The sequence below is a fragment of the Schistocerca americana genome, chromosome 4 (assembly GCF_021461395.2).
Source record: "Schistocerca americana isolate TAMUIC-IGC-003095 chromosome 4, iqSchAmer2.1, whole genome shotgun sequence".
In the NCBI taxonomy this organism is placed as follows: Eukaryota; Metazoa; Arthropoda; class Insecta; order Orthoptera; family Acrididae; genus Schistocerca; species Schistocerca americana.
Window position 1 is genome coordinate 345,896,236 of NC_060122.1, and position 288,358 is coordinate 346,184,593.

General features: G+C 40.1%; 1 protein-coding gene across 1 annotated transcript; it reads left to right on the forward strand.

Annotated features, from left to right (window-relative positions):
* Window positions 1–966: 966 nt before the first annotated feature.
* On the forward strand, window positions 967–160,770 carry LOC124612843 (gamma-tubulin complex component 4). The gene is made up of 12 exons (XM_047141272.1): window positions 967–1,173; window positions 31,544–31,670; window positions 39,167–39,369; window positions 60,388–60,482; window positions 79,079–79,235; window positions 81,579–81,732; window positions 81,812–81,957; window positions 90,514–90,670; window positions 116,607–116,720; window positions 127,553–127,727; window positions 149,977–150,193; window positions 160,239–160,770. The coding sequence occupies exons 1-12, from the start codon at window positions 1,105–1,107 to the stop codon at window positions 160,551–160,553; spliced, it is 1,929 nt and encodes a 642-aa protein (XP_046997228.1). The 5' UTR covers window positions 967–1,104; the 3' UTR covers window positions 160,554–160,770.
* Window positions 160,771–288,358: the final 127,588 nt, after the last annotated feature.

The window sequence follows — 288,358 nt, forward strand, 5'->3', positions numbered from 1 at the left end:
GTGTGTTTATATTTTGTCGTTTTCAGCGGAGTAAGCTGCAGTTATACACATATTCGAAAGTATTTCTTCATCATTAAGTTGAAGCTTATTTTACTGAATCAGAGAGATTCGGCTGTTTGTATATCTATTTCCTGATCATTAATGTCTGTTGATAATTTGCTGATGCTTGGAACGCAAAAACGTAATAACTCTTGCGCTGAATAACTAGAAAAATAATTAAAAACAAATTTCAACCTTACGTCTACTTTCTCGCCGCTTGAGGCGGTAGTGTTGAACCAATTGGCAGACGTTAACAATTTTCACAGCAGTGAGTCTCGAGACCGTAAATGACAGACTGTGTCTGACAAGCTTAATGCTGCAAACTACGTCTGCGTTAATATGAAATGACGTACGCGAAAATACCCAGAGCTTCAATTGGTGCCAACTTAACTGGACATGAACGCACTTCTGGGAATAACTAACCAGGGAATAAATGGGGTTGTGCAACGTGCTGTCAAAGCTAATCCGTTAACCCCTGGATTTTGCTCGAGATTGTTGAACCGGCCCTATTTGTTTTACAATATGTTTGGTGTGGCTAAACCATTTGAAACTTAAGTTTAAAATCATAGCGGGAAATCTGTAATACAGTTTATATGGTAATTCTCTTACACCAAAGAAAAATAAAATCTCCTTTAAACTGTTCATTTTTCTGTGATGAGGATGTTCCGCTGTTACTTCTATCTGAAATCGGTCCCACACTCTTGAGGAGTGTGTTCACACGAGCGTCTTTTGAGCACTCTACTTAAAGTCACTCTAGTTAAAGTCGTTTTTCAAAACGTTTTCAAAGTGCCCCCCCCCTTACCCACCCGCACACACATACACGCCCAATATTTTTTGCATGTTCTTTTGCCACTGGTTTATTGGCGTCATTAATTTATATCACCGCCCATGACTTAGGCGAAAAGTACCTTCTTTGACATGAGCAAAGAGGTTATTGCTACGCAAGAGTTAGGGAAATTTGAATGTCGTAATTTCACATCGAATTTAGCGATATGGGGTTGGGTGGGCGTCAAATATCCATGCATTCGATTTAAAACGTTTATTGAAGTTTCAAACAGTAACAAAATGTTACACGAGGTGTTAATGGCACTTGCTGGTTATCCAAGCTCGGTGTTTACAGAAGTAGGCGGAAAGGTAAGAATAAAAGAAAAGCCCCGTCTAGTTCATGAAAATGTGTTCCTGACAAGTGTCGAAACACAGGATCCTGCCGTACTGTGCGGTGTCCTTTGTTTATAATAAGTAGCATATTGATTGATACCTGTTCAGCACTGTTTTGTTGACAAACAGTTCTTCCGCAAATTTACCGAAAGAGCTCAGATGTGTTTGACTTCATACGATGTGCGGTGATAGGAACGTTCTCGACACGTCCCACTGTTACATGTTTATACATAGTGAAATATACATACGTGAATGCACCTACAGAAGTCTAGGGCGTTGAACGCTATCTCCTTCCCCCAAACGACCTCATATCTTGGTTGAGGTGACAAGTCTAATCAGTAGCGATACACCGAAGATGTTGAATGACTCTCCTTATGTTCACATTGAAGTACTTTCAAAAACGAACTTGAGTCATAAAAGGGATCGAAAGTACTGAAAACCAAAACACGAATAAAACCAAATCAGCTGAGCATGGGTCAATTTTCATACGGTAAAGAAGCTAAGGTGTGTGGATGTAACTTTTGTTCTTTTATGAATCGTTACTTGCGCGTATCTAGTTTAGTTTTTCTAAAATTTAGTTGCTAAAGTGTGTTGTTCAACGTGCAATTACTCTGATGGGGGGCACACAGTTGTTGATGCCCCAACTTTGAACTATTCCCCACAGCAAGTTTCACAGTTTGGATTGAAAGTCGAAGTTCTGCTGCGAATGACAATTTGGTTTTACGTTTTACACCCTGTGATATAGATGTTACAGGACTGGTACATGGTTTACCTGGCAGTCATAGTTGGATGTTATCAGAAGGTAATTCTGGCCCAATTGCGTTAGGTTGTAATGGGGATATACTGTATTTTTCAATAATAACAAGTGAGGAAGTCAAAGTATTTACAGAACATTACTTCAAAGTGTTAGGAAGTGTATAGCCCAGTGGAAAAATTTAGTTTTTTTGAAAAATTATCTGTGTAGCGCTTTGTATACTGTTTTCACCAGAAACAGATGAGGGGGAAATTAAAAGCGAGCAGAGGTGAAGTGTGAGTAATGTGAGACTGTAGAGTATCTGGTACCAGCAGGAGTAACCTCCACCTAATTGGTAGCAAAAGTTGAAACCAAAATTTAAAACCATATTACCACATATGTTGAACAATCTTCCAGCCTGTTAACGAAGGCCGGCCGAAGTGGCCGTGCGGTTATAGGCGCTGCAGTCTGGAACCGCAAGACCGCTACGGTCGCAGGTTCGAATCCTGCCTCGGGCATGGATGTTTGTGATGTCCTTAGGTTAGTTAGGTTTAACTAGTTCTAAGTTCTAGGGGACTAATGACCTCAGCAGTTGAGTCCCATAGTGCTCAGAGCCATTTGAACCATTTTTTGTTAACGAAGAAACAAGACACCTGGTACACACAAAACAGGAAATGAAACAGTTCAAGTATTATGCAAAAACAAGTTGGAACATTATTAGCTGAGAAACAAGTAAATACAGATAGCTGCACGAGATTTGGTTCCAAGACTATACTTCAATGACTGAACATTTACCTCTCTCGCCACTATCTACTTACTTCCTCACAGTGGGTGTGAACAATGCTCATGTTAAAAAATGAAGAAATACGGGTACACTAAATTTATTCCAGTGGACACTGTTTGCACATTGTCAACTATTGGTTTGGGGAGGGGGGGGGGAATAATTGTGGTCACTGTGGAATCCACAAATTGTCACTAAATATCAATAATTGTTGTTATTATGCTGTCTCTAGTAGGGTTTCAAGAATTTTGTCCTGATGTTATAGGGCTACACTGGAGTGTTTGTCAGTTAATAAAGAAGGTATGTCATTCTGGCAGATGTAAATATATAACAATTAACATACAGAATTGCATGTAACCTCAGATGTTTCAAAAGTTTTTAAGAACATTGCCTACAAAAAGAGTACTGACTCTATTTTATAGCATAAATTGTTAACTGCCTTTCGGTTTTCATTTTTGTGAAGGATTATATACAGATAGTCATGTGTGATCTCTAAAGCAGAATCCTTGCAGAGCTAAACACCAAAGACAATCCTACATGTATATTCTGTGACATTTATCATGGCTTTCTGTTCTGGGCTTCTGTGAAATTCTATGAGGAAAACTTAAGTGTTTTGGCATTAACAGAATCTTGAGATCAGTTACCAACGCAATACTGCACCAGGGTCAACGGAAGCATCCCATACCACCCATCTGCTTTGACCCATGACGTAATGGTGTTGTTGTGCGTGTTGCCTTTATGGCGTGGAGTTTTTGAGTCAGTTGTGTTTGTAGATTTTGTGTTGTTGTATTTGATGGTGCCCTGAGGTGGTGGATGTGGGCATGTATTGCCAAAGGCTTTTTTTGGTAAGTACTTTTTGTTTTGGTTTTATTCTATAATAATTGTGATATTTTGTATGTTATACGTTAATGGTAGGTTGGTTGTGTTTTAATTGGTGTAGTGAATATGGGGTATTTGGGTTTTTGAGTTGGGGTCTTGGTTCCATTGTTCAGAGTTGTAGATGTTGGTTTCCTGATATCGATAGCTGCGGTAGAGCTATGTAGGTCAAGGGAAATCTCTGATTCCACTTTTTGGGCTTGTAGGTATTGAGTTTTGTTATCGGTAGCTGCAGCTGAGCTATGTAGGTCAAGGGAATGTGCGATTTCTGTGGTTTTGTTGGTGTAGCACAATACTATAAATTAATTTTTATTGTGTTATTTCTTGTGGAATGGTGCGGTGTTTTTTTTAGTGTTCTATATTTAGCTTGTATCTGCCCTAAACCCCCATTTTTCTGAGGTTGTCCTGTTAGGTTCACAGTGAACACTTAGTGCATAGTGGAGCAATCACTCTGTTGTAGAAATAACTCAAAAGCCAAGATTGCTTAAATACTGTTTACTGTATAATTGGTTTCAACACACTAAAGGTGCCATCATCTTCACAGATCCGATGATGGCACGTTTAGTGTGTTGAAACTGGTTATCCAGTAAACAGTATTTAAGCGATCTTGGCTTTTGAGTTATCCCTGTTAGTTTCATTTTATTTTTGGAGTGAAACGTTATTGTCGTTTTAATTTTTGTTTGTGTGTGTGTGTGTGTGTGTGTGTGTGTGTGTGTGTGTGTGTGTGTGTGTGTGTGTGTGTGTAGTGACATTATTGTCATCATTTTATATATCCATTTGCGCCATATTGATGACGACGTGGATCAAAGCAGATGGGTGGAATTGGATGCTTCTGTAATGAGCCTCAAGAAATGATCAATGGATGATGTCACCACCAACATAGAAACCAAAAAAATGAAATAAAGACATCGACAAACTGATGGGAGGAGTGGAGAGGGAGCGGTGTAGATGTTCTTGTTATTGATCTTGTCAGTCATATTAAAAATTTGGAAGTGTCAGATCACAATATGAAAATTGGTGTTTTCGTTAGAGATGTAAATATAACTATGGGATCCAACTTACAGCCAGTCACCTTCCAACATAATCTAAGCCTTGTGCCTCACTTGAAAGTGTTGGTACTTTATAGAGTCAATAACAAACAAACACACACACACACACACACACACACACACACACACACGCACATATACAGATACCAGCGGATGGATATGTGTGTGTGTGCGAGTGTGTACCTGTCCCTTTTTCCCCCTAAGCTAAGTCTTTCCGCTCTCGGGATTGGAATGACTCCTTACTCTCTCCCTTAAAACCCACATCCTTTCGTCTTTCCCTCTCCTTCCCTCTTTCCTGATGAAGCAACCGTGGGTTGTGAAAGCTTGAATTTTGTGTTTGTGTTTGTTAGTGTCTCTATCAACATACCAACACTTTCGTTTGGTAAGTTACATCATCTTTGTTTTTAGATATATTTTTCCCACGTGGAATGTTTCCCGAGAGCAAAATGTCATATTATTTGAGAGATCTACAGCTGAAGAACAGAAACTGAAATCATTCAGATGCCATCTGTGTAACATCACTGTGATGTCACACTTCACAGTATATACCAATGGCTCATGATGTTCACTAGACTCAGCATTTTTCTTGCGTGGGTAGAGTCTGACCTTTCATCAGACATAGTAAAATGAGAGTAGATGGACATAAAATGAGTTAGCTAAATATGGACATTAATGATTATACACTAGATACAACACAGTATGTAACATTCTTTTTAGTGTAGCTGCATAACAAGTTGGAACTGAGTCAATACACAGGCAGACAAATCAAGAAAATTAGTTTGGCTTATTTTACATCTAGAGATATTTATCATTGGCTTCCTCCCATGAACTGTTGACCTTGCCAAAGAGGGATGCCTTGCATGCCTCAACTATAGACATGAATGTATCATTGGTCCAACTACAATGGAGGACAGACTAACTCGTGGTTCCTGGAAAGGTGTGGCAGCCTTTCCAGTACCTGCAGTGGTAACAGTCTGGATAATTGATGGAACATTAGTTAACAAGGTCTTATTGTGCTGGTACTGTGAGTGGCTGAAAGCAAGGGGAACTTAGAAACAGTTTTTGAAGGTGTTGTAAAGCTCTGTTGAATTGTTAAATGATGATAGCATCTTCTTTGGTAAAATATTCCGGAGGTGAAATAGTTTTCCATTTGGATCTTTTGGTGGGGACCACTCAGGAGAATTTCGTCGTCATGAGAAACAAAACTGGTATTCTACCAATCATAGTGTGGAATATTAGGTAACTTAATTGGATAAGTAGATTAGCAAATGTCAAAAAGGAAATGAATAGATGTAACTTATATATAGTGAGAATTAGTAAAGTGTGGCAATAGGAAGAACAGATCTTCTGGTCAGGTCAGTTAAGTGTTATCGGTGCAAAATCAAGTAGAGGTAATGCAGGAGTAGGCCTAATAATAAATAACAAAATAGAAATGTGGATAAGTTATTATGAATAGCATTGTGAATACGTTATCATAGCCAAGATAGACATAAAGGCAAAATGTAGCACAGTATTAGAAGTTTGTATGGCAGCTAGCTGTACAGGCAACAAAGATACTGAAAGAATGTATGCTGTGATAAAAACAAATTATTCAGATAATTAAAGGGGGTCAATTCAAATGAAGTGGTCCAGTGAAAATTAAGTTGGTTGCTTGACCATTTATAAATTTTGTAATTTTTTTTACATGCGATTACCTATAATTGAGGAGTTCAAAACAGTTTTAAAAAATATTTTACCTTTCACCTTTACTGAATGGCGGCCATTTTCATTTGTAAGTATGCGACGATGTTTCAGTTTAGAGATGTTAGCAAAAATATGAATATCTCTGCACTGGGTTAAGTTACAACATTGCAATTGACATGATTATTTTTAGAAAAGTGTCCTCTACAACATTATCTATTACACAAAATACCCTAAATTCAAAAATAACCAGTCAAAATGACCTCCAAAGTTTGGTATCCAAATTTTCAGTAATCCATTTTTTAGGCCCAAAAATAACAAACAAGGAGTGATTTATGAGAGTTTATTTTTTTCCTATAGTTAAATATACACTACTAGCATCATATAGAGCAGGAAAACTTAAAAATGTTTTCTTAATTTTTTATGAATTTTTGAAATTTGAAAATTTTCATTTTTTGTAAAGTTTGGGGTTAGTTATCTTAGGTGGGACTGAATATAAAAACATGATTTTCACACAGTTTGTACACTTATATGATAGCAACGTACTGTAAAAATGTCAACACTGATATCTGACTGTGAACAAAGATATGAATTTTTGAAAATGAGGAGATAATTCACATTACCCTACAACTGATCTTATGTCTGTTGCCTATTCATGTGTGATATTGGCAGGATATAATCAACTATGATTGAAGTAAGATACTGAATTATATACAAAAAGTGGATACATAACTGAAATTAACATCCTTCGAGATGCGACTGTTCCTAAACCTGGTGGTGAATGTTAAGAACACTTATTTCTTCAGACACTTTCTGTGATATAGAATAAGACCTCCCAGTTGCTGTGGCAAATTCAAGCACTGAAAGTTTCCTTAAAACATTTTTCATTGGTATCCAAACTATGTCACTTGTAGATTTCTTGAATGATGTTCTTGGGCCAACAGGGTGGTAAAAAATGCGCAAAAACATCATTGTTTTCCAAACTTATTCTTTCAACCTCTGCAAGCCATCACTGTTCATCATACACACATGCTACTATGTCATTCAACATTAAAGACAGAGATGTAATTTTACTGACACAATGATCCTCTTAAATTTCAGTTTCTGATGTTACATAGCATCAAACTAAGTTTTCTGCTATGCCAAGGAATTTGTGGAAATGCCTTGTTCCTTTTATTGCTATACAGTTTTCAAATCTTGTTTGAAGTGTTGTTTCAGAAAATAGGTAATGCCTTTAATATTATCCTTACAAAAGACATACGTGTCCTGTACCGCGAGAATTTAGTCTATGGTTGGTCTTTGTAGGCTGGCTTTACTTACTTCACATTTTGTTGTACCTCCTACTCCATCACATGCATCTTTACCATGGCAAGATGCAAAAGAGTGTCATTCAGCCTCCAACCCAAACTCTACTTTGTGGTTGCACAGATTTGAAAAATTCTTTTTTTCTTATACTGACTACCACTTACATCTGAAAAGTATATCAGCTTCTCAACATTAGGAAAATTTTCTTTTATTTAATTTATTACATACTTTTGAAACACATGTACAGCCAAAGTGTTGTGCTCCAAATAGTCGCTTAGAATGCAAATTGAAGAACTGCAAACTTCATCTTTCTCATTTTTAAACTAGAAAATAAATGGATGCGCTGTTGCCTGGTCGTTGACCCAGTGGTACCCTTGTATTGCATCCTGAATCACAAATGTAAAATTTTCTGCAAAATCAGCTAGGACTCTGCATTCAGTTTCATGAAGTTGTGCTTCTTTGTCCTTCAAAAACTTACTTTGGATTTTAGAAACATAGTGGTGACTTGAGTTTAAGTTATCAATTAAAGATTCCAAGTACTCTTCCTGAGATTTAACCACTGTTATCATTTCTGCACTGTCAGTTGTGACCCACTGTTTGAAGTTAATACTGTCTGGCATTTCCTCATCATATTTGTGAAACAATTCAATAGCAGTTTCCTTACCAAGGCATTTATTACACAAACTCATCATGCAGTCATAACTGTTAGTGTCACAGACCATTAAATCTGTAACTCTTTGTAGTTAAGATCACTGAGTTTTGCACCTGCAATCATCAGTTTGACATTTTGATGATATAAACAAACACATACAGAGTGTGTCCCTGAGGATCCAACCAAAATACACTACTTAGGGCTGAGGTCACAAAATTTTGACCTTCAATTTTGCATTCAGGATGAGAACTTTTGAAAGCTACATAAAGTGCATTTAAATTTGACAGCACTAGACGTTTCTGCTTTGTTACTTTAACTCCATTTATAAGAACTCTTTTACTATTTCTACTGTTTCTCCACTTACACCTACTCCTTTCTTCTTTCCTAAAACTTGAAGAATAGCCCCTGCAGGTTCGGGGGTAAGAATAGGCCCGAGGTATTCCTGCTTGTCGTAAGAGGCGACTAAAAGGAATTGCGAACGTTTCGGCCCATATGTGATGGTCCCCACTTGGGTTTGCCCACCATATTTCAAAATTATTCCGAAGAGCGAGCCAATTGGAGAAGGGCGCCTTACTTGCTGCATTGTGTCCATCGCGCATCGAGACCTTTAGCCAGCTTATTCATCATTGCATTGCAGTCCCGCTCGCTCTCCATCTCTTGGGCGAGGATACATTCCTGGGTGTGATTTCCGCCATGCACTCTGCAGTGGTACTTTCTGTGCTGACGGCGACCTTGGACGACTTGCCACTTAATATACAGCATGGTAGCCAGTCCATTGTGGTGGGGCCGCCATGTACCCTATTGGTTGTAGCCCCCTGACAACACAGGGATCGCCTTACTGATGCCTGCACTGTTAACTCCCCTCATATGCCAAGGAGTAGATGCCTATCTCCCTGGGGCATCCGGACTCCGGGAAATGGCCGTTCTGCCAGGTGGCCCTTGCTGTGGCTGGGTGGCACCCATGGGGAGGGCCCTTGGTCGGAGTAGGTGGCATCAGGGTGGATGACACGCAATGAAGTGTGGCACATCTGTTCTTGCTGGTGGCCAACCGCCAGCAGTCGGTAAGTGTTCGAGGGCTCACTTTAATGCAAATATGTATGACCCCAAATCGTTCCCCTCCGTGGCCACACCATGGGAAGAATGAAAGGCTATGAATGACAGAAAGACGTATTCGCCCCGGTATCTAGTCTGTACGAGAGCTGATGGGGAATCCTTTGTGTCCATGAAGCCTCAGTTCTTTGTAGAGCATTTATAAGACAAGTTTGGGGAGGTGGAGGGCTTGTCAAAAATGCGGTCTGGGTCAATCTTGATAAAAACAGCATCCTCTGCTCAGTCACGGGCATTACTTGCTTGTAAGAAGTGGGGCGATGTTTCTGTTACTATCACAGCTCATAAAAGCTTAAATATGGTCCAGGGCATTATCTTCCACAAGGATCTCCTTTTACAGGGGTCTTCAGGGTCTGCTTCAGATTTTCACACAAAATTTTCTGTCGCTTTGTTCCTTCCACGTGCAAGTTGAAGCTTCTCATAGTTCCTCCAGAGTTCAGCAGAATGGGGTACCGCAAGGGTCTGTCTTAAGTGTCTGCCTCGTTTTAATTGCAATTAATGGGCTCGCTGCAGTGGTGGGCATGTTTATCTCAGCTTCCTTGTATGCTGACAATTTCTGCCTATACTTTAGCTCCACTGGTATTGCAGCTGTTGAATGGCAGCTGCAGGGCACTATCGACAAGGTGCAGTCTTGGGCTGTAGCGCATGGCTTCCAGTTTTTGGCTGCCAAGACCTGCGTTATGCATTTCTGCTGGCAACGCACTGTTCGCCCTGAGCCACGGCTTTATCTTGACAGCGAACCTCTTGCTGTGGTGGAGACGCATCGGTTTTTGGGATTGGTTTTTGATACCCGGTTGACTTGACTGCCTCATGTTCGGCATCTTAAACAGACATGCTGATGGCACCTTAATGCTCTTCGTTGCTTGAGTCACACCAGCTGGGGTGCAGGCGTTATTTCAATCCCTTCTAGATTATGGGAGCCTGGCTTATGGTTCGGCATCCCCTTCTGCATTGCGATTGCCATACCCCATCCTTCACAGGAGGATCTGACTCGCCACTGGAGTTTTCTGGACAAGCCCTGCTAACAGCATGCTTGTGGAGGCATGTGTCCCTCCATTGCAGTTCTGACGCCAACGATTACTGGCTGCTTATGCTACACACATTTGTAGCTTTCCCGGGCATCCCAATTATCGTCTCCTGTTCTCTCAGTGGATCGTCCATCTTCCGGAACAGCGGCCCTGGTCAGAGTGTACAATCGCGGTTTACCTCCGAGCTCTTCTCTCTGGACTTGAGGTTTTCGCTCTTCCACCTCTTTTCCAGGCCCCTCTGCGTATACCCCTGTGGTGTGTGCCCCGGCCATGCTTTCGGCTCGATTTGGCACAGGGCCTGAAGCACTCGGTCCCCCCTGAGGCCCTCCGCCGCCGCTTTCTTTCAATCCTTGCTGCATTTCAAGGCTCTGACGTTGTCTATACTGATGGTTTGATGGTTGCTGGTCGTGTAGCCTATGCTCTTACTCTAGGGGATCATTATGAACAACTCTCATTGCCGGCTGGCTGCAGTTTTTTCACTGCCGAGCTGGTCGCCATCTCTTGCGCCCCAGAGTATATCTGCTCCTGCTCAGGTGAGTCCTTCATTATCTGTAGTGACTCTCTGAGCAGTTTACGAGCTATCGACCAGTGTTTCCCTCGCTCTCGTCTGGTGATGGCTATCCAGGATTCCCTCCATAGTGTTGTCTGTTGTGGCCACTCTTTGGTCTTTGTGTGGACCCCAGGTCATGTCGGCATCCTGGGAAATGAATTTGTTGACACGCTGGCCAAACAGGCTGTCGGTGCGCCAGCTTTGGAGATTGGCCTTTTGGAGAGTGACCTCAGGTCAGTTTTGCGGCAGAAGGTACTTCGCAGCTGGGGTGAAGAATGGTGCACCCTTCCTTTGCCCAACAAACTTCGGGCCATTAAGGAGGCTACAGGTGTGTGGCGCTCCTCCTTGCGGGTCTCTCACAAGGACTCTGTTGTCCTCTGCCGGCTGCGCATTGGCCACACCTAGATAACACAGCTATTTATTGCGCTGCGAGGACCCACCTTTATGTCGCTGCGGGTCAGCTTTGATGGTGGTCCACATCTTGTTGGACTACCCGCTTTTAACTCTGCTCAGGCAGACGATTGTGTTGCATGATACACTTCCTGCACTTTCATCAGATGATGTTGTGATGGCAGATTTAGTTTTGAGTTTTATTCGTGCAGGACGTTTTTATCGCTTAATCTAAGTGTTTGTCCTTTTTTTGTGTTGAGTCTGGCCTTTGGCCTATGATTTTAGACTGGGGTTTTTAGTGCGTTTCTTGGTGGTTGGCTTTTCTTTTTTTGTTTCTATGGTCGGCAAACCACTGTTACATATGGTGCGATTTTAATTCCTTTTTTCTGGTCTCTGTCTGTCTTTCTTGTCCTGTGTCGTCTCTTGTCATCTCCATTGTCTGTTCTTATTCTTAGTGGGTGTTTAAAGTTCATGGAAAAAGGGACCAATGGCCCTAGTAGTTTGGTCCCTTCAATGCCACAAACCAACCAACCTGGAAGAATGCCTTGCTCTTTCACTAATTTTTGGGTTGTTGTTGTTGTTGTTGTTGTTGTTGTGGTCTTCAGTCCTGAGACTGGTTTGATGCAGCTCTCCATGTTACTCTATCCTGTGCAAGCTTCTTCATCTCCCAGTACCTACTGCAACCTACATCCTTCTGAATCTGCTTAGTGTATTCATCTCTTGGTCTCCCTCTACGATTTTTACCCTCCACACTGCCCTCCAATGCTACATTTGTGATCCCTTGATGCCTCAAAACATGTCCTACCAATCGATCCCTTCTTCTAGTCAAGTTGTGCCACAAACTCCTCTTCTCCCCAATCCTATTCAATACCTCCTCATTAGTTACGTGATCTACCCACCTTATCTTCAGCATTCTTCTGTAGCACCACATTTCGAAAGCTTCTATTCTCTTCTTGTCCAAACTGGTTATCGTCCATGTTTCACTTCCATACATGGCTACACTCCATACAAATACTTTCAGAAACGACTTCCTGACACTTAAATCTATACTCGATGTTAACAAATTTCTCTTCTTCAGAAACGATTTCCTTGCCATTGCCAGTCTAAATTTTATATCCTCTCTACTTCGACCATCATCAGTTATTTTACTCCCTAAATAGCAAAACTCCTTTACTACTTTAAGTGTCTCATTTCCTAATCTAATCCCCTCAGCATCACCCGATTTAATTTGACTACATTCCATTATCCTTGTTTTGCTTTTGTTGATGTTCATCTTATATCCTCCTTTCAAGACACTGTCCATTCCGTTCAACTGGTCTTCCAAGTCCTTTGCTGTCTCTGACAGAATTACAATGTCATCGGCGAACCTCAAAGTTTTTACTTCTTCTCCATGAATTTTAATACCTACTCTGAATTTTTCTTTTGTTTCCTTTACTGCTTGCTCAATATACAGATTGAATAACATCGGGGAGAGGCTACAACCCTGTCTCACTCCTTTCCCAACCACTGCTTCCCTTTCATGCCCCTCGACTCTTATAACTGCCATCTGGTTTCTGTACAAATTGTAAATAGCCTTTCACTCCCTGTATTTTACCCCTGCCACCTTCAGAATTTGAAAGAGAGTATTCCAGTTAACGTTGTCAAAAGCTTTCTCTAAGTCTACAAATGCTAGAAACGTAGGTTTGCCTTTTCTTAATCTTTCTTCTCAGATAAGTCGTAAGGTTAATATTGCCTCACATGTTCCAACATTTCTACGGAATCCAAACTGATCTTCCCCGAGGTCCGCTTCTACCAGTTTTTCCATTAATCTGTAAAGAATTCGCATTATTATTTTGCAGCAGTGGCTTATTAAACTGATAGTTCGGTAATTTTCACATCTGTCAACACCTGCTTTCTTTGGGATTGGAATTATTATATTCTTCTTGAAGTCTGAGGGTATTTCGCCTGTCTCATACATCTTGCTCACCAGATGGTAGAGTTTTGTCATGACTGGCTCTCCCAAGGCCATCAGTAGTTCTAATGTAATGTTGTCTACTCCCGGGGCCTTGTTTCGACTCAGGTCTTTCAGTGCTCTGTCAAACTCTTCACGCAGTATTGTATCTCCCATTTCATCTTCATCTACATCCTCTTCCATTTCCATAATATTGTCCTCAAGTACATCGCCCTTGTATAAACCCTCTATATACTCCTTCCACCTTTCTGCCTTCCCTTCTTTGCTTAGAACTGGGTTGCCATCTGAGCTCTTGATATTCATACAAGTGGCTCTCTTCTCTCCAAAGGTCTCTTTAATTTTCCTGTAGGCAGTATCTATCATACCCCTAGTGAGATAGGCCTCTACATCCTTACATTTGTCCTCTAGCCATCCCTGCTTAGCCATTTTGCACTTCCTGTCGATCTCATTTTTGAGACATTTGTATTCCTTTTTGCCTGCTTCATTTACTGCATTTTTATATTTTCTCCTTTCACCAATTAAATCAATATTTCTTCTGTTACCCAAGGATTTCTACTAGCCCTCGTCTTTTTTCCTACTTGATCCTCTGCTGCCTTCACTACTTCATCCCTCAGAGCTACCCATTCTTCTTCTACTGTATTTCTTTCCCCCATTCCTGTCAATTGTTCCCTTATGCTCTCCCTGAAACTCTCTACAACCTCTGGTTCTTTCAGTTTATCCAGGTCCCATCTCCTTAAATTCCCACCTTTTTGCAGTTTCTTCAGTTGCAATCTGCAGTTCATAACCAATAGATTGTGGTCAGAATCCACATCTGCCCCTGGAAATGTCTTACAATTTAAAACCTGGTTCCTAAATCTCTGTCTTACCATTATATAATCTATCTGATACCTTTTACTATCTCCAGGATTCTTCCAGGTATACAACCTTCTTTTATGATTCTTGAACCAAGTGTTAGCTATGATTAAGTTATGCTCTGTGCAAAATTCTACAAGGCGGCTTCCTCTTTCATTTCTTCCCCCCAATCCGTATTCACCCACTATGTTTCCTTCTCTCCCTTTTCCTACTGACGAATTCCAGTCACCCATGACTATTAAATTTTCGTCTCCCTTCACTACCTGAATAATTTCTTTTATCTCGTCATACATTTCATCAGAGCTAGTTGGCATATAAACTTGTACTACTTTAGTAGGCATGGGCTTTGTGTCTATCTTGGCCACAATAATGCATTCACTATGCTGTTTGTAGTAACTAACCCGCACTCCTATTTTTTTATTCATTATTAAACCTACTCCTGCGTTACCCCTATTTGATTTTGTATTTATAACCCTGTAATCACCTGACCAAAAGTCTTGTTCGTCTTGCCACCGAACTTCACTAATTCCCACTATATCTAACTTTAACCTATCCATTTCCCTTTTTAAATTTTCTAACCTACCTGCCCGATTAAGGGATCTGACATTCCACGCTCCGATCCGTAGAATGCCAGTTTTCTTTCTCCTGATAACCACGTCCTCTTGAGTAGTCCCCGCCCGGAGATCCGAATGGGGGACTATTTTACCTCCGGAATATTTTACCCAAGAGGACGCCATCATCATTTAATCATACAGTAAAGCTGCATGCCCTCGGGAAAAATTACGGCTGTAGTTTCCCCTTGCTTTCAGCCGTTCGCAGTACCAGCACAGCAAGGCCGTTTTGGTTAATGTTACAAGGCCAGATCAGTCAATCATCCAGACTGTTGCCCCTGCAACTACTGAAAAGGCTGCTGCCCCTCTTCAGGAATCACATGTTTGTCTGGCCTCTCAACAGATACCCCTCCGTTGTGGTTGCACCTACGGTACGGCCATCTGTATCGCTGAGGCACGCAAGCCTCCCCACCAACGGCAAGGTCCATGGTTCATGGGGGGTTAGTTTAACCAAATGATGAGAAATCAAACTATTTTTTCTCTGGACCTTGAATCAGGGAGCAAACTTAAAATTTTAACTTTTTCCTTTTTAGATGTTACTGAACATTTGATTTTTAATTTCTCTATTAAGCTCAAATATTCAGTGTCAGATGATACTGGTTTTATCTGTATTATTAAAGCATGATTCCAAGTCTTTTCTAATTTTTTCTGAAATTTGTTGTACCTTACTTTCAATGCTGCTTTTCTTTTTCTGCTAATTAATTTTATTATTTGCGAAGCATGAGATAATACATATAACTTAGAACAAGCAAAATCCAATATGCTAACAGCTTCCTCATTAGGAATATAAATGTTATTAACAAGGTTACATGATTCCGTTTCTGGAGTCACAACAAATATTTTTGAGTAGCGATTTGGGCACAGGGAATTTCCAGGAATCACATTACGTTTCACTTGGGAAGCTATTTCACTCTCACACAGAAAGGACAAATGTTCAAGTTTTATTTCCCTCAAACCTTTAGTAATAGGCTTTTCATGAACTTTAAGTGGATCACAGCTCTTTCTTCCAAAAATGTGGTTGTACTTCAGAATATATTTCTTCTCATGATACTCACACACCGACATTACAGAAGAACCGAAATTTAAACAAAGTTTGTCTAACTTCATCAAAGTCATTGACATGTTTCAAGTTCTTTTGAAACTGAACCGTAAACTGTTTTATGACACACTTCACTTGCTATCTGTCCAACAGAGCACTGTTCATCCATGTTATTGCATTCCAGTTACTCTCAAAACTAATTACAAATTACACACAGAACAAAGCACATAACACATTCTACACTCTCGATGAAGTATGTACATCCACTCTAACAGAGGTTTCATAACAGACTGACTACAACAGTGCCACATCCAGCAATAATGTACTTCTTTATTGACAATAAACCTAAACGTAAATGGGCATTTTTACAAAAGTGAAAGCTCCTATTGTTTAATATTGCATAATTAAAAAAAAAACTAAATGAATAGTGATAGTGTTAACGAAATATATGTCACAATTAATTTTTATTACAGTGAAACAATGGGCAACAGCAATAAGATCAGTTGTAGAGTAATGTGAATTATCTCCACATTTTCAAAAATTCGTATCTTTGTTCACAGTCAGATATCAATGTTGAAATTTTTACAGTATGTTGCTATCATATAGGTGTACAAACAGTGCAAAAATCATATTTTTATATTCAGCCCCACCTGAGATAACTAACCCCAAACTGTACAAAAAATGAAAATTTTCAAATTTCAAAAATTCATAAAAAATTAAGGAAACATTTGTAAGTGTTATTGCTCTATATGAGGCTAGTAGTGTATGATATTTAATTATAGGAAAAAAATACTCTCATAAATCACTCCTTGTTTGTTATTTTTGGGCCTAAAAAGTGGATTTTTGAAAATTTGGATACCAAACTTTGGAGGTCATTTTGACTGGTTATTTTTGAATTTAGGGTATTTTGTGTAATAGACAGTCATGTCAGTTGCAAATGTTGTAACTTAACCCAGTGCAGAGATATTCAAATTTTTGCTAATGTCTGCAGACCGAAAAATTGTTGCGTGCCTATGAATAAAATTGGTTGCCATCCAGTAAAGGTGCAAGATAAATTGTTTTAGAAAACTGTTTTAAACTTCTCAAATATAGGGCAGTTACATATAAAAAATTAAAATATTTAAAAATGGTCAGGCAACCATCACTGGACCACTTCATGTGGATTGACCCCAAACAAAAATATAGTTGTGATGGGCAACTATAATCAGATAATAGCAAAAGGCAGAACAGGAAAAATAGTGGGACACACATCTACTTCGGGAAAGGAATGAGTGTTGTAGCCGCCTGCTGCTAGAATTTTGTATGGAGCATAATTTAATCATTGATAACACTTGGTTTAAGAATCATGAAAGAAGATTGCAAGCATAGGAGAGATCTGGGGACACTGGAATGTTACAGTTTGATTATGTTATGGTGAAACAGATATTTCAAAACTAGATTTGAAACTATAAGACATCAGTATGGAGAGCTGCATCAAACCAGTCTCAGGACTGAAGACCACAACAACAATAAGACATCACAGGGGTAGATGTGGTCTCTGGCCGTAATTCATTGGTTGTTGTTGGTGTTGTTGTTGTTGCGGCCTTGCGTTCAAAGACTGGTTTGATGCAGCTACTGTATTATGTGCAAGCCCCTTCATCTCCAAATAGCTACTGCAAGCTACATCTATTTAACCTGCTTACTGCATTTGTCTTCATCTCCCTCTGCAATTTTTGTACCGTGAACTTCCCTCCAATAATAAATTGATCATCACATTTAAAGAGGAATATTTGATATTAGTCCGTCAACTTTGAGCAATGACATAGGAAACATGCGGCAAACTGTGTAAATGATACAGACGTAGTATCAGTGGTTGTTTTTTCAAATGGGCTAAGCTGCAGATCAGTCTGTCACCACAGCCAGTTCTAACAAATGTACGGCTAAGATACCCAAAATGAATAAGATTATCAGTTTTTTTTTGTTTTCATTTCGCATTTGATGGCTTTGCCAGCTCACAACCAACCTGTCAGCTTCCAACCTAACCTCTACATTGGGGTGAGTTTTTATTTATTTATTTTTCTTCACTTTCATTGGCTTTCCAAACCAATGATAAAATTGTGAATATATGCACCAAAAGGTGATTTGCCAGTATCCATTAACATCACATCACTGGTCAAAGCTGACTACTTGTATCTAATATTTCTCTTGACCCGGGGATTGTTTGACATCTCAGAAAGTGTTTTCCCAACCAATACCTTCTTTTACTCAAGTTGTCACAATATTTTTTTCTTCCCAGTAGACTTTTCAGTAACTCCTCATTAGTGACATGCCCTACCCATCTAATCTTGAATGTTCTTCTGAAACACAACATTTCAAAATCTTCTATTCTCTTCTTGTCAGAACTGTTTATCACCCACGTTTCACTGTCATACAAGGCTATATTCCAGACAGATACCTTCAGAAAATATTGCCTAACCCTTCAATGTGTATTCAATGCTAAAAAATTTATCTACTTCAGAAATGCTTCTCTTACTATTGCCCGTTTATATTTTACAACCTCTTTGCTTCACAAATAGCAAAATTCATCTATTAGTTTTAGTGTCTCATTTTATAATCTTTGTTCTCTCATCATTACCTGATTTGATTACATCCCATTATCCTTCGTTGATGTTCATCTTACATCCTCCTTTCAAGACACTGTCCATTCCATTTAGCTACTCCACCAAGGCCTTTGCTGTCTGTGACAGATTTACAATGTCATAGGCAAACTTCAAGGTTTTTATTTATTCTTCCTGAATTTTAATTCCTTCTCCAAATTTTTCTTTCCTTCCCATTTCTGACTGCACAGCAACATATTGAATGACATGAGGGATAGGCTACAACCATATGTCATTCCCTTCTCAACCACTGTTTTCTTTCATGCCCCTGTTATCTGGTTTCTGTACAAGTTGTGAATACCCTTTCTCGCCCTGTCTTTTACCCCTTCTACCTTCTGAATTTGAAAGAGTTGATTCCAGTCTATGTTGTCTAAAGCTTTCTCTAAGTCAACAGAAGTTATAAACGTAGGTTTGCCTTTCCCTAACCTGTCTTCTAAGAGAAGTCACAGGGTCAGTATTACCTTGTGTGTTCCTTCATTTGTCCAGAATCCAAATTGGTTTTCTCCAAGGCTAGCTCCTCCTAGTTTGCCATTTGTCTGTAAATAATTCATGTGAGTGTTTTTCAACCATGATTTGTTCAGTTATATTTACACCTTTCAGCAACTGCTTTCTTCAGAATTGGAATTGTTACATCCTTCTAGAAGTGTGATGGTATTTCCTCTGTCTTGTACATCTTGGACACCAGGTGGAATAGTTTTGTCATGGTTGGCTCTCCCAAAGATGGTAGTTCTGGCAGAATGACTTAAGTCTTTCAGCATTCTGTCAGTGTCTTCTCACTGTGTCTTATCTCCCACCACATCTATGTCCTCTTCCCTTTCTATAATATAACCTTCAAGTTCATTTCCCTGGCGCAGCCCCTCTATATACTCCCCTCTGAACTTTCCTTCCTTTGCTTAGTACTGGTTTTCTGTTTGAGCTCTCAATTTTCATGCAGCTGCTTCCCTTTTCTTCAAAGGCTTCTTTAATTTTTCTGTAGGCATTATCAAACCTTCCCCTAGTTGTATATGCCTCTACAGTTCTGCATTTGTCCTTTAGCCATTTCTGGTTAGCTATTTCACACTTTTCATCAGTCTCATTTTTTAGATGTTTGTAAATCCCTTTTGCCTACTGCATTTTTATATTTTCTCTTTGAGCAGTTAAATTTGGTATCTTAAGGAAAAGATAGATTGCTACTTACTGTAATGATGACATGGTAAGTTGCAGAAAGGCACAATGTAAAGATACTTACATCACACTTTACCTTTCGACCAAGGCCTTTGTCAGAAAATGAAACAAACACACACACACACACACACACACACACACACACACACCAAAAAAACATACAGGATGAGTCAGGAGGAAATAAAAATATGCGCTTTTCTTAACTGTCTCCGGGTAAACCAGTGAAAACAGCTAGGAACAAGAAAGGTGCAGGTGACGGTAAATTAAGATAATGTTATGTTATGGTTTGTTTAATTGTGTATGTTTCCTCACAGAAGATGTTCAGTCAACCGTCAACTTCAATGCATGTTGCTGCTCCTGTAGACAGTTGTTGCCATCGATTGGAGCTCAGTTTTGCATTCCTTTACGTGGGCACAAGCATGTAAAATACAAGCAAGAAATTCCTCTCTTGTGTCCACTGTGCGCTTGTAGACGTCGCTCTTCATCCAACCACACAAACAGTAATCCAATGGGGTAAGATCAGGTGACTTCGGTGGCCAAACAATGACTCCAAGACGACCGACCCAACGACCAGGATATGTTGTGTTGAGATACCGTGTTACTGCCCGTACGGAATGTGTTGGAGCTCTGTCATGCTGAAAGTACATACGAGCTCATGTTGCCAAAGGAATATCTTCCTCATATTCTGGTAACACATTTTGAAGAAACTCAAGGTACCATGTCCCAGTAAGATGGTTATCTAAAACAACTGGACCAATGAGTTGGTCGTCAATAATCCTGCACCACCTGTTGACTGAGAAAGGTCGTTGAAAATTTGTTTTCACAGCAGCGTGCACATTTTCATTTGCCCATACATGAGGGTTGCGCGTATGTTGATTCTGTTGCGGGTAGATGTTGACTCATCAATGAACAAAATATGTGGAATTAATCGATGATTGGCACTGATCCATTGACAGAATTCTTGCCGTGTGGCAGCATCTCCTCCATGCGGATGTTGTACGCTCTGCCGATGAAAGTGGTACAGACCGTGCTCGTGTACTGTGCATATCGCTAGTCTTTCTGGAATATCAAGTTTGGTACCAATTCTTCTAGAGCTAGTAGTAGGGTTGTGTCCCATTACTTGAAGAATGTCCTAGACTTCATTAAGAGTTTGTTGTATGGGACGTTCAGAGACAACATTTATGCTGGGAAGCATACCACACTCAAGCAATCCATGAAACACACTACTAAACACCCTGCTGTCCGGCACTCTGCGATTCAGATAGCGTTGTTGCTATTCTCTCACAGCAGATCTGGAATTCCTATTGGACAGACCATAGACAAACACTATATCAGCATACTGTGCATGTGTGAAGATCCATGGCATTTTCACTACACAAAACTGTATTCATTGTTCTCATAACAACACTGTAGTACCATGCATTAGGACAGGCACTATCGGACTGTGACTTGAGGTAAACAACTGCAACATGCGCAAGTGAACTGTGTACTGACAGGGTTAGCAAGGATGACGCTACACGTTTCTCGTTCCTAGTTGTTTTCATTGGTTTACCCCGAAATGGGTAAGAAAAGGGCATATGTTTAGTAGGAGCTTTTTTTTTTGTTCAGAATCACCAGTAGTATCACCCAAATCACCAGTAGTATCATCCATCAAACCATATACGTTTCCTCCTGACTCACTCTGTATATTCATTCACACAAGCAAGCATACCTCATGCACACATGGCTGCCATTTCTGGCTTTGTGGACCGGAAAGTGACTGTCACGTAGAACGGAAACTGCAGTCTGGATGGGGGCGGGGGTGGGGGAGAGGAAGGGATAGCAGGGTATGGATGGGGAGAGAGAAGAGCACTGTATGGTGTCTGGCAGTTTTGTGGAAGGTGGGGGGGGGGGGGGTACAGGGAGTCAAAAAATAAAGGCGGGGGTAAGGGGAAAGATGGGCGGCTGTGTTGGCAGAGGCAGCACACAAAGGGGGTGTGAAATAGAATAGGAGGGTGGTGATAGGACAGAGAGGGTGGAAGTTATTGGGTTGAGGTAGTGGGGAAGTAAGTTACTGCAGATTGAGGCTAGGGTAATTTTGGAAGTGGAGAATGTGTTGTAAGGATTACTCCCGTCTCCACAGTTCAGAAAATCTGGTGATGAAGGGGAGGATCCAGATGGCTTGGGTAGTGAATAAGGTTGCCACAAGTTCTGGAAATCAGAAAAATATAAAGGAATTTCAAACATGTCAGGAAAATATCAGGGAAATTAAAAAAAAATACTGGAAAAATCTTGTTTTTGTTTTAGTAGATGAAATGGTGTGTTTACTGAGATTTCGTGCATCATTGCTGGCTATGCACAGCTGAGTACATGTGCCACTTCCTACACCCTCATTCTTACTACTTCTCTCATTCCTACCACTCCTCTCAGTTTACAGCTAGTGCTTCCACCAGTTCTTGCCACTAGCCTAGCAGCTGCCGACAACAGACAGGTAGGTGTGAGCAATCATTTGTTTGGATCTGATTGTCAGAGATTATTGACGCAGCGGCTGTAGATGGTGGTCATGTGTGCATGAGTTGTCTGAGTGAATGTGTGTGTGTGTGTGTGTGTGTGTGTGTGTGTGTGTGTGTGTGTGTGTGTGTGTGTGCGTGCGCGCGCGTGCGCTCTCATTTTCTGACAAAAGCTATGACCAAAAGTTTAGTTGTGAGAATGTCGTCACTGTCTTTGCTACATGCCTGTATCTGGCTCAGTGAACATCTTTATGGTGAGTTGATACCTGTCTTCGTTAGTATAGATTGTCAGAGTATTTGCTGCATCTGTTGTGTGGATTGATCATTGCGGCCTCATTTCATCAAGATGGCATCTCTGACATGTGAATAGCTGGCCATGAGTGGACGGTGGGCCAAAACTGCGGGGCATTTCTGAAGGCGCCTCTAACGGATCATGCATGCTGATCTGAAGCCCATTAGTTCCCCCTAATGTGCAGGCTCTGCCCATCAGATCAAGTCTCACCAATCTGCCTGCAGGCCAGGTATGTTTGTGTGTGGCATAATGTGGCAGATTTTCGTGGTTTATCCAAGGACCCAGGGCTATTCTGCTCCTCAGCAGGTCAGAACCATTTACAATTGTTTTTAGGAGTTGCGACTGTCTCACTGCAAGTCAATTGTACAGTGCAGTGTTTTAAGCACATTTCATTTATTCTAGTACGTTTTGGCACTTCGAAAATAATATATATATTAGAAAGTGTGGACGATAAGAAGAAGAAAATTGTGACCATCATTGACACTTTGTACGCTATGTACTCACATATTTCTCAAAAGAAAATTCACGCTACATCTGTAAAATAATGAATGTAACACAGTGGGTAATAACTGACAATAACGAACATAATAGAACTAACATTTTATTGGTAGTCATGTATATTGTTGGTTTACACAACTCTTTCTTGCCTTATACATTTCTTTCAAGAGGCCTACTTTTTTCTGAGGCTATTTCTGAAATCAGTGAAGGTATTTTAAATCTGTCTTGCAACTAAAAGGAAATGCGTATTTTTGTTACCAAATGTGTTTGTTTTATTGAAATAAAATAACAACAATGGTCTTAATGAAATACACATAACATTTGGTTTGCTTTCTCCATCTAAAAACAGTTCATTAAAAATATGTTGATGTTGTTACTTATGATTTTTTTGCTGACATGGGGGAGAAATACAAAAGCTCCTACATTTTTTTTGTCAGCTTATGTCTTTACTTATCCTTGACAACTTAAAATTTATTAGGGAAAAATGCTAAAACTTGTCTGGAAATGAGGGAAATATAAGGGAATTTCACTTGAGGAACCCCGGTGAAGCACCCATTGAAGTTGAGCATATTATGTTCAGCTGTATGATGTGCAACAGGGTAGTCTGCTCTTGGCTGCAGTTTGGTGGTGGCTGTTCATCCTAGTGGACAGCTGGTTGGCAGTCATGCCAGTATAAAAGCTGTGCAATGATTGCAATTGAGCTGTTATTGACATGGCTGCTTCCACAAATGGCCTGGCCTCTGGTGGGGTAGGATAAACCTGTGATAGGACTAAAATAGGGAGAGCTGGGTGGGTAGATTGGGGAGGTTTTGCACTTGGGTCTTCCACAGGGATGTGATCCTTGTGGCAAGGTGTTGGGATTGGGAGTGGCGTAGGGATGGACTAAGATGTGGAAATTGGGTGGGCGACCACTTTAGTAGGGGTGTGAAGGATCTTGGGTAGAATGTCACTCATTTCAGGGCATAATGATAGGTAATCAAAATCCTGATGAAGGATGTGGCTCAGGTGTACCACTCCAGGCTGGTATTGGGTGATGAAGGGGGCACTCTTTTGTGGCTGGTTCTTGGGGGTGGTGGGAGGATTGGAGGGTATGAGAGGAAATGGTGTGGGAAATATGTTTGAGGAGTAGCTGCTGTGTGAGATATTTTTTGTCTGTGAAGGTTCTGGTATTGCCTTCATTTATTCACATGATTTCATTGAAAAGTACACACAAAAGTTATACAGTAACATTCTTATTATACAGTGAATGAATTTGTGTAACATCATCTGTGTAGTATGGACACTGAAGTAAATATTATGTTCTGCTCATACTGTCATTGATTTCTGGGGCCAAGTCAAAGAATATCACCATCACCTTTTACAAACTCCAGATGACTGTAGTCTTTGACTATTTATTTTATGATGGGCTATTATTTACCATCTGCCATGCATCTAGTGGTGGTTTGCAGAGTATATATGTAGATGCAGATGTAGATATTGAGTATGGGAGTTCATGTCACTGCAGATATGCTGTCCCTGGGTGGCTAGACCAAGGGAGGGAGTTCATGGTGTGGAAGGGTGGAAGGGATAACAGATGTCGAAATGCAAGTACTATTGGTGGTTGGTGGGTTTAATGTGGACAGAGGTATGGATGAAACCATCAGAGAGGAGCTGGTCAACATCGAGGAAGGTTGATGAGGATCAGGTGAAGCGGATGAGAGAGAAGGCATTGCAGTTGTGAAAGAATGAAGATATGATGCCTTGACCTGGATTGCAGATCATGAAGATATCAATGAACCCGAACCAGACAAGTGGTTGGGAGTTAGGTTAAAGTTAGTAAGGTGTATGAGGAAAGAGGTAATGAGCTTAGAGTCTGAAGGACGTTTGGAAAGGTAGTGTTCAGGAGCTGTAAGACTGTGTACATAAGGGATGTTGGTGTGTAGGCAGATGACATCAACAGAAAAAGTAATGATCCAGGAGGTAAAGGAGTGGAGATTGTGGCGAGTTGGTGAAGGCCTAGGTTAGATTCTCAGCGTTGGTGGCTTTGAAGTGGGAAGCTAGATTATGGGCAGTTGGTTGGAAGTGTTGGTCAGTGAGAGCCGAAATTTTTCAGTGGGGGCCCTGTAACAGACTACAATGGAGTGTACAGAATTGTTGGGTTTTGGGGAGCATGTAAAAGGTGTGTTTGTGTGTGTGTGTGTGTGTGTGTGTGTGTGTGTGTGTGTGTGTGTGTGTGTGAGGTGTTGTAGGTGAAGGGCACAAGGCTTTAAGCAGGAATTGGAGGTTATGTTGGCTTCTGAGATTGGGTCACTCTGGCAGAGACCTTTCTCCAGGTAGTCACGGTGATTCGCAACAACAGTTTTGGAACCTTTGTTTGTGGGTGGGATGCTTAGGTCATTGTTTTGATGTTATGTATGACTGTCCTTTCTGCTGCTGAAAGGTTGTTCTGAGGAAGGGACCTGGGGAAGGATGGTGAGGCCAAGTTGGAGTAAGGAATTTCTTAGATGGTGACCAGGGATTGGTTACGTATGAGGGAGTGAGAATCATGGTTGGATGGTGGTATGAATTGGAAGAGGCAGAGTTCATTGTTGGGATTAGATTGACTTTAGTTCAAGGATTGGTGGCAAAGAAATGTTTCCATTGCAGGGACCAGGAGAAGAAGTGTAGGTCTTCACAAGTCAAAGATGGTTGCATTTGGGTGTAGGGCTTAAGTTGGGGCCTTGGGATAGTACTGACTGAAACAGAAGTGTCAGACCTGTTCAACCTTTGATCCTACACCCAGTGTACCCGGTTCTGGCCCATCCCATTTGGATCCCTGTTCCATGCTTATTCAATGGAATTGTAATGGATACTACTGTCACCTTCTGGAGTTGGAATCTCTTATTTCCTTTTACTTCGGAGCTTGTGTCATTATCTAGGAATCTCATTTTACTGAAACTTACTCACCATACTGTCGAAACTGGGTAGGCCCTTTGAAGGCTTCCAGTGGCATCTGTATGTTGCTCCATAGGGACATTTTAGTGCATTGATCCCCCTTCATACCTCATTGGAAGTGGTTGCTGCCTGGGTCCACTGCTGTCATGATCCTGACAGACCACATACACCAACTGCAATCACCTACCCCATTCTCCTTGACCCCCTCAAATGCTTTTTATGCCCAGTCGTTGATTGACTCTTGGGGCTTGGAAGTGCAATCCCCCCCCCCCCCCCTCCTCCCCCCTTCCCATCCCCATCTAATAAACTTTGTGCAGGGTTGGGAGGCCCACCCTCTGTTTAATAAACTTTGTGCAATCAAGGGGACTTACACCACGTGGCATTCTTCCCCCAGCCTCTCCCTGTAGGAATCTACCATCCTCTGCCATCTTTGTATCGGTCATACCAGGTTGACCCAAGAGTTTTTTACTCCATAATAGGTGTCCCCCCACCTTTGTAGTTGCGTGGCCCTCCCCTCAAAGTGACCCATATTTTGCTGGACTGCAGCCGCCTTTCGACGCTTCACATTAAATATAACTTACCACCATTTGTGTCAAGGGCTTTAGCAGGTGACCCTTGTGTGGTTTCATATGTCATGATTTGCAAAAGGTGATTTGTCCTCCCAGATTTAAGTGTTTGCATGTCCCTACAGGAATCGAGTCCTTCAGTTAGTGCAGACGTTGGTTTGGGGCCTTCAGCTTTGCCTCCACACCGGTGAGGTATATCCCCCCCCCCCCCACCCCTCCCCCCAGCACCCCTTTTTCCTGCTATGTGCTGTGCCAGGGATGTAATGCCCAGACAGATGCGATAGAGGTTCTGTTGCGACAGTGTTAGCAGGTGAAGCGAGGTCTGAGTTGGGTGATCATGGAGGAGCCCCAAAGGGCTGTGATTGTTAATCAGTGTGGTGCAATAAGTGCTCAAAAACAAAGTAAGGGCTGCCATAGTGTTTGAGTATTCAATAACCTTCTTCATCTGCTGCTTAAAAGTCTTAACCAGACGTCAATCTTCGCCGTTGGAGGAAGCGTGGAACCGAGGACTACAGGTGTGTTTAATGCCATTGGCAGCACAGAAGGCTTTGAGGGCAGAGGCCGTGAATTCTGAGCCATTGTCAGAGACCAATATGTGAGGCAATCCTTTGATGGCCAAAACTTGAGATAAGATAAGGGTGGCCTCACTCGTGGTGGATGCCATGCAACAACATAGGGTTACTTTGAATAAGAATCCACAAAGAGCAACCACATAGAACCCAAGTATGAGCCTGCAAAGTTGTGATGGATGCGGTCCCAAGGGAGATGAGGAATAGGCCAGGGGGCAAAGGACAAAGGGGGCACCGTGTGGTGCCAGATGCATGTTGTGTAACTATGGAGCATTTTTTCGATGTCGACATTGATCCCGGGCCAGTACACATGGCAGCTTGCCCGCATCTTCAAGCAGGACATGGCCGAAGGACCCAAATAGAACAAATTCATTACCCAATGATGTAACTACACTGGAATAACTACTCGATGTGCATCCGTCTCAGTATCGAAAAGGATGACATCATCCACAACAGGGAGTTGGTGAGAAAGCTGTTTCCAGGGGTGGAGCTCTATTGTCAACTGATGAGGGAGATAATGGGGCCAATCAGGGTTAAATAGTGAAGGACGTGTCACTGGGTGAGTTCCCAGTGCATAGCAGTGGCAACATACTTAGCCATAAGGGGAAAACCATCCGATGTATGTTGTTTGACATTGATGTAGAAGCAGACGACCTCCTGTTCGTCAGTATCAGGGTCTGGACCGTTTGGTAGATGTGACAAATGCATCGGCATTAGAGTGCTGGGCAGTTGGCTTGTACCGTACAGTATAATTGTAGGCACTGAGGAACAATACCCTGTGCTGGAGGTGTTGGGCTGTTTATTCTGGAAGGTTGGACACAGCCCAAATAATGCCACCAATGGCTTGTGATTTGTAATTAGTGGGAACTGTGCTCCAAAAAGGTAGACATGAAATTCCTTTGAATGGTAACACTATTGCCAAGGCCTCCTTTTCGATCTGGGAACAGTTGCTCTGTGCTGGGGCAGGGTCTTGGATGCGTATAGGCTGTTTGGAACCATCCCCTTTCATGTTTGCCAGGAGAGCTCTGAAACCATAGGCAGATGCATTGGCTGCTGGAGTCAATGGGTGATTGGGAGCAAAAGGTATGAGGCAGGGTGCGGTTGTCAGTATGGTTTTCTATTTGAAAAAAGCCTGTTTGCAGGTGGGGATCCAGTTATAAGGGACGCCCTTTTTATGCAACTGATTGAGAAGTTGTGCAGTGTGGGTTGTCTGCGGTAAGAATTTAGCATAATAGTTAAGCTTGCCCAATAACACTTGTAATTCAGGTAAGTTCATTGGGTGAAGTAAGGAAGAGATGGTGGCAACATTTTGATTAGTACATCGGATTCCCTCTTTAGCGGTCAGTGCCCCAAGCACTCCACTCCTGGGTGAAAAAAATCTACTCTTCTCCAAACGACAATGCAGGCCTGTGTCCCACAGGGTTGTGAACAGGATGCAGAGGTTTTCCAAATGCTCCTGGCAGGAGGATCATGTGAAAAGATCATCCAAGTAACATATGCAAGTTGGAATACGCTGTATCAACTGTTCTAGAAATTACTGGAATATTGTAGGGGCTGAGGACATGCCACAGGGGAGTAGCTTGTGCTTACACCACCCAAACAACATGTTAAGGAAGACATTGTTCTGAGATGCCTCATCTATGTACAGTGTCCTGGTGTGGTCCCAGCACTGGGTGTGTGCACGTCATGTGACGGTGACACATTGAGCAGGGGCCCCTCCTTGCCACAGCTTGTACAGGACCCACAGTGATCTGGACAGTCTGCTCAGGAGTGAGAAGAAAAACACGATGGGCACGAAGGGAGTGGCCCCTGTGTCCGTCATTGATGGACAACTGTAGGCTCAGAATTCGGAGAGACATCAGACAGACGAATCACGATGTTACTGCAACATGGCGGTCATCCTGTGTTTATGATGGTGGGATGGTGCAACTGGTGGCTTGTTAACTGCTGCCACTTGTGGCCTTGCCATGAATAATTTGTTAGCCACCTGTGAAATTTCGAACAAAAGAGCGATGCGCAAGATGTCATCTAATGACATGTTATCCGGCTTCAGCAGCACCGTGCAACCATCTTGGTCAGGCGCTTATTGAACCACCACATCACAAATCAAGGAGTCGGCAAAGGAAGCCTTACAGCCTTGATTGGTACATGTAAAATCAGTTTTCAGCTGAGTCCTTGCAAGTCAGTGACCTATGAGCGGTGTGACTGTCCCAGCTGTTTATGGTATTGATGAAATTCTAGTCTGGAGGCAACCACATGGTATTGCTGGGAATGATAATTAGTCAGTAGAACATGTATCTCCTGAAAGGAAAATCCAAAGGTGTCAGACAGAGGCGCAGGTTTTTGAACGAGAAAAAACATGTCCAGCAACACCCAAGACAGCTTGAAATGCTGTGAAATGTTGCTTCAGTCAATGCAAATATCTATCCCAGTCCTCTGTAGCATCATTAAAAGGAGAAAACAACAGAGGATGGAATGTGGTGTTGAGTGCAGGGGGCGCCGGTCCCTGGGGCACAGTGGCCTCCTCCACACTAAGTTTGTCCACCAAGAACCATTATTCCACTTTTCCATCTGTATCTGCTGCTGGTGCAACAGCTGCTCCTGTTTGGTGCAACTAAGGATGCACTCTGCGGCAAGTAGTAAGTGGATGATGAGGAGGTTATTGATACAGCAAGGTGTTGGCTCTGATGTCGACCAACAGAGTGGTACCTTCCTAATAATATTGAGTATTGGAATCTGACACAACAAGCGCAAGTTAATAGCAGCCTATGCTATGACAAAGTGCAATGAACTTTCGACACAACACTGTCAACAGGTCAAGTACAAGCCACTGTCCACAGTGAGACTAAATAGGAAAACCAATACCAAAGCAAACTCTTGGATGAGTAGTCAGTAGTACATTGGAGATAGTAATGAATGCAATGGGATGAAGTACTGACTGTGAGGTTGAGGTGCAGCAGTATTTATGCCAGCTGTGAGTGACACTATTGACTGGTGTATTCATGTAGTGAGGTGGTGGCACAATCACTGGATGAATGCAGCACTGCAGCAATATTGCCCTCTGTTGTCTGTTGAGGTCCTTTTGCTCTGGTGGGCTTAAACTTCCATGCAGGCCAATACCAGACAAGGGGTCCAAATAACTGTTAGCAAGTGGTGTTAACTGGCAAATACAAAAGTGACCTCTTTTTTTTTTTTTTTTTTTTTTTTTCCTGATCCTCAAATTTTAACTTTTGCAGCACACACTTCATGATAGGCTTTTAATTTCATTTGTTTTAGTACACAATGACATGATGTTGGAGGTACACCATCCTGCTGTGATAACATCTTTACTGACTTGCAGGGACGTCTCCTAATGTCCATGCGAGTTGTCTACAGTTCCAGGGATCCTAAATATTGGTCGCCTATACCTTTGCACATTCTGAACGGATTCCACAGCCCTCCATTTCTTGTACAGGTCCTGACTAGGGCTGGTCATGGGGAGTTTCCTACCAGGATACTTCACTTGAAACATATCTATACAATCGTTGATGGAGTGTGTTGCAGTGTAGCTAACTTCAGAGACGGTGTTACCACTTTGCAAGCAATTTGATTAGAGATGCTTAATTGGTACGTGAGACGTACCGGTTTTATGTGAGACACCTTGTATATCAGTATGAGGTAAAAGATACTTAATTCCCACCATCTCCTACCTCACATTTCACATTTTTGTAGTACCACTTGTTGAGATTTGTCTGTTGTGTAATATGGATTTCCTGGATTCAGTTGCAATTGTAGCTATGTGTAATGAAAACTGCATTTTAGATGGAGCAAATGTAGATTTTGCGCTTTGCTATAAATCAATTTGTTACCAGCAGTCATTTGCACTGTCTTGCACTAATCCATTAATTTGCTGTGTAATATGTGATGAATCTGCACCTTTTTTCTGTGAAAGTGGCAATTTTTCTACAAATAGTATGTTAAATTTAGCCTGACTAAGCATAAATGATTAGCAGCCATATTATAATAGTTGTTCACAAACAGTGCAAATGTTTAGTTTCTAACAGCTGATTTTATTTTGTTAATGCCTTTACTTAGTTTATACCCCTGAAGGACTCAACGTGAATGCTATCAAACTCAAAGAACTACTGACTGAATAATAAATTAATTTTTTTGTTTTGGCAGCTAACCTGGGCAAGTCTTTTAATTAATTAATTTTTTTAAAATTTAACGCTTAAAATAGACCAGTCCTTTTTTTGGGATTGCATGTAAGCTGCATTTACTATGGTGAGCAGGCTTTAGGCTTTGCTTCTATTACACCAATCTTCTAGGATTTCATTTTTAAAAATCTATGGAGTCTTACTTATTCAACCATTGACTTTTTTTAACGGTGCATTTACATTAAGGTGGTGACAGGCTATTGTGTAAATGAACATTTTATGCGAACTAGAGCAGTGAGCATGGCTCCAGTTTGAATGTGTTTAATGTTTTCTTCTAGTAATGTAGTAGCAGTTATGTTAGTGTCAGCACATTGACTAATAAATACGATTTCCAGATTAATATTAAACAGGAAATGCTTTCCTGGTTTTGTGGACGACATTACCAAATGTTGATTTCTTTTTTAAATTTTTATTTGTAGGCTGTGGAATTTATGTCTTTCATCCATCCTGGAGAACGAGCCCTTTTGAACAGAGTAATGATTATTGCAATTGACTACATGGCATTAAGGGATTTTCTACGGTTTTATAAGTGTGTGCCAAGTCCAGGTAAGACTTTTTATTGTACTTAGATGCTCAGCCAAGTTGTTGTAGGAATGCAAATCCATTCCATATGACTTTTCCCCACGTGTACAGTTGGTTTTACATGTGTAAAAATCATTAATTCATTCATCATATTTGGTGAATACTGCCATGAAGAAGAGTTCTCAGGATTGTGGAATGAGTAAGTTGTGTATTAACAGGTAGAAGCAGCCATTGCAGGATACTTTAATAAATTTCTCTACCAGCCAATTACCAGTGCCAATATTCTCACATTGTTAATTATGGTAATTATTTGTAGATAACTTGGTTTATAATGAGGTATAATCAGCATTTTAATATACTTGTAGAAAATGTACTTCTTTGAAAAATAAAATTTAGTTAAAAAAAAAACAAACCTCTTTCTCATACACCACTCATCTGCAGTCTGCTATTTTGAGTTACTACTGGTTTTCAACCTTGGCAATCGTGCTGCAGTCAGATACCGAACCTCACTCAAGACAATGAAGATGGTTTTGAACAACATAAAACAAGTGGAACTGCCTTTATCACTGTATCAGCTGCTTATGACACTATCAATCACAGAAAGTTTCTGAAGAAAATTTGAGCTCATCAGTGGTTACCAACTAACATCTCTCTTAGGCACTCTCCTGAAGAATATAAGGTAGCAGATCTTTGTCCGGGATAAGAAGAGCAGATGATGCATACAAAAGTATTATTGCCTGGAGGCATTGCACTCGTTCCCATCGTTTTTAATATTTAGACCAATGATGAGCTCATTACAACATATCCAGGCATTTCATATGTGCTGATGATACACCACTGGCTGCTCAAGCAAAAATGTTTGAAGAGGGAGAAGAAAAGTTGACTTCATCTTTGGATATGCTTGGCCCTTATTATGAGGCCAAACCCCAACAAGACTCGGATGTGCGCATTTCACTTACAGAATAGAGAAGCCTGGGACTAATTGGTTGTCGCATGACAAAGTAGTGAGAGGTTGTAATAAAAGTGCAGCTGCTCACTGACGTCCAGTGTGAGCTGTAATTATTGTATGGCAGTGAAACTTGTAGATATCCTAATGTGTTAATATAGTACTGACTTAAGCTGGAAACAATTAGTTTCAATTTTTGCCACCAGGTGCAAATCTGGCACAGTGAATGGATTGGGAATGGGACATGGGCAGAAAAGGTAAAATAAGTGAAAAGGCATAATGTTGATTTTATTATAAACACCCAAATACACAATTTGATCAATATGAGCACTGGAGACAATGACAAGATGGTGCGTCCATAAAACAATGTGATCAACAGTTGCTCGTAGCAATTATGGTGGAATCTGCACAATGTGTTCCTGTATACTGGCCTGTGGATCAGGTAAAGACTGAATATATTCCTGGAAAATGTGTTTATTTAGATATCCAAAGTCTGGAAAACCTCAGGAGGTGACAACGCATTCGTGGAAGGTTGCATTAAGCAGATCTTTCACTGGGCAAGTGACATGAGGTGTTGCTGCATCTTGGATTAAAACTGTGATTTCCTCACAGGCTTGCTCTTCCAGACCAAGAATCGCATAATGTACAAGGAGATGTCAGTAAAGTGCAGTTGTCACTGTACATCTGACAGGCCCTGTGAGTGTATTCTGTTCAAAGAAGAATGGACCAAGAATAAATGTGTGTGTGAATCCACACCACAGAGTCATATACGGTGATTGCAACGGCTCTTTGTGCACAACATGCAGTTTAACAGTACCCCGAATTCAGCAGTTGTATGTGGTCACTGCACCCTGTAGTGTGAATTGTGCCTAGTCATCCATAGAATATTGTGTGGCCACATGTCATCAGTTTTGATCTGTGCCAGGAATCAAAGAGTAGATTCAGAACTTTGCTGCACATAGTTAGATTTCAGTTTCTGCACTGTCTGGATCTCATATAGGTACCAGTGTAAAATAGACTGCAAAACTGTCTGCACTGTCGACCATGGAATGGTATAATGATATGTTTACGTAATGTGTATACATAAACATACAGTTATAAATGTCCCCGTTCGTAGCCGCTAATTATAACAATATGTTTACATTTGTGCTGTAACATATAGCTATAATCAGCGGTGGAAACATATTTGCGAACGCCGACCGTGTGCGGCTGTTTCTTGTTGGATCATCTGATCAGTCGGAAGTTGCATTGCGGAAGAGAGTAAATGCCTGTTCAAAATATAATTATTTTTGGATAGCTCGACATGAATTTCCTAAGGGACCGTAGTTTATCATGCATTTACCAATAGAATATGGCGCGGAGAAAATATTTCACCGCATACAACTTCCGTCCGATTTCGACGAAAGAATTCGTGACTGTGAACTCTCTATTTGGCAGAAACATAAAGAAAATTAAATAACTTCATGAAGGAGTGAGACATAGATTCTATATTAAATAAATAGTCCATACACCAGTTCCATTTAAATCTGAATTTATGGCAATTAATAGACGAACTTACACTGCAATGAAGGATTTAACATGGATGCCGTTTTGACTGGCACTTCTCGTAATGAAAACAATTCCTTTGACGTTTTCACATACACGTCGCACAATAAATCTACTGCTAGGCACTTTTAGTATTACACATTTACTTTACACTAGAACAATATTATTTTTAACAATAATAATACGGCGGCAAGACATGCGCGTCCGACACACGTTACAGGAGACAAGAGAAGAATGAGTAACTGTTCATCGAGAATATCTCGTACATCAAAAAAAAAAAAAAAAAAGTGTAAAAAAGTGTTCTTCTTCTGTCCGTTTTTCGCGCCGCGGTTTTCAAAGTCAATAACTCACAGCATCTCTGACGGCGCTTCGACAATAAACAAGTTAGGTCACAGGTCGTTCACCTTTTACATTCTCGCAACATTATTTGCTAACTGTAGCTGTTGCCGAGCGACTGCTCGATTAGTGAATGATTTAAAATGATAAGGCAATCACATAATGTTACAATGGCCAATTCTCATGACACCATATGAGTACTAGCACTACCCAGAGCACATGATGCATGCTCAGTTACAGCAACAGCAATAACTTCCACTGGGATAGGACACCTTTCTCTTCCATGTGCCACACCAAGATCACCTGTGCCTTCTCATGTCATTATTGTGATCTTTAAACCATTTAATGATGTCAGGCCTCTCCTCAGACCTTTCAGTTGACAATACTTTCTCAATGCAGCACTTTATTTGCTGCTGTTCATATAAAACTGTTTCACTAATAGCACATGCTCTCTCTTCTCGATAGCCATACTTTTCAATCATGTCCTGGCTTGTCAAATGACAGAATGGATGTCATACCATCATACAAACCGTGTACCGTGCCCGACTTTAACATTACCCAACACCTGTGTATCTTGGTGTTAATCTTCATCATGCACTGTCCTTCAGGAAACACTGCCATAGCACCAGACTGAAGAGCAGTGCAAGGAACAATATTTTGAGGAAGTTCATGGTTATCAACTGGGAAGCTAGGCCTCACGTCCTGAAAAGTCTGATTTTGCATTGTGTATGTCAGCTGATAATACATGTCACCTGTGAGGATCTGCTCACACCAAACAAGCTGACACTGCAGTCAGTGAGACTGTCTGAATGCTGTCAGGATGTATGAAGCCAACTACAGTTGACAGACTCTACTAGATTGTTGTAATAGCTTCCCCCACAGCACGTAGGCCATTGCTGCTGATGTGGAGAGGGCAAAGTAGATCAGTGATCCCCATCATCTACTGCATCATCATCAAGCTGTAATCTGTCAGTTGAAATGTAGAAAGCTGGCCGGTGTGGCCGTGCAGTTCTAGGCGCTTCAGTCTGGAACCACGTGACTGCTACGGTCGCAGGTTCGAATCCTGCCTCGGGCGTGGATGTGTGTGATGTCCTTAGGTTATTTAGGTTTAAGTAGTTCTAGGGGGCTGATGACCACAGATGTTAAGTCCCATAGTGCTCAGAGCCATTTGAACCATTTTGAAATGTAGAAATAGTTTCATTGCTAGAACTCGACCACTGTAGAGAACATTAAGGTCTACCTCCATCATCAGATGGCAGAGCAAGCTGCCACTGGATATCCCTGCGATGGAAATGGTCTACCCCACCCTGTTTGGAGATCACTCAGTTGTGCTAAAGAGACTGCGTATACTATGCTTGTCTATCCTTTTCTGGTGTATTGCTGTACGATATAGGATCCTAACCAGATAGGATTGACAGAGGACATCGGGAAAGTTCAAAGAAGGATATTGTATCATCCCAAAATAGGGGAGAGTGTCACAGATCTGGTACATGAGTTGGGGGTGGCAATCATTAAAATAAAGGCTTCTTTGTGGCAAGATCTTTCCACAAAATTCCAGTCACCTATTTTCTCTTCCAAATGTGAAAATATTTTGTGGACCATATTTTGGTGTTTGTTTTTCCTGACTGAAATAGTGGAGATATAGTCTCAAAGTGGGTCTATGAATCCTCAAGCCAAGACCTTAAATGTGAATTCCATAGTAGTCATGTAGATGTATATATAGGTGTAGATGTGGCTGTAGACACGTTTTAAGTTTAATGTTAATGATCTTGATTTTTGTGGTGGAAGTTCCAACCACCTTGACTTCATTTGTTGTAGTTTCTTTACCTAAATTTATCACTGCTGAGACCTACTCTGATTTTGTTTTTTCGCCCTCCCGCTCCACAATCCCACTTGCCTCTATGTCCTCTTTTGTTTGTCTGTGGTGGCTCACTGCCGACATGAAACATGGCGTAATGCAACAACCTCAGACAGATGCAACAGTACTGTGATGTGATTGCCATTGCTGCAGGAGCAACTCGCATAGTCTTGTCATGTTGCTCTCCCACTGCAGTCAGTGAACTATGTAAGAGTACAATTCTTGTACTGTAAGAAGTCACTTTGGTGGAGTGATGTGTTGCACAAGCATTTACCATATGGACAAATAATGATCACCACTGTAAAAAGTTTATTTAGGTAATGAATTAGTGTAACCTGTTATTTGGATCTATGTTAAATTTATGCACAGGCATTATGTAATGAATGGATGCAATGTACCTGCAAACCAGGTTGATGTAGACATCTCAACATGTTCGTGGTACGTGCTGGTTAGGCAGTTTATTCTGTGTTATTGGGTCCTACCGTGGAGGTATGATGTGAGACAGGGAGGAAGAGCAGCCATGACAACGCCTTTGGTGTCACAGGAACAAGGCAAATCTTATTATCTAGATATTCAATTGGAATCTGATAACTAAGACAGATCATTTTTGGACTTAGTCTGTATCAGTGTATTTGTGATGTTCTAAACACTGAACCAACTGTGTTATTTATGGTAATTATAAATGAGAGGACGATATGCATGGTGTTCATGAGACAAGTTGTATTTATTATTTCAAAAACTGGTTGTTGGATTGTATTATGAACTTCCAACAGTAACTGCAGCACTCTGAGAAATGCAGTGCAGTCAGAAGATATTGGTGAGATTGCTGAAATAATAAGGTGAGCAAGGTTGAATAATGGTAAATTGTAGATCCTGAGCAAAATTTGTCACCTCTCTCTATCACAATAAAGAGGTAGAAGAACATTGCACTCTTCATCAGTAACTATCTGTACTGCTGTGAATCACTGTTAACGTAGAACTAACACTGCCGTAAAAACAAACCTGATACAGAACAGACCACTTCTGAATGCAATCTTCAGTGTGAAGAATAAAGTAGGCACTACTTTTGTCAACAGCACATACTGTGTGTGTCAGTGGAACAAGTTAGTTTCCAAAGACAATACACAAAGCATACTGTCGACATCTGTACTGTCACAGAGATGTTCTCAATGAAATACGTATTCAAAAATAAATAGGAGTAAGTAATCATACAAAGTGCAATTACTTTGTAAAGAGCCACATAAAACCACAGCCCCATTATACCAAAATAATAAATTTTTGTTTTGTTAAGTTTATTTAATAGTGTGTGTGAAAAATGGTGATTTCAGTACCCAGTAAAAGTCTGCTGAAAATATGGAAACCTGCTCTATTAGGAACTGCACTGACATTGTCAGTCTATATTAACAGTATTATATCAGTATATAAGTATGTATAAATAATCAGTAATTCGAGTATATTGCTGTCATCTCCAACTCGAACACTGTTTTACAAGTGTTCAGCTTTCACAGATTTTCCACATTCACACTTGCTAATTGCAGCTGACTGACTGACTGACTGACTGGCTGGCCACCTGTGACTAAATTACCGGCAGATGCTGACTACAACATTGTCAATTATGCCCATGTAGTGATTTGTGCTATATGCATAGAGGAAATTATTCAAAAATTATTTCCAAAATTTGAAGTTCAGCTCAACTATGTTTTCAATAATAAAATGGGAAACAAGGAATTACAGCCATATTTATATACATTCAAAAATTAAGTTGTTTTGTTTAACTACTGGATAGTATTTCCATAAATAGCTTTTATGGTTGGTTGTGCAGTTGTGTGCAAAGATTTAGACAAGAAAAATGTTGTGTGTTTTCTAGTAATGCCAGCAAGGTAATTCAGAAACAAAATTGTATGTCTGTAATACTTCATTAACAGTAATAGTTTTTAGGAATCATTTACATTTCTTGATACAAAAACACACTATTGTTTGGTAATACCTGATTTTTGTGGTGCTTGCAAAACATCAGTTTTGAATAGTAATATTTCCTGCACTACATAAATCTGAAAGAAGATAAAGTCATCTTTTTATTGAGGAAAACTAAGTTTCTATAATAAGGCACATCATTCCTGTAACGCACTCACAATTTCAACGCACAAGATCTTACTGTGTCTTGTGTACTGAATACTTCTCCAAATAAAATATTTCCATAAAAAAAATACATTGTTGTAATCAATCGATTGTAAGTTGTTTAAAGAATCAGGAAAAACTTTAACTCTTAAAAGAATTTTGAAGTTTCCACTATCTGTTGTATGTAGATTAGATGATAAAAGAAGAAAAATTTGTATTTGTGTTTGGATAGGGATTAGGGGAAGTGGGTATATTCCACCTTACTACGTTTAAATCTGCTGATAAATTTATTTACTTAGCACTGTGTTTGCATCTGACACTTAAACAAATTATGTTTTGTTTCAGCCCACTCAGAGTGATTCATTTTTGTATAATAGATTACATATTTTACCCTTTTTGTTGCCTCTTAGCTATTATTAGTATTCTAGCAGATATATACACAGTAGCACCTAGAATAAGGTGCCATATGTACGGAAGTGGCAGCATATGATGTACAACCATTTGTATTGGTTTACAAATTGTACTGCTCTTGATGGTTTGATAGAGGTGATACCTATAAATTTATTGCTACAGGTATCATCTGTGAAGATGATGTTTTTGATACTTCTGTTACTTCTTACAACTGTAAGGTTCAAGTCTGGCATTACACAATGACTGTTATATCCCTTTTGTTAAGGAATTATATTCCGTTTTAACATAAGAGTTCTTCTTTTTCAGTGAAGAAGGAATCTTCATCTGGTGGAATGTATCTTCGTGCCTTTTGCAATGCTTTGGATGAAGTGCTGGAACCGTATGAGAAGGAGCTAAGTGAACTTGAAATATCAGCTCTCAAAGATCCTTACTTGCCTTTAACATTTGTGGTTAGTAGGGCAGAGAAGTACTCAGGACTTTTCAGAGTTCTGAAAGATATGATCTCTCAGGTAATTGTTATGCCTCTGTATTGTTTTATTATGTCGATGTATTCCTTTTCTTATTGTTAGCATGTTATAAGCAGAAATCAGGGTGACCGTTGTAGTTTCTAGTGCTTGTACAGAAATCTGGTAGTAGCATTTTCTTTCTTTCCTTTGCATTGTAGTTGGGGTGTTGGGTTGGAAGTTGGGTTGGGAGTTGGTTAATATTGAATAACAGAATACAAGAAACGTATTTCAGAATCAGTTGTTATGGAGAATAGTTTTAAGTTTTAGATACTGTTGGAAGAAATTGTTAATTTGGTAACAAGCATTTTCATACCACCCCTAAAATACACAAATATATGCTTAGTGTCTACAACTGGGATAATGTGACATGAATGGCGGGATTCTAGTAGGGTATTGAACTGGGTCTCAAATGTATAATGGGTTTTGGAAGTTACTACCCATCTAAAAACTCACCATTTTGGAAAAAAAAACTAAAATGCAGCACTGTGAACTTTGTCCCATTGAGGATCATGTGTTAGAGAAAGTAGCTGCAAACCAGATTGAAAATTTTTTTGGAAACAAATGATGTTATTGTAAGTAACCAATTTGGATTTCAACCACAAAAAAAAAAAAAAAAAAAAAAAAAAAAAAAAAAAAAAAATACATTCTGGATGCAGTGAATAACTTTATTGAAAAGATAGACAAATTATTGGATCAGAGGAGTAAAGTTGCAGGTATCTTCTCTGATCTCACGAAAGATTTTAACTCCATGAACCATGACTTGCTTATCTAAAAATTAGACAACTACATATTAAGGACAGTGTTCTAAATTAGCTAACATCATGCATACACAACAGAAAACAAAGAGTAACTATCACCTCATATGCAGTCAATTATTATTCTAAATTGAGTACAGTATCACAAGGTGTGCCTTAAGGCTCCTTTTTGAGGCCAATCTTCTATGTAAATGACTTATCCACAAATATAAATTCCCATCAGTTCTGTTTGCAGACAATGCTCCTGTTTTAATTGAAGATGATGATGCAGAAAAATTCCGAGCTCCATTGTAAGCACACTGGATACCTTTGAAAAGAAGGTTCCAGTTAAGTGGGCTGAAGCTGAACACTGCAAGAACCCATAGGGTACATTTCAAAACCAAACATTCAAAATGTGCGGAACTTAAAATACAATATAACAATCAACCTATAAAGGAAGGTGACATGAACAAATTCGTGGGGCTAAATGTGGACAATAACTTAAACTGGAATACACATTCTGACTTCCTATCAAATAAACTAAGCAGTTTTGCATTTGCAATGCAAATACGAGCAAATTCCACTGACTTGAGTACATGAAACATTGCTTACTGTAGTTAATTTTTAATCTGTCATTAGATAAGGGATAATTTTCTGTTGAAGTTCAAGTAGTGTATCTTAAATACTCAAACTGCAAAAGAAAACTGTCCGATGCATATGTACTGCACACCAAACAGTGTCTTGTCACTCATTATTTCAAAAACTACAAATCCTAACTGTTCCATCCATGTCTCCATATACATTTATGAAATTATAAACTTCCTGCACAGCTGACAAAATTTATTTGAGGAGAATCATGTTAACCATACATATAACACAAGAACTAAAAATAATTTTATGCTACTCACACAGCAGTTGAAATTATGTGAATTGTCTCCACAGTGTATGGGGATGACAATATACAACAAGTTAATGGACAAAAACATATTTAATACGAGGACAGAAATTTTAAAAATGAGGCTACAGCATACAGAAATGCTAGTATTCAGTAGAAGAATTCATAGAGGATGAAATGATAATTTGAGCAAAGGCTAATTATGTGTTAGATGTTACTGGATGTATGTATTACAAAATAGTATTATTATTATTATTATTATTATTATTATTATTGTGCTGTTTGTTAACATAGGTTGTTCTTTGTTCATGGTGAAACTTTACCACAATTTAACGTGTCTCCTGTATCTGCATTGAATGATTTAGATTATGTACTTTATGAGACAAATAAACCACAATTCACAATGCATTAACACTAACGTAGGTGTTCTGCAAGATGTTCTATAACAAAACCAAAGGAATAAAAACATTCACGAACGTCACGTGGTAGAGGCTATAAAGTTATAAATAAAATCGCAATACACACTGAAGACCCAAAGAAACTGGTACACCTGCCTCATATCATGTAGGGCCCCTGGGAGTATGCAGAAGTGCCACAACATGACCTGGCATGCACTCGACTAATATCTGAAGTAGTGTTGGATGGAACTGACCCCATGAATCACGCAAGGCTGTTCATAAATCCATAAGAGCATGAGGGAGTGCAGATATCTTCTGAACAGCACTTTGCAAGACATCTCAGATATGCTCAATAATGGTCATATCTGGGGAGTTTGGTGGAAAGCGGAAGTGTTCAAACTCAGAAGTGTGTTCCTGGAGCCACTCTGTTGCAATTCTGAAAGTGTGGGGTGTCGCATTGTCCCGCTGGAATTGTTCAAGTCCGTCGGAATGCACAATGGACGTGAATGGATGGAGGTGCTCAGGCAGAATGCTTACGTATGTATCATCTGTCAGAGTTGTATCTAGATGAATCAAGGGTCCTACATCAATCCAACTGCACATGTCCCACACCATTACAGAGCCTCCACCAGCTTGAACAGTCCTTTGCTGACATGCAGGGTCCATGGATTCATGAGATTGTCTCCATACCCTATACACGTCAATCTGCTGGATATAATTTGAAACGAGACTTGTCTGACCAAACAATATGTTTCCAGTCATCTACAGTCCAATGCCAGTGTTGACTGCCTCACGCAAGGCGTGAAGCTTTGTGTCATGCTGTCGTCAAGGGTACAAGAGTCGGCTTTGGTTCCGAAAACCTATACTGATGATGTTTCGTTGAATGGTTCGCATGCTGGCACTTGGTGATGGCCCAGGATTGAAATCACCAGCAATTTGTGGAGGTGTTGCACGTCTGTTACGTTGAATGACTCTCTTCATTCGTCATTAGTTCCAGTCTTGCAGGTTCTTTTTCCAGCTGCAGCGATGTTGGAGATTTGATGTTTTACCTATTCCTGATATTCACAGTATGCTCGTGAAGTGGTCATATGGAAAAATACTCACTTTATCACTGCCTTGGAGATGGCGTGCCCCATTACTTGTGTGCCAACTATAACACCATGTTCAGACTCACTTAAATCTTGATAACCTGCAATTGTAGCAGCAGTAACTGATCTAACAACTGCACCAGACACTTATTGTCTTATGTAGGTGTTGCCGATTTCAGTGCTGTATTCTGCCTTTTTACATCTCTCTGTACTTGAATATGCATGCCTATACCAGCGTCTTTCTCATTTCAGTGTGTGACACATTGATTTAAAATTGCAACACCTTTGTTGGGTGGCTGGTGACTACTCCAACTTTGTAAACTGCTGACAAGGGACCCCCCCTTGAGAGCGAGGTTGCAAGTTCAATCTCATTTAAAAGTCTAGTGTTATCAATTTTGACAGGGAAAATATTAGCTACTAATGACTCACCACGTTCATCAGGAGAGCAATAGAAAATAAGGGATGCATGTATTACACTTTACAAAATGGACACTGTCAAAGTACAAGAAATGTTCAAAACAAACCATTAACTTGCACCACGAACACAGAATGAAAAATGGTGTGCCACAGTGACCACAAAGGTTTGCTTTATCAAGATTGAAGGCAAACTCCTTGGGAGTTACAAACCATGCAGGACATTCAGCTAGGTATCCACTGTTTAAGATGCACATGTGGAATCATATTGGTCCTATGGGGTGGTGAGAATTGATGGAATGTGATGGCATACAGTCGCATGCGAAGCAATCTGTAGTGGAACTTACCGTGAAAGTGGCTATCCTTTAAGGCATAGCTGCAGACAGCACGATAACGTGTTCTATAGGCACAGAAGAAACAAGCTTCCAGAAGCTGAATTTGTCATTGCAGGTGGTATGGATTGCAGTGTCACACACTTTTCAGCCAGGATAGTTTGCCCTAAAGAAGTGTGATTTTTATTCACAGACCAGGAATGAAGCAAAAACATGTTATTTTGACCAGTTATCAGCCAAAAGCAGCGCTCGTACCATATTTGGAGTTCTCTTATGCTCATTTGTCCACTCTTGCTTGATAAGACTGCCCTTGCAATGTCACACATATGAGGAAGAATCGTAGGGGCCAGACCTCCTCCAACTTCTCGCAGCACAGGAAATAACTTTCCAGCCAATTTACCAACTAGATAAACAGTCGGCATAATTTTATATGGATGCTTTAAGGCATTGATATTAGTTGATCTTGTTACAACACTTTTGGTATCTCTAAGGGGTGGGGGTCATTACTTATTCTAATTGATTTCCACTGAAGAGTATCTGTACTGTAAGGCGCTATGTTATTTATCCTAACTAACTGTGCATCATTAGCAGAGAGAGAGCATTTGTTGCTAGGTAAACAGCTATTTTCTTGCTTTTAGCTTCACCAAAGAAAACATTATCAGTTAGGCCCTACTGTCTTTATCCACCCATGTTACATAGTTAAATACTGAGATCAAATTGTAGCGTCCAAATGAGGTTTTCAGATAATTTTTCCTTTCAGAATCCTTAAGAAAATGTAGACGGAAGTCACCACAGACTATTAATTGCTTGCTGCTGTCTGAAAGATAGCATAGTAAGGGATCTAGATTCCTCATATACATCTCAAAATTTCTCAGTGGGGATCTATACATAGTTATAATTAACAGTGAACTATTTTTCAGTACTGATTCACAAGAACACACTTCTATGTGCTGATCATTACAAAATGTACCAGTCTCATTGTTTTCGATCTTGTGTTCAGTCTTAATATGTGTTACAACTCATGCTTTTCCTGTAATATTTCTGCATGAGTAAGCTGATAAAGTGTAATCTTTTATAAGCAACTGTGTGCCACCACATGAGATATCCTTCCGGGTTCTCTGGTGATGATGGCCAAGATCCAAACAAGTGGTTGAAGGTATATGAGCGTATATCCAAATTTAAAAAATGGGATGACATGGTGTGTTTGGCTAACGTATTGTTCTACTTGGAGGGCACTGCAAGCAATGGTATGAGAACAACGCGGAGAAATTCACAAGCTGGGAAGTATTCCAGCTGGAACTACGCAAGTATTTTGGCGACACAAAATGACAGAAGTGCAAGGCTGAAGATAAAGCGCAGGGCACAGTGTCCATCCTACATTCAAGACGTCTTGGAGCTGTGTAAAATAAAGGATCCTAGAATGACGGAGGAAGACAAGGTTGCACATCTCATGAAGGGTGTTGCTGAGGACATGTATCAAGCCCTACTCCTGAAGGAGGTTTCGACAGCAGACGACTTCATAAAATGGTGCCAGTATATTGTGACAATGCATCAAAAAAGAATTACATGCAAGAAGTTTGAGTGGCTGCCAAACGTCATATTGATGTCTGTGATGGAGGAAGCAACTGATTTCATGAGTGTTCATCAGATAGTGAGAGAGGAAGTTCAGAAGTCACTTAGATTGCACGGCAAGCAAAAAAACAGAGACGCTTCAAGAGGTCATAAGGGAGGAAGTGGAAGAGACATTAAACCCAATCTCTCATCCTCCAATTCCCTTTTAAACGGTGAAAAAGTAGAGACCCAGGTGGAGTTACATTCCTACAATGCCGCATGAGGAACATGTTTGGGTACCAAGGAAGACTGACATCTGGAGGACCGAGGATAACCAACCAGTATGTTTCCACTGTGGGCGACCGGGACATGTGGTGCACTATTGTCGAGAAAGGCGGCAGATATTTGAGGACACCTGCGCCAGAAGACAGCAGACTGATCTTAGCCGATGCCAACTCCGGAACAACGAAGATGAACAAGAAGATGTGGGTACAGGACAATGTAGGTCACCATCGCCGGAAGCTAGTCGCTGGAGAGGACGCTCCCCAACATGCCTATCAAGGTCTCCATCACCATTTAGAAGCTCCAGCTGATCATCTGGTCACCAAAACCTAGAAAACTAGAGGGTGTGACCTTCCTTGGAGGTAAGGCCGCTGAAGAGAAAAATCCTCCACTGTCAATCACTACAAAAATGATCGGAAACTATGTCGATATCCTCATAGATGGCTAACCAGCCCAAGCTCTTGTAAACTTTGGAGCATCATATTCAGTCATTTCAGAGAAGTACCGTCGCCAGTTTCAGAAAACCATATTTGTTGACAACAAAACATCTCTGCTGAAGGTGGCTAATGGGAAATATGTAAACCCTACAGGAAGATGTATCATTCGTGTGGGCATAAGTGGCCAAACACAGCCCTTAGAATTCATCGTCTTACAAGAGTGTAGTCATGACGTCATTCTCAGATGGGACTTTTTGAAAGCTTCTCAGCCAATTATAGATCGTGATTGCTCGAAGATTATGCTAGATGAGATGAGATACTGTGGACAGGAAGATGCGCATCAGAGTGTGTGGAAACTATGTGTACTGGATGAAGTGATCATTCCTGCAGTCACTGCTAGAAAGGTAACTGTCACGTGTCATGCCATGCATCAACCCATGGATCTTGTAGTGGAATGTAAGAGACGCATATCAATGAAGAATAACTTGGTCATCCCAGCCTTTGTCGTCTCATTTAAGAATGGATTCGGTGAATTGTGTATAGTTAACTGTCACTGAGAACTGCAGATCCTTCCAAGACGCATGTGCGTAGCAAATGCTGAGCCATTAATTGTAGAACAGCTGAGCATCATAGAAACCTCCCATGCCAAGTCTGTGGGCGAAATTAGCACTACCACTACAAGACAAGAACTTCTAGCTCGACTATCACCAGATCTCTATGGAACAACACAAGAAACTACTTGCCATTCTTCAAGAGTTCTCTGATTGCTTCAATCCTCAGGTGAAGAGCAAATTAGACAAATCAACGGTGAAGCACCAGATTAGCACTGGAGACCATCAACCCATAAGCCAGAAGAGAGCATGCCTTGTGTCAGCAATGGAACGTCGAATAATTTGCGACGAGGTGGAGAAAATGATGAAGAATGACATCATTCAGCCTTCGCAGAGCCCATGTTCATCACCAGTGGTCCTTGTCAGGAAGAAGGTTGGCGGTTGGCACTTTTGTGTTGATCACAGGAAGCTTAATAATATAACTAAAAAGGATGTTACCCTCTTCCACAAATTGGCGATACACTAGATTGTGTGAAGGGGGCTAAGTTTTTCTCAACCATGGACATGTACTCGGGATACTGGCAAATCGAAATAGATGAGGCTGATCATGAGAAAACTGCATTCGTCACCCCTGATGGCCTGTATGAGTGTAAGGTAATGCCGTTTGGTTTGTGTAATGCACCAGCAACTTTTGAATGGATGATGGATAATCTTCTACGTCACCTGAAGTGGACAATGTGTCTTTGTTATTTAGATGACATTATAGTGTTCTCAGAGACATTTGATGAACATATAAGAAGACTCAGGGTGGTTCTTCAGTGTCTCCAACAAGGTGGAATGAAACTTAATCCAAGAAAATGTCTCTTTGGAGCAAAATAAATCAAAATGCTATGACACCTTGTGTAAAACGAAGGTGTGCAGCCAGACCCAGAAAAGATGATATCTATAATGGAATTTCCTATTCCTAAAAGTATTAGAGATGTGAGAAGCTTTGACAAATTACGTTCTTATTACCGTCGTTTTATCAATGATTTTTATATCAAAGCTGGGCCACTCCAAGAGTTGTTAAAAGCTGATGCTAAATTTATGTAGGGTGGTGCTCAACAAGATTCTTTTGATGTGCTGTGAAAAACTCTGATAACTGACCCTGTACTTCGCCCGTATGATGAGAGAGCACCTACAGAACTACGTACAGATGCCAGCGGTTCTGGTGCAAATTTCGGATGGAAAAGAGAAGGTTATAGCCTATGCTTCTAGGACACTTACAGAAGCTGAGAGAAACTACTCAACTACAGAAAGAGAATTTCTTGTTGTGATCTGGGCCATGTGCAAGTTTAGACAGTATCTCTATGGAAGGCCATTCACAGTTGTTACAGACCATCATTCACTTTGGTGGTTGACAGGTCTTAAGGATCCAACAGGACGACTCGCCTGGTGGTCACTACATCTTCAAGAGTATGACATTACCATAGTGTACAAAAGTACAAGAAAACACCAAGATGCTGACTTGTCTCTCAGGAAACCCTTGCAAGACCGTCAAGACTCTGGTGAAGATAGTGACTGTCTTGCTGCTCTCCAGGACCTCTCTGCTGAGCAGAAGGACGATGCCAAGATATCTCAAATTATGCTTGCCTTAAATCAGTCAGAGGATGCGAAAGGATTAGTTAATGGATTACTTTGCAAGAAAAACTTTGATCCGTTTGGAAAGAGGTGGCTACCAGTGATTCCTAAACACATGCGCTTAAATGTTCTACAGAAATTCCATGACACACCTGAGGCCAGACATTTAGGATTTACTAAGACGTACTATAGAATCCGCAAGAGATTTTTCTGGCCAAGTTTATTTAGGAGTGTCCATCACTATGTGTCGCACTGTTGAGAGTGCCAGAGGAGAAAGACAGTTCCTCAGAAACCACCTGGCCCACTGATACCAATTCCACCAGCTGAAACGCCTTTCTAGCGTGTTGGGATTGATCACCTCAGATGGTTTCCAATGTCTGCTAGTGGCAATAGATGGATTATTGTTTGCACTGATTATCTGACACGCTGTGCCATTACAAAATCTGTGAAAACAGCTGAAACATCTGAGGTAGCCAAATTCATCGTGGACGACATTGTATTAAAACACGGTGCCCCAAGGTCGTTAATTAGGGACCGAGGGAAAGTTTTTCAATCAAATCTTGTGACAGAGATAAACCATCGGTGCAACATTACTCATCACATGTTGACTGCCTACCATCCACAAAGTAACAGGCTTACTGAACACCTTAATGAGACCTTGGCCGACATGCTATCAATGTTCGTCAATGTTGAACAGAGCAACTGGGGTGAGGTGCTACCTTTTGTGACGTTTGCTTACAACACCGCCAAACAAGACACCACAGGATTTACACCATTTTTTCTGGTGCATGGCCATGAGGCGACTACAATGGACATTTTGTTTCCATTACATCCTGATGACATGGACGATGACTACATCGGCCAGGTGTTAACCGGAGCTGGGGAAGCTCGGCAGTTAGCTCAACTCCGCTCACTGCAGGCTCAAGAAAATGATCACTGAAGGTATGACGTGAGCTACCACCCTGTTGTCTACCAGTCTGGTGACCTCGTCTGGATCTTCACTCCTGTTTGGAAAGTTGGTCTCTCTGAGAAGCTCCTCAGGTGCTACTTTAGACCATATAAGGTTGTAAGACAGTTGTCTGATTTTTACTCATGAAGTTGAAGATTTTGACCATGACACAAGATGACGAAAGATCAGAGATATGGTCCATGTCCTTCGAATGAAGCTCTTAATGGATCCTGCAACCCGGGATAAATTCGAAGCTCCAATGACAGGCAACAAGTGGAAAGGTGACGAAGAGTGTAATGGCAAAATAAGTTCTGAGTTCACCGCCAGGATGAGAATCGGTCATTGGGAGTCGGAGTATGCAGGACTGATGACTCGTTCCCGGACTAGGAGGATGTAACACAGAGATGCTGTTCACTTAAGGAGGGAACAATGTCGATGAAGAAGCTAAGTAGCACCACGGTGTGATGGTTATAATACTAAACTGTTGCATGAAGGGTCGTAAGTTCAGAACTCACCTGGACTGTACGATTTGAATTTCTATATTCGGTTCGAGTACATTCTAGACGTATCCACAGATGTACATTATTGTACTGGAATGTTCTGTAGCTGTATACATACTATATGTGTTCTGGCCAGAGGCAGTTCGCTCTGCGCTGTTGTACGTGCAAGTGCTGAATAAACCTTCGTTAAGTGAAGTTAGTGTTTGTCATCCATCTAATTACACCTTGTTCTATGTGACATTATTATAAATTAATTATAGATCAAGAATGAAGAAGAATGAACAGAAAAAGTAACAAGAATTTAGATTTGTGTAACCCTCCATAATTTTTTTTATTTATAAACTGTTGAGACTTCTTTAAATGAATTCCCATAACAAAACAATTGCCCTAGAACAGCTTAAGAGTTTGATGACATTATATTTATCAATAATGTTCATATAATGTAAATAAAAATAATTTGGAAAGTAGAGAAGAAAATTGAATTTAGCAATTAGAAAATAAAATTAATGGGGGTACAATGCTCATGTATTTATAAATTTGCCATTAAAACATCCAATCATGAAGATATGATTGTAATACTAATGTTTTATGTTTGCTTAAAACTGTAATTACCAGTTTCATTGAGACGGCAATAATTGCTGTAACTATGAAAGTAATTCCTAGATTTTGCATAAGTTGTCAAACTTCATTTAGTAGAGATTGAAATAAAAAGATACAACATGATTCTGTTCATTGTCATTTAAAAAAATGTAATGTTTATTACTCTTATGAATACAGAAGAGCGTGAGCATTGAGTGGTTAATTCTGGTAATACAGCAAACCTGCATAAATTGCGCTAATTCTAATGGTTGACAGTCTTAGATGATCATGCATTTTCATTAACATGTAATTCCTAAAAAAATCAATATGTCAGTATGATTTTAACAATCTTTTTTCAATTGACAATAAATGGGGACAGTCTGTAAAGAACAATGGCTTACTTGAATAAGAAAACTCCAATAAAACTCGGCATTCTGGTCCAAGCTGCCACAGATGGTAGTCGTGTGTGTGAGTTGTGCTTGTGTATGTGAATGAATACATGGGTATTTCGTTTCCTCAAGAAGGCTTTGGCCAAAAGCTAATGTGTAAGTGTTGTTTTGTTGTGTCTGCCTGCAACACAACATGTCATCTTTACGGTTAGTAGCAATCTATGTTTTCGTTTCATAGTTGAAAATGCCAATAAGCATTTTTTAATAATAATGAAACCATGTCTTCACTATAACGCATACTACTGCAACCCATTATTATTATAGTGGTACAATTTGTAATTTTGCTCCAAATGTGATTATTAATATCACAATAACAATGCTGGTAAAAAGCACATAGGAATAGCACATAAAAAAGTCATACGCATAACACATAATAAAATACAGTATGTAAAATTACTTAAAGTTTCTGGATTCTTTTTTAGTAAATGCATGACACAGCACTGTATAGTAAATCTAAATTTATTGTGACCAGTTTCAGCCCTTGATCATCATCCAGAAGGAAAGAAAAGCAATAAAGCCTTCAAATGTTGTACATCATGCAGCATGGCTTTTCCCCTGAATGGGCCACATCATCTTGTTGTGAAGCTTTGTTATTCTGTTGTGCACAGTAATTGTGACTGTAATAAGGATGTTATTCTGATGTAGAATGACGTATGGCTTGTGAAGGCTTCATTGTTTTTCTTTTTTTCTGGATGATGGTCAAGGACTGAAACTCTCCTGAATAAATACAAATTTACCATACAACACTGTGTCATACCTTTCCTAAGTTATATTGAATGTCACCTGAAAAAATATTTTTATTGATTCTGTTAGAAACAGAAATTATCTTTTTGACTCAATAATAGTAAAATTGCAAAAAATTAATTGTAATTGTGGCATTTGTGCAAACTTGCTGTGAAATTTCTCATGCTTAGTGAATAATAAACTAATTTAGAACCAAATCCTGATCCAGGCTTTTACGAAAAGAAACGTTACTCCACCAGGAAGCAGTAAAACGAGACACAGAGATGAATTTTTCAGTTACACAGCCCAAACAGACTCTGCTTATGGCACACACACACACACACACACACACACACACACACACACACACACACACACACATTGCCTTTTGGAACCAGATTTCAGCTCAAAATGGTTCAAATGGCTCTAAGCACTATGGAACTTAACATCTGAGGTCATCAGTCCCCTAGAATTAGATCTACTTGAACCTAGCTAACCTAAGGACATCACACACATCCATGCCCGAGGCAGGATTCGAACCTGTGACATAGCAGCAGCACGGTTCTGGACTGAAGTGCCTAGAACCGCTCGGCCACAGCAGCCGGCAGATTTCAGCTCTTCAATCCACTATGACATCTCTGTGCTCTATGGATCCCATTATGTCTGCTTCATGTGCGCCTGATACAACAACATCCCCCCCCCCTCCAAGGCTTTTCCATCATTTTGCATGCACAAAGTTAGCCTTTCTTCCTTGGTGTGTTAACTGTTTGGGACTGCCATTCGATTACATCTGCACTGGCTTGACGTGCACTCAAACCTAGCCTTCCATCTTTTCCCTTAGTTTCCACCTTCCCCATCCACTGCTTTTCCCTACCAATCATTACATCATCTATACTACTGAATAATCCTGTAAATGGATCAATCACTTTCTTTTTGGAATGCATCCAACACAAAGTGTTAGGGTTGTCAAAAAGTGGGGGGGGGGGGGGGGGGCAGGGGGGCAGAGATGAAAGTAGAGTCAGCACTACTGTTGTTGCCAAATATTATCATAATAGTCACACATCCATGACAGATTACTGCTAAATGTGTTCTGCTACTTTGCCTGTTAGCAATTCTAAAAGTGTTACCGAACCTCTGCATAATAAGTCTGGGATGCCCATGTCACATTGATTCCATATGGCCTAAGTGGACTTCATTTTGTAAAAGTTATGTCTGTTGTGTGTGAATATTTTCCATCCAGAAATCTTTGAGTATGTTGTTATGCCTACTGGTACACTTACTTATACACTGAAGCGCCAAAGAAACTGGTATAAGCATGTGTATTCAAATACAGATACATGTAAACAGGCAGAATACAGCGCTGCATTGGGCAACACCTATATAAGACACCAAATGTCTGGCATAGTTGTTAGATCAGTTACTGCTGCTACAACGGTAGGTTATCAAGATTTAAGTGAGTTTGAACATGGTGTTATAGTCTGTGCACGGGCCATGGGACACAGTATCCCCGAAGTAGCAATGAAGTGGGGATTTTCCCATACAGCCATTTCACGTGTGTGCACTGAATATCAGGAATCTGGTAAAACATCAAATCTCTGACATCGGTGTGGCTGGAAAAAGATCCTGCAAGAATGGGACCAACAATGACTGAAGACAATCATTCAATGTGACACAAAGGCAACCCTTCCGCAAATTGCTGCAGATTTCAATCCTGGGCCATCAACAAGCATCAGCATGCAAACCATTCAACAAAACATCATTGATATGGGCTTTTGGAGCTGAAGACCCACCCGTGTACCCTTAATGACTGCATGGCATGAAGCTTTACGTCTTGACTCGGCCAACACCAACATTGAACTGTTGATGACAGGAAACATGTTGCCTGGTCAAACGAGTCTCATTTCAAATTGTATTGAGCGGATGGACGAGTATGGGTATAGAGACAACTGCAGGTCAGCAGGGGACTGTTCAAGCTAGTGGAGGCTCTGTAACGCCGTGGGGTGCGTGCAGTTGAAGTGATATGGGACCCTTGATTTGCATCCATTCATGTTCATTGTGCATTCCGCCGGACTTGGGAAATTCCAGCAGGACAATGCGACACCCCACACTTTCAGAATTGCAACATAGTGGCTCCAGGAACACATTTCTGAGTTTGAACACTTCCGCTTTCCACCAAAATCCTCAGACATGGAAATTATTGAGCATATCTGGGATGTCTTGCAAAGCGCTGTTCAGAATAGATCTGCACTCCCTCATGCTCTTATGGATTTATGAACAGCCTTGCACGATTCATGGGGTCAGTTCCATCCAGCACTACTTCAGACATTAGTCGAGTCCATGCCAAGTCATGTGGCACTTCTGCATACTCACAGGAGCCCTGCATGATATGAGGCAGGTGTACCAGTTTCTCTGGCCCTTCAGTGTATGTAGTATTAGTGATCCAATGTTAGTGTTAGTCATTATTATTGTCTACGTGCACAGTGTCAGCTAATAGCAGTTTGTTTGTGCTGTCAAGAAACTACATGAGGGGTGCGCACAGTTATGAGCACGTGCGGTTGCATAAGTGTGTGCACTCATACTGATATAACATTGGAAGTTCACTGAGGCTTTTTACGGATGATGCTGTAGTATATCGAGAGGTTGTAACAATGGAAAATTGTACTGAAATGCAGGAGGATCTGCAATGAATTGACGCATTGTGCAGGGAATGGCAATTGAATCTCAATGTAGACAAGTGTAATGTGCTGCGAATACATAGAAGAAAGATCCTTTATCATTTAGCTACAATATAGCAGGTCAGCAACTGGAAGGAGTTAATTCCATAAATTATCTGGGAGTAGGCATTAGGAGTGATTTAAAATGGAATGACTATATAAAATTAATTGTTGGTATAGCAGATGTCAGACTGACATTCATTGGAAGAATCCTAAGGAAATACAGTCCGAAAACAAAGGAAGTAGGTTACAGTACACTTGTTTGCCCACTGCTCGAATACTGCTGACCGGTGTGGGATCTGTACCAGATAGGGTTGATAGAAGAGATAGAGAAGATCCAACGGAGAGCAGTGTGCTTGGTTACAGGATCATTTAGTAATTACGAAAGCATTACAGAGATGATAGATAAACTCCAGTGGAAGACTCTGCGAGAGAGACGCTAAGTAGCTTGCTGCGGGCTTTTGTTGAAGTTTCAAGAACATACCTTCACAGAGAAGTCAAGCAGTATATTGCTCCCTCCTACATATATCTCGCAAAGAGACCATGAGGATGAAGTCTGAGCGATTAGAGCCCACACAGAAGCATATCGACATTCTTTCTTTCCACCAACAATACGAGACTGGAATAGAAGGGAGAAACGACAGAGGTACTTAAGGTACCCTCCGCCACACACCGTCAGGTGGCTTGTGGAGTATGGATGTAGATGTAGATATACTTCTTGCTAAATGGCTTCTAATAGTGCAAAAAATGTAAAATTGAGAAAAATAACAGTTTAAAGATTTAGTTCAAATATTTCATCATTTAATAGGTTTTCCATATTTTAAAGCCCTCTATACTTATACTCTTAATCCTCCAGGCTTCTGTTCTCCTCCTTTATAATCTATGTGAGCTCTATTTGTAGACTGGACAGTGCTGTGTCAGCTTTGTTGATCCCCCTCTGATCAATGGTGGGAAGTGTTTTTGCAGTATTTACACCAGGTCTCTTCAGCACTTCAATTCTGCCTGTATTTCCTGCAATGAAATATAATACTGCATCATAGACATCATAGACATCTATTTTTTGTACATTAAGCCCACGGAATGTACTTTTCGAACATCTGATCCAAATTAAATTACGTAGTCTGGGTTTTCTCATGAAGCACATCCTCTGTAAATCAGGGTTTGCAGATTACCTCAGTGGGGGTTAATTGTATTCATAACAGGTTCTGGTAGAGTGTGCATACATGAATATATTTCATTCCATGTGTGGTTCTTAAATCAGGCATCTTTGGAGGAAAGATAATGTCTTGGTGTTTTGCCTGAGGATAGATTATGAAAATTAATTGTTTGTCCAGCCCATGACATAGTCTCTAAATTATTTGTATTTTCCCAAATACTTCTTGAAAGAGTAAGCCTGCATTTTTCTTGTAGGAGTTTTCCACCATCAAGCATGTAGCCTTTCTTCTCCTTTAGGAGCATTGTGTGGTTTTTATCTACTACAACTTTGAAGGAAGAGTAGTTCCTATTAACAATACGAGAGAAGGAAAGTTGCTGCTCACGATATAGCGGAGATACTGAGCTGCGATAGGCACATTAAAAAGATTCACACAATCATAGCTTTCGGCCATTAAGGCCTTTGTCAGCAGTAGACACACATACACCCACGCGCGCACACACACACACACACACACTCATGCAAGTGCAACTTCCGCTATGTGGTGAGTAGCAACTTTCCTTCTCTAGTAGTTCCTATTACCATTTTGCAAATGTCTGAAGAGGTGGGGGGGACTTGGAGTGTGGAGTAAACCATTTTAATTTTTTAAAGACATTTCTAATGCTGCTATCAAGATAAAATTTATACATAACATTGATTAAACTAAGTAGATGAAGATTTTTTTGAAGATTGATTGTTTGAACCCAAATCCATGATATTCCCCTTAAAAGAGCTATGAGCATTTCTTCATCTTTGATACTGTGAAACAGGTCTCTTCTGTTATAAGCTCTTTGCTTTCCATGTTTTGAAAAGTTATTGTATGTGCCCAAACACAAAAAATGTCCTGTAAACATGGACTCTAAACTGCACACCTTGAAACCTATGAGCAGTCGTCTATCTTGACTACTGTGAAAAACATCTCTTTTTACTGAACAAGTGCTCAGAGCTCTTAAGGTATGCATTTTAGAGCCCATGTTTACCAGATTTTAATGTTTTGAGTGATCATTTCTGCTGTATCCCTTAAAACTGACCATTCTTCCTGGGAAACCTTGTATGTAGGTGGTGTCTGTAAGAACTGAAAGAACTCAGTTATAGTGTGGTTTGGCATTTCCTTTTCTCCTCATTGACAACTGCTTCTTTGACAAAGGTTTATTCATTCCAGATGGATTTGATATATGGGCCATGCTCAAACATAAATCGTTTCATGCTTTGATTGGGAATGACATGATGAGACATCGTTAAACATTTCTTGGTATTCAGGGAGAAGTAAACTTTTTGGCTTTTATTTGAATTTTTCCAATGGCATCCACCTGCCAGTATTTGATTTGGTGTTAGGTATAGATTTCTGTTCAGGTTATACCGAGGTTCCATTCTGTGTCACTCCTTTTCAGCCTTAGGTTGCACAAGGGGATAGTATGCACTTAACTTGGTTGATCTTGCAACTAGATAATTCTTGAATGCCTGTAAGTTTGCATAACAGGCTCTGTTTCCTGATTGTATCCTTTTTTAATACATTGTCTTATATTATTATTGCTGGTTAAGAGGACACCTAAATAATGGAAGCAGCTGACAGCTTTAAAACATTTATTAGAGGCCTTCAGCTCATGTGGTGTTCTTCTTCCCTTAGAATTGGACATTACCATTTATTTGAGCTTGTTTTCATTTACTATAAGTCAAATTTTTGCTCCTTCTGATTCCATTGTTTCATATATTTTTTAAAAGGGTGTTTACATCTCTTGCCACAATTGCAATATCATTTGCATATGCACATATGTGACTGGATTTCATCATTATTGTTCCTCTCGTGTTAATCTTTTGTATCGGACTTTGTAGTGCTAAAGTGAACAGGACTACAGAGAGATCATCAACCTGTTTCAGTCCATCTGTAAAGGTAAAGCCCTTGCGCACTTTTACGTTTGTCTTTATGTCCTTCATTATTAACTCAACTAACAAACCACCTTAGCTTCTCATAGATGCCCAGTTCTTTTAGTATGTTATACAGTGTTGACCTGTCAGTACTATCAAAAGCTTGTTTAAAATCAACAAACAGGAAGTGGAGATCTATGTCATAGTCACAAAATTTCTCAATTATTTGTCTAATAACAAACAGTTGGTAATAAATGCCCCTATTTGACGGGAAACCACTTTGGTATGCTCTGAGGATCTTTTCAGCTCACTTCTTTATCCTTTCATTCAGCATCCTGGAAAATATTTTGTAGGTGTATTCAATAAAGTTAGGTCTCTGTATTTTTCACAGTCTAACTTTTTTCCTTTTTTATTTATAGGACATATTATTCCAGTTTTCCAGTTCTCAGGCATGCTTTCATTTTCTCATATTATGTTTATTATTGCGTGACAATCAAATTTTATAAGTTCTGATACTATCCCATCTTCAACAGGTGCATGGTTATTTTATGTCTGAAAAAGAAAACAGAATAGCTGAAAGCAAAATTTCTAGAGATAAAAGAACTAAAGGATCAGAATGAAGCAAGAAAATTCAATTATGCAATTAGAAAGATGAGAAAAAATTTTCAACCAATGCAAAATCCATGTAAAAATAGAAATGATAAGATAATCAGAAATGAACAAAAAATATTGCAGTGATGGGCAAAATACTTTGAAAATAAGCTCAATACCAACTCAGACCTGGTATCATGAGATCCACAAGAACAGGAAAAGTAAATACAGGCAAAAGAAGATGAAAGAGAAGCAAGAAGGCCAACAATGCAGAAAGTGGAGTCAGTGATGTATTTGTAGACTTGACAGTGCTGTGTCAGCTTTGATGATTCCCCTCTGATCATTGGTGGAGAATGTTTTTGCAGTAAACATGCCTGGATTTACACAAGCTCTCTTCAGCACTTCAATTCTGCCAGTATTTCCTGCAATGAAATATAATACTGCATCATAGACATCTATTTTTGCACATTAAGTCCACAGAATGTACTGTTTGATAATCTGATCCAAATTAAATTATGTAGGCCTTCAGTCACAGTCTGGGTTTTCTCATGAAGCAAGTCCTCTGTAAATCAGGGTTTGCAGATTACCTCAGTGGGGGTTAATTGCATTCATAACAGACATATCCTATGAACATTATACCTGAATTCCTTATACACCTTGTCATTTCTTCTTGTCTCCATCTGTAGCATTCTGTCTTGCTGCATTTTTATATTCTGTTGCTAGTCTGCATTCATCATCAAACCATTTGTTTCTTTCCCTTCTTCTTATCCCAGTTGTTTCTTCTGCTGCTTCCTTCACTACTTTTATTTTTTATTTATTTATTAAGCATCTATTCATCATATCTTTTACATGGGATGTAGCTGACTTGGTATTAGATTGGTGCATAAGTTTGTAGCATTTTTGTTTTACATATTGATATTCCTGTTGCTGTGGGTTTATTTATTGATTGTCATTTTTTATTTGTAGTTCACTGTTTGCATTTGAGTTTACATATTATTGTTTTGCCATTTGGAGATAGTGAGTGGAGCTGTGGATGCTACAGAATGGAATGCCAAGTAGAGAAACTGGAACATTTACAACATACTCTGAGTTCAGTAGATGTGTGACAGCAGTGGAGGTGGCCAGAAACATTTGTGTCATTTATGGGGATAAATGCCATTTGACAGAGCATGGAAAGAAAATGGTTTTCTTGTTTTAAGGAGGATTGTTATGACATTAATGACTCTCCACATCCAGGAAGGTCTTTGGGGCTTGATGAAAATTTTTTGAACACATTAATCCACAATGATCCACATCAGTGTACGCAAGAACTGACAGATTTGATGAACTGTGATATTCCTTCATTGTGTGACGTTTTCATGCGGTGGGGAAGGTTCAAAAATTGGGTGTATGGATACAGCATGCTCTAAGCCAGAATTGCAAAAATCTGTGGGTGGCCTAATGTGTATCTGTGCTTGCTCATCATTGGTTGGCTGATGAACAACACCAACCATTCCTATCCTGTACAGTTACTGGTGATGAGAAATGATGTCTTTATGCTAACATAAGGAAAAGAAAAAAAATGATTTGGGCCCAGGCAAAGCAGCAACTTCCTTTACAAAGACCTGTGCACACACAAAGAAGACAATGCTATGCATCTGGTAAAACAGTGATGGTGTGATGTACTGCAAATTGCTTCCCTGAGGTGTAACCATCACTGCTGACATTTATTGCCAACAACTGAGACATCTTGCAGATGCAATCCAAGAACTATGACCAGGAAAACTGTGTGAAGTGATGCTATTCCATGACAATGCCCAACTGCATTCTACTAGACTGACAAAAAAAAATGCTAAACAGGAGTTGGGCTGAGAAGTCATTCTACACCCACCCTATTCACGTGATCTTGCACCCTTAGATTTTCACCTTTTCCACTCTCCATTGAACAACCTCCAAGGAACTTCCTTTGTGGATGAAAATGCACTCCAAACATGGATCAACGAGTTCTTCACCTCAAAACTATGTGATCTCTAAAGTTTCAGAATCGCAAAGTCACTTCAGCATTGGCAGGCTGTTGTAAATAGTAAAGGGAAATATATTATTGATGACTAAAGTCTCTGTTAAGTGCATCTGTTGTTTTTATTAAACTTATGGAAAAACCTTATGAACTTGTGCACCAACTAAATACATTAGTACACAATTTTAAATAGATGTTACATAACAACAACATTGATTTATTAATACATTAAAATATAGTACAATCCAATACCTAGTGCAGTAGATAACTAAAGAAGTTTTAGATACATAATACAAAAAAGGAAATAATTTAAATTTATGTCAACAGATATTCATGTACAGTGTTATAGTGTCTGTCCTTACTTTCTTCATGTAGTGTGTATCTCCCTGATACTCTTCCACATTCATTTTGCCCAACATGTGCATTAAGTCTCCCATAACTAGCAGTAGGTTGTAGTTTTGTACTTTACTACATGTTCTTTCAAGGTCTTCATAAAACTATTCTTTTATTCGTTCTTCCGCTTCCTCTGTTGGAGCATATGATGTTATTATAGTTACATTCCTGAATTTTCCTTTTGCACATTTTAAAGTGCAGACTGTATGTATACATGTATTTAATTTCCATCTTGCATTTTATGTTTCACAGAGCAGTCATGTGATACATTCTAATTCATAACATATATATTTGATTTGGATCCAATAGGTAACACTACATAAGCAGGTCATTCCTGTCGCTCTCTGCTTTTTGGCATCACAGCAGGTGACTTTGACTGAAATTTTACATTAGAAGAAGGAACGGACTTTTCAGGGTAGTTATGAATGAAGCAGACAAAAACAAAACTGTTTTATGTTGTATTAGTGGAAATAGCTTTATCATAATGGGACACCATTTTATTACTTTGAATCATTGATCATTGATAGTCTGATTCCTGTTTTTTTTTTTTTTTTTTTGAAAGCACAATCTATTTGCAGTGAGGAAGCAGTTAATACAGACAAACAACGAAAACAAACTTGTAACTGAGGGCTTGCTGTTTTGTGCCTGCTCTATGAACTATTTACTAATTTTTTAGTAACCATTAGTGATGTGAAATTGTTGAAGGGTACTGATGTCATCATTTTGTGATAATGATGCAGAATCACTCATAACAGTTGTTTTTGCAGATAAAAGAACAGAACATCTATGGGTGCAGCCTCCTGGGTTTTGTGCACAGATACTTGTTAACTGGAGTGAATGATGTGAAATCTGCAATGAAATGGTGAGTGGATTCATTCTCATGTTTTTGTTTTTAGGATGAAACACAGTGTTAGTGTATCACTGAAACTCAGTTTGGCGAAGCATCAGAGGTACAAAAGTTCTTCTTCTTGTCTGTAACACAAGTTTTAAAAATGGAAAATATTGTTATATCAGCATCCAGTATTTGATTTCTTGATTGACTTTGTCACTGGAACAAATGTTGCTTAGCAGTTGGATTTGTGTATTCCCCCTTCCCTGGTGCAACAGAGGGTACATACTCATCTATGCTTCAAATTGTGAGCGTTGGAATAGACAGGGCCCCAAACAAAATTTAGCAACTAATAAATATTGTTATGCCACTTATTGTACTTGGGTGCGCAAAACTTAAGAATGAAAGTAACTTTTGCTTGATGTGTCACTGCCTAGTAGCACAGCTCAATGAAACTTGGACAATACTTAGAAATAATTGCTACAATATAGTAGAGAAGGTAACTGAAAGAAATATGCAGTCTGACAAACAGAAATGTCACTTTTACTCAAAGACAACAATTATATTTTAGTCACCTCAATTCATGTTAGGCCTCTGAATGTTACAGAAGACAAGACATGATTCGTATGGTGTGTTATCGTCTTGGATGTCAATGCATATTTTTCAATGTGCTCCCATGCTGGCCTCAAGTTTCGTAAGGAATTCTTGTTTAGTATGCAGCACTACGTCTCCCCACTGAATCCCACACATGTTTGATGCGATTTAAGTTGGGGGATTGGGCAGACCAGTTCATGCGTTGAATATCCTCTCGTGCCAAAGGCTCCTCCACGTGCAGTGTTGAGTGGAGTCACATCCCAGAGAAGACACACATAGGGAAAGGGAGTACATTGTCATAATAATACTGAGTGATAGGTGTACTGTGTTCAGAGATTTGGAGGTCAGTGTGTCCATGCAATATTATGCCTCCCCACACTATTACACCTGGACCATCTAAATGATTGTGTTCGACAATGTTCCTGGGTGCTTTACGTATTGCAGCCTCTTGCCATATGAGAGTACATCCGGCATTGTTGAACATGATGGTTTTGATGGTCCAGGTGTTGTAGTGTGAGGAGACAGTGTTACATGGACATATGATCTCCAAATCTTTGAACATGGTACAGTCATTGGTCAACATTATTGTGAAACTGTACATCTTTCCCGTGCGTGTCTTTTCAGGAGCACATTCAGCCGTGACTTCATTTTTATCGAACACTGCGGGTAGAGGTGGTCTTGGAATGAGAGGATATTTAGCAAACTGGCTGGCCTGCCCATTTCTCCAACTTAAATCCCATTGAGCATATGGGAACAGATTGGGGGGACATATTACCACATGTCCACAAACATCGACGACTATCCAACAGTTGTCAATTGCTCTGGTGGAGGAATGGAGTGCCCTACCACAAGAACTCATTACCAACCATGTTGCCAGTATAGGAGCTCATTACAGAGCATACATTGCCATCCAAGGTGATCACACATCTTGCTGAAAACTGTGTCCTGCCTTTTGCAGTGCCTGAAATTCCCAGTGGATCTTCAAGGATTGTGTGTAATTATTGTCTTCAAATAAAAGTGTCATTTCTATTTATCTTATTGCATATTTCTTCCAGTTACATTCTGTACTGTACTTTAGCAGCTCTTTTTGTGCTCAGTCCAAGTTTCACTGAGACACATCATGCAAAAGTTATTTTTTTTGTTAAGGTTTGCACGCCAGTGTGGAGTGGCAGTAGCAGATTTATGCATTGTCTGCAGTCGCTTAAGTGTGTATAAGAGCAGCAAATATTTGTATAGCCTTTATAAAATAGTAAATCATGTTTCAGTGAGTACTGCATACGAACAAGATACATTTTTGGTCTGGGACCGGATGTAACTCAGATATGGACAGATAACTGCAGGATCACCCTATCTGTTGACCTTTTCCATGGAGTAGCTTAGTTATTTGGTCAGTTGTTTATTCACTAGTAAATTATTTGTAAAATAATATCAGACATCATCTTAATTGAAAACTGCAACATAAAAAAACTAATTCAAACATACCGTAACATTACATTATTGAAAAATACTTCTACACTGTTCAGATGTATCACCACACCATTCTGCTGAATTCTTCATGTTGTCCCCTGGTCAGTCTGAAAAATCTGAGTCAATGCTTCATCATAATTAGTTGATTTTGAGCTCAAGAGACTGGAAAGAGGATAGAATATTCCATCACAGAGCCTCGGCATATGATTTTACAGTAACGCTACTAAACCATTGCAATTTATAGCAGAATGACAGTCATGTATTATCAGTTAATATCACTCACCAGTCCCTACTCTGTGTTATCCAAATAACCCTTGATTTTATGGTATAAATTATTTAAGAGGTATGCCTTAACTTATGTTTTAAATATTTGGATTTTAGTTGCCACTTTAATCTTCTTGGGCAGTTTATTGTAAATTTTATTCCCTTCTGGAAAATGCTGTTTTCTATTTGTTTACTCTTGGTAAATGTAAGTTTAGGTGGCTTCTGTTCCGTGATCAAGAATTCTGCTGTTCATGAGTTACTCTTCTTGATGTGCATAACAGATTGGTAGATGTACTCAGGTGGTGCAGCAGGAGTTCCAAACTGTTTAAACAGATATTTACAGAGAACTCAGTTTACTAGTTTAGTTACTGTTTTAAAGATCCTTTTCTGTAGTGGGAAGACTGTGTCAACATATTGTGTATGGAGCTCCCAAAATGATTCCTCTTTCTCAGAAGCAAATCGGGAACCGACGGTGTCTTTCTTCAGGGTTCCAAAAATATGGAAATCACATGGGGGGAGAGATCTATAACTGTACGAAGAATGTGCGAGGCCTTTCCCAGTGAAATTTTCTACTGTAGTTGTAACAACCTTGGCAACATGTGGACCAGCAGATGATTTGCTTCGGATGAAGAGGTGCATGACTGGGTACAGTCATCGTTCTGAAGGTGACTACAAATATGTTTCCATGAAGCCTCGAGGTGTGTCGTGATTCTCAGTTAGTTTTGTGTGCCGTCGCACTGCATGCCATTGCCTCGCTGTTGAGATACAGTGTCTTTTGTCTATGGGCAGATGAGTGGCTGGAAGTAACAGACAATAAGCTGTGTCTTGTGAAGCCCACAACAAGGCAGTGGCGTACTTTTTTCCAGCCATGTCGGTGGGTTGAGGTCCTCCTTATTCCCCTTTGCATAGGCTACAGCCCTATAATGCATCGCTTCTTGCTCTGGCGAGAGAAACTTCCAGTGTGTGGTGTTTGTAACATACAGATCACTGTGTGTCACATTTTATTAGACTGTGTTTTATTTTCAGACCAGAGATGGTGGGCAGATTTGGAGACAGACCTGCCATCTATTTTAAGTGACTTTCCGATGAATGTGGTTAGAGTTTTGAAGGTTCTTGAATTGTCCACCGTGTTTCCCCAGATTTCAGGGAGGCGGTTTATGTATTGTCAGGGTGACTGGCTCAGTCATATTTTTCTGTAAATAGACAGCCTGTCACATTTGCCTGTGGCATTGTTTTAGCTCTTGTGTTGTTTTACTTGGGTATGGCATCTTTCACACCCACTCCATTGTCTTAAAGCCTTTGAGATAGAGTGATTGTGTGAGTGAATGTGAGTGAGGTGGAGTGTCATTTCATATGTTTCATTCTCACTGTGTGTGACAATTTTAGTGATTTTTATCCGCATCTGTTTCTCTTCAGATGTGTCAGGCAACTGATAACCTCAGTGTTGGGCACTCATATGAGTGTGAGTCAAATGAAAATCTTAAATGCTTTTTTAAGTATTATTTATTGTGCAGAAGTGGTACAAATCTGTATCACTTTTCAACATAATCTCCCCCATACTCAATGCAAGTCCTCTGCACTTACAAAGTGCATAAATTCCTTTAGAAAAAAATTCTTTTGGTAGACCACGCAACCACTCGTGCACCGTGTGGCGTACCTCTTCATCAGAATGAAACTTCTTTCCTCCCATTGTGTCTTTGAGTGGTCTAAACATATGGAAATCACTTGGGGCAAGGTCTGGTGAGTATGGTGGATGAGGAAGACACTCAAAATGCAGGTCTGTGATTGTTGCAACTGTTGTGCGGGCAGTGTGGGGCCTTGCATTGTCATGTTGCAAAAGGACACCTGCTGACAGCAATCCATGTCGCTTTGATTAGATTGCAGGCCGCAGATGATTTTTTTGGGAGATCTGTGTTTGACTAGTGACAGTGGTCCCTCTATGCATGTAATCCTCCAAAATGACACCTTTTTCGTCCCAAAATAGAGTCAGCATAACCTTCCCTGCTGATGGTTCTTTTCAAAACTTCTTTGGTTTTGGTGACGAGAAATGCCGCCATTCCTTGTTCTCTCTCTTAGTTTCCGGTTGGTGGAAGTGAACCCAGGTCTTGTCCCCAGTAACGATTCTTGCAAGGAAGCCATCACCTTCTTGTTTAAAGCGCCGAAGAAGTTCTTCACAAGCATCAACATGTCGTTTTCTCATTTCAGGAGTTGGCTGCCATGGTACCCATCTTGCAGACACTTTGTGAAACTGGAGCACATCATGCACAGTGTGGTGTGCTGAGCTATGACTAATTTGTAAACATGCTGCAATGTCATTCAGTGTCACTCGGCGGTTTTCCTTCACTATGGCTTCAACTGCTGCAATGTTCTGTGGAGTCACAACTCGTTGTTCCTGACCTGGACGACGTGCATCTTCCACTGAAGTCACACCATTTGCGAATTTCTTACTCCATTTGTAGACTTGCTGCTGTGACAAATATGCATCACCATACTGAGCCTCCATTCCTCGATGAATTTCAATAGGTTTCACACCTTCACTACGCAAAAACCGAATAAGAGAATGCTGTTCTTCCCTGGTGCAAGTTGCAAGTGGGGCAGCCATCTTTGTACTGATATTGCGATGGTATGTGTGCATCTGCACTATGCTACCACCTACAGGCCATTCTGCACGCTGTTTGTAGCACACTTACCAACTTACAGGATAACGGTGTGAAATTTCTGTTTGTTATTACAAATTTAAGGTTTTCATTTGACTCACCCTCGTAAAATCAAAACGCACACATTGGCAATCTTGTGTCACAGTGGTATAAAAGTGTCAACAGTTATGGCAATTGCTCTTGAATTAATAAACAGTTTACTTTCCTTTTAGGTTTTTGTACCTTAATTCATAGAAAAGAAGTCCATATAGGTTCACTCTGTTGTCCATCTGTCTGTCTGACTGTTCAAAAACCTTTCTCTGGAACGAGCAGATGTATCAAGTTGAAATATGTATATCACGTAAGAGGTCTGACAATGTAAAAAAGGGGACCCTTCTAAGCCAATGAAATCAAAAGATATGGCCATTTATGTGTGTAATTTTGAATCTGGCACACCCATGCATCAAAACCTGCAGGGTACTTTCTGTTGACCTGGGGTCATGAAATTTTGCAAGACGTAAAGCTTCACAAAAAAGGAAAATCATTAATTTGTAATTATATCACGGGAAAAAATATTTCTTTTGACATTTGTTATCGAACTTCAAAAGTCTCAGAATCCCTGGCACCTATATCTTGCCAGTAACAACGTTGATAATAGGCAAAAATCATTGAGATCCTTTATTCCCGTAATGGTTGAACTGTCTGTATACATAATTAGGTTTGTACAAAACCCTCAGTGCACGAGTCCCACTCACACCTAGTCAGTTTTGTTCCCATTTGTCTTGTTTTCACTTGACTCTGCCTTATACATCTAGACACAAGTTCAGACATGTACAAGTAGTTCTCATTACTCGTCTACCTATATACGTGAACAAGTACTCTATACTGGTTTCCACTTCAGTATTACGTATATCTACATATTACTTTAATAATCAGTACTAATACACTCATCAAGTAAATATAGTCCTTTGGTAAATATTGAGATTACTCTGAAGGAATTCCGCTGACTAGTATGCTTCATTTTTAATCCAGATCTCTATCTGCTTAAATTTATAAAAAGGTAGCATTTTTACTGTTTGTGGTAGTTTATTGTACTGTTTTAACCTTTGATGTTCATGACTCTTGTTCAGCAGTTATTGCCTGGAAAGTAGTACACCTTATGGCAGTTTTTTGTTTTTTGTATTGTGCAGATTTGCATTCAATCCCAGAGTAAATTTGTTTTCTTTGCTTGGTTTTTACAGAAATCGCTATGGCCCAGTCCTAAGATATATGCGACTGCTTTCTTCTGCCATCTGAATACACAGTTTGACACTGGTGACCTGTAGACAGTTTTGTAAAATCAGTAGAAACTGTTGTCAATTCTGGCACCACTTAGATCTGTTCAAAAAATTCTGGAACTTTGTCCACGAAATTTTTCTACGCTTACCTTTTCCTTGTTGTGCGTGGTCTCCTTTTAAATACTCTCCTCCACAATTGATAACCTCTCCCAAAACCATTTCTACCTCCAGAAGCAGTCTTTGTATGGCTCTTGCTGGATCATGTGAAGTGCCACCTGCTAATTTTCTTTTATCTCACCTATCATTGCAAATTTACGTCCTTTCAACTGGGTTTTAAACTTTGGGGGGAGGGGGGCGGGGAGAAAAAAAGGGGGGGGAGCAAGGTCTGTAGAGTACGGAGGATGAGGCAGCTCGCTGATTTTGTTTTTTGTGCATTAGTCATGAACCATCGGGGATGAGTGTGTGGGTGCATTATCATGATGCAAGAGCCAAGAATTGTCTTGCCACATTTCACGCCATTTCCTTCTCACATTTTCTCACAGGCATTGCAACACATCCCAGTGGCACTATTGATTAACAGTTTGTCACTGTAGCACAAATTCGTGATGAACTAATCCCTCAAAGTCAAAGAAAACTATCAGCTTGGCTTTGATGTTTGATCTGACATGATGAGCTTTTTTGGTCTCGGAGAACCTTTCCTGACCCATTGTGAAGAGTGAACCTTGTCTCAACATCACAAGCGTAGGCCCACATCTCATCAGTTATGATTCTCTTAAGAAACATCTCATTCTCATTTGCACAATCCAAAAGCGCTTCGCAAATTGTGAGGCAAAGGTCTTTCTGGTCTTGACTCGTGAGTGATGGGATGAATTTGGTGACAATGTGATGCATTCCAAGACACTATGTCAGGATTTCATGACACAATCCAACTGAAATGTCACATTCTTCTCCAATCTCTTGGACAGTCAGTCTTGACATTGCTGACATGAGCACCATCGGTAGACGGTGAAGGCATGTTGACTATCAACGAGGGTCATCTTCAACAATTATCTGACCATTTTTAAGCCGTGTGAACCATTCATAACACTGAGTACGGCTTAAGCACTCATCATGATAGACTTCCTGCATCTTTTGGTGTGTCTCTGTAAAGGTTTTCTTGAGTTTCATGCAAAATTTAATATGGTCGCGTTGTTCCTCTACTCTGCCACCTCGAAATTCGCAAACTGTGTGACATAATGTTCTACCCAGTACGGCATAGAACAATAACTAACAGACATACAGCAATGAAACTTCCGGCAGTTGCACATTAAATACAGCAGGCATGTGTGGAGATGCCAACTACATTTTGCTCCAACACAGCATTGGGGCAAAATTACCAATTTTCTGGAATTTTTCGAACAGATCTCATATTTGAGATTAATGTTAACACTCCACAGTTTGCATGTAAATAATGCGGCTAGTTTGCTGAAGTTGTTGTCATCGTCATCGTCCTCATCTTCGTTTCCCTTTTACCCAACACCAAGCCGAATTGGGACGTTGGTGATACTTCTCCACTTTACTTTGAGCCATTCTTCATCTGTAATTGTATTCCAGTCAGTGTTTCTTCTTTGTTAAATGGTCATGATCACATCAAACAAACTTGCTATGGGCCTCCTTCCCATTATTTTTGCAACTTGTGCTATGAGTGTGAGCAGTTAATAGTCATCACATACTCTCCTGCCACACTTCTTGAACACTGGAATTATTATTCCTTTTCCCCACTCTTTAGGCATACATTTCTTAGTCCGTAAGCATCTTAGCAATCTACTGTATAGCCATTGTAGTTCAGTAGATCCAGCTGCCTTTATCATCTCCACATGTATTTCGCTTACCCTAGCTATGTACCTTCCCTGTTTTCATCCTCCTAACTGCTAGTTCCACTTCTAATATTGTAGTATCTTAGCTGGAGTCAATGAAATTAATGTAACTTGACTGATTAGTGAGCCTTTAAATTTTCTGTAAATTGCGAGAATGTTCTGCATAAAGGAAAGACGAGGATAATAATCAGGATAATATGTGAAAGAATGGGTCTATACCCTAATAAAATTTTAGACTAAGATGACCATTAATTATAAAAATGTTATATAACTGCAATTGGCTCATTTATTACAGAGTGAAGACATGAACATGCAACCAAAAATATTTATACTGGTCCAACCATTGTAACCTAAAGTCCTGTGTAAGGGGGCGACTGCAAAAGGAGGTTGGCTGGAATATGGCTAAGATTGATTCTGCCCTAGACCACTGCGCAATAATGATCTTGCTCTTTTCACAGAACTGAGACTATAAGCTATACATGATATTGTGGAGCAGGCCATTGTATCAATGAGCTCGGGTCCTGAATGGAGTGAAATGGTAGTTGTCTGCAATTCTGTTTTCAGTGCGCAGTGCTGAAGGTGTGAATAACATTTGACACATTATGCAGTGGTGGGGAAGGTGCCTTGCATGCAAAGTGTCATAAGCAAACAAGTAGCGATACAAGGCCATGCATGCGGCAGATGGTCCAGGTCACAATTTTAGTTTTTTCTCTAGGCCACAGGCAGTAGCAGACCACTTGCAAGAGTCTGCAGCTATCAAACACTTCTGTAGTGAACTGGTTGTCAGGTTTTGGTAAGATTCTTGAAAAACTGTTTCTTAGGAGACAGCCTTCTTAAGTAAAGAAATGATAATAAGTGATTCACAACATGGTTTCAGAACTGGCAGATCAGCACAGTCAGCTATTTTCACCATCCTAGATGAAATTCTAGCTGCCGCATATAATAAGCAACATGTTTCTAAGATATTTCTTGACCTTTGTAAAGCTTCTGATGTAATAGATCATGACATCCTGTTGCAGTAGCTAAGAAATACAAGGCCTACAAAACAGGTAGTTCCACTCTTACCTGCACAATCATCAACAAATTGCTCAAATAAAATACAAAGATATAAAAATTCACAAAATTTCTAATTTGTATAGTAATGCACAAAAAAATTAGATACGGAGTCCCTCAGCGGTTAGTCCTTGGGCCCATTCTTTTCATTCTTTATGTTAATAACCTTTCAGAAAAGTCAACTAAAAGGACAACAGTACTTTTTGCAGATGACACAAATATCCTGATTAAGTCATGTGATAAAGACAGCCTACAAAAAACAGCTACAGATGTAATACAAGATATAACACAGTGTTTCAGTACAAATAAGTTAATGATACATTTTGAAAAAACTGTATCAGTCAGTTTTTATACTTAACAGAAACTCCATCCGGCAACATCAATTTTTAACGCTGATGGAAAAACTGTCTCATCTGCAAATGTGACAAAATTTTTAGGTATATGTATCCAGATTAACGTGAAACAGGAGACAGCCACTAATAATGTAAATAAAAGGTTGAATCACTCACATGTGCTGTAAGAATCCTCTCACAAAATGCAAGTCGTGCATCAGTACCACCACAGTATCCATTCACTACGGATGGGGAACTCCCTATGTAGCACAAAAACATTTAGGCTACAAAAAAAGATTGTTAGAATAACAACACATGCTAAATACAAAGACTTATATAGATCAGTATTTAAAGTGTCTCAGTATACTGCCCCTCCCTCTTATATATATCTATGAAAAAGTAAAATATCTTCAAGTATAATTGAGATTTCCATTTTCATGATACTAGACTGCCCCCTCCCCATGAACCATGGACCTTGCCGTTGGTGGGGAGACTTGCATGCCTTAGTGATACAGATAGCTGTACCGTAGGTGCTACCACAATGGAGGGGTATCTGTTGAGAGGTCAGACAAACGTGTGGTTCCTGAAGAGGGGCAGCAGCCTTTTCAGTAGTTGCAGGGGCAACAGTCTGGATGATTGGCTGATCTGGCCTTGTAACACTAACCAAAATGGCCTTGCTGTGCTGGTACTGCGAACGGCTGAAAGCAAGGGGAAACTACAGCCATAATTTTTCCCGAGGGCATGCAGCTTTACTGTATGGTTAAATGATGATGGTGTCCTCTTGGGTAAAATATTCCAGAGGTAAAATAGTCCCCCATTCGGATCTCCGGGCGGGGACTACTCAGGAGGACGTTGTTATCAGGAGAAAGAAAACTGGTGTTCTATGGGTCGGAACGTGGAATGTCAGATCCCTTAATCAGGCAGGTAGGATAAAAAATTTAAAAAAGGAAATGGATAGGTTAAAGTTAGATATAGTGGGAATTAGTGAAGTTCAGTGGCAGGAGGAACAAGACTTTTGGTCAGGTGAATACAGGGTTATAAATATAAAATCAAATAGGGGTAATGCAGGAGTAGGTTTAATAAAGAATAAAAAAGTAGGAGTGCGGGTAAGCTACTACAGACAGCATAGCAAATGCCTTATTGTGGCCAAGATAGATACAAAGCCCATGCCTACCACAGTAGTACAAGTTCATATGCCAACTAGCTCCGCGGATGATTAAGGAATTGATGACCTGTATGATGAGATAAAAGAAATCATGCAGATAGTGAAGGGAGGCGAAAATTTAATAGTCACGGGTGACTGGAATTCGATAGTAGGCAAAGGAAGAGAAGGAAACGTAGTAGGTGAATATGGAATGGGGTTGAGGAGTGAAAGAGGAAGCCGCCTGGTAGAATTTTGCACAGAGCATAACTTAATCATAGCTAACACTTGGTTCAAGAATCATAAAAGAAGGTTGTTTACATGGAAGAACCCTGGAGATACTAGAAGGTTTCAGATAGATTATATAATGGTAAGACAGAGATTTAGGAACCAGGTTTTAAATTGTAAGCTATTCCCAGGGGCATATGTGGACTCGGACCACAATCTGTTGGTTATGAACAGTAGATTGAAACTGAAGAAACTGCAAAAAGATGGGAATTGAAGGAAATGGGATCTCGATAAATTGAAAGAACCAGAGGTTGTAGAGGGGTTCAGGGAGAGCATTAGGGAATGATTGATAAGAATGGGGGAAGAAATACAGTAGAAGAAGAATGGGTAGCTTTGAGGGATGAAATAGTGAAAGCACCAGAGGATCAAGTAGGCTAAAAAGACGAGGGCTAATAGAAATCCTTGGGTAACAGAAGACATATTTAATTTAATTGATGAAAGGAGAAAATACAAAAATCCAGTAAATGAAGCAGGCAAAAAGGAGTACAAACGTCTCAAAAATTAGATTGACAGGAAGTGCAAAATGGCTAAGCAGGGATGGCTAGAGGACAAATGTAAGGATGTAGAAGCATGTATCACTAGGGGTAAGATAGATACTGCCTACAGGAAAATTAAAGAGAGCTTTGGAGAAAAAAGAACCACTTGCATGAATATCAAGAGCTCAGATGGGAACCCAGTTCTAAGAAAAGAAGGGAAAGCAGAAAGGTGGAAGGAGTATATAGAGTGTCTATACAAGGGCAATGTTCTTGAGGACAATATTATGGAAATGGAAGAGGAGATAGAAGAGAGATGAAATGGGAGATATGATACTGCGTGAAGAGTTTGACAGAGCACTGAAAGACCTAAGTCGAAATAAGGCTGTGGGAGTAGACAACATTCCATTAGAACTACTGATAGCCTTGGGAGAGCCAGTCATGACAAAACTCTACCATCTGGTGAGCAAGATGTATGAGACAGGTGAAATACCCTCAGACTTCAAGAAGAATATAATTATTCCAATCCCACAGAAAGCAGGTGCTGACAGATGTGAAAATCACCAAACTATCAGTTTAATAAGCCACTGCTGCAAAATAATAATGTGAATTCTTTACAGATTAATGTAAAAACTTGTAGAAGCCGACCTCGGGGAAGGTCAGTTTGGATTCCGTAGAAATATTGGAACACGTGAGGCAGTACTCCAATTTTAGTTAGTTTTCGCCTTCCACTATCGTTGTGTTCCTTAGATTGCATCTCTTTTATTCCCCCTGTGCATCCATTTTGCCCTTTTCGTACTTTTCACACATATTTGGGTGTAATTTTGTGTAATTTTCGGACGTAATTCTACTTTATTACGTAATTTTTATCATTTTTGCACCACCATGGGTCCTTGCTCCTTCCATCTGTGTCAATACAGAAAAGTTTCCTTATCCCTAGCCAGATCCCAGACCCACATACTGTTCCTGTGTTGTTGCTTGGCTCATGAAATCCCCCCTAATGGCCTTACCATCGAATTACCCGTTTCTGGTTGCCACCACTCCTTCCACAATGACCTCCACCTGTTCAGATTCCGCCAATCCTTAGCCCTCACCAACATAGTCCAGCAAAACCATATCAACCAAGCCCAATCCTCCTTGCAGTCCTTCTCTCCATTTGCAAAATTCTCCTGCTATGTAATCCCAAATTGCTGGAAGCCATTCCACTCATTGAAACTATTGCCCTGCAGGAACTTGAGCAACATGCTCAACGCCACCTCAAGAAGCTCTCCATCCTGCTCACTTCCTACTCCCACCTCAGAGTACCACTGTCCTCCACTTCTACAAGAACCTCCAAACCTCGCCCACACCCCCTCATAGCTGACAAACCCTTCTCAGACCTACTACGCTTACCCCACCCTCCAAAACTACCTCCCACCACCACACAGAACCCAAAACCTAAACAGACCCGCAACACAGTCATGAACCTTTCCTCCAGAAGCTTTAGTCCCACAGAAATATCAGTCCTTTCGAAAGGCCTCACCTGTTGCCCCACTCCTAAATTCAACCATGCAGAATTAGTTAAAGACCTTCTCTCCTTCTGCCGGCCCCTACAGTGGAAACACTTTTTTGCCACCAATCGACCAATCAGATTTAACCAAAGACTAATATTGAACCTTGCCTAACTCAGTTCACTCCTCCAACCAACCGTGATCCACCCACCACTGCCCCCTGTTAACTTTTGAGAATTTCTTATCATCGAATCTTGCCTCCTCATCATTCCCCAAATCCCTCAACATGCATACTAACCTTACATCTGCAGAAAGAACTGCAGTCCACCATCTAAAAACTGATCCCGATTTTATAATCCTACCTCCAGACAAAGGCTCCACCACCGTTGTTTTGAACTGCAAGGATTACATGGCAGAAGGACTCCAACAGCTGTGAGATACTTCCACCTACAAACCATGCTACAATGATCCCATTCCAGCAGTCCAGCAGGATCTCCAGTCACTACTCAAATCCTTAGGCCCATCCCAGAACAGGGTGTGTAAGACCCGGGACATCCGGGAAAAACCCAGGAATTTTTTCGTCCGGGAGAAAACCGTGAAAAACCCGGGAATTCTTTAGAATTCCCAGTTTTTTTTTCATTGTTTTAGTTACCAGTTAAATTTTTGTGATTTTGACTGGTAAGGACCAATATTCTAATGAAGGATATCACTGTATCCCACTTCTGCAGAATAATACTGCAGCAACAAAACATGAACAAGAGAAAAAAACAACACGAGAATAAAACTTCAGTTGCAAAGGAAATGCACCGTATACAACAACAAAACACAGTTCTGATACAAGCGTCTGCCAACGAAAGTGTGTCAAAGGCTTTAGGAAGAATATGCAGTGCTTCCTAACAACAAATTGCCTCTGATGAGCGGGATGTGACAGCTGTTTACATTAGATTTATTTGAGCAGTTGCAGGCGGGCTCTTGCGCATCCGCAGTTGAGTCGCGTATGGGTAGTACCTTCTCCTGCTTCTGGCTAGCTCCACTATCTGAATTGCTCCGGTTTGGAAATATCGTAGATCCGGGGATGATGCACAGAGCAGTCTGAGTTGTAATGGGGAGGTGGGTAGTCTCTACGTGACCTGTGTTTATGTTCAGTGATTTTGCTATTTCCACTTCGTTTATTGCTCTCACATTAAATGAAAACAAAATGAATTTCTGTGGCCGAGAGCTACCAAATGAATAAAAATACGCTCACATAATTACGGAAGGCTAAAAAAAATGTTGTTAGTTTCAGGTTTTATTTCTATCTTTCTGACAATCAAGCATCGATCGCCTTGCAGAACAATGAAGTTATTTTTGCCAGTTTGCTAAAGAGATTTGGCTTTTATTAATATTTTGCGCTGAGGCAGTCAGTTTATTTGAAACGAAGTGTTTAATTTCACACTGTTGGCTAGTTTCAACTGTTCGCTGCATTTCAAGTGCACGTTTTCCATCTTCTAGCTCATATGGCATTATGCCATAAAGAACTAAAGATGAGATAATACAGTACTGGTACTAAAGAAAAATTTACATCCGAATCTGAACATAGAATTGTGCACTTTAAGCCGAATTATGCATTTTAGTATGGTTCACGAAGTTCAGACGCTCTTGAAGTATCCTCTTTTGTCTTGTTTCTTTTATGACTTAATGCAAGATCTTTTAATGTTTTACACTTACGGGCTTCCTACGTCATCGTAGCTGAGCAGGCACATTGATGCCTGTTATCTGGCGCTCTCTGGCAACTGCTGAAACGAACCAAATTCTAACAAGTCACAGGAAAATATTGCGAATGGTGGTTTGAAAAGTGTTACTTTCAAAGTAAATTTCCTTTTACGCAAGATAAACTATGTACGATGAATTTCTTAAATCACAGAGCGTTTGACTCTCATTTAAAAATCAACTCTTTGAGGACGACCATGTAGAAGAATTTAGAGCCCAGAAGATCAGACATTTACGTCTTTATTAAAAATTTTACTGGCACATTTGTGTGATGTATCTTAAAGTGTAACACGTGCAAAAAGGTCAGCATTATATGTAGAAGCTTAGCTTCTCTTGCAGCTTATTAATCTTAGAGACCAATATTATTTGTGAAAGCTTTCAACACTATGTATATTAACTTAAACCATTAACTTTTCCTTTTTATGTGTTTGCGCTACTGAAGAGTGATCTTGCTGTTGGTTGGCTACGTCACGTGTTCTATGCTGTCATCAGCTTGCGAGATCAAGTGTCTAAAGTGCCGGCAAATTCTACGTCTGTGTAGAAAACCATAAACATTCTAATGATTGATAAGTTTTACAGTGCCGAGGAAAAGTATACTATTACTTAACACCGAAAAAGTGTATTTTCACCTGGGAGAAAGTGTATTTTCAACTGGGAAATCCAGGGAAAATCTGGGAATTTTTTTCCCTTGTCCATGTATACACCCTGCAGAACCTCTCCCCAGAGTCCATCTCCCTACTTACCCCTACCACTCCCCACACTCCCCACACTCCCACCTTCTACATGCTTCCTGAAGTCCATTAACCTAACCACCCAGGAGGCCCCATTGTGGCTGCTTACTGTGCCCCCACTGCGAGAATCTCTGCTCTTGTAGACCAACACCTTCAACCTATTACCCAGAATCTATCTTCCTATATAAAAGATACCAACCATTTCCTCAACCAACTCTCCACAGTTCATTTCCCTTTACCACACAGTGCCCTGCTCGTCACTATTGATGCCACCTCGCTGTATACTAACATTCCTAATGCACATGTCCTTACTGCTATCGAACACTACCTTTCCAGACGCCCTATGGATTCCAAACCAACAACCTCCTTCCTAGTCTCCATGACCAACTATATCCTCTCCCACAATTACTTCTCCTTTGAAGGCATTACCTACAAACAAATCTGCAGTGCGGCCGTGGGCACCCCCCCCCCCCCCCCCTTTATGGCACCATCCTATGCCAACCTATTCATGGGCCATCTAGGGGAATCCTTCCTAAAAACCCAGAATCCTAACCCCCTCACCTGGTTCAGATTCATTGAAGACATCTTTGCTATTTGGATTGAAGGTAAGGACACCTTATTCACATTCCTCCAGAATCTCAACAACTTTTCCACCATTTGCATCACCTGGTCTTACTCAACCCAACAAGCCACCTTCCTAGAGGTTGACCTCCACCTCAGAGATGGCTGCATCAGTACTTCCATCCATATCAAACCTACTAACCACCAGCAATACTTCCGTTTGACAGCTGCCACCCATTACATACCAAGAATTCCCGTGCGTACAGCCTAGCCACCTATGGTCATCACATCTGCAGTGATGAGCAGTCCTTCTCTAAATATACCAAGGGGCTCACTGAAGCCTTCACTGGCTGTAATTATCCTCCCATCCTTGTACAAAAACAAATCTCCTGTGCTTTATCTTTCCAGTCTCTCACCACCTCCCAAAGTCCCACAGTCCGGTCACAGAGGAGCATTCCCCTTGATAACTCAGTACCGTCCAGGACTAGAGCAACTGAATTACATTCTCCGCCAGGGTTTCGATTACCTCTCGTCATGCCCTGAAATGAGAAATGTCCTACCCACTGTTCTTCCCACCCCTTCTGCCATGGTATTCCGCCGTCCACCGAACCTACACAATATACTCATCCATCCTTACACAACCCCTGCTCCCAATCCCTTACCTCATGGCTCATACACCTCACCACCTACTCCACTCCGGTCACTAACATCATCTAACACATCAAAGGCAGGGCTACCTGTGAAACCATTCATGTGATTTACAAGGTAAGCTGCAACCACTGTGCTGCATTCTCTGTAGGCATGACAGCAAACAAGCTTTCTGTCCGCATGAACGGCCACTGACAAAACTGTGACCAAAAAACAAGTGGACCACCCTGTTGCTGAATACGTTGCCAAACATGATACCCCTCATATCAATCACTGCTTCACAGCCTGTTCTGTATGGATCCTTCCCCCAACACCAGCTTTTCTGACTTGGGCAGGTGGGAACTTTCCCTGCAATACATCCTACGTTCCCGTAACCCTCCTGGCCTCAACCTTCGTTAGTCACTGTCCTCCCCCATCCAGCCACCTCCCTGTTCCCATTCCAGCACTACACAGCCGTCATTTCACCGCCACACCCAGACCCAGTCTTTTAATTTATTTTTATTTTTATTTCTCTCCTTTCCGCTACTTATTCGCTACCCCCTCCGCACCTTCTCTCCTGCCCTCTGTCTAAACTGCAACACTTCACTGTCTGCCACTCTCACCATACTATCCCTCCCCCTTCCCGTCCCAGCCTCCTCCTTACCCCCACCCAGTCGCCACTCCCATCATGCACTGGTGCTGCTGCTTGCTGTGTAGTTTCAGCTCTCTGAGACTGCAGACGTATGTGCAAGTTGCGTTTGCGCGAGTGTGTGTGTGTGTGTGTGTGTGTGTGTGTGTGTGTGTGTGTGTGTGTGTGTGTCTACTGCTGACAAAAGGCTTAATGGCCGAAAGCTATGACTGTGTAAATCTTTTTATTGTGCCTATCGCGACTCATCATCTCCGCTATATGGTGAATAGCAACTTTCCTTCTCTGGTATTGAGGTAAAAATGATATTTTTCAAAAATCATTGCTCCTCAATAATGCATATCTCTAAAAATGTTGGGAATTTGACAGATAAATATAGACAATTAGACATGAAATTCAAGTATGTTTCATTTTTATTTTGAATATTTTTTCTAAAGTGCACCATTTCTGAGATATAAATGTAAAATGAAAAATAGGACCTATCCATCTTTTAGTATGTTTGCCTCCTAACTACTCCTAACGAAGTCCTGAAGTCAAAAATTCTCACATGTTCCATGCATATTTTGTGCACTTACTGATTGGATTAATTAAAAATTCCTGAAGGAAGTCAAATTTGCACTCAGTTCGGTGCTAGAGTTGTAAGCAGCAATGTGTTAGTTTCTCTCTAAAATGTGTTGGGCTGTGCCATGTTAATGCTCATTCTGCATTTACTGCATCTTGTCATCTATTTTTTTCTGGTCCATTATTTTCACTGTATATCTATGCATACAATTTGATGTCACACTTCGTGTGTTGTTATAACATCTTGGTAGTACTTCAAAAATTACGCAGTGCCACTAGTGGTGCATTAATGAAGACAAATGTGTGGTACAGTCTGCATAGAAAAAGGCAGGGAGTAGGTTACAGTGCCAGTTTGCTCTCTCTCTGTCTGTCTATCTGTCTGTTATCTTAGTCCTATACAACTTGCTTTATATTTGTTCTTAAAGCATTTAGCAGTGATGGTGTGGTATGTTCCACTTAGGGGTGTTGTTCTGTTTGTAATTTCACTTGAAAAATTGGCACAGAAACATGCATGATCATACGTGTTCTCTGTCTAATAAAATTGTGAGCAAAAGTGTGGTAAACCAAAAACCATTGCTAATTGTTCTGTTCACATTTCACAACATACATGACAGACAGAAATAATGGTTGTATTGGCTACTCTCTCTCTCTCTCTCTCTCTCTCTCTCTCTCTCTCTCTCTCTCTCTCTCTCTCTCTCGCTCGTTAAAGCACATCTCATTCACCCTCATATATGCACAAGTCACTGGTTATAGATAAGTTCATGCCATACAATGTTCCTTGATGTGGTTGTGAATGCTGTCAGAAATTTGTTTGAAAGTCTTTCATTATTTTCTTACCAATGAGAACTCATTTGAGAGCTTATTTTTATGGACTTCCTTTCAGCATCCTACATAACTGTCACAAAGTATTCTTCAAGCAACTATCCAGCTGGTTATTGTGCGGTGTTCTAGAATGTGGTGATGAATTTCTCATAAAGCAGCAAAAGAAAGAAGATACTGCTCCATCACAGTCCTCACTGGGAACTGAAACCTTTGTGTCGGTATGTAACTGAATTCTTTTAGTTCATACTGATTCTGTTATTTAAGAACATAATATAGATATATTAAAAAACCTACTCATGAAGTGGCAGCAAGAGAAAAGACACAAAAGATGTGAAAACATGTGAGCTTTCAGAGCCAGTGGCTCCTCCTCCTGGCAGGAGGGTTGAAGGGAAAGAAAAAGGTTACTGGACAGGATGAGAAGGAAAGCCTCCCTTCGACCTTTCTGCAAGGAGGACGAGCCTCTAGCTCTTAAAGCTCACATGTTTCAAAGTCTTTTTCATATGATTTTGTTGTTTGATTGATTTAGCCTTTTTTGTCCATGAAGATCTAAATTAACTGAGCCTCGAAAATATTTTCTGCATCAAGGAGAGAAACTATTTGAAATCTTTGTAGTTCTGCCACTATTATGGATATAAGGACAACACTTTTGAAAACTTTAGTTCCTGCTTTAATAAGAAACTGTTAAATAGCTCTTTAAAAAAAGGTTTGTACCTCTGTTTAAATTCAATAAGTATTCAGAGATTCTTGGTTTTTAGCTGGACACACACATTTTTTCTATGCTTCTAAATGGATAATGTTACAAAAATATATGTAATAGTTATGTTCTATTATTAGTTTTCACCTCAGAAACTCATTTTACTCGCTTTTCCCTAAAACATTGAGCAAATTATTCTTTCCTCTTTTTTTTTTCAATTTTTAATCTTTTGTGTGTGTGTGTGTGTGTGTGTGTGTGTGTGTGTGTGTGTCTTATAGATAGGAATTAAGTATGGATAGACAAAAATTATTTGTTACTGCAAATCAAGAGTACCACTTTGCAGGAAACAATCCATTACTCCCTTTCATTCCTTTATCAAATGCATATAACCTCAGTACCCATGGGTATGTCTTTCACAATGAAAAGTAAGAGTTAAATTCTATCAGACTATCTTAGAAACTGGTTTCTTCTGGCATTTATTACCATGAGGACAACAGACTTGTTGCCATTGTGAGCAAGAAAACAACTAGTACTCCCGTTATCATCCAGTCTTTGAAGAACTCAACCATATCCTTCACATGGATTTTACTACTGCCAACTGAAATAAGGAATATGATACTCAAAGCTGCCCCCCCCCCCCCCTCCTTTCTCTTAAAAGTCCTGTTATTCTATTGCCTATGCAACCCATGAAAAATTATAGCCTTATGCCACCCCAGTGATAATTCCCCTGTGGATGATTAAGGTGCAGAACTTGTTCTGTACAACTACTGCCATTTCTTTTTGCAACTGTTCATGGGCATTTTCTATCTGACCAAAGAAAGAGCCATTGTGAAAGCTCTTGGGTGTGTGGTATCTACCAATTGTACTGTAACTACTGTACAGCAACTAAGCAGTTGCTTCTTTGCAAAAATTGCCACTGCCAAACTGGGGTTACATTTAAACTCAACAGTCTGCATGCTGAACCTCTTGCACACCACATCATCTTTAACTTCAGTAACTGCAACTGCTTCAATGCTAGTGTCATTTGAATTCTGCTGCCCACTCCTGCACTCCTATCAAAGTACCTCTAACTTCCACAGCTGGTAACAGTTCCTTCAGCATGTCCTCCATTCTCACAACCCACAACCTACCTTTCTACTAGTCTCCATCCTTTGGTACAATTTCTCAGTCAATTTTCCTCACCGTTTTCTGTCTTGTCAGTTTTTACCCCATTCATGCTCTGTTTATAAGTTTTTCTTCACTTTCTCCTGTACATTCTCTCTCTCTCCCTCCCCCCCCCCCCCCCCTCTCTCTCTCTCTCTCCCACTTTCTCAGTTTTGTGATTGTTACTCTATTTAATCCTCATTTTGCTGCTGAAAGGCACTGCCATCTCCTGTCCTGCCACCCAGTACTTCTCTATCCTGAGGACTGCATTTTTGGGTGCATGTCTGAGTGTGGCTGATAGTGTCTGACAGTCAGAGGCTAGTGAAATTTCTATGTTGTTATGGGTGTCCAAGTGCCATACATCAGTCAAATGCAGGTGGGTCATCGCCTTTCCTAATTTTTGTTCATTATACCACTCTGAAATTTCCAGTACTGTCACAGTATACTTTTAAAAATTTTATTAAAGTTTCATTTTATAACACTTGAGATATTTGTGTATTGAAAGTGCATTATGTATCAGATTACATTTTACTTTCTACATTATACATAACACTAATGAAGTGTTAAGAATAGTTATTGTTTTCTTGGTAATAATACAGAAGTGGTTACTGTAACATTGACAATGTGTTTCTATTGTGTTGTCCAGCAACTGAGATGTATAATTTTTTATTAATTCTGTAATGATTTCTAACAGTTCTGACTTTAACGTATTACTTATTTACAGAGGAATGAGAGTCTGGTTAAGTATCCCACATATAATGACTATTTTATTGACTTCAGTGTTGTGCCTCCGTATATCTCAATATCATCTGCATACAAAATTTTGTTCATTGGACAAACAATTCTTATGTTCAGAAGTGATCCTCGAGAAAAGAAAGGTAATGTTTTGTAGTTTCGGTACCATAGTTACAGTGTCTCATAATTTAGCATTTTGTATGCTAATAATTATCTTTGCAGTTAAGAAACACAAGAGTGTTGCCACCATTTGGGGTGACAGGGAAAATGAGTTTTGTTTGAAGTTGAAAGAGCTGCAGGCGATGGATACCTTCAATGTCTCACAGTTTGAAAATACGATTGAGGAAATTCGGCTTTGTGTTACCGAGGTTAGTGCTGTTTCTGTTAGGTTACATGTGTTTGTACCAAAAATAATTCACTTGGAAGATGCAAAGAATGAATTTTATACTTACACTTGTGATGAGTTACCACATTTTTGTTCTGTATGTGAAAGCGGTGTGAACATGCATCTTTGTACTCATCTTACTGCTAATGTGGTTAAACAGAGTTAATTCACTAGGATTAGGAGGAGGGAGGGCCCGATGGAGTGTTGACCTAGAAGCCAAAATTGTCAAAAAAAGTGTGTGTGTGTGTGTGTGTGTGTGTGTGTGTGTGTGTGTGTGTGTGTGTGTGTGTGTGTGTGTGTAAAAATCAGTCTCTTACAGTTAATATGATCACCAGTAGAAGAAATCAAGTGCTACCAGAGAACCTTCCTGCAATGTGGCACTGAAACAAGGGGGTTTGAATAGTGCATCTAACCTACATAGGGGCTGAAATAAGTTTCTACTGCTTTATGTCAAAAGCTGCTGCGTGTTCATCAAATCTAGTTGCGAAACCTTATGTTTGATATGGTACTGTTTAAGATTTTGTGTTTGGTGATAGTTTGTGCAAAATCTGTGCTGTGGTGTCACAGAGGTGTGGGATTACCAGTAGGCATGACTGTCTTTGTCTATTCTGAAGTATGTTTCTGTGATAGAGGTTGCGGTGGAAGTCATCAGTTTTCCATATTGTACAGTCAGGTAGAGCAGTCTGACTAGTGCTTTTATTTATTTATTTTTATCTGCTGAATATACAGGTTATTAAAAACAAGAGTATTCCATATTTTGAGAGTGGTGGTATGGACAAAAACAAGAGAGAAAAAACCAGTAAAGATAGGCTCTAAAACTAAGCGCTACGAGGGCTATCCACAAAGTACATTACGTTTTGGAATTAAAAATAAATAAAGAATTGGAAATTTTTTTTATTATATAAAGATGAAAATCACACTTAAATACTACTTTTCTACATAGTTGTCATTGAAATTAAGGCACTTATTGTAGCGATGGACGAGCTTGGAAATTCCTTCGCTGTAAAATTCGGCCGCCTGCGCCTTCAACCACGTGGTTACCTCTTCTTGAAGCTGTGCGTCGTCATCAAAACGCTGCATAGCCAACCACTTCTTCATTGCTGGGAATAAGTGGAAGTCGCCCGGTGCCAGGTCGGGACTACGCCGGATGAGGAAACAACTCCCACTTAAAAGATTCGAGAACTTCACGAGTGGCATTTGCCGCGTGGGCCCGGACGTTGTCGTGAATCAGCAAGATCTTTGAGCCCAACTTTCCCCTGCGCTTGTTTTGTATTGCTCTTCTGAGGTTGTGCAGAGTTTGGCAATACCTTTGAGAGTTTGTTGTAGTGCCTCTTTCCAGGAAATCCACAAAAATCACACCTTTTATGTCCCAAAAGAAGAGGTAACCACGTGGTTGAAGGCGCAGGCGGCTGAATTTTATGACGAAGAAATTTCCAAGCTCGTCCATCGCTACGATAAGTGCCTTAATTTAAATGGCAACTATGTAGAAAAGTAGTATTTAAGTGTGGCTTTCATCTGTATATAATAAAAAAAATTTCCAATACTTTATTTATTTTTAATTCCAAAACGTAATGTACTTTGTGGATAGCCCTCGTATAAGCCTTCATTCATCTTTGCTACTGTGAAACACATCTCTTTTACTGCGAGCTCTTTGCTATATGAACAACTTAGAGTGCAGTAAACAAACAAGGAAACAATCTCAGAGAAAATGGGCTGGTACTATATCATACGTGAACCGCATCTCCACCCACTGTTGAAAAGGTACTTTCTCTAGCAGGGCAGGGATGTTCTTTTGAAGACACTGGAGATACCTTTGACCAGCCAACCTGTTTGGTAGTGTGTAAGTTCCTTTTAGCCTCTTGCCAGTAATTACTGTCAATACGTTAACCAAAAATTGGTGCTGATGCCTTGCTTCTTAAACCGCATGTGGCTTTCGCATATCAGTTCACACATGTTTGTTATGAAAATTGAGAATTTGTTCTTACATGAAACCAGTCTTATCTGTGGACAGTCTCCATTCTGAAAAGTGGATCTACATCATCTCTCTGTAACAGCCATTGACAGAACTGCTTGCAGCAGGCTTATCGTATAGCTGAGGACATTGGACACACCCTATGTTATATGAGTATAGCAAGGATTGGCCCAATAGTGTTGAAATTCTGCCACTTACACTAGTTCCAGGATCTTCTTCCATTCATTGAAATACTTGCTCCTCTACAACAGGAGTATGGATGTTGTGAGGTCTGCCACAATACTCTGTTGATGGAGCCATAGAGCAAGAGTGTGTTAGTCATGGGAAAAGATAGTTGAATAATGGTGCAGTTTGTACACTGTGTTCTGGTTATTTTTCAGCATACAGGACATGGGGTTGATGGTTGCTTCCATTTGCGAAACCATAACATAAGGTCATGTCTGCCATTTCCCATGTGTAATAATAGGCTTCCATTACACTGGTAAAGACAAAGATAAAACCACAATGTAATAGCACTTCACAAAATTATCAGAGAACAAGCTGCTTCCATTAGAACTAATGTATGTGCTGCACTTATCCAGAACTATGAATATGGTTTACAATAACAACACTACTGGATGTTTGCTGCATGCTGTATCCATGGACAACAACAGAAGAACGTATCTTCATTTGTTTATTGCATTCTGTAGGTTGTTTGTATTAACAAAGAGCATGTAGTAGAAGTGCTTTACGTAATGAAGATGAACAAATGCTCATAGTTCTTAAGGCTCATGTTTACTGGATGTTTTCTTCCTTGTTTTGGTCCATACTATCACCTCTTGAAATATGGAATACTTTTTGTTGACAGCTTGTGTAAGGAGAGTATTTATCTGATTATAGTATCTCTCTTAAAGCAGCAAGTTTGTGTACCTGTGGGTGATACAAACTGTTATGCATTTTGGAATTTGTTGCTGTTATTTGTGGGCTTCTATCAGTTTAATAATTTTCAACTTCAGGTCACTTGTCAAATTTTTTTAAGCACCTTGTATTCCATATTTAATGTAGTTGTTATTTACAGTGAACAAATTATAATGCAGACTGGTCTTACTTTCTTTTCCTCCGACCAGAATGACACCACGTAAAAATATTTGGTAAAATAAGAAGACTGTATGGTCTCCTTTCCGTGGGTATATCATTGGCTGTATACATCTTTTACCTATGAATTTAAGTGAATTACATGTTAGTACTGGTTTCATTAGGTTTAGACGTTCATTTATGGCTCTTCATGAAGCATTTTTATACTTGGCCAGACACTTTCCCAATATTTTAATTGGATTTTGCATGTTCATTTGAAAATAAATTTTCTGTATAATGTACCAAATTACAGTAATTGTGCGCATAGAGAATAGGTATTGAAAATATAATGCTGAATAAAATTATTTTCTTTTAAGCCACATAATTTTGAAAAAATTCTAGAGCTTTAACAGTTGTCTCTGCCATTGTCACCAGGAGTAAAAACTAGTGATTGATGGGACTGGAAATATGTTCTGCTTATATACAAGTGTGAGAGCAGCATCTGGGACTAGGGGAGATCTGAAGTGACTCATGGATCAAGTGATGTCAAGTGGCGTGAGGAACTGGTGCCCATCTGAAACTGCTGCTCTTGCCTCCCTACGAGGGTTAACAGGGCGCATATCCCCTGTGACAACCAGTATATTCAGGAAAAATGCAGGAATTTTTTCATTTGAGAAGAACCTAGCATTTTCATTGAATTATGGGAATTTTTCATTGTTTTAGTTTTCAGTGAAATTTCTGTATTTTAATTGTAAGAACTGATAGTCTAACAAAGAATGTTACTTTAGCTCTCTGCTGCATAATAATACTGCAGCAGTAAAACATAAACAAGAGAAAAATGCCAAAATAAAACATTAGTACCAAACAGAATGTGCCATTTACAACAAAACACAGTGCTGCAGGCATGTGCCGGCAGCAAAATGTAAGGCTTTAGGATGAAGACTATGCAATACTTCAAAACAAAACCTACCTTTTGATGAGTGTGATTTCACAACTGTTGACATTTCTAACAGGTCGCAGGAAAATATTGCAAGGTGGTTTGAGAAGTGTCACTTTCCAAGTAAATATCCTTTTATGCAACATGAATTATGTTACATGTGAGAATATGCGATGAATTTCTTAAATCATGGTGCATTTGTTTGTCATTTGTAACTTTAATACCTTGAGAACCAGCCACTTAAAAAAATTTTGAGCCCAGAAGACCAGCCATTAACGCCTTTACTTAAAATTTTGTGTGCTGTTTGTGTTTGATATATCTTAGAGGATAAACAGGCTAAAAAAGACCATGGTTCAATATTAGTTTTTCAGATTTATTTCAGTTTTTTCATAGATTACAAATTATGCAATAATGACGGCAAAAAGTATAATTGCCCATAAAAATGTGAGGTGAGTTTTTGAGCAATTTCATATTTCTATGGAAAAGTCAAAGTGCTTGAAAGAACATGTATTCAGCCAGGTAACCCACAAAATATTTGATGCAAGGCAGTGAAATTTATAGTGGTGCTTGTCAGAAGTATTCAGCTGCTACAGTTTAAGCTGTGCTCGTAGGGTCCTGCCTAAACGTGCACTCTGAGGGAGGGGGAGGGGGACAGCATAAATATTTTTGGTGACCAATATTATATGTGAAAGCTTGGCTTTTCTTGTGAATATACTATACTATATAGTGGAGCTGTTGAGTCACAGACAGGCACAAGAAAGAGACTACTAAGTGCTTAAACTTTCAGCCATGAGGCCTTCTTCTGAAATAGACAATCACACACACACACACACACACACACACACACAGACCATTGTCTCTGGCTGCCTGGGCCAGACTGGGTCATGTCATATATATATAAAATCATCTAAGGTCCAAACACTGCGTGTCAGTCTTTGTGGACTTAAAGAAGGCATACAACTCCATAGACCAGGAGGTCCTGCTGAACATCCTAAATGAGTTCGTGGTTGACCTTAAGCTGCAGGTATTAATTAGAGCTACCCTAAAAGACACAAAATCCAAAATAAAATTCCTTGTGTCTCTCAGATTCCTTTGATGTCAGAACAGGCATCAGGCAAGGTGATGGCCTGTCTCCAATGCTTTTCAGCTGCATGCTTGAAAAGATCATCAGAACCTGGTGCAAAAGGTTAATAGAAACCAACTACACCCTGTTGAAAATTGGAATCAGATCAAAGTGGATCAAGGTAGACTGCTTGGCCTTTGCTGATGACATAGCCATTCTGTCAAACGACGTAGACACCACTAGAGTTCAAATCGAACTGTTAAAAGAAATCGCTGAACAAATATCATTTGAGAAAACAGAAGTCCTGACTAACATTAAAGACACCCCACCAAAGCTCCGTACAAAATATGGTTTCATCGCCCAGGTAGACAAATTCAAGTACATGGGTGAGATCATAAAGAAAAATGGACTAGACAGGGAAGTGCTTAGGAAACGGATAAGCAAACTAGTAACAGTTACCAAACATCCCACCAATCTACAACAAAAAATGCCTTTCCTGGAACACTAAGGTACATCACTATGAAACAGCTTTGAAGCCAGTAGCTTTGTATGCAGCCGAAACCTTATCCCTAAATGCTGATGAAAGACTCCTCGAAGAACTGGAGGAAAAAGAACACAAAATCAATAGAAGAATCCTAGGATCCAAGTACAAGAATGGCATCCATCAAAACAGGTCCAAAAAGGTAGTCTACAGTAAACTAGAAAACAATACAGACACAATCTGTAAAAGGTGAACATGATTTTATGGTCAACTCAAACAAGTGGATGGAAATAGGTTAATCAAAAATATAGTTTTTGATTAAAAACCAAAAACTACAATGCCATAGTTTAAAAACACCAAAGAAGGCCTCCAGATGCTACATATCAAACCCGAAGATGCTTTTGACAGCAGAGTTCTTTTCCAAAAGAAGATAGGGACAAACAGAATAACTCAAGATGAGCAATTGAAAAGAAGAGATGGTGTCCTTTGGACAGAAGAGCGCAAGCAGATCCACTCACAACGAATGAGGGAAATCTGTGCTCAGAAAAAAACCAGGCTCAGTGCTAAGTGCAACAAGACTTAAAACCGTCCTAGATGGCCACAACGAATAAATAAATAAATAAATCAAAAAGAGCCCAGTCTGGCCCAGGCAGCCAGAAACAATGGTTGGTTGTGTGTTGGTTGTGTGTGTGTGTGTGTGTGTGTGTGTGTGTGTGTGTGTGCGTGCGTGCGTGCGCGCGTGCTGTGTTTTTTGTGGGAATGTGTGTCTATGTTGTCTGTTTCAGAAGGAGGCCTCATGGCTGAAAGCTTACACATCTACTAGTCTCTTTGTTGTGCCTGTCTGGGAATCAACATCTCCACTGTATAGTGAGTGCAATCTATGCTTTTCATAATATTGTCATTATTCCATCCTGGATTTTCCATTGTTTAATTTAAACCATTAACTTTTCCTGTTTGTGTGTTCACACTGCCTAACAGTGATGTTGGTATTTGATGACTACATCACATGTCCTAGCTCTGAATAATTGCTGTCATTGAGCAGCGAGATCATGTGACATGATTGGCAAAAGCACATTGAGCATCCCAATCTTGATGTAAGTGCTTTGGAAGCTACCGCGCTGTATTTGGTGGAATTTGTATTTATACTTTCGTAATATGAAAATATGCAGTGTACATGTTAACACGCATCAAAAATCTTTCCAAAATACATTGTTTTATGCTGGTTTTCATTTCCTAAAGTGCTGAGAAGTTCTATGCCAGTGTATAAAACCTTTACTGTTCAAAGGTTTAATAAGCTTTCAGCTCTGAGGGAAAAGTATATTTCACTTAACACAGAATAAAATGTACCTTCACCTGGGATGCAGTGTATTTTCGCCCAGGAAAAAATGTGTTTTCACCCAGGAAAAAGTGTTTTCTTTTCAACCAGGCAATCTGGGATTTTTTCCCTTCTTCAGTTACACAACTTGAGGAAGCATCAATTTTAATGTCCACTTGGAGTATCAAATGCTGCAGTTCATACTGCAGGTGTTGGTTGTTAGAAATCGTCATTGTTCTGTGTCACAATCTGTTCAAAAGTGCTTTCTTGTTCACAGGATGGTGAAAACTGTTTGCACTGGTCAGTGTGGGCTGGCCTCTTGTTTCAATGCAGGGATGGACATTATTTACATCATTGACAAAATGTAGCAGTACACTTTTACTATGAGGTCATATCAAGAAAGTATTGTCTGTGTACCACAGGAATAAGATGGGCATAAGATCAGAGTTCAGTGTTTTGCTTGTTCTTTCCCATTTCTGTTTTCTCATAATATTGATCACAGTACAGGAAGTACATTGTAGTTAGAACATGGTGAAACAACTTTACAGTCCCAGGTGCAAACTGGCCAAAAGATCCAGTGTATTGTAGGTGGTGATTGTTACAACCTATTTTTGTTTTCTTTTCCTTGTTCTCAAGTAATATGAATAAGCTCCCATCATTCTTCCAGGGTGATATTAGATTTTGATGACTTTTGTTAAGGTGCAGCTAATAGTTAGCATTACATCCTTCACTGATTTGTGTGAGAGATGTCTAATGCACTGCATATTCTGCTAGCAATGGCTGGTTTCATTATATGTCATGGGGCTAGAGAAAAACGAAGGCTTTTGTTCAGCCATGCAACAGAGCTGTTGTCCAGCTCTTGGCTGGATAGGTTAACCACTGTCCTATAGGCCCTCACGGACTTCATGTCTCCATGTCTACTTGTCTGTGATTTAAGTGCTCAGACTTGCTATACTGCTTAAGTTTCTGGTTGCATGAACTAGTATGCTGCTGCACTACTGTTGCTATGTCTACCCATTCTCAATCGAATGGCAACAATGCTGCTGAGAGAAATAGGTGACATTCAACTAGGCTTTCGATATTAAGATAAAGTTCATACTTCGCCTGTCATATCCTGTACATTACTATGGCATGGCTAGTCTTCTTTAAAATTATGTCCGCTGTAGTACTTTGAATAGAGTGCTTAACTGTCCCAAAGTTAGGAAGTACCTCCTTGTACCAACAGTGTTTCAAAAATGCTAGAGAACTCAGCAGACATATTGTCATTTCTGCACTTTTTTAGACAATCTCGCACTGTGCCACCTAATGTCACATGGTCCCAGAGTGGATTTGTCCAAATAGTCTTCCTGCACATATGCCGATTTGGTCGCTCCTCTGGAAGGTTCCGGACACTGCTACTGTACTTACATAAATAGTGCACCAATTGTCAGTTTAAAAAAAGGCCATATCTGAAAATGTTTCATGAAGTCTTTCATTAAAATTAAATACCCTGTGCTGCAACAAAGGGAAGTTAAAGCTATTACCAGAGATTAAACAAATAAATTATATTATTCTTTGTATCTTAATCACACAAATAAAATTTATTTTGCCCATTACAATGATCTTAAATAAAATGATATTTCTCACAAGAACATGTTGCACTAAACTGACAAATATAACATAACACTTATATCTTCTGATTATTGTAATAGCAGTAAAAACAATAACTGTTTTCGTAGCATCTTTGGGAGCTGGCTGTAGAAGATATGAAACTTTTTTTACAACTGAAGTTAATAAAGGACTTCTTTTTGCTTGGTCGAGGAGAACTCTTTGCTGAATTCATGCACCAAGCAGAAAGTATCCTAGATAAGGTCCCATCCAGAACTTCAAAGAGAGGTAAGGATACATAATTTATTTTACAAAATTTTCCTCTTCTTTTGGTAAACCATAAGCTGTAGGCAACAATGTATGTCAGGAATTAACTGGTAGTTTAAGACTTGTGTGGTAAAATAGACTACATCATTTAAAAACATTGCCAGTAGTGATCTTTAAGTGCTGTTGCGCAGTAATACAGAATGTTCAGCAGAAATAAATACTGATAGAAAACTGTTCCTGTTGTATGAAGAAAGCACTTTGTAAACAGTGCAATGGGAGATACAAGAGTAGATGGGAAAATGCAGTTGATAGGCAACAAAAGAATGTAGTAAGATAATTTAGTCAACCATTTTTAAAGAATGTAATAAGATAATTTAGTCGCCCATTTTCTTGTGTGTGTGTGTGTGTGTGTGTGTGTGTGTGTGTGTGTGTGTGTGCTCTCAGCTGGATGTTTAATTGTTCTAAATGTTGTCCGTTACAAAATAGACTAATGAGGGAAGTGTTACAAAGCTAGACTAACCAGGTAAGTGTAATTTCTGTCTACCACAATGCAGTATTCCTAACTGTTGTTAAGTGAATGGGTAACATGGAATACAACTAATAGTGATTGTTCAGGATAATGTGGTTTCAGTTGAAAATGATGGTGAAAAAGTGTATGAGAACATGTATAGCTGCAGGAAATTGTTTATAACTGAATAAAAGATTATTAAGGACAATGAACTTTCAAAGAAAAGGGCCATTTCTGTGTTTAAGTTGATAGTGACACTGCTGACAAAAATAGAATTCTGGCACAACATAGCTATTACATTCTTGGAAATGAAGGTGGGCATGAGATGTTATTCATCTGTGAAATTCTAAACACATGAATAGTACCAGTTTGCTGTGGTATAAAATGTCGAAGTACAGCATTTAACATTACTACCCCATGAAAATATACTGAAAGTTGATCATGTTCCTTAAATTATTGAGCTGATAAATACAATCACTGCTTGCGAGTGATGGAATCCTTAAATGTTAAAGAAAGGCCATGATGATTAAAATAGGATGTGTTGGTGCAGGTTCTTTCTTGAAGTAACATTGCATTAAGTGTTGTAGTTTTTTTTTCCAGAAGGTGAAAATATATATAGGGACTTTGGAAAATGTTACACATATCATTTCAAACTAAGACAACTGCACATCAATATTGGCACATTGTCAGAAGAGAGTAGGTGTTCTGGGTTATCTTCAGAGACAGTTTTGCTGTTATATGGATAACAGGGCCTCACAGTGTGCAAGTGAAATGGCATGGCAGCTGGGAACATACTTCGAACTTTACATATGTGGGACAGTACAGTCCTTGTGGACAAAATTGCATGCAGAAGCACCGGAAGATTGTGGTGGTATATGAACCTAATGCAGTATCATGTGCAGCCATTGTGAAATGGTGTCAGCAATTTGACCAAGTGTCTATAATGACATAAAATCATTGTATGAGCTCTTGATATTTATCAATAAAGTTGTCTGTCACGATTATTTATGTGCTTAGTTTGAAAAATGTAGATCTTAGCACTTTTCAGCCTCAACCATAATCAGAACAGGTAAAGAGAACAAGTGAGAAGTAATTACAATAACACATCCATAGAATAAAATGAAGGCACACCACATTTAAAATCTTGATACACTGTATGTTGTCATTTCACATGTTCAGGCCTTTAGGTGGCATTAAATTCAATTGGACTTGTCATGTTAAAACTCACAATGATATCTACAAATTAAACTTAGTCATTCTATAAAAAATAATCTAAAAAATTACTGACTTGGACTTGACACATTAAAATTTAAATTAACGTCTATGTATTAAGCAAACAGTCTGTAGTATATGAAGGGCTGGGCCTCTGCATATTCAGCCACCACACTTGTGAATATGCTTTGTGGGCTAGACGTGACCCTTGCAAGCTGTTTGCCAACGCAAAGATTTGATAAGCTGTATACTGTCAAGCCTCCTGCAGCTGGCACAGCATCCGGGGATACATGGTGTGCAGGTCACAGTAAACATTGATCCAGTTGCAGGCACCTATATGCATCTATGCGGGCACTTGTCCGTATGACACTGCGCCTCTTCCACTGACAGGAGAGTACTTAAGTTGCCATTCAGCTCCACAATGGCCATTTCTGCTGTGGGCTCCAGACCGATCGGCAGCTGCCCTTGAGCCTACACTTTGGACCACAATGCCTGATGCTGTTGCTACCCATCAGATGTGCCATGCCACATCTGTGCTGGGATCACAGCCAATGCCCACACATCAACCACTAGACGTAACCCTTGCATGCAGGACCCGTGGCATCCGACAGCAGCTCTGGAAGACCCGCTTCCTCAGCTCATCATCACTACTGATGATTGTGGGCTTCGTCACAGTGGCCTCTGTTGCACATAGTCACAGAAGTACATTTCAGTTGTACTCATGGGTGGCGCTTCATACTCTAAAGCTGTTCAGAGTTAATTCATGGTTAATAGACAAACAGTCGTAATTCTAATGTGTGCACCCCAGTCACACCTTTGCACACTGCTTGGCAAAGGGTTATTATATAGTCATTTCTTTAAAAAAAATCCATAAAAATAATGAAATGGATAATTATATTGATAAAAAAATTAGGATACTCGTATCTCTTAAATCTGTACAAGGCAGAGCTTAACGGAGCTTTTCCCTTTGCTGTAAAGTGTGTAAAGCTAAAATGCAACCTCTCTTTTTTTTTGTAATTAGTGAGAAATGCAACATAATGACTTTATTACTGAAAGACATAGCAATGGTGTTAACATATAGCCAAAAAAAGAACTGCAGACTTTAGTGTCATCGTCATTTCACGGCCGTTGTGTTTACTTCCGGTGTTGACAATACAAATGCGGCCATATCTGCTGTGGCCCACAGCTAAAGCACACGTGATGGACAACAGGCAAGCACCATCTCAGTCCAGCCTGCCCCCACACTGCTACAGTAGTACAGTCAGTTCCACAAGAAAGTGTATGTGATAATTTTAAATGTAACATCCGCTGCGACATCTCTGGTAGTGGTCTCGAAAATCTGCAATTAGTGTGCTTTTGCACAGTGTATAGATAAGCAGTGTGAGAGTTGACTGCTTTGTTTTGTCGGTTGCAGTTTAAAATGAGTGCAAAATATCTGAAGTGCCACTTATTTATATTTATGTATTTATCAAAAATACCTTCTGATGTCCATTAAGAAGCTATTTGGTTTGAATGAGGCAAACTGGGTGCTTCAAGAGGATCATGATCTGAAACATTGCAGCTATCTCTGTATGAGGTGGTTCCAAGACAATGGGATGGGATGGATGGATTGGCCTGCAATGTCTCCAGATGCAAATCTGATTGAGAATGTTTGGTCGTATGTTAAGATGAAGCTTAAAGGAAAGCCAATATATACCTTGAAGCAGCTGTCATGTCAAATCAGGGTGATAGGAGATCATTACCAAGAGAATATGCAGAAAATCCCATGAAAAGCATACCAAAAAGGTGTCCAGCTATAATTGATAATGGCGGCGATTGGATTACCTACGTCCAGTTAGTATAACATGTAATTTCATGTAAACGTATATTTATAATAGTGTCCTTTATTTCATACAGATAACAGCACACTGACTGCAAGTCTTGGAAATTACTTCTCATTTATTCTGTTTATCTGATGTTCTGATGGTGACTGTGGCTGAAACACATTAAGGTTTGTAATTTAAAAAATAAAAATGTAAATGGTGATCAAGATAGACATTTGTACTGAATGATGCTGATTAAAAAAAGGCCAGACTGGTTAATGTGGAATTTATTCACAGAAATCGCAGAATAACTATCGCAGACATAGGTCAGCAGATGCACATATCAAAATCCACTGGTTATTTTATTGGCTGAGGTCATTTGCAATATTGCTAGGTTCATTGTCACTTGGACACAAAGGCACAAGGCATAATGGCACAACTTGACTTCCTTGAGTGCTACTCTGTGGAAGGCAATGACTTCCTAAGCTGCATTATTACAAGTGGTGGACATGGGTCAATCATTTCCCAGCAACAACAAAGAGTGTGTTCATGGAATGAAGAGGCACCTCCTCACCTCTGCAGAAGAAATGCACAGTTGTATCATTGTCAGGAAGGACTGCATCATCGGCAGGGAAGATCATGGCTGCTGTTTTCTTTGACTGTGGAGGAATTGTATACTTAGAGTTTATCACAAAGGGCACAACTATTACAGCTGATATGTACTATGGAACTTGGACATCATTGCTAAATAGCAAGAGGCTTAAAAAAATGGGCAAAAATATTTTTTTTTTTGTGCACAACATTACAACGCTCCAGATGGCGCACACAATATAAACTTGGCTCAAAATTTTCAGCTGTAGTGCAACATGTGATTATAATCATCTCAGCAAGCTGAAAGAACATCTGGAGGGGAGGAAGAGATTTTCCAATGATGAAGATGTTTACTTAGTGGTTCCAAAATGGCTCTATGAGCAAGGAGCAGATTCCTGTTGTCAAGGAATTGAACGACTGGTAGAATGTTCAGACTGTTGTGCACAGAGTGTTGGTGACTATGTTGAAAAACATTGTCATGTATTTTTGTCACTTTGTAGTGTAATGCAGCATTCAATTAAAGATACCTGGCCTGCCACAAAAATGTTTAACTTACTTTTTGAAGTTCCCTTTATAGCCCAGTCAGTCTCCAACATAGTAGTCCCTAAAAACAAATGGTGAAAAACATGTAGCTTCTGCCACATTTATATTTCAGCTTTAAATATAGCATTGTTAAGTTCATTTTCAATTAGTTGGTTTCATATAACAATTATTTTAGTTTGTTTATTATTTTGTACATTGCCCAAATCCTTGTTTTTCCTTGAACAATCATGTTTTTATTACATTACTTCAATAATATATTTAAAATTCAGTTTTGGTACATTGGTTTTGATTTTCTGGAATGTCATTAATTTTTCCACCAATATCAAGTTCCAACCTCATGAATTTAGTAATTTAAGTTGGGTTGTTTGGGGGAGGAGACCAGACAGTAAGGTCATAAGTCTTATCGGTTTAGGGAAGAATGGGGAAGGTAGTTGGCCATGCCCTTTCAAAGGAACCATCCCGGCATTTGCCTGGAGCGATTTGGGGAAATCACGGAAAACCTAAATCAGGATGGTTGGACACGTAATTGAACCGTTGTCCTCCCAAATATGAGTCCAGTGTATTTAACAAGGAACTACAATTTTACAACAGAGCCAAACTTTAACTAAAATTTGTGAATTTAAATTATGTTATCAATGAGGTACAACATGCCTGTGTATTTTTTTCTGACATTATTAACTTTTATATTTATGAAAATAATTTCAAATAAAAACAAAATCCTCCTATTAGTATCCAAAATGAGAACTATCTATTCAAAACCATATGACAAAGCCAAAAATCCAAGAAGACACTTGCTGATATGCCTCAGTCCGGATGTTCATCTGAACAGCCACCAGTACAAAGTATCTTAGATTCCTAATCATCATGTAAAGGTGGTGCTTAGCTGACAGTGACCATATATGTGTGTGTTACAGTGTGTGTGTGTGTGTGTGTGTGTGTGTGTGTGTGTGTGTGTGTGTGTGTGTGTGTGTTCCATCTACATCTAATGAAGGACTTAATCCGATTGCTAATAATATCTAGCAGTATGCTTTCAATGTGCCTGTCTGACACTCAGTGCCTCCTCTGTTTGGTGAGTAGCAATATATTCTTTTCATATTGTTATTCCATTCCAAATTTTCCATTATTAGTTAGTTATTTACATGTTCTATAGGTCATATACATAATAAATGTTATGATCAACAGAACACACACAAAACATAAATGTGCAAACATACGAGGCGTGTTTTTTAAGTAAGTACCGTTTTGAAATTAAAAAAAGATGTGCTAAGATATCTCAGTAATTTTACTTTTACATGAAAGTCTGTACCTTAATCTACGCACTGACACCATTACAATCTGATTCTTCCTTGTTTACGTTGTGTACTGAGTGTTTTAAGAGGCCTCCGATAATCGTGAGTCCCGCTGACTGTGAAGTACGGGCTGTTGTAAGATTTCTTAGTGCTAAAGACCTAAAAGTGATCGATATTCATCATGAGATCTGTACAGTTTACGGAGGAAACATTATGAGTGATGGAATGGTAAGAAAGTGGGTGAGAACATTTAAAGATGGCCGCACAAATGTGCATGATGAACAACGAGGTGGGCATCCTTCTGTCGTTAATGAAAGTTTGGTGCAGGAAGTGGACAATAAGGTGAGAGAAAACAGACGCTATACGATTTCCTCCTTGCGGGATGACTTTCCTAACATTTCTCGTAGTGTTTCGTATGTCATTGTGGCCGAGCACTTGAATTACCGAAAATTGTGTGCACATTGGGTACCGAAAATGTTGACCCATGTGCAGAAAACCAAACGTTTAGACAGTGTATTGACTTTCCTTGATCAGTACCACAATGACAGTGATGATTTCTTAAGCTAAATTGTTACGGACGATGAAACATGGGTGGCCTATGTCACACCAGAATCAAAGCAACAGTCCATGGAAGTTGAGCAAGGGCATTGTTTTGCTGCAAGACAATGCCCGTCCGCATGTGGCGAATCAGACCAAAGATCTCATCACATCTTTTCGATGGGAAACTGGAGATCATCCTCCGTACAGCCCCGATTTTGCGCCCAGTGACTACCATCTGTTCCTGCACTTGAAGAAACACCTGGTGGCCAGCGTCTTCAGGAAGATGACGAAGTCAAAACAGTGGTGAAGCATTGGTTAACAAGTCAGGCAGCAGATTTCTATGAGGAGGCTATTCCTATTCAAAAACTGGTACACTGTTATGACAAGTGCCTCAATATTGGCGGAAATTATGTAGAAAAGTAGATTAAGGTACAGGCTTTCATGTAAAAATAAAATTATTGAGATATCTTAGCACGTCTTTTTTTAATTTTAAAATGGTACTTACTTAAAAAACATGCCTCATATATAGGAAAATAGAACAGTGGAAAGTCCAGAATGGAATAACAATAATATTATGAAAAGAATACATCACTACTCACCACATAGAGGAGGTGCTAAGTTGCAAACAGCTACATTGAAAACACCACTAAACATTTAAGCTTTCAGCCAAAAGGCATTTTTCAGAAATAGAAAGCAGACAGACATTCACACAAGAACAACTCACATACACTTGGCTGTTGTCTTTGGTTATTGTGGACTGAGTGCGGACGGGATCTGTGTCTGAGGTGAGCAGCAATCTGGGTTGGATGGTGGTAGTAAGGAGGATACATTGGTTGGGAAGGGGTAGAGAGAGCAGGATAGGGGTGTGGGAAGGTGGTGCGCAGTCTGTGAGTGTGCAAGGACATGGTGGGGAGTTAATAAAGTTGCTAGGTGCAGAGTCTAGATGCTGTGCTTTGGGGGGAGGGGGGAGACAGAAAGGTGAGAGAAGGGAAAAAGGCAAGAGTGTTTGTTGGCAGAATGAAGATGTATATAGTGCGGGACTGGGTGGAGGGAAGGTGATAAGAACGTGGGACTAGCAAAGGTTGAGGCCAAGGGGGTAGAAAAGCTGGTTGTGTTTGGAAGGATCCAGATGGCACAGGCTGTGAAGCAGTCATTGAATTGAAGCCTATTCTGTTGGGCAGCATGTTCAGCAAGTGGGTGGTCTAGCTGTCTCTCGGCCACAGTTTGGCAGTGGCTGGTTATGCAAACAAACAGCTTGTTATTTGTCATGCCCAGTTTGAAAGCAGCACGGTGGTTGCAGATTGGTTTGTAGACCATTTAGCTCAACCTTTGATGGGGTAGGAGACACTTGTGAGAGAACCAGAGTAGTTAGTGTTGTGAGGATGTATGGAACAGCTATTGCATTTAGATGCATTGCAGGGATATTAGCCATGAGGCAAGGAATTGGGAGTAGGGGTGGAGTAAATATGAACAAGGATGCTGCGTAGTTTTGGTGGGTGGTGGAATATCACAATGGGAGGGGTGGAAAGGATAGTTGGTATGATATTGCGTTTTTGAGGGCACTAAGAGAGGTAGTGAAAACCCTGATGTAGAATATGTTTCACTTGCTCCAGTCCTCAATGGTACTCAGTCACAAGAGGAGTGCTTTTATGTCGCTGAAAGTGGATGTATGGGAGGTGGTAGGTGACTGGATAGACAAGGCTTAGGATATCTGTTTCTAAACAATGTTGGGAGAGTAATATCAGTTTGTTAAGGTGTCAAAGAGACACTTGGCATATTTGGAGAGGGACTGCCAGCCACTGCAGTTGAATCCACCACAGGCGACAAGGTTGTATGGAAGGGGCTTTTTGATATGGAATGGTGGCAGCTTCGAGTTGGAGGTATTGTTGATTAGTAGGTTTGAAATGGATGGAGGCACTCATGTAGGTGGAGATAAACATCGAGGAAGGTGGCTTGTTGGTTTGAGGTTCTGGAGCAAGTTCGATAGGGTGTCCTCACCTTTGGTCTGGATCAAGATATGGTGTCATCAGAGAATCTGAACCCGAAGGAGGCGTTTGGGATTCAGAATAGTTAGGAAGGATTTCTCTAGGTAGCCCATGGGCCATAGGTTGGTGCCATGTGGGTGTCCCTTGCTGTATCACGGATTTGTTCGTAGATGATGCTTTCATAGGAGAATTAACTGTGAATGAGAATATAATTGGTCATGGTGAGCAGGATGAAGGTTTTAGGTTTGCTGTCAGTCAGGCATTGGGAAAGGTAGTGTTCACTGGCGCAAGACTAGGGGTTTTGGGCGTGTTAGTGTAGAGGGAGGTAGCATTAACAATGAAGAGCAGGGTGCTGGGTGGTAAAGGAACAGCGTCTGTGGAGGGTCGGTGCAGAAAATGGTTAGTGTCTTTGGTATAAGAAGGTGGGTTATGGGTAATAGGATGAAGGTGTTGATCCATGAGAGCAAAGGTTCTCTCAGGGGGCCTCAGTGATCAACCACAATGTTGCATCCTGGACACTTGGATTCATGAACCTAAGGAGACAGACAGACTTGGCAGAGAGGTTTTGGGATGGACCCAAGGATTTGAGGAAAGACGGGGATCCAGCTGTATTCCTGATGTGGGATTACTGTGTATAAACCCTGCCAGAGTGATACCATTCCAGAAATCTAGCTGGATCACCAGTCCATCTTCAAATCCTTATACCCATCCTAGAACCTCTCCCCTGAGTCTCTCTCCCCATAAACACAACCACCCACAACACCCCTTTGTGGTTGATTACCACGCCCCTGCTGAGACAAACTCTGCTCTCATGGATCAACACCTTCAGCCTATTACCTGTAACCCACCATCCTATATCAAAGATACCAACCATTTCCTTCATCGACTCTCCATCGTTCCTATACCTGTACCACCTGGATCCTGCTCGTCACTGTTGATGCCACCTCTGTCTATACTAACATGCCCAATGCCCATGGCCTTGCTGCTACTGAATACTACGTTTCCCAATGCCTGACTGACTCCAAAACTGCTACCTTCTTCCTGATCATTATGACCAGGTATGTCCTCACCAGCAATTAATTTTTCAAGAAATCGTCTACAAACAAATCTGTGGTACAGCAATGGGCACACGCCTGGCACCATCCTATGCCAACCTGTTCATGGGCCATCTAGAGAAATCCTTTCTAACTACCCTGAATCCAGAACCCATCCTTCTAGTTCAGATTCATTGATGATATCCTTGTGATCTGGACAATTGGTGAGGACAGCCTGTCCACATTCCTGCAGAACCTTAGCACCTTCTCCCCAATTCACTTATTCTGGTCCTCCTCAGACCAACAAGCCACCTTCTTTGATGCTGACCTCTGCTTCAAGGATGGGTGGATCACAACCTGTCCATGCAACATGAAACCTGTCAACCACCAACAATACCCATCTTGAAGCTGACACCCGTTCCATCCCAAGAAGTCCCTTCCATACAGCCTAGCCGCCCTTGTTGGTCAGATCTGCAGTGACAAGTAGTTCATCTCCAAATATGCCAAGTGTGTCTCTGAGGCCTTCAGAGACCAAAATTACCCTCCCAACCTTGTTCAGAAACATCCTTACTCCCAACCCATTATCTTATGGCTCTTATCCCTTCACATTTCTCAGATCTAGATGCAAGACATACATCCTCTCACCACCACCTATCCAGTCTGGTCACAGGCACCACTTATCATATCAACGGGAGGGCTACATGTGAATGCAGTCATGTGATCTACAAACTAAGTTGCAGCCACTATACTTGATTTACATTAGACGAGATTAGATTTAGTTTTTGTTTCGTAGGCCCAAAAATGAGATGATTCTAGTGAATGTGGAACATGTCAGGAAGTATGACATAAAAACATAGGACATTGAAAGCTGGTGTAACAGTCCCTAATAAGATATTCATCCATAGAGTAGAAGGAATTGCCTATCAAAAAGTCTTTCAAAATCTGTTTAAATTGTGCTTTATCTGAAGCCAAGTTTTTATTGATTGTGGGAAATTTGTAGAAAAAAGGTGTGTTCCTTAATATTGGGCCCCGTTTTGGACCAATGTAAGTGATTTTAGTTTTTTTTTATAGATTGTTCTTATACCTAGTATTGATGCTATGTATTCAGTGATTGGTTGGAAATACAGACACATTATTTACAACAAATTTCTTTAATGAATAAATATACTGAGAATCAGTAGTTAGAATATCCAGTTCCTTGAAAAGGTTTCTGCATGATACTCTTGAATTTACACCACAAATGAGTTTTATCAAACGCTTTTGCGTTGTAAAATCTTTCACTCGCTCTGACAAGTTGCCCCAGAATATGATCCCATGTAACGTAATTGTGGTGTCACCGCCAGACACCACACTTGCTAGGTGGTAGCTTAAATCGGCCGCGGTCCATTTAGTACATGTTGGACCCGCGTGTCGCCACTGTGTGATCGCAGACCGAGCGCCATCACAAGGCAGGTCTCGAGATACGGAATAGGACTCGCCCCAGTTGTACGACAACTTTGCTAGCGACTACACTGACGAAGCCTTCTCTCATTTGCTGAGAGACAGTTAGAATAGCCTTCAGCTAAGTCCATGGCTACGACCTAGCAAGGCGCCATTAGCCTTACATAGCAAGTGATAGTTTGATAGTTATAGTATGAAATGTCTCATCCGGAATGCTGTATTCACAACAAGGATAAATAAAAGTTAAGTATTCGAGGAGCTGCATACTTTTCTTATTAGCATTCAATACTTATCCTGTTCCAGAATTCACGCCCATCTGCGTTAGATAGCTTCCATTTCGGCCTCCTCTATCTACAAGGTGTTGGCACATTTGCCAACACATCAGTAATAGAATGAAAGTAAGCAAAATATGCAAGTTTTTTTTTATATTTATATATCCTAATCGGACATTATTTGCATTCCAAATACAGACATGTTTAAGTGCTTCAGCAGTTCTGTATTATGCCCTACCCAACTGAATTTATTATTGAGTTGTAATCCCAGAAACTTATCACTGTCAATCTCTTTGATCTGCAAGTCTTCTTATGTTATACACATGGTGAAAGATCATTTCTTACAGGTTCTGGATCTTTTCAAAGTTTAATAACATGGAATTAGCTTTAACCCATTTATTAATATTAGTGAAATTTTGATTAGCAGCCATTTCTAAATCTGTACTTGCTATTTATTGCAATGTTTGTATCATCTGCAAACAAAAGAAATGTAGCATCTGGCAATTTGACAGATGAGAGGTCGTTAATATACACAAAAGAAGTCACAGGCTCGAGATGGAACCTTGAGGAACACCACATGTAATTAATTTCCAGTCAGATAAAGAATGATTGCTTATTCCACAGGTATTTCACAAAGACCCCCTTTTGTTTCCTGTTAATAAGGTAAGATTCGAACCATTTCACAGCACTGCCATTGATACCACAATATTCTAATTTACTCCAGAGAATGCTGTGATTCACACAGTCAGAGGCTTTTGACAGGTCACAGAAAATGCTAGTAGCCCCTAAATTGATACCTAATGAATAAAGAACATTTACACTGTATGTGTAAATAGCCTTCTCTTATATCAGAACTGTGAGGAACCCAAACTGTTACTTGGACAATATATTATTTTCAATCAGATGGCTTGAAAAGATGCTTGAACACAACCTTTTCAAATATTTTTGAAAAAGCCGGCAAAAATGAAATTGGTCAATAGTTTGTGGTGTCCCCCTTCTGTAAAGAGGCTTAACTTCAGCATGTTTTAGCCAGTCTGGAAATGTTCCACTGAGAAGAGATTGAGTACACAAATAACTTCAGATAGAACTCAACTCACTTGACCACTCTTTGATTAACTCATTGCTATATTATAATAATCACTAGAATACTTTGATTTTAAGGATTTTATTATGGATGTTACTTCTTTGGGAGATGTGAATGTCATTTCCATTTTACTGAAGTTATTTGTAGAGATTGGTCTCAGATATTCCACTGCACTCTTTACTGAACCTGATGATGCCAAGGATTCAGTAACAGAAACAAAGTACTTGTTTAAGAGGTTTGCAACACTTTGTATGCTTGTTATTAAAGTCTCGTTTATTTTTAGAACTGTTTGTTCCTCTTCCTTTCTGGCCCCACCTGTATCTGTCTTCACTATACCCCATATAGTTTTTATTTTGTTGCCTGATATAATTATCTTTTTCTCATAATAAAGCTGCTTGGATTTCTGGATTTCTTGCTTCAGTGTTTTCAGTATTCTTTGTAGTGCATTACAATGACAAATCAGAGCTGCTTGTAGATAGTAGATACAGTCTTCTTTTCCCCCCACATGATATCTTTATTCCTTGTGTATCTTTATTCCTTGTGTATCTTTATTCCTTGTGTATCTTTATTCCTTGTGTATCTTTATTCCTTGTGTATCTTTATTCCTTGTGTATCTTTATTCCTTGTGTAATCAGTGATTTATTTTTAGACTTCTGTTTGATGTGATTTGAGCCAGAAGTATTGTAAACACCCATACAGTTAATGTATTTGAGCAATCTCCTAAAACTCTCAGTTTTTTACTGGTTTATTACCGTCCTGTACTGAGATTTAATAGACTTTATATTATGACAAGTTTCACCATGTCATGATCACATAGCCTACTTACTATTGGTTCTGTGATATGACTTATTTCTTTAGGTTTGTCTACAAAGACAATATCACTAGCAGTCTCAGAGCATTTACTTACTCTAGTTTCAAAGTTTACAGTAGGAATCAAATTGAATGTCAGGGTTACTGATTGCAGTAATTGTTTACTGGCAGAGATTGTCAATAAATTCATATTTAAATCACCAGCCATCACTACTTCCCCCTTTTTTTTTTTTTTTTTTTTTTTTTTCACTGTGAGATGAGACAACATAGCTCCCAGATTTTTTATGAAGAGGTTAAAGTTTCTTGAACGTGCTTTGTATATACACACTATTATAAAGGACTTATTATGAAATACTACTTCTGTTGCACAAACTTCTAAATGCTGCTCTGAGCAGAATATATTACTATCGATATTTTTGAAATTAAAATAGTTTCTCACAAATGTGGCAACTCCTCCATTCTCCATATCTTCTCTACAGAAGTAGGAGATTAACTTGAAGCCTGTAACATTTAACATATCTATACCAGTGGTCACATGATGTTCAGAGGTTTCTGTGTGTGCATGACAGCCAACAAGCTGTCTATCTGCTTGGATGGCCACTGCTGAACTGTAGCTAAGAGGCTGCTGGACCACCCGGTTGCTGAACGTGCTGCCCAACACGTGCTGCCACACTTCATTGATTGCTTCACAGCCTTCGCTATCTGGACCCTTCTTAAAACATACCCTTTGTTCCCCAAAGCCCCCCCCCCCCCCCGCCCCCCCCCCCACCCCACCCTCAACCTTCGCTAGTCTGTCTTTCACCTACCTGTCCCCATACCTGCTCCCACTCCAGCAATGTACACACCTTCATTCCACCAACACATTCACTAGCCTTCCCCACTTCCCTTCCTTCTCTCCTCTCCATTTTCTGCTTCTCCCCCACCCCCTAATCTGACTCTGCAGCTAGCAGCTCTACCATGTCCCCACCACATCTCTGCTCGCTCTTACAGAGAGCACAATACATTCCCCTCCCCTCCCTGCCCCATGCCACCTCCTTACCCCACCCCTGGATTGCCATTCATAAAAGACACAGTTTCAATCTGCATTCAGGCCACAGCAACCAGAGACAATGAGTAAGTGTGTGTGAACTGTCGTGTGAATGTGTGTGTGCTGTCTATTTCCAAAAAAAAAAAAAAAAAAAAAAGCCTTTTGGCATAAAGCTTAAATGTTTAATAGCCTTTTCATTGTGCCTGTTGTGACTTAAAGCCTTGTCTGTGTCGCAAATAGCAATCTATCCTTTTCATAATATTATTGTTAAAGATGAAGAAATATATTTATATGGCTACATACTGGACATTTATAAGATTTCTGTAAAAATGACTATTTCTGTACAAGAATTCCTGTACATTACAGGAGGCACCATTAAGGAAATGGTTCTGTTATTAGTCAGACATTTTATTTCCATTGTCAAAGAGTTTTACAGCTGCATCTTTCACCCATTTTCAGTGTCAAAGTTAGATTCACTAAAGGGTTATGCAGATCATTTTTCATTCTTAAGTTGTACTCTGTTGTTCTCAAACTCAGATGGATGGTTGATTATGGATTCCATAAGTGAACAAATTTACTGTGAGACTTTGATCAATATCCCCAGCTGCTTAAAGAGATGTCTGCAGGACTCTGACAGAGTACTAATTAGCAATTATTTTCTTTTGTGCAGTGAATACTTTTTGCCTAAATAAGAAGTTCCCCAGAACACTATCCTATAAGAATCTGTGAATGAGAAAATACAAAATGTGTTAACTTACTGATTGCTATATCCCCAAAGTTGACATGGGAAAAGTGTCCAAACCTAAACATTTTAGCAGTTTTAACACGAGGTATTTCCACTTCAGGTTTTCATCAGTGTGTTCCCATAAGAAATTGGGACTTTCTACGTAGCTTATTAGTTCTTGTTGGTATAGAAGGTTAATAGGAGGAGGGCATTTTTGGCAGTACAAAACGGGATGAGCTATGTTTTTTCCAAGTTTAAAGCTTGTCGGTTTGTGCAGAACCACTCAGGAAATTACACAAAAACATAATTTCCTATTTTACCTACTGATGTTTCTTTGCTTGTGTTTAGTACAATGCTTGTTTTGCTTGTGCAAACAATACAAACATTGTACTAAACACAAGCAAAGAACCATCGGTAGGGAAAAAAGAAGAAACTCTACTGTATGGTTAAATATTGATGCACCACCTTGAGTAAAATATTCCTGAGGTAAAATAGTCCCCCATTCAGATCTTTGGGCGGAATCTACTCTGACGTGCTCCTGGTGGAGAATGGAATTTAGCTCCCTTACTGGGACAGGTAAATTAGAAAACTTAAAAAGAAAGTGGATAGGTTGAAGTTGGATATAGTGGAAGTTAGTGAAGTTTCATGACAGGAGGAGCAGGACGTCTGGTCAGGTGGATACTGGGTTGTAAATACAAAATTGAATAGGAATTATGGAATAGTGGGTCTAATAATGAATAAGAAAATAGGAATAGGTAAGCTACTATGAACAGTGAAGTGAACACATTATCATAGCCAAGATAGATGTGCAGTAAAACCAAGAACTGCCCCAATTTAATCCCCGTACCACAGAAAAGATTATAGAAATGAGTGCCAGTAGTGAATGTAGAAATTCAGATTATTTGTAGAAAGTGAGGTTAATAAGTATTTTTTAATTTCCTTTTGAATTGGTAGCGATGTAACTCACACAGATGTTAAATTTCTGAATCAAGATATTCAGATTGTTTGTAGAAAGTGAGGCTAATAAAGTATTTTTTAAATTTCCTTTTGAACTGGCAGAGATTCTCACTTTACTGTTTTATTGGGGGTTCAATAACACTTAGGCGGTTTTTTGTTCTACTGATTTTTATTTGTATGAACTAGTTTACGGCTTTTTAGGTCATTTTCAGATAACTATTGGCTATTGTTTACAAGGAGCTTAGTTCGTATCAACCAAACATTCTGGACTAAGATACAATGCACTTACGTAAGATCTTTAGTTGTAGTATTGTCTTTGGAATTGTCAAACGGCTCTTTTCACTTTTTGTTCTGTAAAATTGTTCTTCAACATAATAAATCACATTTTATGGTTTGTCAGTACCATGTATGATAACAATTAGAATTATTTAGAATACACATTATTACAAAATTACAATTTTTTGGTATTTGTTGTGAACCGTTGCACTGGACACTAATTGTTGGTTGTACAACAGCAATGTTTTCTTTGGGGGTTACATTTTGTTATTAGAAAAATTGTGCATTAATAAATACTAAAATTACATTGTTAGAGTTGAGTTACAGTTAGGAATGTAAACACATAAGGGATATTACATTATATTGGGGTGTGAATATGTTTACTATTGGGACACTTTGTGGTTAGTAGCAGGTTTACTGTATTGTGTAAAGTTTAAGAATGGTGATGTGCTCAGTTGCAATTGGTCATTTATAACCAACTGGGGATTTAGAGCTAAGTGTTCGTTAATTTCAAGTGCTTCTAGTATGCTGAGTTTTCTGCCTTTGTTGGGTGTGAGCTTGTTGAATATCTAACCACCAAAGTTCATTACTCCATTCTGAACTCTGGAAATGAAAATTATTTGTTTGCTTTGCATTGTGATTGTGCATATCACAGTTCAGTTTACAATGATTTTTATTATTAGTAAGAAAGTTCAGTAAGGAGAAATATATTGGGAAGTGAGTGTCAAATGAGTGTAAAAACTCCAAGATCTGTAAAGGAGCTTGTGCAAGATGTGTGATTAATTATTTTGCACGATAATCTTACTGCTCCCTTCTACTGAGGAAACACTTTTTACTTCAGGTCCAGTGGCCCAGAAGGTAATTAAAAAATAGGGAGTGAAACAATGCAAAGTATCCAACACTCGTTTCTTTCAGTCAACACAATGACGGATGCTTCTAAGGATATAACATGCCAAACTGAGCTTCTTAATTAATTTAACAAAGTGTTGACGCCATTTAACTTGTTATCCAAATGGGCCCCAAGTTATTTTGTACACTGGGCTTCATTTGATATGTGATCATTAATGTCTACTTCTGTTGTTAAAAGACTGTTTGTTTGAAATTGCATTAATGCAGTGTTAGTCTTTGCATGATTAAGAGTTAATATGTTATCTGTGAAACACTTGTAGGCCAGTTGAGCTATTAACTGAACTGTGTCTGCTAGGGTTGAGTTTGGACCATTTACTAGTATGTGTGTGTCATCAGCAAATATTACAGTTTTTTAACTGCACTGTAAAGTACCGGTAATTAAGAGATCATTAACGTAGGTTACAAATAGTTCCTGTGCCGTTCCACATGTTATGTTTCCCCATGTTATGTTTCCCCATTCTGAGGTTATTTTCATGCCTGAGATACAGTTTATTAATGAGAAATTCTGCTTTCAGTTATGGAGGTAAGATTCCATCCAAGCAAAGGGATGCCATTAATACCGTAACACTTTACTTTTGCTAACAAAGGAAATAAATTTCCTGACAGAGTCCAAAATCATTGTGAATATTTTGTGAATAAAACTGTCTAGATTGCTTAATATACACATTTATTTACAGTGTTGTTTCGGCTACTGTCATCAGATCAAAACTTAGTTCTTTTAAAACAGGGTTCAGTGTTAGTATCAACAAAACCTATGCCAACTCAGCATCGAGTTGACATTCCTGTGAGACTTCGATTTTATTGATATTTGCACTGAACTTTGTTTTACAGGTTATAAGTTTTGATCTGTTAATGACAGTAGCTGAAACATTATTATAAATGAAGGCATATATTAAATGATCTAGACACTTTGTTCAAGAAAGATCCACACAGTCAAATGCTTTGCTATGGTTGTAGAATAGACCAACAGGGACTTTTTTTAGCTCTATCATCCTGTCGTTTGTAAGGTTTTGTATTTCTTTCTGTGTGGAGAATCCTAGAATCCTTTACAAAAGCCAAACTGAGAGGCAATTAACATGTTCTGCTCTGTTAGTTGAATCAGTACTATCATACACCACTTTCTCAAATACATTTGAAAAGTTTAAATGCGAACATGTATACTGTGTTATGACTGTGAAAGGAACCTGTGACCATTGGAAGCAGTGCCACAAATTCCCTCGAAAAATCAAAACACACACACACACACACACACACACACACACACACACACACACACAAATGTCATACTAACAAATGTACGTCCACCTGATGGAGGTTTAAAGCTTTGAAATGCATCATGGTTATAAATAAACAGTGACTGGTAACATTAAACTTGTTGTTTCATTTAATTAATAGTTGAAAAGACTGGAAGATGTAATAGAGATCTGTAGGGGTCATCTGATTGGCTCCAGTTTTTATAGGGGGATTACTACAGCATATTTCAAACTGTCAAGAAAAATGGACCAAGTCATTGATAGATTATAAAGATAACTTAATGGTAATACTATCAAGTCTGCATAAGATTTTAATATTCTTGTAGAAACACCATGTTAGCCAACAGAATCACTTTGTACTAAGTTATAGTTATGTGCTAAGCCAAAGAGCCAGTTGCATTATGTATCACTGTCTGTTTAAAATCCTTGACATATTTTCATTATTCAGTTCTTAAAAGAGAATATTCTTCAGGCACAAAAATAAATTTGGGTAAATGCAAAGGAAGTGTTATAGGATCAGTAATTTCCACAATGTATATAAATGATATAGTGGATAATGAAAGAACCTTCACGAGGCTTTTCACTGATGATGCTGGTTTATACAGATAAATTATCCGGCCGTGCTCCAAAAAATGGTAGGCCTATCTACAAAAGATCAAATCATGCACCATCTGAAAGAGAAGCATGTTATTAAGCAAAATGTGGAGCTATAAAATTACCAAATTTGCAGCAACCAGTCGCGAAATCATGTTTTATTTATTCACTTTTGCAAATCGATTTGACTTTGTTTGACCTCTGCTTAAGACAGTATTACTACTCAGGGCACATATTGTTTGAAAGCACCGATGATGGCTGTTAATCAGTTGAAATCGATTTGCAAAAGTGGATGAATAAATAAAACATGGTTTTGCGACTGGTTGCTGCATATTTGATAATTTTATGGTTTACAGTCACTGCACGACTTGGGAACCACATGGAGCCCACCATTCAAAATGTGGAACCTCGCCAGCCAAAACTGTTACTCATAAACTGAAGCAAGGTAAATTCAACATTCAAGATGACAGTTAATTTAACTAACACCACAAATGCAGCAAGAAAAATAAATGTTGTTTAATGGGTGATAAGTCATCTTAGAGGGCTTGCACATGAGATAAAAAGCGTAAATAGTGAAGTAAATGCTTCAGGTTTTATTAAACCTGGCGCTCGTCTTAACCAATTGCTTCAACTGTAAACAATATCTCTCGAAAGACTATGAAGGAAGACTTTATTGTAATCTGTGGTGGTGCAAATAACGGTGCACACAATGATGGTTTGCATGCTGTTAATGCCTTAAAATCTGCTCTAAACCACATAAATGACTCAAACATCATTGTTCTCGGTATTCCACACAGGTATGACTTGCCTCAATTCTCGCGTGTTAACGGGGTAGTAGCGTATACAAACAGTCAATATGCAGAAATTTGCAACTGTTACGCAAATGTACAAATGGTTAATGTGCAAAATTTTAGTAGAGATCTTTACACCACTCACGGCCTTCACCTCAATCGGCGCAGAAAAAGTCACTTTGCGTCCATTATTTGTGAAATCGTCGAAAATGCTAGGAACAACGTATACTCAAAACACACACATTCGAAGAATGAGTGCTCCCCAACCCAAGAAGACTGCAGGAATGGGTATAGACAGATGAAATTGGACAAATGGCTGCTGAAAACACCAGGTAAAGCTGATTCTTCCCAGTCTTCCAGTACATGGAAACAGACCAACTTGAATAAATGGGTAGTGAAAAATACCAAATCCGCTCTGTCAACTGATATTTCTTTTTTAGGGATAAATGTGTAAGTGGTTCTGGAAATCAAAATCTGACTATTTACCATCAAAACATATGTAGCCTGAGCAACAAGATTAATGAAATCTTAATTAATATCCTGGTGCCACAAGGTATAGATTGTGCCCATGTTCTGTGCTTTAGTGAGCACCATGTTATGTCAGATATTGGAAACTTGCTATAGATAACTACTGCTTAGCAACATCTTACTGTAGAAAATTTATACAAAAAGGTGGAGTAGCGATCTATGTCAGAAACAGCATCACATGTAGTGTAATTAATGTACTGAATTTTTGCATAGATCAACAGTTTGAAGTGTGTGCCATACAGCTGGTTTTAAATAATTCTTACATAGCAGTAGTAGCTTTATACAGGGCACCTTCAGGTAACTTTAGCATTTTTTTGAAACAGATAGATGCACTCTTAATGTACATATTTAAACTCAGTAGAGATGTCATAGTTGTTGGAGACTTCAATGCAAATTTCCTAACAAACTCCAGAGACAGAATAGATCTTCAGAACTTGATGTCCTCATATAAACTTGCTTCTGTTGTAAATTTTCCCACCAGAATAACTTCATGAACAAAATCATTAGTTGATAATGTATTTATTGACATAACCAAGATTGATGATATAGCTGTCAGGCAAGTCCTGAATGGTCTCTCTGACCATGATGGACAAAGACTCAGCATTAACAATTCAAGTATTTGTGAAATTAATAGTGGTCCCAACTGGAAAATTACTAGGAAATCTACTGCTGAAACTATTGAGATCTTTAAATCATGTCTCCAAAATGTAGACTGGGGTCCAGTATATAGTGTAGAAAATTCCAATTCCAAATACAACCTTTTCAGAAATGAAGTGGCTTTAATATTTGAAAGTACCTTCCCAAAAAGAATATATAAAACTCATACTAAAAAATCCACCAACAAGCCTTGGATTACCACTGGAATTAGGATTTCTTACGAGAGAGAGAGAGAGAGAGAGAGAGAGAGAGAGAGAGAGAGAGAGAGAGAGAGTTGGTACAGTGCCTCAAAAAAATCAGATGACCCTGACCTTTTAAATAACTATAAAAAATACTGTAAAATATTGAACAAAATCATTCAGAAATCAAAATGTATGTATCTGTGCTCAAAAATTAATAACTCCACTAATAAAATCAAAACTATATGGGAAGTGATACGAAATGAGACTGGTGCAAATTACCCCAACAAGACCCAAAATATTGCTCTTAACAATGAAGATAAGCTAGTTCAAAATCAAGATACTGTAGCTAAAATCTTTAATGAGCACTTTTTAGCTGTTGCTGAGAAAACAGCATGCAAAGGCTCTTCAGAAAAGGCAATAAAAACTCTGAAAGAACTTTTCCCTAACTCCATAGACATGATAGGTATGGCCCCCATAACCGTGCAAGAAGTAAGAAAAACCATAGTGTCTCTAAAAAGTAAAAATTCATTGGGTGGACACAATATTTCCAGCAAACTGCTAAAAGCCAGCTGTAATCAACTCTCTAAAGTTCTAGCTCATATACTCAATTCCTCTCTAAATGAAGGTATCTTCCCTGACAGAATGAAGTATGTTACTGTGAAGCCCCTCTACAAAAAAGGTGATCCCACAGATGTTTCCAACTATCATCCTATCTCTCTTGTAACAGCATTTTCTAAAGTCTTTGAAAAATTAATATACGCCAGGATTGTGAACCACCTTGAAAAATTTGCAGTAATTAGTAAACAACAATTTGGTTTCAGATCAGGTATATCTACAACCAAAGCAATTTATGCACTTACTAATAATGTTTTAGAATGCCTAGACAAGGAAAAATTACCCGTTTGCATATTCTGTGACCTGACTAAGGCTTTAGACTGCGCCCATCACAGAATACTTTTAGGAAAAGCAGCCCAATATGGAATCCGTGGGCAAATGGGTAAGTGGCTCAGATCATACCTAGAAGACAGACAACAAAAAATAGTATAAGGTGTTAACAATCTACAAGTAGGAGATGTAGAGTCTGACTGGGGAACAGTACATCATGGAGTTCCACAAGGGCCACTCCTTGGTCCTCCTCCTGTTTATTATATATATTAATGACCTACCCCTGTCCTCAAACAGTGCTAGCAATGTCACAATGTTTGCAGATGACACAAGTATAGTGACAGCCAGCAAAACCACCACTGACGTAGAGTTACATGCCAATGAAGCACTTGCAAATGTTCCGAACTGGTTCACAGCAAATTCTCTAGCAATAAACCTCAGTAAAACAAATTACATGCAGTTCCAATCCAGTTACATAAGCCCAGAAGAGATTTAACATTGCACAAAAAACCAAGAGTTACAAAGCATTCAGTGCACAAAGTTCCTAGGCGTTCAGATAGATAACCGGCTCACTGGGAATTCCACATACAGCAAACACTAAAAAAGCTTAACTCCGCAACATTTGCCATCAGAATAATTTCCAAAATTGGAGACATCAACGTATCAAAGTCTGCATATTTTGGCTAATTTCATTCAGTGATGTGCTATGGAATAATCTTTTGGGGCAATTCACCACTTTAAAAAAAATAATTTGTAAGCCAGAAAAAAGTAGTCCGAATTATATGTAGTGTTCCTCCAAGAACCTCATGTCGCAATCTTTTTAAACCAGTACCTCACAATATCTCCTCTCACTCATGGCTTTCATACTTCTCAATTCCTCTGAATATGAAACAAAAGAGGCATACCATCATTATAACACAAGACGGAAAGATGATATGCACTGTGAACTGATAAATCTCTCTATGGTACAAAAAAGGGTAAAGTACACAAGTACAAAAATCTTTAACACACACCCGAGTAATATAAAGTGTCTAAAAGAAAATAAAACGCTATTTAAAAAAAAGGCTAAAGGAGTTCCTACTGGAAAAAATGTTTCTATTCTTTGGATGAATTCTTCAGCAGGGATAAATAATTTGAGTAGTAATTCAGATTATTTTCTTTGTCATTGTATCTGTATTGTTTTTTATCACTATTGTAATTCTGTGTTGTATTGTTTATTAGCTCTACTATATTATTGTGTTGTACCAGTTTTGAATCATTCATCTTCCATGTGTAATATACCAGTATGTATTGTATGGTATGATATCTATATTGTACCTGCTTTGACTCATTCCACATCCATGCGTAATCACGCCATAAGTTTCAATGCTAGAAAATTGTAGGGAAACGCAGAAAGGCTTGCAGGAGGTTGATGCATAGTAGAGGAAATGACAGTTTAATCTCTACACAAAAAAGTAACTCATTGCACATGAAAAGCAGCACAACTCATTGTATGATTTCATGATTTCAGGACCATCACTGATAGCCCTCACATCTGTTCAATATCTGGAAGTATGCATGTAGTACGATTTAAAGTGGAACAACCACGTAAAACTAATTGCAGATTAGATCGATGCCATTTGAATTCATTGGAAGAATCCTCTGGATGTGTAGCTGCCCATGAAGGAAGTAATGTAAAACCTCCCCTCATTTGACCAATACTTGAACACTGCTTGTCAGTTTGGGATCCATGTTTGATATGTCTGGTAGAAGAAATAAGAGATGATCCCAAGAAAAGCAGCATGTTTCATTACAGGTTCATTTTTGTAAGTGTGAAACTGTGACAGAGGTACTTATTTGACACCAGTGTCAGAAGCAACAAGAGAGGAACTGCAAGTTGGCTTGCAGAGTACAGGTGTATATGTACTACTGAATGTACTGTATACATACTACTGAATATACCAATACTCTCAACTGGCATCCTCATCAGTTATTCTTCAACTATATGACACATTTTCTTCAGTAGTGACTGTTACATCTAAACCTATGGAACAACAATTGATATTGGCTCCTGTGTGCTCATGGTGACTCACTGTATTTTTCGCTTTTCTCTTCATATTTCAACACTTGTCACACTTTCCCCTGATGCTGTTTTCATCACCTTGGAGTGGCTTCACCAGCAATTGTCATACACTTCGCATTTCGTTTAAATAATTTCTGATTTTTTAGCCTGTCCACCTTTCACCTCAAATTTTTCACTTTCCCTATCACAATGAAGCTTTGAATGTTCCACATTTAGTAATGTTAAGTGTCACTGAAAGGTTTGCCATGGATAATTGATTGAATAAATCTTAATCTTTTCTGTGCTTTGGATATAACACCATCTCACTGTCAGAGCTAGTCTTCAAACATTTCAGAATCGCTACAGAATCTTTGTTATCGCACAATGCTGTGTAAGAAGCTCTGATGGTTTTATTCTTTTGTAAGAGATATTACAATTAACAACCTTGATACAGTGTAACTTGTGTGGCATGGTAACTAAAGCAGAGATTTCTAAACGAAATTGTGTTTGTGGTTTATGAGGGCAGTTTTGAAAGTAACTGTCTTTCTAGTGTGGTGCTAGTATTCGTGGATGGAGCATGTTCTCTGATTTAGTAAGCATCCAGCTGTGAAAGTATGAACCTCATTCTGTCACACGTTCACTTGTTATAACTTCAAAACATGAGTGCTGTAATAAAAAGAATTCCATGAAATGTGAAGTGCAAGCAGTAATAAGATTTCTTTTGGCACAAAATGTTTCAGCAGGAGATACTCATCAGTAGTTTGTCCTGTATATAGTCCAAACATTTTAAGTGGAACTGTTATGCTGCTATGGGTCTGTTTTTTAAAAGTGGTGGAACAAACATTCATGATAAAGAGAGGAGTGGGAGGCCTTCTGTTGTGAGTAAAGAGCTTGTCAAGAAAACTGATGAAGCGATTTGTGAATATTAAAGATACATTATTTCTAAAGTTTCTGGACAATTAATTCCTGCAAATTTCTCGAATGCTTTTGTATTAGGTTGACAATGATAACATAAGCTACCGCAAGTTCTGTGGTTGGTAGCTACTGGAATAGATCAGTGGTCCACAGAACCAAATGAATGGATTCTACCTTAGACTTCCTTTCATGCTACAAAGTGGAAGGAGAAGATTTTTGAAAGAATTGTGACTGATGACAAAACTTGTGTGGCATATGTAAATGCTGAAGTGGAACAATAGTTGATGGCTTGCAGCCATACCAATTCTCCATGCAAGTTGAAGAAAGCCCACCAAATTTCATCACTGAAGAGAGTTACGGCTATGGTTTTTTGGGATGCTGAAGGAGTTTTGCTGGTTGAATTTCTGGAGTGTGAAGTGATTATCATTTCAAATGTTTACTATGAAACTTTAGAAGAAACTTAAGCAAGCCATTCAAAATTAATGCTGTGGTATGCGGTCATCTGGTGTTGTATTTTTGCCTGGCAACACACGTCTTCACAGTGCCCAAACAAACTCTAGAAATTCTGAAGCAATTGAAATGGGGCATTTCTGTTCATCATCCACACAGCTCATACTTAAACACCACATGATTTTCATCTCTTCACTTGCATGAGGAAGTGGCTTGCTTTGCAGCACTTTGATGAAAATAGCTAACTTCAAAATTCCATGAAAGATTGGCTGCATGCCCAGGCAGCAGAATTTTATGTAGAGGGAATTTTTAAATTAGTGAAACACTATGACAAATGCTTGAATTTAAATGGTGACTATGTTGAAAAATAGCAAGAAGCTGTAGTTTTAAGATGTATGTAATAACTTTTTTCCCTGCAAGTTTTTACTTACAGCCAAATGGAGGTTACTTTTCAAATATCTCTCTTACATTTACTGGTTTGTTTGGGAGTATGTTTATAATAATGTTTCACAGTCAAATTCATTACAGCTTATGTTCTTGTTTATTGCATCACACATGTGTACAAATTCATTGTGTCACAGTGACAACATTTAACATAATATTTAGACAGGTGGAAATGGTATTTTTCAAGAATTTTTACTGTGGCATTTAATTTCAGATGTAAACCGAGCATTCCAAGTTGCTGCACAGAAAGTTCTAATGACCGATGAGGCAGCTCTTGACAAATTTTGTTTTTTCCTTCCGGGAAGAGCTGAAGGAGTTGAAATAAAAGGTATAAGATGCAGTTAATTTTATGAGTCCAAATACACGAAAACAGCATAGTTTTTGTAAAGTAGCACATTACTTGACATTGACAGTTTTCTTATTAAAAACAATATAATATACTTCAGGGTGTTTATTTTATAACCAAAACTTATCCTTACAACAAATATTGGTTTTAAGATCACATTGCTTTTACAAGGGAAAGTTCATAAGATGAAGGGGACAATGTTGAAGTAAGTGAGCACGACAGTCATGTGTGGTCATCTCTTTAAGGAACAAATCTTGAAATTAATTTCCTACGTAAGATAACTGTATGAGTAAAGATGAGCAGACTAAATGGCAGATAAAACCAGTTAGTTATAAGGGAAGACCCAAAAGCCATTACGTTGTTTCCCATAAATCAGGTTCTTTAGTGCTGGCCCCAGCAGCAAAGACTCCCATAGCCATCTTTTCTCTTTAGGTTTGATGATAAATTAAAAGGTACCATTGTTATGTAGATTTATGTGCATCAGGTTACCTTCCATTAGGGAAGTGGATGCACTCAGCGACTGTTACGTGATTTATAAATTATAGAGCACAGCAATCAGTTGTCTATTTTTAGGTTTTATTACGCAAATCCAGATTTTGGCTAGTGCCTAGCCATTATCAATGCGCTATTTTTTAATCTCAATGCATGATAGTTCCCTGTTGTTCGGGCATCAGTCACAGTTCTTTGAATACTTTGAAAGAACTACGACTGATTCCCAAACAACAGGGAACTAACATGCATCGAGATTAAAAAATAGTGCTTTGATAATGGCTAGGCACTAACTGAAATCTGGATTTGCGTAATAAAACCTCAAAAAAAAAGAAAAAAGACTGATTGCTGTGCTCTATAATTTATAGATACATTTATATGCATTTGACGAACTTTTGTTGATGGTATGACGGACCTCATGATGTCCAAGATAAAAACTGTGTGGAGATGAATGGCTGTGTGGGCCTCCTGCTATATGAAGGAACTTGAAAAGCTGTCCATGTGAATTTAACAAATGTGTGGGATATGGATGGACCTCCTGTATTTCCAGTTACTGTGCTATAGAGAAGATTACTGTTTTTACTTTGCTTTTGTGGAAAAAAATACTCTGGACCTCTAGGCATGAGAGGGAAAAGACTGATAAGTTAGCTGCATTGTATGAAGTCATCACACCATTGCTAGATATGTAATTGAAGTTGTATTCTCCTGATGAATATGCAACAATTGATGAGCAACCCATTCCGTTTTGAGGAAAGTGTTCCTCCTGACAATATGTGTCAAATACGCCAAAGAAGTATGCCACAAAGGTTTCTGCTTTGCCAGACTCTAGAACATTCCATCTAATGAATTTTTAAATTTGTCTTGTTATTTCTGTAATAGGTACAGACAGAGAAGTGGTATACCAGTGTGCCTCTTGCAAGAATTCTATTGAAGAAAATGTTGATGTTAGTCAGAATATCATGTACGAACAAACAAGATGTCCCCCCCCCCCCCCCCCCATTTTTTTTACAATACACAAAGAATTGTAGCTTCAAGTGTATTCAGTTCTACAAGAATTGTGACACTGTTGTCATATGTTCCAGCCAAATCTCCACAATGCATGATGACCGAAAGATCAATGAAAACAGAGCCTCTCAGAAAAGGCTGGAACTTGTAAAGTTTTACAACCATACAAAAGGTAAAGTGTCGGCTCTGAATTCATATGCCCTATACAAATTGAGCTCTGTTAATAAAGTTACAAGATGTGAATTTCTGCAGAATGTGGCTACGGACATGCTAATTGACTGCGTTGTCCAGAAGGATGAATAGTTCTTATAAACATCAGAATCTACAAGAAAAAGAAAATGTAGCTTTATCTAGAAGGGAGAGTGGTGACAGTACGCAAGTGTGCGTAAAAAAAGGGGGGGGGGGGTGGCACTACAACTGCCTAGAAAAGAAGGTGGTGTCGTCATAGAAATCCAAGTACAAATGAGGGAGAGCATTTCTGAGTATGTGTGGCGTGTTCCAAACGTGTATGTAAAACCACACCAAGGTGATTTGAACATCCTGCGAAGATGACAATGAAAAGTGAATATTTTATATTATGTAACATGTAAAATATTATGTTTCTCTCTGAAAATGTTTCTGAAGCTTCTTCTTAAGAGATCAGTTATGTACAATTAAAAGATGATCAAAATATCAATGATATTGGTATTATCATTTCGTAAGTGAAACCTTCTCCAAGGAAGTTGCCGTGGTGGGATGGTTTGTGTGCCTCAATGATAGAGATAGCCCTTCTGTAGATGCGACCGCAATGGAACTGTATTTGTTGAGAGGCCAGGAAACATGCTTCCTCAAGATGGGTTGCACCCTTTTCGGTAGTTGCAGGGACAACATCTGAACGATTGACTGATCTGGCCTTTTAACTTCAACCAGCAAGGTCTTGCTGTCCTGGTATTGTGAGTGGCTGAAAGCAAGGGGAAGTACAGCTATTAATTTTCCAGAGAGCATAAAGCTCTACTGTATGGTTAAATATTGATGCATCGTCTTGAGTAAAATATTCTGGAGGTAAAATTCAAATCTTTGGGCAGAGTCTACTCAGGAGGATGTCATATCAGGAAAAATTAAAACTGACGTACTCCTGGCTGAGAATGGAACATTAAATCCCTTACTGGGGCAGGTAAATTAGAAAACTAAAAAAGGAAGTGGATAGGTTGAAGTTGGATGTAGTGGGAGTTAGTGAAGTTTCATGACAGGAGGAGCAGGACTTCTGGTCAGGTGGATACTGGGTTGTAAATACAAAATTGAGCAGAGGTAATGGAATAGTGGGTCTAATAATGAATAAGAAAATAGGAACAGGGGTAAGCTACTATGAACAGTAAAGTGAACACATTATTATAGCCAAGATAGATGTGCAGTAAAACCAAGAACTGCCCCAATTTAATCCCCATACCAGAGAGAAGATTATAGAAATGAGTGTCAGTAGTGTTGAGACCAGCTGAAATTACTAAAACTGAAGAAAGCTGTAGGTCACAATGGAATCTCTATCAGATCATATGCTGGGTTTGCAACTGAGTTAGCATGTCTTTTGATTATAATCTATCATAGATTCCTTGAACAAAACACCATGCTCAGTTGTCAGAAGAAAGCACAGGTCACACCTGTTTACAAGAAGGTAGAAATGATCCACAAAACTATTGCCAGGTATCCTTGACATTGATTTCTTGTAGAATCTTAGAACATATTCTCAGGTCAAACTTAATGAGGTATCTCAAGCAAAATGACCTCCTCCATGCCAATCAGTATGGATTCGAAAATGTTGATTATGCGAAACCCAACTCATACTTTTCTAACGTTCCATACCGAAAGCTTTTGATCAAGGCATTTGGGTAGATTCAGTATTTCTTGATGCCCAGAAAGCATTTGACTCAGTACCACATCTATGCTTATTGTCAAAACTATGGTCGTGTGTTGTATCAAGTGAAATTTGTGTCTGGATTGAGGATTTTTTTGGTAGAGAGTATGCAGCAGGTTGTCATGGATGGAGAGTCATCATCAGATATAGAACTAACTTCAGGTGTGCCCCAGGGAAGTGTGTTTGGAGCCTTGCTGTTCATATTATATACTAAGAACCTTGTGGACAATGTTAGTAGCATCCTCAGACTTTTTGCAGATGAGGTTATCTGTAATAAAGTATTATCTGAAAGAAGCTGTATAAATTGATGATTTCAAAGTGGTGCAAAGATTGGCAACTTGCTTTAAATATTAAGAAATATGATTTTGTGCTCTTAACAAAGTGGAAAAATGACTATAATATCAGTGTATCACAGCTGAATCAACCAAACTTGGTGTAACACTTTGTAGGGATATCAAATGCGACAATCACATAGGCTCAGTCGCGGATAAAGCAGGTGGTAAACTTCACTTTATTAATAGAATACTGGAGTAATGCTATCAGTCTACAAAGGAGATGCTTGCAAATCATTTGTGTGACAAATCATACTGTTCAGGTGTGTGAGACCCATACATAAGAGGACTAACAGGGGATATTGAACATATACAGATGATGGCAGCATGAACAGTCACAGATTTGTTTGACCCATGGGAGAGTGTCACAGAGATGCTGAAGAAACTGTACTGGCAGTCTCTTGAAGATAGATGTAAACTGTCCCAAGAAAGCCTACATACAAAGTTTTATGAACCAGCTGTAATTGTTGACTCTAGACACATACTACAACCCCTTATTTATCACTCACATAAGGATCCTGAGGACAAGATTAGATTAATTACAGCATGCACAGAGGTATTTAAATATTCTTCCCATGCTCCACATGTGAATGGAACTAGAAAAAAACTCTAATAACTGGTTCAGTGGGACGTACTCTCTAGAGGTGGGCCAAACGGTTATTTTGGAGTAACCACTATCATGGTTAAAGTTATTTTTGACCATTATTCTTAACAGTTATTTATAACTCTCAGTTATTTTTCACTACCAAATACTCCAGATTGGGCTACAGCTAAAATAACGAAGTAGGTGGAATCCATCAGTTTAGTTATCAGTATAATTATGACTACGAGTAGTGCAAAGTGGCGTGAATATCATGTGAATCATGTGATAATCTTAGCTAATTAACTGTCCTGTACATTTCAGTTGATGTTTTGAACAGTTATTGGTGTTTCATATTGTACGTATGTAGGATATTGGTCACTATTAAAAATATTATCCTAGCAGCTGCAACAGAAAGTACACGGACCTTCACCACAGCACTGTTTAAGTGCTGTTTTAAGTATGAACCAATACATAAGCTGAATACTGTAGGTAAAATTCGAAGCTTAATTTCTTGTGTTGTTTGCTTAATAGAATAAGTGTATGGCCTTGTAATACAACAAAAAATATACATAACATGAGAGATTCATTTACTCTTGTATGATATAGTCTATTCAAAGAAAGTGTGAGTACACTAATCTAAGTTTAATGCGAAATTTGAGGGTCTTAAAGTTTTTTGGTGGTAGTATGACTAAATTACATTTCTCCAAGCATTCGATTTGTTGTGTATATCTGAAGTTTAGGATTATTGTATGCAGAATTCCAGCGGATGATTGGTTGTGTTGACCTCATAAAGGTAACAGATTTAAACGATTCAGAAGTCATTATTATACCTTTTTTACTCTGTTAATCTAATTCTTCTCTGGGTATTCAAATTGTGAGAGTCTGAATTAATAGTATTGATGTTGGGAATATGAATCTGCATTAAGTTTTTAGAAATTTTTCAGTAACATAGTTCCTCTTCTGAGGAATACTTTACATGTCAACTCCATGTTTTTTCCCCTTCTGTCACAAATATAAGGCAATAATAAAAACTTCATCTCTCAGTGCCACCTGCCTGCTTTGACTTTTTTTTCTTTTTACAATTTAATATAATGACAGTTAAATGTCAGAATATGTAACAGACTAATTCATGGATGTGGAATGTGAGCACTTAAAATGAAGGGCTAAGTTTTGCACATAACAGAACCTCAACACAGCAGTGAGTGCACTTGACAAAAAATTTTTGAATGTTGCTTAACATAATAGAAAATGAACTGACCTGAGTCTGTTTGGAAACAAAAAAGCATATATTATTCAAAAACATTCACATAGTATGCACAAGTACTAGTAAGCCCTAATATAAGTAAATCTATACTTTTATTTCAATACCATTGACTAAGTATCTGACATGATTATTGTTGTAAGCATACCTGTTGAGAAGATATTCAACTATTTTCAATTTTTAGTTCACCTACAAGACGCAAATATTTCAGTAAGTTTAAAACACAGGGTTGCCACAAGTTCTGGAAATCAGGGAATTTCAAACATGTCAGGTAAATCAGGGAAATATCAGGGGAATTTGGAAAAAAAGTGGAAAAATCTCACTTTTTATCTCAGTAGATGGAATGGTTTGTTTACCGAGAGATCATGCATCATCTGTGGTTGGGTGCAGCTGAGAACATTTGCAACTTCCCTACTCCCTCATCCTTACTGCTTCGCCCTTTCCTACCACTCCCCATAGTTTGTAGTTGGTGCTGCCACCACTTCTTGCTGCTAGTGTAGTAGCAGGCTGGGTCTCTCTGTTTTGTGGCATAATGCGGCAGATTTTCGTGGTTTATCCATGGACCCAGGACCGGGGTGCTCTTCAGCAGGCAGAGGCCATGGGTGATGAATTTCAGGAATTTGACTGTCTCACCACGACAACATTGTATAGTGTGGCATTTTATAGATATTTTATTTATTGTAGCACATTTTGACACTTCAAAAGTAGTTTCTATGTTAGAAAGTATGGACGGTAAGCAGAGGAAAATTGTACTAGTCGCTGGCGGTTTGTACGCAATATACTCATATATTTCTCGAAAGAAAAATTACACAATACAATTAATAATAGATATAACACAGTGGGTAATAACCGACAATAACAAACATAGTAGTGCCGGCCGGAGTGTCCGTGCGGTTCTAGGCACTACAGTCTGGAACCGTGTGACCGCTACGGTTGCAGGTTCGAATCCTGCCTCGGGCATGGATGTGTGTGATGTCCTTAGGTCAGTTAGGTTTAAGTAGTTCTAAGTTCTAGGGGACTGATGACCACAGCAGTTAAGTCCCATAGTGCTCAGAGCCATTTGAACATAGTAGAACCAACATTTTATTGCCGGTCACCTATAGTTTTAGTTTACACAACTCGTCCCTGCCTTGTACATTTCTTTCAAGAGGCCCACTTTTTTGTGAGTTTATTTCTGAAACCAGTGAAGGTATTTTAAATCTGTGTAATTACTCCAAGGAAATGTGTGTTTTTATCACCAGATGTGTTTCGCTTTATTGAAATAAAATAGCAATAGTGGTCTTAATGAAACACACATACCATTTGCCTCGCTTTCTCCATCTAAAAACAGTTCATTACAAAAGATGTTGATGTTAGTATTAAGATTTTTGCTCACACGTGGGAGAAATAAAGAAGTCCTTACACGTTTTGTAAACTTATGTCTTTACTTACCCGTGAGATGTCTAAATTTGTCATGGAAAAGTGCTAAAACTTGTCTGAAAATCGGGGAAATATCGGGGAATTTCATTTGGGGAAGATTGTGGATACCTAGAAAACCCCTAAAAAATATTAAAATGTGGCATACTCTACAATATTTCATAGCTTTCCATGTATAAGACTATTTCTAGTACTACTAGCCTAGTGGCAACAACACAGAGAAAAGCAAGAACCTTCCAATGCAATCAAAGGCTGGAAAGAGAGTGACACCTGTTCCAGAACTGCAAGAAATGGAGAGAATAGAATCCTGTTAGTTGTACAATCTCTGGAACCCCCGATGGCCAGCAATTGTTTCCATAGCAATATGAAAATGTCTTGTTCACTCCTGTAACTATCCTCTCTGGAAATATCACCAGGTTCTATGACCTTTAATCGGAGTGAGGAACAGTTACCAACTTCCTGGTTACCTGTAGCGGTAGCCCGTTAACTGCCAGAGAGTTTGAGAACTGCCAGAGAAAAATACCGACCTCTGACAGTTACTTCCATAGTCACACGAATTCTTAATGGTAACTATTTGTACTACCTGCCCAAACTACATTGACACACAGAGAGGTGACTCAACAGAATGAACATACATAGCAATACCTTTGTGGTCACTCCTATCAGCCACCATGCTCACATTAACTTTATTTAATTGTTTGTGCTGAAAGTAGTGAGAGCACATGAAACAGTACACAGTACTATCAACAGATGGTGCGCGATCTCACAGTTATTTCCATGGTGTATAGAACACCTTCCAGGTGGTCTATCCCTCTCCATCGAAGCCAGATTTCAAATGAGTTGCCAACTCTAGTACTCTCTGCCATGCAGAGTATAGATATAGATGTAGATATAGAGGTAGACACCAACACCCACCACAGTAATGCAACATGATGAAGGGACTGAAGAAATCTGTGATGATGTAAACGAAATTATTCAGCTAGTTAAGGGGTACCAAAATTTAATAGTGATGGGGGACGGGAATTTGTTAGTAGGAAAGTGATAGTAGAAAAGGAAGAGAAGGAAAAATAATAGGAGGATGTGTACTTGGAGAAAGGGATGAAAAAGCAAGCCACCTGGTAGAATTTTGCACAGAGCATAACTTAATCATCCATAACATTTGATTTAAGAGTCATGAAAGAAGGTTGTGTGCGCATAAAAGGCCTGGAGACACTGTGAGGTTTCAGACCGATTATATAATAGGAAGACACAGATTTTGGATACAGATTTTAAACTTTAAGACCATTTGAGGGGCAGATGTGGACTCTGACCACAGTTTGTGCTTATGAACTGTAGATTAAATCAGAAGAAACTGGAACAAGGTATTAAATTAAGCATTTGTCACCTGGATAAGTTGAAATAACCAGAGATTGTTGAGAGCTTCAGAGAATGCATTAGGCAATGACTGACTGAAACAGGGAAAGGAATACAGTAGGAGACAAATGGGTAGTTTTGAGAGACGAAATATTGAAAACAGCAAAAGATTTAAGGCTGAAAAATGTAAAAAGATAAGGCTTCGTAGATGTCCTTGGATATCAAAGGAATTTAACTGATGAAAGGAGAAAATCTAAAACTGTAGCCAATGAAACAGGCAAAGGGGAACATAGACGTCTAAAAATTGAGGTTGATGGAAAGTGCAAAATGGTTAAGTGCAAGACAGATGTAAGTCTATGAAAGCGTATATAACTAGAGGAAAAATGGATACCATCTTCAGGAAGGTAAAAGAGACCTGTGGAGAAAAGAGAAGCAGCTATATGAATATCAAGTTTTGATGGAAAACCAGTACTAAGCAAAGAAGGGAAAACACATAGGTGGAAGGATTATATATGAGGGGCTGTGCAAAGGAAATAAGTTGAAGGTAATACAATAGAAAATGAAGAGGACATGGATGAAGATGAGATGGGACGTATGATACTGCAAGGGGAATTTGACAGAGCACTGGAAGGTGTAAGTTTAAACAAGGCGCTTGGAGTAGATGATGATGATGATGATGATGATGATGATGATGATTAAAAACTACTGATACCTTCTACATATATTTTCCTTAAGCCATCTTATGATGTGTAGTGCATTGTAGCACTGCTAGACACTTCCTATCCTGTTCCCTTTGCAAATAGAGCAAGAGAAAAACAACTGCCTGTATGCCTCCCTATAGACCCTAATTTCTTTACACTAAATGCATGTTGGGGACAGTAGAATTGGTCTGCAGTCAGCTTTTTCCAAACCTTTTGGAGAGCCAGCCACGAAAAAACTATTCCAGGTGGTGTGCAAGATGTGTGAGACAGTCAAAATACCCTCAGACTTCAAGAAGAATATAATAATTCCAATTTTAAAGAAAGCAGGTGCTGTCAGTTGTGAATATTTCTGAACTATCAGTTTTAATGAATCATTGTCACAAAATAATGACACAAATTATTTTCAGAAGAATAAAAAAACTGGTAGAAGCTGACCTCAGGAAGTATCAGTTTGGATTCTGGGTAGATGTAGGAACACACAAAGCAATACGTATTCTACAACTTCTCTTACAGGATAGGAAAGGCAAACTTATGTTTATAGCATTTGTAGATTTAGAGAAAGCTTTTGACAACGTGGACCGGAATACATTCTTTGAAATTCTGAAGGTAACAAGGGTAAAATACAGGGAGCAAAACATTATTTACAAGTTTACCGGCAGACAGCAAATGTAAGAGTCAAGTGGCATGAAAGGAATGAGTGGTTGAATAGGGAATGAGACAGGATTGTAGCATATCTCGTACATTATTCGATCTGTGGACTGAACAGGCAGCAAGGGAAACCAGAGCAAAATTTGTATAAAGGTAATGGAATGTAGTCGAATTATATGAGATGATTTTGAGGGAATTAGATTAGGAAATGAGACACAAAAATTAGTAGATGAGTTTTGCTGTTTGGACAGTATAATAAGTGATGATGGCCGAAGTAGAGAGAATATAAAATGTAGACTGGCAAAGGGAAGAAAAGTGTTTCTGAAGAAGACAAATTTGTAAACATTTAATATAGACTTAAGTATTAGGAAGTCTTTTCAGAAGTTATTTTTGTGGAGTGTTGCCTTGTATGGAAGTGGAAATGTGGATGATAAATGGTTCAGACGAGACTAGAATAGAAGCTTTTGAAATGTGATGAAGCTACAGTAGAATGCTGAAGGTTAGACAGATAGATTGGGTAACTAATGAGGAAGTGCTGAATATAATCGGAGAGAAAAAGAAATTTGTGGCACAGCCTGACTAAAAAAAAAGTGATCAGTTGGTTGGACACATTCTGAGACATCAATGTATCATCAGTTTAATATTGTAGGGAAAGGGGGAGAGGGAGTAAAACTGTAGAGGGAGACAAAGAGAAGAATACAGTAAGGAGGTTCAGATAGATGTAGGTTGCAGTAGCTACTTGAAGATAAAGAGGCTTGCACCAGATAGTGTAGTATGGAGAGCTACATCAGACCAATCTTTGGACTGAAGACCACAGCAACAATGCAAGGGAATAAAAATCTACAATTTAAGTATATGTGTTTCTGATACTGAAATATCATTCATTTACTTAAAAGTCAGTATACAAGCAAAAGTTAGGGCTATAATATGTAATCTCATGTGACACAACATGTAATTGGTTGCAATATGTATGAAGACTGATTGCTAGATACACAACTTTTCTAGTGTCACCCTGTGTTTCCTATGTATATTTATCATATGTGATGTTTTTGTATAAGGCTGTGTTCACACTGACATGCTAAGGAATTTGTGATAAATAAATAGTCACATCTGATTTGATCATTTTCTGTTATTACAGGAAATGGATGGGAATTATTAAGCTTGAAATATAAAGTAGATTGGCCATTGCATTTAATGTTTACTGATGAAGTACTCAGGAACTATGATCGCCTTTTTAGCTTTCTGCTGCATGTTAAGAAAACACAATATGACCTTCATCACATCTGGAATGATCATATGAGCATAAAAAATATGTAAGTCCATGATCTACTCATAGCTATTTTTTGTTTCTGGCGTGAAGATTATGTGGTTAACCTCTTGAGTTTTTTGATTTTTATTATGAGTAGGAACCCAGAAGAAAATGTAATTTCATAATAAATCGTTCCTTTATTTTTAGATAATACAAATTGATTATTGTTCAAGATAATCATCCATTTGATCCAACACATTAGTTTATATTTGTTTTTCTTTCTGAAGCATCTCTCAGGTATTGGCAATTTATGCCTTTTATTGGATCTGTTGGTTTTCTGTTTATCTCTTCCGTTCCCTGAAGAATGTTTCTTTTGAATATTTGCTTTATTCAGGGTAATATAAAAAATCAGACAGAACTATTTTGAATGAATATTAAGTTGTTGTGCTCCACTGTACTTTTTTTTAAATAGAGAGTAATACGCACGCACTGTGGCTTCGTTGTGGTGTAGTCACTGTTCCCGTTATCACAGTGTGAGTCAGTCTACATCACTACATAATACAAATGTGTAAGATTTTTAAAATAAAATACTACCATCTTACATACAGGATGTCCATAATTAAAGTTCAGTTTCAAAATGCTGTAGAAAGAGAACCACTGCTTCGAATGATGCCAGATGTGAACAGCAAATTGTTGACACAGCAGGAAATGCCATTATAAATGACGCTATAAGTGTCTTAATGTAAATGTAGTCGGCTACAAATGGCAGATGAATCACAATATGACATTGTGGCCCTGTTAGTTAGGTAACCCCATCCATTATGGTAAGATTGTACCACATCAGATGGAAAAAAGTGGTTTTTAATTGTCAGAGGTCGAAAATTGCATAAAGAGCAAAATGACAACAGTTTTTAATTTTCCTGGCGCCAAAAACAACATAAAAATTAAAATGATGTATGCTTCTTATTGCCATGAGACTTACACAAAACATGTTCAGCATGCTGTGCACTGTCTTCTGCCACAATCTGAAATTGAGAAACAGCGTGTTACACAACAGATCGGAGTGTCTCGGGGGTCACATTCAGAATGTGCTGCACAGTGCATGCCTTCAGTTCAGCTAAGTTTGTTATTGGGGCACTGAGCACAACTTTTTTCAGAATTTCCCACAGCTGCAAGTCACACAGATTAAGATCAGGTGATGTGGGCAGCCAGGCTGTAGGGAAATGATGGCTGATAATTCTAGCATTTCCAAAATGCCTCTGCAGCAGCCACTTCACTGGCTGAGCATTGTATGGAGGAGTACCATCTATCCACATGTTGAAGGGTTGGAATGGTGTTGGTGATCAAATGACTCTCATAGTGTTTACCAGTGATGGTACACGTAACAAAATGCAAATTGACAGGTCTGTGATAAACATTGGCGCAACCCACACCACATAATCACCTTTGCAAAAAGGAGTGGTACTGGTGGATGTGCATGCAGATTTTCTGTTGTCCACATCCTGCAGTTCTGCATATTGACATGTCCTTGGAGATTGAAATGTTCCATGGGCATTCATTATCTGCTTCCACGTGAGCAAGAAAGTCGAGAGAGAATATTTGTCTTGCTGGCAGGTCAGCAGGAAGCAACTCCTAAACATGGATGATTTTGTATGGATAACGATGCAGGATGTTTCACAGGATTTCATACACCATGTTCACAGGCATGTCCAATGTTCAAGCAATTCTCTGTGCAGTCCGTGTTCGCACACCCCCGTGTGACCCCTCCTACAGTGCTGTGGCCACATATTCAACAGATGTCGCATCAAGTGCTTTCTGCCAGGATTGGGGCATCCTGAGACTTTAAGAAGCCAGAAGGTAGCCAGTAACAACATGAGGTAGTAAATAACATTGCAGTGATTCAAATTAAGGATTTAATGACTCTGTACTCACATGCAAACAATAGCATGTGCTCTAGGAAGTTCAGGACAATTTATTTTCTGAACAGGCAGAATGGGAGATTCACTACATCTGAGCCACAGTCCATCATAATACTCTTCAGAATGCAACAGATCCGCTGTGAACCATGCAAATGGCGGTCATGCAGAAATCAGCCAAAACTGCAGTTGGCATTTTGAAGCTGACCTCTTTACACAGAGGCCTGTGGTGTTTCATGGAGAAACATTGGGAATGGGGGCCATGATGAATGGAGCACCTTTTGTTTTTCTTACTGTTAGTGACTCTTTAATGATGAACATGACAACTAAGGTGTTTTCATCTGGGGAGAGTATAGAAAATGAAACAATCCTACCTTTGCTCACAAAACAATATAATATCAAGTTTTAATCTATTTTAAATCATTTCTCCTGGGCAATCCTTTTATTCTATTGATGAATTTTTTCTTACAAACTGGCAGCCAGTTAAAAAATTATATAAATTTAGTTGCATAAATAGGAATAAAAATAATAATGTGTTCATTAGTGTTACAACTAATCGTGTGTGTGTGTGTGTGTGTGTGTGTGTGTGTGTGTGTGTGTGTCTATAGACTGGTTCCACATCATTTCAATAAAAGAATCATTCAAATGATGTGTGGAACATATAACTAACTGTCACACTGCACTACAAAAAATCCTGTCTTTTTCAAATCTTGTAATCATTTTCTCCAGATCCGTAGCAGACATTGGACTAATGCCTTTTTTCATACCCTTGGGTGTCCAGAACTTTGACAGGGCTGCAGTTGCACAGTCACCATCCTTGTAAAAGAACTTTACCAGCAGAGCCCAATCCTTCATGGGGACAGTCATGTTTGCTGGCTCAGACACAAACTGAGGAACAACTGTGTACTGCGTGTCTGTTGGTGCGCACATTCTGATGCTTACAGTGCCATCTGTTGGTCAAATTTTCGTTAAAGCTTTTTTATTCCATAGTGTTTCCACCTGTGCCAATACTGTGCTGTTCAAATCTAATGATATTCTGAACAATGGTTCTCTTTCTACAGCATTTTGAAACTGGAACTTTAATTGTGGACACTCCGTCCAGATTAAATTGGTAGCTCTGAAAAAGCTGCTCGACCATTAGCTTTGTGCGCTATGTGTGTGCTTCTAAGACCGCTATCAGGTTAGTGATAGAGCAGTTTTTTTATTGATGGTACTTGGGGTTTAGTTTAATTGACTGGAAAAGAATGCGACAATTGCCTCAGTTTTAGAGAATATACTGTGTTTAAAAATTGTGGATTATACTTGTTAGTATTACTACAGAAAGAGGTAAAAGAATGCTTCCCTTCACTAGTCACATGATGTATGTTTCAGACAATTCTCAATTGTTGAAATTCAAAGTCTTGTCAGTGTTCCAAGCTTATGTTTACTCTGATACAATTGCAGATGGTTCAATGTACAAACAGTGTGACCTAGAGGAATCTATGGCACCCTGAGACTTTGAGAAGACAGAAGCTGGCCATTAACAATATGGGGTAGTAAATGCCATTATAGTGTTTCAAAGTGTGATTTCATGACTTTGGACTCCTTGTTTCCTGAAAATACACAATGAAAGATTCACTACATCTGAGCCACAGTTCATCATAATAGTTGTCAGAATGCAGTTGACCTGCCATGAACCATGCAAATGGCAATGTTATACAGAAATCGACCAAAACTGTCTGCAGTTGGCATTGGCCCTTTACACAGAGGCCCGCAGTGTGTCATGGAGAAACAGTGTGGATAGGGGCATAATGAATGGATCAACTTTTATTTTTCTTACACTTAGTGACACTTTAACGATGAGCATGATAATTGAGGTGTTTCATGTAGAGAGAGCATCCTAAATGAAACAATGCTACATTTGTTCACAAGATAATATAAGGCCAAGATGTCAAGCTGATGGTATGGGCAGTAATGATCAATAGTAGTGGTTCATGCTGTCCATAAGTACCCTTTGACATCTTAATGGTATAGAAATGAGATGAAATATAAAAGGGTCAGGCACAGGATTTTGCACTCAAACACAAAAAGAAAGAAAGCCAGACTAAGAATTGGAAGTGAACTAATTGTTGTGGCAGCTGGGCAATGGCGAACAGTTTGGGCGTAATACTGATCCTTCTGATTGGAGGAAGCCAGCTACAATGTGTGAAGTGTCAACTATCACATAATTTTAATCAGACTATATAAACACAATGGCAACTATTGGAGTGGAAAAACTGACAGATCAACTGTTGTTGGTAAGACTCAGGTACTGATAGCCACAAGCGGAGATTATGAAAGGCTATACAGAGTGGCTATAAAGATTAGGAAACGCCACAGTAATTGTAACTGGAAGAAGTAGGGTGTGGAATTAAATGGCATCTGGATTCTGATACTGATGAAAATGTGTGCCAGTCTTTGTAAAGTAGTGGAATGGGTGTCTCTTAACGAAAACTGCAATTCAAACTGTATTGAAGTACCAGATACTCTCTCATGATGTTTATGCAAAGTAGTGCAAACACATGAGGGTGCATTGTAACACTGTAAATTCAGTACTGTTAACGTGTCAGGATTGGCGAGGAAGGGAAAGCAGTTCGCACCTGTTGAGGTGATGAATTTAAATATTTTATGATAGGCATGATGAGTTATTTCAGTAAAAAGTGGTTGAAGGCAGGCCTAGAGAAGCCGCCAAAACTCCTGCCCAAGAGAGCAGGAGAGGAGAGTATCTAACCGGGTCAGAAGCTGCCAGCGGAAGAGACCGGATGGTGTGTCCACTACCGGCGGCTAGCCGTGGCTCCACCCCCATGTAACCACCCCCAAACCTCCTTATTGGACAGCCAAATTGTAGACACGTGGTTCGGTAGTGTTATCTCGTCAGCAACATGTGAGTTTCAAAGTGGTTCTGTCCGGTATAATACAACGTGACTTACAAGCTGAAACTAGCTGCCAGGCAGAAGGCACTGGCAAACTTCAACTGAAATATAAAAAATTAAATTTTTATAATATTACATCCATTCAGTAACAGCCCCCACTGTACGCCCTTCTCCCCTCCGCAGGAGTGAAGCAAGGGGACGCAAATTGACAGTTACTATGGGGCTTCTGTGAAGGATAGCCTTACATAATTTTTGACAATAAATTTTTGATTTTATTTTTTAAATCTGCCTTTTTTCTTAGGAAAAGGATTGAAAGAATGGCAATATTTTTTGTATTAATATCTTGCGTGACAAAATTTGGACGACGGCAGATGGTGTGGGTGGTGTTGCGAGGCACTGCGAGTGGCAGAGCAAGGTGCGGCGATCAGCTGTTAGCGGTGGTAGCAGAGGAGCTCGATGGCCGCGGCGGGCTGTGGCGCACTGCAACTTCTGCTGGACCGTGTAAGTTGGGAGTTCTGGAAGGGGCGAAGCACAGATGACAAGGGGGAAGGGGATTAACATTGTTGCATTACTTCATGTGCATGCGGTGATACACTTTGTTGCTTATACTTAAAGGAGAGCCAAGCCTTTTCTTTTTGGAGGTAGTTTATTTATTTATTATCCCTTTTCTACTCGCATGGTACTCAGACCATGGCAATTTTCTACTGGACTACTACAGTATGGGGCAACGAGGAACATAGGCGTGATATTCCCCAAGAGGCTGCTGCTCAGGGACAGCAGAGAGAGGCGAGCAAAGTCGCGTAAAAAGTTCATTTCCAAAAGCTACCAATAGCAATAAACCAATAAAGATAGTTATTACAGGTGTACATGCAGAACTGAGATACTGGCGATTGTGCCAATCCGTGATATGCGTGGTGGCATGGTCTAGTGTGGTCTGCTCTGATTCTTTGTTTACCACATCGGTTAAAGATTGGATCAGCTGGGAATGTGAGTGATTGGGGAGGGATGGCCAATTGTCAGGCGACAGTAGTACCATCACACATGAAAGGGGGGAGTCGCACATTATGGGCGTAAGATAAGTGTGCAACCACTTCCTTGGTGGGGGTAGTGATATCGCAGTGAGAGCTATTAAATAGTGAACCACTACTGTTGAGTAGAACATTGTAGGGCTGTGATGCTTCAAGGTACTTGTAACACATGATAGTGGCTGGGTCGCTTGCTCAGTGAGAAACAACGTGGCTTTGTACGCGTTTTTATGGGTGTGAAGGGTAAGTGTTGAACACATGTAGTACTTCCCATGTTGGCAGCTTTGCAAGGCACGCTCGGATAGGACAGAATGACTTCGGCAGTTCTTACTGAAAACAAGGATTTCGCGAGTTTTCCACATAACATAAACTTGTACGGCAGTACTGAGATACTGGCGATTGTGCCAATCCGTGATATGCGTGGTGGCATGGTCTAGTGCGGTCTGCTCTGATTCTTTGTTTACCACATCGGTTAAAGATTGGATCAGCTGGGAATGTGAGTGATTGGGGAGGGATGGCCAATTGTCAGGCGACAGTAGTACCATAACACATGAAAGGGGGGAGTCGCACATTATGGGCGTAAGATAAGTGTGCAACCACTTCCTTGGTGGGGGTAGTGATATCGCAGTGAGAGCTATTAAATAGTGAACCACTACTGTTGAGTAGAACATTGTAGGGCTCGTTTTTATGGGTGTGAAGGGTAAGTGTTGAACACATGTAGTACTTCCCATGTTGGCAGCTTTGCAAGGCACGCTCGGATAGGACAGAATGACTTCGGCAGTTCTTACTGAAAACAAGGATTTCGCGAGTTTTCCACATAACATAAACTTGTACGGCAGTCCAGTATACTATACTGGAAAAATGTGGAAGCGGTAGCTTTCAAATTCACAGTTAGCACAAGTGACTGGTAGGTGAATCTTAGTATCCAAATAATCGTGGTCTTGAGCCATCTGGACACGAGCTGAACTGTAGTACAATGCGAGAGTTGCCTCTTGTATGGGATATATGATCTGTAGAGGAGCTGTTAGATGGGATGAAATATTGGTTAAGATCTGTAGAAAAAGTTCAGGTGGTTGTAGATGGGGACTTAGTTGATGTCCTAAACCGCTCTGAATGACGTCATCTAGAGAGGTAACATGTACTTGGGTGGCCTGTGCATTATATAAAAGTACCTGCAAGGTCTTCATCATTGTGAGCACGGTAGTTACGTTATTGAGTTCCTGATGGACAAAGGTGAGATCATGCTGAATTGAATGTCGCATTTTTTCATATTGGTGGACTAACTCACTAGCAGTTTCGTGTTCTTAGCGGGTGGTTGCCAATATGTTATCCTCTATGTGGGTGAGGTGAACTTCCTGATGTATTATGGCTTCGTGGTTGTCCTTTGCCTGATGTATGACATCATTCCAGTGTTCAGCATTTGATTGATTGGACGTACAAAAAATTGTTTTTAAATTTATACCGCCAGCATTAAACCATGCTCGCTTAGTGCAACGCAAGGGTACGGCGTTGGCTATGCTATGCTATGCTAACAGCCGTGTACCACAAGTATCTAGAGGAACGGAAGGTCCCAAATGATTGGAAAAGAGCACAGGTAATCCCAGTCTTCAAGAAGGGTCGTCGAGCAGAAGTGCGAAACTGTAGACCTATATCTCTGACGTCGATCTGTTGTAGAATTTTAGAACATGTTTTTTGCTCGCGTATCATGTTGTTTCTGGAAACCCAGAATCTACTCTGTAGGAATCAACATGGATTCCGGAAACAGCGATCGTGTGAGACCGAACTCGCCTTATTTGTTCATGAGACCCAGAAAATATTAGATGCAGGCTCCCAGGTAGATGCTATTTTCCTTGACTTTCGGAAGGCGTTCGATACAATTCCACACTGTCGCCTGATAAACAAGGTAAGAGCCTATGGAATATCAGAGCAGCTGTGTGGCTGGATTGAAGAGTTTTTAGCAAACAGAACACAGCATGTTGTTCTCAATGGAGAGACATCTACAGATGTTAAGGCAACCTGTGGCATGCCACAGGGGAGTGTTATGGGAACATTGCTTTTCACAATATACAGGGCTATTACAAATGATTGAAGCGATTTCATAAATTCACTGTAGCTCCATTCATTGACATATGGTCACGATACACTACAGATATGTAGAAAAACTCATAAAGTTTTGTTCGGTTGAAGCCGCACTTCAGGTTTCTGCCGCCAGAGCGCTCGAGAACGCAGTGAGACAAAATGCCGACAGGAGCCGAGAAAGCGTATGTCGTGCTTGAAATGCACTCACATCAGTCACTCATAACAGTGCAACGACACTTCAGGACGAAGTTCAACAAAGATCCACCAACTGCTAACTCCATTCGGCGATGGTATGCGCAATTTAAAGCTCCTGGATGCCTCTGTAAGGGGAAATCAACGGGTCGGCCTGCAGTGAGCGAAGAAATGGTTGAACGCGTGCGGGCAAGTTTCACGCGTAGCCTGCGGAAAATTGGCTCATGCCAGAACTGGAGACCGACAGCGTCGACTTCATCTTTCAACTGGATGGTGCTCCACCGCACTTCCATCATGATGTTCGGCATTTCTTAAACAGGAGATTGGAAAACCGATGGATCGGTCGTGGTGGAGATCATGATCAGCAATTCATGTCATGGCCTCCACGCTCTCCCGACTTAACCCCACAGAAAGAAATCGCATGGGGTTATGTGAAAGATTCAGTGTTTAAACCTCCTCTACCAAGAAACGTGCCAGAACTGCGAGCTCGCATCAACGATGCTTTCGAACTCATTGATGGGAACATGCTGCGCCGAGTGTGGGAGGAACTTGATTATCGGCTTGATGTCTGCCGAATCACTAAAGGGGCACATATCGAACATTTGTGAATGCCTAAAAAACTTTTTGAATTTTTGTATGTGTGTGCAAAGCATTGTGAAAATATCTCAAATAATAAAGTTATTGCAGAGCTGTGAAATCGCTTCAATCATTTGTAATAACCCTGTATATAAATGACCTAGTAGATAGTGTTGGAAGTTCCATGCGGCTTTTCGCGGATGATGCTGTAGTATACAGAGAAGTTGCAGCATTAGAAAATTGCAGCGAAATGCAGGAAGATCTGCAGTGGATAGGCACTTGATGCAGGGAGTGGCAACTGACCCTTAACATAGACAAATGTAATGTATTGCGAATACATAGAAAGAAGGATCCTTTGTTGTATGATTATATGATAGCGGAACAAACACTAGTAGCAGTAACTTCTGTAAAATATTTGGGAGTATGCGTGCGGAATGATTTGAAGTGGAATGATCATTTAAAATTCATTGTTGGCAAGGTGAGTACCAGGTTGAGATTCATTGGGAGAGTCCTTAGAAAATGTACCGTATTTACTCGAATCTAAGCCGCATTCTAATCTAAGCTGCATCTGAAAAATGACTCGACATCAAGGAAAAAAAATTTTCCCGAATCTAAGCCGCACCTGACATTTGAGACTCGAAATACAAGGGGAGAGAAAAGTTTTAGGCTGCACCTCCAAATCGAAACAAAGTCAGTCTACTGTAATATGAGACACAATTTAGGTAGAATAAATGACGATACAGCTACAGTAGTTTGGTTCGAGTCGTAAGCTTAGCAATTAAGCTTTACCAGGTAGCCATTGCTATGCGTCAGGCGTGCTTCGTCTGGTTTGAATCAGTTGCTTATTTTTGTTTGATCTGATAAGTGCCGTTCTCTTTGTTATAGGTCTTTACGTCACTCTAGGCTGAAAATGCATTATTGTACTGTGTCGTGCATTGTTTGTCGCATTCTGATAATAAGTGTTTACGACCTGTCGCCGCTCGCGGCATGGCTTGCTTTTGTGCGCGCTACCGCCGCTTACAATAGAAAAAAGAGAGGAATTGTCTCATTAGTGAAACAATGGCAAGAGACTGCTATTTGTTGTTACTTACAGTGCTGCTTTCTTTGCTAATGATCAACAAGAACCAAATAATAGACTGCGTATGATAGATGTTCTGAACGAGAGTTTAGCTAAAATTTTTCTCCATTTGAAAATCTTTGCAGACGCCTCTTTTGTACATTATGTTCTGCACAGAAATTAGTCATCTTAGATTTAAAAATCTAGTCAATTGCCGTACTTCATTTCTGATTGTATCACTATTAGGCATAAGAATAATACGAATATAAACATGACATGATATGTATATTCTTCCATATTTGCTGCTGTCTCACACTAGTTTTGTAGGTTATTAGGCAGACAGGATTTAAATGAGATAGCAGCAAACACGAAACAATACATGGCGAAATGTTTATATATCGTATTATTCTTATGTTGAAGAGAATACTGCATGTGATTTGCAACTCATAAAAGTTCCTATTAGCAACCATCTCTTCTCACAGGTAGGAAAAAATTAAGAACGTAGAGTTGGCCATATTGACAAACATCCCGAATAGTCGTGCCAGTCGGATTTTCGTAGTACATTGAAATGCTGCTACATTTGAAGATGAACAACACAGAATTTGTATTTACTTCATTGGATAATGTATGAAAATGCAGTGGTCGAAACTCGGTGCGGAGAAAAAAGCTTGTCTTACACCTTTTTTTTTTTAATTTATTTACTGACGCAGAGGTTTTGGCGCCAGTATTTAGCTTTGTGCCTGTAAAGAATGCCTGTGTAGTGCTACATATATTCAACGGCAGAAGTTACTTGTGGAGGCACCTACCAACATTTTTCAGAACTTCCACTTACTTTGCACTCGATTCTAAGCCGCAGACGGTTTTTTGGATTACAAGAACCGGAAAAAAAGTGCAGCTTAGATTCGAGTAAATGCGGTAGTCCATCAACAAAGGAGGTGGCTTACAAAACACTTGTTCAACCTATACTTGAGTATTGCTCATCTTTGTGGGCTCTGTACCAGGTCGGGTTGACGGAGGAGATAGAGAAGATCAAAAGAACAGCGGCGCGTTTCGTCACAGGGTTATTTGGTAAGCGTGATAGCGTTACAGAGATGTTTAGCAAACTCAAGTGGCAGACTCTGCAAGAAAGGCGCTCTGCATCGTGGTGTAGCTTGCTGTCCAGGTTTCGAGAGGGTGCGTTTCTGGATGAGGTATTGAATATATTGCTTCCCCCTACTTATACCTCCCGAGGAGATCATGAATGTAAAATTAGAGAGATTCAAGCGCGCACGGAGACTTTCCAGCAGTCGTACTTCCCGCGAACCATACGCAACTGGAACAGGAAAGGGAGGTAATGACAATGGCATGTAAAGTGCCCTCCGCCACACACCGTTGGGTGGCTTGCGGAGTATAAATGTAGATGTAGATGTAGATGTCTGACTGTGCGAAATTACTTGTCTTAAATTGTGCTACTCCCCACTTGCTCTGGGGGAATAGCATTGGCGTGCTACGAAAAAGGGGGGCGCGAACTACTGCAACATTGTACAATAAAAACTTTTATTCATTAGGATGGAAATCTCGTGGTAACTACATTTCCAACAAGATAACGCATTACTGTGCTTGGGTTATGACATCGTGTAATGGGTACTAATCATCAACAATTTAGTGCTTATTTCAGCGGGTGCTTCAATCTTATTACGTCATGGGTGTATTTGTTTGAATAAACAAACGGGTGTGTCTCACTCTCTAAACACATGGCGGAGCGCTGCATCCAAATGGTAGCAGTGGCGATGTCCATGCTCACTCATAACATCTTCACTTCACCACTAAATTACTTCGTAAAAAGTAAGGTGAACAACAACGAAACTTGTGTTTGTCTGGGTGAACTCTTTAATGTGCAAAATGCACATGGGTGTGAACTACAATTCTTCACTTACTTGGATGAAACTTCTTTAGTTTTATCCTATGACAAAATCTATTTCGCTTACCACTCTACAGTGAGAGGGTAGCACACTTCTTCTCAACTTCAGGAGCACATTTGACTCTTCTCTTTTGAGTATCTTAGGTAAACTTGGGTGCTTCCTTTCTTCTAAACATACCAGTCCAGCTCTGGGCATGAACATGGCACATAATAGGATTCTGGAATTGCTAACTCACAAAATCTTGTATCACGACTGATACTATTTTCAGTACCAATATATTTAATTGTAAATAAAAGTATCATATGGAGAATTTATGGATCAGTATCAGGATATTGTATGAAGTAATGAATGCATTAAGTCTCTACCTTTTCATTCCAAAGACTTTCTCCCTGAAATGGCACCATATTTCAATAAGTAATTTTCCTGTTTGAACACCCAGAGTGATAATTAATAATACACAGTAGTAACTGAGAAATTTGCTCCTAAAGAACAAACATAACTTGTCACTTTGACACCAAAAGAAATGTTAGATAACTCAATGATTATTCTTGTACTGCGGATCATGGCCTACACACAACAGTGACATTCTAAATACCCCCTACCGTCCCTCACGGACGCCCGTTCTTTTTCAGGTTAATTCAGAAGGTAAGTACAGCTGCTCGGGGGTACTGCGAAGTTGTAGACACGTGCGCTTTGCCTGTCAGAATCAGGTGAACCCGTCAACAAGGAGTCGCACGTGCGGCGGCCATAATGTGAAGGGCGGAGTCACTTCAAACACCTGGCACTGCTGTTACCTCCCCGTCCCATCCCAACCCACGCGGTCCCACTAGCCCACACCTGATTACCCCCCCCCCCCCTCCCTTGCCCCTCTCTCCGCACGCCGTTCGTGTGCCTGACTGCCGCTGTTAAAGAGACCTTACACATATTAAAACATACTATCTTCGCTATGAACCAATGTATAGCAATTTAATATAGAAAGTACCATCTTATTATGTAATACCTATTTCAAATGTGATTTCTTCCATCCTTCAATCTCATACCCAGGTAACTTCAACAGCTTGAAAACCCGCCAGTAAATTTACTTGCACACCTAAACCCTTAACACGCCCACTGACCAGACTATAACTCTGAAGGGAGTTAGGAAGCAAGCAACCTCAGAACTCGAAGCGGAAAAGCATCGCAATAATGAAACACGCCATTATGCGTTATGGGGAGTCTTCCCGTGCAACGCCATTTAGCTTGGTGGCGCTCTGCATTTCCGAGCCTCCTCTGAAGTATAGAACCACCATACCACCTTCCATCTAGTCTGACGCATCTTAAGAACCTACTACCTACTACCTGCTCCCTTTCCAAATCCTTAAATGGTTTCACTAGTACGTGCCCACCACAGCCTATTCACTTTTGCCACCACAAAAGTAAAAAAGTTCTTTACAAATGAGCTATAGTAATTTTACCCAATAAACCCATATAAATCGATTTGCTCGAGAAAGCAGTTAGAGTACTATTCACAACAGTCACTAATCCCACTCTAATATTATTAATTTACATGAATTGCATTTTATACACGGTTAATTCAAACGTCCCAAGGAGTCATGAAAATTTTTCACTTAGAAAACGCTGGAGCTGTTGCTGTGGTGTGCTACATGTGCCCGCACAGCTGCTCCGCTATCTCAGTGATAACCTGAAAGCTACCTCTGTCGCAGCATGTCTGCCTGTGCCTCTTGCCAGTTTTATAACACTATCTGCTTCACCATGTACTGAGTTTGATAAATTGTTTTACCACTCAGTTTTGGTGGCATCCTAAAAATTCTTACTATACACACATCTCCACCAATAAGAGGACCCCATCTCCACCAATAAGTGAACCCCCAAACAGACAAATTTAAGAATTAATACCGCAAATTAAATATTACATACCTATTCACTATACCCCGCACCTCGAACATAAGACTTATGAAAATCAACTATCGAATTGTCCCCTTTATAGTCCCGACAGCTTTACAGGTATTAGGAGAGAGCACATGACCAAAGAGAACCAGGCTTCGAGCCTTGGCCACAGCCTAGAAGAAAAAAAAATTACAGGTAAATCTGTCCTGTCACAACAACATGATACACCACCAGAACACTAAATCAAGTACACCCCACCAGTAAACAGTGCCTAATCTCTTCTTCCGCACCCAGATATATACCAGAAGGCTCAGTATTACATGCATTTTGTATGATTAGAGGTGTTGAGCAATGTCCGACCCACTGTGCATTGCCAGTTCCTAGCTGATTTATAATTGATGCCCAATAACTTGTATTTTTTTCTCCCCTTATGATCCTGTGTTTGTTTAAGCATTTCACAGTCATTTTGCTGCGCTGCAAAGACCTTGCTATACCCTATATGTTATACCAAGCATGTATTTTTATAATTTATGCTATTTATTTTGTACAATATGCACTTGTATTTTATATTTATGATCCCCATATGTAAAGGTCCACCACAGCCCTTGATTCTAGATATCGGTTGCTTTGCAGTTGTTCCCTTGCACTTTCTTCCAAATGGCGTTAAGGCGGCAGGCTAGCCCCTTAACGGCTGTGTGATTGATTCCCGGAGGTAATTTATCGATCTCAAAGGGAGATTGCATAGGGCGACCGAACACTCTCTCATAAGGGGTATGTTCAGTGGCTTTGTGGAAACGGCTATTGTACGCATTTGCCACATATGGAATGTATCTTTGCCAGTCACTGTGGGCTGAGCTGATGTAATAGGAAAGCATTTGTTTCACAGTGCGATGTACAAGCTCAATGTGGCCATTTTCATGGGGGTGAAAAGGGGTGGTTCTCAATTTTCTAATTCTCAGCAATTTGCAAACTTTGACGAATAAGGTGCAGATAAAATTGTGTCCTTGATCTATTACAATGGCTTCAGGGCTTCCGAAAGGAAAGACAAGATGATCCACAAAAGGTCGTGCTACTGTTTCAGCTGACATGTCAGCAATGGGTACCAAAATAAGGTATCGGGAAAAGTGATCAATAATGGACAGAATATATTTACTTCCTTGTGTACTTACAGGAAGTGGCCCGACTCTGTCCAAAGCCACAAACAGAAAGGTTTTTGATGCCTAAGGAAGAAACTGTAAGCGAATTTTGATTCGTGGAGGCACATGGTAGGCAGGCACATGGTAGGCAGTTTTTTTTGCCATCTTTTGTCACACCAATACCTCGTCGCAATGCGGGCATTTGTGGCTCTTCGTCCACTATGGCAAGCTTGAATGCTGTTGTGACACTGGGCAATAATTCTGGATTGTAGGTCTTTAGGTATTACTATACGTTTACCTAGGTGCTCTTGCGGTATAGAATTCCATCTTCTGTAACAAAATCCAGATGGGAGCAATACTGGCAACATTTTGTCTCTTTCTCTTGTGAGTCTTTCAATTTGTCAATTAACATATCGTTTGTTTGAGCTACTCTCACTTTTCTACTAAGGACATCAGCATTCTGCTGCAATTTTCCAGCTTTGTGTTGCATTTGGTAAATATACTCACTCAACAGCAGGGCCAAGCAGGTGAGATGGCTGCTAGGGACTTCTAAACTTAATAGCCACTGAAGTGCTGCATGATCTGTTACTACTGTAAACTTTCTCCCATAAAGATAGCATTTAAAATAATCGACTCCAAACATTAATGCCAGAGATTCTTTCTCCGTAGTACTGCAATTAATTTCCACCTGTTTCAGCTGACAGGATACGTAACCAATTGGTCTTTCCTCACCATCAATAACTTGACTCAAAGTAGCCCCCGCTGCAAAATTGGACGTGTCACAGGGGAGAATAAATGGTTTTTCGAAATCGTGATAGATCAATAAGGGGGTACTAGTCAGAACATCTGTGATATGCTGCACAGCAGCTTCACACTCGGGAGTCCATTAATAGGTTACATCTTTTTTCAACAGGTGGGTAAGGGGTTTGGCTACTGCAGCATAGTCCTTTACAAAACGCCTATAATAATTGCTGAGTTCCATAAAGCTTTGCTATTCTTTTACATTTTTAGGGAAAGGGCATGTTCTAACTGCTTCAATTAGGCAAGGATCTGGCTTTATTCCATCAGCACTAATAATATGCCCTAGATACTGTACTTGACTCTCAGCAAAGGAACATTTTTCTGTTTTCAAGCTTAAATTGGCACGTCTTAGTCTAGACAAAACATTTCTTAACCTGGTAACATGTTCATCTATGGTTCTGGAAAAGACAGTGTCATCATCTAGATAAACTAGGCACGTTGTAGGTTTCAGTCCTCTTAAAAGTAAGTCAGCGAAGCACTGGAAGGTGGCTGGTGCATTGTGCAGCCCAAATGGCATTCTCAAAAACCGGAGGGAACTACAAACGCTGTTTGGCCTGTCCAGTGGTGCAATAGGTATTTGGTGGTACCCACTGCTCATATCAAGGATAATGAAGTATTTGCAATTTCCTAGCCTGTCCAGTGTTTCTACATCTACATCCATACTCTGCAAGCCACCTGACGGTGTGTGGCGGAGGGTACCTTGAGTACCTCTATCGATTCTCCCTTCTATTCCAGTCTCGTATTGTTGGTGGAAAGAAAGATTGTCGGTATGCCTCTGTCTAGGCCCTAATCTCTCTGATTTTATCCTCATAGTCTCTTCGCGAGATATACGTAGGAGGGAGCAATATACTGCTTGACTCCTCGGTGAAGGTATGTTCTCGAAACTTCAACAAAAGCCCATACTGAGCTACTGAGCGTCTCTCCTGCAGAGTCTTCCACTGGAGTTTATCTATCATCTCCGTAACGCTTTCGCGATTACTAAATGATCCTGTAACGAAGCGCGCTGCTCTCCGTTGGATCTTCTCTATCTGTTCTATCAACCCTATCTGGTACAGATCCCACACTGCTGAACAGTATTCAAGCAGTGGGCGAACAAGTGTACTGTAACCTACTTCCTTTGTTTTCAGATTGCATTTCTTTAGGACTCTTCCAATGAATCACAGTCTGGCATCTGCTTTACCGACGATCAGCTTTATATGATCATTCCATTTTAAATCACTCCTAATGCGTACTCCCAGATAATTTATGGAATTAACTGCTTCCAGTTGCTGAGCAGCTATATTGTAGCTATATCATAAGGGATCTTTCTTTCTATGTATTCGCAGCACATTACACCTGGCCAAATTGAGATTCAATTGCCATTCCCTGCACCATGCATCAATTCGCTGCAGATCCTCCTGCATTTCAGTACAATTTTCCATTGTTACAACTTCTCGATATACCACAGCATCATCCGCAAAAAGCCTCGGTGAACTTCCGATGTCATCCACTAGGTCATTTATGTATATTTTGAATAGCAATGGTCCTACGACACTCCCCTGCGGCACACCTGAAATCACTCTTACTTCGGAAGACTTCTCTCCATTGAGAATGACATGCTGTGTTCTGTTATCTATGAAATCTTCAATCGAATCACACAATTGGTCTGATAGTCCATATGCTCTTACTTTGTTTATTAAACGACTGTGGGGAATTGTATCAAAGGCCTTGCGGAAGTCAAGAAACACCGCATCTACCTGGGAACCCATGTCTATGGCCCTCTGAGTCTTATGGATGAAAGCATGAGCCAGGTTTCACACGATTGTCTTTTTCGAAACCCATGCTGGTTCCTACAGAGTAGATTTCTAGTCTCCAGAAAAGTCATTATACTCGAACATAATAGGTGTTCTAAAATTCTACAACTGATTGACATTAGAGTTATAGGTCTATAGTTCTGCACATCTGTTCGACGTCCCTTCTTGAAAACAGGTATGACTTGTGTGTGCCCTTTTCCAATCCTTTGGAACGCTACGCTCTTCTAGAGACCTACGGTACACCGCTGCAAGAAGGGGGGCAAGTTCCTTCGCGTACTCTGTGTAAAATCGAACTGGTATCCCATCAGGTCCAGCGGCCTTTCCTCTTTTGAGTGATTTTAATTGTTTCTCTATCCCTCTGCCGTCTATTTCGATATCTACCATTTTGTCATCTGTGCGACAATCTAGAGAGGGAACTAAAGTGCAGTCTTCCTCTGTGAAACAGCTTTGGAAAAAGACATTTAGTATTTCGGCCTTTAGTCTGTCATCCTCTGTTTCAGTACCATTTTGGTCACAGAGTGTCTGGACATTTTGTTTTGATCCACCTACCGCTTTGACATAAGACCAAAATTTCTTAGGATTTTCTGCCAAGTCAGTACATAGAACATTACTTTCAAATTCATTGAACGCCTCTCGCATAGCCCTCCTCACAGTACATTTCGCTTCGCGTAATTTTTGTTTGTCTGCAAGGCTTTGGCTATGTTTATGTTTGCTGTGAAGTTCCCTTTGCTTCCGCAGCAGTTTTATAACTCGGTTGTTGTACCACAGTGGCTCTTTTCCATCTCTTACGATCTTGCTTGGCAAATACTCATCTAACGAATATTGTACGATGGTTTTGAACTTTGTCCACTGATCCTCAACACTATCTGTTTCATCGATAATTAGGAGAGGGTAAGTATCAGGAGTGGTTACCTACACCCTGGCTTCATTTTTGGATTACATCCATGCCAAAAGTGTAGTGGCTGGCTCCAATTTTCAATTTAACTTGGCAGTACCCAGCGGGCATGATTATTTTTTTGCTCAGACCATTAATGTGGTAACGAGGTGGTTTTAACACTCGTCTATCCCCATGTCCTATGAACAGTATGCTGGTTCGCTCTCCAGTGTCGATAAGCACACTTACATTTCTTCCTAGAACTTTGCTGTTGAGGAGGATATTCGCCACCTCATTTACGACACCGTGGCAGACTTGGTATGTGAATTTTACAGGGGGCGAGGTCGGGCACAATGACTTGCCCCCCGAAAATTTCCTGCCTGATTTTGGGGTCTTGGTGAATTGTTGGTGACTTGTTCCTTCTGCTGATTGCGCTAGCTGCCCCGTTTCCCAGGTTCTGCGGGCAGTTTCTACTCATATGCCCTATGGTTCTACACCGAGAACAGTAAGGTGTGTGGCACTGTGCAACAACATGGCCCACCTTCAGCAACATGGCCTGCCTTTCGGCAGCATTAGCATCCCTCCTCGTATTTAAAAATTGGACACGGTTGTTCCTTCGTATGCACTGAACTGGCAATAAAATGCCCTACTTCCTCTTGCATCATCGTGAGTCGTGTGACATCATGCAACGAGGTGAGTGATGCTATTTTTACCTCTCCTCAAACATACGGGTTGAGTCCATGTATAAATACGTCAATCGAGCAGGCTTACACCTGCTCAATTAACATCTCGTTACGGGCAGAATCCAAATCCAGCGCGTAAGTGCAGCAATCCACAGCGCGGATTCGGCTAGCAAATGTCTCTACATCCTCTCCTTGCTTCTGGCGGAAGGTGGACAACTTGTCCCTGTAATAGCTGGTGTCACGCCTGTCTGAATACCTCTCTTTCAACCCAGCCTTGAACGTGGCGAAAGAGGTGGTGTCTCTAAGAGTGTGAACTGATTTGATATATGTACGGGTGTCACCTGACAATTTAAGGTGGAGGACATTTAATAAGAAATAGTTTGGGGCCAAGCGCAAGTGCAGCCTACATCTCAGATAGTTTGTAGAAAGGAATTTATTTGTTCATTAGGTTTCCAAGAAAATGTTGGAATGAAATTGACTTGAGGGAAACTGTTAGCCAAAGTTACAATGGATGGCTGGGGTACCGTGCTACTTAAGGTGCTTGCACCCGTCATTTGCAGCACAGCAGGGTGCGTTTCTGACACACTTACATTGGCAGACTGGGTTTGAGCCAATTTTTGGCATTCTTCCATCAATTCTACCTTTCTCAACATTAACTTATCGACTTTTACTTGAAGGGCAGCTACTGGGTCTGGTTTTTCCATAGGTGGGGAGTTCCCTTCGCCAGAGGTGGTACTAAGGGTTTGAGGCATGGCTACAATATTAGAATACCTAGTGCTCGCTGAAAACTTTAGAATTAGAGCACAGAAAAAGGGCCTACACTCGACAAGATGACGGCGTAGCTGGTAGCAAGGAGGTGGTGGCAAAGAAAAATTGATTGATGAATTTACAGAAGCTGTTGTTGCGGTGGTAGTGGGTCATTGATGGCTGCATCCCGTTAGACAACGGCGGCACGAAACAACAGCGAAGATGATGTCGGCAGTGTCAATGGCTGTGCGACATGCTTCAGCTAGTCGGCTGGAACATGCCCTTTTTCTGGATGGTGGCATGGGGCTGGAACATCCTCGTTTTCTGGATGGCGGCACGCAGCCGGAACATTCCACCATGCTGCATCAGAGCGGTGTGGAAGATGGCTACCTGCAGTGTGGTATACCACCGGACTGCATGGGAACGGCAGTGGCGGTGGCTGGCTGTGTGGTGCGGCGAGGTGCCTGGCCATGCAAGCAGCCTGTCGTTCACTGCGGCAGCTGTTAGGAGAGAATGCCGAAATGGCGGAAGGCTGTGTGCTGAACCACGGATGCATGCTCTTGTTATTGCACATTGCATCTGGCGTGTCAAGTGCGAAGTACTACATGCAGCTTCATTGGGTACAGCATGTTGAATTTCAACTAGGTCGATAAGATGGGCCTAAAGGTGAGCGATTCCACTTCTGACAGGATTGGCAAGGAAGGGAAAGCAGTAGGGACCTGTTGAGGTGATGAAGTTAAACATTTTATGATAGACATGATGGTTTATTTCAGTAAAAAGTGGTTGAGGGCAAGCCTAGAGCAGGAGAGGAGGGCGTCTAAGTGGGTCGCAAGCTGCCAGCAGAAGAGAACGGATGGCGTGTCCACTCCTGGTGGGTGACCGCGGCTCCACCCCCACGTGACCACCTCCAAACCTCCCTATTGAACAGCCAAATTGTGGATGCGTGACTCAGTCACGTTACCTCGTCAGCAACACATGAGTTTAGCTGCTGATGGTTCAACATGTGAACTACGAAGTGGTTACGTCAGTATAATGCAACGTGACTTACAAGCTGAAACTAGCCGCCAGGCAGAAGGCACCGGCGATCATCAATTGAAATGTAAAAAATTAAATTTTTATAATATTACATCCATTCAGTAACGGCTCCCACTGTACAGTACATTAGTAATATCTGAAATGTTATTATGGCGAAATATAATAAAAATGTGGTGAAATGTAACCACTATATGAAAATATGTGCAAGAAATGTAATCACGTGTTACAAACTACACTTACGAAATTCGTATGCAGTAACCTGACTGTAATTCTTTTTCAGCTAAATGTAAAAGTGGAGTATTCATGTTACTATCAAAAGTAAACCTTTATTTAAAAAGTTGAGATTTCTAAATCAAACATTATTGTAGAAAGCTATTTCACATAATTTTGTGGTGATATCAGTAACATTTTGGCATGTTTATTACTCTGGAAAGATTACAGCACAATTTAAGTCCAAATTTTGTAACCTGTTTTAAAAAACTAATCAAATTGTAATTGTAAACTTTGAAATGCTGTTTAAGATAATAAATGTATTCACAGTTTGATTGTTAAAAGCTGTGTAAGCAACAGTAGCAGTGGCTGATCAGAATTAGTTTTGAGACAGTTTGGTGTAAATAAGCAAGTTATTAAGTATATTTCCATTTTGACCATATCATTTTGATTTTATTAACTTGATGAGTCAATCCTGACATTGTGAACAGTCCAAGCTTGCTTTCAGGCAGAGATAAACTGCAGTGAAGAGATACGCATCTCAATGTCAAACATCAAGAAACATTGAGTATCGAATTAGTGGTCACAAACAGTGGTTACATTTCACCTTCCACCTGCAGCTGCCAGCAAGTGACAGTGGTCAGTTCTGTACAAATATTCAAAACATGTCACACCTCTGTATAAGAGTATGTGGAAATGGAATTTTACTTCAGTTGGTAGCAGGTGAGAGTGTGCTTTGAACCTCTGAAAAAGCAACAACCCCCTTGAAGATGTCATCTGCAGAAGGGGACGAAGTATTGCGTTTCAACAAGAAATTCTCCGGTCGCATTGTAATAGACCAGAATATTTCAATAAGTGTGATACAACACCACAGATGTACATTACTTCTAGCCAGCTTTTTTTTATTTTGGTTTTCAAGAGGAGCTACAAGTGTCTGTTGCTTTTGAACTACTCATATTACTGTTCCGTATTATAATCCTACGTTTTATTTGGTGACAGAGGAGTTCTTGCATGTTTTCTGTCTCATGGTGTGGTGTACGTCAGGTTTTGTGTGTCTCCTGGCCGTTTCAGAGGTATGGGACAAGAACTTTATTTCTTGATTTTCTTTTTGTGTTTCCTTAAATGATGACATAGTTATATCCACTTGAGTTGTTATTTTGTGATAAACCCACACAAAAGCCTAACACAAATGCTTGCTTTAGAAACCAGATGTTCTATAGCTGACTGTACGTAAAGGAAAGGGTTTTGAGAAGATAAAATTTGTAGTGATGTTTCCATTAATGAAGTACAATTTGGCCTTATCTGCTTTCACTGATGGTACTTGTACCTGTAGATTTACAGTTTTTTGGTTTGCAGTATAACTGACTGTTTTTCCGTGAGTCTCTTACTTTAATTTAAAAGTGGCATATTTGTTGATTTCGAGAACATGTAATACACTTTTTTTACTTGCACATTGATTCAGTGAGCTTTTTGATTGGTGTACAAATACATAATTTCTTTTTTATTACAGGAATTATAAATCCAAGACAGCTCTGTGGCAGCTACGCAACAATCTGATGTTTGTAGTAGATAACCTGCAATATTATCTCCAAGTGGATGTACTTGAAAGTCAGTATACAATCCTTCAGACAGCTATAAGCTCAACTAAGGATTTTGAACAGATTCAGAAAGCACATACAATTTTTCAGGCAAATATTTTGAGTCAGACATTTCTTTTGATGAGCCCAGTAAGTAATAATGATTATTAATTTTAATATTAAATCACTTGCGATAGACGATAAAACTCATAATGATTACAGCATTTTTAGGAATTGCACCTTACCTCTCCTTTTTGTATTTGATTTTGCAAAGCTATATCAAAATAATATCAATGATGGTAATATTTATTTTTTATTGTTGTTTTGTTGCTTCATCATTTTTCCATTGTTTCTTGACTGCCTCTGTTATATTCAGAACACTAGGTTAAAATGTTACACCACAGCCACATTCATACAGACTTATTTATTTCTTTACTGGTTTCAGAAAACAGTTCAGTTATTAAGCAGTCAAGTGTAAAATAGGGATATAGGTCAATATTGACTGTCCAGTAATAATAAACTCATCCTATTTTAGCAAATACACTTCATCAGTTAGATAATAGATCTGTAGTACCAAATAAATTGTGCTATATGTTGGCCAGTTTCATAAACCAATGCTTGTCCAGTAGCAATTAAAATACTTGGAGAAGTATGTACTTGCCCTATGATCTATCATATTAAAAAATCATATTAATCAATGAATGTTCTTAAAATGAAAAAGCTTTCATAGAAGGTAACAAATTTGAAAGTATTAAGGTTAGGTTATTATTAGTAAAGTACGGTAATACAATGGAATGTTATACTGTAGTGGTAGCTGTATTCATCATTTGTAGAAGAACCATTTGTTTCAGTATTATGTAAGTGTGACTTGACCGACTTAACCTTATAACCTGTTGCTGTAAGTCTTAGGAAAGACCAGTGTGTATTGTCATTAGCATGTAATCTTTGAGCATATTAGGATGATGTGGTGCATTCAGTTTACTGTATCCCCATTGTGGCCAGTGGTAGAGCCTAAACAGCTTGTGTACACGTGAACACATGTGTGCACACACTCTGTACCTGTTCATTCAATAGATTAGGCCTGTTCAGTTATCAAGTTACTGTGTGATGCATTGAAAGCAACTGATGATTATTAGGTTATAAGTTGAAACCAGTAATGGTACCATTTGTGCAACCTAAGGCTGAAATAGGTAACAATAAAAAACAAATTACAAGACAGTGACTGTGTTTCCTTAAGGCAGTATCCCTTATCTATGTAAGAATTTCAATTAATAAAAGCATACAGAATGTTTTGCAATTTTTTTTCCATAGTAAGAGAAAAGGTGAGGGATCTTTCAAAATTTTGTGGCCATTTTACCTCCTTAAAGGATTACGATGTCTAGCACATATGCTTGAAGTCTGTCAAGCACCTGAAGAAGGGCACTCTTCTTTTTCTAGAAAGAGTAAGAATTTTATTATCTCAGTACATGTTTGCACCTTTTAATCTCTTTTTAGATTAAAGTGAAGTAATTTCATTGTATTTCGCTTAAAACATACATGCTGGATTTCTCTTGACAACCAGGAGACCTGCCTTTGTGAAATCAATGTAACTGATTTGACTTTTTCATATCCAGCAATGTGTCTTCTGATACTCCTAAAGTTGAATCACAGGCTGCTTTGCAAAACTGAAAAGTTATAGAAATACTAACATAGTATTATCAATTTGTATCCATTTTTGAGACATGTACCACATTGAATAAAGTACCATACTTGTTGTAAAAATAAACTTTTCATAGTGGATATAATAGAGGGAAACATTCCACGTGGGAAAAATATATCTAAAAGCAAAGATGATGTGACTTACGAAACAAAAGCGCTGGCAAGTCGATAGACACACAAACAAACACAAAACATACACACAAAATTCAAGCTTTCGCAACCAACGGTTGCTTCATCAGGAAAGAGGGAAGGAGAGGGAAAGACGAAAGGATGTGGAAAATGTCTGCTTGTGTCTGTGTATGTGCGAATGGATATGTGTGTGTGTGCGAGTGTATACCTGTCCTTTTTTCCCCCTAAGGTAAGTCTTTCCGCTCCCGGGATTGGAATGACTTAAAACCCACATCCTTTCGTCTTTCCCTCTCCTTCCCTCTTTCCTGATGAAGCAACCGTTGGTTGTGAAAACTTTTCATAGTGGCATTTTTAACATCGACCCCACCTTACTGCAGTGAGTAGCTTCTCAGCAGGAGAAGTAGCAAGTCAAAAATTAGTGTGTGTCCAGAGTGACTGATACTAGTTTATCCAAAAAGTGGAAAATGTCTCAATTCATTCTGTGCAATTTATGGAATTTATGTTCAAGTTGGGAGAGCTCAAAGAAACCTTAGCTGAACTATGTTTGATATTCATAGCAGTGTATGGGTGCACCCAATACTTCCTTTCCTTTTTCAGTTTTTTTAAGCTTCAAATAATAATAAGACACAATAACATCCTCTTCAAAAGAGCTCATGATTAAAACTGAAAAACTAAAACAGAAATGTGTTCATGCTGTCTTATTGCTTGTCATATGGTGAGTCACATCGCATTATCATATCACATTTCCTATCATCCCAATGGGAACATGATTTCATGCTGGTAAGCATCATGTCGTATGACTTTTATTGCAATGTGTCATATTGCATGTGATATAGTCTCGTTGTAAACTGCACATTTGCATAATTTCAAAGAAACAGAAGTGGTAAAGATTCCATGGTGAAGGACAAATTCTTCTGTGTCTACATATGTACTCTCCAAACCATCATGAGGTGCATGGCGGAGGGTACATTGTACCAGTTATTAGGGTTTCGTCCTGTTCTATTCACATATAGAGTGTGGGAGGAATGATTGTTCAAATGACTCTGTGCACACAGTAATTATTCTAATCTTATCCTCATGATCCCTTAGAATAATCTGGTTCTTGAAACTTTGTTAATAGACTTTCTCAGGATAGTTTACGTCTATCTTCAAGAGTCTTTAAGTTCAGCTCCTTCAGTATCTCTGTGACACTCCCGCATGGATTAAACAAACCTGTGACCATTCGTGTTGTCCTTCTCCATTTACATTCAGTACCCTCTGTCAGTCCTATCTGGAACGGGTCCCATACACTTGAGGAATATTCTACAACTGGTTGCACGAGTGACTTGTAAGCAGTATCCTTTGTAGATTGATTGCATTTCCCCAGTACCAATAAACAAAAGTCTGCCACCTGCTTTTCCCACAACTGAATCCGTGTGGTCATTTCATTTCATATCCCTACGAAGTGTTACACCCACCTATTTGTATGCGTTGGCCAATTCCAGCAGTGATTCATTGATATTATAACAATATTATGAAAAGGAAAGTTGCCACTTGCCATATAGCGGAAATGCTGAGTCGCAGATAGGCATAACAAAAAGACTGTCACAAATAAAGCTTGTGGCCATGCCTCAGGCATGCAGTGTGGTTTCAGTTTGTGCGCGTGCCTACATCTAATGTTGACGAAGGTCTTAATGGCTGAAAGCTTTATTTGTATCAGTCTTTTTTGTGTGCCTTATCTGCAACTCAGCATCTCCACTATATGGTGAGTGGCAACTTTCCTTTTCATAATATCGTTACATTCCATCCTGGATTTTACATTGTTTGATCATTGATATTGTAGCCATAGGATACCATGTTTTTGTTTTGTTTTGTGAAGTACAAAACTTTACATTTGTGAACATTTAGAGCAAGTTACCAATCCCTGCATCATGCTGAAATCTTATCAAGATCTGAATGAATATTTTTGCAGCTTCTCTCAGATAGTACTTCATTATAAATAAATACATCATCTACAAAAAGCCTGATTTTACTATTAATGTTGTCTGCAAGGTAATGAATATACCACATGAGCAGCAGGGATCCCAACACACTTTCCTGGAGCACACCCAAAGTTACTTCTACATCTGACAGTGACTCTCCATCCAAGATAACATGCTGTGTCCTGTCTACCAAAAAGTCCTCAGCCCAGCCACAAATTTCACTTTATACCCCATATGATCATACTTTTGACAGTAAGTGTAGGTATGGTACCGAGTCAAATCAAGAAACAGTGCCTCTACCTGGTTGCCTTGATCCAAAACTTTCAGTATGTTATGTGAGAAAAGCGTGAGTTGGGTTTCGCATGATTGATGTTTTCGAAATCCATTCTGGTTGCCATTGAGGAGGTCATTCTGTTCACGATACCTAATTATGTTTGAGCTCATAATATGTTCTAAGACTCTACAACAAATCAGTGTTTTTTGGATCACCTCTGCTATCCTTATTGTAGATGCATGTGACCTTTGCCCTTTTCCAAGAACGAGCATGCTTGTTTGTTCAAGGGATCTACGATAGATTATAGTTAGAAGAGGGACTAACAGCCACAGATTCAGTATGGAATCTGACAGCTGTTTCTCAACACCACTGACACTAATACTTCATTTATCTTTTCAGAGGTATGAGGATTAAATTGGGGCAGTTCTCCTGCATTTTCCTTTGTAAAGGAAGATTTGAAAATGGAGTTAAGCATTTCAGCTTTACTTTGCTACCCTCAATTTCAATTATTGTCTCATTCACTAGAGACTTTACCCTAACTTTGCTGCCAGTAAAAGCCTTTACATACAACCAGAATGTCTTTGGATTTTATGATATATCATCTGACATTATTCTGCTACAGTAGTGATTGAAGGCATCACGCATCACTCTCTTGACAGCCAAACGGGTTTCAGTCAGCATCTTTCTATCTATAGCTCTACACTTTGTTTTACATTTATTATACAGTAATCTGTTCCTTTAGAACTTTCTTTACAGTGACTGTATACCATGGAGGTTCCCTCCCATTATGATCGGTTCCACTGGGTCAGCTAATCTTTTAAACTTGAGCCAGAGTTCCTCTACATGCTCCTGACCTGTGCTAAAAGTTTCAGGTTCATCATTGAGATATGACACTACTAATTTTTTATCTTGTTTACTGAACAAATGTATCTTTCTGCTTGTTTTAGTTGTTCTTTCTACTTTGGTAAACATTGTTGCAACAACTGCATCATTGTCAGTGATACCAGTTTCGATGTGGACATCCTCAAAGATGTCGGGTCAATTTGTTGCTATCAGATCCAATATATTTCCATCATGAGTTGACTTCTTAAGTATCTGTTCTAGGTAGTTATCAGAGAAGGCATTTAGTAATTTCTCACAGGATGTCTTATCATGCCCATCACCAACAAAGCTGTAATTTTCCCATTTCATTGTTGGATAATTAAAGTCTCTGCCGATGATTACAGTATGGTTGGGAAACTTACGTACAAGTGAACTGAGGTTTTCTCTCAAGTTTTTAGTTACACCACGAGGTGAATCTGGTGGGCAATAGAAGGATCCGGTTATCATTTTATCCCCATCCCTGATACTGAGTTTTGCCCAAACAGTCTCGCATACAACTTCAATTTGTATCTCAGTGGATTTGAGTTCCTTATCTGCTGTGACAAATACAGCACCTCCATTTCCCATGTGTGTGTACTTTAGATATACACTTACATTTTCCCCAAAAATCTCGCTATCACTTTCGAGTTTCAACCAGCTTTTTGTACCTTGTAATAAGTGAGCTGCACTGCTTTCCAGGAGCACTTCAAACCCTGGCAGTTTGTTGTGAATGCTTCAGCAGTTTACCATTAGAATTTTCATACTCTCACCTGTGGGAGTAATTTCTTTCAATCTTACACCTATACTTCTGGGTTTCCTACAGCTATCATTATCTGTATTGGATGGAGAGTCGCCTAATGTAAAAAAACTGTATGTTTACCCCAATTTCCAGCTGCTTATGAATGTCAACCAGCTCGTCCCATGCTTGAGAACAGCATTCACAGTGGGCCTGCGTTTTGGCTGGTGCTATGTATTACAAGGCAGTGAACAAATAACTTTAAATTAAATATGCTGGTTGTCTTGTAATGTGCTGAGCTAAAAAGTTGCTAATTCCCTATAAGAATTGAAGCAGATACACAGATACCTTAGCAGCAGCCTCTGATGTGTACTGCACACCTGATATATTTAGGGGTGAACCTACAGTTCTCAACCCCATGGCACCAATTCCAGGGAGTCGCAGCTTAGCTTGTCACAGAACCTTCAAAGTATCTGGTTCAGTCCTCCCACTCACCTCAGAACAAAAGGGTCACAATCAATTCTGGGGACAATGCTGCAAATTGTGAGCTTTGTTGAAGTTCCACGTGCAAGGCTGATCTTCCCAACATTCTCTGCCAGTCGCTGGAATGGTCTAAGAATTACCTCGGAGTCCAGACAACAAGCATCATTTGTTCCAATGTGCACCACAGTCTGCAGTTGGTTGCACCTGTTCCCTCAGTAGCTGCCAGAATACCCTCTTCAACTTGTTGAATGAGGCCCCCAGACATACACACTGAGTGCACCTGGTGTTCTTTCCTGTCCCTTGTTGCCTAAGTGGTACCATCATTCGCCATATGTTTGAACTGCCGATGAATAATAGACCCCTTTTGTGTTTGCCTCCTCCTGACACTGGACAAAATAGGTTTACCCAAAAAAGTGAAGTGAGTAATAGTAGCTCAATTTCAGTGAAAGACAGCAGCTCAGATTTGTTGGCAAGGGGCATAGATACAGCATCCTTTGTCCTCCTTGTACAGGATGCCTAGATCTACCTGTGACACACCACTTGCAGTATAGTGGACAGGTAATGATAGATCCTGCAGAGGAGACAGTATCCATAGGAGAGTATAGTACTTGAGGTACCTTTGGTGCAGGTATCACAGAAATACGACTCTCAGGAGCTTTTCCAAGACATCGATTCACAGCAGCTGACAATTGTTTCACAGTAGTCAGGGCAATTTCCAGCTGCTTATGAATGTCAACCAGCTCGTCCCATGCTTGAGAACAGCATTTACAATGGGCCTGTGTTTTGGCTGGTGCTATGTATTACAAGACAGTGAACAAATAACTTTAAAGTAAATATGCTGGTTGTCTTGTAATGTGCTGAGCTAAAAAGTTGCTAATTCCCTATAAGAATTGAAGCAGATACACAGATACCTTAGCAGCAGCCTCTGATGTGTACTGCACACCTGATATATTTAGGGGTGAACCTACAGTTCTCAACCCCATGGCACCAATTCCAGGGAGTCGCAGCTTAGCTTGTCACAGAACCTTCAAAGTATCTGGTTCAGTCCTCCCACTCACCTCAGAACAAAAGGGTCACAATCAATTCTGGGGACAATGCTGCAAATTGTGAGCTTTGTTGAAGTTCCACGTGCAAGGCTGATCTTCCCAACATTCTCTGCCAGTCGCTGGAATGGTCTAAGAATTACCTCGGAGTCCAGACAACAAGCATCATTTGTTCCAATGTGCACCACAGTCTGCAGTTGGTTGCACCTGTTCCCTCAGTAGCTGCCAGAATACCCTCTTCAACTTGTTGAATGAGGCCCCCAGACATACACACTGAGTGCACCTGGTGTTCTTTCCTGTCCCTTGTTGCCTAAGTGGTACCATCATTCGCCATATGTTTGAACTGCCGATGAATAATAGACCCCTTTTGTGTTTGCCTCCTCCTGACACTGGACAAAATAGGTTTACCCAAAAAAGTGAAGTGAGTAATAGTAGCTCAATTTCAGTGAAAGACAGCAGCTCAGATTTGTTGGCAAGGGGCATAGATACAGCATCCTTTGTCCTCCTTGTACAGGATGCCTAGATCTACCTGTGACACACCACTTGCAGTATAGTGGACAGGTAATGATAGATCCTGCAGAGGAGACAGTATCCATAGGAGAGTATAGTACTTGAGGTACCTTTGGTGCAGGTATCACAGAAATACGACTCTCAGGAGCTTTTCCAAGACATCGATTCACAGCAGCTGACAATTGTTTCACAGTAGTCAGGGCAATTTCCAGCTGCTTATGAATGTCAACCAGCTCGTCCCATGCTTGAGAACAGCATTTACAATGGGCCTGTGTTTTGGCTGGTGCTATGTATTACAAGACAGTGAACAAATAACTTTAAAGTAAATATGCTGGTTGTCTTGTAATGTGCTGAGCTAAAAAGTTGCTAATTCCCTATAAGAATTGAAGCAGATACACAGATACCTTAGCAGCAGCCTCTGATGTGTACTGCACACCTGATATATTTAGGGGTGAACCTACAGTTCTCAACCCCATGGCACCAATTCCAGGGAGTCGCAGCTTAGCTTGTCACAGAACCTTCAAAGTATCTGGTTCAGTCCTCCCACTCACCTCAGAACAAAAGGGTCACAATCAATTCTGGGGACAATGCTGCAAATTGTGAGCTTTGTTGAAGTTCCACGTGCAAGGCTGATCTTCCCAACATTCTCTGCCAGTCGCTGGAATGGTCTAAGAATTACCTCGGAGTCCAGACAACAAGCATCATTTGTTCCAATGTGCACCACAGTCTGCAGTTGGTTGCACCTGTTCCCTCAGTAGCTGCCAGAATACCCTCTTCAACTTGTTGAATGAGGCCCCCAGACATACACACTGAGTGCACCTGGTGTTCTTTCCTGTCCCTTGTTGCCTAAGTGGTACCATCATTCGCCATATGTTTGAACTGCCGATGAATAATAGACCCCTTTTGTGTTTGCCTCCTCCTGACACTGGACAAAATAGGTTTACCCAAAAAAGTGAAGTGAGTAATAGTAGCTCAATTTCAGTGAAAGACAGCAGCTCAGATTTGTTGGCAAGGGGCATAGATACAGCATCCTTTGTCCTCCTTGTACAGGATGCCTAGATCTACCTGTGACACACCACTTGCAGTATAGTGGACAGGTAATGATAGATCCTGCAGAGGAGACAGTATCCATAGGAGAGTATAGTACTTGAGGTACCTTTGGTGCAGGTATCACAGAAATACGACTCTCAGGAGCTTTTCCAAGACATCGATTCACAGCAGCTGACAATTGTTTCACAGTAGTCAGGGCAATTTCCAGCTGCTTATGAATGTCAACCAGCTCGTCCCATGCTTGAGAACAGCATTTACAATGGGCCTGTGTTTTGGCTGGTGCTATGTATTACAAGACAGTGAACAAATAACTTTAAAGTAAATATGCTGGTTGTCTTGTAATGTGCTGAGCTAAAAAGTTGCTAATTCCCTATAAGAATTGAAGCAGATACACAGAATGAGATTTCTATTAAGACAACACAAAAAGCTATGGTAAAAATTACTAGTTTCCTAAAACGTTTTGATTTTAATTATAATTGTTAGAAAACTCAAAAAAGAGTTGATTTATGATAATGCAGTTAATATATAGAGCTATTCCTCTCTAAGGAAAAGCTAGATGTAACACAATATGATAGAAAATCTGTCACAGTAACTAAATCACAAATGCCGATTTGTTACAAATTGTTCGTAGATTATGCAAAGGGCATTGGTAGCTTCCAAAAATTCTCAAAAATGCTCATTTATTTGTGTTGATATACAATGAAATTCAGGGCTAATGTATACTTTGGCTGAACTGGGAATGACAAATGCTGATTTGCTACAAATTAAAATACTTATGAAAATATAGCTTTGTAAGCATCTGAAAATTCTGAAGCTAACCTATTTCTCAAGTAATTGTGGAATGAAATTAAAGAAAGATTGTTTTGAATGAGGATAGGTCTACAGTCCTCAAAAATTTTAAGAACACAATTGGGTTCAAGCGTACAATTGATGATAACAGTACTATTTTATTGCAGCACTCGCAGATGTTCAAAATTTCACAATATATTGGAACAGAAATGGGTGTTGATGCAATTAGTGAAAGATTACACAGAAGTAGTGATGCGTACAGTAAAATATGCAAATCTAGAACTTTAAATTGACACACAATCTTGTACAAGCAGTCTCACACAAGGGAAAATTCCTAAGATAACACAGACATTGTCAGTTGTGTGCTACTACCAGTGACAGAAATTTTATCTGGTTTTATGAGCCCAAAAGATGTCCAACCTCCACATCACCAGCTGAGAGACTTTTCGACAGCATTTTGGTTACATATCTCCAGTCCTTTATACTGTTTATATTATGCTATGACAGTTCCTTCAGAGTAAATTGTTCCTTTTATTTTAATTCTAAGTTACCAAATAACAGCGCAACCTCTGGTGTTTATAAAATGAGATCATTTTGGCTATCATATACTGACAATATTAAAACTGAAATTTTTTTATACTACTGTGTCATCCTGTTTCAGGTGGATGATAATACTCAAAGTGTTAGCTACCGGACCAGGGGCTTTGAAGACAATCCTGTTCACAAGACTATTTCTACACTTCTTGATCTTAGTAAGTCATTTTGTGCTGAGCAGCAGAACAACCCCTTTGATGAAACCAATATCTCAAAGATGCAACAGGAATTTCATCACTCGATGTCAGTTCTGTTGCAGCTGTTCTCCACATTGAGGTCTCATCCTTGTGGTGCTCATTTAGCCCAATTACGACTACGGCTCGACTTTAATTTTTGGTTTAGCCAGTATGCCAAACCATCCACATTAAATGGAAGCTTTTAGTACATAAAACTGAAAGGACTTTCTGTGTTGATACTCCTGTAATTCAAGGTTAATTGTGTAGCCTGAGTCAGTATGTTATGGTAAACAATCTTGTCTGTAGTGGAGCCCACACTGTATGGAATTTATTTTCTAAGACATAAACTTAATTATTGTAAATGTAAAAGGTAGATGATTGTTGATGTTTACTATTTGGAATACAAAAATCTTTCCTACCTAAGCTATAGATTAAATTTTGTTGTTGTGTTGTTTTTTGATTTATGTAAATACTAACAAGAACCTTGATAACGTGTGTGTGTGTGTGTGTGTGTGTGTGTGTGTGTGTGTGCATGAGAAAATAGCAGGACATCATTCGAATATTTCTGGTTTCCAACTTCATATCTCACAACACCTGCTAGCCATATTTTAACAATATAGGCATCAAAAGGGTCTTTTGAAATTAATTTTCATCATGAAATAATTATTCTTTTATGAACTAAATCACATTTGATAAGTGTGGGAAATGCTGCAGCTTCATTGTGAACGGAAATAAATGTGAAAAAACATCAGTGTAATTTTCCAGTAGGTTGTTGTACTTGAAACTGATTTAAAAAGCTCTGGTGATATGCTGGTTGTTATCTCATTTCACAGTAATGCCAACAGAGCAGATTATTTTCAGATTTTAAGGTAATTTGATAGTTGCATTGGAAGTTCCCACAGTTGCTAGCTGTAGTTTACTGCAAAGTCATTTAACTGAATTGTAGTGAAGCCTTCCCAGACAGTAAAGTATTAAGGCCCTAGTACAAGTCTGACAGTTTCACTCTTAGATGTCTCTAATTGCTTCATCACTTTGAAGACTATGGGCAAAAGATAGAGAAATACAAAAACTTCAGAAAATATCCAATAGCACAGTGCCTAGAGCATTATCTGAGGTGTGGAAGGAAAGCCTAAAGAAAACTGATGTCTTCTTACTGGCAGATAGTAGCTGTGGGATGGAAATGTAGGTACTCATCAGGTAAAGACTCCTCTATGAGTTGCAAGTAACTAATATTTTTAAGCCGATTACAGGACTCAGCAATGCTATCTGCAAGTTGAGCTATTGTGGGAAATATATTGCTAAAGTAAACAGTAATTTTATTTATGGATTCTTATGTTACTTCTTGGTACTACAGTTCCATATTTAAGTATGTTATTTTTGTTCTACTAATTTTGTTTATTTCAAACTAGTTTTCAACTTACTGTACCATCTTCAGGGAACGACAGACTAGTGTCTGGAAGGCCCACTAGTTATTAGACAACCAAATGTTATAAGCAAGATACAGTCCATTTGCATAGTTTTGTGCATCAGACTTGTTTCTTAACATTGAAATTACATTTTGCACAATGTAAAATGTTAAGCATAATAAATAATTAAACTACACGATATTACAGGTTAAATGGTTGTAATGCTAAATTTTGTGAAGTCTTGACATTGGCTGAGAAACTATTAAACTGAACACTGTACTATCTCTTATTTAGGAAAGCTATCCAACAAATTAACCAGCTCATATCCTTTTCAATAGCAAGGACAAAACAGATTTTTTAAGTAACAGCAGCTGTAACAGAATCACTTGCAATGACTGCAACAAACTGTATCTCCATCTTTGCTGAACACATGCTGAACGGGGGACACAGATACCAAGTCCACGCACAAGTAGTACATATAGCCAAAAAAGGAAGAAAACTAAGCCTGTTAGAAGCACTTGAGTTAAACAGACATTCAGCTCAAAATCCTCAGCTGGTTCTAAAAGATCAATTACAGCTGAGCACATCTCCACCTTTAAGCTTTACATGATGCAACTGCTCAGTCACATATCCACAAACTGCCACAATCACACATACTACAACACAAAATTAAAACACAATAGAATCACCTTTTCCTTACCTTGCTTAACCCTCAAATTTCAATAACATATCTTGTAATACTTCAGTATTGCATAATTTAATGATGCTTCATGTTTAATATTCACCATTGCTTAAAAACAACAATTCAAGAAACGATAGATTACTACTTGCCGCAAAGATTACACGCTAAGTTGCAGACAGGCACAATTAAGACACTTTCACATAAGCTTCCGACCTCAGCCTTCATTGGGAAAAGAGAAACATGTACCATTCACTCACATAAGCAAACATACCTCACACACACATTGACTACCAACTCCAGCAGCTTGGCCCAAAATGCAACTATCATGTGGGATGGAAGCAGCAATCTGGAGGGGGCAGGGAAGGAGAAGAGGAAGGAATAGCAGTGTACATGTGGAGGAAGAGGCGAGCGCTGTCTGGTGGAGTATGCAGAGACTAGAATGCCGACAGGCACAGCGTCAGGACGTTGTAGGGCATTGAAGGGGGGAAAACGGTGAAAAAGGAGAGGAGTGGGAAAATATGGTTGGCTGTATTGGCAGAGGGAGATAAACAAAGAGGGTGGGAGATGAGAATGGGGAGGAGGTGATAGGACAGATAGGGTGGAAACTATTGGGTGAAGGGTGAGGAGACAATATGTTACTATAGGTTGAGGCTGGGATAATAATTGGAGAGGACAATGTGTTGTAAGGATAACTTCCATCTGCACAGTTCAGAAAATCTGGTGGTGAAGAGGAGCAGCCAGGTGGCTTGGGTAGTGAAGCAGCCATTGAAATCAAGCATGTTACATTCAGTTACATGTTGTGCTACAAGGTGGTCTACTTTGCTCTTGGTCACAGTTTTTCGGTAGCTATTAATCGTGTTGGGACAGCTGCTTAGTAGTCGTGTCGTACCTGTATGAAATAACTGTGCAGTGATTGCAGCACAGCTGGTATATCAAAGGCTGCTTTCACGTGTGACCCAGCCGCTGATGTGGTTGGATAAACCTGTGACAGAACTGGAATAGGAAGTTCTGGGAAGGTGGATCGGGCAGGTCTTGCACTTGGTTCTTCCACGGAGACACGATCATTGTAGCAAGGGATAGCTATCGGGAGTGGCATAGGGATGGACTAGGATGTTGAGGAAGTTCAAGTCAATGGAACACCACTTTAGGGTGGTTAGGAACAATCTCGGGCATAATTTTCTTCATTTCAGAGCACAATGATAGGTAGTCGAAGTCCTGACGGAGGGTGTGGCTCAATTACTCCAGTCTGGGGTGGTAATGATTGATGAAGGGGGCGCTGCTTTGTGCTTTGTGGCTGGTTGTTGGGGGTGGTGGGATGATTGTGGGTGTGTGTGTGTGTGGGGGGGGGGGGGGGGGGGGGAATGGCATGGGAGATCTTTTTGTGGACTGGGTCTGGAGGATAGTGCCTTTCTTTGAAGGTCTTGGTGAGATCCTCAGCATACTGGGTAAGGGAGTTCTTGTCACTGCAGATAAGCTGTCCCTGGGTGGGCAGGCTATGTGCGAGGGACGTTTTGGTGTGAAAGGGATGACAGATATCGAAATGCATGTACTGTTGGTAGCTTTTGGGTTTAATGTGGACAGAGATGCAGATGTACCCATTAGAGAGGAGGAGGTCAACGTCTAAGATGGAGGGACACTGGGTTGAGGAGGACCAGGTGAAACAGAAGGGAGAGAAGATGTTGAGATTGTGCAGGAATTAAAATAGTGTGTCTTGGCCCTGAGCCCAGATCTTGAAGATATCATCAACAACCTGAATCAGGCTAGCAGTTTGACATTTTGGAAGGCTCGGAAAGTCTCCTTTGATGGCCCATAAACAGTTTGGCATAGTAGGGTGCCATGTGGGTGCCCATGGCTGTGATTTGTTTGTATATCTTCCTGCCAAACGAAAAGTTGTTGTTGGGTTAGGATAAAGTCAGTAAGGTGTATGAGGAATGAGGCAGTGAGTTTTGGAATCTGAAGGATGTTGGGAAGGGTAGTGTTCAATAATGGTAAGACCATGGGCATGAGGGATGTTTGTGTATAGGAAGGTGGTGTCAACAGTGATGAGTGCAGATCCAGGAGGTAAAAGGGTGGTGACGAGGGAGAGTTGGTGAAGGAAGCGGTTGGTGTGTTCGACTTGGGAGGCTACATTACAGGCTGTTGGTTGGAGATGTTGGTCAATGAGGGCTGAAATTCTTCCAGTGGGAGTGTAATAGATAGCCACAATGGGGCATCCAGGATTTATGGGGTTGTGGATTGGGGAAGCATTTGGAAGATGAGTGTCATAGGGGTGAGCGGGGAAATCGATAAAGGGGAGAGGTTCTGGAAGGATTTACGGCATTAAGCAGGGATAGTAGGTTGTGTTGGACTTCTGGGATGGTATCACTCTGGCAGGGTTTATAGTTGGAGTTGTCAGATAAATGTATGAGGCCTTCTGCTAGGTAGTGGGTGTGATGCATAGCAACTTGGTGGATCCTTTGTCTGCAGGTTGGATGATTAAATCAGGATTAGTTTTGAGGTTTTGTATGGCTATTCATTCTTCTGCTGAAAGTTTGGTGTTCTGAGGAAGGGACCTGGGGAAGGATGGTGAGGCTAAGTTGGATGTGAGGAATTGTAATTCATGTGTTGTACTTGCTAGAAGCAAGACATGTTTATTAATTACGAGTGGTTCTTAAACCAACTCGCTTATGAATGCTAATTTAATACATTTCTAAAGCTCAAATTACGAGTGAAACATGAGAATATCGAGATATTTACATGTGAAATGCAAGAATGTTATTCTGCATACTCCAATACATTTTTAATTTGTCAAAACGTAATGTTTGTATATTTACTCCACACATTCTATCGTCTAAAAAGTGTTAGAGTGTGGCGAAAAAACGAGAATTTTCAGAAGATATCGAAGAAGAAGATATGTTGTGTTGCCATAGCAACCATATACAACAAGACAAGAGAACTGTTTTGTGTAATTGGATTAAGTCCAAAAATCAAAAGTGGAAAAATTTGTGGCTGCAACAAAAGGGAAGACGAAAAGAAGTAATAATGTTAAAAGAATGGAAAGAAGACCTTGACATATTAGACTAAGAAGAGATATGATGAGAGTAATTCAGCTAAGAAGATCCAGTGGGGGGAACATACAGTTCTCGCACACATCACAGTGATGCCGACATGGAAACAACATCTGACGCCACCGGCACCAGTTGCGGTTCACTGGTGCTAACCTGCCTCCACAGCTGCCTACCGACGCCAACGTCAACACCAATGTCTGATGCTGCCGGCTTGCTGTTCACCGGTGCCGACTTGCCTTCTCATCCGCTTACCTATGTTGTGAGAATTCTAGGCCAGGTGAGCGCAAAATAGAACTTTAGTACCTTAGCAAGTAGTGATACAAACAATAGAGTGACTTTTATTGGCATAGTTATTATACTTAGTTAATTTGTTAAATGATTACTAGATAGAAAATTAATAGGAATATGCCCGCAGCTCGTGTTCGTGCGGTAGCGTTCTCGCTTCCCACGCCCGGGTTCCCGGGTTCGATTCCCGGCGGGGTCAGGGATTTTCTCTGCCTCGTGATGGCTGGGTGTTGTGTGATGTCCTTAGGTTAGTTAAGTTTAAGTAGTTCTAAGTTCTAGGGGACTGATGACCATAGATGTTCAGTCCCATAGTGCTCAGAGCCATTTGAACCATTTTTAATAGGAATATGGATAATACAAAGAGAATTGGGGAAGCTTCAGAACCAGCCATGGCTATGAAAGTGAGCAAGGAAGTGCCAAACTGGTCAGAATTAGTAAATTTAATCAAAGCCCAAAGTGCAGATTCAGCGGGTTTAAGAAAGGAACTAACTGCACAAAATACTTCTTTAAGAAGGGAACTAAGTATGACTTTAAATGCCAAACTAAAAGCACAGCGTTTACAGTTAAATGAAACTTTAAAAGCTCAAAATGCTAAATTAGATGCCCAGAGTGCAGCATCAACTGCTCAAAATGCTTCTTTAAGTAAAGAACTAGGCTTGGTAAATTCTCAATTAAATTTGTTAAATGCCAAAGTAGAACTGCAAAGCAAAGAATTTGGTAGTCTATGCAAAAGCATGGGGGCTTTAAAGACTGAATTTGACAATTTAAATAATAAAGTAGAGGATTTGAAATTAGAATTAAAGAATGAAGTAACTAACTCATTAAACCCCCATGTAAATCAACTGTTCACGGACTTTAATCAGAAACAGAATGATTAAATACAGGACTTGATAAAAAGAGTTAGAATTTAATGTTGAAGATAAATTTAATAATGTAGAATCAGAACCTATTAAAACTTCAAATCTTTGGAAGACGTGTACAATAATGAATACAATAATTTAAGACAGGAAATGAATACTTTTAAACAGAGTGTAGATCAACCTAAGGAATTAATACCGATTATTCAATTGCAAATTACAGTTGTCAGTACTCGAGTGGATAATGTTGATAAATACTTCAAAGAGAATATATCTAACTTTGATATTATAAAAGTGTGTAGTTTGGAGGAACCATTTGAACAAATTATAGATCGAAAAGTTACTGAGAGTGTAACCTCCGGAAACGTTTTGAATATTGCTTCTTCCAAACTTAATGATACTAGCAAGGTTATAGATGACATGTGGAAAGAATTCAAGCTTATCCAAAACAAAGTAGGAAAAAATGTGTCGTCACCTAATGTTGTGCTACCTAGGGAACTGGTGATTGTTTTGCAGTGGGGAGACTTTCAAACAAAATTTAACGTGAAGAAGTGCTGGTCTACACTTGCTCAACTGAAGTTAATATCAGATCCGTGGGACCCGGGCGGAGTCACGTATCCTCCAGGGACATTAACATTCCTAGTTAATGGGCGGAGTGACAACCGTCAGGTCACAAGTTGTTTTCGGTGTTTCTTCTGTAATAATTTTCCTTCACCAAATTCTCCGAAACTCTTAAACTATTCTATCCTCCCTCACTTAGAGGTACTGGTAAAAACCTTACTAGCGAGAATTTGCTATTACAGCATTCGAAATTGCTCCTGGTAAGATATTTACTTTTTTCAGTCAGTTAGGTGTCCTGACTTTGCTCTGCAGCATGAGGCGGAGAACTGCACACATTTTGTCTCCGATCTCAGTCATTTGGCACAGCCTTGGGACAGGATATATTAGGTGCCTGGTCAGTTCTCATCTCCCTCGGTCATTCAAAATGTTATATAGTCAAGCCAGCTTTTGCCTTTTTGCTCTGCACGAGGCTTCTGTCCTCACTGAGCTGGCCTTAGGACAACTGCATTATTCTTTGACAGATTTACCACTATAGTAGGTCCAGAGTCCAAATTTATATTTCCTAATGCATATTTGTCTTAATGAACGGAAGTGAATATTATGTCAGCAGAACATATAATATTGGATGAATAATTAAATAATGATGATATTATGACACATAATGTTCTGTTTTGCATAGAATGGTTAGCACCTTTTATGAGATGTGATGTAGATGGGAGGGTTTGTATTGATTTGGAAAAGAGTGAGTAGTGTAAATAAGAGCATGATTTACACCAACAGATAAATCATGGCTAACACAGTTCACACATCACACCTTTCAAACAACCCTCACAAACAAGTGTGACTGGTTCTTCACCATTTGCTGTTTCCATAGAGTTGCTAAGATTTTCTTCAGGGACCTCAAGGGTCAAGGTGGGAATGTCCGTTCTGTAGGAGATGATTTAACACCATACCTCCTCCAGCTTCTCACTCAAGTATTGGCGAGGTAGGGATCTTGGGGAAGGTGGGTGGGAAGGGTTTCCTGTCATTGGGGCTGTCTTCTTTCTCTTCTTCAATCTTAGCAACCAGTTCTAATTTTTCCTTTCTTACTTCTCTTTTGAGGACCTAACTATTTTTCCCTCTTTCCATATTCATATACCTCTGTCGAAGAAGTCCTTCCTAGTCTCTGTGGTTTCCAATAACCTACAAGTTATTTTCGCATAAGAAGGCCGAAGAATCAGAACACACAAACACACTTACACATACACACAAAGAAATACGAATATGCAAACAATGAAGTTACAGATTAGAAAGATGTAAGAACTGCCAAGGGTTGTAGGGAAGAAGATGTACATCTAGAAAGAAGCACACATTGTTCTTATTATGATGGTTCTACATCGCCTATTTACATGAAAAGCCATGAAGATTCCATATCGCATATGTACATAAGTATAGAAAAACTATGATGATCTGACAATGAGTATACATAAGCAGGAAGTATGAGTAAGGAAGGAGAACACAAGCTAGATTGGAGTAAATTGTGATGCTTATTTAAGAAAAGTCAGAGTAGTGAATACTCGGAAAAATTGATAAATAGTAGGATAGTGGGGCTGGAACAAAATAGGTAGACATAGTATTTACCATGGGTTGAATAATGTGTGCAGACATAGTATCTACTAAGGTTAAAGAAGTTGAAAAGTAGAGGAGGACTCTGGGATATTAAATGAGGTACTAAGAAGTGAGAGTGAAGTGTAAAATATATTTTTATTTTACCAGGAAATATTTAATTACAGGGTACATAAAGATGTGTACTAGGGCAGTGAACCACTCATTAAGGATAAGGGGGGCGTACCCAGCATTTGCTAAGGATTTAGGGCAGGTGTACCTACAGAGAGATAGGACGACCTGTGGCCTGATGAAAAGGGATGTTTTATAAAGGGGCATACCTACCAGAACGGAAGGAGGAAGTGACTCATAGGGTCAACCCACACGTGAGGTGTAGGTAGGTACTGATCCTAGGGGAATAGGACAGTATCATGACAGAAGTCACTCATATAACAGGAATTATTCTGGTAAGTTTCAATTCTATATATCACTACCTTTATTATGTCTTATGTGAATTTACAAGTGCCCAAAAGAACACTTTCAGTTGTCCAGAGTTCCTCCAGACTACAAACTACTATAAATAATGATACTAGTATGTACTAAGGAAAAAATATTACAAGGAATTAGAATAAAAAATAAAGTACTCAAGTGTCATGAACACCTGGAGCTTACGATTGGAAACTAAAGGTTTAGTCCTCACAATTCCTAGATACAAGAAAATGAACTCCAACATTGATTGAAATGTTCACATTTTATAATTAAAGTAAAATTTAAAAAAAAAAGGAATAGCTAAATAGTAAGAAAAAGGGTATTCACGGTTATGAAAAGAACAAGGTACACTGTTAAAATATGAATTGTTATTATATGTGATATAAATGTACATAATGATTGTATATAAAATATTGCGTGTTCGATCTTATGGTGGGAATGCTTTGTGAATTTCTGCATAAATTGTAGAACCACTTGGCCTTCCTCCATCTCAAACACACGGTATTTTAAATAGAAGTGTGAGAGAGATGAGTCCAACCTAGTGCGTATTTAGTGTTTGTGTGTGCAGGTCTAAAAACAGTCACGAGCAAAATGTGGACGCGGCAGCCGACAAGTACCTGCTGTACGATCCATAGAGTTTCAGTGTATGTGTAGAGAAGAACAAGGGGTGTTTATGTATTATTCTGTGCTTTTAGTGACTGTGATGATTGTTAAGGACAAATGAAGAAATGAGGTTAGACTTTAAAGTAGTTCATGTGTTGGACTTGATAGAAGCAATACATGTTCATAAATTTTGTGGTTGTTAAACTAATACTATTGTAAATGTATTTAATAGAGTGTAATGCGAGACGAATCTGTTTACTTGCAAACTTTTGAATATTTATGTGAGAAATGGTGAATTTGTTCTTTGTAGAAGTTGAAATATACCAAGACTAGACTAAAAGTATTCTGCAAGTATCTACTTACTTCATGAGGAGAGAGAGAGAGAGAGAGATAAGGGTATCATGTAGAACAAAGCGAGAATTATTTCAAAATGCTAGAAGTAGCCACAGTCAAGCCACAATAGCCCATTACGGACAGTACTGTAATGTGCTTAAAAATGTTATTAGGAAAGCAAATAGTATGTGGTATGCAAATAGAATAGGTAATCACGGGATAACATTAAAACCATATGGTCAGTTGTGAAAGAAGTGTCTGGTCAGCAGCACAAGATTGATGATCTAGTCAGTTCACAGTAAAAACATTCGTGCTACTGATAAATCAGATATATGTTCAGTATTTAACAATCATTTTCTGAGCATTGCTGCTGAATTAAATAAAAATTTAGTTTCTACAGGGAATCATAAGTCTCTTAGAAAAAGTCTTTCCGAGATTAATGGCTGAAGTACTCCTCTGTGATACTGACAAGGGGGAGATTGAGTCAGAAATTAAATCACTGAAGACTAAGGACTCTCATGGATATGATGGAGTGCCTAGCAGAATATTAAAGTACTGCACTGCACATGTTAGCCCTGTATTTAGCCATATTTGTAATTTTTCCTTCAGGAATGGTCAGTTTCCTGAACAGTTAAAGTACCCAGTAGTAAAGCCACTTTATAAAAAGGGAGAAAGGATAATGTAGACAATTTTAGAGCTATTTCTATGAAATTAGTGTTAGCCGAAGTTATTGGAAAGAATGTGTAAGTAAGGATAATTGATCATTTTATATCACACGATTCGCTATCAAATGTACAATTTGGCTTTAAAAATCATTTAACAACTGAAAATTCCTTTTCTCTGTGAGGTACTGAATGGGTTAAACTAAGGTTTTGAATGCTAGGCATATTTTTTGATTTAACTAAGGTGTTTTATTGTGTTGATCACAAAATATTGCTCCAAAAGTTGGACCATTACGGAGTACTGGGAGTAGCTCACAACTGATTCACCTCTTACTTTAGCAGTAGACAGCAAAAGATCTTATTCACAGTGTTGAGAATGGCTGTGATGTGGAGTCTGAGTAGGGTACAGTCAAGTGGGGGTGCCCCAGGGATCAGTGTTGGGGCCACTCCTGTTCCTTATTTATATAAATGATATGCCCTCTAGTTTTGTGGGTTACTCTAAAATATTTCTGTTTGCTGATGACACTAGCTTGGTAGTAAAGGATGTTGTGTATAAACACTGCTCGGTTTCACATAGTGCAGTTCATGGCTTAAGTTCATGACTTGTAGGAAATAAACTAATGCTAAATCACAGAAGACTCACTTTTTACAGTTTCTAACACACAATTCAACAAAACATGACATTTTAATTTCACAAAATAGGCATATGATTAGTGAAACTGAACAGTTCAAATTTCTAGGTGTTCAGAGAGATAATAAGTTTTCGTGGAAAGCCCACATTGTTGGAAAATGTTTTTCTGCAGTTTCTGTGTTGTACCATGTTTCCTGTGCCTCCTTTACTGCGTTTTCTGATGCCTTTTGATCTGCTCTTGTTGGTTTTCTCTGTTTAAGTGCTTTGTGCTGTGGTGGACACCCTTTCCAAGTTGCAAGGTGGTCTCCATTACATCATACACAAGTTGCTTTCTTACCAGTTGAGAGGCTGGAGTCTTGTGATGAGTGTAACCTGGCCACTTTACACGTCGTGCATGCATATGGTATTAATATACCATAATGATTAAGCCCTAGGTAACCACTGTAAGTGGTCAGTCTGTCTTTTGGTTCGTAAGCTTTGATGGGTACTCTTGTGGGTAGTATCCATTGGACTTCGTAGATCTTGCTTGCAGGTGTTCCTTGTGGGAAGATGACTATAGGTCTATATATTGGCATGGGTTCCAGATTGGCAGTTGTGTGGTCCTTTCGTCTGATTGGTGTACCACGTTTGGCTTACAACCCTTTCTCTCAAGGTCACTTTCGATTTCCTGAGCCAAGACTGACTGCTAGGCTTTTTATTACTACCTTTAACTTGCTTTTGTCTGGAGTCTGATGCAAGAAATGGGGGATGTTTTGGATTAAGTAGGAAGCCAGTAGCAGTTTTGTAATCATCTAGGGGCTGATTGGTACTTTATATTGCCACCACAAAACACAGCATTTAATCCCCCTTCATTTTTTTCTTAATTGCTGCATTCAGTTTGGTGTAATTTGTTGTCTGATAAACCATCAAGGATGGCACATTTTGCTGGGTGTTTGACTCTACTTAGTGTGCCATGGAATCCTTGACATTTTTGTCTTGGATTGTGTCTTTGCCCTGGGAGAGAAAACTGAATAAGTTCTGTCAGAAGGCTGGTTGTTTCCTACCGCACGTGCCACATCCTAATGAAGTGCGGATGTACTCAGTTGTCTTTTGAGATCTCTTTTCCTAATTGGAATATGTTCCTGTTGTTGACCGAGCAATGTTTTCTTCTATTTCTTGGGTCTCATTCCTTTGTGGTTTCTTGTTTTTACTCCCAACTGAGACATTTTTGCCACAGTTGTGCAGGGTTTTTACATTTCACACATTTTCCATTGAACAGTACAGGGTTACCGGGTTTGGTATGGTTGCGGTTGTTGCCTCTTTGTCTTGGGAGATCTTATTGTTTGCATAGGATCTGTACAATGAAAGGCTCATTTTCGACTGACATTTTCTCATGATTTCATCAGTCTGACGGTCGTAGTTCTTGGTTTTCATAGATGCAATACCTGACCCTTTCTTTGTTTCTTGCAAATTGGCCTTTTTGATATGTCATGCTTATATTGTAGTTATGACAGGTAGTCTTGAGAGTTTATGTCTATTTCGACTCCAACAGCTACAGTGATGGCAATAATGGCCGCAACGGTTATTGCGGGCGAGCGGTGGAGCGGTGCAGAGATGCTAACACTAGCGTTTGTGGGTGTTACTGTTGAGAAGTGACACCTGTTAATTAGATAGTTGATCCAGTGTGTGGGCCATGGAGGGAAGGTCGTCATTGTCATCGTCATCATAGTCGTGCCCCTTCTCAAGGATTCTGACTTCGATGCACTGTAGCTTATAGCAAATTCACTGGTTTTCCTACTTCGTTCTGGGGAATGCTGGTTCTTGTTCTTCTCTTGTGGTAGATCTTTTTCTTGCACTTCTTACTTTTTTTCTTGATCCTGTTGTTTGGGACACTTGCAGCTACTCACGTAGTACGCCTGGCCATCTCATAGTTGTCCACTAGAGCACCTGTTTGTCCAGGCCACTGATGAGATGGTTTTCCAAGTTGCACGCAAATGCTTAAAATTTCCTCGCAGGCTGCTGGAACCAATCTCCCAGCATCAGAGTTCCGGCAATCGTGGGCAGTTCTGCAGTGCTGAACTCGCGCGGTAGGTGCAGCACCAGCAGCAGCACCTCGTTCTGTATTTCTGCAGTGTCCTGAGTGCCATGTCTGTGGTCTTTCTGAACACTATGGTGGCGTACTGGAGCACTGGCCTGATTAGTGCAAGCACAGTCCAATTCCGCAGTGTGAGGGCAATGTCCTCGTGGGGTTGAGCAAAGGATATAGTGAGCACATTCCTCCTAGTGTTCTGCTCCTCAACTCCCTGATGTTGGTGAGGCGAAACAAGCGCTGTTTCATTGTAAGAGGTAGACGCGAGTGAGCATGCTCGGGTTTACCCCAATTCATTACTACCGGTACCATGTCGTCATAACATGCCTTTGCTTAACATGCGAAGGATTGCACCATAATCTAAGTGTGAAATTAAAAATTAAAATAACTTTTCCAAACTTCATCATTGTATGCTTCTGTATATTAATGTCAACACTGTAATGTCTCAGAATGTTCAAATGAATATGTTACATAAAATATTGAACTTAAGAAAAAAAAAAGTGGCACTAGACAATAAAACTAGAAAGCTAAAAATTGGTCAAAACATGCAAATTATATCACAATTAAAACTTACAAGTTTCAACTTGATCAGAGTAATATTTTGGTTGAAATCGGCGTTTCCACGAAAATTTGAAGGCGCTAAATATTAGACTTGGAGGGACGGAAATTCGTATGTAACCTCAGTTAAAAGTAAAAACCCTATATATCTGACACAAATAAGCCACCTCTATTCATTTTAAAGTTCAACCAAATTTGGAAAGAAAATGTGCTCATTCATGATAGATTACTACTTGTATTTGTAATGGAAACTTCTAATTACAGCACTTGATTATAATCATGGTACAATACAGATGTATCAAGTTTCAAGACTATTGTAAGCAGGTACTGTTATAAGGGATCTTAAAGAGGCAGTTCAGAGGCCATGTTCTACTGTCAATTCTGTTTTAAAAATTCTAGCTAGCAAAGTTTAAAAGCAGTCTATCTAAAAAAAATTTAGTAACTAATGCAAACTTAACTCTATTCATGTAAAATTTAAGAAGACTGTTAATTGTTGAACAACAGAGATATCAATTAATAGGTGTCTGAGAAAGGGGCCAATTAGATGCTGCTACCTGTGCTTACAGCGGCTGGCAGCGGATATTCCATTTGACAGTCTGCTGCTCCCAGCCAGCAAGACAGTAGGAAAATACACTTCGCGCTGAGATATCAATCTGTTTGCATCAGTCAAACGCCTGCATGTGCTGTGCCTCAGATGATGTCAGAGCTGTGCAGCTACCAAAAGTGTTTTTGCTGAAATTAGAAAGTGAACTCGCAAGGACTGTACACCGTCCTGGATTGCTTAAATTTCACAGAAGTAACTGTTTGTGTGCTGCCTGTCAGGGCGATAGACCATTTTACTAGGAACTTCCAGAGAGATGGCATCTGAATTGTTGACAGTGCTGTTCCCAATAGGTATATTAGATAGAATACTAAGATTTATATTTTGTGTGTGTGAGCTTTTACTGAGTGTATCAATCAGTTAAAACTCAGAACTTTCGTTTACAGTCATAGTCCCTGACCCCACTGAGTAAATAGCAAGTAGGAACATTTTCTTTCAGTGAGCACAAAGAGTAATGTGGACTTACAGACTGGAAATTATGGTTGGTATGTTCTCCATATCTTTCTGGCTGACCACAAAAATAGTTTTCAGGCCCTTGTAAATGGCGAAGGTAGGTGTAAAGCACACACAGACAATTTAAGTGTGTCTTATAATGACATAAATGAACTAACAACTGTTAGATTATTTACCCACCCCCCCATATATGTCTTCCATGTTAGGCACCAGTCCAGTGTGACATTGAGGTATTTGCTAGTGTTGGACCAGGGTACGGGTCCTCCCATGATCTGTAATGGGTGCAGATACAGAGGAATTTTCTTTCTGGTCAATGTCATGGCCTGACGTCTGACTGCGTTGAACTTGAGCCGCTGTTTTGGCCCATGCTCCCAGCTCTTTGCAGGCATCATTGTATAAGTTGCTCATTCAATCTTCCCGCAAATGTGCAGTTTCATCCACTTAGACTGCCAGTTCGACCCTTGGTGCCTTTGGGACATCTGCCTTCAAGAGGGAATACAGGAGGGGGGACGACAATGGACTAGACTTCCCATTGTCCGCAGGCAAGTGGAAGGAGCACCCAGTCAAGTACGATCAGAACAGGCGTTCGTAAGACACTGGTACCCCATGCACCAGGAGTTTATACATGAGGCCGTCGCGCCACTCTTTGTCGAAGGGTCTGTAGACGTGAAGGAATACCGCACCAAGGTGCAAGCGTCTCTCCAGTGCTCCCATCGCCCGCTCCACCAGACATATTGTCAGGGAGCAGGACTTCTGCCCTGACATGGCGCTGTAATTGCTTGGAGTAGAGCCTCTCGAACACTTTGGAGACTAGAGGCAGCAGACTGATGGGCTGTTAGTTATGTGCCAGCCTATGGTCTTCATGAGCGTTAAGAATAGCTAACACCTCTGCATGGTCCTATGCAGAGTGGTAGTTGCAGGTCATCAGGATGGCATTGAAGATCTTCGTCAACTTGGTTGTAGCTTGTGGCGGCAGCTGCTTCAGTATATCATTGTCGATGTTGCTGCATACCCCTGCTTTCCCAGACAGGAGTGTGCTAATTGGTACTGCACTTCTTCTTCTGTCATGTATTCTATGTTGATCACTTCTTCCCTACTATCCATGAACACTTGTAGCTGGTCCACTAACAGGCAGACGTGTTCTTCATTAATGATGGTCTCCACTGGCATAGAGTCACTCTCTGGCTTTGGGGTCTGGTTCCGCCATGACGTCATGACCCACATTCAGTGGGGGATATGCTGGCGTTGCTGCAAGAACTGCTTTGTTGTCCTCCAAGCAGTACTGGCATCAATTTGAGAATGGCAATTTCGTTCAGCCCAGTCTCGATTCCCATTGTTGGTGGCTGCAACTTTGTTGTTGCGGCACAATAATTTTAGCAGGTTCTTGGCTGCTGGCTGCCTTGTGACCTGCCATTTCCGAAACATTCGGTTTCTGTTGCATATGGCCTGTATGATGTCCAGGGGAAAGCTGGTGGGAGTAATCCCTTTGTTTCCGTACTCTGTAATGCATCCAGTGTGTAGTGAGTGAACATGGCGAGTGCTGTGTCTGTGCCTTCATCTTCTGGGCTAGACTTGGCGGCAACTGTCTCTGCTTGGTAGGTCTGGAAGTGCTCCCAGCCCATGTGATGGTACTTTTCTGTACCCATTTATAGGAGAACTTGTGGTAAGTGAAATACTGAACGGTTATTTTCAACAAGATGGTACAGCCAAGCATACAGCTCGTGTTTCAGTGTCACTGCTTGCTGATGTTTTTGGTGATCACATAATTTTGCAGGGACTTTCGCCTCCATGATCACCTTACCTAACACCACCTGACTTTTTCTTCTGGGGTGCAGCAAAAGCAACTGTCTATAAAAACCTTTCAAAATCTATCGAGGAATTGAAAACTGCAATATCCACTTTCACTGCTTCTGTTACAGAAGAAACGTTGCAGCTTGTGTTTGGAAACGTGATTAGACAAATTGAATTGTGTATTCAATAACAAGGGGGGACACTTTCAACATTTAATGTGAAAATTTGTAAGTAAAAATGAATATTCAGTAAATTAATAACTTGTATTTCACTGAGTTTCATTTCAGTATATTCACTGTGGCATACGGCACGCGCGGCTAACAATCATTTGTCACTGCGCAGAGACTTTTTGCACACCCTGAATAATCTCACCCTGTGTTTGTGTTTTATTTCATACCTTTCTCATTATGGTCCAAGTATTACACTTATTAATATCATTATTTTCAATGCTGCACCTATAATCATGCAGCAGCAGAAAATTGCCTCAAACACTTCTCAAACAGTCATTGTCAAAATAAATGATGAAGCTACTCTTCATAGGTAAATATATAGCTGAATAATATTTGTAGCCACTATAGCTCAATCACTTGTCCAACTGAGCTATATTGGGTACACATACCATTGCCATCCTTAAAAGTGTATCTATACAGGGTGTACATAAAGTCCAGAAACACTTTCAATTATTTATTGCACAAGAACCAAACATATGTCATTTTGAAGAGAAACCATGAAAGTTTTTTTTCATGTATACCACCACAGCGTAGTTTAGTAATTTGCCGACAGTCAGCGCTAGTCGCAAACATGACGAGTTCAGGTGCAGAGCGATCTTCCTGAGTGTTGGAGTTCGACAAAAACAAGTGAGCTATAGCTGTTCAACGGACGTTTAGAACGAAGTACAGTATGAAGCCACCAATAAGGAAGGCCATTTACCACTGGCACAACAAATTCGTTATGATGGGTTTGAAGCACCTCCATTTCTTTTCTCAAAGTAACTCACCAAAAAATCTTAACACAAGACTTAAATAAAAATTTAACTCTAGCATTATTGAGGATGAGGAACCAGGGAAATTGTATCGTCCACAAGCTTCACTTTAAGTTTGCATTTATTGAACAAAACCAGTTAAAACATCATCAATTATGTGTTGCAATTGATTAGGTAGGTCACAGCAATACTGGCAACAATTTACAGAAAACAGATTAAGGCTTGCAAATTTAGAAAATTTAAATTCCACAAAAATTAGGGAATAAACAGTTAAACTGGAGAAAAACTTGGTTCAGATTTGACTGGTATACAGTATAGCACTGAAACACTTTTCGATGAGATAAATCTTGGAACACAGAGAACTAAGCAGATTAACTTGTTGCAGGAAGCCATATCAATTAGTTTAATTTGAGAGTGATATTTCAGTGGGCTTACTTAAACGCTAAATGAGACAGGATAAATCTAGCACTCATTAAAAGGGGCATATACATGAAATATCATGGAAATAGCATAATATGTATATATATATATCTAAAAACAAAGATGATGTGACTTACCAAACGAAAGCGCTGGCACGTCGATAGACACACAAACAAACACAAACATACACACAAAATTCAAGCTTTCGCAACAAACTGTTGCCTAATCAGGAAAGAGGGAAGGAGAGGGAAAGACGAAAGGAAGTGGGTTTTAAGGGAGAGGGTAAGGAGTCATTCCAATCCCGGGAGCGGAAAGACTTACCTTAGGGGGAAAAAAGGATGGGTACACACACACACACACACACACACACACACACACACACACACACACACACCCACCCACCCATCCATCCATCCATCCATCCATCCATCCATCCATCCACACATATACAGACACAAGCAATTCTCCCAGTTTTTTGGGGACGGGCCAACACCCAACTTAATGCCTGATTATCAGTTTCCAATGAAAATTTGCGATGCTCAAGGTAAAACCTATACTTCTGAAAGGCAAAGAGCCTGGCCAGTGCCTCCAATTCATAAACAGAATAGTTGGATTCAGCACCTGACAAACACCTCGAAGCATAAGTGGCAGGACACCTATCGCTATCAACTTGTTGCATAAGAACAGCCGCAAGACCACGTCTCAAGGTGTCCATTTGAAGGATAAAGGTTTTACTGAAGTCAGGAATGACTAAAATGGGGGTATTAGTAAGGGCAGATACAGGGAAGCCAAGCCCCTGACACTAATTTAACATGAGCGCATCCTTTGGGAGGACGAAATTGAAAACCCCGCCCACTCCTCTTCTGGCGTTACTTGCTCGCATGAGCCGTTCGCTGCAGTTAGCAGTTGTGAACTAAAGGATCCACAGCCACACCTAAAACATCTACACTGTATCTGTGATGAGAGAAGCAGCCCCTTAGGCTGTTTTGCAAGCGACATTTGATCTTGACCTGCAGATGTTTCCTGACGACGTTCATCAGCAAAACTAAATACTTCAGTAGAATCAATCAGACTTGTCAAATTGGTGTATGAAAGCGGCTCCTAAAAAAAATGGGTCTGCGACCGGTCCTCGGGTCTCATTCCCTGCACTGTAACTAGAACAGCATCGCATTCACTTACAGACATATTAAGCGTGCAAATGGCAATTCGAGCCTGCTCAACATACTGGGACAAGTTCTTATTGAACCCCTGGACCCTCCAATAACATTGACCCTCGAAGTACTGTTGAACCCTAGGTGAAAGTTTATGTTTGATAATGGTATCTCTCAACTCGCACAAGGTAGCCTGCCTGCACAAGACTTCCGAAAAAATTTCAATAAGAACACCGTTAGATAATGGATACAAAAGACGCAAAATAATTATCTGGGGAACCTGTAAGGCATAAGCTCGTATCTCAAGATTTAAGGTTAACCATAACACCTGAACTTGAACTAAATTGTCAATCGTTACCTGAGAAATCCCTTGCAGAAGGCACATAATGGGATTAGGCAGTTTGGCAAACATTTTCGACACTTCGTCCTTAAAATACTGACCCTGCAAACTTTGGTGATTATGGGCTAAGGAATTCAAACTTTCATCATCATCATCATGAATCTGCTCCAATCCCAACACACTGACCTTAACCTGCAAGCCACTTACTTTCTGGGCAAGTTGGCCTACCAAGTCCTGCTGTTCTCTATTTAATGACAAAAATTCCAAATCACGAATGCGCAAGTACCGATGACATTACTGGGCTTGTAATCTCCCCTTCTGTTTCGAGGTGACATGTGTACCATGGAGAAATGTAATATTCTGGGGCCAACTCCTCAACAGCACTACCAATCAAATGTGAAGCATCACTGATCTGTCCAGCAAGTTCCCCCGAAATGATGACGGGACTAGTCAAGGTCCCACGCAATCTAGCGACCAATTCGCCATCCCCCCTCCCCCTGTCCCTGAGTGTGCTGTTGCTGAATACTGAACTTGTAGACCAATTGGTTCTTCTTTAAAAGGAAGAGACCGGGCGGGGACTGTCCTGCTGCCCCATCATGATGCAAGCCAAGTGGAACACAGTATAAAACAAAACTCCAAAATCAGTAAATACTTACCCAAGATTGCTATACAGCAAATGCAAACAGTGGAGCAAAATGATAACTTCCCTCCCACTGGTCAGAGAGGACAACAACCACACTCTGCTACCATTTGAAACACCACCTTTTCTTCTCTCCCAGTAACTCACCGAAAAATCTTAACACAAGCTTTAAATAAAAATTTAACTCTTAACATTACTGAGGATGAGGAACCGGGAATATGAATCACCCTAAGTTTGCATTTATTGCAACAAAACCAGTTAAAACACCAACAGTTATGTGTTACAATTGATTGGGTAGGTCACAGCCATACTGGCAACAGTTTATAGAAAACAGATTAAGGCTTGTAAATTTAGAAAATTTAAATTCCTCGAAAATTAGGGAACAAACATTTAAACTGGAGAAAAACTTGGTTCAGATTAGACTGGTATACATTATAGCAATGAAACACCTTTCAACGAGATAAATCGCAGAACACAGAGAACTAAGCAAATTAACGTGTTGCAGGAAGCCGGATCAATTAGTTTAAGTTGAGAGTGATATTTCAGTGGGCTTACTTAAACACTAAATGAGACAGGATAAATCTAGCACGCATTGAAAGGGGCATATACATGAAATCATGGAAACAGCATAATGAATTTTTATATATATATATATATATATAAACACACACACACACACACACACACACACACACACACAGGCTTCTAACACAACTCTGTTTCACCGTGAACAATTCAGGATATAAAAGTGATTACAAATTGCTCTTAAAAACCATCACATTGGCCATGTGAAACCCACATAATAAACTCGACTACAATAAGTTACTCTCTAAGCTATATAAAACTGTATATAGGGGAAACAGAACTGATAGAATTTCCATAACGTCTTGAATCAGATACCTCTATGCAGACCCAAAGCCAGTAACCTTATTGAGGCCACGTCCACACTAGACGTAGCGTTGACAACCGTCGCAATACCAAGGACCACGCGCCACTGCTGGCCTTCCCACTCACCCAAAGCCGCGCGTGCAACGAGGAAACGCTTCACACAGAGCACACGGCGCCCCCTTGGGATCGCTAGTCAACAAAAGATGGCGCATGGCAGGAATTGAAATTAACACTGAAAGCAACACTAAGAGGCTGAGGAATTGAACTGTGACGAACACACAGCTCAGGGTTGTTTGTGCCCGACAAAGTGTGAGAAGTGAATGGGGATTGCGTACGAGAGACATTCATGACGAGTCCAAAGAAATCGGGGTGTCGTGCATCCCATGAACTCGGAATGACAGTGTGGAAAGTCCTGCGACAGATGCTGTCTATGCTAGTGCAGAAGCTCAAAGACAACAACAAAGACAAGCATTTTCAGTTTTGTTCGCAATTGCAACAATTGACTGAAAAGGGGAATGGCATTATTTATCACTTAATCTTCAGTGACGAAGCCATTTTTCACACTAATGAGAAATTGAATAGGCATAATTGTCGAATCTGGGATACAAAGCATCCACACAAATGCATTGAATTTGAGCGTGATTCCGCAAAGGTAAATGTTTTTTGGACCTCGTCACGTTGAAAACTGTACAGTCCACTCTTCTTTGCCAAGAGCACTATCACTGGATAATCCTTCTTGGACATGTTGCAGCAATGGCTAGTGCCTCAAATGCAATTGGACTCCACTTTCATCTTTCAGCAGGATGGGGCTCCACCCTTTTTTTTTTTTTTTTTTTTTGTGTGTGTGTGTGTGTGTGTGTGTGTGTGTGTGTGTGTGTGTGTGTGTGTGTGTGTGTGTGTGAAGTTCGTGGGTACCTGAACACAGAGCTGCTGCATTAATGGATGGGCCGTGCTACAGAAGGGGACAGCTGTTTCATGAAATGTCCTCCCCGATCACCAAATCTCACTCCATGAGACTTTTTTCTGTGGGGACACTTTTTAGATCTGGCATATGTGTACCGCCTCTACCACATGACATAGGAGAACTCTTGGAGAGAAAATGGGAAGCGACCGCCACAGTTGATGATGCCATGCTGGGACAGGTATGGGAAGAATTCGATTACCGTATTGATGTCTGTCGGCTCACTGATGGTTTGCATTTCGAATGTTTATAAAAAATACTTCCAAAGTTTCTCTTCAAAATGCAATATGTATGACATCTGTAGAATGTTTAGTTCTTGTGCAATAAATAATTGAAAGTGTTCCCAGACTTCATGTACACTCTGTATATGACCAGTAGTTGTCAGAACCTGACATAGTCGGTATCATGGCAGGATGGGTGAAACATCCCTGTCACAAGGTCTTTATTGTTACTGACTGGTCCTGTGAAGATGCGAAAGAAGATCTGAAAAAGAAGAAGAAGAATAGAATACTTCTTCCTCATAATATACGAGCAGTTACTGTAGGTCTGTCCAGCTGTGGCAAGACTAATGTCCTCATGATGCTGCTAGCGCATGTAGATGGAGTCCAATCTGCACATTGTAATGAAACAAGCTGCACTGGGTCATGTAGAGTACCCGATACAGCAGGTTATCGTAGGGTGTGATACATGCTGAAACAGATGTGGATGGTGTATAGGGACACTTGGTGAATGGGGTCACTTAGTGTAACTTTGTGAAGTAGTTGTGACAAAAATGTTGAACTGTGTCACAAACCAGTTAATGTATGTTCTTAGTCAGGTAAAGTGATGTACAGTTAGGATAAGTCATTGCCACTTAGATATGAATTTCGGGATGTTTTGAGGAGAAAGAAGTAGTTCTGGGATCAGTGTTGGTGGTGTATAAATGTTAGTAACCTTTTTCATTCAGTTTCGTAATTATAATGCAATTTGTAAAAATTCATTTTTTACCGTAATGCAAATTAACTGTGTAAACCATTAATTTTGGAAAAGCTTAACATTTACATATCTTTGCAAGTCAGGACAACATAATCAAAATTAATGTTTCTGGAACATTCTGTAGAGAAATTCAGTGCAATGTCCACATATTACGAAAACTAGAGAAGATTCGATTAAACTGACAACGTAACCTGATTCAGAAAGACAATTGTATCATAAATAATGTTAGAAGAACGAATCATTAATCTTTTGTAACATGATTTAAAGCTTTTGGGTTGTATGTAATTATCCTGCATTTTAGCCTTCAAATGCTGTAAAAAGTCATTTGCTGGGTTAACTTATTGCAATTGTAGCATCAAACATGAAATAACATAACAATGTCAAAGAACGTGATTGTTAAAAGATTTATAAATATACCTTGTCAAAAAGGCTTGGAAAGAGAGCGGTTGGATGACTAGCTGATGTGTGCCTGTGCCTGTAAGTTGTGACAAATAAACAAGTGTTGCTAACATATTAATTGGTGTATGTCGGTATTGACCCAAGACTTTCTGCAGCGAAGTTATCACCTCCAAAAAAGTCAGATATGCTGTGCTTCTGGTCTGGTTACGTTAGAAATGGTTTGATGAGCTGGAATTGTTACATTAGAAATGGTAGAGGATCAGAGGATTTACGACGTACCAGTGTATTCTCCAGATGAAAATATGTCTACTTTGGGAGCACAAGCAGAGTGAAACTACCTAACGAACCATGCTTGAATTGAAAACACGGACATTAATGACCGACGACAGACACACAGATAAGTACTTACATTCTAAAATTTCTAGTTTAGCGTGGAGAACAATTGAGATTTGTGTTAATGACAGCTTGTCAGTAAATAAGAGCACACCTATAACTTGCTCAGATATTAGGGAAAGTGTTTCTGACACTGTAAGACTGTTGACAGTGTTAGAAAAGATGTTATCAGACTTAAACTCGAAAGCTGACATTTATAAGGCAAAAATAAATTCAAGTATCAAAAGTTCTCAGGCAGAATTAAGTCATAATTCGAGCCAACAAATTGACAGTTCTCAGGCAGAAGTACAAGCCGTAAGTCGAAATTTGAGTCAACAGACTGACAGTTTGATTTCGAAGGCTCTGAGTGATGTAAAATAAAAAATCGATGCAAATTCAGAGCAGTAAAACTAACTTGCGAAAAGTGGCCAGTTACTTAGTACTCGAGTGGACACTGTTGAGGAAAAAATTGCAGATTTTGAAACTAATTTAACTAATGAAATTTCAAACAACCGGGCAAAATTTAAAAATATTGCTGATTTTGTAAATGAGGAAAATTCTGAAGTGAGAAATGAATTTGACCAGATGAAACGATTTTTTGCAGCTGATACTGACAAAAAGGTCACATAAATTGGTAGTAGGGTAGTTAATGTTGAAAAAACTGTAGACTGAAAATTTCTAGAAATGCAAGAAAGTATATTACAAAAAAGTTTTGGTAGTAGTTGTAATGGGATCTGGGGAAATTTCCCAACTAAAACTTATCCAGGAGATAACAAACTACATCCAAAAGACTTTTTTGCAATTCTGCAAGGAACAGTTCAGTTTTGAAATGTCTGACACTGTTAAGATAAAATTTGTAAAGAAATTACTCGATGGTGAGGAACGTTCGTGGACCAATCAGAATTGTTCTGTGGAAATGCCTTTCGTAGATTTTGAAAAATCTTTTGTAACTACATTTTGGTCTGAAACTGAACAAGCATGAATTAAAAGTGAATTCTCGAATGGTCCTAGTTATAAAGAATCTGACAGGACAATGACAGCTTATTGTGAGAAACTGTTAAAAAATTAATGCATCTGGGTAGAGCACTTGATGAGCTCACTCAAATTGATGCTTTAAAACGGAGGCTTCCAAAAAGAGTATAGTGGGGGTCTAGTCTTTGGACCAAATGTGTCCATAGAACAATTCTTGAAATATGTGGACAAATTTGACAGAGCCCTTGATAGAATAACAGATTTAATGTTAATCTCAATGACTTTGGAGGTTCGTCTCAGAGAGGGTGGGAACTAAACTGTATAATAATAATAATAATAATAATAATAATAATAATAATAATAGTGGATGAAGGAACTTTAATAATAACAGGGATAATTATAATGGCAATGACAGGAAAAATTTCAGTAGAAATTACAGTACTATAACTCAAACAGAGAATGGGATAACTGAAATAGTCCTGGTGAAATGACAGGAGAGAAGGCAACCAAAGGTAGCGAGATGACAGACATAGGCCTTTTTTAAACGACAAAGTGTCCCACTAGGAGCCTATCAGTTTGGGACAAGGAATATACCTTACCAAAATCAGGCTAATTTCACCCGGAACAGAAAGCATTACAATCAGAAACCTATTCGTTATAGACAGTATGCAAATGATCAATCTGCAGACAGAAATAATAAAAGAATACATAATGTAAACAAAAGTAAAGTTCACACGAAATTTTGAAATGTCATTAGAGAAACTACTAGTAACAACTGTAGTGAGAACCATGTTACCTTTGATGAAGTAGGCTTAGAAGATGATGTGATTGCAAATTTATATAATCAACACAAAAAATCTAATGTTGCAATGAAAGGTAAGGATAACTGTGATAAGTTCAGGTTGTGCAAACTTGTGTGTAGTGGTGATTTAGGTGTAAGTTGTCATACTGATGTTGCTAATGAAGTGTCTGGAGAGTCTGATTTTCATGTAGATGTGGTTAGTGAAAATGTTGTTGTGAGTGATGTTAATAGTGTTTGTAGTGTAAGCTCAGATAATGATGACTGTGTACTAGAAGACTTTAATGGTGAATTGGATGGAACAGTATATGTTGAAGTCAAGGAGGATGTTATTAGTAATAGTGTTGAGACTAGTAGTGCGAGGAACTCTAATGACATATCACATGAGAATCATTTTGAAACAGTTCAGCTTAGTAATAGAGCAGGAGACAGTGGGGTTGGTTGTGCTGATGTGTCTGAGATTATTTTTAAATCTGCTTGGGACAAATTTAAATATTATGATGATGGCAGTGAAGTTGAGATCAAATTAAGGGAAATCTGTGAACCAAGTTCTTCTTCTAAGCCAAATGTAATCGTCAGACATGATACTAGTCAGAACATGTGTGAGGTAAATAGTAACTCAAAAATTACAGTAAATTCTAGTATATGTTTGAAGAAGGTATTACCTAATAAAGAAAATGCAATCATGGAGCAGAGGTTTGATGAGATAGAAGATCTTCTGTATGAAGAACAGGAAGACAGGGATAACACCACTATTTGCAGTTCCTACATAAAAATTAAAGCTGCAAGTTGGGAAGGATTTTGTTTGATCAGCACAGGGAGTCCAGTTTGTGCCATCTAAAGCAAACTAAAACAAATAATTAAGCTTGATATTGATTTTATTGAATACCAGTTGTTGGAATAAAAATTAGAAGGGCTACTGGTAGGGCGAGCAAAATTATTAATAGACAAGTGTTGTTATCCTTCAGCTTAAACGATGTACAATTTAGTCAAAGATGTCTTGTAATAAGTGATCTGAATGAGAATCTACTGTTAAGCATGGACTGGATATTGAAAGGTAAAGCAGCATTTGATTGGGGAAACAGATTATTTATCTTTAATGACCCTAAGACATGGGTAAGTTCCAACAACTGACATGTCAATTCAAAACTTTGCTGATAGGCGAATTGAAATTAGGGAACTTATCTTTTAGTCACGGGTTATTGTGTAGAGGAAATTACTGAAGATTATGATGGAGATCATGAAGACATAGTTAAAAAAAATTAGGGGAATCAGATAAATTGAACCAAGAACAGAAGGTAGAATCAGAAGAATTATTGTGGGCTTAATATGATGTTTTTGATGACAGACCTGGTAGAGCAGAGGATTATCAGTGTAATCTCAGATTAAAACTGCATGAGCCTTTCTTCATAACGCAAAAAGAAAAGATGTGGAAAAGGAACTTCAAAAGATGGAAGAATGGGACATCATTGAGAGAGGTAAGAGCCAATACTACCCATTGGTAGTGGTAGCAAAACGTGATGGTAGTGTTAGGTTCGCACTTGATTCAAGACACCTAAATAAGTATCTGGAAAGGGAAACTGATCATCCAGAGAACATAGACAAGTTATTACATAAATTTTAAATAATTAAATACATGACTAGTTTAGATCTCACTTCAGGATTTCACCAAGTTGAGTTAGGAAATGATTTGAGAAAGTATGCCCTTTTGTATGGAGGAAGATGTTACCAGTATTGTGTAGTACCATTTGGCCTTAACGTTTCGGTAGCATAATTCATTAGAGCTCTTGATTTCATTTTGAGGGAAGATCTTTTGTCAAAATTAACTGTTTATGTAGATGACATTTTGATTACTGGGGAAACTTGGAACATATTAATACTTTGAGGGAGGTTTGCAATAGATTAATGAAGGGGGAATGTCACTTGAACTGTCTAAATGTAAGTTTGCTGTGAACAAATTGAAGTTTCTGGGCCACAACATTTTTGAGGAGGGTATTTTAATAGATTCTGAAAAACTCGAGGCAATTGCTAAATTCCGAACTCCAGAAACCAAGAAATAATTGAAGTCGTTTTTTGGGATGTGCGGTTACTACCGAAAATTCATTAGTACCCAAGCTTTGAATGCTCCAAGTCTCAACAGACTGCTGAAGAAAAATGCAATGTGGGTTTGTAATTAGGAATGTGAAGCTGCCTTTGAAGAAATAAAAACACAATTATGTAACAGTCAAATTTTGTACTGCCCCGATTTGAGTTTACCCTTTCTCAGTATGGGAGATAGTAGTGATTACGGTGTAGGGATCCATCTTTTCCAAGAAATAGATGGACCATGGAAAGCTTTTATTGAAGATGAAAGGATGAACCACATTCTTATTTCAGCCTATCATCTGTTGGGAAGCCCTTCGGAGAGATACATGAGAGAAATTGGGCGATTTTTTTAGAATGTACTGTAATACTAATCATGCTAGTTGGATCATGTTGAGAGATTCGAAGATGTTATGAACAGCCTGTAGCATTCCTCAACAGGTTTTTCACCTTATGAAATACAGTGTAATAGCAAACCAACACATCCAATTAGTGATTTCAATGATTTCCCAGTCTGCAAACCATTAAGTACTGAAGAAAGAGAGGAAACTGTAAGAAAAACCAGTGAATCTCAAGGTGACATAAGAAAATGTAGACATAACAAAAGATTAAACCCTACACAATTTAAAATTGATGACTTAGTCCTTGTTAAAACACAAGAGAAGTCTAAAGACATCAGAGGTGAATTAAAAAAGTTTTTTCGACTTATACATTGGACCTTTCAGAATTCAGGACAACACACATCTGAATGCTTACTGTCTAGTCTACCCAAGTTCTGGGAAACTGTTTGCCCTATGAAATGTGACCAAACTGAAATTGTATAAAAATTGTGAGAAATATTGTATAATAGATGCTTATAGAAATTTTAAATGCTTTCATGGTGTGTTTTGCCAGGATATATTGCATACTATGTTATTTTGTATATATTTGTTCCCCGGGGAGCATACATTCTTTATATACTAAGTGTCTGGCAAGCACTGTGTCTCCTAGCTCTGCAAGTGCCATGTTTCATTTTCCAGTTCTAGCATTGCATCTTAGACTTATTCAGTTACCCTGTATAATCAATTTTCTCCAACTGTCAATCTACCCTCTCTTATCTTTAAGAAATTTCCTTTAAATTAATCTTACTTTTCAACAACTTTTTTAGAACAATTAGAACTTTGTGCAATTACATGTAAAAATTTCTGTGAACCTGTTTTGTCCTTGATAATCTGTCCACAAAAGTACTGAGCCCTCCTTCACTCATTCCTAACTTAACTGGACTTGACCACTGTATACTGTTTACTCATAGCGGACTGTCCTGTTGCAGCCTGTGGTAGCTAGCAGTGTACAAGGTTCAAAAAATGGCTCTGAGCACTATGGGACTCAACTGCTGAGGTCATTAGTCCCCTAGAACTTAGAACTAGTTAAACCTAACTAACCTAAGGACATCACAAACAGCCATGCCCGAGGCAGGATTCGAACCTGCGACCGTAGCGGTCTTGCGGTTCCAGGCTGCAGCGCCTTTAACTGCACGGCCACTTCGGCCGGCAGTGTACAAGGAAGCCATACCGAGTATCAGATAGGGAATGAAAATTAGTGTCTGCTGCTAAGGTGTACTAATGTTCAAGAAAGAAGACACCAATCTTCAAGAAAGAAGATACCATTCCTCAAGAAAAGAAGACATCAAAGATATGTAAAAAAATTTATATATATATATAATAGAGGGAAACATTCCACGCGGGAAAAATATATTTAAACGCTTTGTCTTTAAATATGTCTGCTTTTGTCTGTGTATGTGTGGATGGATATGTGTGTGTGTGCGAGTGTATACCCGTCCTTTTTTCCCCCTAAGGTAAGTCTTTCCGCTCCCGGGATTGGAATGACTCCTTACCCTCTCCCTTAAAACCCATTTCCTTTCGTCTTTCCCTCTCCTTCCCTCTTTCCTGATGAGGCAACAGTTTGTTGCGAAAGCTTGAATTTTGTGTGTATGTATGTGTCTGTCTGTGTTTCTATCGACCTGCCAGCGCTTTCGTATGGTAAGTCACATCATCTTTGTTTTTTATATATATATATATATATATATATATATTAGTCCATTAGAACTACTGACAGCCTTGGGAGAGTCAGTCCTGACAAAACCCTACCTTCTGGTGAGCAAGATGTATGAGACAGGCAAAATTCCCTCTGACTTCAAGAAGAATATAATAATTCCAATCCCAAAGAAAGCAGGTGTCGACAGATGTGAAAATTACCGAACTATCAGTTTAATAAGTCACAGCTGCAAAATACTAATGCGAATTCTTTACAGAAGAATGGAAAAACTGATAGAAGCCGACCTCGGGGAAGATCAGTTTGGATTCCGTAGAAATGTTGGAACACGTGAGACAATACTGACCCTATGACTTATCTTAGAAGAAAGATTAAGGAAAGGCAAACCTACGTTTCTAGCATTTGTAGACTTAGAGAAAGCTTTTGACAATGTTGATTGGAATACTCTCTTTCAAATTCTGAAGGTGGCAGGGGTAAAATACAGAGAGTGAAAGGCTATTTACAATTTGTACAGAAACCAGATGGCAGTTATAAGAGTCGAGGGGTATGAAAGGGAAGCAGTGGTTGGGAAGGGAGTGAGACAGGGTTGTAGCCTATCCCCAATGTTACTCAATCTGTATATTGAGCAAGCAATAAAGGAAACAAAAGAAAAGTTCGGAGTGGGTATTAAAATCCATGGAGAAGAAATAAAAACTTTGAGATTCGCCGATGACATTGTAATTCTGTCAGAGACAGCAGAGGACTTAGAAGAGCAGTTGAACGGAATGGACAGTGTCTTGAAAGGAGGATATAAGATTAACATCAACAAAAGCAAAACAAGGATAATGGAATGTAGTCGAATTAAGTCGGGTGATGCAGAGGGAATTAGATTAGGAAATGAGACACTTAAAGTAGTAAAGGAGTTTTGGTATTTGGGGAGCAAAATAACTGATGATGGTCGAAGTAGAAAGGATATAAAATGTAGACTGGCAATGGCAAGGAAAGCGTTTGTGAAGAAGAAAAATTTGTTAACATCGAGTATAGATGTAAATGTCAGGAAGTCGTTTCTGAAAGTATTTGTATGGAGTGTAGCCATGTATGGAAGTGGAATGTGGACGATAAATAGTTTAGACAAGAAGAGAATAGAAGCTTTCGAAATGTGGTGCTACAGAAGAATGCTGAAGATTAGATGGGTAGATCACATAACTAATGAGGAGGTACTGAATAGAATTAGGGAGAAGAGAAGCTTGTGGCACAACTTGACTAGAAGAAGAGATCGGTTGGTAGGACATGTTCTGAGACATCGAGGGATCAGCAATCTACTATTGGAGGGTAGCATGGAGGGTAAAAATCGTAGAGGGAGACCAAGAGATGAATAAACTAAGCAGATTCAGGATTTAGGCTGTAGTAGGTACTGGGAGATGAAAAAGCTTGCACAGGATAGAGTAGCATGGAGAGCTGCATCAAACCAGTCTCAGGACTGAAGACCACAACAACAACAACAACATTATAGAGTAGGGACATCATCCCTTCTGTGTTTCACGTGAAAGTGATGACGGGTGGGTTGTGTAATGAAACAGACTGTACTGGGTCATGTGGAGTACCCGATACAGCAGGTTTTCGTAGTGTGTGATACAAGCTGAAACAGATTTGGGTGGTGTATAGGGACACAGACCAGTTAATGTATGTTCTTAGTCAGGTAAAGTGATGTACAGTTATGATAAGTCATTGCCACTTAGATATTAATTTCTGGATGTTTTGAGGAGAAAGAATAAGTTCTGGAATCAGTGTTGGTGGTGTATAAATGTTAGTAACCTTTTTCATTCAGTTTTGTAATTATAATGCAATTTGTAAAAATTCGTTGTTTACGATAACGCAAATTAACTGTGTAAACCATTAATTTTGGAAAAGCTTAGCAATTATGTATCTTTGCAAGTCAGGGCAACATACTCATAATTAATGTTTCTGGAACATTCTATAGAGAGATTCAGTGCATTGTCCACATATTACGAAAACTCGAAAAGATTCGATTAAACTGGCGACGTAATCTGATTCAGAAAGAAAATTTGTATCATAAATAATGTTAGAAGAATGAATCGTTAATGTTTTGTAACACGATTTAAAGCTTTTGGGTTTTACATAATTAGGCTGCATTTTAGCCTTCAAATGTTGTAAAAAGTTATTTTGTTATTTTGAATGTTTGGATTGTAATTCTGATGTTATAGAAATATTACCATCCCAAAATTGTTTCATAAAATCACACAATTAATTAAATTACGAGGGCAGTTCAATAAGTAATGCAACACATTTTTTTTTTTTTTTTCGGCCAATTTTGGTTGAAAAAACCGGAGATTTCTTGTGGAATATTTTCAAACATTCCCGCTTCGTCTCGTATAGTTTCATTGACTTCCAACAGGTGGCAGCGCTGTACAGAGCTGTTAAAATGGCGTCTGTAACGGATGTGCGTTGCAAACAACGGGCAGTGATCGAGTTTCTTTTGGCGGAAAACCAGGGCATCTCAGATATTCATAGGCGCTTGCAGAATGTCTACGGTGATCTGGCAGTGGACAAAAGCACGGTGAGTCATTGGGCAAAGCGTTTGTCATCATCACCGCAAGGTCAAGCAAGACTGTCTGATCTCCCGCGTGCGGGCCGGCCGTGCACAGCTGTGACTCCTGCAATGGTGGAGGGTGCGAACACACTCGTTCGAGATGATCGACGGATCACCATCAAACAACTCAGTGCTCAACTTGACATCTCTGTTGGTAGTGCTGTCACAATTGTTCACCAGTTGGGATATTCAAAGGTTTGTTCCCGCTGGGTCCCTCGTTGTCTAACCGAACACCATAAAGAGCAAAGGAGAACCATCTGTGCGGAATTGCTTGCTCGTCATGTGGCTGAGGGTGACAATTTCTTGTCAAAGATTGTTACAGGCGATGAAACATGGGTTCATCACTTCGAACCTGAAACAATACGGCAATCAATGGAGTGGCACCACACCCACTCCCCTACCAAGAAAAAGTTTAAAGCCATACCCTCAGCCGGTAAAGTCATGGTTACAGTCTTCTGGGATGCTGAAGGGGTTATTCTGTTCGATGTCCTTCCCCGTGGTCAAACGATCAACTCTGAAGTGTATTGTGCTACTCTTCAGAAATTGAAGAAACGACTTCAGCGTGTTCGTAGGCACAAAAATCTGAACGAACTTCTCCTTCTTCATGACAACGCAGGATCTCACACAAGTCTTCGCACCCGAGAGGAGCTCACAAAACTTCAGTGGACTGTTCTTCCTCATGCACCCTACAGCCCCGATCTCGCACCGTCGGATTTCCATATGTTTGGCCCAATGAAGGACGCAATCCGTGGGAGGCACTACGCGGATGATGAAGAAGTTATTGATGCAGTACGACGTTGGCTCCGACATCGACCAGTGGAATGGTACCGTGCAGGCATACAGGCCCTCATTTCAAGGTGGTGTAATGCTGTAGCATTGAATGGAGATTACGTTGAAAAATAGTGTTGTGTTGCTAAAAGATTGGGGAATAACCTGGTGTATTTCAATGCTGAATAAAACAACCCCTGTTTCAGAAAAAAAAATTTTTGCATTACTTATTGAACTGCCCTTGTACATAAAGATATTTGAGAATGTTCTGGACTGAATAATAAGAACTTAATTCTTAACTGTATGTATGTTTCAAAATTGCAATTGTAAAAGATTGTTAATTGTGGAAATATTCATTATCATCGTACTCGTTTTAATTTCTTCTAAAACTCTGTAATATCAGATTTTGCTGGGTTAACTTATTGCAATTGTAATATCAAACATGAAATGACATAATAATGTCAAAGAACATAATTGTTAAAAGACGTATAAATACACCTTGTCAAAAAGGCTTGAAAAGAGAGTGGTTGGATTACTAGCTGGTGTGTTCCCGTGCCTGTAAAGTTGCAACAAATAAACAAATGTTGCTGACATATTAGTGTACATCTGGTAGTGACCCAAGACTTTCTGCAGCGAAGTTATCACCTCCAAAAAAGAATAACATATTGTGCTTCTGGATCTGGTTACATTAGAACGTGTTTGTGTATTTTCAAAAACACTGTTTCAGACCAAGTATCAGCTATTACAGGAGATGTTGCACGGTATAAAAGGTGTTACATACATGACATTCAGTGAAAGCGGTGATATTCACCCACCTGAAAAAGTAAAGCCAAACACTGTGTTCCTATTTGAAGATGTTGCTCTGGGAAACCAACACCAAATTGAAAAGTATTTCTTTTTCAGGCATCATAAGGATGCTGATGTATTTTATTTAAGCGAAATATATTCCAGGATTCTGAAACAGTTGGTTAAGGCTAATGCAAACCTAATTGTAGCCTTCAAACAAGACAATCTGAATTTAAAACACATTTACCAAGCACCTGTGGGAACTGACATGCCGTTCATGATTTTATAGAGATATTTACCGATTGCTGGAATCATTCACAGCATGGGTTTCTTGTTCCTGATAAAACAAGTAAATTGAATGATGGTAGATAAAGGCAGAACTTCGAAGAGTTCCTGTATGTATAGCCTGGTAAGAGAGATGCGTACATTGGTGTATGCTGCACCATGGACAAATTCGTGTGCATGTCTAGCTCTCAACCTGAGAGAATGGGCGTACATAGACAGAACATGTACTTGAAAATGAATGCGAAAATTCAGGCTATCGTGCATACATTTGGAGGTATGTGCAGAGAGCTAGAGTTGTATTACCAGACCTTTCTGAGAATGATCAATGCATTAAATGAGTTAGTTAACGAAACTGGTGAGAAAGTAGTTGATTTAAATGAAAAAGTCAAGGTTATTGGGGTGAAAATTGATGTAGAAGCCCTTGTTGTTAAGGAGGAACAGGCACGTAATAAGAGGAAGAAGAGAAGATGCATAAAGCCTCACACCGCAGAGACTTGTGATTAGTATACACCGAGATGTCAACAAAGCAGAAAATCATTCAGATGTGGAAAGCGGTTTGAGAGAAATTGTGGTTGCTGAGGTTAGGGCATATGGATCGACAGCAAATGCTAAGAGAGACCTTTAAGCTGGTTACTGATTATCTCCGGCAGCTCTCAGCAACAATAAAACCACACGATAATGATAGTGTTGCCATTGACAAATTCATTATCTTGTCATGCCCCTGGCCAGATAGATAGGACATTCGGCATCATCAGGGGAGAACCATACATGCTTGGTACACTGGCTACAAATCTAACTGATGGCACAATCAGATCAGTGAGTGAACACCTGGATTAATGAAGATTTTTTTCTTAAGACCCACGAAAAAACCCATAAATTATTCAGTTAACGATAGCAAAATGTAGCATGAAGCACTGATTTTGACTGGTGTACATAAGTGCGCAAAAAGCCAGGGAAACAAGGAATATAAAGCCAATACTTGATGGTGAAAACAACAGCAGTGGCGATGGTATTGACATTTAGCATAAAGCAGTGAACAATCGAATCCCACAGTATATATATTATGACAACCCCAACGAGCTGATAGATCGACTACATCTACTCATGACATCACCTGCTGCAGGTAATACAGCTCATTCGAATGAAGTGGTTTCAATAATCTCTGAGCTTAGAGAGAGAGGTATCATCAACCAACTATGGAGACAGTAGTTCGAGAACTGCACAAACCAGCACGCAAAAATACCCCGGTAGGCATGTTGGTCTAGATGACATGATAGGCTGATCTTGTAGATATGAGGGAATATTCACATAAGAATAATGGATTCAAATATATTTTAATGATTATTGATACATATTCCTAATTTGCCTGAGCATTACCTGTTAAAACAAAAATGGGGATAAATGTTGTGGATGTTTTAGAGTGTTTAATGCAGGCAGGCATGAATCAATGTCTGGACAACCTCCAAACCGATCAGGGTTCAGAGTTTTTCAATACGTATTTCAAGACTGTGATGCAGTGGTATGGAATACATCACTACTCAACATTCACCCACCTGAAGGCAAGTACCGTGGGATGACTAAACAGAACAATAAAAGGTCACATGTGATGCATTTTAATCTTCACGGATCATACAAATGGACAGATATCTTCCCAGAAATAATTGTGTCTAATCAAACCAAAAATAGTACACTACAAATAAGACCAATTGATGCTAATGATAATGTACTCATGGATACGGTGTACTATGGCCTTAAAATGCTGGATCCACGAAAACATAGATTTAATGTAGGTGATTGGTATGTATCTCAAAATACAAGACAGCATTTGAGAAATCATACCTATCAAACTGGTCAACAAAGATATTTACAGTTTCAGAGGTGTAAAGAATGAATCCTAGAATTTATATCTTGAAGAACAATAAAGGTAAAGAAATTGCAGGTTGCTTCTAGACCCAGAAGCTGCACAAAAGCTCAGAACCGGACATGTTTCTTGTGCAGATATTCATAACACGTCAGGGAAATAGAGTGCTAGTCGAATGGCTTAGTTTTCCTGCAGCACAAAACAGTTGGATTGATGCTAACAATTTGATGTATAACAGTGTGTGCAGTCCACAACCATCACAGTAGCATAAAATGCATACTAGGAGACGCATTAGAGGAGGTGGCGGTAGTCTAGACAAATCGCCAGTGGAGTTACACATTCTGGGATATAACTACTGTGGACCTGGAACAAAGATTCAAAAACGCTTGGCACGAGGTGTCAAGGGGATTAATCTACTCGATGAAGCATATATGGAACATAACATTGCATATGCAGCAAATAAATATCTCCCAAGTCATCACATTGCAGATAGATTTTAGCTGATAAGGCTAAGGCGGATATTTGTACAGGTCACTGCTCTGCAGTATTTGCAGTTGATAAAACCATGTGTAGAAAATTAAGTTGGATTTAGGAGTGATGAATTTGAAGTGAGTTATGAATGCTGCACATTGTGCACTAAAAAAGAAGAAGAGTGAGAAGTAGAGGTATCTGAAGAATTGTATCCTGACACCGATGCACGCGACTAAAAATGCTCTGAAGCAGAAGGGGGTGGGGAGAAAAAGAGGATTGGTTAATGCAACACCTTGAGTTCTACCAAGTCTTTTTTGCAGCTAGGGATAATCCAGGCATACCCTATCAAGATATGGTGACGTGGCTTCGTTTATTCGACCACATGGATGCCATCATCTACATAAAGGGGAAGCAGAGGATCTCATGTATGTGTCGAATCTTCAAGTTTGCTGCTATTCGAGACCTGGAGTTCTAAGGGGCCCTGCTCTCCATCAACTCAAGAAGAAGTATGAAAATAGTGTTGCTGTGTCTGTTTATGGAAATGTAAAATTACTTTTGAGTTGGAATGAATGAATGAATTTTTACGTCGTAATACGTGTATATCTTTTCACAATGTTCCTTCATTGACAGTATACAGTTTCGTCCAGATAGTGTGACTGGTTTTCCTCAAGCACAGGAGATATAGTTTAAATATGTTTGCTATATGTCTTTGGAAGTGGATGCGATCATGAGCCTCCTGTTCCCATACCCCAATTAGTGCTGCATGACAGGCAAAATTCCATGCAACCATTCTATATATTTTCTTATTCTCGGTCTTAAACTTCACCTCCTTAGTAGCACTCATCTTCAGAAAAAAAACTAATGTCATATGTGATCCATACAGCTTCTATATGTATACATACATAATGAAGTAGGGGATAGGCATTACAACAAAGACATACCGTAATGACTTTTTTTTTCGTTTATTCATTTCATGCAGATAAAATTCAGTTCTTGAGGTACAGTTCAGTTCTTGAGGTGCAATATTGTTCCTGAGGTCCAATTTGACTCTGATATTCCAATGCAAAGATACTTTTAACTTACACGCTACACTACACTACACTGGTTGAGAACATTTTTTACAATTTTTTATTTCCAGTAGCGCTGGATAAGAATGTTCGTAATTTTTTCCTATATAAATCAATGCTAAAAACTACTGTGGAGATACTTTGTGATAGATGGTGCTGTAATAGTCATAAACATATGGCTCACAATGTTAGACGAACAGTTGGTAACAGGTAGGTTTTTTAATTTTAAATTAAAATACAGAATGTAGGTATGTTTGAACATTTTATTTCAATTCTTCCAATGTGATACATATACCTTTGAGAACTTCTCATTTCTGAGAATGCATGCTGTTACAGCGTGGTTAACTGTAAATACCATATTAGTGCAATAAATGCTCAAAATTATGTCTGTCAACGTCAATGCATTTGGCAATACGTGTAACGACATTGCTCTCAACAACGAGTAGTTCGCCTTCCGTAATGTTTGCACATGCATTGACAATGCGCTGACGCACGTTGTCAGGTGTTGTCAGTGGATCACGATAGCAAATATCCTTCAACTTTCCCCACAGAAAGAAATCCGGGGACGTCAGATCCGGTGAACGTGCTTTGACGACCAATCCACCTGTCATGAAATATGCTATTCAATACAGCTTCAACCGCACACAAACTATGTGCTGGACATCCATCATGTTGGAAGTACATCGCCATTCTGTCATGCAGTGAAACATCTTGTAGTAACATCGGTGGAACCTTACGTAGGAAATCAAACATTCAAAGTTGTCGCCATGCAATTCCCGATGCATAGGAATATGGTACGGGTGCAATCGATGTTGATGTAGCATTCTCAATGCCGACGTTCTTGAGATTCCCGATTCTCGTGCAATTTGTCTGCCACTGATGTGTGGATTAGCCGTGACAGTAGCTAAAACACCTACTTTGGCATCATCATTTGTTGCTGGTTGTGGTTGACGTTTCACATGTGGCTGAACACTTCCTGTTTCCTCAAATAACATAACTATCCGGTGAACGGTCTGGACCCTTGGATGATGTCGTCCAGGATACCAAACAGCATGCATAACACACACCCATTGGGCATTTTGATCACAATAGCCATACATCAAAATGATATCGACCTTTTCCGCGATTGGTAAATAGTCCATTTTAACACGGGTAATGTATCATGAAGCAAATACTGTCCGCACTGGCGGAATGTCACGCGATACCACATACTTATACGTTTGTGACTATTACAGCGCCATCTGTCACAAAGCGAAAAAACTGGTTCAACTAAAACATTCATATTTCTTTACGTACTACATGAATATGTAATAAAAAATGGGGGTTCCTGTTTAAAAAAAAGCGCAGTTGATATCCGTTTGACCTATGGCAGCGCCATCTGGTTTCCCCTTTCAAGCTAGACAAGTTTTGTTCTTTGTAGTTTTTTCGTTTGCTGCCTATTTTGTGAGATATTTGGCCCGGTCAATATCAATGGACCACCCTGTGTGTGCGTATATATGTATATTTTTTCCCCACATATAGTGTTTGTATATACATGTGTAAATGGTATACATAAGTAAATAAATATTTATATGGCGTGCGCGCACGCACGCACGCACGCACACACACACACACACACACACACACACACACACACACACACACACACACACGCGCGCAAACACACACACACACACACACACACATTCTCTCCCTCTACGGGTGAGTAGTGTGAGTATGGGAGAGTTTCAGTACTGTCATCACAAATGACCCTTTTATCATCATAAGGCAACAGGCCGATTTTAGACTGCAGCACAGTGTACACCTCATGTCCTCTCGACCAAATACTAGTTTGCCATACCATATAAGGCACTGCAGTGTAGCACCACTGTACAGGCAACACAAATAGTATTCAATAGACAGGATTCCCGATGCCATACAGCACACACCCTTAGCCCGCTTCTGAGTGTCATCTTCCAGTGTGCGATATGCATACATTTTTGATTGCAGACCTATGAATTTCACAGTCAGTAATCCATTCATCTCATTTTTCATAGGACTGACAACCTTGAACAGTTACCTTCTCCGTTGTTATCTTTTTCTCTCTCCCAGTCTATGTTAGAGCATGCCAGTTGCATATGTGCCAAGGCATCTCATATACTCGCTGCTTACCAGCTTGGTTCAATGCTCAGAAGGATTCATTGGAAGGAGACTGTCGCGAAGTTAGTATTTGATTGATTAGGTGATTATTATATTAAGATTTGCAACGGATAATGCACGAGAGGGCTCAAGCAACCAAGTGGGCAAGTAAGTAACGTGATCTATTTTCTCTATCCTTGTTAATTTTCATTCCCACCAGATTCTCATGACTTCAGTGTAGTACTAACATTGTTCTCTACACAGGATGGGGGTGTTACGATCAGTCACTGAATCCATGAAATTAAATTCAATAGACACTTTTTATGAAACTTTACAAATGTTATAACAATTTTTTTACTCACTGCTTAAGTGATCTCATAATAGCAATTATCAAAGCTAAGACGAATAAATCCTATCTTATCTAGCACTGAAGGTGACCATATTATCAGAAATCTATTCAACACTTCCTTGCACTGAAGGTGCTTATACTATCAGAAATCTGGTCTCGTTTATAATATTGTGCACTAGGAAAGGGGAGGAATCTACGTTGCTGCATCTGTAGTCCATCTGTTTGGACAGTGATTGAAATTAGCAACCTACATTGTTATTTGGACTGAATCATTATGAATTAATGAACTGCACTTTGGTTCCGCAGTGGTTACTCTCTCCATTACTTACCAGCACCGTTCCCTTAGTCAAAACTGTAGCAAAGATTCTTGGTGGGAAAGTGGGGGGAACAAAGCAGGTACAAACATGTCACAATTTCTTTAAAAATAAAACATCCTCTAAAATTTGGCACACAGAAATTAACAATTTACAGCACATGCAAGCATCCTCACCTTAACTATTTTCGAGAATGAACTGGTAGCTTGCTGGCAGTGCAATTTGACACCATGTGGGTGATTGACACCAATGGCAAATTTTTTTTTTTTTTTTTTGTACTTACACCACTGTTTGTTCTTGTTATCAATCTACATTACTCACATGCACAAACTATTATTTACGAATTAGGTAGGATGTGGAGCTTCGTCTAGGTTGCCGCTTGCAAATGGGGGTAGTCATGATACAAAAGATCCACAGACAAAATTTATGAATTTGCGAAAAAGTTATGTCACACGCTTAGAGCCTTAAGTAACTCACACAAAACACATGCCTATCCTAGCAGGTTTCACACAGAATCATCGTCTAAATTTCTCATCAGTAGTTAAGGTAAATAGGAGGATTGAGGCCCCATGTTACTTTAGCAAGACCAGTAAGAAATTTAAAATTGCAAAACTCTACAGCTAAAGGTGGAACTAAATGATTTTTGATACTTCTGCTTTTCGTGCATGCCAAAGGCACTAACTGATTGCATTGCTACAATTGGATAACGTGAGCCCCCGTGCTCACCTCTGGAAAAGAAACCCTAACTGAAAATTTCTCAAAACAAAAAGAATGGTCGTAATGACATGCTAACTACTTCCATCCTGAAAAAGAGCGGATTAATAAAAATGTAATAAATTATACCTCATCCCACAAAGAATTGGCGGCAAAGATGGCGATTTCCCTTGATTCTGTCTGCTCAGTTTAACAGCTACCCCCAGAGTGTCCTGCCATGGTGGCCCTCACCGGCTATTCTCCTCCGCCCTGGAGGGGAGATGAACCTGTTACCAACACTGAACTAACCCTGGCAAACAGGTGCATCATCGCTACCTTTACCCAAAATTTATGTAGGCACTAATAACCTACAAGTGACCACATCTCTGCCTTGCCAGTACCAACAGATTAACTCTTTATAGGAACTCAAAGCTAATTAACCCAAGGCAATGTAGATGGATTAAGGAAAGGAAGTGCATTTATGTAATTATGGATTAAATAAAGAGGTAGAGCATTTCTTCACTCGAGATATAACATTTCTTAAATTTAGAAACATGGTGAAAGTATCTCAAACATCTATAGTATCCAATATTATGCGACAGAACAAGCTAATTATAATGAAATGGAAGAAGCTCTTCCCTCTCAACCTTCCTACTCTGTTGAAGAACACCATAAGGATTATAAACCGTATGAGGAAGTGTCAAATTCATTACTGTGGTACATCATTACTTCGTATGGATCACAGTTCTTCACCCAATAGAGGAAGATATCTATATCCATATAAAGTAATTCAGGAACTGCAAAATAAGTTTTTGCAAACTCATTATGAACGTGGTACATGAGGAGATGGGATAGGTCTGGTATGCACATCCCCACGTAAATAGGTTTCATGAATTCTACTGCAGTCTTTGCCATCTCCATAGCAACAAAGTTCTTTTTGAATATGGTTACCACTTAAAATTTGATCTGACAAAACATTTTCTTACGCAATAACGCCCATCCCATTCGGTTTTAATCAAAATTTCACATCATTTCCTCAAATTCCCCATTGTTTTTTCGAAAATTGAATTATTCATTACTTTTTAAAATTCTTTCTCGAAGTCACACATCATGGAAGCTTTCTGTCTCATATTCAAATCAACATACTCCTTCAACCAGGGAGACTGCTTGAAGGAAATAGCCCAAGTGATTCTTACTAGCTCCGTCCTCAAGCTGAGACACTGCTGGAGATTACAATAAAGAATAATGTATCTCTGCTTATTTCCCAGCGTTGTCATCAGTTTTGGGGGTGAAGCCTCATCGCAGAACTAGTTGCTCTGAACACAGCGGCAAATCGGCCTGCGCAATATGCAAAGTAATAGAGTATGTGAGTTCTGCCTCCACCACATACCCTACATCAGAATCAGCTGCCACACTCCCCATGATTTTTCCTCCTAAGCCCTTGCATTTATCTTCGGGCACCGATTGAAACTCACCAAACAGCAGTGATTGCTGCATGGCATGCCTGTACAGGTTTTTTAGAGTCAAATTATGTAACTCGAATCAAGGGATGCATTAAACCTGTCACTCATCAATGGATTATATCTCTTTGCATTTGTATGGACACATTGGCAATGTCCCCTATGGATCCCATGCTCAAAGAAAAGAAGAACGTCATCATCAGTCAATAATTCAATGCTGCAGTTCATTCTTTTGAGCAGTGTGTCCCAAGACAATCTAGGTGCTGTGTAAAAAAAGGCAGGATCCAAAGAACATGTGGTCATGCATAGACTCCAGAGTTTCTCGAAAATGCCCACAAGCAAGCACACATTCATGTCCATGTAAAGCAGTGCGCACTCCCCTAAAGTGGAGATGTTGAATTCCTACCAGACATTCATGGCATGCTTATGCTCTGCATCCATTATGGGAATGCCTGTGAGGTTGCCAGAGAATGCAGTTGTGTTGCTTAGCCTAGTTTCGTTGAGTTTTGCCAGACTGTCCATATAGTTGTATGGGAAAACCCCCTTCCCAATCACAAGTTAAAACTTTTCCTTGTCAGGAAATGCAGCTCGAGTGAAATGCATATTCTATCAAGGTGGAGTTTCAACAAGTTCCTGGAGTGGCGCCTGCATAAAATGTAGCATATCAGGGAAGTGGAGCGTAAGTCTTGGCGTCATTTGTTAGGAGAATGAAATGTATTTCTCTATGTTCTCAGCCTGGAGGCTGACCTGATTTTTCTCCCAACCAGAATCAGCCAACTGTTCAACAAGAAAGTGAGCGTCATACCCACTTAAATTATGGAAGAAATCGGGTATGTGCTTTGGTAGCTGGTACACCAAATTGCACATATTGTCAGATAAGCCATGGAACTTTCCCTTTAGATGACAGTGGTCCATAAGAAGAGTATCCACTTTTCTATCTAACAGCTGCCCACAAATATGAGTCAACTGCATTCTCCTCCAATTTGGTCATGGGAACGTTGTCGCTGTAAAGCTTATCAACATTTCATGAAAGTTTTCCGAGCTCAGTGAGCAACCAAACCGCAGGATTATCCCTGACGTAAGATTTGTAGTGGTTAAGACCTGAATCGTAGGATAATACAGTTTGGTACGCTGCCACATATCATACTTGTTTTTCTGTAAAGGTGGTATGTGAGGTCGTGGGGTCACCTTCACAGCAGGTCGCTGGGGTGAGGAGGCATTCAAAGTCGGTGTACACTACAAACAGGCATCGCTTCTGGTGGTGAACATTTTTAAAGTTTATGAATTCGTTTTCCTCAGTAGGCATAATAACACATACTGAATCCTTGGAAGCACAGTCCATTAGATGTGCCACAAATAACGTGTCCTAGGAAAAGGCAGTGAGGCACCTTAAGCAAATACGCCGTTTACAATTATGCTTACTCAGTTGAGTGGGAAGGAGTCAGGACATGTCTTCAATCCAAACATAATGATAATTATCACCTTCAGAGAAGAGTAGCTTGTTTTCATGCATCTCACGCTCACCGGCAAATTTTGTGAAATGGAGAGGGCTGACGACTATGTGCTTGTCCTGCTCATCTGACTTGCTTTCCTTCTCCAGGTCATAAAAATGAAATTCAGATATGTCCTAGATCTTGACAGGGAACTCGATACTATCAAAGTTACAAAACCCACGAATATTATCACGTACATGGTGTGTACTCCGATGCTTAGGATGATCCTTATGATCGTTATTTCTCTTGCAAGCCAGGACTGACAACGCAAAACAAGCCTGATCCTTTCTATTTTCGACATCAATGCTTGGCCTCTTATCAGCTGTATTCTGAGGGAGCTTGATATAGCTAGACTTTTTACCAGGTCATAGACATGTGTATGGATGTCCAGGTGTAGTATTTGGATGAGTGCTTTAGGTGACACTCTCGCTTCCATCTCGGAAGACAGGGCCAGCACAGCACTCAAGGCAGGTTTACAAAACCACTTGGCGATTGACATGCTCCACGTTAACACGCCATTTTTCCCCCAAAGATGATGAAGACTTCTCAATGTCAGAGGCAACTTTGAGGGTGTGTGACAGTTTGATGCAGAGCACCGCACTGCACTTAATGGCAAGATACCGCAAATCATTGACTACTTTGAGGAGCTCCATTTCCATGACAGGAAGGCCCACCCTTAGAAGCACGACAGTGTCACGCTATCCCCCCTGCTGGATTCTCTATCCTTGTGAATGAGATTCGCTCCTGAAATGCTTCTGCAACCACCGAGTTTTCTAATTGTGGTGTGGTGTCACTGGCCTGATATCCTTCACTAAAAGGATGGGAGAGGGAACAGCTGTTGACCACAGGATCATCTCTGTTACTAATACTACTACTACAGGATGATGTCCACCTTGTCGATGGTGGAGTCGGCGGGGTGCACAGGGGTATGTGCTGAGGCACACATACCTTCCATTGCCGGCGATGATTCTGACGAGGCTGGGAGGGTGAATGAGGTGGCACCACCACATCAGGCAAATGGGAACAGTCTGGCTGTGCTCCTCCTGCTGGCTGACCTAGCAGCCTGAGTGGTGGTAGCTCCTTGCTTGACCCAGAGATGTGGTGCTGGGGTGGCTGCGGCAGCGGCTTTCTGCACGGCAAATAGCGGCTCTCTTGCTGCTGAAGTACGCCGCACAGGACCTCGTTTCGACGTTATAGGCTTTGCTGTCCGCGGTACCCCAGACACACTGTGTTGTGTGAATTTCCCCACTGACGCATCTGCTGTAAAATAACGAAAAAAATTAAGTACAACTTTGTAGACATTGCTTGCTGCTGTTGCTGCAAGGAAAGAAAAAATACCTACTATATGTAAGTAGAATGAGTAATTACTTTTCACACTCTGGGTCTATGGGCTGAACATGTCATCAGCATTGTCAGGCAACTCTAACATCCCTTCAGGGAACTCATCCTCTGAAAGGCCCAGGTCACGTTGCCTTTGAAGCTCTATGGTCATTTCCCCAACCCATTCTGGAGTCTCATCTTCACCAGAATCGATATGGCGCCTCTGAGACACCTCATCTACAACAACAACAAAAATATATACAATATATATACATATAGATTTGTTAGACGAGAAGAAGAAGGAAAACCTTCTATACTACAGACAAAAAAAAGATTAGAATTCTTTTTTTTTCCACCTACAGGACTGCTCTGCTGTCTCACTGTGTGCCGAAGATTGCTGCTGCAGTTGGTGAATAGCCTCCAGTTGCCTGTGTAGGAGGTCTAGCCTCTCTAAAATTATTGCTATAACGAGACAAAACAATATGTTTTATTTGAATTGCATAGCTACTACTACATAAATATTTCTTTATTTTTTCCTATACTTACGCGACCGTTGGCGCTGTGTATTCGCTGCTGGAGGCTGTTCCACAGCCTCCAGCCTCCAGAATTACGTCCAGCTCGAACAGCAGTTTCGCCATGTGAACTATAACAAGTACAAGTGTGGAATAAGAATTAACGAACGATACAAAAAGTTACACTACTAATACCATGAGTTTTTTTTTTTTTTTTTTTTTTAAATACTCACTTGGCAGCTCTAGTTGCAGGCTTTCCACATGTGGACAGGGACAGGTTGTTTAGCCCAGCCTCCTGCTGCTGTTGCTCCTCCTCCTCCTCCTCCTCCTCCTCCCCCTCCTCCGATCTACCCTCGTAATCCTGGATAAAATCACGGAGTTGTGCTGTAAAACAAGGGAAACAAACTGAATTACCGACGAGAATTTTTTGACACACTAAATTTTTTTCCTGATTTCAACACCACAACCACATATTTACAAAAACAAATTATTTATTTACACGACAGTTCATATTCTTCTTTGCTTACAGATCTACGTCGTTTGCCACTAACGTTGATGGTGTTTGATGTCGCCAAATGCTTCATCTTCAACAACAAACAAAGCACACACAAATAAAAGATAGACCAAGCTGGCGAACTGACACTGGCAAAATGAGTGAAGGGGTAGAGTTTATATAGACACACTGATTTGACGGGAACCAGTCAGGAAGGGCATTTGCTGGAAAGTCCTGAACAGTATTTTCCAGAGCCAATAGGAGTGCAGCATATCATCTGCACCTGGCACGCAGGACTAGTTGATGCCACTCTGCCTGGCCACAGTTTTTGTGCGCTCATGGATCCAGCTGGAAAACCCCTCTTCCAATCAGCACTTCACCTTGCGGCGAGCTGCAACTGCTGACGGACGGGCCACCGCTTTGCAGGTCCCAAGTTACGACTGTGCCTTGTGCAGCAAACTACTATGATAGTTTATTTAACAATCTATTGTTTTACATGATGCAAGATGGTCTGCAGAATTGCGATGTAGTGTATTTGCGCTCATTTATTTTAGTTTCAATTTATAAACAGTATTTGTGCATGATGTACTTTTTTCGAGTGTATTGTGCTGTAATTTATTTCTATTCCTCGTGCATCTGGGCAGACAGAGCACTGTTTTGTGTGTGAGTGCATTTGAAACAAATTGCTTTTTTATGTGTGCAATTATTCTAGAGTAGTGGAGGTAGACTAAGAGGTTCCAAAAGTATGTCATGATCTTCTTTTGGAGTCTGTGTTCTAGTGTGGCACTATACGCTGCAAAATTAAAGCAAACTACTGCGCCAGAAATGGGAAGGAGCAAGGCTGTGGGCATTTCCAACGTGACAGTAAATACGCATAGCCATGCTGTAAGCCGGCACATGGCCTCTCTTCCAGCAGAGCGCATGCACTGGAATGAACGTCTTGCCTCTTGTGCTTCAGAAGACTGACTGGACTTTTATCAAATGATTTACAGTTACAGTACATGTATTTATCAGCATGCATTGTGAAGTGTAATTTAGGCTCATCCTGCTGCATCTTCCTTATTTGATGAAGGATATCCATCTTCACCAAATATCATTGCTACCTACACAGTGCTGAGATGCATGGTTACAATTAGTATAACCATTAAACTACTCCTTCTCCAGCACAGACTTCTAATCCATTGAACACAATAAACAATTACGTTTGTCCTCCCGGTCCAGCAGCTAGACACAGATTGAGTCCTTTCCTGCTATTTTTCACCTGACCACCATCTTGGATTACGTCATGGAAGAGGATAGGGTGAGAGCCAACAGTGCCCTCTGGTGACAGTCTTGTGAACTAGGTCAGATGGACTCCAAACGTCATGGTGAACACACTGGATGGAGCCACTGCCTGTGCCAACTCAAATTGTTTAAATGAACAATGTGTACAAAATAAAGACTTACATCCAGCAGCCCAGCACAAACTGAGTCCTGTTCCCAGCAGTTTCCGGAAGAGGAGGGAAGGGATTTAGGTTAGTGGAGGTAGCTCTCTTCACCTATTTTGCCGCCAAAATTTGAACTTCTTGCCATGACATCACTGTGACAGTGCCACGTCTATGGCTTCCATCTTGAATTCGCCATTTTCAGAGTGGGACCATGCTCTCTTTGCCCTACTACTGGCGACTCGTGTTGCTTCTAGTGGAGATATCTTAGGAAGCTTTACTGAGTGCTGGTGCAGTAATGTTTTCGCATACACTGCCATAATGAGGAAAGGCTCCCTGCTCTTTTCCTAAAAGACAGTCCTGACTGCTTTTTGTTGCAGTCTAAGTTTTGAAACTGCGTTTTTGTTTCCTAACTGTTTGGTATGGCCTTGCTGTGTTGTGAGCTTGTGACTTGTTTTGAAGCTCCTAGCTCACTGCCTAAGCAGATCTGGTTACCTAGTGGTCCTGTGTGCGTGGCGCTTGTTTTTCAGACTGGAAATTAGCCTATTTTCAGACTGCTGCAATGCCTCGTGGAATCTTTGGGCAGTCTGTTCGGGGCCGAGGCATAGTGTTCTACCTTGCATGCCATGGAGCCGACGTATGTAGCAATCGGCTGCATTTCTCCACACTGTGGATGCGTATTCTGTCTCTGCTCGGATCAATGCCAGATATAACATGACATCATAGTGTGGCGGAAGCGTCGATTCTGGGTTAAGTAACGGGAAAAGTGCCTTTAAGTGGGTATGTGCTTTCCCCCATACCTCTCGTATATGCGGCTTCCACGTGAGGCACTTATCAATGGTTACCCCGAGGTATTTTGCCGTGCGAGACGAAGGGACGGGGCCTCCTGTGATTCGAAGTAACTGAAGGTCCAAGGTCACTCTACGTCGCGTGATTTCGACGGCCTGGCTTTTCACGGCGTTAAAGTTAAGACATCATTTCGTGGCCCAGGCTCCTAAGACGTCACAGTCTGTCTGTAGGCAGCGACTAACGACGTCTATACTTCAGGATCGCGTGTAGAGTGCGGTACGAAGGGGAGACCCAGTGCCTTCCATAGACACTCGCAAGAGTGGACCTCGAAAGGAACGCCTACCGCTGCAGACACTCACTAGTTGTGACTGTGCCACCGTAGCTAGAGTTTGCTTGTGATTGCCGACTTTATTACAAATGTTGTGGAAAAGCAACTTTGTCGTTAAGTGTCGTACACTCACTGTAAACTTCTCAGTGGGGATCGGTCGTTCTACGTTAGGGCACACTAGTACCAGGTCCCCATTCACAATGAACCACCCACATGTTGTAAATCTTTCTCTCTTGCGTCAGTAGGTATTAGGGCCACCAACTCTCTTAGGGATGGATAGGGAAGTAAGCAGTGAGTTGCTAGCAATTCTCGTCAAAGCTATTGGGGCGGCTAGGACATCAAACAGGGAGAGGTTTGCAAAAGCCCTCTATGCTAGCATCACAAAACAGCCGTGTCCACTCGTCCATGATGGACCGTACTGGAACAATGGAGAACGAGCACCTGTAGACGTAAACAACAAACATCACAAGCACAAAGGAACCAAATATAATCATCACATCACACACACACACTGCATGTAGGTATAGGTTCACAAGATGTGACTCCCAAACTGTCAGCCTTCCCATCTCCAAAACACTCAGATGCCTCCTCTACCCTACACCTCTAGGTTTACCGTTCTCTATCTTATGTCTCCTCATGAATGTAATGTAAATGTCTATGTTCAGTTACAATTCATCACGAAGTTCACTCCCCTACATATTACTCATTGTTTTGTTGGCACACATTACCCTATGTTTTATATTTCACACCAATTAAATCAACTCACATGTCACGCCTTGTTTATATGTTATATTTATTTCTTATTCTATTTTACGTATTTACCCACCTGACGATTCAAATAAATGTCATCCTGTATTCGGATATTTGTCAGATATGTCAACTAAACATTTAATCTAACCTCATGAAATAACTAAATGTACTAAACATTACATCCGATACAACATACTGTAGATTGTCAAATAACAAAACTGAATAATGCACAATGCAAGCAACTTAGTGTCGATATAGAAAATATGACATAGAAAAATACTTTGACTTCAAAAGGCCTACTGTTGCCATCTCCTCCTCTGTAAGAAGAGGGAATGAAATGTGAACAAAAAAAGAAAAAGAGAAACTGATGCAGTTGAGAACAGTGTCCACCACTGGCGTACATGCAACAGGTTTCTAAACAAGCCTCAGACCAAAATAAAGCTGCTGAAAACAGCAAAGCTTCTCCAAAAAGCAATGCCAATGAAAACGGCGATAATAACGCTTAAGATGAGCTGAAGTCTCCGATTAAATAACTCAAGCAGACTTTAATTCAGCTGCCTCAGAACCTAGTGTGTGTAGTGACGTAGGCCATCCAAGCTGTTACACCAGTATATCTTAAACTGTCATTAATAATACGCCAGATCAAGGGCTAGCCATTTGGAATATTAACTACATGAGAACTCTAGGTGGTGATTTCTACACTTTGTCGTGATGAGCCAGTTGATGTTTGTCTCGTCAGTAAAACTCATCTGAAGCTTTGGGCGAAAATGCTGGTAGCGAACTTTTGCTGTTGCCACGTAGAGAGAGAACGGCGGGAGGTGGCTCACGAGGTGCAGCTACCTGACGTGGATAACTTGGAAACATATTGTTTTGCTAACAGTAGATCGATGTGGTTAAATAATCTTTACAGCAGCATATTGACCACCTGGTGCAAACCTGCTTGCAGGTGACATCGTTGCACTGCTCACCATCTGCGGAAAGTTTTTCATAGAGGGTAACTTTAATGCAAAACATTCCTAATGAAATTCACGCATAACCAGGGGTTTCAGTGGACATAGCTTCTTGCGAGTCCTTATGAGCCAACAATACACCCTTCCTGTGGTCGCCCTGATCTCATAGACATGGCTGTTCTTAAAGATACGAATTTTGTGGTTAGGGGTAGTTATCTGGAAGAGAAAGAAGATCCAGAGCCCCTCACCTTGAAAGTTAAGGTAAACCATCTTCATTAACTACTGTTTTAAGCTGTTATGATACATAAAAATATCAAAGAAGTACAAAAATGTGCCTTCTTTTAGATACAAAAGTTTTGAATTTCTTGAAATGTGTAGCATTCACAGTCTTTTTTTAAGTAGCTTGTTTTATATAATGTTCACACACAACCACATGCTCAATAAGACTTTCGTCAACCTAAAGCTGCTAACTAAATTAGAAGCGAATAGATTGAAATAAGATAAGAATAAAATAATTTATAAATTGTACTTTTCAATTATTTGACAGCTAGTTCATAAATGTACTCGTAGATACCCGTATTTTTAAAATAATATTTGGTAAATCTTGAATAGATAATAATTTTTTTTATTTTCAGTACAATGTACAGTGATACTCATTTTCAAATGAACATAATTTGAATAAAAATGCAGTATCGATATTATTTATATTAGTAAAACAACGTATTTTAGGCTAATACCGCTAACGAAGTACAATGTAAACAGGTAGATTGATATTACACCTTTACAGTAAAGTGCATAAAACTGTAGTTTTTAAAGTAATATTGCAGTTTTAATACTCTGAGTACAAAATACCTTTTTACCAAAAATTATTTATATTTTACATTTTAGTTCTCTACTCATACACTTTAGGCCTATATCTGGCGCGTTTCATGTATACTGGCATCTGATTTCCACTGTTTCAGTTTATATACAGTATTATAATCAGTAATAAGTGTGTAAATGCTAATTATTCTGTCTTTTTACGTCGCAGAAGAACAACTAGCGTCATATTATCTGTACTTGAGAAAACATATCTTTTCTGTTCTTTTCCTCCTTATATCTAGCTATATTTTTTTTCTTTTAATGATGTCCTTATATCTAGCTATATATTTTTTTCTTTTAATGATGTCAAGAGAATAAACCAAACCATGTTAACCAGTTTTGCCCACAACAGTCTCTCAGCCAAGTCTTAATGAGTTCCAGTGTCGAGAACGATCTTCCTGCTGTTTCAGCTGACACAAGAAGTAAAGAAAAGATAAGTGTTAAAGATCTAAATGAGGAGAAATTTTCTGGAGTGCAAAACTGCAAAAACTCAACTGCATGGCCTCGTAGAAGGGTTTTGTCGGCATCTTCGTTTTTCCATTTTGCCTCCAACAGCTTGATCTTTTGCTTCCGATTAGACAAGCAGTCACTTTCATCCTCCAAAGTTACTTTGAACTGTACATGGAGTTCCACTCAAACCTCCCTAATTTCAAAGACCCAGGGGGAAAAAAACCAATGTAGATGCGACAGTCAAAAATGCACCACATTGTAGAGCATCTCAAAGAATTTATTTATTTATCGTCAATACACCTCTACATGTGAACTATTTGTAGTACGAAGAATATCAAGTCTGTATCCAATTTCTTGTCAAATTCTTTGTAACATTTCCTCTGTTACTGTTGCAACCACATTAGTGATATGATGTCTCAACGTAGGAATATCGTCCACTTTGGTCGCATACACGTTGTCCTTCACAAATCCCCACATGAAGAAATCAAGTGGCATAATGTAGGGTGAACGTGGTGGCCAGGCAATGGGTGCTCCATGTCTGATCCAACAATTGGGAAATTTCCTATCCAGGAACTTGCGAACAGCCATTGCCCAATACGATGGAGCTCCATCTAGTTGAAAAATGATGTTGGGTTGCAAGTCTTGTATCTGAGGATACGCAAACTGCTCCAACATGTCCAGATACACTGACCCATTCACTGTTTGTTCCGCAAAGAAGAACAGTCCAACAATCCTGTTGTGCATTAGCCCGCACCCGCCATTTAGTTTAGGGCTATCACGAACATGTTCAATGACGACGTGCAGATTTTGCGAACCCCAAATCCGAATGTTATGCCTATTAGCCCTTCCTGATAGATGAAAGGTTGCCTCATCTGATTATAGCTAAAGCATATCCGCAGCAAATTGTTGAAGGCATGGTTCGTCGTTCGGCGTCAGATGTTGCAGAATTTGTACTTTGTAAGCACATATATAAAGACGCTGGTGAACTGCACGATGCAATGTTGATCGAGGTACATCAAGCTGCCTAGATGCTTGACAAATTGACTTATGTGGGCGTCTGAGAAACGTTTGTCTGATGTCCCCCACTGTCTCTTCCGAAACTCTGTAACGTTTTTCAGAACTCTCCCTGTTGCCAGAAACGTTTTTCAGAACACTCCCTGTTGCCAGAAACTTCCTATACCTGTTTTCGCATCAGGTGGATCACAGTCATACACACGATGATAATTTCTTTGACAGTAATCGGCGATTTTGTTTCTGCAAAACCACACAACTGCTTGCATGCACTGTTATGGAGTCGCCATTTTCACTTCATGCGAGTGTGCTGCGGTCTGGCGACGATACTTGGCACTTCTGACATGGGAATATAAATTCTTTGAGATGCTCTACAATGTGGTGCATTTTTGACTGTCGTATCTACTTCAGTTTTTCTCTCCTAGGTCCTTGAAATCAGGGAGGTTTGAGTGGGACACCCTGTTTTGTATCCAGAGTTTCGGAATCCATGATTCCATGGACCTTGTTGAAGTTCACCATATTTTCGGTAGAAGTGTGCTGAGACTGTACAAATTGAGAACGTCTTTAGATAATCTGTTTATCTGCTTTCTAGAACTGTGTTTTTGTGTCAAGAATAGGGATAAAGACTTTCACCCTAAAATAACTTTCTGTGCTTTATAGAGCTGCGTTAGGCCTGTTAAATTATCGAGATGTGATCCTGGTTATTTAGATGGTGCTTCCTATAATATCAAGCATGTTTTGGGTGTCTCGTACAACAGGCTGAATTCTGCAACTAGGTTTTCTCGCTTTGTTTTCAAAACTGAGAAGGTATTGGTTAAGGTTTCAGTTGCTTTGGTAACATCAATAGTCTCATTTTGGAAGAACCTACTGAGAGATGACGTTTGGCTGAGTAAGTCAACAAGGCATACGAGAGTTACAATGAATTCTCCATTATTGATTGCATGTAAAAGGCTCCTAGGTGTTGTGGTAGAGGTGTCATTTGAAAAATTTGACCATTGAGAAATCTCCTCAAGCCTTGACTCGAGTTTTCCAGTCTTTCCTTTTCTTCCGGTTGCAACATGCTTTATAAGCATAGCATTTCTTTTTGGAGGTGCTTTAATAAAGGAAACAACTTCTTTGACGATCCCAACTGAGTATCACACTAACTACACGTCACAGCACTTAGACAAGTTTAAAAAATGACTAAAACAAAAGGTTCGTTCAGCATTGTTAGATCCTTTCTTTCTTGTAGGGACTGCTCCCACAAGCTCGGAACTCGGGTCAGAGCAGCCATCTGTTGCAATGCAAATGCGTTTACTAATATCGAGATTAACACTTCCCATGGTGTTTGACAAGGTTTTACCTAATGTTAAGCTAACCATTCGTGAATCTTTATTCTCTTCATCTGCATTAACTACGTCACATATATTGTCATCTTTGTCATTTTCAAAAGATTTCTGTTGATGACTGTCACTTTCACAATTTGGAGAGAAATCTTCGTTTACTTTACAGTTGTGGTGATCATTGAGAGTTTGTTTTCACAGATTTTTCTGCAGCTCTCGCAGACTGATGAATCCTATGAAATCTTCTCTGCTCATCTCTTGATAAATATATCTCAACAAAATTGTCATCTGAGTCTTGCGACTAATATCATCATCAAACCCAATAGCGTACAACCCATTTTCTTGGATTCTGTGTAACATTGTCGAAATAATTTCGTCGCCGTACCATTCAATCGGGAAATTTTGTGCAGTTTTACTAAGAAGTGTACCTCTTTTACTGTCAGAGGCAGTTTCATCATTTAGTTACCTTTATTTCATAGTCTGGGTTATTTTGAAAAAACAGAGTCATCGTCACTATACCCTGTAAAAGATATGTTCTGCCTCCCAAGAAGTATAACATTTTGCAAAGAAAACGACAACATTTTTTGGTGTCGTTTTGCTCTTTTCATTCTTTACGTGTCCACTTGGTTTTCAGTGAATTTCTCTGGGTTTTTCTAGTGAACCAGAATGTAGTTAGCGCGATCTAAAGCTTGCTGAGGACACAGCGCTTTACTGTGGTATTCCAGGTCACTGTCTTTTCCTAGTGAGTTAGAGAATTTCGCTAGGGGTACAATCACTAGTGAGTTTAGCTTCATACCTCCATGATGACCAACCTTAACAACAAATGCGAAAAAAAGACATGTTTTGGTGGTGACACGGCAAACCTTGATTATTATTTATCTAAGTGTTCTTTTTCCAGATATCGTTTTTCAACCTTCTGTCCCTTGTTGTGATTAGATTGTGGAGACTTGTATTTAGCAGGAGGATTTTTAAGTATGGTGGCAAGTACTCTCTCTGAAGGCTTAGTCCCAATATATAGAGCAATGTCGATCCGTAATTAATACTTGAAGCTGAAATACTATCTGTAGGCCTATGTAATGAAGCTGAAGAGCAGCTGATCTCACCATCTTGCACCTGCGATTTGTCGCTCACTGGGGGCTCTGAATCCTCAACCTGAAAAGCATACGTAGCTCTAAAATCATAAAAGTTATGTGTTTAACCCTTTAGCCAAACAGTCACTCGTGTACTTCGTACTCAGCACGTCTAAGCAGCTACTGACGTAACGCTTAGTTGCTCGCCCTGCTAGACGACTAATGGCCTACATGGACGCACAGAGTTTGTTACTAATGACCAACGATACACCCAGAATTTTTTCTTGCAGAGGAGGTTAAAAAACTACGCTGTATACCTTGCGCCTTTTTCAGAATATTACGCATTCTGTAAAACAAGTAACTGTCTACTTTGTCATACATATTGCATTTTGAAGAGAAACTCTGAAAGTTTTTATTTTTTTATTTTTTTATTTATTTTTTTTTTTTTTTACAAAAATTCGATATAAGAACCATGAGTGACCTGACAGACGTCAATGCAGCAATCGAATTCTTGCCATACCCGTCCCAGCATGGCATCGTCGACTGTGGCAGTCGCTTCCCATATTCTCTCCCGGAGCTCTGCTACATCACGTGGTAGAGGCGGTACGTACACCAGATCTTTAATGTGTCCCCACAGAAAAAAGTCAGACGGAGTGAGATCTGGTGATCGGGGAGGCCATTTCATGAAACAGCTGTCCCCTTCTGTAACACGTCCGATCCATCGATACAGCAGCTCCATGATCAGGTATCCACGAACTTCATGATGAAAATGGGGTGGAGCCCCATTCTGCTGAAAGATGAGCGGAGAATGCGATTGCATTTGAAGCATCAGCCATTGCTGCAACATGACCAGGTAGGAATATCCATTGACAGTGCTCTCGGTGAAGAAGAATGGCCCATACAGTTTTCGACGTGGTAAGGCACAAAAAACATTTACCTTTAGGGATTCACGCTCAAATTCAATACATTTGTGCGGATGCTTTGTACCCCAGATTCGACAATTATGGCTGTTCACTATCCCATTAGTGTGAAAAGTGGTTTCGTCGCTAAAAATTAAGCGACCAACAATGCATCCCCATCCTCATTCAATTGTTGCAACTCCGAACAAAACTCAAAACGCTTGTCTTTGTTGTCGTCAGTGAGCTTCTACACTAGCTCCAATTTGAATGGATTCATAGACGGCTTCTGTCACAGGACTTTCCACACTGTCATTGGAACCATTTCGACTTCACGGGATGCACGACGCACCGATTTCTGTGGACTCCTTATGAATGTCTCTCGTATGCGCTCCACATTCATTTCACTCACACTGGGACGTCCGCTACTCTTTGCCAGGCACAAGCAACCTGTCCTAATGAATTTGTTGTGCCAGTGGTAAATGGTCTTCCTTGTTGGTGGCTTCTTACTGTTCTTGGTTCTAAGCATCTGTTGAACAGCTGTAGAACAGTTCTTTTTGTCGAAGTCCAACACACAGAAAGCTCGCTCCGCACCTGAACTCGCCATGTTTGCGACTAGCGCTGACTATCGGCAAATTACCAAACTACGCTGTGGCGGTATACATGAAAAAAAAGAAAAGTCCAGGGTTTCTCTTCAAAACGACATATGTATGATATCTGTACAATGCTTGTTTCTTGTGTAATAAATAATTGAAAGTATTCCTGGAAAACCTTATGTACACCCTGTATTATCAAGCGATTATCCTGAAAATCGATTTCTGTTCCAGTTTGCCTATAAAACTGCTTCCAGGTGCACCAAAAATTGATTTTCAATATTTTGCTTGGTTATTGACCACATTTAAACGTTTTAAATGTTGACATAATCTAATCATTAACAGATGTAGTCTTACGTTAAAAGATTAACACAGTAAGAAAAGTATTACAATTATACTACTGGCCATTAAAATTGCTACACCAAGAAGAAATGCAGATGATAAACGGATATTCATCGGACAAATATATTATACTAGAACTGACATGTGATTACATTTTCACGCAATTTGGGTGTATAGGTCCTGAGAAATCGGTACCGAGAACAACCACCTCTGGCTGTAATAACGGCCTTGATATGCCTGGGCATTGAGTAAAACAGAGCTTGGATGTCGTGTACAGGTATAGCTGCCTATGCAGCTTCAACGCGATACCACAGTTCATCAAGAGTAGCGACTGGCGTATTGTGACGAGCCAGTTGCTCGGCCACCATTGACCAGGCGTTTTCAGTTCGTAAGAAATCTAGAGAATGTGCTGGCCAGGGCAGCAGTTGAACATTTTTTGTATCCAGAAAGGCCCGTACAAGACCTGCAATTCGCAGTCGTGCATTTCCTGCTAAAATGTTGGGTTTCACAGGGATCGAATGAAGGGTAGAGCCACGGGTCGTAACACATCTTAAATGTCACGTCCAGTGTTCAAAGTGCCGTCAATGCGAACAAGAGGTGACCGAGACGTGTAACCACTGGCACCCCATAGCATCTCGCCGGGTGATACGCCAGTATGGCGATGACGAATATACGCTTCCAATGTGCCTTCACCGCGATGTCGCCAAACACGGATGCAACCGTCATGATGCTGTAAACAGCCATTCGTGCACCCAGGTTCGTCGTTGAGAACACCATAGCAGGCGCTCCTGTCTGTGATGCAGCCATGGTCTCCGAGCTGATAAACCATACTGCTGCAAACGTCGTCTAACTGTTCGTGCAGATGGTTGCGGTCTTGCAAACGTCCCCATCTGTTGACTCAGGGATCGAGACGTGGCTGCACGATCCATTACAGCCATGCGGATAAGATCCTGTCATCTCGACTGCTAGTGATACGAGGCCGTTGGGATCCAGCACGGCGTTCCGTATTAGCCACCTGAAGCCACCGATTCCATATTCTGCTAACAGTCATTGGATCTCGACCAACGCGAGCAGCAATGTCGCGATACGATAAACCGCAATCGCGATAGGCTACAATCCTACCTTTACCAAAGTCGGAAACGTGATGGTGCGCATTTCTCCTCCTTACACGAGGCATCGCAACAACGTTTCACCAGGCAACGCTGGTTAACTGCTGTTTGTGTACGAGAAATTGGTTGGAAACTTTCCTCGTGTCAGCACGTTGTAGGTATCGCCACCAGCGCCAACGTTGTGTGAATGCTCTGAAAAGCTAATCATTTGCATATCACAGGATCGTCTTCCTGTCGGTTAAATTTCACGTCTGTAGCACGTCATCTTCGTGGTGTAGCAATTTTAATGGCCAGTATTGTAGAAACTGTCTGTCCTGAGGCAGCGTAGCTGACAGCTCGCAAATACCCATACGTTAGTCATCCAGCATTTGAGAATGAGAACACTTGTCGACTTCCACATAATTTTGAACCTTTATGATACTTTTTCTTGCCTACATCCCCCACAAAATGATAAAAGGAAAGAAGTTTATCGTTCACTACATTTTCGCTGCTCGCAAAATCATATCAGCGTGCGACATATAGTTCAGGATATACGACTTCATAGACGTTAAGATGCGTGAAAAACTAGCTTGTGCTTAAAATGGGACAGATATTACCCAGACTACATTCATCCGTTGTTTCACAATGACAGCACTTAGCGACTGCCGATAAATTTCAAGCATTATTCAAACCTTTTTTGAAGTTTTTCTCGCTTACATACTTAACGTCGAACATTTAACACTTTAACATATTTGTAAAGTAATCATATGTTCGAAGCTGTTTCAAACACTGGGGTTCGATTCTTTAAAATACCGAGGGTTTACTGGTAAAATACTAATGTAAAGTAAACGGAGATTTTCTTTGTTGAGCAGTGACATGGACATAATCTTCATAGACGTCAATTACAAATACGAGTAATTAGTCGCAGGTGTGCCAGAAAATTTCCACATGAATATGGAAGAAAAGTAAATTACCGGAAAAAGGGAAACATTCAAGGAAGATACCTCTGCTCTACGTAAGTACGTGCAGCTGTATTTATGACGGTTACGTCAACGGAATCATATACCAACGTCCACTAAATGATGCACGGTTATATAAATGTTCGGAAAAATTCAAGGAAAGCTATGCTAGCATTGGCTCTAGAGGACTCGTTACATCAACAAGTACATCTACATCTACGCCTACTTCTACATAGATACTCCGCAAGCCACCGTGCTATGCGTGGCGGAAGGTACGCCGTACCACTACTAGTCATTTCCTTTCCTGTTCCGCCAGCAAAGAGAGCGAGGGAGAAACGACTGCCTATATGCCTCCGTATGAGCCCTAATTTTTTAAATGTTATGTTCGTGGTCCTTACACGTAATGTGTATTGGCGGGAACAGAATAGTTCTGCAGTCAGCTTCAAATGCTGGTTTTGTAAATTTTCACAATAGTGTTTCTCGAAAAGAACGTCGCCTTATCTCCAGGGATTCCCATTTGAGTTCCTGAAGCATCTCCGTGACTCATGTTGTTTGAGCCTACCAGTAACTAATCTAGCAGCCCTCCTCTGAACTACTTCGATATTTTCTTTCAATCCGACCTGGCACGAATCCCGAACACTCCAGCAGTACTCAAGAATAGACCGTACCAGCGTCGTACATGTGGTCTCCTTTACAGATGAACCACTCTTTTCCTAGAATTGCCTCAATATAACGTAGTCTACCATTCGCCTTCTCTACCACAGTTCTCACATGCTCGTTCCATTTCATATCTGTTCAGCGTAGCTACAAGCGCCGGAACGAAGATAAAGAACGGAAGACCAGAGAAGGCAGTGAGACGACGTCGGCCAGTGGTGCGCTGATTAGGACCGCACCATGACAGGAGCGCCCCCTGCAATAAGTGAATACAAGCGCCGCTCTTCCCAGCCTCGGCCGATCATATTGGCTCCATATACGGACGTAATGGTCAGTATAGGCGCAGTTGTAGACCGGCACTAGCAGTTCAGTTATTAGTGACGTGTGTCAAATTTTCAGGATCATTGCATACAACCAAGGACTCTGAATTATGTTACATATCGCCATCGCTGCGACACTATTGTGCATTCAAGTTAAGTATTGTCAATCTGCTTATAGAAATAAAACTACTAATGTTATTTGCTTGAATTGTTGTATAGCATTCTCAGAACGCACCTTTCCTTAGGTACCCTATACGAGATGAGTGGGTAAGACCCAACAACATCGCTTAGCAACGTTACTCCCAAATATTTAAACGACTTGACAGCGTCAAGCTGGATACTAGCAATACTGTAACCGAAAAGTACCGGCTCGTTTTTCCTACTCATTCGTATTAACTTATATTTTTCCACATTTAGAGCTAGCTGCCTTTCATCACAGCAATTAGAACTTTTGTGTAAGTCGTCTTGTATCTTCGTACAGTCACTCAACTTCGACACCTTGCCGTACACCACAGCATCATCAGAAAAGAACCGCAGATTGCTGCCCATTCTGTTCGCCAAATCATTTATGTATATAGAGAACAACAGCGGTTGTACCACACTTTCCTGTGGCGCTGCTAACGATACCCTTGTCTCTGATGAAAGTCCGGCCATGGAAGCCCACTTTTTGTCGCCTAAGCAAATAAAACTTTGTCGGTTACTTTCATCTGTTTAGGCTAACACCTGAAGTTGATGGGTGATCATCAAAATACGTTTTGCTTATCAAGTAAAGCGATTGACGCAGAAATTCTCTCTACTTTCTCAGTCAAGTTTACATCTGCAGGGTCAAACTGTGGTCGAGAACTGCTGAGTAATTTCAAACAATCTAGTTTCACACTCAAATAATGTTACTTTAATAATCTAAATTCCGAAATTAAGTAATACAGGATCAAAAAACACTGGTCTACATGATACATAAGGAGCCACTTAAATTTGTTATCTTCGGTTTTTTTTTATTTAGAGAAGCAAGATGTTATTTTTGAAACTCATTTCATGACACACGAAACTGAAATGCTCCAAGTTGTCAAGATAAACTGTTAGAACAGGCTACTGAATTCTGGGCGAACAGTCTTACAGTAGTAGCAATTACAATAATTGGGGCAAAGCAGATAGTGCTGAACTGTACGGGCCACGTGAAACACTTGCTATTGTAACAGACTGGGAAACCCTGCTAATATTTGGTGAGCACAATTCGAGCAGGAGAGAGAGCACAAGACACTAGTACGAGTATTAGTAAGGAGGCTTGGGGAATACGGAAGTAACTGACTAAATCTACTGACCATAGCTCTAAATGTGCCTAACTTTTCGCAGATTACAAAAAATTACCATTTGATTTTCGTTTAGTTTCACCTCCGAGAGGCAAGAGGGTGGGGCGGTGGGGGGGGGGGGGGGGAGGGATGTGTACGCTTCCTCCCTTAAAGCGCCCTTGATACGCCTGGAGTCCTGACGTGCGAGGGAGTGCTGAAAAGTAATGCCTCCGAATTTCTTATGTGAAAATTCTTAAAGCTTTTTAAATAAAACAGACGTTATTAACATTCAACATCTTTATTCTTCATGTCCACATATTAATTTCACAGCTTGGTCACTCTGGCGACAAACACATTTCTCCTAAGGGGAGACCTGTTTGTTGATATCGTCAGTGTAGAGTGTTTGACTTTGGTGACGGAGCCACAATCTCACCTCTGCTCTTCGAGTTTTGGAAAGAGATGAAAAGTGGATGGGACCAATCGTGACTGTGTGGAGGATGATCGATGACCGTGAGCGTGAATCGAAGGCGCTGGATTGTTGCAGATGTCGCCGCACTCGTGTTTTGTCTGCCACAGTCATGTTGAAGGAGAAGGTGCTCCGTGTGTGGACAAACTCTTCGAATTCGAAATTCGATTACGGCACGTACTGCATTTACGTTACACACCGCCATGTTACACGCCACAATTCGGAGCAATCTAACTACAGAGGGTTGCAACTTGCCTCGTGTATACTCGTGAGCCTCTGCAAACACTTTTCCAAGAGGGTGAAAGATTATAAAATTTTAATACAACTGTTTCGGTTATTTTGAAAACGTATCATGCACTAACGAAGAAGTACACAAAAGTTATTGCATCTCGAACAGTTGATAGCTGTCCTCTTACGTATATTTTTGAGGTAGTTTACTTTTATGCACGGAAAAGAAATACCTGAATAATTTATGCAAAATACGACGTTTTTATGTTCTTAATATGAATGTGGATGCCACCTTTTTGATTTAACGATGTGAAATTACACCCGGATATAGTTAAATCAAGGGTGTCCAACGAGTTTTGAAATAAAGCTAGAAAAATTTTTTTAAAAATTATCGCTGTATCCATATGTTCTGTTCAAAATGAAAAAAAAAGTCATAACAAATGAGATACTCTTGGATATCATAAATATAATCAACAAAAATTCCACACCGATACTCATGAAAGTGATGCAGTAGCCAATAAACTTTAAGAAAGGCTTATTAAAGTTTGTTGCCGTCCACAGCCCTTTGTTTGCTTACAAAACGTCGCAGTGGATAACTTTAACGGATTTATTTAATTATTTCCATGCTTTCTATTGAACAATACCGTAAATATTTTGAGAGCTGGTTAGGTAAAATGTAGCACAAGGCTGTGTGACTAGACTAACGCAGGAAATCTCCCAAAACCACTTCCAAATTGGCCAGCCGAGTCGAATTTTAACAGCCTAGAATTGAACCAAGGCAATCGTCTGTCACACTATAGTGCTACCACCGAAACTCAACTAAAGAGTTCGTAGTACGATTATTGAATGTGGCGCTGTGTTACACACATAGAGTTTAGAAGGTCCCAATTCCTGGACAGGACATACTCTGAACTTAAAATTTCGCACATTTGTCCTGTCTTCTAGCACAGAAAATACTGTTTTTATTTTCTGCCAGTCCAAAAAATGCTTGTGTCTACATGACCGTGTTCTTCAGAGACCTCTACAAAAACTAAGTGCTGTAGAACTGAGTGTAGGCAAGCAGTAAATTACTGTTGACATTCCGTTGTACAGCAAGGAGAGGTGTCCTTGGGGCAATGGAGCTCTGATGACGGGCTCGTATAATGCAGCCTTTTGATTTTGTGCTGGCAATCTGCCCATCAGGAAGTAGGATCGGTCCCTCGATAAGGGCTATATGAGGAAGCGACAGAGGAAAAGGGTTCGCATTCACTTTGATCGCAGAACTGTGCTGAAACCGTCGCCACACCAATAAATCTCCATCAGTTCCCGGGAATAACGCGATAACCAAGAAAACTATGAGCTACAGCTATAGTTATTGCTAAAGTCGCAGTATTTCCTGTTGCTCTTGGCAATGTTAAATCGAAGATTATGTAATCCTCGACGTTTGTGTTTCCCAACCTGAGTTTATTATCCCGTAAGGTTCAAATGGCTCTGAGCACTATGGGACTCAACTGCTGAGGTCATTAGTCCCCTAGAACTTAGAACTAGTTAAACCTAACTAACCTAAGGACATCACAAACACCCATGCCCGAGGCAGGATTCGAACCTGCGACCGTAGCGGTCTCGCGGTTCCAGACTGCAGCGCCTTTAACCGCACGGCCACTTCGGCCGGCTATCCCGTAAGGGGTGAGTTGAAATTTTCTAAGGGAATGAAACAAAAGAGCTCGATTTTGTTTCGGTTACTAAAATAAATTGTTTTTACGGAAGTGAATGCTCCAAAGCAGCTTCAGCAAGGTAATATGTTGCTTTAATATTTTACAAGACAGGCCTGTTTCGCCTCATTGCCATTATCAAGTGACATGCAAAGTAAAATTAGTAAGACTATCTGTATATAAATTGTGGCTGTTTTAGATTACGTTTGCACTGGTAGTTACGCCTCGTTGGAAGTGAAGGCCATATTGCATCTATAGTTAAGTCATTTCCCCATCCTCCACCCCCCGTGATCCATGGACCTTGCCGTTGGTGGGGAGGCTCAGCGCAGCCCCCGTACCGCAGGTGCAGCCACAACGGAGGGGTATCTGTTGAGAAGTGTGACGTCCCCTCTCCGCCGCGTGCTGGTGTTGTCGACGCCGTGGAGCTGTTACTGCTACAGCTCCGTCGGTGGAGTCGAGACGCGATGCGCGATGATGGATGTCTCCGTCGGTTAACGAGAGACAAGATCTGAAAAAGCTCTTAAGAAATCGTTCCTCGCGTAATGATTAAAGTTTGATTGCGAGTCCGCACAGTTTCCTTATTAATGCGAACTGCGCACTCTGTCTCTTATGGTTTGAAGCTGAATTATTCTGTGCCCGGTTAACACTTTAGTGCAGTAATTGATGAACCTTCCCTCATGCGCGTCGTCCAAATTACCAAAAGCGAGGAAAAAGTTCAATTGCAGATCGTACTGGTCGTTGTTTGTTGTTGCTAAGTAAAATTGTTCGCTCTATATGACGCGAGATCCACAGATACTCTTTAACAATGTCTTAATTATCTTGCATCGTAATATTATGTATGTCCAAACCTCCCTTGTCACAACTAACAGTCCACGAATTTACTTCCAAGTTAGTCACTGTTCATTAACTTTTGATGAGCAATTACCAAATATTCATAGAATGATGGAGGCGACACGTTGAATTCCACTTTTGATGAACAATTTTATTCTTCCTTTTCGCTAAATACTTTATAAACATCACGCCACACGCACACACGGTTAATTAGCACTGGCAGCTCTGTTAGTTTCAAGTAACTTCCGTTAATAAAGTCCAACAACTGGGTATACACAGTCAGCATACTATCTCGGTTCAAGTCTCTAGTCTGAATATCAGTCCACAAAATCCGTGCGTCTACGTCACGCAACAATGACTCTTGAAAGTAAAACAATCTCGTGGCGCTCCGTTCGCTCAACTATGGCAAGAGCTGCTCTCGTATGACTTGATAGCACGATAAGCAAGCGACTTACTTTTACCGTGAATGAGTATTGTAGGCGCATTGAATTTCTTCGTTGCGTTTACAACTCTCTTCCACATAAAAGTTATCTCTGACCGACATTTCTTTGGACTTAACTTTCATGGTATTAATTTGCAATTATTACTTAGATGTTTGGCAAATAACTAAAGATGACCTTTCTTTCTTCTTCCTTTGTACCAAAACACACTCTGTAAGGCTTAATGTTGGTGTTTATCAAGACTTTCTGGTGTTATATCATCGGCAAAATTGTCGTACCTGTCAGGATAACTTTTCCCTACTTTACATCATGATGGTCTTCCCTAATTTGGTTTTGGGATTCATTAGGGTGTTACAGAAGCCAGACAAACGTGTGGTTCCTGAAGAGGGGCAGCAGCCTTTGCAGTAGTTGCAGGGGCAACAGTCTGGATGACTGACTGTTACGGCCTTGTAATAATAAGTAAAACAGACTTGCTGTGCTGGTACTGCAAGCGGCTGAAAGCAAGGGAAAACTACAGCCGTAATTTTTCCTGAGGACATGCAGCTTTACTGTATGGTTAAAAGATTAAATGACGATGGCATACTCTTGGGTAAAATATTCCGGAGGTAAAATAATCACCCATTCGGAGCTCCGGGCGGGGATTACTCAGAAGGTCGTCGTTATCAGGAGAAACAAAACTGGCTTTCTTCGGATCGGAGCGTGGAATGTCAGGTCCCTTAATCGGAAAGGTAGGTTAGAAAATTTAAAAAGGGAAATGGATAAGTTGAAGTTAAGATATATTGGGAATTAGTGAAGTTCGGTGACAGGAGGATAAAGACTTATGGTCAGGTAAATAAATGCCATGTGGCTAGGCCCTCCCGTCGGGTACACCGCTCGCCTGGTGCAAGTCTTTCGAGTTGACGCCACTTCGGCGACTTGCGTGTCGATGGGGATGAAATGGTGATAAGGATAACACAACGCCCAGTCCCTCAGCGGAGAAAATCTCCGATTCTGGTCAGGTTGAGTACAGGGTTATAAATACAAAGACAAATAGGAGTAATCAAATGGGAGTAATGCAGGAGTAGGTTTAATAATGAATAAAAAAAGATAGGAGCGCGGGTAAGCTACTACGAACAGCATAATGAACCCATTATTGTAGCCAAGATACACACGAAACCCACGCCTAACACATTAGTACACGTTTAAATGCCAACTAGCTCCGCAAATGACGAAGAGATTGAAGAAATGTATGATGAGATAAAAGAAATTATTCAGAAAGTGGAGGGAGACGAAAATTTAATAGTCGTAGGGGACTGGAATTCGATAGTAGGAAAAGGAAGAGAAGGAAAAGTTGTAGGTGAATATGGAATGGTGGTAAGAAATGGAAGTGGAAGCCGACTGGTTGAATTTTGCACGAGTATAACTTAATCATAGCTGACAGTTGGTTTAAGAATCATGAAAGAAGGTTGTATAGGTGGAAGAGGGCTGGAGACACTGGAAGGTTTCAGATACATTACATGATGGTAAGAGAGAGATTTGGGAACCGGGTTTTAAATTGTAAGGCATTTTCAGTGGCAGATGTGGACGCTTGGTTATGTACTTTAGATTAAAACTGAAGAAACTGCAAAAAGGTGGGAATTTAAGCAGATGGAATCTGGATAAACTGAAAGAACGAGAGGTTGTAGAAAATTTCAGAGAGACCATTAGGGAACGATTGACAAGAACAGGGGAAAGAAATACAGTAGAAGAAGAATGGGTAGCTTTGAGGGAATGAAATAATAAAGGCAGCAGAGTATCAAGTAGGTACAAAAGAAGAGGGGTAGTAGAAATCCTTGAGCAACAGAAGAGCTGTTGACTTTAACTGACGAAAGGAGTAAATATAAAAATGCAGTAAATGAAGCAGGCAAAAAGGAATACAAACGTCTCAAAAATGAGATCGACAGGAAGTGCAAAATGTCTAAGCAGGGTTGGCTAGAGGGCAAATATAACGATGTGGAGGCATATATCACTAAAGACAAGATGGATACTGTCCACAGGAAAATTAAAGAGAAAAGAGAACCACTTGTAAGAATATCAAGAACTCAGATGGAAAATCAGTTCTAAACAAAGAAGGGAAAGCAGAAAGGTGGAAGGAGTATATAGAGGGAGTGTATAAGGTCGATGTACTCGGGGCAATATTATGGAAATGGAAGAGGACGTAGGTGAAGATGAAATGGGGGAAATGATACTGTGTGAAGAATTTGACATAGCACTGAAAGACCTAAGTCGAAACAAGGCCCCGTCAGTAGACAACATTACGTTAGAACTACTGACAGTCTTGGGAGAGCCAGCCCTGACATAACTCTGCCATCTGGTGAGCAAGATGTATGAGACAGGCGAAATACCCTCACACTTCAAGAAGAATATAATAATTCCAATCACAAAGAAAGCAGGTGTTGACAGATGTGAAAATTACCGAACTATCGGTTTAATACGCCACGGCTGCAAAATACTAACACGAATTCTTTACAGACGAATGGAAAAATTAGTAGAAGCCGACCTTGGGGAAGATGAGTTTGGATTCTGTAGAAATTTTGAAACACGTGAGGCAATATTGACCCTGCGACTTTTCATAGAAGATAGATTAAGGAAATGCAAACCTACGTTTCTAGCATTTGTAGACTTAGAGAAAGCTTTTGACAATGTTGACTGGAATATCCTCTTTCAAATTCTGTAGGTGGCAGGGGTCAAATACAGGGAGCGAAAGGCTATTTACAATTTGTACATAAACCAGATGGCAGTAATAAGAGTAGAGGGGCATCAAAGGGAAGCAGTGGTTGAGAAGGGAGTCAGACAGGGTTGTAGCGTATCCTCAATGTTATTCAATCGGTATACTGAGCAAACAGTAAAGGATGCAAATGTAAAATTTGGAGTAGGAATTAAAATCGATGGAGAAGAAATAAAAACTTTGAGGTTTGCCGATGACATTGTAATTCTGTCAGAGACAGCAAAGCACCTGGAAGGGCATTTGAACGGAATGGAGAGAGTCTTGAAAGGAGGATATAAGATAAACTTCAACAAAAGCAAAACGAGGATAACGGAATGTAGTCTAATTAAATGAGGTGATGCTGGGGAAATTAGATCAGGAAATGGGGCATTTATAGTAGTAGATGAGTTTTGCAATTTAGGGAGAAAAATAACTGGTGATGGTCGAAGTAGAGAGATATAAAATGTAGACTGGCAATGGCAAGAAAAGCGTTTCTGAAGAAAAGAAATTTGTTAATATTGAGTGCAGATTCAAGTATCAGGAAGTCTTTTCTAACAGTATTTGTATGGAGTGTAGCCATGTATGGATGTGAAACATGGACAATGGGACAAGAAGAGAATAGAAGCTTTCAAAATGTGGTGCTACAGAAGAATGCTGAAGATTAGATGAGTAGATCACGTAACTAACGAGGAGGTACTGTATAGAATTCGGGAGAAGAGGAATTTGTGGCACAACTTGACTAGAAGAAGGGAGCAGTTAATAGGACATGTTCTGAGGCATCAAGGTATCATCAGTTTATTATTGGAGGGCAGCGTGGAGGGTAAAAATCGTAGAGGGAGACCAAGAGATGAATACACTAAGCAGATTCAGAAGTTCAGAAGGATGTAGTAGTTACTTGGAAATGAAGAAGCTTGCGCAGTATAGAGTAGCATGGAGAGCTGCATCAAACCAGTCTCTGGACTGAAGACCACAACAATGACGACGACAACAACAACACCAACAACAGTAAAGTCCTTGTCATGTCTCGGTAAGTATAATAGTTTTCGTAGTTACCGAAACGTTAAATTACGTTTTTAGTGTCAGTTATTTTGACAGTTCAACAGAACGTAAAATAAATTGTTTTTGAAGCATCATTACTGTTTCGTAAGACCGTGAAACTGTTTACACAAGGGACGAATAATTACATTGTTTTTTTTTTTCAAATAATAGTTTTAAAGCGAGTCACAATGCATGTTACAGTAGTGTGTGAGCATCTGCTTCCTTACATAGTCCACCCATTACACACATACTTTGAAACTTGTACCGTGCATCTATGTCAGTAAAATTGAGACACATACGTCACATATTTTCAAATATCTAGTAAAGAAGCCTTCTCCGAGCTGTAGGTAATTCCCACGGTGGACCAGAAATTGCTTCATTATTCTCTTCGCAACAGATAAAGGAAGTAATAGACATGGCAACACAACAGTAACTATGTAACTACGTCGCTGCAGGCGTAGACGGTATAATATTATTATTGTCATTATTATTACTGTTATGAGTAGCAGTGATCGGACACAAAGCACTGGCAGCCTAAAGTCTTTCAATTTCTGCCCGTTCAGAAGGAAGAAGTCCAGCAATCAAGTGAATTATAAACGGTGAGTATGCTGCACACATTTTAACTTGGTAGATTTTAAGCGAGAGTGCAGGGTGTGAGTGAAGCCAGGGAGAGAAATAGTCCAGAGGAAGCGTATTTTGAAACAATTGCCTGCACTCATTGTGAAGAATTAGCTTTCTTATCTGAGAAGGAGTTGTAGGTAGCATTCACGATGTGCTGGGAATTACTTTCTCATTCTGAAAAAAAAAAAAAAAAAGTTAGAAGCTGGTTATGAGGGGGGATGGGGTGCTACCTAACATGTGATGGCGCTTGGGGTCAACGGTCTCAGAAACGATAGGAACCACTGCTCTACGCGATTTGCAGTTAAATCTGCAGCTTACTGGAGAACTAAATAACCATTGCTAGTAGTTTTCGAGAATTCCGTAATGAATAAAAAACCTGCTCCCGAATTCCAGGACGGTTCACGTGTCCCCCCCCCCCCCCTCCACTCTCCCCCCATCACCCTCCTCACTTTGCGGACGTATATAATTGCACTCTTGCGCGGTCGGTGTAGTCGAAAAGGTACATAATGTTCTCCTGAAGCAAATACCTCCTGATACATTACCTCTTTTTCGCCGTAATGTTTACTGAGATACTAGGGACCTACAAATTTCCCTCTGTATAGAAACATGCATAGGTGGCTGCGATTCCAAAGTGAGACAGAGTTCACCGATTGGTACAAAACTGTCGCCCCTTAAGCCTGCAGTCTGCACTCTCTGAGGCAGTGGTCGTCAAAGTTTTTGCGCGAGAGCTAGTACCAACGTTTTGGGGAGGCTCCTCGGAACGCATATGTACCGATCTCATTATTAATTGGTGACGTGTATACTATACGTTATCAGCCGTACATTATATGTTATGAGCCCCCAATAGACTAGCTATAGTAAGGTTATGATAAATTGGTCACTGGCTCCCAAGTAGTGATAAAGGGAGCCAGGCATAGGTCGCTCTCTGACACATTCGAAACTTCGAGTGGTGAAAAGAGTGTGCAAATAAAGGGGTAATTATTTTGTCTTAGATACCAACTGTCAACAGTTTCCGAGGAAGTGACAACAAAAGTTTTGGTGCTACTTTATCAGTTCGCGATTGCGGTATTAAACCACACGAGTCGGTAGCGTAGTGGCTAATAGCACAGTTTCGGATTCTTTTCGCTCCGTGTTCAAATCCGATAGTATGGCAACTCTTTTATTTTGTTGTCGCGTAAGTATGAGACATCAATAACATCTATATTTCTTGTGAGCTCGAGAAATACAGTGGGATTATTGACAAAAGAATTAAGCATTTCAGATCTTATTAAAAACAGATTTTATAATCACAAACCTTATACAACCTTAATTGTTGCCTTGACTTTTTACTTTTATGCGTCAAGAGAAGCAATGCATTCCACAGGGTGATACTTATCATAAAACATTCAAAGCACTAAAATTCGGAGCATCACGAGTAACGTGGGAAGGCTCAAATGCCGCTGTCAAATTTTTAGACTGAATATCATTAGGAAAAGCAACCTCATTACCGTTGCTAAATACCTCGCAATATGACGATAATTTCGCGGCTAGACAAGAATATCAAAGCATTTTGTAGAGAGTGGGAGCTGGCAGTTGATTAAGGATCCAGGCGGGTATTTTATTAACTGCATCGCTACTAAGAAACTTCCTGGCAGATTAAAACTGTGTGCCAGACTGAGACTCGAACTCGGGACCTTTGCCTTTCGCGGGCAAGTGCTAGTTCTGCAAGGTTCGCAGGAGAGCTTCTGTAGTCTGGAAGGTAGGAGACGAGGTACTGGAAGAAGTAAAGCTGTGAGGACAGGGCGTGAGTCGTGCCTGGGTAGCTCAGTTTGTAGGGCACTTGCCCGCGAAAGGCAAAGGTCCCGAGTTCGAGTCTCGGTCCGGCACACAGTTTTCATCTGCCAGGAAGTTTCATATCAGCGCACACTCCGCTGCAGAGTGAAAACTCCTCATTCTGGGTGCATCGCTACTACTTGTAATTTCCGTTTTCTGTGAGATCAGGATAGGGCAATTCTCTAATGGTCGAATGTAACTTTTCACCTGTCAGTAGAAGTCATAGGGTTGACAGAACGGCGTTGACGGAATTGCTTTTAATGAACACGTCGATATTTCGATTTGACAACCCGGCCACCGAATAGGGAGGGGTAACTTTGCTCACCCCACGACCTATGATGTGCAGAAACGGCTCCATTTCTACGCAAGGTCACAAAATTTTGCCCAGAAATTGGTGTGGGATTTCTTTGTTTCAATTGGCTGACAGCTATTTCTGTAGCTTTCTTACCTCAAAACGATGATGATCTCTTACTAGATATGTAATATGGTAAATCCGGGAGACATGACGCACATTTTCAGAGTCGCATATGTGAAACCTTGTGGTGCACTTTTAGTAATTTTTTTTGACAATTAGACATACCAGTTTTCTACGACATAAATTCTTTTTATTTTTTCAATGTAACATTTAAACATAACATTTGACCGTGGAAACAACTTCAGATTGCGGCGTCTATCCCTTACGCGATGTATGATACGCCAAATCCTAAAAAAACCCAAAACTACCCTGTTTTTAAGACAAAACACATATATATATATTGTAACCTCTCAACAGATAAATTCTGAAACCTCGCAATAAAAAATCTGACTAACTTCCCAATAAAAATGTGATTCATATGAAGGGCTTATTTCTATAGTGGTACAAGTCCATTACCTCCACTTTTCTGTCTATAATGCTTCTGAAATTAATGATCCCAACAAACAGAAAGCAAAGGTTCATCTCTAGCAAGAACCCATATGCTTGAATATTTCTAGTATCTCAACTGCAGATTTTTCAGCGCTCATTTAACTTTAGGAGTCTGAAAATGAAGAAAAATGGATTTGTGCCACTATTGAAATAAGCCCTTCATATATAACCTTTCAATAATCAACTGACTCTGAATCTAAACTGGTAAATCTGGACGTCAGTAATGCTGCGTCATGGCCCTGAAAAGTCATTCTGAATAAACTGAAGATTCTTACCTCAAGGGTGTCGCCAGATAACGCGTATATATCTGCTACTATAAGAAATTTTTCTGGCACAGCCCAGTGCAATGCTGGCCACTAGATTTTGTTATGTATGAAAAACAACTGATTTTATTTACGATAATTGGAAGGAGAAAGTAGTAAAAACTTTAAATCCAGATGAATGACTGTCAAAAGTTATCTTTATAAGAAAGATTATTATTGAAAAATATTTACATGTGACTTCGATATAACAATAGTACAAAATGAGTTGTTGCAAATTACATATGCGCGCGGCTATAAATAATAATAATTTTGCTTTTACCTTATTCTACATCGCTCAGGCACCGCCATCGTTCTCCACGACCGGCCTTGGTAATTCCATACAGGACACAAGTGTTCTCTATGAGCTATACAACTAGACAACTGGTCACTAAGAGCGACCTGACCCAACTGCCCGACTGCGAGCTATACTCCTACTGCTGCCGACACTGCTCTCTGGTCTGCAATTCTGTTGTAGCCTACATATCGCAGGCAGCAAGTGAGCAGTCCATCGAAGTTACATCTGCTTGAGTGCGCTAGCAATAAATTCCTCTGTCATGGACCTCATACATAACCCTCGACTGGGGGGAAAAAATTTAGCAGCGATGGTAAGTCAACTGGACTTGCCATGAGTAACAAAATTTTTCTATATCCTATTTAGTTTACTAAGTCTACAGTCACAGTATATATATATATATATATATATAAGTACGGAACATATTAAGAAATGACATAAAGTGCACACGGAATGAGTACAGAAGATAATAAGAAATGAAATAAAGTGCACACGCAATGAGTACAGAACATATTAAGAAATGAAACCGAGTGCACAAACACTGTATACGTCTTTAGCATTTTTACAAGAACTGAACACATTAAGAAATGAAATAAAGTGCACACACACTGTATAAGTCTTAAGCGTTTTTTCAAGAACTGAACACATTAAGAAATGGAATAAACTGCACACGCACTGTAAAAATCTTTAGCATTTTTTAAGAACTAAACACATTGAGAAATGAAAAAAAAAAAGTTCACACACACTGTAAAAGTCTTTAGCATGTTTAGGAGAAATGATTATGTTAACAAATGAAATGAAGTGCACACGCACTGTATACGTCTTTAGCATTTTACAAGAACTAGGAAAGGAATAGGAAGCATAGCATCATGGTTGTAGCACAGTGGGTTGCACATAGCTGCACTACAAGTACATATCTTTCTACAGAAGCACAACACCAAGTTAGACGATCTGAAGTTCTCTTCCCTGAAGTATTTATCAGTGGAGCCAAGGCACTGAAATGTTGTATTAATATTGTATGTTATAATTTTTGTAGTCCATTAGGTACTCAAAACAGTAGGTCCATAATAACATCTCCGTCGTTAAGGCTGCGTTCACACTGCCGGCCGAGCCGGGCCGGGCTGACGCGTACTGGCTCGGCTCGTGCTAGCCAGCTCAGGCCGACGTGTAGGGCATTCACACTGCGCGCCGCGCCGAGCCGGGTCGGCGAAATGGGGGAAAATCCACTTCTCCGATTTTCATGTTCTAAAAATTCTTAGCGGCATATAAGACTGCGCCACATCGTTTTATGAACTCATTTTTTCTTTAAAAGCGTTACTTACGTCGTGAAAAATGAAAATGTCTACTTTTCGTTTCGCGTGATTTCTTAGTTTCGTAACGCTTCCCAACCGATTTTGAAGAAAGTATGCGGCTAAAAAATCTGATTTTTGTACACGTGCTAGTGTAACATCTTAGCTTCGTATTGAATCATTTATCTTTTCATATTTCTTAACAGTCATTGTGAAATGATGCTATTTGTCAACGTTGTGCACTTGATTTACAAATCTTGTAGTGAAAAAGTTACGTAGCGGGTAGCTTACTGTTAGATGCGTTTTACACCATACATTGTTGCGAATGAAATGTAGCTAAAAGTACCAAAAAGTTTTTGAAATGATAATGACACTGATATCTGTCTCTGGTCACAAGGAATGCGAGATATTCAGTGGCGTCAGTGCCGCGTCACGGAGTTCGAGCGGTTACAGCTTGGTTTAATGTAGTCATATAATGCAGGACAGAAAAAAACTAATTACTAGTGATCAGTGGTGTAAAACTAATCACAAAAACAAACTGGAGATTTGTGATACGTTTACTGCAGAAACTGAAGCGCAATTCTGTAGTCTCGTTGTCTACTTTGACAGAAAAAATAATGGAGAGTTAATGAAACTACTGTACATCGACACAGATGTGCGTTTCATTGTTCTTCATTGTTTTTTTTTTTTCTTCCTTGGCGGGCTGCGCTGCACTGTCAAGGTAATACCCACTCTTTGGCTAGATGGATGTCAGCTGCCGGAGGCCAAATAAATAAATTTTAAAAAATCCCCACCCTTCGACAGCTGACAAGCAAGTCAGTAGAAAACGCAGCTGCAGCCAACAGCTGCTCGCCTTTACCTAGTCTGTGCTGTGTAGAACAATGTCTTCACTCTTTTATTGGTATTGTTTTGACTCTGCATTTAGGAGAGTTTTTCTCTTTATATGAAGAACTTAAAAACTATCCTGAAAAATTTTATTCAAATTACAGAATGAATCATCATACATTTCAGTATGTGCTGCAGAACATTCCAGACAAAATTTCTAAACAGAACACAAATTTTCGCAGAAGTATAACAGCAGAAGAAAAATTGTGTATAACGATAAGGTAAGATTCGTTAGTACACACTTTTTGGTTTACGGTAGAACTTTGTACAGCATTCGCTACCTCCAGTTAATTGTAGTCATGCTTTTGTATTTTAAATTTCACAAACACTAACCTCTGACAACGAAGAATCGCAGAAATACTCCTTCAGAATTTTCCAACTTTTTTCTTCTCTTTTCTTCACGATGCAGCGCTTGGCAGTGGTGATGGTTCATCATGTGGAGCCACTGATGACCTCACAGGATTCTTTTCATTACCTTGTAAGATAGACAGATTGATAGGCGAAGAGTTTTGAGATAATGCCCTTTGACTCAGTGGTTCTATCTCCACTGATAAGGAACTGCCACAGCATGACTTTACAATGCATTATCATCTGGTAGGGACACCTTTCCGTCCCTCAGTGACACTCATATCTGTCTCCGTTTACAAGTAAATGCGAACTATGCAGTGGCGGCAATGCCGCGATCGCTGGCAAGCTATTGTTGTAAATGCATGCAAATACGGTAGATTAAATAAATGAAATAAAAGTAATTTCGCATATATCATCATAATAAACGTAATTTTTCCTCACTGATTGTGAAATGTGAGGTACCATCTTAAAATAAGACGTGTGCAGTCACACTTGTGATGAAAGCAGAAGGGAGACGTGTGATGCGTGTACTGCAGAAGCTGTAGTGCTGCTCCACAGGCTCGCGCCTGCGGTCGGCTCGCGCCGGCAATATTAAACACTCCGAATGTCGTCGGCTCGGCTCCGGGAGGCTCACGCCGTGTCGGCGCGGCCCGGCCGCCGGTGTGAACGCCGCAATTCAAAACCATGTGTTTGATATCGAAGCGGGCGGCGGCCCGGCCAGGCTCGGCTCGGCCCGGCCGGCAGTGTGAACGCAGCCATCTCATTGCAGTAATTATTGGCACTCGTTGGCCAGCTACAAAGTATTTATTATGCATTATTCAGAAGTCAAATTCAAAACAGGAGTTATTGCGTGTAGCAACAAGCTGCTACTGACTGTATTTGATATCATGCAAGTGACATAAGACATATTCAAAATGTAAGACATTGGAACTAGTACTCAAGGTGTTTAGTCCAATAATACATAGAAATAATGGAATCAATATATCAGAAAAATTTGTATTACGTTTAGGACTAGAAATATATATTAAACTGGTAACATTATTTAGTTGTATACTGGTAGTAGTTGGGACTAGTAATAACTTTTTTCTGCTAGTAGTGCATTGCTTTGGGATCAATAGTCAATTGCTGGGGCATGAAAATATTAGCTTTTGACTTATTGCTGGAAATAAGGATTATCAACGTCATTCGTCATGAGTCAGCTGTAGCAAGGTTATCAAACAAGTAGAGTACATGTGATCACATTCATAAATGATAGGAGAAAACTGGGTAAAAAAATGCAAGTACTAGAACAGGTTTAATAACTAAGTGCTTGTAGCATATAACATAACGGGATATTTCAGAAATCATTTGAATGTCATGAAAAGCTTCTTACGGAAAAAATACAAAGTGGAGTATTAAGCTGAAAGAAGAAATATATATTATGCTGAAAAGTGGTAAACTTCTAATTAACAGGTAATGACATATCTCCTTAATATGCATGTACTCTAGCTCTCGCTTTCCAAAACATTCAATCATTATACTATGCGATATACGGCATACTGCCAAATAGAACTACAACAGATACTTAAATAATTACATAAACTTCAATATTATCCTCATCTGTAAAAAAGAAAAAAGCTTCATTATTAATTACCATTTTCTTCATATAACTAGACACAATCATTTATTATCCTCTGCAAAAATAGTTCATTATTCATTATCTTATTTATCAGCATCATCAATCAGCGTCATCATTTCATGTATTACTAAGTTTCTTACTTCTAGCATACTTCATCACTAACATTGACATACACAGCTCCACTCGACTGTCTACTGCAATTGCGTCTGAAATAAAAGTTATTAGTCAAGGTTGCTATCATACGGTGCATATACTGTATTTTGGTAATCTTTGTTAATTCTGATCCATTTACTATTCATAACAAGGTATTGCATTTTCTTTCGTTCATTCCTATGGTGAAATTTCCATTTCATAGTAAACCATTGGGGTTGTTTATTTTATTTCTTTCACACAGTATTGCTTTCTGAAAATGATGAATATGGATTAATGTCTTGCATTTAAATCATATACCCATTAAATAAAAACTTGTTTCTAGTGATATGACAGAAAACGTATTAGGTCAAAGCCATAGACAATTTTCAAGTGCAAAAATGTATACACAATATCATAATGTAGTAGGAAAAAATGTAGAATAGTCAAGATATTGGGATATCATAAGGCAAAATGTCAAAGTCAACTGGTGTTTGTTGTATCTTAAAGATTCCTTAGTGCATACAGAGAAAAATCTACTTTCGATAGGAAAACCATCAGATGAAGGGCTTATTTCAATAATGGTACAAGTCCATTTTTGTTCATTCTGAGATACAAGAGTCCTACAGTTAAATGAGCGCTGAAAAATCTGCAGTTGAGATACCAGAAATATTAAAGCATATGGCTTCTTGCTAGAGATGAACCTTTCTTTCTGTTTGTTTCGGTCATTAATTTCAGAAGCATTATAGACAGAAAAGTGGAGGTAATGGTCTTGTACCACTATTTAAATAAGCCCTTCATATATGCATAAAAAATGGAAAATGTGCACGGTCTGATATATAACAACAAGAAAAGCGACCTGCTAACCTTAACTTGCCGGTCACTTGCCAAGAAAAAAATATAATCATCATCAATAAGCGGTCTTATAAATATCTGGAAATGGCATTACAATGTGATAAATCATAACGTATGTTTATTCAATAAAGGGTTTAATATTGGAAATATGGTGATTCCCCTTGGTTTTTCTGGTTCTCAAAGTTTCGACATTGGGGTGAGGAATGCTGTGAATTCTATATGGACCAGCGTATAGAAGCTCAAATTTATTGCATCTACTCTTTCCTCTGTTTGATAAATAGTGTGTGCGTACTAACATCTTCTGTCCTATGTGGAATTCACGGCGTGTACAAATTTATTTTTGCTGTCTTCTCCGGTGCTCTGCGCCACGTTTGATGTTGAGCGCAACGTCAATTATTTCATGGTGGCGCAGTCGACGAGATGTAGTAAAAAATACAAATTCTTTAATTTTGTTGGGTGGTTCAACATTTTTCAATATAACAGTGGAGATAGCATAGTAGATTCATTTGGTATGGAGGTAATTACATCCTGGAATGAGAGTATGTGTCTGTCCCAATCACTATGTCTTTTACGGCAGTATATTCTACATTGTTAATCAGTTTCTCTCATCCATCGTTCAGAAAGGTTCGAAGAAGCGTGATACCTGGATATATAGATCAGAGAAATGTTTCTAGCTCGTAACATACGTGTCCATATCGCAGATCGAAATTGTGGTCCATTGTCGCAAATTACTTTCAGTACATGCCCTACATGAAATAGAAAATGATTTACAAATGCATTCGAAATAGATTTAGCAGTAGCTCTGCGTAACGGAGTGAAGGTAACAAATTTCGAAGTGAGTTCAACGTCGACAAAGATGTAACAAAAACCTCTATTAGATCTGGGAATCGGTCCAAAAATGTCTACAGCGGCCATATGTCTCAATTTAATGGGTACAATGGGATGTAACGGAGGAATATGTGAAGTCGTGTCTGATTTAGCTTTCTGGCAGATTTTACATGACGCTAAAACTCGTCGAATACGTTTCTCCATGTTGGCAAAATAACAGTTCTGTCTCAGTACAAGAAAACATTTTCTGGCTCCATAATGTGCGTAACTTAAATAAGTATACCAAATTAATTTGTTAACAAGCTCGTCAGGAATCCATAATAACCAGTTGTTGCTGTCAGGGTGAGAACGGCGAAACAGACTGCTGTTGCGTACAGTATAATTGTTTCTAATGGAAACGTTATTCCTATCTTGTCAAAGGTGTTTAAATTCTTTACATACGTTGTCTTTCCTCTGCTCTTGTGCTACGTCTCGTAATGACGACGAAATGAAATTTTCAAATGCAACTTGTTGAATATATATGAGGCTAAAATTTGCTTGGCAGAACTCGGTTGCGATGTTTGCTGATTGTTGCTGAGAGAATGGGATAGTGCGTCTACTACAATATTTTGTGTTTTGTGTACCGGGAATGTGAACAATAGTAAAATCAAATTCCTGTAAATAAAGCTTCCATCTGTTTAACCTGCCATGTGTAAATTTATCGGAAAGTAAAAACTGTATAGTTCTATGACCTGTATTAACGGTAGTATGTCTTCCATAAAGAAAATGCCTAAATCTGGCAAATGCCCATACAACACATAATGTTTCAAATTCTGTAGCATAATAATTGCGTTCAGCAGGTGACAGAATGCAACTTGCAAAGGCGATGTTTTTAATTACTGTATTACCGTCTTCTTCAATTTCCTGAAAAATATGTACGCCTAAAGCGGTTTTAGAACTCTCGGTGGCAATGGAAAAATTTCTGGTAGGATCTGGGTGTGATAAAAAGTGGTGCGTTCAACAAGGCATGTTTCAGATCAACAAACTCAGACTGTGCTTCGTTATCCCAGGACCAAATAGCGTTTTTACCCGTCAACTGGCATAATCTAGGGGTGTCTAAAGCAGAGTAATGAATAAATTTACGGAAAAAGTTAATTAATCCCAGAAAGCTGCGTAGTTGTTTCTTGGTCGTTGGAACAGTAATGTCACGTAAAGCTCGAAGTTTTTCCTGGTCAGGCGCGATGCCTTGTGCTGAAATTACATGTCCAAGAAATTTTATGGAAGTTTTGCCAAAGTGGACTTGCTAAGACTAACTGTGAGTCCTTGTGCACGAAAAGTTTGCAACAGTTGTTCAAGAATCAAATTGTGTTCAGACCAGTTAGCTTATGCGATACGGATGTCGTCTACATACGTTGTGATTCTGTCTTTTAAGTTCTGTCAGAAGTATAGTATTCAAACCGCGAATAAATGCTGCTGAAGAAATTGTTAGACCGAATGGTAATTTGCAAAATTGATAACAGTCACCTAAACAGAGAAATGCTGTGTACTTTCTGCAGTTCGGATGGAACTGAATTTGTAAAAATCTAATGTGGAATAAATAGCAGTGCCATGAAATTTCTGTAGAAGTTCTTCTAGTGTCTGTGGGCGATCTGTTTCATTAACAATAATAATGTCGTCGGTATGACGGAAATCAAGTACGAGGCGAAGTGAGCCGTCCTTTTTCTTAACAATATGGAGAGGGTTTATGTACGGACTAACTGGCTGTTCAATAATACGTTAGTCAAGCATAGCTTGTAATTCTTTCTTAACTTGTTCTCTGTGGATATATGAAATAGGATAATGTTTGGCTTTAAACGTGTCATGCTGTTTAGCTTGAAATTCATACATAAAACCAGACATAGTACCAGGGCTGTTGTCAAAAACTGGAGCTTGCTGTAAAAGAATTTTCCTTAGCTCTGTACGTTCATCATCTGTATTTGCGTTGCTCTGTCTTACTTTATTAGAAATCATTCGCATAACGTCATAGTCGGATTCGTCTGGTGTATTGTAGTTGTGTACATACGTAAACGTAAACAATGTGGAATGACAGTCTATGTTACGCGATGTAGAAATGACCTCCGTCCGATTAATTGCCTGTTCTTCTGCTGATAAAGCGTGCCGAAATTCCAATGCCAGTTGTAATTTTTCATCCTTTAACATTAAATATGAACTCTGAAAGTCAATAATTGCGTCATGTTGCACCAAAAAATTCGTACCTAAAATAACGTCTGTTGTCAATAAGGGAACAATCTAAAAATTTGTGTGGAATGTATGACCTGCAATACAAAATGATAAGTGTGTCTGTAATTTTACATCTACTCCTTTACCAGATACTGCTCCTTTTGCTTTAGTTTTGCCTAGCGGTAACATAGGATAAGTGTTCTCTTTATTACATTCGTTTGAAGTTTCTTCATTTATAACTGACATAGGTGATCCAGAATCGATTACTGCTGAAAATGTGGATGATCCAATCTTTACTTCAATAACAAGGTGAGAAATAGTTTTTTGTATAACTGGTTTTTCATGTAAAAGTGTGTCTCGGATATCGTCAAAAGTAATAACATTTTCGTGAACAAGACTCTGTGTATCAAAAGTATTGCTTATGGCTGAGGATGATACCGACTGTCTGGTTCATTCATGATAATATGTGGTTGGGGATGATTCTGCTGCTGATAAAACCTACTGTTATTATACGTGCGCTGAAAACTGTGCTCATTACTTTTACGTCTGTCATGATAGTCATTATTATACGGCGCATTGCGATAGCAGTTGAAAAGATGTGTCTTCTGTACGTAGTGATTTCCTTGTTGCTGTGCGTTACTATTTGGCGGAGTCGACACTATACGTGTAGGCGGCGAAAACATAAAGCTTGGTTGACCTTGCACATTACATTGTTGGTTAGATATTATAATTAGGTATTCTAACCGCTTGGTTTTGTTGTTGTTGTGGAGAAAGGTCTCTATTGTTGCCAAAATGTGTTTGCTGTGGCTGATAATTTTGACGATACTGATAAGTAAAATTTTGTCTGGTATTAAAAGTTCTGGTAGTTGTCATTCCTGGAGCGTCTATCACCTTTGCTATTAAAATAGCGTGGCTGATCGTAATTACTGTATGCTGGTTGGCCTTGGTTATGCTGTGAAAAATTTGTGTTTATGAAGGAATGCTCTGATTGCTGAACTTCCAAAAGCTGCAGCAGATCTCTAAATGCCGAAATATTCTCTTTCTGCTGTCCTGTTAAAAGTGACACTCTTAACGATCGTGGTAATTTTGAAATAAATAATTGGATTAGTGCTGACTCACTAGATGGCTCACATAAATATTGGTTTTGCTGTACCATGTGTTAAAAAAACTGCGTAACAGTGGAAAAATTTGAGTTCTCAGAATTCGGTAAGCTAATTAACTGATCCTTGATTCCGCGCCTATGTCGTCTTCGACCAATACGCTGTCAGAAAAGCATTCTGAAATTCTTCTACCGAGTAACACTGTCTCGCGATCGGTCCCATACGAGTTGCCGGTTCGCCTTCCAAAAAACTGCAAATAAATTCAAGTGTGTGTGTTACGGGCCAAGTTGCTGGAAAAGCAACACTAGATTGTTGTATCCAATCCAAGGAGTGAATCTATGTTCTATCATTTTTAAATATCTTAAATTTCCTAACGGATAGAAAGTGCTTGTAATCAAAATTATCGTCTCTGAGTGTCTGAGCACGTTCAGGATTGTATGAGAATCTATTTGTCTGTGTCTGTTCGGAATCTAAGTCTCGTACTCTCTGTAAATTACGTAAGTTATACTGGCTGTGTGAGTGTGGCATATGTTCAGAATATGGCGTATGCTGTGGCGTGTTAAGAGGCTGAAACATTTTTCATTTCTGTCACTTCTTACTGTAAAGATGACAATTTTCTACGTAATGTATTGTTGGACGTACATATCTCACTGATTGTCTGCTATATATTTTGGAATTCGGGTGTTTGATTGAATGAAACTGGTGACGTATCGTCTGATTTGGTGTCATTGTTATTTTCGATAACGTCAATACGACTGGCCAATTCATCAAATTTTTCTGTTAGTGATTTTACCTGATGGTCATTAATTTGTTTTTGCATTTTACGTGTAGTTTTGTTTAATTTCTTAACGTCTGCTTTAATGACATCGGGATCCTGTATTAATTCCAATTGTTGAAGTCTGCTGGTCACTGTCTGAAAGTCTACTGTGTATTTTATTTTCCAAAGTCTGAATATTACTGTCTGTTTTTGTTTTTAGATCGGAGATTACACCATGCAATTCTGTGTTCAACTGTTTGATAGTACTGATTTCGTCTGATACTGTAGCAATATTGTTGTCTACGTATGATTTTGCTTTCGTAAACAATTTACGCTTGTCTTCCTGTGTAGTAATTGTTTCCATGACTTGTTTCTATACTTTGCTCTGTTCCTGTATGAATTTACGGTAACGTGTTTTACTGTTTTGTAGGCGGTGATTAAAGCGTTCGTCAATTTGGCTGTTCTGTTGTTCAAATTTGTTGTCGACTTTCGCACCCAGACTGCGTGAAAGTTTTGCTGACATTAATTTAAACTCGCCGCGTAACGGTTTTCGTTTTCTGAACATTGTTTAGCGACTGCACTGATTTCATCTCTAAGTAATTTTGTTGTGGCTGCATATGCATTACGTTATTCTTGTGCAACGGATCTAATTTCTTCCCTATAATTCCTAGCACAAGTCTTAATTTCCCCACGTAACTGTTCTTTGGTATCATGACTATGCCCGGCAACGGCTGTAATCTGTTCATTAATCTGTTTAAAGTTCTCATTAATTTGTTTGATCGACCTGTCATGTTTTTCATTCTACTGTTTGAAATTTTCATCGGATTGTTTGATTGATCTGTCTTATTTTTCATTAAGTTGTCTATAATTGTTGTCTTGTTTTTCACTAAGTTGTAGGAATAATGCCACAACTTGATCCACGCCAAAATTAGCGACTCTATTCTCTGTGCTGTGTGATGTATCTGCATGAGTCACGTTTTTTGTAGCCATTTGGTCTGATTCATGAAAAGGTTTGCTAATTGGATGTGCACTGTTGGTCACTACATCGGAATCAAATAAATCTGACGTATTTTGACTACATTGTTCATCTTCGTTAGAAACATTTATCTATTCACTGTGTAAATTTTGCAAATCAGGTGTCAAGCTGGGCAGCGTTCATAGTGACGGAACGTGCCACGTCATCAATTGTTAAATTTACCGTTGACATAATTGAATTTGTTTGCTCATCATTGAGATTAAAATCGTTACTGGTGGTCGGCACGCACTGATTATCTGTAATTGGAGGACTATCATTATGACACTGAGTGTCCCTAGTTTTATCAGTCAAATTATTCAACTCGGTTTTTCACTCATCACGCATCGCGATGTACTGTTGTCAGTTTTTCGCGGCATTGTCACAAGTCAGAAAATCAAACAAAGACAAAGCAAGAATGGAACAAATACAATAACATCAAAGACCAATTAATTGCCGATGATCTGTGAAAGAAGGAGTGATAAATTAGTAAATAGGTTGCGCCAGATTCAAACTAAATTCAACATTAGGTAAATAAGAGCAGATTTATAACTGACTACTTCTCAGAAACCCCCCCCCCCCCACCCCCCCCAAAAAAAAAATACGATCCTGGCAGGCTAAATTCCGAAACCTCCCAAGAAAAAACCTGACTAACCTCCCAATAAAAATGTGATTCACATATAACCTTTCAATAATCAACTGACTGAAGCTAAACTGGTAAATCTGGACGTCAGCAATGCTGTGTCATGGCCCTGAAAAGTCATTCTGAATAAACTGAAGATTCTTACCTCAATGATGTCGCCGGTTAACGCGTATATATCTGCTACTATAAGAAATTTTTCTGGCACAGCCCAGTGCAATGCTGGCTACTAGATTTTGTTATGTATGAAAAACAACTGATTTTATTTACGATAATTGGAATGACTATGGATAGGAGAAATTAGTAAAAACCTTAAATCCAGATGAATGACTGTCAAAAGTTATCTTTATAAGAAAGATTATTAATGAAAAATATTTACATGTGACTTCGATATAACAATAGTACAAAATGAGTTGTTGCAAATTACATATGCGCGCGGCTATAAATAATAATAATTTTGCTTTTACCTTATTCTACATCGCTCAGGCACCGCCATCGTTCTCCACGACCGGCCTTGGTAATTCCATACAGGACACAAGTGTTCTCTATGAGCTATACAACTAGACAACTGGTCACTAAGAGCGACCTGACCCAACTGCCCGACTGCGAGCTATACTCCTACTGCTGCCGACACTGCTCTCTGGTCTGCAATTCTGTTGTAGCCTACATATCGCAGGCAGCGCGTGAGCATTCCATCGAAGTTACATCTGCTCGAGTGCGCTAGCAATAAATTCCTCTGTCATGGACCTCATACATAACCCTCGACTGGGGGGAAAAAATTTAGCAGCGATGGTAAGTCAACTGGACTTGCCATGAGTAACAAAATTTTTCTATATCCTATTTAGTTTACTAAGTCTACAGTCACAGTATATATATATATATATATATATAAGTACGGAACATATTAAGAAATGACATAAAGTGCACACGGAATGAGTACAGAAGATAATAAGAAATGAAATAAAGTGCACACGCAATGAGTACAGAACATATTAAGAAATGAAACCGAGTGCACAAACACTGTATACGTCTTTAGCATTTTTACAAGAACTGAACACATTAAGAAATGAAATAAAGTGCACACACACTGTATAAGTCTTAAGCGTTTTTTCAAGAACTGAACACATTAAGAAATGGAATAAACTGCACACGCACTGTAAAAATCTTTAGCATTTTTTAAGAACTAAACACATTGAGAAATGAAAAAAAAAAAGTTCACACACACTGTAAAAGTCTTTAGCATGTTTAGGAGAAATGATTATGTTAACAAATGAAATGAAGTGCACACGCACTGTATACGTCTTTAGCATTTTACAAGAACTAGGAAAGGAATAGGAAGGATAGCATCATGGTTGTAGCACAGTGGGTTGCACATAGCTGCACTACAAGTACATATCTTTCTACAGAAGCACAACACCAAGTTAGACAATCTGAAGTTCTCTTCCCTGAAGTATTTATCAGTGGAGCCAAGGCACTGAAATGTTGTATTAATATTGTATGTTATAATTTTTGTAGTCCATTAGGTACTCAAAACAGTAGGTCCATAATAACATCTCCGTCTGCGTTCACACTGCCGGCCGAGCCGGGCCGGGCTGACGCGTACTGGCTCGGCTCGTGCTAGCCAGCTCAGGCCGACGTGTAGGGCATTCACACTGCACGCCGCGCCGAGCCGGGTCGGCGAAATGGGGGAAAATCCACTTCTCCGATTTTCATGTTCTAAAAATTCTTAGCGGCATATAAGACTGCGCCACATCGTTTTATGAACTCATTTTTTCTTTAAAAGCGTTACTTACGTCGTGAAAAATGAAAATGTCTACTTTTCGTTTCGCGTGATTTCTTAGTTTCGTAACGCTTCCCAACCGATTTTGAAGAAAGTATGCGGCTAAAAAATCTGATTTTTGTACACGTGCTAGTGTAACATCTTAGCTTCGTATTGAATCATTTATCTTTTCATATTTCTTAACAGTCATTGTGAAATGATGCTATTTGTCAACGTTGTGCACTTGATTTACAAATCTTGTAGTGAAAAAGTTACGTAGCGGGTAGCTTACTGTTAGATGCGTTTTACACCATACATTGTTGCGAATGAAATGTAGCTAAAAGTACCAAAAAGTTTTTGAAATGATAATGACACTGATATCTGTCTCTGGTCACAAGGAATGCGAGATATTCAGTGGCGTCAGTGCCGCGTCACGGAGTTCGAGCGGTTACAGCTTGGTTTAATGTAGTCATATAATGCAGGACAGAAAAAAACTAATTACTAGTGATCAGTGGTGTAAAACTAATCACAAAAACAAACTGGAGATTTGTGATACGTTTACTGCAGAAACTGAAGCGCAATTCTGTAGTCTCGTTGTCTACTTTGACAGAAAAAATAATGGAGAGTTAATGAAACTACTGTACATCGACACAGATGTGCGTTTCATTGTTCTTCATTGTTTTTTTTTTTTCTTCCTTGGCGGGCTGCGCTGCACTGTCAAGGTAATACCCACTCTTTGGCTAGATGGATGTCAGCTGCCGGAGGCCAAATAAATAAATTTTAAAAAATCCCCACCCTTCGACAGCTGACAAGCAAGTCAGTAGAAAACGCAGCTGCAGCCAACAGCTGCTCGCCTTTACCTAGTCTGTGCTGTGTAGAACAATGTCTTCACTCTTTTATTGGTATTGTTTTGACTCTGCATTTAGGAGAGTTTTTCTCTTTATATGAAGAACTTAAAAACTATCCTGAAAAATTTTATTCAAATTACAGAATGAATCATCATACATTTCAGTATGTGCTGCAGAACATTCCAGACAAAATTTCTAAACAGAACACAAATTTTCGCAGAAGTATAACAGCAGAAGAAAAATTGTGTATAACGATAAGGTAAGATTCGTTAGTACACACTTTTTGGTTTACGGTAGAACTTTGTACAGCATTCGCTACCTCCAGTTAATTGTAGTCATGCTTTTGTATTTTAAATTTCACAAACACTAACCTCTGACAACGAAGAATCGCAGAAATACTCCTTCAGAATTTTCCAACTTTTTTCTTCTCTTTTCTTCACGATGCAGCGCTTGGCAGTGGTGATGGTTCATCATGTGGAGCCACTGATGACCTCACAGGATTCTTTTCATTACCTTGTAAGATAGACAGATTGATAGGCGAAGAGTTTTGAGATAATGCCCTTTGACTCAGTGGTTCTATCTCCACTGATAAGGAACTGCCACAGCATGACTTTACAATGCATTATCATCTGGTAGGGACACCTTTCCGTCCCTCAGTGACACTCATATCTGTCTCCGTTTACAAGTAAATGCGAACTATGCAGTGGCGGCAATGCCGCGATCGCTGGCAAGCTATTGTTGTAAATGCATGCAAATACGGTAGATTAAATAAATGAAATAAAAGTAATTTCGCATATATCATCATAATAAACGTAATTTTTCCTCACTGATTGTGAAATGTGAGGTACCATCTTAAAATAAGACGTGTGCAGTCACACTTGTGATGAAAGCAGAAGGGAGACGTGTGATGCGTGTACTGCAGAAGCTGTAGTGCTGCTCCACAGGCTCGCGCCTGCGGTCGGCTCGCGCCGGCAATATTAAACACTCCGAATGTCGTCGGCTCGGCTCCGGGAGGCTCACGCCGTGTCGGCGCGGCCCGGCCGCCGGTGTGAACGCCGCAATTCAAAACCATGTGTTTGATATCGAAGCGGGCGGCGGCCCGGCCAGGCTCGGCTCGGCCCGGCCGGCAGTGTGAACGCAGCCATCTCATTGCAGTAATTATTGGCACTCGTTGGCCAGCTACAAAGTATTTATTATGCATTATTCAGAAGTCAAATTCAAAACAGGAGTTATTGCGTGTAGCAACAAGCTGCTACTGACTGTATTTGATATCATGCAAGTGACATAAGACATATTCAAAATGTAAGACATTGGAACTAGTACTCAAGGTGTTTAGTCCAATAATACATAGAAATAATGGAATCAATATATCAGAAAAATTTGTATTACGTTTAGGACTAGAAATATATATTAAACTGGTAACATTATTTAGTTGTATACTGGTAGTAGTTGGGACTAGTAATAACTTTTTTCTGCTAGTAGTGCATTGCTTTGGGATCAATAGTCAATTGCTGGGGCATGAAAATATTAGCTTTTGACTTATTGCTGGAAATAAGGATTATCAACGTCATTCGTCATGAGTCAGCTGTAGCAAGGTTATCAAACAAGTAGAGTACATGTGATCACATTCATAAATGATAGGAGAAAACTGGGTAAAAAAATGCAAGTACTAGAACAGGTTTAATAACTAAGTGCTTGTAGCATATAACATAACGGGATATTTCAGAAATCATTTGAATGTCATGAAAAGCTTCTTACGGAAAAAATACAAAGTGGAGTATTAAGCTGAAAGAAGAAATATATATTATGCTGAAAAGTGGTAAACTTCTAATTAACAGGTAATGACATATCTCCTTAATATGCATGTACTCTAGCTCTCGCTTTCCAAAACATTCAATCATTATACTATGCGATATACGGCATACTGCCAAATAGAACTACAACAGATACTTAAATAATTACATAAACTTCAATATTATCCTCATCTGTAAAAAAGAAAAAAGCTTCATTATTAATTACCATTTTCTTCATATAACTAGGCACAATCATTTATTATCCTCTGCAAAAATAGTTCATTATTCATTATCTTATTTATCAGCATCATCAATCAGCGTCATCATTTCATGTATTACTAAGTTTCTTACTTCTAGCATACTTCATCACTAACATTGACATACACAGCTCCACTCGACTGTCTACTGCAATTGCGTCTGAAATAAAAGTTATTAGTCAAGGTTGCTATCATACGGTGCATATACTGTATTTTGGTAATCTTTGTTAATTCTGATCCATTTACTATTCATAACAAGGTATTGCATTTTCTTTCGTTCATTCCTATGGTGAAATTTCCATTTCATAGTAAACCATTGGGGTTGTTTATTTTATTTCTTTCACACAGTATTGCTTTCTGAAAATGATGAATATGGATTAATGTCTTGCATTTAAATCATATACCCATTAAATAAAAACTTGTTTCTAGTGATATGACAGAAAACGTATTAGGTCAAAGCCATAGACAATTTTCAAGTGCAAAAATGTATACACAATATCATAATGTAGTAGGAAAAAATGTAGAATAGTCAAGATATTGGGATATCATAAGGCAAAATGTCAAAGTCAACTGGTGTTTGTTGTATCTTAAAGATTCCTTAGTGCATACAGAGAAAAATCTACTTTCGATAGGAAAACCATCAGATGAAGGGCTTATTTCAATAATGGTACAAGTCCATTTTTGTTCATTCTGAGATACAAGAGTCCTACAGTTAAATGAGCGCTGAAAAATCTGCAGTTGAGATACCAGAAATATTAAAGCATATGGCTTCTTGCTAGAGATGAACCTTTCTTTCTGTTTGTTTCGGTCATTAATTTCAGAAGCATTATAGACAGAAAAGTGGAGGTAATGGTCTTGTACCACTATTTAAATAAGCCCTTCATATATGCATAAAAAATGGAAAATGTGCACGGTCTGATATATAACAACAAGAAAAGCGACCTGCTAACCTTAACTTGCCGGTCACTTGCCAAGAAAAAAATATAATCATCATCAATAAGCGGTCTTATAAATATCTGGAAATGGCATTACAATGTGATAAATCATAACGTATGTTTATTCAATAAAGGGTTTAATATTGGAAATATGGTGATTCCCCTTGGTTTTTCTGGTTCTCAAAGTTTCGACATTGGGGTGAGGAATGCTGTGAATTCTATATGGACCAGCGTATAGAAGCTCAAATTTATTGCATCTACTCTTTCCTCTGTTTGATAAATAGTGTGTGCGTACTAACATCTTCTGTCCTATGTGGAATTCACGGCGTGTACAAATTTATTTTTGCTGTCTTCTCCGGTGCTCTGCGCCACGTTTGATGTTGAGCGCAACGTCAATTATTTCATGGTGGCGCAGTCGACGAGATGTAGTAAAAAATACAAATTCTTTAATTTTGTTGGGTGGTTCAACATTTTTCAATATAACAGTGGAGATAGCATAGTAGATTCATTTGGTATGGAGGTAATTACATCCTGGAATGAGAGTATGTGTCTGTCCCAATCACTATGTCTTTTACGGCAGTATATTCTACATTGTTAATCAGTTTCTCTCATCCATCGTTCAGAAAGGTTCGAAGAAGCGTGATACCTGGATATATAGATCAGAGAAATGTTTCTAGCTCGTAACATACGTGTCCATATCGCAGATCGAAATTGTGGTCCATTGTCGCAAATTACTTTCAGTACATGCCCTACATGAAATAGAAAATGATTTACAAATGCATTCGAAATAGATTTAGCAGTAGCTCTGCGTAACGGAGTGAAGGTAACAAATTTCGAAGTGAGTTCAACGTCGACAAAGATGTAACAAAAACCTCTATTAGATCTGGGAATCGGTCCAAAAATGTCTACAGCGGCCATATGTCTCAATTTAATGGGTACAATGGGATGTAACGGAGGAATATGTGAAGTCGTGTCTGATTTAGCTTTCTGGCAGATTTTACATGACGCTAAAACTCGTCGAATACGTTTCTCCATGTTGGCAAAATAACAGTTCTGTCTCAGTACAAGAAAACATTTTCTGGCTCCATAATGTGCGTAACTTAAATAAGTATACCAAATTAATTTGTTAACAAGCTCGTCAGGAATCCATAATAACCAGTTGTTGCTGTCAGGGTGAGAACGGCGAAACAGACTGCTGTTGCGTACAGTATAATTGTTTCTAATGGAAACGTTATTCCTATCTTGTCAAAGGTGTTTAAATTCTTTACATACGTTGTCTTTCCTCTGCTCTTGTGCTACGTCTCGTAATGACGACGAAATGAAATTTTCGAATGCAACTTGTTGAATATATATGAGGCTAAAATTTGCTTGGCAGAACTCGGTTGCGATGTTTGCTGATTGTTGCTGAGAGAATGGGATAGTGCGTCTACTACAATATTTTGTGTTTTGTGTACCGGGAATGTGAACAATAGTAAAATCAAATTCCTGTAAATAAAGCTTCCATCTGTTTAACCTGCCATGTGTAAATTTATCGGAAAGTAAAAACTGTATAGTTCTATGACCTGTATTAACGGTAGTATGTCTTCCATAAAGAAAATGCCTAAATCTGGCAAATGCCCATACAACACATAATGTTTCAAATTCTGTAGCATAATAATTGCGTTCAGCAGGTGACAGAATGCAACTTGCAAAGGCGATGTTTTTAATTACTGTATTACCGTCTTCTTCAATTTCCTGAAAAATATGTACGCCTAAAGCGGTTTTAGAACTCTCGGTGGCAATGGAAAAATTTCTGGTAGGATCTGGGTGTGATAAAAAGTGGTGCGTTCAACAAGGCATGTTTCAGATCAACAAACTCAGACTGTGCTTCGTTATCCCAGGACCAAATAGCGTTTTTACCCGTCAACTGGCATAATCTAGGGGTGTCTAAAGCAGAGTAATGAATAAATTTACGGAAAAAGTTAATTAATCCCAGAAAGCTGCGTAGTTGTTTCTTGGTCGTTGGAACAGTAATGTCACGTAAAGCTCGAAGTTTTTCCTGGTCAGGCGCGATGCCTTGTGCTGAAATTACATGTCCAAGAAATTTTATGGAAGTTTTGCCAAAGTGGACTTGCTAAGACTAACTGTGAGTCCTTGTGCACGAAAAGTTTGCAACAGTTGTTCAAGAATCAAATTGTGTTCAGACCAGTTAGCTTATGCGATACGGATGTCGTCTACATACGTTGTGATTCTGTCTTTTAAGTTCTGTCAGAAGTATAGTATTCAAACCGCGAATAAATGCTGCTGAAGAAATTGTTAGACCGAATGGTAATTTGCAAAATTGATAACAGTCACCTAAACAGAGAAATGCTGTGTACTTTCTGCAGTTCGGATGGAACTGAATTTGTAAAAATCTAATGTGGAATAAATAGCAGTGCCATGAAATTTCTGTAGAAGTTCTTCTAGTGTCTGTGGGCGATCTGTTTCATTAACAATAATAATGTCGTCGGTATGACGGAAATCAAGTACGAGGCGAAGTGAGCCGTCCTTTTTCTTAACAATATGGAGAGGGTTTATGTACGGACTAACTGGCTGTTCAATAATACGTTAGTCAAGCATAGCTTGTAATTCTTTCTTAACTTGTTCTCTGTGGATATATGAAATAGGATAATGTTTGGCTTTAAACGTGTCATGCTGTTTAGCTTGAAATTCATACATAAAACCAGACATAGTACCAGGGCTGTTGTCAAAAACTGGAGCTTGCTGTAAAAGAATTTTCCTTAGCTCTGTACGTTCATCATCTGTATTTGCGTTGCTCTGTCTTACTTTATTAGAAATCATTCGCATAACGTCATAGTCGGATTCGTCTGGTGTATTGTAGTTGTGTACATACGTAAACGTAAACAATGTGGAATGACAGTCTATGTTACGCGATGTAGAAATGACCTCCGTCCGATTAATTGCCTGTTCTTCTGCTGATAAAGCGTGCCGAAATTCCAATGCCAGTTGTAATTTTTCATCCTTTAACATTAAATATGAACTCTGAAAGTCAATAATTGCGTCATGTTGCACCAAAAAATTCGTACCTAAAATAACGTCTGTTGTCAATAAGGGAACAATCTAAAAATTTGTGTGGAATGTATGACCTGCAATACAAAATGATAAGTGTGTCTGTAATTTTACATCTACTCCTTTACCAGATACTGCTCCTTTTGCTTTAGTTTTGCCTAGCGGTAACATAGGATAAGTGTTCTCTTTATTACATTCGTTTGAAGTTTCTTCATTTATAACTGACATAGGTGATCCAGAATCGATTACTGCTGAAAATGTGGATGATCCAATCTTTACTTCAATAACAAGGTGAGAAATAGTTTTTTGTATAACTGGTTTTTCATGTAAAAGTGTGTCTCGGATATCGTCAAAAGTAATAACATTTTCGTGAACAAGACTCTGTGTATCAAAAGTATTGCTTATGGCTGAGGATGATACCGACTGTCTGGTTCATTCATGATAATATGTGGTTGGGGATGATTCTGCTGCTGATAAAACCTACTGTTATTATACGTGCGCTGAAAACTGTGCTCATTACTTTTACGTCTGTCATGATAGTCATTATTATACGGCGCATTGCGATAGCAGTTGAAAAGATGTGTCTTCTGTACGTAGTGATTTCCTTGTTGCTGTGCGTTACTATTTGGCGGAGTCGACACTATACGTGTAGGCGGCGAAAACATAAAGCTTGGTTGACCTTGCACATTACATTGTTGGTTAGATATTATAATTAGGTATTCTAACCGCTTGGTTTTGTTGTTGTTGTGGAGAAAGGTCTCTATTGTTGCCAAAATGTGTTTGCTGTGGCTGATAATTTTGACGATACTGATAAGTAAAATTTTGTCTGGTATTAAAAGTTCTGGTAGTTGTCATTCCTGGAGCGTCTATCACCTTTGCTATTAAAATAGCGTGGCTGATCGTAATTACTGTATGCTGGTTGGCCTTGGTTATGCTGTGAAAAATTTGTGTTTATGAAGGAATGCTCTGATTGCTGAACTTCCAAAAGCTGCAGCAGATCTCTAAATGCCGAAATATTCTCTTTCTGCTGTCCTGTTAAAAGTGACACTCTTAACGATCGTGGTAATTTTGAAATAAATAATTGGATTAGTGCTGACTCACTAGATGGCTCACATAAATATTGGTTTTGCTGTACCATGTGTTAAAAAAACTGCGTAACAGTGGAAAAATTTGAGTTCTCAGAATTCGGTAAGCTAATTAACTGATCCTTGATTCCGCGCCTATGTCGTCTTCGACCAATACGCTGTCAGAAAAGCATTCTGAAATTCTTCTACCGAGTAACACTGTCTCGCGATCGGTCCCATACGAGTTGCCGGTTCGCCTTCCAAAAAACTGCAAATAAATTCAAGTGTGTGTGTTACGGGCCAAGTTGCTGGAAAAGCAACACTAGATTGTTGTATCCAATCCAAGGAGTGAATCTATGTTCTATCATTTTTAAATATCTTAAATTTCCTAACGGATAGAAAGTGCTTGTAATCAAAATTATCGTCTCTGAGTGTCTGAGCACGTTCAGGATTGTATGAGAATCTATTTGTCTGTGTCTGTTCGGAATCTAAGTCTCGTACTCTCTGTAAATTACGTAAGTTATACTGGCTGTGTGAGTGTGGCATATGTTCAGAATATGGCGTATGCTGTGGCGTGTTAAGAGGCTGAAACATTTTTCATTTCTGTCACTTCTTACTGTAAAGATGACAATTTTCTACGTAATGTATTGTTGGACGTACATATCTCACTGATTGTCTGCTATATATTTTGGAATTCGGGTGTTTGATTGAATGAAACTGGTGACGTATCGTCTGATTTGGTGTCATTGTTATTTTCGATAACGTCAATACGACTGGCCAATTCATCAAATTTTTCTGTTAGTGATTTTACCTGATGGTCATTAATTTGTTTTTGCATTTTACGTGTAGTTTTGTTTAATTTCTTAACGTCTGCTTTAATGACATCGGGATCCTGTATTAATTCCAATTGTTGAAGTCTGCTGGTCACTGTCTGAAAGTCTACTGTGTATTTTATTTTCCAAAGTCTGAATATTACTGTCTGTTTTTGTTTTTAGATCGGAGATTACACCATGCAATTCTGTGTTCAACTGTTTGATAGTACTGATTTCGTCTGATACTGTAGCAATATTGTTGTCTACGTATGATTTTGCTTTCGTAAACAATTTACGCTTGTCTTCCTGTGTAGTAATTGTTTCCATGACTTGTTTCTATACTTTGCTCTGTTCCTGTATGAATTTACGGTAACGTGTTTTACTGTTTTGTAGGCGGTGATTAAAGCGTTCGTCAATTTGGCTGTTCTGTTGTTCAAATTTGTTGTCGACTTTCGCACCCAGACTGCGTGAAAGTTTTGCTGACATTAATTTAAACTCGCCGCGTAACGGTTTTCGTTTTCTGAACATTGTTTAGCGACTGCACTGATTTCATCTCTAAGTAATTTTGTTGTGGCTGCATATGCATTACGTTATTCTTGTGCAACGGATCTAATTTCTTCCCTATAATTCCTAGCACAAGTCTTAATTTCCCCACGTAACTGTTCTTTGGTATCATGACTATGCCCGGCAACGGCTGTAATCTGTTCATTAATCTGTTTAAAGTTCTCATTAATTTGTTTGATCGACCTGTCATGTTTTTCATTCTACTGTTTGAAATTTTCATCGGATTGTTTGATTGATCTGTCTTATTTTTCATTAAGTTGTCTATAATTGTTGTCTTGTTTTTCACTAAGTTGTAGGAATAATGCCACAACTTGATCCACGCCAAAATTAGCGACTCTATTCTCTGTGCTGTGTGATGTATCTGCATGAGTCACGTTTTTTGTAGCCATTTGGTCTGATTCATGAAAAGGTTTGCTAATTGGATGTGCACTGTTGGTCACTACATCGGAATCAAATAAATCTGACGTATTTTGACTACATTGTTCATCTTCGTTAGAAACATTTATCTATTCACTGTGTAAATTTTGCAAATCAGGTGTCAAGCTGGGCAGCGTTCATAGTGACGGAACGTGCCACGTCATCAATTGTTAAATTTACCGTTGACATAATTGAATTTGTTTGCTCATCATTGAGATTAAAATCGTTACTGGTGGTCGGCACGCACTGATTATCTGTAATTGGAGGACTATCATTATGACACTGAGTGTCCCTAGTTTTATCAGTCAAATTATTCAACTCGGTTTTTCACTCATCACGCATCGCGATGTACTGTTGTCAGTTTTTCGCGGCATTGTCACAAGTCAGAAAATCAAACAAAGACAAAGCAAGAATGGAACAAATACAATAACATCAAAGACCAATTAATTGCCGATGATCTGTGAAAGAAGGAGTGATAAATTAGTAAATAGGTTGCGCCAGATTCAAACTAAATTCAACATTAGGTAAATAAGAGCAGATTTATAACTGACTACTTCTCAGAAACCCCCCCCCCCACCCCCCCAAAAAAAAAAAAAATACGATCCTGGCAGGCTAAATTCCGAAACCTCCCAAGAAAAAACCTGACTAACCTCCCAATAAAAATGTGATTCACATATAACCTTTCAATAATCAACTGACTGAAGCTAAACTGGTAAATCTGGACGTCAGCAATGCTGTGTCATGGCCCTGAAAAGTCATTCTGAATAAACTGAAGATTCTTACCTCAATGATGTCGCCGGTTAACGCGTATATATCTGCTACTATAAGAAATTTTTCTGGCACAGCCCAGTGCAATGCTGGCTACTAGATTTTGTTATGTATGAAAAACAACTGATTTTATTTACGATAATTGGAATGACTATGGATAGGAGAAATTAGTAAAAACCTTAAATCCAGATGAATGACTGTCAAAAGTTATCTTTATAAGAAAGATTATTAATGAAAAATATTTACATGTGACTTCGATATAACAATAGTACAAAATGAGTTGTTGCAAATTACATATGCGCGCGGCTATAAATAATAATAATTTTGCTTTTACCTTATTCTACATCGCTCAGGCACCGCCATCGTTCTCCACGACCGGCCTTGGTAATTCCATACAGGACACAAGTGTTCTCTATGAGCTATACAACTAGACAACTGGTCACTAAGAGCGACCTGACCCAACTGCCCGACTGCGAGCTATACTCCTACTGCTGCCGACACTGCTCTCTGGTCTGCAATTCTGTTGTAGCCTACATATCGCAGGCAGCAAGTGAGCAGTCCATCGAAGTTACATCTGCTTGAGTGCGCTAGCAATAAATTCCTCTGTCATGGACCTCATACATAACCCTCGACTGGGGGGAAAAAATTTAGCAGCGATGGTAAGTCAACTGGACTTGCCATGAGTAACAAAATTTTTCTATATCCTATTTAGTTTACTAAGTCTACAGTCACAGTATATATATATATATATATATATATATATATAAGTACGGAACATATTAAGAAATGACATAAAGTGCACACGGAATGAGTACAGAAGATAATAAGAAATGAAATAAAGTGCACACGCAATGAGTACAGAACATATTAAGAAATGAAACCGAGTGCACAAACACTGTATACGTCTTTAGCATTTTTACAAGAACTGAACACATTAAGAAATGAAATAAAGTGCACACACACTGTATAAGTCTTAAGCGTTTTTTCAAGAACTGAACACATTAAGAAATGGAATAAACTGCACACGCACTGTAAAAATCTTTAGCATTTTTTAAGAACTAAACACATTGAGAAATGAAAAAAAAAAAGTTCACACACACTGTAAAAGTCTTTAGCATGTTTAGGAGAAATGATTATGTTAACAAATGAAATGAAGTGCACACGCACTGTATACGTCTTTAGCATTTTACAAGAACTAGGAAAGGAATAGGAAGGATAGCATCATGGTTGTAGCACAGTGGGTTGCACATAGCTGCACTACAAGTACATATCTTTCTACAGAAGCACAACACCAAGTTAGACGATCTGAAGTTCTCTTCCCTGAAGTATTTATCAGTGGAGCCAAGGCACTGAAATGTTGTATTAATATTGTATGTCATAATTTTTGTAGTCCATTAGGTACTCAAAACAGTAGGTCCATAATAACATCTCCGTCGTTAAGGCTGCGTTCACACTGCCGGCCGAGCCGGGCCGGGCTGACGCGTACTGGCTCGGCTCGTGCTAGCCAGCTCAGGCCGACGTGTAGGGCATTCACACTGCGCGCCGCGCCGAGCCGGGTCGGCGAAATGGGGGAAAATCCACTTCTCCGATTTTCATGTTCTAAAAATTCTTAGCGGCATATAAGACTGCGCCACATCGTTTTATGAACTCATTTTTTCTTTAAAAGCGTTACTTACGTCGTGAAAAATGAAAATGTCTACTTTTCGTTTCGCGTGATTTCTTAGTTTCGTAACGCTTCCCAACCGATTTTGAAGAAAGTATGCGGCTAAAAAATCTGATTTTTGTACACGTGCTAGTGTAACATCTTAGCTTCGTATTGAATCATTTATCTTTTCATATTTCTTAACAGTCATTGTGAAATGATGCTATTTGTCAACGTTGTGCACTTGATTTACAAATCTTGTAGTGAAAAAGTTACGTAGCGGGTAGCTTACTGTTAGATGCGTTTTACACCATACATTGTTGCGAATGAAATGTAGCTAAAAGTACCAAAAAGTTTTTGAAATGATAATGACACTGATATCTGTCTCTGGTCACAAGGAATGCGAGATATTCAGTGGCGTCAGTGCCGCGTCACGGAGTTCGAGCGGTTACAGCTTGGTTTAATGTAGTCATATAATGCAGGACAGAAAAAAACTAATTACTAGTGATCAGTGGTGTAAAACTAATCACAAAAACAAACTGGAGATTTGTGATACGTTTACTGCAGAAACTGAAGCGCAATTCTGTAGTCTCGTTGTCTACTTTGACAGAAAAAATAATGGAGAGTTAATGAAACTACTGTACATCGACACAGATGTGCGTTTCATTGTTCTTCATTGTTTTTTTTTTTCTTCCTTGGCGGGCTGCGCTGCACTGTCAAGGTAATACCCACTCTTTGGCTAGATGGATGTCAGCTGCCGGAGGCCAAATAAATAAATTTTAAAAAATCCCCACCCTTCGACAGCTGACAAGCAAGTCAGTAGAAAACGCAGCTGCAGCCAACAGCTGCTCGCCTTTACCTAGTCTGTGCTGTGTAGAACAATGTCTTCACTCTTTTATTGGTATTGTTTTGACTCTGCATTTAGGAGAGTTTTTCTCTTTATATGAAGAACTTAAAAACTATCCTGAAAAATTTTATTCAAATTACAGAATGAATCATCATACATTTCAGTATGTGCTGCAGAACATTCCAGACAAAATTTCTAAACAGAACACAAATTTTCGCAGAAGTATAACAGCAGAAGAAAAATTGTGTATAACGATAAGGTAAGATTCGTTAGTACACACTTTTTGGTTTACGGTAGAACTTTGTACAGCATTCGCTACCTCCAGTTAATTGTAGTCATGCTTTTGTATTTTAAATTTCACAAACACTAACCTCTGACAACGAAGAATCGCAGAAATACTCCTTCAGAATTTTCCAACTTTTTTCTTCTCTTTTCTTCACGATGCAGCGCTTGGCAGTGGTGATGGTTCATCATGTGGAGCCACTGATGACCTCACAGGATTCTTTTCATTACCTTGTAAGATAGACAGATTGATAGGCGAAGAGTTTTGAGATAATGCCCTTTGACTCAGTGGTTCTATCTCCACTGATAAGGAACTGCCACAGCATGACTTTACAATGCATTATCATCTGGTAGGGACACCTTTCCGTCCCTCAGTGACACTCATATCTGTCTCCGTTTACAAGTAAATGCGAACTATGCAGTGGCGGCAATGCCGCGATCGCTGGCAAGCTATTGTTGTAAATGCATGCAAATACGGTAGATTAAATAAATGAAATAAAAGTAATTTCGCATATATCATCATAATAAACGTAATTTTTCCTCACTGATTGTGAAATGTGAGGTACCATCTTAAAATAAGACGTGTGCAGTCACACTTGTGATGAAAGCAGAAGGGAGACGTGTGATGCGTGTACTGCAGAAGCTGTAGTGCTGCTCCACAGGCTCGCGCCTGCGGTCGGCTCGCGCCGGCAATATTAAACACTCCGAATGTCGTCGGCTCGGCTCCGGGAGGCTCACGCCGTGTCGGCGCGGCCCGGCCGCCGGTGTGAACGCCGCAATTCAAAACCATGTGTTTGATATCGAAGCGGGCGGCGGCCCGGCCAGGCTCGGCTCGGCCCGGCCGGCAGTGTGAACGCAGCCATCTCATTGCAGTAATTATTGGCACTCGTTGGCCAGCTACAAAGTATTTATTATGCATTATTCAGAAGTCAAATTCAAAACAGGAGTTATTGCGTGTAGCAACAAGCTGCTACTGACTGTATTTGATATCATGCAAGTGACATAAGACATATTCAAAATGTAAGACATTGGAACTAGTACTCAAGGTGTTTAGTCCAATAATACATAGAAATAATGGAATCAATATATCAGAAAAATTTGTATTACGTTTAGGACTAGAAATATATATTAAACTGGTAACATTATTTAGTTGTATACTGGTAGTAGTTGGGACTAGTAATAACTTTTTTCTGCTAGTAGTGCATTGCTTTGGGATCAATAGTCAATTGCTGGGGCATGAAAATATTAGCTTTTGACTTATTGCTGGAAATAAGGATTATCAACGTCATTCGTCATGAGTCAGCTGTAGCAAGGTTATCAAACAAGTAGAGTACATGTGATCACATTCATAAATGATAGGAGAAAACTGGGTAAAAAAATGCAAGTACTAGAACAGGTTTAATAACTAAGTGCTTGTAGCATATAACATAACGGGATATTTCAGAAATCATTTGAATGTCATGAAAAGCTTCTTACGGAAAAAATACAAAGTGGAGTATTAAGCTGAAAGAAGAAATATATATTATGCTGAAAAGTGGTAAACTTCTAATTAACAGGTAATGACATATCTCCTTAATATGCATGTACTCTAGCTCTCGCTTTCCAAAACATTCAATCATTATACTATGCGATATACGGCATACTGCCAAATAGAACTACAACAGATACTTAAATAATTACATAAACTTCAATATTATCCTCATCTGTAAAAAAGAAAAAAGCTTCATTATTAATTACCATTTTCTTCATATAACTAGACACAATCATTTATTATCCTCTGCAAAAATAGTTCATTATTCATTATCTTATTTATCAGCATCATCAATCAGCGTCATCATTTCATGTATTACTAAGTTTCTTACTTCTAGCATACTTCATCACTAACATTGACATACACAGCTCCACTCGACTGTCTACTGCAATTGCGTCTGAAATAAAAGTTATTAGTCAAGGTTGCTATCATACGGTGCATATACTGTATTTTGGTAATCTTTGTTAATTCTGATCCATTTACTATTCATAACAAGGTATTGCATTTTCTTTCGTTCATTCCTATGGTGAAATTTCCATTTCATAGTAAACCATTGGGGTTGTTTATTTTATTTCTTTCACACAGTATTGCTTTCTGAAAATGATGAATATGGATTAATGTCTTGCATTTAAATCATATACCCATTAAATAAAAACTTGTTTCTAGTGATATGACAGAAAACGTATTAGGTCAAAGCCATAGACAATTTTCAAGTGCAAAAATGTATACACAATATCATAATGTAGTAGGAAAAAATGTAGAATAGTCAAGATATTGGGATATCATAAGGCAAAATGTCAAAGTCAACTGGTGTTTGTTTTATCTTAAAGATTCCTTAGTGCATACAGAGAAAAATCTACTTTCGATAGGAAAACCATCAGATGAAGGGCTTATTTCAATAATGGTACAAGTCCATTTTTGTTCATTCTGAGATACAAGAGTCCTACAGTTAAATGAGCGCTGAAAAATCTGCAGTTGAGATACCAGAAATATTAAAGCATATGGCTTCTTGCTAGAGATGAACCTTTCTTTCTGTTTGTTTCGGTCATTAATTTCAGAAGCATTATAGACAGAAAAGTGGAGGTAATGGTCTTGTACCACTATTTAAATAAGCCCTTCATATATGCATAAAAAATGGAAAATGTGCACGGTCTGATATATAACAACAAGAAAAGCGACCTGCTAACCTTAACTTGCCGGTCACTTGCCAAGAAAAAAATATAATCATCATCAATAAGCGGTCTTATAAATATCTGGAAATGGCATTACAATGTGATAAATCATAACGTATGTTTATTCAATAAAGGGTTTAATATTGGAAATATGGTGATTCCCCTTGGTTTTTCTGGTTCTCAAAGTTTCGACATTGGGGTGAGGAATGCTGTGAATTCTATATGGACCAGCGTATAGAAGCTCAAATTTATTGCATCTACTCTTTCCTCTGTTTGATAAATAGTGTGTGCGTACTAACATCTTCTGTCCTATGTGGAATTCACGGCGTGTACAAATTTATTTTTGCTGTCTTCTCCGGTGCTCTGCGCCACGTTTGATGTTGAGCGCAACGTCAATTATTTCATGGTGGCGCAGTCGACGAGATGTAGTAAAAAATACAAATTCTTTAATTTTGTTGGGTGGTTCAACATTTTTCAATATAACAGTGGAGATAGCATAGTAGATTCATTTGGTATGGAGGTAATTACATCCTGGAATGAGAGTATGTGTCTGTCCCAATCACTATGTCTTTTACGGCAGTATATTCTACATTGTTAATCAGTTTCTCTCATCCATCGTTCAGAAAGGTTCGAAGAAGCGTGATCCCTGGATATATAGATCAGAGAAATGTTTCTAGCTCGTAACATACGTGTCCATATCGCAGATCGAAATTGTGGTCCATTGTCGCAAATTACTTTCAGTACATGCCCTACATGAAATAGAAAATGATTTACAAATGCATTCGAAATAGATTTAGCAGTAGCTCTGCGTAACGGAGTGAAGGTAACAAATTTCGAAGTGAGTTCAACGTCGACAAAGATGTAACAAAAACCTCTATTAGATCTGGGAATCGGTCCAAAAATGTCTACAGCGGCCATATGTCTCAATTTAATGGGTACAATGGGATGTAACGGAGGAATATGTGAAGTCGTGTCTGATTTAGCTTTCTGGCAGATTTTACATGACGCTAAAACTCGTCGAATACGTTTCTCCATGTTGGCAAAATAACAGTTCTGTCTCAGTACAAGAAAACATTTTCTGGCTCCATAATGTGCGTAACTTAAATAAGTATACCAAATTAATTTGTTAACAAGCTCGTCAGGAATCCATAATAACCAGTTGTTGCTGTCAGGGTGAGAACGGCGAAACAGACTGCTGTTGCGTACAGTATAATTGTTTCTAATGGAAACGTTATTCCTATCTTGTCAAAGGTGTTTAAATTCTTTACATACGTTGTCTTTCCTCTGCTCTTGTGCTACGTCTCGTAATGACGACGAAATGAAATTTTCAAATGCAACTTGTTGAATATATATGAGGCTAAAATTTGCTTGGCAGAACTCGGTTGCGATGTTTGCTGATTGTTGCTGAGAGAATGGGATAGTGCGTCTACTACAATATTTTGTGTTTTGTGTACCGGGAATGTGAACAATAGTAAAATCAAATTCCTGTAAATAAAGCTTCCATCTGTTTAACCTGCCATGTGTAAATTTATCGGAAAGTAAAAACTGTATAGTTCTATGACCTGTATTAACGGTAGTATGTCTTCCATAAAGAAAATGCCTAAATCTGGCAAATGCCCATACAACACATAATGTTTCAAATTCTGTAGCATAATAATTGCGTTCAGCAGGTGACAGAATGCAACTTGCAAAGGCGATGTTTTTAATTACTGTATTACCGTCTTCTTCAATTTCCTGAAAAATATGTACGCCTAAAGCGGTTTTAGAACTCTCGGTGGCAATGGAAAAATTTCTGGTAGGATCTGGGTGTGATAAAAAGTGGTGCGTTCAACAAGGCATGTTTCAGATCAACAAACTCAGACTGTGCTTCGTTATCCCAGGACCAAATAGCGTTTTTACCCGTCAACTGGCATAATCTAGGGGTGTCTAAAGCAGAGTAATGAATAAATTTACGGAAAAAGTTAATTAATCCCAGAAAGCTGCGTAGTTGTTTCTTGGTCGTTGGAACAGTAATGTCACGTAAAGCTCGAAGTTTTTCCTGGTCAGGCGCGATGCCTTGTGCTGAAATTACATGTCCAAGAAATTTTATGGAAGTTTTGCCAAAGTGGACTTGCTAAGACTAACTGTGAGTCCTTGTGCACGAAAAGTTTGCAACAGTTGTTCAAGAATCAAATTGTGTTCAGACCAGTTAGCTTATGCGATACGGATGTCGTCTACATACGTTGTGATTCTGTCTTTTAAGTTCTGTCAGAAGTATAGTATTCAAACCGCGAATAAATGCTGCTGAAGAAATTGTTAGACCGAATGGTAATTTGCAAAATTGATAACAGTCACCTAAACAGAGAAATGCTGTGTACTTTCTGCAGTTCGGATGGAACTGAATTTGTAAAAATCTAATGTGGAATAAATAGCAGTGCCATGAAATTTCTGTAGAAGTTCTTCTAGTGTCTGTGGGCGATCTGTTTCATTAACAATAATAATGTCGTCGGTATGACGGAAATCAAGTACGAGGCGAAGTGAGCCGTCCTTTTTCTTAACAATATGGAGAGGGTTTATGTACGGACTAACTGGCTGTTCAATAATACGTTAGTCAAGCATAGCTTGTAATTCTTTCTTAACTTGTTCTCTGTGGATATATGAAATAGGATAATGTTTGGCTTTAAACGTGTCATGCTGTTTAGCTTGAAATTCATACATAAAACCAGACATAGTACCAGGGCTGTTGTCAAAAACTGGAGCTTGCTGTAAAAGAATTTTCCTTAGCTCTGTACGTTCATCATCTGTATTTGCGTTGCTCTGTCTTACTTTATTAGAAATCATTCGCATAACGTCATAGTCGGATTCGTCTGGTGTATTGTAGTTGTGTACATACGTAAACGTAAACAATGTGGAATGACAGTCTATGTTACGCGATGTAGAAATGACCTCCGTCCGATTAATTGCCTGTTCTTCTGCTGATAAAGCGTGCCGAAATTCCAATGCCAGTTGTAATTTTTCATCCTTTAACATTAAATATGAACTCTGAAAGTCAATAATTGCGTCATGTTGCACCAAAAAATTCGTACCTAAAATAACGTCTGTTGTCAATAAGGGAACAATCTAAAAATTTGTGTGGAATGTATGACCTGCAATACAAAATGATAAGTGTGTCTGTAATTTTACATCTACTCCTTTACCAGATACTGCTCCTTTTGCTTTAGTTTTGCCTAGCGGTAACATAGGATAAGTGTTCTCTTTATTACATTCGTTTGAAGTTTCTTCATTTATAACTGACATAGGTGATCCAGAATCGATTACTGCTGAAAATGTGGATGATCCAATCTTTACTTCAATAACAAGGTGAGAAATAGTTTTTTGTATAACTGGTTTTTCATGTAAAAGTGTGTCTCGGATATCGTCAAAAGTAATAACATTTTCGTGAACAAGACTCTGTGTATCAAAAGTATTGCTTATGGCTGAGGATGATACCGACTGTCTGGTTCATTCATGATAATATGTGGTTGGGGATGATTCTGCTGCTGATAAAACCTACTGTTATTATACGTGCGCTGAAAACTGTGCTCATTACTTTTACGTCTGTCATGATAGTCATTATTATACGGCGCATTGCGATAGCAGTTGAAAAGATGTGTCTTCTGTACGTAGTGATTTCCTTGTTGCTGTGCGTTACTATTTGGCGGAGTCGACACTATACGTGTAGGCGGCGAAAACATAAAGCTTGGTTGACCTTGCACATTACATTGTTGGTTAGATATTATAATTAGGTATTCTAACCGCTTGGTTTTGTTGTTGTTGTGGAGAAAGGTCTCTATTGTTGCCAAAATGTGTTTGCTGTGGCTGATAATTTTGACGATACTGATAAGTAAAATTTTGTCTGGTATTAAAAGTTCTGGTAGTTGTCATTCCTGGAGCGTCTATCACCTTTGCTATTAAAATAGCGTGGCTGATCGTAATTACTGTATGCTGGTTGGCCTTGGTTATGCTGTGAAAAATTTGTGTTTATGAAGGAATGCTCTGATTGCTGAACTTCCAAAAGCTGCAGCAGATCTCTAAATGCCGAAATATTCTCTTTCTGCTGTCCTGTTAAAAGTGACACTCTTAACGATCGTGGTAATTTTGAAATAAATAATTGGATTAGTGCTGACTCACTAGATGGCTCACATAAATATTGGTTTTGCTGTACCATGTGTTAAAAAAACTGCGTAACAGTGGAAAAATTTGAGTTCTCAGAATTCGGTAAGCTAATTAACTGATCCTTGATTCCGCGCCTATGTCGTCTTCGACCAATACGCTGTCAGAAAAGCATTCTGAAATTCTTCTACCGAGTAACACTGTCTCGCGATCGGTCCCATACGAGTTGCCGGTTCGCCTTCCAAAAAACTGCAAATAAATTCAAGTGTGTGTGTTACGGGCCAAGTTGCTGGAAAAGCAACACTAGATTGTTGTATCCAATCCAAGGAGTGAATCTATGTTCTATCATTTTTAAATATCTTAAATTTCCTAACGGATAGAAAGTGCTTGTAATCAAAATTATCGTCTCTGAGTGTCTGAGCACGTTCAGGATTGTATGAGAATCTATTTGTCTGTGTCTGTTCGGAATCTAAGTCTCGTACTCTCTGTAAATTACGTAAGTTATACTGGCTGTGTGAGTGTGGCATATGTTCAGAATATGGCGTATGCTGTGGCGTGTTAAGAGGCTGAAACATTTTTCATTTCTGTCACTTCTTACTGTAAAGATGACAATTTTCTACGTAATGTATTGTTGGACGTACATATCTCACTGATTGTCTGCTATATATTTTGGAATTCGGGTGTTTGATTGAATGAAACTGGTGACGTATCGTCTGATTTGGTGTCATTGTTATTTTCGATAACGTCAATACGACTGGCCAATTCATCAAATTTTTCTGTTAGTGATTTTACCTGATGGTCATTAATTTGTTTTTGCATTTTACGTGTAGTTTTGTTTAATTTCTTAACGTCTGCTTTAATGACATCGGGATCCTGTATTAATTCCAATTGTTGAAGTCTGCTGGTCACTGTCTGAAAGTCTACTGTGTATTTTATTTTCCAAAGTCTGAATATTACTGTCTGTTTTTGTTTTTAGATCGGAGATTACACCATGCAATTCTGTGTTCAACTGTTTGATAGTACTGATTTCGTCTGATACTGTAGCAATATTGTTGTCTACGTATGATTTTGCTTTCGTAAACAATTTACGCTTGTCTTCCTGTGTAGTAATTGTTTCCATGACTTGTTTCTGTACTTTGCTCTGTTCCTGTATGAATTTACGGTAACGTGTTTTACTGTTTTGTAGGCGGTGATTAAAGCGTTCGTCAATTTGGCTGTTCTGTTGTTCAAATTTGTTGTCGACTTTCGCACCCAGACTGCGTGAAAGTTTTGCTGACATTAATTTAAACTCGCCGCGTAACGGTTTTCGTTTTCTGAACATTGTTTAGCGACTGCACTGATTTCATCTCTAAGTAATTTTGTTGTGGCTGCATATGCATTACGTTATTCTTGTGCAACGGATCTAATTTCTTCCCTATAATTCCTAGCACAAGTCTTAATTTCCCCACGTAACTGTTCTTTGGTATCATGACTATGCCCGGCAACGGCTGTAATCTGTTCATTAATCTGTTTAAAGTTCTCATTAATTTGTTTGATCGACCTGTCATGTTTTTCATTCTACTGTTTGAAATTTTCATCGGATTGTTTGATTGATCTGTCTTATTTTTCATTAAGTTGTCTATAATTGTTGTCTTGTTTTTCACTAAGTTGTAGGAATAATGCCACAACTTGATCCACGCCAAAATTAGCGACTCTATTCTCTGTGCTGTGTGATGTATCTGCATGAGTCACGTTTTTTGTAGCCATTTGGTCTGATTCATGAAAAGGTTTGCTAATTGGATGTGCACTGTTGGTCACTACATCGGAATCAAATAAATCTGACGTATTTTGACTACATTGTTCATCTTCGTTAGAAACATTTATCTATTCACTGTGTAAATTTTGCAAATCAGGTGTCAAGCTGGGCAGCGTTCATAGTGACGGAACGTGCCACGTCATCAATTGTTAAATTTACCGTTGACATAATTGAATTTGTTTGCTCATCATTGAGATTAAAATCGTTACTGGTGGTCGGCACGCACTGATTATCTGTAATTGGAGGACTATCATTATGACACTGAGTGTCCCTAGTTTTATCAGTCAAATTATTCAACTCGGTTTTTCACTCATCACGCATCGCGATGTACTGTTGTCAGTTTTTCGCGGCATTGTCACAAGTCAGAAAATCAAACAAAGACAAAGCAAGAATGGAACAAATACAATAACATCAAAGACCAATTAATTGCCGATGATCTGTGAAAGAAGGAGTGATAAATTAGTAAATAGGTTGCGCCAGATTCAAACTAAATTCAACATTAGGTAAATAAGAGCAGATTTATAACTGACTACTTCTCAGAAACCCCCCCCCCCCCCCCACCCCCCCAAAAAAAAAAAAAATACGATCCTGGCAGGCTAAATTCCGAAACCTCCCAAGAAAAAACCTGACTAACCTCCCAATAAAAATGTGATTCACATATAACCTTTCAATAATCAACTGACTGAAGCTAAACTGGTAAATCTGGACGTCAGCAATGCTGTGTCATGGCCCTGAAAAGTCATTCTGAATAAACTGAAGATTCTTACCTCAATGATGTCGCCGGTTAACGCGTATATATCTGCTACTATATGAAATTTTTCTGGCGCAGCCCAGTGCAATGCTGGCTACTAGATTTTGTTATGTATGAAAAACAACAGATTTTATTTACGATAATTGGAATGACTATGGATAGGAGATATTAGTAAAAACCTTAAATCCAGATGAATGACTGTCAAAAGTTATCTTTATAAGAAAGATTATTATTGAAAAATATTTACATGTGACTTCGATATAACAATAGTACAAAATGAGTTGTTGCAAATTACATATGCGCGCTGCTATAAATAATAATAATTTTGCTTTTACCTTATTCTACATCGCTCAGGCACCGCCATCGTTCTACACGACCGGCCTTGGTAATTCCATACAGGACACAAGTGTTCTCTATGAGCTATACAACTAGACAACTGCTCACTAAGAGCGACCTGACCCAACTGCCCGGCTGCGAGCTATACTCCTACTGCTGCCGACACTGCTCTCTGGTCTGCAATTCTGTTGTAGCCTACATATCGCAGGCAGCGCGTGAGCATTCCATCGAAGTTACATCTGCTCGAGTGCGCTATCAATAAATTCCTTAGTCATGGACCTCTTACAATATTATATTTTGTCAATATCCAGCGAATAAATTTTAAGTAACTGGCTAATGTATATATTTGGCAATACTGAATAATATCACGCACTGATGTTCATGAGACTGTAAGAACACACTAAAAATGCAATCTAAGCCATTTGAACAAAAATATAAACAAAACAGAAATGTTTTCACTTATTCAAAACTGTTATTTGATTTGTGCACTAGCATGCCTAACGAAAAAGTGTGTGACATATGTCCCGGATTTTATTGCGACGTGTATCCTAATCTGTAGAAGACGCAAAACCTAATAAATTCATAACCTTGATAGCCAAGATGGGCCTACGAGAATCGAAACACGCCCAACAGAAATTACTGTTAATACAACTATTCAAACATTTGGAAATATTTGACTGTTTATCATAGACTAAGAACTAATTGTGATGCTGAAATGTTTTTGAAGGAATATTTATAGACCTACATCAGTTATCCCGTCAGAGCTTATGGGAAACTTACTCGATCGAAACGTGAATACTTTTATTATGACCTGGCGCCCACTGAGCGGTTTCAATGTCGATAAGCGTACACTGTGTCGGTATTTGCCGAAACTACGAGGGTGCGCAATCTATACGGCATGCAGCGTGTCTCCGGGATTTACCCTACATTCTGTTTGATCCATACTTATAACGAAATCAGGGCCGAATTGAGGAATTGTAGGGGAGGTTTAAAGTTGAAAAAGTCTTGCTGTTTCCAATAATTCATCAAACGTAAGCTTGTCTTCAGTTCTGAAATATTTGTTGGTAAGACACAGTCGTTTTCTGTGTTTTCCTTAAAACAATAGCACCAGCTGTTCGAGGCTTTAAATTCAAAACTTCCTGACAGTAATGAAGATGCTGTAGTTGTTGCCCTCTGCCGCAACAACATGTCCATTGTTTCTAGTCTCCGTAAAACGGCCGAATACAAACGACTCAATCATTTTATATTTATCTCGAGTCACTTCATCGCTTGTCACTTGGTCTCTCCATAGCGATACGTGTTTTGTACTTGTCCGGTTGCGCACTCATTCACTGCCCAATATGGATTAATACTTTCTGGAGGATTGTTAGAACAGATTTTGTTTGTCTGCAGGAATTTTAGACTTCGAGTCCAACAAGACGCAAGCCAATTGTGGAACGGCATCATAATGTGTACCCAACAACCAAAAAATCTGGAAAGCTCTCAAAAGATACCTATCACTAGTTTCTGGAGAAAATTTGGTGACCTTACGTAAAAGTGGAACTGTTTCTCCACATTATTGACTCGTGGGATGGGCAAAACCTGCCCTTCTTGTACCGTGTCCTGTTTGTTGATGAAATCGGAATACCGACGTGCTCATTAAAAATAATTTCGTCAAAGTGTACGTCGTTCTGTCAGCCCTAATACTTAATCATTTACTGGCAAGCGAAGAAATACATTCACCCATTATGGAAGTGACCTATTCTCATCGTATATAAAATAGAAATCACAAGTAGCAGGGTCGCAATTAATGAAATACGAGTACACGCTTTGATATGCTTGGTTTGCGCGAAGCTATCGCCTGATCAAAGATATTTAACAGTGTTAACAAGATTGCTTTCCTGCTTTCCCGACATTGACGTTGCTGGGCAATTCAAGAAGCAGCAGCTTATTGGTGGTCCAAATGTCTTTCATGGGCTAAGAATGCAGTTCGCAAGTGATGTATCAGCTGTCTTTGGAGGCAGTACATGGTTGACCTTGGCTGTTGTATGGAATAACCATGCAGATTATGGTGGCCTTGAAGCTTTCTATGATGCAAATGTTTTGGCTTGGAAGACGTGGAGTATAGCGGAGAATACAGGCCTACTAGCTAAGGTTCCCTATGGTACATTGGTTCCAGACAAGCCCCTTACTTTGTCTACAAGAAGAAAGAAGAAGCTGAATGCTAAGAAAAAACGTGACTGTGGCTTGTACGCCTTCCCACGTTGCTATAAATTTTTATGCTTTGAATGCATTTGGAAGCAGAAATTAACGGTGTGTAAAATTTGTGACAATGCATATGTTTTTAATAAGATTTAAAATGCTTGCTTCTTTTGTCAATAATCCCATTCTATTTCTCGATATTACAAGAAATATTGATGTAATTGACGTCCCATACTTCCACAACAACAAAAGAAAAAAATTACCTCTGATTGGATTTGAACACGGAGCGAAAAAAATTTGAAACTGTGCTCTTAACCTCTACAGTACTGGCTCGCTTGGTTTAACGCCACATGCGTGAACTGGTGAAGTAGCATCAAAATTTTGACTTTCATTTCCTCGGAAACTATAGAGTGTTGCCAGCTATGACAAAACTTGTGTCCCCTTATTTGCACACTTCTTTCACTGCGCAAAGTTTTCAATGTGTCGAAGAACGACCTTGGGTTATTCCCCTTGTGAGTGTTAATAGTCTGCACTATTTGGAGCAGTTAGTGTTGTCTGTCTTTTTCAGATTGCTGCAAAACTCTGCAATCTAAAAGTTGTGACACTGTAGTTGTGCGGTGAAATGTTGTTGGTTTTCTTGTGTGTTGCTCCAAATAAAGTGTTACATTTGAAGAAGACTGTCTCTGTAACGTGCATTCTAAAATACGTATTACTTCGGTGGCGAAATTCATACCACTGCAGTCAATCGCTAAAAGTCGTGCACACCCGTAAGTTGTTAGTACAAGAAATCTTCCTCTCACATCCCCTAACCATACAGTGACCGATTTAGTTTCCCGCTATCCGTGAGGTAAGTGGCCAAATTTAATTAGCTCACGGCAGAATTCACCCACGCCAATTAAAATTAAGCACATCTTAAAATACTACTGTCTTTTTGCAGTATTTTTGTATGTTATGTGTCTGAAATCTACGATCTTAGGAAGCTGTTAACGTCAGATCACGTTTTTGAATTCGGGTACTGTTGCTGGACACATATTATTATAAAATACGGTCGAGCGCCACAAGCCGCACGAATACTCGATTCGGGCCGCATGGGGCGGCGGTTGCAGTTTGATGACCGCTGCTCTAAGGTACTCGAGGAGAGTCAGCTGCTTCGGCGCACTAGAGAGGAGGAAGTTCTTCTACCACACGAGCACTTCGGACTTCGGGGACGGCACTCCACTCAACACCAATTACTTCGACTGATGGAACAAGCAATGGGGAGACACTGGAACATTTGGAGTACGTAGGGGCAGTGCTCTTAGGAAGTCCAAGGTGTTTGACAGCTTGTGATATGGCAGCCTCCTATGCAGACTGCTTGTATTGGAGGTATCGGTATCCTACATTCATCTGCTCCAATCAGGACGTTTAGAGTGCGTACCAATGACAGAACTTGCATATTGCGACTGATAAGATTAGGTGTGCCGCAAAGGTCTGTGTTCAGACCCTTGCTGTTCTCTCTATACACCTCCGATGCAATGACGACGCCTCGAGTACAGCTGGCGCTTTATGCCAATGGTACGTAGTATCAACAAGCAAATGCTTCTTTGTTGTCTCCAGCAAGGCAATGACGACCTGAGTGCTTGGCTCATCAAATGGAGGCTAAATCAGGTGTAGCAAAACGTCAGGCCGTGGTCATCACCGGGAAAAAGCTGCCAGCGAAATTACTACCTGTTTACATCATTGGAGAATCGCATCCCATGGTCACAGATTCGTAGATACCTAGGCATAACAAAAGATAGTCCGTTGACCAAGAAACCACATGTCCACGAAGTGAGGGGAAAATTTTTGGGAAGGCTTCTAATTCTTTACTTCTTACTAAACCAAATATCAATACTGACTTCGTGTCCCGTAACAACTGTTCGTCTCAACTTGCTACCTCAATATGCTACCTCTAATTGGCCTACAAAAACTACGTAAGCTACAGCGCATGGGCATCGATCGAGTTTTTCAACATTCTCGCTCTCTCTTCGCTCAAATCATTAATTCTAGAGAAAAAATTAATAGGACCTTTTTTGTAGGAAATTTAATATAGTTTAAATTTATGCTGCGACACATTTCCGCTGCTCGGTGCGGCTTTCGAGTTATTCAAGAAAAACGTACAAAATAAATATTAAATGTGTTCTTCTACACTCCTGGAAATGGAAAAAAGAACACATTGACACCGGTGTGTCAGACCCACCATACTTGCTCCGGACACTGCGAGAGGGCTGTACAAGCAATGATCACACGCACGGCACAGCGGACACACCAGGAACCGCGGTGTTGGCCGTCGAATGGCGCTAGCTGCGCAGCATTTGTGCACCGCCACCGTCAGTGTCAGCCAGTTTGCCGTGGCATACGGAGCTCCATCGCAGTCTTTAACACTGGTAGCATGCCGCGACAGCGTGGACGTGAACCGTATGTGCAGTTGACGGACTTTGAGCGAGGGCGTATAGTGGGCATGCGGGAGGCCGGGTGGACGTACCGCCGAATTGCTCAACACGTGGGGCGTGAGGTCTCCACAGTACATCGATGTTGTCGCCAGTGGTCGGCGGAAGGTGCACGTGCCCGTCGACCTGGGACCGGACCGCAGCGACACACGGATGCACGCCAATACCGTAGGATCCTACGCAGTGCCGTAGGGGACCGCACCGCCACTTCCCAGCAAATTAGGGACACTGTTGCTCCTGGGGTATCGGCGAGGACCATTCGCAACCGTCTCCATGAAGCTGGGCTACGGTCCCGCACCCCGTTAGGCCGTCTTCCGCTCACGCCCCAACATCGTGCAGCCCGCCTCCAGTGGTGTCGCGACAGGCGTGAATGGAGGGACGAATGGAGACGTGTTGTCTTCAGCGATGAGAGTCGCTTCTGCCTTGGTGCCAATGATGGTCGTATGCGTGTTTGGCGCCGTGCAGGAGAGCGCCACAATCAGGACTGCATACGACCGAGGCACACAGGGCCAACACCCGGCATCATGGTGTGGGGAGCGATCTCCTACACTGGCCGAACACCACTGGTGATCGTCGAGGGGACACTGAATAGTGCACGGTACATCCAAACCGTCATCGAACCCATCGTTCTACCATTCCTAGACCGGCAAGGGAACTTGCTGTTCCAACAGGACAATGCACGTCCGCATGTATCCCGTGCCACCCAACGTGCTCTAGAAGGTGTAAGTCAACTACCCTGGCCAGCAAGATCTCCGGGTCTGTCCCCCATTGAGCATGTTTGGGACTGGATGAAGCGTCGTCTCACGCGGTCTGCACGTCCAGCACGAACGCTGGTCCAACTGAGGCGCCAGGTGGAAACGGCATGGCAAGCCGTTCCACAGGACTACATCCAGCATCTCTACGATCGTCTCCATGGGAGAATAGCAGCCTGCATTGCTACGAAAGGTGGATATACACTGTACTAGTGCCGACATTGTGCATGCTCTGTTGTCTGTGTCTATGTGCCTGTGGTTCTGTCAGTGTGATCATGTGATGTATCTGACCCCAGGAATGTGTCAATAAAGTTTCCCCTTCCTGGGACAATGAACTCACGGTGTTCTTATTTCAATTTCCAGGAGTGTATATCAGAAACCATTCGGAATAGGGCATACGTCCATATGAAGTATTTTTGTACAGAATCACTAATACTATCACCCCTCAAAGTATCCTTTCCTCCTGACTCACCCTATATATATATATATATATATATATATATATATATACTTTATGATCTATCTATCTATATCCAGATCCTGCTCCAGGTACTGCCGAGTCTGGGTGCTGACGAGTCCTCTACATTTTACATTTGGCTCGATCTTCCCACCACTTTTCTTCCTCCACTTGCTGCCATGTCAAACCTCTCCCTTCCACAGATGTTCTCACTCCCGTTTTCCACCACGCCCTCTAGGTCTTTTCCCATCCATCCTTAGTTCTTCCATAAATTTAAGGAGCCTCTGCCCACGCATCCTCTTAACATGCCGGTACCATCTTAATCTCTTTTTCTCGATTTCTTCTTTCATACTTTCTTGTTTAAGGTCCTTTCTAATATCTACATTCCTTACTCTGTCCATTCTTGTTTTTCCCTTAACTGCTTTGAGAAATTTCGTTTCCCCTGCTTGGAGTCTGCTCCAGCCCCTTTCTGTCATTGTCCATGTTTCTCCTCCATAGGTGACAATAGGTAAGTAATAACTCTTATACATTAGGAGTTTTGCTTTTTCTGAAACTTTCGTCCATCACTTTGAGGGGTTCTCCATTCAACGTAATATTCCCATGGATCCCTTTGTCTCTTCCAAATACCATTACTTCACTCTTATCTTCATTTATTTTTAATCCATACCTTTTCATAACTTCCTTCCATGCATCAAGTTGTAACTGTACATCTACCTCTTTATCGCCGCATATTACCATATCATCTGCAAAAATTATCTTTTTGTCTTTTTCTTTTACTATATCTTAAACTGCCCTATTAATTCCCTCCATCACAATATTAAAAAGTGCAGGAGATAAGAATACTTCCTTGTTTAAGTCCTTGTCTTATTTCGAAATATTCAGAGTTCCCTAATGGTGTTCTAGTTCTACAAATGTGTCCTCTGTACATTGTCTTTATTTCATTAATGCATTCACCTTCTATACTTATCTGCTTCATTTCTTACCAGAGTCTTTTCGCGTTAACTGAGTCATATGCCTTTTCTATGTCTATAAAAACCATTATCACCCTTTTGTTATGCTCCCAACTTTTATCCATCAGTTGACGGGTAGAAAATATCAGGTCGGTCGGGCTTCTTACTTTCCCAAACCCATGCTGTTCTTCACTCAGCTCCTTTTCTATATTTTCACTTATTCGATTTAGTAAAATTCTTTCAAAAATCTTGGCCGAATGTTCACGCGCCGTCGGGTCACCAGACGTCAGCGCGACCGCGCCAGATTCTACTCCACGGATGTGGCCCCCCTTTTCCTCGGACTGTACGAAAACAGCGTCTTCGCCGGCGATTTTAGTTGCGTACTTCACCCCAAGGACCAAATCCCACACTACATTCCCTGTACGGAACTGGGTGCGATGACCCAACAACTTCACTTGTGCGACACGTGGGAAAAAGTCCACGGTGATCGCTCTGGCCACACACATCTCACCAGTGATTCGGCCAGCCGACTTGATCGCATATATGTATCGCAAGGCCTCACAAGGCCGAACTATGGCCTCAGGCCTATTCAGATCATAGTGCCTATATCTGCACTACACATCTCCACTCCCAACAAGTCTGGGGCAGCAATGGCTTTTGGAAGCTTAATATAACTCACCTCCAGGACCTGGATTGTCGTCGGCAAGTTGAAGCAACGTGGACTGACTGAACGCTGTCACCCCTGATAAACCTCGACCCGGAAGCGGTGGCTCCTCTGTGCCAAACCAGCAATCAGCAAGTCACCTAAGCAGTTTGGCAAGGACGTAGCTGCGTGGCATCGACAGACCCTCGATTTTTACTACGCAGCACTCAGGGACCTCGACGCCTTACCCCCTTTCCCGGAGAGACAACATGACCAAAGCCGAATCAAGGCTCACATACTATCATTGACGAAGCGCCGACTAGAAGGTGCCGTGGTCCGCTCGCGACGGCACGACCGAACGGCCGCAGAGGAACCCACTATGCATCACGCTGTGGCGGATAAGCGCCGACGTCGCCAACACTTAATCACACAACTCAGGACACAAGACGGTCGCTTTTGTACGACCCAAGAAACCATAGTAAAGGCGGTGGAGGATCATTTTTCGTCATCATTACCAGGAAAGAACCGTACATGATGAGGCCACTACTGAAGTGTTACAGCAGGTGACAGGTACTATCGATGAGGCCACCGTGAATGCACTAACGGAGGAAGTCTCACTCGAAGAAGCCGAAGACGCCCTGGACAAAGGTGCGGCCAATAAGTCTCCTTGGCCTGATGGATTGCCCATCGAATTCTACCGGACCTTCCGTGATATTCATGATGCCTATAATGTTCCGCGAAATTACGTCTGCAGACTGTGTTGTGCCTCCAGCGTTTGTAGAAGTACTTCTCATACCGGTACACAAGCCAGGTGGAGGGCGATCAATTAACGACTATCGGCCGCTCACAATGCTGATCGCCAATTACAAGGTTTTCGCCAGGCTTATGGCGGGCACCGTATTAAGACGACTTTGCCGATGATTCTCGCCGTCCCAGAACAGAGGTTGCAGGGGGGGGGGGGGGGGAGAAGCCAACATACACTTGGCCACCGGTGACTGCAGGGACTTAATAGCGATCCCTCTGCGTGCCGTCTTAGAGCGGCGATCGTCTCCATCGATTTCAATCGCGCCTTTCATAGAGTGCACCATAACTTCCTCCTACAATTGATGGACTGTGTGGGATTTCCCCCGGGCCTCATTGACACCCTAAGGCGTCTTTGGATCGCAGCCAACTCACACGTCCAGGTCAATGGAAGGACGGTAGGACCAGTACCCACTAAGAGGTCTCTACGACAGGGTTGTCCCCTTTCTATCTACCTTTCTGCAATCGCACTCGAGCCACTTCTCAGGGGCCTTAACCATCGGCTCTCAGGCATCACGCTGCGGGACGTCACCTTTCGCTGTAGAGCATACGCTGACGACCTGCTACAGCTGGTTCGTTCCAATGACGAAGTTCAAAGCGTACTAACCTGGATCGAGCGATACGGACAGGCCGCAGGCAATCTTCTAAACATCAACAAGTCGGCGGCGTTGGAGATTGGGCGTGGTCTCGTACCGGAAGCCCTCGCTCCCCTCCCACCAGTTTCTGATCTGCGATATTTGGGAATCACGTTGACGAAGGATGTACACTCTTTGACACAAAACTCGACCGGCGGCCGGCCGCTTCAGAGGCTAAGTCCGCGCCGATCGCGACATGGGACAAAAAAACTGGCCAACTCGCTAATTCTCTAAGTCCGGTTATCTGCACAACACTTGGTTACCATAGAGATAACTAACGGGAACGTCACATGGGTTATTGCATCCATGTACGCACAATACAGCCATCAAATACAGCCGTATGCAGACTACATCAGAGACCTAGTAATGTATGCCAGTGGCAAAAAATTAGTGATAAGTGCTGACATTAATTCCAGATCGACCCTCTGGAACTCAGACAGAACAGATGACAGAGGACGCATAATCACCGATCTAATACAAGAAACACAACTACATGTAATGAATACGGAAGGACCTATACCAACATATGCAGGGTTCGATGGTACGAGCAGTAATATCGACTTCACGCTAGCAAATAATGCAGCAATGGCATACGTAACAAACTGGACTGTACACGACAACATAACCAGTAGTGATCATAATGTCATAACATACACACTAACTCACACTCAGAACACAATGACCAAATCACACACCAGACACTTGCTGTTGCACAAAGCAGACTGGAACAAATTAACGGAAATTATACAACGACACGATCTACAAAACATCAATGGAAGTATCGATTATAGAGCACACAAGTTAATACAGGTGATACAACATGCACAAAACACATCAATACCGACAGCAAAGAACACAAATTGCTCACGAGTACCATGGACCAACGAACTTACGAGACTCAAACAAGACGCAAGACGCAAACGAAAATTATATCAAAGGGCGATAGCAGATAGGGACCGACGAATAAGACTTGAAGCATATAGGCATGCACAGACTTATACAGACAGACCCTATACAACACGCGTAGACAACAATGGGAGCTATTTGTAACAACACAAACAGAGCAAAATATATGGGGGGAACCATACAAAATACTGACAGAGAAGATAAAAACCCCACTAGTTCTGGGAACGCTAAGGCAGGATGACGGCACGATGACGAGGGGATGGAGGAATACAGCGGAGTTTCTGCTGTATAAACTGCTCCCTGACGACGTTATCGATACAGACACACAATATCATGCAACACTAAGAGGAAACCTACACACACCATACAACACTGCAACTGTCACCTGTCCTTTTGCGCAAGAAGAGGTTGCGCTAGCAATCTCAGAGCTCAAAAACAAAAAAGCACCTGGACCAGATGGTATCCACTCGGAAACACTGAAAAAACTAGCACCGCAGATCACCCCGTTCCTAACAACGTTACTGAACGATGCCTTACGGCTGGGCAGGGTACCTACAGTATGGAAAACCTCCAAAGCAGTCATTATTAAGAAATCAGCGGACAGGGATCCTTCAGATCCAAAGACTTACAGGCCAATATGCCTAATAAACACCCTAGCAAAGATTCAGGAGAAGCTACTGTGTAAGCGCCTGCAAACACACAGAGCTCTCAGGGGTATGAGCCAACACCAGTTCGGCTTCAGAGCCGGCAGATCAATAGATGATGCGATCAACCAGGCCCTGCACATAGTTAACACCACAAAACAGAAATACGCCATGGCAATAATGATTGACATTGCCGGAGCATTTGATAATCTTTGGTGGCCAGCACTGTTTCAGAGGCTAAGACATCTGGAGGTACCGCAATCACTGTACAACAGTTTTCTGAACTACTGTAAAGACCGAGTAGTCGAATGGCAGATGGACAGCCGGAAAGTAATTAAAAGAATTACCAAAGGCTGTCCTCAAGGGTCGATCTGCGGCCCCATCTTCTGGGACATAACAATCGAACCCATCCTATAACTTCTGGATGGGGATGACAGGTCAGACGGAATTGTCGCCTACGCAGATGACCTATTAGTTGTAGTCACTGCAAACAACAGAGCCCAGTTAGAAGAGAAAGCCAGTGGATTACTACAAACAATTACTCAGTGGTGTCACAACAACAAACTCAGGATAGCCGAAAACAAAACAACATACACTTTACTGAAAGGATCACTCCAAAGGAATCCTTCGGTTAAAATTGGGGACACAAACATCAAACGAGCACGCATTACGCGCTATCTTGGGGTACACATAGATGAAAAATTGAATTTCCAGGAACACATAAGGCTAACAACAGACAAAGCAGAAAAAATACTCCACAAACTGGTGAGGCTAAATTCAAAACAGTACAGACTACCTCTACCAGTCATACGTACATACCACTGTGCGCTCTTCGAATCAGTACTCAGCTTTGCAGCTAGCACGTGGGCACATAGACTGAACGTGGTCACCAAAAAAGCATCCGTCAGACGAGGGCAGAGAAGTGTCCTACTTAGGCTATCTGGAGCCTTCGGTACCACCTCAGCAGATGCACTGTGTGTGGTGCTCGGAATATGCCCCATAGATATCACGATCAAATACAGAGCTGCAAGGTACTGGTTAAAGGTGGGGAGACTAGATAAGGTACACACAATAACCGGTGTGCACATAGAGACGATACGTCACCTTAAAAGTTGGCGTCTGGATACATGGCAAGGTGAGTGGGATGTAAGTGATAAGGGACGTAGACTGCACAACTTCCTCCCTGACATAAGGGAGCGGTTGAGAATGAGACATATCGGTCCCAGCCGCGGTATGGTACATTTCTTAACCGGGCACGGACCTTATCCCACGCACTTAAACCGCGTGAGTCTGAGGCAGACACCTACATGCACATGCGGGGAAGAAGGTTCCCCAGAACACACTGTCTTTTTCTGCGGGCAATACGCGAACAATAGACATACACTACACTTAGATTACACAGATGCAGACATAGATATATACACAGCAATAAGAGACGAAGAACAATGGGCACAATTAAACGCACTGACAAACAGTATTTCAAAAACAACACATGAAGAGTATATGCGGACACGACGTCACAGACATGCCTATGTGCAGCGTAACAGAAATCTCCAGAGAATGGACAGCGACACCCACAGTGACAGCGAAAATAGTGACAATGAGGAGGAACAGGAGGAAGCTGAGATGTGACAGTAAATAAGCAAATTGCTGGCAATCTAGCCAAGAAAACACCAAATGCTGTACATGGATGCGCACCTAATGTAGTTAATACATAGGATTAGTAACAAATAGGATAAGAAACATTTCTCTACTAATAACCATTTGTGTGTGTGTGTGTGTGTGTGTGTGTGTGTGTGTGTGTGTGTGTGTGTGTGTGTGAGACTGGCGGTCAACGGCTCGATGAAACCATTCCGAGGTATTCACCGTCAGTCACACTCGGTGATGGTACTAACAAATCTCTCATCTATCCTATCTTCTTTTTATATTCTTCTTAAAAACAACAAAATTTTATTTATATTTCAACCTCAAATTAATTTTATTTTGAATCATTCTTTGTAAATTTTGTAGATAAAACAAAAGGAAAGAAAACTGTAAAAAGATGAAAAACGAAAATTGCAAGATGTACGACCTGTTTTAAACATCAGGTAACAGGTCTATAATTTGGCAATAAATAAATAAATAAATATCTGCACAATCTGGCAACACTGTAGACTGCGGCACTTCCTGGAGGAAAACTTGTCCCATGATAGATAAACACTACGCTGATTACGCCTGTGGTCTAGTGGTAAGTCTGCTTTCGGCTGCGGTGGGGCGAGGACGTCCGCTGCGCCTCGCCGTGCGCGACCGTGAGCGCTTGCTTGTGTTTACCTTCTCGCGGCGCGAGTTGTATTTGTTCCAAGTTCAGTACGATTATGGCACACACATGGCGCCACGATACGATCAAAATTACTTTCCAACCAGGTCACGCGCGTCCTCGAGCCTATGAAATAGAACAGTTCATACGCGACGATCTACGTTTAGATCCGGCGACTGTCGTCGGAATACATTTTTCTATAACGGCGAGCGTGGTTTATGTTAAAATGACCAGTGCAGAGGTCTGCGCGACAGTGGTTTCTAAATACTCGAACTCTCTCCGATTCAAACATCCTGACGGGCATATCGGTGCAGTGACGGTGGATCATGCTGGCATGGGCCTAAGGACTGTCAGAGTTTTTGAGCTCCCCTTCGAGGTCCCAGAGGAAGTTGTCAAGGACGCCTTCCGACCATATGGCAATGTTATCAGCCACGTTGCAGAAAAGTGGCAAACTTTCTCGACGTATAAGGTCTACAATGGTGTGCGCCAAATTAAACTTGAGCTCAAGAAACATGTGCCGTCCTATTTGAACATCGGTGGCTGTCGTGCCATCGTCATGTACGACGGTCAACCGCGTACCTGTTCCGGATGTGGGCAGGAAGGCCATGTTCGATCGAGCTGCTTACAACGTAGAATTACGCAGATACCAGTGGGAGACTCCGTTTCCCCGACGGGGACGACAATCCTGCCCCTCACGTACGCTCAGACGACGATGCGCACAATAGTTGAGAACGAAACGGGCGATCAGACACATCCATCGACGCCAGAAGTACCACGGGAGGACGAGGAAGGACCCTCGGTGCCAACCCATATGTCGCCCCCTCCACAGCAACAACAGCAGCAACAGTCCCACGGACTCCAGACGCAACATAACATTCAGAACGCGATGGACGTGGACGCGAACATTGTGCCGACCGCGGCTTTCCTGGCGGAAGGTGATACGACGCTGGATTGCCTCCCTCATTCGGATACGGATGTCCACGTTCGAAAGCAACGTTCGCCCCGACGACGCAAGCGACGTCGGCGGACCCCTTCTGACGATTGCCTCCTACACACGGCCGGTCAAGAAGGTGACATCTCATCAGACAGCATGGATGCTGCGCCTGCTGAGGATCTAAGTGGTGTAGACGGTTCACTTGCCCATACTACGAGTGCCCAGTTACTTCCTGCACCACAAACGCGGCAGGTCGCGTCGATGGATGGCGATCCGTCAACCTCTACCAAAGACGACGTACGTGAGAGAGATTTAAGTGCCGATCAGCCACACAGCATCGTGTTGCACCCATTGTGGTCGGACGATGTTGAGGAACTTCCTGAAGAGGGCACGGGTGACAGGGGAGGGGGCGGCATTGGGGATGCCACTACTAGCGTGAACGACTCATAATTTGTAACGGGTTTGGTGGGTCCGGCATCTCTTGCGGTTAGCTTTTATTGCCATGGCGTCTACCCTAGGTGAAGAGGCTAGGCAGCACACCTTTCGCCTTGCCACAATCAATATCAACGCGATAAGGGCACCACACAAACTGACAATGCTACAACGCATGCTTGATGCGGCGGACATCGACGTGGCCCTCTTACAGGAAGTATGTGTCGCTAGTTTCCCTGACTTCTACGGATATACCGCCCACATCTCCCACGCATCTTCTACCGATTGTGGTGTGGCTGTTCTGTTACGGGACGGTTTGGCGGCTACGGACGTACTGTACTTACCGAGTGCAAGAGCCATGGCAGTAACTGTCAACGGTGTACGACTCATCAATGTATATGCCCCTTCAGGATCAGGGAGACGGAGAGATCGGGCCCGCTTTTTTTCGGCAGATATTACGCGTCTATTTATGGGCCACATAGACGATATGGTGATCGGAGGAGATTTTAACTGTACATTATCTCCATCTGATCAGCAGCCACATCACGTCCCGTGTGCGGAATTGGAAATGCTAGTGCGTGACCTCCACCTGATTGACACGTGGCGCCACATCCATGGCCCAGCTCCTGGTTACACCCATTATACAAGCCATTCATCAAGTCGGTTGGACAGGATTTACGTCACAAGCACCCTTTCGACGGCGACGAGAGGAGCAGAGCTCTGGCCCACTGCATTCACTGACCACACAGCCTATATTTGCACCATTGCCCTCCAACCTGCACGTGTGTGGCGCAGTAGGCCCCCCTGGAAACTGAACGTCGCCCATCTGGACGAGCCGGCATGTAAAGGTGCTGTCGAAGAGTCGTGGACCGCGTCCTTACGGCGTCGTGGTCGGTACAGATCGACCCTCAGTTGGTGGATTGAATGTGCGAAGCCTGCTCTTAGACGCACCTTCATGGCTTATGGCCGGGAAGCAGCGGCATGGAGGAGGAGCACGGAAAACTTTTATTACACCGTCCTACGGGAATGTCTTGCTATGGAGCCCTCACCTGACAGGCAGATCATAGCCAATCGCGCGAAAGCGCAGCTCGTCTCCTTAGCACGCCATCATTTACAAGGCGCGGTTATACGGTCGCGTGCTCCAGACATGATACAATCAGAAAGGCCATCTATGCACCACGTGCTCATAGAACGCAGGAGGCGCCGCAGGGCACTGGTAACCGACATGATAACCGACGACGGTCGACTTGTGGTAGAACAAGCAGATATCGCAGAAGCCTTCTATGGGCATTACGCTCAACTTTATTCCGCAGTGCTCCCTGATATGGCGACGGTAGACACCGTTTCAGCACATGTCCACGGTACAGTTCCACCAGACATGGTACCGAATTTACTGGGAGAAGTGACAGAAGAGGAAGTGCTCGACGCCATTGGTAAAGGTGCTCCCCATAAATCACCAGGAATCGATGGGTTACCATTAGAGTTCTATAGAGCCTTTACACAACTGTTGCTACCGTGTTTGATTGAAATTTGCCAGGAATTGATGTCCCCGGATATAACATTGCCTGCACCATTCTTGGAAGGTCTGATTGTCCCCATCCATAAGCCGAAGGGACGGAATCATGTCCGCGACTATCGTCCCTTAACGTTATTAAACAGCGACTTCAAGATCTTTTCGAGGCTGCTATCAGAACGTATTCGCGGCACACTATTGCACGTCTTGTCCGGCGATCAGACGTCCTTGGGGGGACCCAACAACATCAGAACTGCGTTATGTCGTTACCGAGATCTCATCTCCCTTGCACGGGTGAGACGTTTGCCGGCAGCCCTCGCGTCTATCGACTTTAGCCAGGCTTTTGACCGTGTGGGCCACACTTTCCTCACGGCCGTTCTACGGCGCATGGAATACCCCGACCCCTTTATCACAGTGTTGACACGCCTACTACATGGTGCAACTTCTCGAGTTCTTGTCAATGGAAGACTGACGGCACCCATGCCGATCCGCCGATCAGTACGACAAGGATGTCCATTATCAACATTGTTATTTGCATTGGCCTTAGAACCCTTGTTGTGTGGTCTCCGAGACAGGCTCACTGGGATACAGTTCGGCGGCTCCATCTCTCGCTGCACCGCATATGCGGATGATTTGATGATCGTCATACGAGGAGCTGACGATATGGCCGCGGCTTTGGACTGGATTGCAACCTACGGTACAGCTTCTGGTAGCCAAATCAACGTTGACAAGTCCGTCGCCTTGAGCATCGGGATTGGGCTACCGCAGGAACACATTGCCCCCTTACGCTTCTGTGATACTGTACGCTGCTTGGGCTTAGATTTCATGAACGACATGCGACGCGCGACGACGCTCAATTATCGACGCCTTCTTAACCAAATTAGGGCCGGAATTGCAAATCAGCGCTTGCGATCCCTCAACATCGTTCAGCGGGCGAATTATGCCAATGTATACCTTGCGTCCCGCATACCGCATGTCGCCCAAACGCTACCCATTCCGAAGCCCTTGGCTCGTAGCATTATGGCAGCGCTGGGATACTTCGTCACCACTGGTATGTTACTTAAGATCAGATACGTATCTCTTACCCTCCCCACGGAAAAAGGTGGTCTCGGCCTAGTTAACGTCCATGATAGGGCCATTGCCCTCTATGTTAGCTCACATTTAAGTCTGCTGCGCCGTTGTCCTACGAGCCTCACGAGTCTGCTTCTGACGGCGCTACGACCTGCTTCACTAAGAGCGCCGGTGCCACTACAGGACATCCCAGCGCCCCTCTTTTATATAGCACGTTTCTATTTAGAACAAAGTTATTGCAGTGTAGCGCTCACGACACCACAAATGGCCACAACTCGACGCCTATATCATGACATGCTTCAACGCCGCCCCCTAAATGTGGTCGAACTAAAATATCCTGACGTACGGTGGCGCGTGGTGTGGAAGACTGTACACGATGCCATGCTTGATTCCGATGTTGTTTCTCAATGGTACGTCGTCGTGAATGGGAAGCTCGTGACGCAAGAACGTCTCCACAATATCCACATGACAGAATCTCCCAATTGTGTGGGTTGTAATACAGTAGATTCTGACGAGCACCGCCTCAGCTGTGGAGAGGCGGAACCGGTTTGGCACCTAGTGCGGCAGATACTGGCTTATCTCTTGCGAGTTAGGCCGGAGCATATATCTGCACGCACGTTATTGTTTCCGGATGAGACATTTTACCCCAAGACTCGAACCAACTCTGTCACCTGGATACGTGGACATGCCGTCCATTACCTCTGTCGTGACGGACACAAGGATTTCCTTGACTTCTGGCTCTATTTGCAAGAAAGACATCATGCTATTTCTGGGCATACCAGATATCGACAGTGCTTCGCAAACTACCTATGGAGTGCCTTTCACAGCCCGCCGTGTAGCTGGAATGTTCCAGGCAGTGGCAGATGAGGTCAGAACGAACTGCAAACGACCATATATTGAACAATCTTATCAGTTGGCGCAGTCGCTGGGAAGCCTCACTACGACGTGGTCGCTTTCTTTTCATGCTATTTATGTCTCATATCGTCGATGGCGTCTTCATTCTGTTTTAGTTTTCCAGGCTTGGTTAACTGTGACTGTCCGCACCAAATAAATACACAAGAACAAAATAAGAACAAAATGAACAACAAATAAAATTTAATAAAGTATTATACCCTTTCCTTTCTTCTTTTATTTTATTTTTTTATACAAAGTTCAGAGGCATATTTAATTTTTGTTCGTTGGCGGAACCTGAATGGCGGCGAACGGCCGTCCTAGTTAGCTTCAGGATGAAAGTGGCGGTGGCGCTAGCTTTGTTTTTGTTTTTAGGCTAGATAGGTTTTTGGGGGTAGTATGTGTGATAGGGGCCAACGCCTGAAGTGGAAGAGGTAATTTTCTAAAAAAAAAAAAAAAAAAAAAAAAAAAAAAAAAAAAAAAAAAAAGTGGTAGCGTGCGTTGTTTCTGTTCGTAATGTCAGTGGATCGAGAGCAGCTGGCACAAAATATTTTTATAGCCTCTTCTGTCTGAATGCTGAAGACGCGAATGTAATGGTAGCGCAGATTCAATCTATTTCGCTTTCTGACACACCGATATCAACATTTTATCCAGTAACGATTTTGCGGCAGATTTCCTGCAGACTGTCCTCCTCTGGACGCCGTATGCGGCAAAGCTCCGGGATCCATTTGCTGGCTACCGGCAGCGGCCGTGGCGACAGCAGCGGCGCTGCACTCCCCCGTTCTTTATCGAAAGCGCCTGCTCCCGCTCATCGCTTTTGATGATTTAAAACGCTTTATTATTAAATGTTGCTCCACAGAAAATTTCTACGATTTCCATTCACGCTCAAAAGCAACGGAGACAGACGCCCTGATTAGTAGGCGGGTATTATATTACATTAATTGGCAAGAGCTGAGTATGGCCCCAAATTAATTTTATAGACTGGGACTAAATTAAACCACCTCGCTACATTCGATGAATTTATAAATGCTTCATACCTCGTTTCTTTTCCTTTCAAACTCAATTATTTGTGCAACTTTTGGTCAATGTTCGGATGTTTTCGTCAAGCCGGGGTGAGCGTCTGTGGTGTGAAGTGTATTACAGTTCTTGTTTCATTCCTTATGGTAACTCTATGCGATAAACTGTGTGAATACCTTGCAATGCATGCTCTGTAGCAGTGCAGGAACACTGCACATTTGGAGTTCCATGTATGGGTTCATGAAGTATTTAATGTTGATCGGAAGTGATGGTTAAGGTCATCAGATTTAGACCAGAAAAATTTGTCGTTTTGGAGGTTTCAGAGAACGGAAAGGAATTGCTAACGCCGGTGTTAGAAAACG

Excerpts from the sequence above, each read along its gene's own strand:
- LOC124612843 (XM_047141272.1), top strand. The coding sequence starts at position 1,105 with ATGTTACACGAGGTGTTAATGGCACTTGCTGGTTATCCAAGCTCGGTG. Across the intron at positions 39,370-60,387 it reads TGAAAGATATGATCTCTCAG|ATAAAAGAACAGAACATCTA; the intron begins GTAATTGTTATG and ends TTGTTTTTGCAG. Across the intron at positions 90,671-116,606 it reads ATCCAGAACTTCAAAGAGAG|ATGTAAACCGAGCATTCCAA; the intron begins GTAAGGATACAT and ends ATTTAATTTCAG.